Source organism: Rhinolophus sinicus, chromosome 15, assembly GCF_057876585.1.
Source record: "Rhinolophus sinicus isolate RSI-liver-muscle chromosome 15, RSI-T2T, whole genome shotgun sequence".
Lineage (NCBI taxonomy): Eukaryota > Metazoa > Chordata > Mammalia > Chiroptera > Rhinolophidae > Rhinolophus > Rhinolophus sinicus.
The window spans coordinates 87,692,620-87,980,977 of NC_142515.1; the positions used below are offsets into that span (position 1 = coordinate 87,692,620).

Consider the following 288,358-nt stretch of genomic DNA (forward strand, 5'->3'; position numbering starts at 1 on the left):
AAGTTATGTGTTACTCTGCAGGTATTTTGTAAATATGATTAAAATATATAATTGTTGATTTTAAGTAAGGAACATTAACCTGAACAATATGAGTGGGTCTGACTCAATCACTTGAAAAGCTTAAAGGCAGATTTGCCTGAATAAGAAAAAATGCTGCCTGTATCCAGCAGTTTCAGCTCATGCCCAAGACATCCAGCCTGCCCTGCCCTATAGCTTTTGGACAGTTCCAAAATCACAAAAGCCACGTTCTTACAGTAAATCTCTTAAAATATATTGCCTACTGGTTCTTCTCGGTTTGAACTCCAACTAGTACAGATTTTGGTATTGAAAATGGTGCTATACCTCTTTTTCTGTTTCATTAGCAGCTATTTTAAATTATCCACGTTACCATTCAACTTCACTATATTTGGTATTTTGGAGTCATCATACACACAGATGGTAAAATTTTAATTTTGAATAAACCAACACTGTATCATTTCTCTCCTGGCTTATGCTTCACAGTACAGTAACATTAATGTTCTCTAATCTAAGTAGTAAATTTTATCTGGTTGTTCATGTGTGTAGGTTAATATGATTTGAAGGCTTTCACAAAGACAAGCCTGAACATTCCTTTTATTTTATTTCAAGACCAACTTTTCAGGGATAATTCAACTAAGGATAAAAATGCTACATTTGGGGAACTCTAGGATCACATTTTTTTTTTTTAATATATGTTGAAGTCTGTTTCAGATAGTCCACAAACATCCTCAAATTGAGTGAATCTCTAGAAGGACTCATGTGGGTATAACTAGTAATACTCACAGCTAATGTTTATTACAGCAAAGGATTCAGAGTAAAAGGAAAAAGAAATGGATATATAGTGGCAAGGTCCAGAGAGGTTAGGTGCTGGCTTCTGAGTCTATCTTTATCCAGGTCACATTACATGCATTCTCTCCAGAAGCCAAGTATAGAAACATATGTAAAATGTGAGTGCCAGAGAATCCAATTCAAGTCTCAAGTTCCAGTGGTTTTATGAAAATAGCATTAAGAAATCTGCATTGCCTTCCTGGAACAACTCAGACAGTGATAACTTTGTACTAATTTCTAGAGCTACATTGATTATCATTTCCTTGAACTCTCACTATAGATTGCCATGCGCTTTGGATATCTTGTTCTATCTATTTAGCTGTGTCTTTACTTTCAGCCTTGGAGTCTTCAGTTTCTGCTCCCACTCCACTTAGCCACTCTAAAATCGGCCCTAAGTTTATCCACAAGTTCATTCGTTTTCTTTTTTCCCCCATATATGTGCCTTTCTCATGGTAAGAAAAATAGATTTCAAATACATTTCTTCAAAGCTTATAATGTCCAACATATCTTTTAAACAATCACTGAATTTTGCATATAAGCATCTTACTTTTCAGGATATCTTGTACATATCTTATCACTTCAAACACCAGCCATTATAAATTTTGTTTTCTGACTTTTTCTATCAACTTCAGGTATGTTATGCATATCACTTTCAACAGAGTTGCTCAAATTCTATTCCATGTAATGATTATTTTACTCCGCACTGCATCTACTTCATTCAAAGCTGCATTTAATGATTTAAGATTTAATATGTGAGTGAATCAATTCCCACAATCAATAGTATTGAGGACTACAATTACTATTTGGGCCATTACAGAAAAACTAACCCAATTTATCAAGCACATATATTAAGATTGTGAGGTTAATGACAAGTCTAAAAACCAGAGACTAAATAGAAAGATTGTATTTTCCAATGAGATATAATGTGGTTTCAAAATAATTTATAATTATTCACAAGAACTTTAAAAAATCAAACATGTCAGATCATATGGTGAAAATAATGGGTAAAAAGTAGCATGTGATATCTATTACTATAGAAAGTTTGAGGCAGCAGTAAATCCAAATATAATTGCTAGACAATGTATTTGAAGTAACATCGTTAAGAACATTTTGAACAAAGGATATTCAGAAGAATTAATGGACTTGATTTATAAAATTTATTTTTATGATGCAACAACTAGACTTCAATTGCCTATTTGAGGCATGAATGGTTTATTATTTCATTCAATTCATGTTATTAGGAGGCCTATTACATTCTTGGTGCCTGAGCAGAGTCTTCCAGAAAGTCATAAAGGGGCTGAAGCAGTGAGGAGAAAAAAACAAAATAAGGTAACCTTAAATTATATAAGTTCCAAAAAAACTTATAAAGTGGTATTTCTATAGAAAAGCAAAATGCTGTGAATGAAAAAAAATAAATTACCATAACTTCTGGTGGTTAGCCAGAAACCACCACGTTAAAACTTGCCCTTCAACAGAAGGGGTCTCTGGCTAGTTATTCCGTTGCTGATTTTTGAAATGGACTCTTGATGGGGGAATTAAAATTCTTGACAGATGTTGAATTGCAAGCATAGATCAAAAGGAGGGCTGTCAGGTGAGTGTATCATATATATAAATATACACACATATACATAAACAAATACACATACACATATGTATGCACATATATATCTGTGTACACACATACGAGGTGTGACAATTAAGTTCGCGAAACTGTTGCAACAACATTGCTAACCTTTTTTTGATATTAGGATTATTCATTATGAATTTGTACCAACTGGACAGTTTACCAAGTTTACTATTTGCAAGTACTGAAAAGGTTGCATGAAAAAGTTAGATGACCCGCACTTTTGCCAACAATTCATGGCTCTTGCATCACGACAATGCACCAGCACACATGGCACTGTCTATGAGAGAGTTTTTAGCCAGGAAACAATTGCATTGGAACACCCTCCCTACTCACTGATCTGGCCCGCAATGACTTCTTTTTCTACCTGAAGATAAAGGAAATATTGAAAGGAAGACATTTTGATGACATTCGTGACATCAAGGGTAATACGAAGACAGCTCTGATAACCACTCCAGAAAAAGAGTTTCAAAATTGCTTTCAAGGGTGGACTAGGCACTGGCGTTGGTGCATAGCTTCCCAAGGGTGTACTTTGAAGGTGACCGTAGTGATATTCAGCAATGAGGTATGTAGCACTTTTTCTAGGATGAGTTCTCAAAATTAACTGTCCATCCTCGTCTGTATGAGTGTGAGTGTAAGTGAGAGAGAGAGTGTGTGTGTGTGTGTCTGTGTGTGTGTCCTTTAGGAAGGTGACAGGGAGGTTTCTGAAGAGAACTGAAATAGGAGCGCAACAGAATTTTGACACTAGAATGTATCCCTTATCCCTGTCCTTCATCTTCTACTTTGGAACTCCACGATGGATAAAAAGAGTCCCACACAGGCACCACACTAATAGGAGAGTGCTGTAAAGCGGTGTTGCCCTAACCCTCTGGCTTTCTTACCTAGTAGAAGCCATGTGAACACGTATTAAATTCCCACAAGTCTGACTGGGGCACCAACGTATCTGAACTTGAGAATCAGCATTTCTGTTAGCAACTTGTCATGAAAAAAACAGGGAGATCTCGTAGAAAAGAAAATGGGCTATACAGAATACATGACAGTCTGATGGAGAAATTCACTTTGGAAATGGGGGAGTCAAAAAATAAAGACTAAACTAAATGCAAAACTTCCCAAGAAATATGACATATATATGACATATTTTACATACATATATATGTATATGATATATAGTCAAATGTAACATATGGCATAACTCATTGAAGAATTATTGACTGAGAGTGAAAAACAAAAAAGATCAGAAAAGTGTCAGAATGAAGAAAGAAAGTTTTTCCGTCCTGCCCCAGATATGTTGTAGAAAATAGGAGAATGCGAATTTCACTTTTTAAATATTATCAGATTATAATGGTATCACATTCAGTGGGAAATACTCTAATTATATTGATGAATTGAAAGAAACATCCATGGGATAATGATGATCACTGTTGAAGATTTCTTACAAGCAGCAGAAGTTACAAATACTATGTATCAGGCTATACAGGAAAAGGATTAGTGAATCAAAAATCCAGGAATCATAGTGACTTTGTTACTATACAAAGTTAGATGAAGACACAAGTGAGAAATTTACTGAAAGCTTCTCACTTTTGAGTTACGGTGGATGCGAGAATCAGAAATTTAAGAATTAGAAAAATGATCTCCAAATTGCACTTACCAAATTCACGTGTTACTGTCTGATATATGAAAAGATGGTGAGTGACTGAAAAATCCACTTTTCTAAGATTCTTGGAGGAATCATTAATGTAGACCTACACTTGTGGTAACAGGCTGAGCACAGGGAAAAAGGAATTAGGAAGCCTAGTCCCCTGAAGCCAATCTCCCCAGAACTCCTTGGACTTGCCATGCACGGTGGGCTAGGGAGTGCTCTGATGAAAGACACCTGGGAGAACTGACTCCCAAAGCCCTATGTTCCCCACACACCGGAGGCCTCTATGCCCGACAGCAGGTGCACGGGAGCCATCGGCGCGTGCTTGATTGGGCCTCCTGCCTTGGCAGCCAGGCTCCCTGGGATCCAACAAGAAGTCTGGCCAACATAGGGACTGGCCTGGCCACAAGCAGGGACTTCTGGGGGACTCACCGGGTTGCCAAGGTCCATCCTGCTGCTCCAAAACAGAGTTTTGCCAGTCCGGTGAAGGCAAATCTTGCCAGAACTCCTTAGCCTCGCCATCCCAGGCCAGACAGGGGTGTCATCTGATGAAAGACACCCGGGAGACCTGACTCCCACAGAGGCCCAGCCAAGGGCCATAAAGGGTCTGGGTCCAGCTACTTTCCAAGCTCCACATCAGGTGTGCACTGGCTGGTCCAGGAGGATGGCCTGTTTGCGGGCAGTGGTAGCTGCGCAGCCGTCCACACAAGTCGGGAGGTCCCAGATGCCTGCCCGTGGGGAGTGCGGGGGCGAGCTGCGTGTGCGTGAGCTGAGCATGCGTGCCTCTTGTTCCTTGGCAGCCAGGCTTCCTGAGCTTGGCTGGTGTCTGGGCCTTGTAGAGACAAACAGGGTAATAGGCGGAACCTCTGGGAATACACTAAGCTGCCAAGGTCTATCCCACTGTTCCAAAGCAGAATCTCCAATTCTCCTAAAGCTAGAGTTCACGGAGTCTTTAGAAGCCATTCAGGCCCTAACCAGGGCTACAGAAGATGAGACACCTGGGAATCATGATTGCCAGGCATGCCTCAACTCCCGTAAGGATGGTAGGGCCAAACACGGGCTGATAGTAACAACTTTCCGGCCTCCTTGTCAATATCTGAGCCAGGGAGGAACCCAGTTCAGCACCCTCCTACCCAATCATCATCCACACAAAAGAAAAGATAGATTTATTTGTGAAATAATTTAAGTTGAGCTGGACTGGTCAATTTGACCCATAATCACCTGCAAAGATACACACAAAGTTTCAGATGGTTGAGCATTCTCTTCTAAGAGGAAACTCAGCCATCATCCCTCCTTGGAACCCTTTTTTCCTTTAGTAATTTAGAGAATGAAAAAAAAAAAAAAAGGAGGGTAAACCTTGGTACTGATTCTGAAAATTGCTAGTTCATCTCAGTCTTCTTTCCAGTTAGATTATTTCCTTCCATATAGATGACCTTAGTAACCTTGAAACCTTGAGTCATCAGACAAATTCTACTATAGGCTTGCTCTCTCCATTGCTTAGATTAGACAATAATCTTAATATACTTTACCAGAAACTTTTGGAAGTTGTATCAAAATTTTCAAAAAGCAATTAATTATTTGATGATATTATTTACTGAACATATATTATTTACTATAACTCTGGTGCTTAGGCAACAGCAATTTCAAATTTAGAATCCTATGTGATACCTTCTTGGATTTCAAAAACCTATATGCATTCCTATTTTTTTTTATGGAAATACAATAGTAATGAATACCACTCAGCAAGGCACTGCCACACATTGACATGAACACAGCTGTGAGACACTGATATCCCAAGGTTATGAAACCTTACTGAGCTGTTTGTACAACACTGCCAATGTAAGAGCACAGAGGAAAGTTCACAAACTTAATTGCCAGACCTCGAGTATGTTTCCGTCTGATTTACCTTATGTAGGATATAGGCACACCTCATTTTATTGTGTGTTTCACAAACAAACCTGGGCAGTGTGGAGGAAAGTGTAGGTTTAGCACTTGGGGCATTGGCGGTGCCCACAGAACCCGTGGGGTTCTCCCATAGGCCTGTGGGCAGACTTCCTGAGCGAGTCCTGAGAGAAGTCAGCAGAAAATACGTCCTTTTAATTCCCTTTGATACTCTTACCTGCTTCCCCTGCATCGCCTCCCTCTTCCCAGTCAGGGAGTTTCCACCTCAATACTCCGGGTGCTGCTAGAGAGAAACAGGTTTCTCCAACAGTGTTCCTCACAGCTGGGGAGCTGCACACCCACCCACTACTCTCCCTTTCCCCCCGCATTAGAGGTCACCACGGGATAGTTCTGGCCCCACAATGTCACCTTGGGGAAAGTACCCTCTGGAAAATTTCCCTTTAACATCTTCAATGCATCCAACCTCATCATTATTATTATTCCTCCTCGTCCTCCTCGTCCTCGTCCTCCTTGTCCTCGTCCTCGTCCTCCTCCTCCTCCTCCTCCTCCTCCTCCTCCAATGGAGTGCTGTAATCTCCCCTTGAAAAGATTGGAGTTCTGCAAAGTCTCTCTTGTCCGTAGGTTTCTACCCAAGTTAGTACACTCCAGATTTTCCCTAACAATGGCCAAGAGGGGTTGGGGGAAGGTTCTATGGTCCCTGCTGGTTTTGTAGCCCATTCGGAGGTCTCTCTGCCTATTATCAGATGCAGGAGTGCCCTCCAGGGTTACTCGGTATATGGTGCTGGATCCTATAACTCCCACATTGGCACTTTTGCTCATGGATGATGCCTAATTAGTTGTTAATTAAGGTGGACATAAAGGAAGGACGTCTTATACTGCCATGATACTGACCTCACGCGTCTCCATTTCATATTTACACTTATCTCAATTTTTTTTCTCTAAGTAAAGTTAAGCTAAGCTACAAGGAGGTACATATTCTCAACCCTCGGTATAACTTATTAACAACTCTTTTCTTTCATTTCTCTGATTAATCTTAAACACTGGAGACACTGCTATATAACTCCTGGTGCTTTCATAAAAAATTAAACAATCATTTATTCACTCTTTCTACAATCTCTGGAAGTGTTACCTGCTATGAATGGACATGACAATTTCTTAGTCCCATTCCTTCTAATGGCAACCTTAAAACTATTTTCTTATAAATGTAGAATATATATAAAATACACAAGATGAGTGAATTATTACAATCTCACCATTATTTGTCTCTCTGCTGGCTCCATGTTGAAGTAAAAATTCAGAGATCTGCATGCATCATGATGTGGGAATAGTAATGGTAGTGAGGGCAAAGCATAAACTGAATGGAAGAAATTTGTGCTGGAACCCCAATTTTTTCATGAGTGATATGTATATATTATACATGATTTTATACAAATACAAGACACTCACTCAATAATCACACTTAAAATATCATTCAATGTCCTGTGTAACTTGCTGAGCTATTCTAATAACAAGGTACTTGCAGTTTTCCAAACCATATTTTACCAAGTCAGACTTAAAATACTGCTCTAGTCTGACTTTATTCCTCTTAAGTGACACCTTGAAAGTGACGCTTTGTGTGTTATAGAAGATAGGCTAAAAGTAGATTCAATAAACTGTCTGTCTAATTTATACTGCATACAACATCATCTGGGGACACGGAGCAATAAGGCAAAAAAAGGCCAGAACTAGTGTTTCTGTCATTTTAGAGTGTGAGGTTTTGAAGCCATTGAGACTATATTTTGTTTGTTGTTTGTACTTCAATACCAAGAACTTGTCAGACTTTCAGTCTCCCCCATCTTCTACAATTAGAAGTGCATCACAAAATCATCTAGGAAATATTTGCTGTCAATTTTTAGCTTTTTTTCTTCAGTGGTTCAGAAGTACAGTATTCTTTAAATACTCTATGAATTTAGAAAACAACATATATATTTTTTTAACGTAAACACTGGCCTTTATGAAAAATCACCCACTCTTTCTCTCCTTTTAAGAATATGTAGTTGATTTTAAATCAAGGGAAAATAAAGGATTGGTGGCAGTGATGAGCCAAGGTATATTATAATACTTTGTCATAAAGAGCCACAGTTGTGGGTTTTTTTAATGCATATGTAAAACATATTGGATAACATTATAGATATTTTGTTGATCAATTAAGATGAAAATATGAAAAGCCAGTGTGTAATTCAAGATTATAATGCTTACAATACCTTACAATACATTGTCTCTGTTAGGTATTTAATAACTGCTTATTATATTAAAGTGAAACTCCATTCCGATATGCAAAACAATGTCTAAGTCAATTTCAAAATACTTGGAGAAATAACTCAATACTATGCTGACATATTACACATCCAAGGAGAACTTAAGGAGGTAATAAAATTAAGTGGTTTAACATTTCAATTATTTGAAACCTGGAAAATGATCATTTATACCAACATGCACAATAAAAAATAATTGAGAAAATTGAGTAATAAACTGATTCAGAAAATATAAAAATAAAAATGTTATTGATCATATATGTTCTTTACCAAAATCAGTAGTTATATTTTAAAATACGCAAAACCTCACCAAATGCTTTGATCATTTTCCATAGTCTTGTTTTTCTATCTAGGTTCAAAACGAAAGGCCTTCATGTAAGGAATATATTTCTTGGTATTTTCAATTGATTGAGGATTTACATTGGATCATAAATTTGACCTTCCCTTTTGGATGAGAAATTCTTTATGATTCTCATATTCACCTTCTGATACCTAAGCTGTAGCCATAAAATGGAATAAAACGATTGCCCTCAGGTATACATCATATACCATGACCACATTTTCAGAAAGTTATAAAAATACTGCAGAGGAAAACTGCAAAAAGCTCAGGGATAATTTATTTATAGAATCAGCTTAAATAATAATTTAATATAAGATATTTTGTAATTGATACAACAATTGAAGATAAACATACTCCAAATATTTTAATCATAGTAAATTTTTAAATGGTTTAAATATCGTTCAGCATCTTTAGAGAGGAAAAAAGGTTGTTCTAAAAATGTTATCAAAATGAAAATCATTTAGAAATTGTTTTGCAAAGTGTGAATTATAACTCATATTTACTTTTTCCTTTTTTAAGATTAGCAAGTGTTTGAATTTTTACATGGTTAATTAAAACCATTACATATAACACACGGTATTATAATTTCTAACCTATTTTTTTATAAACTACAAAGATTTAGAAGGAAGATTGATTTCTAAAAGTATCAAAAGTTAGTTTTTTAGAATGTTTTTTTAGAGCATTTTAGGTTCTCAGCAAAATTGAGGGGAATGTACAGAGATTTCCCTTATACCCTCTCCCTTACACACCACCACCTCCCCAATTAGCAACATCCCTCACCAGAGTGGTTACATCTGCTACAGTGGATGAAACTATAGTGACACATTAGTATCACCCAAATTCCATAGTTTGCATTACGAGTTCACTCTTGGCATTGTACATCCTATCAGTTTAGATAAATGTATAATGACATGTATCCAGCATTATGGTACAATAGAGTATATTCACCTCTCCAAAAAATCCTTTGAAGATCTCTTTAAAAATCTTTTGAAAATCACTATCAATCACTAAATATAAAATTTTTATATGAGGAAAAATTGAGCAAGTTTTTAGCAATGAATGCCATAACATTAGTTTGTTTTGATCATATAACATCGTTGACCCTGCTGCAACCCTGCTGACCCTGCCTTCCCTTGAGTTTGCTGGTAAATCTGGAAGCTAAGAACATCCACCTGGAGGGTAGTTGACCCTTGAACAATTTGGGGGTAGGAGTTCTGACCCTCATTGTACATGGAGCCAAAAATCCCTGAATAACCTTTGACTTCCCCAAACCAGAACTACTAATAGCCTACAGTTGCCCAGAAGCCTTACTGATAGCATAAACACTTGATTAACACATATTTTGTATGTTGTGTGCATTATATATTGTATTCTTACAATAAAGTAAGCTAGAGAAAAGAAAATATTACTGAGGAAATCATAAGGAAGTGAAAACAAATGTACAGCATTTACTGAAAAAAAATTGAAACCCTGTGGTTCCAGTGTCAACTGCAGTTGATCGCTACAGAAGCCAGGGTACAAGCCAGTGGAAAGCTGTTGACTCTTTAGTTATTGCTTCTCTGTGTCTGATGATCTGTCTCTCACCACCTCTAACCAATAAAGCGTAATTGTTGCTGTTTCTCTGTACCTCCTAAATCTTGCTCAACCTCATTTTTAGTGAACTCTAACCCAGTGCTATAAATGGAAGGTAATTCTGAGAAATACAGTCTCAGTATAACCAAACAGAAATAGAACAATCTGCCCAAATGCGTTCAGATATGAAACTCACTATTTTATACTCCCGTTGCCTCCAGTTGCTGTTTATGGCCAAGTTCCCTCTCCATGAGGCAGAGCAAATCTCCTTACACAGAAATCTTAGGACTCAATGTCCAAGATTCCTATAAAGACAGACTGTGAGGCTATAAGTCCTCCCCCAGCACTTTGAATCAGAACCCAGGGACAAGAAGGACTAAGGATTGAATAAATTATGTCTAGTTGAAGTTAGTAAGGAGGAAAGTGTTGAGTGAAGCAGCGGAAACTGCATTAATTTTCTGGATGCAGTAGTAGCAGAGATTACATCAGCACTCTGAGTGTTGAGAGCTCCTTATCTATGCCAGTAGAAATACAATTTGTGGTGTCTGGAGCCAGTGCATAATCAACGTTCACTGAAACATTAAAACCCCACTCTATGGGCTTTGGATATGGATAGCTAATAAGGGCTATCCAACATGTGCTTCTGTGATTTTATGATTTATTATTTTTAAATTATTTCAAATCCTTAACTTCAACATTGTGATTTTTGAATTTTTTATTAAAGTATTAACATAACACACTTACAAAAAAATATATCTATCAAGAGCTCATCTTTTTTCCTCATTTGCAACAAGAACACAGATTAAGAAGAACATGACTAGTACGACAAAGCCCCACATGCAGCCCCATTTAACATCTCCTGCTACATGATAACAGCTACCCAGATATTTTATAACAAAGGTTAGTTCTTCCATCATTTTATTTTTTATTTTTATATCAATAAAATCATATAGGATACGTGCTTCAGTATCTGGCTTCTTTCAGTTAACATTTGCAACTTAACCAAATTGTTGAATGGTTAATTTCTTTAATTTGTCAAGTAATGATTGAGTAAATACATATTACAATAATTTATACATTATTTATGAACATTGGGTAGATTTTAGGTATTTTTTATTATAAAATTATGAACATTTCAGTGCATGTTTTTTGGTGAAAAAGTGTACATATTCTGCAGAGTAATTTCCTGGGAGTGGAATAGGTGGTTATAGGATATGCATACATTGAGTTGTAGTTATCATTGCAAAATCATTTTCAAAGTTGATTTCTGGTGTGTTTCACTTATGCAAGTGAGATAAACTTGGGGTTTTTGGTTTATATAATTATATCAGTGAAATCATACGGTTGTCTACTTTTTCTGTCTGACTTATTTCGCTTAGCATTATAATCTCAAGATCCATCCATGTTGTCACAAATGATCCTATTTCATCTTTTCTTACCACCGAACAGGATTCCATTGTGTATATATACCACAACTTCTTTATCCATTCATCTATCGAAGGACATTTTGGTTGTTTCCATGTCTTGGCCACCATAAATAAAGCTGCAATGAACATCGGAGCACACTTGTCTTTATGGATAAATGTTTTCGGATTTTTTGGGTGGATACCCAGGAGAGGGATTGCTGGGTCATATGGTAATTCTATTCGTAATTTTTTGAGGAACCTCCACACTGCCTTCCATAGCGGCTGTACCAGTCTGCATTCCCACCAACAGTGTATGAGGGTTCCTTTTTCTTCACAGCCTCTCCAACACTTGTTACTATTTGTCTTGTTGATGATAGCCATTCTAACCAGGGTGAGGTGATAATCTCATTGTGGTTTTCATTTGCATTTCTCTGATGATTAGTGATGTTGAGCATTTTTTCATATGTCTATTTGCCATTTGTCTGTCCTCTTTGGAGAAATGTCTCTTCAGGTCCTCTGCCCATTTTTCAATTGGGTTGTTTTTTTCTTGTTGAGTTGTATGAGTTCCTTGTATACTTTGGATATTAGCCCCTTATCGGAGGCACTGTTTGCAAAATCTTCTCCCATTCAGTTGGTTGCTTCTTTATTTTGTCAATGGTTTCCTTTGCTGTGCAGAAGTTTTTAAGTTTGATATAGTCCCATTCATTTATTTTAGCTTTTACTTCCCTTGCCTTTGGAGTCAAATTTGTAAAATACTCTTTGAACCCAAGATCCATAAGTTTAGTACCTTTGTTTTCTTCTATGCAGTGTATTGTTTTAGGTCTCATGCATAAGTCTTTGATCCATTTTGAATTAATTTTGGTATGTGGTGATGGATAGCAGTCCAGTTTCAGTCTTTTGCACGTGGCTTTCCAATTCTGCCAGCACCATTTATTGAAGAGGCTGTCTTTCCTCCATTGTATGTTTTTTGCCTCTTTGCCAAAAATTAGCTGTCCCTATTTATGTGGGTTTATTTCTGGGTTCTCAATTCTATTCCGTTGGTCTATGTGCCTGTCTTTCTGCCAGTACCATGCTGTTTTGATTATTGTAGCCCTGTAGTACAAGCTAAAGTCAGGGAGGGTGATACCTCCAGTATTGTTCTTTTTTCTTAAGATTGCCTTGGCTATTCGTGGTCTTTTGTGGTTCCATACAAATCTGATGATTTTTTTGTTCTATTTCTTTAACAAATGCCATTGGGATTTTGATGGGGATTGCATTAAATCTGTATATTGCTTTGGGTAATATGGCCATTTTAACTATGTTGATTCTTCCAATCCATGAGCACGTATGTCTTTCCATTTCTTTGTGTCTTCTTCAATTTCTTTTAAAAAAGTCTTATAGTTGTCAGCATATAGATTTCACATCCTTGGTTAAGTTTATTCCTAGGTATTTTATTCTTTTTGTTGCAATTGCAAAAGGAATTTTTTTTAAATTTCTTATTCTGGGATTTCTTTGTTAGTATATAGGAATATAATTGACTTTTGTACATTGATTTTGTAGCCGACAACTTTACTGTATTGATTGATGGTTTCTAATAGCTTTTTGGTGGAGTCTTTAGGATTTTCTGTATATAACATCATGCCACCTGCAAAGTGACAATTTAACTTCTTCATTCCCAATTTGGATGCCTTTTACTTCTTTCTCTGGCCTGATTGCTCTGGTGAAGACTTCCAACACTATGTTGAAAAGCAGAGGTGATAGGGGACAGTCCTGTCATGTTCCTGAACATAGAGCAAAGGGCTTCAGTTTTTCACCATTATGATATTAGCTGAGGGTTTGTCATATTTGGCCATTATGATGTTAAGGTATTTTTCTTCTATACCTATTTTATTAAGTGTTTTAATCATAAATAGATGCTGTATCTTGTCAAATGCTTTTTCTGCATCAATTGATATAATCATATGATTTTGTCCTTTGTTTATGTGATGTATCACATTGATGGATTTGTGTATGTTGAAACTTTCAGTTGCTATTTTTAAGATGCGAGTATGCTCTACAAATTTGATACCTGGGCAAAAATTAAATGCTATATAATTAATTTTCTAGTTAGACAAAAAATATAGGTAGACAGAGCAGAGTAAGGGCAGAGGGACTGGTGAGCTAGTATTCATATAGAAATAACACATCATAGCACAAGTAATTTTATTATTTACTGAACACCTTCACCCTGGTAGCAAAGAAAAGACAAGGCCCAGCTTCCATGACCTTTTATCTACACATATTACGTTGCATATTCGTTTCTAGAGCTTCTCTTTTCATATGCTTTAACCCAAATATATTTTCACCTACAAGTGTAGAAGTTGACATTTATTGTATTAATTTTTATTGAAAATATTGTATGAGAAGGAGGCTATAAATACAGGGTTCAGGGCCTATAATCTCTTTGGAATCATCCTGCCTGGGTCTCAGCACACAGTGGGTGTGTCACGGTGAATGCTACAATCACACAGTGAGCCTGGATTCAGGTTGAATATGCTTGTGGGGAAATAAAGGTGGGCAGGTTGAAGGCTGGACAGTAAAAAATGTTGACGTCAAAAGAAAGTTAGGAGACTAATAAAAATATCTCACAGTGTATCAGAGCCACCCTTTTCAATTGTTTCATAAGCTAATCACAAAATTTCTGTTTTATAACAATAACACTAAAAAACTAAAAACTAAGCATTCATTGACAACCATTTACTATGCATTGAAGCGTAAGATACTTCAATTCATTGAAGGACCATGTTGTTTTTCTTTTTGATAAGGTCATATTACACATTATATCTAATAAAATAGAAGGCATTACAACAATTCAAGTTATAAAACTTTAAGAGGTAAATTTTTCACCTGTTTTTAACCTACCATGCCAGATTTAACAAGTGGTATAAAAAGATTTCCAAACAGTAAGTTTTATTTCTATTATCAGTAAATAAAATTTCCAAATATTTTGATAATTACTTCAAGTTATTTTTAATGTCACAATGGCTATAGCTTAACTAAATCTAAACACGTATGTAATTTAATGTTTTTAAATAACTTTCATTTTTGTGAAGAATAATAATCATTAGATGTTTTAGAAATTTTCTATATGGGAGAAAAAAACTTCCTATTTGAGGCTTACCATAAAAAATACAACAGTAAGAGAAACCAAATAAAAGACACTAAGATATTTAAAAACAAAATGGACAGAATTTGAATCTGATACTGTGATATATTAAAATTAGTCTTAAATAGCAAAAATCCAGCCAAAGTAGTCAGGGAACATTGAAAATATAATTGTTGTTTCTATTTCTTTAAAAATGTTGTTTTGTGCAGGGATGTTAAGTCATGGTAATAAACTAGATTAATGACTTTTAAAAATAATAAAATCATATGCAGTAGGAGCAGGGATTTTTTTGTTGATTTTTTCCCCATGTATAGAATTGTGTAGGAGTTAGAACTGTGGCGAATAGAGAGAACAACCAATATACTGATGTAGGGGTTGAAAATAATTTACAAAATTAATTTAATAAAATGTCTAGAACAGTAACAATTATTAACAAAACAATGAAGCTGTCTCTATTCGCATTTAACAACACATTTATGCCAAAATTGAATTAATATAATCATATTAAGCAGTGAACTAATATCTGACATAAGATACAATACAATTAATGTTCCCATTGAAGACCTAAAGTCATAACAACATCTCTATATACTTTCGAAATACCTTTTTATTTCCAATTCTTGGTTGTGTTGAAGCAGCTCATTGTAGCCTCCTAATATCAAATGGAAGACCCAGAACATTTCTTAAAATGGAACACTGTATTTCCCCTAATACAGCAGATAAAATAATTTAATGTATTTATTGAAACAAAAGGCCCATGGTTACTAATGCCAAACTATAGTTTTTTGTTTTTGTTGTTGTTGTTGTTAATTTCTAGTACTATCTGTGGTCCTTAAAACTATCTACTGTTGATACTCGAATTGTCATGCTGTTTCTGAAAGGAACAATATGTCTATCCTGAAAGTTTCACTGTAATTAACCCCTAAAATTTACTTTATGTGGAAAAGTTTCATCGTAAAAAAAAAATCTATATATATGTCAAGATTGATTCTACTACATTTTGTAGACCAAGCACATATTTTTATATCATCAGACAAGTTGAGTTTCAACATCTAACTTTACACTGTGACCCTGGGAAGTCACATACCTCCTTTGAGCTTCAGTTTCCGAACTACACACTGAGCACATCACCACAGTTTTCAGAGGCTGGCATAAAGTTTAGAAAGCTAATGCATGCGCCTAGTCCTAGGCTAGGCACACTGTACTACACTAGGTGTTGATGGTTTTTTCCTCTTCCCATTCCCGCTCCTAATAAATTTTGGCTAATTGGAGATTAGTGAAAAAAAATACAGAAGTTACTGGAATAAATCAGCTCCATTAAAAATCTCATTATATTGCAGGCAATAGTTATACATTTCCAAAGTTACATTCAATAAAATCAAAAGATTGGTTTTAAAAATGTATTTACATATTATAATTCATATGCAAGAAAAGATTCTTCAGGGCAGCAATGACAAAAAACAAATAAGCTACATCTGTGTGTATATTTCATTTTGTAAAAATGAAGAAAAATACCCAATTTTATTAAATGTTAAATGTTCATGGACAGGTAACAGAAACAAAGCTACTTCGTAGAGCAATCTACAACATCAAAAAAATATCAAAATAGAGTTTCTCTAAAAGAAAGAGCCTTTTATTAATGAATGGGTCAATAACAATTAAAAGATCCCATTATTTGTCCATGAAACCTCCTAAAGACGGTGCTACTTCAAACAGGATTCTAATAGAACTTGGCACATAAATTTTAACTTTTCAGCCATCCACTACTTTTCACTTTCTTATAGCTTCACTCACTCAGACAATCTCACATATACATATATTAATATTAAAAACACACATGGCTGTGAAGTAGAAAATTCATTTTCTACAACAAAAGCAGTTCAGCATATTTATACCCAATGTTCTGTCACGGAAATGGATGTTCCTCATAGAGTTGCTACTTGACATACACTATTATGGTTAATATTTCAAAAGATGTGTTTCTAGAAGGATCTATTTGACCATGTGCAAGAATTCTAAGGCATTATAAGTAGTTGTTCCACAGGACAAGTGCTGCCCTCACAAGGATATACTCTTGATACATTTAACAAGTCTAGTGATTGTCACCAGCCAGACAGAGGGAGACATTCATAGTCTATGGGTGGTTGGCTCAAAGGTCAAAAACTTTGTTTAAAAAAAAAAAACGTTTATGGAATAGCACCATATAAATTCTTTCAGAAACAAATCCTTTTTCCAACATTGCATTTTTTTTTTTAAGTGAATCCCAGGAGGAGAAAAAAAAAAAATCCATTCTTACAAGACCTACTTCTGCTTCATTTCATTTCTTTTTTTAAATACAACATTAACCATGTCAACATCAACAATAACAACTACAACAGATCAACAACAAAAGAAAGACAATAGCAGCAGTGGTAACTTGAGTATGAACCATCCAGGCAGTTTCTTAGAAGAATCCTGTTCACACCTGTTGGGAGTTTTTTCATAAAGTTCATGACATCACAAGACTTCTTGGATTCAGTGTGAAAAGGCAGCACTTTCACTGAAAGAATTGAGTTTACCAATCAACTGGGCATTTTTCAGCACTTAAATAAATGATGTCTAGTGCTTAACTGCGATAATGGAAATTATTGACATTTCAAACTTGACAAAATATCAGTAAAATAAAGTGGTCTCAAGATGACTTGTGTTTCAAAGAGGTTAATCTGGCCTGCAAGTGAAAATAATGAAGCTGAAATATTCCAGTTTCCAAACACTGGACACACCCACATTTAAAGTACAAATCACCCTTAAAAGATTCCCAGTTCACAACATCTAATGTAGATCTGGTTTACACCGTGTCCAAGATAAAAAGCCAAAGCGATCATCCTAAAATACAAAGAGAGGGTTTTCCAGTTTATGGCCTGCAAGATCATTTTCTTATTTCTCCCAAATCTTGCAAAATTGTCAAAAAGCACACTCTGCAGGGTCACAGACCCTGAACTGAGCTGAACTCTGAGTCATCTATGTCAAGCTGTGAACAGAAACTTGTGGAGTCTTCCTGGAAGCATGTGATACCTTTTCATCAGCTTTAATTTACATCGTCAAGCTTGGAAATCCTGATAATGTTGATCAAGGTTAGCCGGAAACTTTTCTTTTAGTACAGAAATAACTCAGATCTTACAGCTTTCTTCTGTTCAAGCTCATTTTATAAAACCTTTGTGCTAATATCTTCATTTAAAAAAAAATACGTCTTCTCTCCATTACACATATTCCTTTAGGTTCTGAAGGATGTTATGGTAGTATTATTTGGTATGTGTGGTATCTTGATATCTAATGCTTTTGTATCTTATATGAAATCCTTTCTTGTTGATTGTGTCATCAGTGTGAAAATGAATTAAAACTGTATCCCCAATTGAATAGATCTCTTCTGGTGGCTGAAACAAAGAAACAAACAAGCAACTAAACAAACAATACAATGAGTCACTTTTTCTTCAGTGTAATTCATGTTTGGGAATTTGTTGTGTGTGTATATAATTTAATCTTCCCAACAACCCTGAAAAGTGGATATGGGTGACTCCTTCATTTTACAGATGAGAAAACTTGAGTTTCAGAGAAGCAAATGACATGCTCCAGTACACCTGGGCAGTCTGTGATGGAGCTCAGCTTTTACTTAAATCTGCTTCCAAGTTCTCGAATTTGGTGTTTTTTTACCAAATTTTTAAGCCAAGTTCTTTTGATTTACAAATAAATAAAGTGAGGTTCAGAGAAGATAAAAAGACATTAAATTTGTTTCAGAAGCTACTCTGAGGCAGGGCCACTTCCAAATTGAAATTGTCCATTCCTTCTTGTTTTAATAATCTGAGTACCAAGAATTTCGTTTTGTTTCACTTCAGTTGCTATTTGGACAGGAGTTCAATAGTATTAGTTAAGCAACAGATACTGATAGACATTCCAAAAATTTGGACTAATGTCTTCACAACAAAATATGTATTTAAAAAACCATTTTATATTACTACAGTGAGTCCTGGAGGAAGAGGGGGGATGTACTGAGAAAACCTTAAGCGTTTCTTTTTCTCATGTCTTATGGTGACACATTCTGACCTCTATCTGGCACTCTGTCCCATGCACAACTGACACACTGCAGTTGAACAATGGCAGACAAGTGGTGGACACTGCTCTTCCCACCTTATAAAGAAGAGAATGTCAATCTGAATAGTGTACATGTTCTGTTTTCTTTTACGTTTTGATTTAGGATGGTGACAACATTCTCAAATGCATGTGTTTAGGCATATTACATTTATATTATTAAATATTTACTGCACAATAAAAACACAAATATAAAATTTAGAATGTGGGAGTAACAAGAAACTGTATATTGAATTCATCTCTCTCCCTTGATATTATCAGCAAGTTCACTAGAGGTAGGAAGTGGTTAGAAGTGGTGAGGTGTGTTATAATTTGTTACGCCATTCATAATACAATCTAATGTTTTCTGTAAAAGCACTGCTGTTTTGTATACATGTTACACACGTCAATCATGCATCAGTCGACAGTGTTTTTACCATGTCTATGGTATTCTGTTGGTACTACACTTACCCCTGACCCACAGAATCGGCCAAGCCCCACCGCTGTGGAATCAAGACCGCCAAAGAGCTCCACATAATCATAGCCACAGTCAGCTTCTTCTTCCACTTCAAAGATCGGGAAAGTTAACTCAAGTCGAGAGCCTCGTTCTGACACCAACAGCCATTCACAGTCGATCTGTCCTGGGTAGTTGTTGTCACCAAACTGAGCATGTGAGTACAAGTCTCTGGGTTTTGATTCTGCTTTCAGTCGGCCACCACATTCTGCCCGAGGGGTTGGGAATGAAACAAGTAAGCTCAATGAGGTTTAACAGATCCAAGTTCAATTTCAATGTCATCTAACCATTCTCTAACTTCTGTATTCATGTCTATCATCAGATATGTTTCCCGTAATGGGCGAGTCAGATGGTGCACTAGGTGCTGGCACAGACCCTGGACACAGACTGCTGGTTGGAATCAAAGCTCCAACACATGATAGCTCAGTGACTTTGGGTAAGTGTCTGTGATCCATAGTTTTCTTAAGGGTAAAATGCAGATGATAATACGAGTACAAATCTTAGTGGGTTTTCAGGATTTACTTCACAGATAAAAATCACGGAAAGCTGCCTGCGTTATATAACTTGCGCTAAATATTTTTTATTATTATATGTCATTTTTAGTTTAAAATAACTATTCTCATGGAGAAAAGGTAAGTGTCTTAATTTGAGTTTAATCTTAATAACTCAAGAACCCACAATTCAAAGGAATAAGAAATAACTTTAAAATTAATAAAATTCCTCTGTGTGTGTTATACAGAACTTCAACACAGAATATATAGAACAGTCTTACTTTACTTAAGTAGAAATATTTGTCTAACTTGATTGGGAAAAACATACATACATCATGAATTATAGTTATCTTTTAGCTCCAGAACCTTTTTAGTTTATGGTTTGTGTTTGTAATAAATAAAAATTTCCAATAAACACAGTAATTTAGCATGTCAGCAATACCATTTTAAATCAGCTGTTTGAAAATGCTTTGCAAGCTGCAGAGCATCTTCTCCAGAATTCTGGGAAACAAAAAATAAAGCTGAATAAGAAAGGTAAATAAGAAGGAAAGAGAAGCCTGGGGGGTGGCCTTCATTTTAATTTGGAAAGACATGTTTGTTTATTTCCTGGTAAAGTATTAAATTCCCGGAGAGGTCCTGTAATTCTACCTGTAAATGCTTTTAGTGGGGATTCAAATTTGAGTTAGACCAAAATAATTTCATTTCTAAGGAGCTTAATAATGTTATTATTTGATTTGTAAATGACATTGACAAATAGGTGATGCTTTATGCTACAGAAAAGAAGTCCTACCAGACAATGCTATGTTTTAAAATATTATTTTCTCTTCACATTTCCTCTTTTTCTGTATTATAGCCGTATCTCTGAGCAAATACACCGGCTATTTTTTTAACGGAAAGATTTGTTTCCTTCAATTAGTTTATTTAAAGCGGTAGTGATAGCATTCACTACCCCATTAAAATAAATTTGGATCTACAACAATTCCAATAAAGTCCATTTCCCATGGATTTGGACAGTTACTTGTGAGTAAACACCAATAAAGCTATACTGAAGCAATATTTGTAATCACCCAGTTTTAAAATTCATAGTTTAAGAAGCTTTTATTGTGGATACAGTTAAAATTTGTGTACAGAAATATGTTTATTGAAGCAAATTAAAGTGTATATTTCAGGGCCCATCTATCATAGCAACATGTATTCTAGAAGGAATAATGCATAAGTGCTTTATAAATGTAGCAAAAGTGGACAGATGTGACTGAACTTAGCTGTCTTGTCAGCAGAAACTAACTGAGGATCAGAATTTTGGAAACTTCTGAAAATCAGTTTAACTTACCAGACTGTAAGCTGTGCACAAGCGAGATAACTTAACAGTGTCTATCCAAAGCATGTGTTAAATAAATATTTGATGAAAGATTATGGAATAATACTCGTCAACTTGTTAGAGAAAGTTTTGAGGAGAAATAAATAGTAGGTAGTACATAAAAAATATGTAAAAATATTTTACAACGTATGGCTACTAGACAGTAACAGTATAACATAAATTTACACAGAAAATTCCAAGACAGCTGGTCAAATGAGGGCAAAACTTTATACATGAAGAAAAAAAGAACACTACAAACAGAAAATTCTGACAAGAGCAAATTAACAGAATTGGGAAGCCAGGACTCTAATTCCAACAGCTATTGTGTGTGCGTGTGCACGCTATGTGGCTATCGTTTAAGTTTTAGTCTCAGATTCCTCATTTCTGAGATGACAGTTGGGATTAAACAACATTGAAGGCAGGTTTTGCCTAACAAAATGGGATTGAGGGGGCTCATGGGGGTATTTGAATGAATGTGAACTGAATAGGAAAATAAAATGAGCCTAATCAGTTAGATAGTTTGAACAGAGGATTCTTTACAACTTAAATAAGGAAGCATTCAGTCTCCACCTATTACTTCAAATAAGAGTAGTCCAGCTTTGTATCTGTTTTCTTGCTAATCCAAAATTTGTACATTGAGAGAAAATACACTATAGTGGAAAGTACATGAGCTTTGGAGACAGTCAGAATTAGGATAAAATCCAGGCTTTTAACATAATTTTAGAAATCCTTGCAAATTAATCTTTTATGTGTAGGTCTTAGAAATTCTTCAATTTCCCTATCTGAAAAATGAAGATATCTGCATCCTATAGCTCTTTTGAGCATTCAGTGTTTGTAAAGTGTATATGGAGCATACATATGCCTAAAATGTCAAGTGCATACTATATTTACCACTGGATCTCAATACATGATCTCTGTTATAATATAATTAGGTCCTACCAATGGATTCTTAATGGGAATATAAACACAATAAACAGGTTCCATGAGCAGAGGCCAGGAAAATTAAGGAGTCACGGAGTTTGGCAGCTGGAAGAAATCTTCAGATTATTGTCTTGCAGATGAAGAAACTGAGACTCAAACAAATGATTTTTTTCCCAAGTTCCCAACTAAAGTAATGACACAGAAGGACCAAAACCCCAGATATACCCATACAGTGGAATATTATATAATCTTTAGCTTCTGTTCACAAAGGGTAAAAAGAGAAGTTTCTTTCCCATAAAAGATAATTTTCATTTAACTAAAAAGGGCGAGTTTACACATAGATAATTTTAAAATGCTGTATCATCAGCTATTTTAAAAGTTTTGACAGCATAGTTTCATATTGCATTCTTGAAACCTATGACAGATAGGGTATTTAATAGATAGATTAGATAGATAGATGATAGATAGATAGATAGATAGATAGATAGATAGATAGATAGATAGATAGATAAACAGATAGATAGATATGTCACGAACTCTGTATCAGAAAACCATTGATGCAGTAATGGGATTCTAATTTCTCCACCCCTTCAACATATGACAAGTTATCAGAAAAATATTTAAAAAGAAAATAGGTATGGTAAGTCCTTCATTAGTATGAAATTTATGGTCCATGAAAGATTCTTCTCAAACCAAAATATTTACATTAATCATGATAAATACTTCATTTGTATTATTGATAAGTCTAATCATTATTAGTATAAGTCTTATAAATACCTGACAATTAATAACCACATTCTCACAGACTTCAATATAAATCTACTGCTCATAATAAAATATACTAAAGTGAAAAATAATATTGGATAATGAAATAATTAAAATTCTGATTTCTAAAAAAAAATGAAACAAAAAGAAAACAAAAGCAGCCAGCATGAAACCATGACAAAAATTACTGCCCTAAAATTGTTTCAAGGATGAATATGTAGACTATTTCTATACTATGTTTTATATCAAGATATTAATAAATTTGTACCAGAAAGCCTCAATGGTTTATGCATAGCGAATGCCACTAGATGTCACTATAAGCTAAAGTACCTTACTAAACATCTACAGTTAACTGATTATTTTAAAATTAAAAAAAGAAAAAAGGACACTTCCTAGACATTTATGGAATATGTTATATCAAATTGGTTCCAAATTATGAAAAAAATGTTATTCTACATTTTTGCCTAAGTTTTTCCATATTTTTTTCTAAATTATGTTTTATGTCTTAAAAGACTTCCAGAACAGCTATAATTTGTAATAGTCATATTAGGGATTAGGTTTAGGGAAAATTGTATTTCATGTCAAATAAAACAGGGGGAAAATGAGGCTCTATAAAACAGAGAGATAAATCCCAAATTTAATCTACAAAAATACATTCATGCAAAAGCTAGCTAACCAGGGAGGGTGTTAAATAACAATTTTTGAATATCAAGCCACAGATTTTTATCTGTTAAATATGACATATAAATCAAACTGTAATAAATATTAAATACATGATAGAAACATTTAGAAATAGTTCTATTTGATCATACTTCACCGGATACGAATCACACCAGATTATTGGGTTTCTTGCTAAATGTTCATCAACTACAAAGATGTGGTAGGATACTATGTGGTTTTCAGATATTTCACACAGTGCTTTAGTGAGATTTTTTTCTGCTGGACCTGGAGATTCATGTATGATACTGTTATGGGATCCATTGCATACACAGGAGAAAAAACTTGGATCTTAGAAAAGAGAAGCATGACTCTAATTTGCTGACCTGTAGAATGTGTAGCTTGAAAGCCTTTTCTCTGAACAGACGCATCAGAAACAAACCGAACAAACATTCTATTTCCAGTAGCCACTAGGGGCTCTGGGATCTTGTTGCCACATAGTCGTCCAAGAATTGGTGATTTTTCCGTTTCTCCATCAAATACTTCCAAGTGATCATAAGCACATTCTTGATGCTGCTCTATCTCAAACTCACTAAAGGCCTGTTGGAGAGAGAGAGAGAGAGAGAGAGAGAGAGAGAGAAGGAGGAAGAGGAGGAAGAGGAGGAGGAGGGAGGGAGGGAGGGAGGGAGGGAGGGAGGGAGGGAGGAGGGAGGGAGGGAGGGGAAGGAAGGAAGGAAGGAAGGAAGGAAGGAAGGAAGGAAGGAAGGAAGGAAGGAAGGAAGGAAGGGAGGGAAGAAGGGAGGAGGGAGGGACAAAAAAATCACATATCATTCCAAATAGATTCTTTTCTTTGAAGCAGGAATACAGATCAATAAAATATGTTCAGGCCTTACAAATGATTTAATCTATATAGTGCATTATTGAAAGAGCTGTGAAAATAATAGAATGCAAAAGCTCTAGGAAAACATGAGGAAAAAATGCAATAACTTCATGTGAAAGTCTACTATTTGACTATTACAGCTAATTTTTCTATTGCAATTAAATATACTCCAGAACTAAGACAGATTTTAATAACAAAATGACATTTTATTCTGAATTTAACTTCTAAATGCATCAGAAAAATTTAAACAATTCTATCAAAAATGGATCCCTTCTGGTTTTGATGATCATCGACTATTGAACATCATCCTACCTTTGGATGCTTAATCTAAGAAGAAAACCCCATAAAGTGATTATTATATTTTGACAAAAATTAAATACAGTAAATCTTGATAGAATGACTAGAACAAAGGGAGTTTTCACTATGTATTTCTTTACTTAGATTTTACAACCCATATTATTAGAGAATAGTAATATGAATTTAGAACTAGATTACATTAACTTACTTTTCAGACAAATGGTACACTTATTTTAGTATTTGGAGTCCTGCAAAGTTTACGCGTAGTATGTTTTGCCACTTAAAAATCATTCTAATTTACCTGTGTAATATTTTTTATGTGCAGGTCTTAGCAAATCCTTAAAATAAAAATTTATTTCATGTCTAACACATTAAATATCACAAAGAAAAGTTTCATTGAGATGGACTGAAAATAACATTTTCCAAACTATTAATAATTCCAGGAATTCCAGGTTATCTGCCATTGCTAAATAGGCTTTTTCCTTCTCCAGAAAAACCATCATACATTCACTACTGTTTCACTATTACAACTAATTCTATAATTGCAATTAAATCTACTCCAGAATTTAGACAGATTTTAGTATCAAAATGACATTTTTTTTTCTGAATTTAACTTCTAAATGCATCAGAAAATTTTACACAATTATATCAAAACATCAATTCCTTCCAGTTCCAGATAATCATAAATATTGAACATTGTCCATTAAGTCTATACAACAAAGCTAAAAAATATATAAAGAAAATAAACCTGAGGAAAAATACCTGAAAATTCATTAATTTAGCTACAATCCTGGCAGCATAAAATATTTGCACATAAACTGTTTATATACTTGTTTTCTTTAATGCAATTCTGTGAAGTGATCATAATTCTCAGTTTAATTAAGACATACGTTTATAATTTTGAAAAACATGTGACTAAGAATAGTTCTCCCTCAGTGCTGGCCACAGTTATCTATTCTATCGTGTTTCCCGAAATAAGACCGGGTCTTAGATTAAGTTTTGCTCCAACAGACGCGTTAGGGTTTATGTTCAGGGGATGTCCTCTTGAAAAATCATGCTAGAGCTTATTTTCTGGTTAGGTCTTATTTTCGGGGAAACACGGTATACCACACCACAGTTTACTCTCACTTCTGACTTTGGAGGAATAAGGGAAGAAATGAAAGAAGCAATTTATGTTAACTAGGGAGTAGGAGAAAGGAATGAAAAGTACTTAAAGAAGAAATAGGAGAAAAGAAAGAGGGTTCATCTCTCATTTCTTGTTCTGCACCATAATTTATAAAAAGTATAAGTTAAAATGTTATAACTGATAAGTATTAAAGAGTCATTATTTGTTATAATCATTATGGGTAAAAAGGAATATTCACATCATTTGACCAAAAGCACTGGATAGTACCAAAAAAAGATTATAGCACAAAGAATTGCACTGGAAACAAACAAAAATAAAAAAACGAAACAAAACAAAACAAAAAAAAGAACAGTGCAAGAAAATATAATGAACAAGGAGAATTTGACAGAGTTTAATTATCCTGAAATACAACATTCAAAGTAGGTGATCTGTGTAACCAGTGGCAGAGAGTGGAGTAGAATAGAACACAGCACATAGGATGTTGAAGCCCCTGAATGGATGGTTGGTGGAATGTCTAGATAAGTCTGTCCTATCTCATGTTTATGGCCAACCATATAGGAAACACTACAGAAGTGGCTGACCAAATCTGCTGGTTTTCCAACCCTTGTAAGATGGTATTCACTCAGCTACTCTCATCCGTATGTACACATCTACAGTCTTAATATCAGTTTGTAACTGGCGAAAACCAATAAGAGAAAACTGGCTTAACTGTACCAGAATACTTTATGAAATATGAAATTAAGCTTCTGAATTCTAAGATCAATATTATCTCAAGAGGAAAATAATATCTGGAAACCATCGCATATCTGTCAAGTAATTAATTATTTCGAATGTGATTCAGGGTCATTCATCTAAAAATATAAAGAGCAGAGAAACCTACATTGCGGAAGAGAAAATTGTAAGAATGATGAGGGTAATGGCATTCTAAGGCATATCCTTTAAGTAAAAGTTAAACACGGGATCAGAATTTATAGACCACACATGTTCAGTTCATTGATTGGCCCACTGAAAACTAAGTGAACGAGATAACCAAGTGACTACTTCACTCCCTAATGAAATGCAGGGTATCTGGAGTAAATCATAACATCTGTTTTACAGAACAGAGCAACACTACACAAAGTGGCATTGAGCTGGTGGGCTGGGGGGCATACTGACACCTGGTCTGGAGCCAACTGGCTTCAGCTTTTTATCAAATTACTAATGGAATCAGACTGACTGTAAGAGTCAAACTAAGCAAAGTTTTTGTAGCTGACATACTCCCAAGCGATGCAAACAACTTTCATTCATTAAGGAATTAATGAATTTTCCTCTTGGAATTGGTAGCAGCTTATTAGGCCAAACTGCATATATTGGGTGGTCCTTTTTTAGCAGTCAGCCTAACCCAAAGGCTGCACCACACACAAGCGAAAGCGTGACTAACTCACATGCTGAGATCTCATAAATCTGGCCCTAAATATCATAGAGACATCCACACAGAGAGACCTCCATATATAATGACTTTGCCTCAGTACAAAATATTTATAGGCCATAGAAAGGTATTATAGGAACCCACGGGAAATTGGAAAATCTTTTAAAATGTATTTTAGAGTTTCCAAAGAAAAAGTGAGATATACAATTTATTACTTTATTCTATGACATACGCTGAGCCATGAATTGCTCTATCTAAGTAATGCAGAATGTGAACATTTCCAGCTACCCGGGACTGATGCCACAGAAATGCCCTGCAGAAGACACTTAGATACCCCCAAAGTCCTTCAACTTCACAATGAGGACAGGACAGCTCCAAAACTGATGTGTGGAACTTTGATTTCTGCTGAAACACTGCCCTCTTTTTGAGGACTTTTAAATATTTTTTTTATGAAGCATTGACATTAAGATTCTACGGACATTTTGATACTCAAACCCTTATTACCTTACTCATTCCATGATTCTATTTCTATGATTTTAAGCTTACCAACTTAGGTTTTATAATAGAAATACCAAGAGAGTGAATAGCTGTGAGCTCTAGTCAGAAATTCTAATGCTTGTCCCACAAGACAAACTAAGAGATTAAGGAGTCCCATTCAAAAGAAATAAAATTAAACTCTTATTTTAGGCTGTGGAAAGAATAACTGTGTTTCTGGAACACCCAGGCAAGCCTAATCTATGTAGCTGGCCAGCAGCCAGGCTTGCATGTACAGCCCCCTCATAAGAACATTTGCGGAGGTGCTTTCATTGAAAACACAGGCACTGGCTAAAGGATAAGGCCATTCAGAGTCACTACAGATATTCACAAAGGACAAGATAATAAAATGATAGTGTTTAATGTGGAAAACAAATTTAGCCAGGGTGAGCATTTAAACTAAGAGAATGAAAGAGAGACTGCTGCAATCTGAGCAGCAGTGAAATAAGAGTCAGAGCTCCCTACTCCAATCACGTTTTGCATTTTCCTATCTTTGGTAAGAACTGTCAATTGGTTTCCCACAAGGTAATGGATGAATTAGAGGCCACAGTGGAATACAAATCCCAGCCTTCAGTTTTGAAAGGCGTTTTCTTTTCCATGAGTCCTCTATAACTGCGATCAAATACACTTTTTATGGATTTATGGTAGAGAATTATATAACACTTGTGGGTGTTTTTGTTTTCTAAATAGCCCATATATGAAGCTGTAAATTGCAACTACGTATATAACTTAACAAACTTAAACGTCAAAGAAAAATCCCATAATACATTAGCTTATTGCTATATGCTCCTTTGCCTGGAAATTTGTTTCTGTTTGTTTGTTTTGTTTTCTTTTGAATGAAGAGTAATTCAAAATAATTAAAAGAAGTACCCAATATTTGGTGATCAGTTGAGTCTCAGAACCAAGACAGGATGAAGCCAGAAATAATAGATTTGTCGTTATTAATTCAGAACTTCATCCCACAGTAAGAAGAGTTTTTTGAAGTATCTTCCAACCAAGGTTCCTTTTATTTTACAGCCATTATGCGATCAGCATCTCATGATTACACTTACACACACACACACACACACACACACACACACACACACACACACACACTGAAGACAAGGCAAGTGTATTAGTTTCCTATTGTTTCCACAGGAAAGGACCACAAACTTAGTGGCTTAAAACAACATACTTTTTTTTGTCCTAGAGCTCAATGGTGCAGGTCAGTAGTCTCAAATGGGTGGGCAGCACAATGTTACTTCTAGAGATCCTACGTGAGAATCTGTTTCCTTGCATTTTTTCCAACTTCTAAAGGCTGCCCTCATTCCTTGGCTCATGTCCACTTACTCTGTCTGCAAAACCAAGAATATAGCATCTTCTCTCTTCTCTGACCTCCTGCCTCCCTCTTGAAAAATCAAGCCCAGATATTACAGCATAATCTCTCAATTTCAAGATCCTTAATTTAACCACAGTTCCTTATGCCATGTAAGGTAACATATGTATAGGTTCTGAGATGAGGACATGGGCACATTTGGTGGGGGAAAAATTATTCTGCCTTCCATATAAAGTAAGGCCAAATGTTTTCACTCTCTGTGATTTTTCAGGAAAATGAGCACAAACACTTATGACTCCATGATTTCAAACTCTTTGCACTTGACTTTCGCTTGTATCAGCAAACTAAATCCCACAGGGCAAATCTGGACTGCAGTCTGTTTTTGTAATTAAACTTTTATTGGAATACAACCATGCCCATTCATTTGTGTGTTGTCTATGGCTGCTTTCACACTAAAAGGGCAGAATTAAATTGTGCCCTTTTTTTGTTGTGACACATGACATAGTCCACGAAGTCTATCATATGTAATATCTGGCCCTTAAAAGAAAATATTATATCCCTAATGAACATAGCTGCAAAAATCCTCAACAAAATATTAGAGAACAGAATTCAGCAATACATTAAAAAGTTCATACACCATAATCAAGTGGGATTCATTCCTGGTATACAAGGGTGGTTCAACATCTGCAAATCAATTAATGTGATACATCACATTAACAAAATGAAAAATAAAAATCATGTGATATCAATAGATGCAGAAAATGCATTTGACAAAGTCCAGCAGCGATTTATGATTAAAACTCTTAAGAAAGTGGGAATAGTGGGGCCATATCTCAATATAATAAGGGCCATATACGATAAACCCACAGTTAACATCATACTCAATGGGGAAAAGCTAAAACCTTTCCCCTTAAGATCAGGAACAAGGCAAGGTTGACCAATTTCTCCACTTCTATTCAACATAGTGCTGAAAGTTCTAGCCACTGCAATCAGACAAGAAATAAAAGCCATCCAAATTGGTAAGGAGGAAGTAAAATTGTCATTATATGCAGATGACATGATACTATATAGAGAGGACCCTAAAGACTCCATCAAAAACTATTAGAACTGATAAATGAATTTAGTAAAGTAGCAGGATACAAAATTAATATTCAGAAATCAGTTGCATTTGTATGTACCGATAATAAAATATCAGAAGGTGAAATTAAGAAAACAATCCTATTTACAATTGCTTCAAAGACTATAAAATACCTGGGAATAAATTTAACCAAAGAAGTAAAAGATCTGTACTCAGAAAATTATTAGACACTGAAGAGAGAAATTAAAGAAGATACAAATAGATGGAAACGCATACCATGTTCATGGATAGGAAGAATTATATTGTTAAAATGTCCATACTGCCTAAGGCAATATACAGATTCAACGCAATTCCTATCAAACTACCAAGGACATTTTTCACATATAATCCTAAAATTTATATGGAACCATAAAAGACCCCAGAAAGCCTCAGCAATCTTGAGAAATAAGAACAAAGTGAGAGGCATCACGATACCTGACATCAAATTATACTACAAGGCTACAGTAATCAAAACAGCATGGTACTGGCATAAAAACAGACACATAGATCAATGGAACAGAATAGAGAGCCCAGAAATAAACTATGCCTATATGGTCATTTAATCTATAACAATGGAAGCAAGAATTTATAGTGGGGTAAAGACACTATTCAATCAATGGTGCTGGGAAACCTGGACAGACACATGCAAAAAAATGAAGCTGAACCACCTCCTTACACCATATAAAAGAATAAATTCAAAATGGATTAAAGACTTAAATGTAAGATCTGAAACCATAAAAGTTCTAGAAGTACATATAGGAAGAAAGTTTACAGACATTACCCAGAGTAATATTTTTACTGGTATATCCCCTTGGGCAAGGGAAGTAAGAGAAAAAATAAACATGTGGGATTACATCAAACTAAAAAGTTTTTTTCACAGCAAAGGAAACTATCAATAACACAAAAAGGGATCCTATTGAATGGGAGAATATATTTGCCAATGATATATCTGATAAGGGGTTAATATCCAAAATTTATAAAAAACTCACTCAACTCAACTCCAAAAAGACAAACAGCCCAATTGAAAAATGGGCAGAGGACACGAAGAGCCATTTGTCTAAAGAGGACATACAGATGGCAAACAGACATATGAAAAAATGCTCAACCTCACTAATTATTAGAGAAATGCAAATAAAAAACACAATGAGATACCACCTCACCCCAGTCAAAATGGCTATCATCAATAAATCAACAAACAACAAGTGTTCTCTCTCCATGCACACACAGAGGAAAGGCCATGTGAAGACAGAGCAATGAAAAGTCATCTACAAGCCTGGAGAAGAGGCCTCACCAGACATTAACCCTGCCAGCATCTTGATTTTGGACTTCTAGCCTCCAGAACTGTGAGGACATAAATTTTTGTTCTTTTAACCACTCAGTGTATGGTATTTTTTCATGTCAACCTGAGCAGACTAATACACATGTGAACTATAATAATGAGTCAAATGGAAATTCTCGAAATAGACAATATATTATGAGATAAAGAATGCTTTTGACAAACTCATTGGTAGATTCAAGACAGCCAAAGAAACAATCACTGAATTTCAACATAAGTCAATAGAAATTACTCAAACTTAAAAAGAGTTACAAAGAAAAAAATAAAATAGCAGATCACCCAAGAATTATGGGATAATACGAAAGAATCCAGTATATGTGTAATTTGAATCCCAGAAGGAGAAGAGAAAACAGAAGTGCAGGAGAATTTTGTGAAGAAATAATGGTCGAGAATTTTCAAAAATTCATGACAGACACCACAATATGTATGCAAGAAAGCCAGATAATTCTGAGAAAAATAATTTACTAACACACACACACACACACACACACACACACACACACACACACACAGACTCCTAAACACAGTATATTCAAACTACTTATAAAAAGAAAATGTTGAAGGCAGCGATAAGAAAAAAGTCATTACTTCACAGGAACAAAATTAAGATTTACAACAGACTTATCAGGAACCATGAAAATCACATGGAATCAAGTATTTAAAGTGCAGACAGGAAAATAAAACTGTCATCCTAGAATTCTATACCCAACACAAATATCTTTAAATAGTTTACACAGACATACTCTACACAAAATATAAAAGGAAATTCTTCAGAGAGGACTTTGGTACAAGACAAAATTTGGATCTACATACACACACACAAAAAAAATTCTCCAGGAAAATCAATTTTCCTAACTCCCTTTGCTAGCTGCACTTCTAAATAGAATACAGCCTCTGTATCTCAGCCCATAAGCTTCTAAGAGCGATCCTCTCAATCAGGACCTTGGACAGGACTGGAAACCAAGTTCCTGTAGTGATGTAATCTTAGCATCTATCATCCTTCCGAAGAGTGGCTGAAGTGAATTGAAAGCTCTGTTTGGAAAGACATTTACTACTATTTTACAAATATGATGATTGGAAGGAACTCCATAATACAATATGAACGTCTCCATAGTACAATATGACAGTGACTGTCTCTAAATGTATTACAATGCTGCACAGAAATAAAGCCTCTTTATTCTTAAAAAAAAAAAAAATCATTACAAGAAAGGGTTCAAGCAGAATTTTAAAATTAACTTTACGGCTGGACTGATCCAGTAAACTACCATGGACTGGTGATCGCATTGTCAAGGCAATCTCTTGTCCTTCAGTATGTGCCCACTGGCTATTCTGAACTTTGCTAGCTGGCATTCACCTCCTGCTTTAACAACAGCATATTGCAGGAAATTTTAAAAATATCTATATTACTACGATTTTATATTTTTTAAAATTATACTCCTCAAGTATTCTGTAGCCTAAATTGAAATTTAATATATACTATTAAATGACCAGATGCAAGACTCAAAGAATACATGAGGGAGGACAAACATTACATTCATACTTGAATTTGGAAGAAGTCTAAGGAGATCAATATCCATCAAAAGAGGGCAAATATAGTATGCAGAAATAATATTCCACAAACCACAAAACTAGTTTTATTATAAAAAAATGCATATGCTCTGTATATGAGGCATATAGAATGACACAGTCAGTAGAATTGACTATGCTCTATTTAAGTGAATACTTATTTTATTGCTGTCTTACTGAATTTTTGATTTTTTTTGTTGTTGTTTTTCCTTCATTTATTTTCTCCATTTGGAGATACCATTTTCAATAACACATTAGGAAGTAGAGCCTACTGTTTTGCAGTAACTTTGCTAATGCCTTGTAAAGGATCCAGGATAAGAACACTCTTTGAGAGCTACATGGCTACCATTACTACACCTTGATCTAGGAAATCAGGGATTTGTTCAGTGTTAGTGGGAAACATAGGACAGAAAACCTTTTCCATCTGACTACTAATTCAATTCAATTAAATAAACATTCATTTCACTTCCATGTGCTAGGCATGAAAGACATAGGCAGTCAGCTTAATAAAAGAATGATGCGCTCACTTACTAATTTGACTCGATGGCCAGGAGTGGCACTGATTTCCCATGTGCATTCCTTCCTGCTTGGGTACTTGTCTGGCCAGTTGGGACTGGTGATGAAGCCACTTGGACTGTGGATCTTCTGTTCACACTCAGCTGTACCAATAACGATAATATCAATCAGTGTGGAATTCTAGCCCAGAATTGGTCCAGCAAGAAAGCAGGCTATTTAGCCACTATCCTGCTGAAAGATTTTCCTAAATACAACATATCATCACTCTAGTCTCTGTTACCATATCCACCAGCTTTGGCACACATGTTGCTGAGCATAATCAGGCAATGCTTGTTTTCTTGCTCACATGAAATTAAGTGTTTACAATGAATTAGACAAATGCCTAAAAGAAAATAAACTATTTTAAACTGCTGGATCTGTAAGTTCAGATTTTAACAGAGCAACGTATTAGGTTGGTGCAAAAGTAATTGCGGTTTAAAAGGTTAAAAATAATTGCAAAAAGCGCAATTACATTTGCATCTACCTAATACATTTACAATCAAAGATATCAACACTTGGTATGTGCAAAATATTTAGTGCAATGCCACACAAAATCAATGGACTATGCCATTTCAATTCATTTTTTTTTCTATTAACAGAAACATCATTTACAGCTAATTAATACCATTAAGCCACTTTATGAATTATTTACATTTTCTCTCTCCCTTAGTTAAAATGTACACGTCAATACCTAAACAAAAATTTTAGCTGCTAAAATAAAACACTAATTTCATCAAAGTGAAATGAAGCACTAAGGGGAAAAATAATGGGACAGCTGCGAGCCATGGAGACAGCTTCTGAACTAATTTCAAAGACTATTTCATTCAGTTGATATGAAATTTTTTTTAGATGTTTTTCACAATTAAAATAACTTCATCTTAAAGGGGTCCATTCCACATTGTTAATATCAAACTGCAAAAATATTGAATATCCTCAGGTTGTGTCCATTCTATATAATTTATGAAGCAACACCCTATGTATCCTAGTTTAGACTGTGAATTATTTGTTATGTATTGTGTATCCCATTCTAAAACACCATACATTCTCTGAAATTTTCCAAGAACCCTCTTTGGGGAAATTCTTTACTAAATGGACAAAACACCTGTTATACTGCAGAGCTGCACAGTAAGGGTAAGACGCCGAGAATAATGTGCTGTTGTCACATTCCTTACTACTAAACCTTTATCTTATACTTGCCAGGTGTCCATAGGGAGGTTTGGATTTGTAACAGAGGAATACAAAAAGCTCCTTTTTAACCATATAGGATCATGTAACAAGACAATAGTCTTAAAGTCTGGATCCTGTCTTGACAAGGGTTTTCTAAATCCCACGATCCCTTTCCTTGCCTTTCCATATGAAATGTGGAGTCTCCAAAATCTGGCAAAGAGCTTATGAGACAAAGCCAAGAGGCTCACTGCTGAATTGTGAAAGGTGCCCATATAGCAGAAGAGGTAAAAAGGAAATCCATCCCCTTTACCGGCAATAAAAATGAATTTGATTGGGGGTACCTGGATATAGTTCTATCTAAAAGGAAGTTTCCTATAAAATCCTTTCTTGAAAATATTTACTGTAATAAATGGAGACTTAGGATATCAACATGTATTTGCTACCTGGGAGCCATGAGTTACACACAAACTCTGCAAAAGCTGTCTCTTTTTCTCTGAATTACCTTCCATATCTGCAAAATAATTGAGCCTATTCCCCAGCTTGTTGATTTCACAGAATACCAAGTTACAAGTATGAGAATCCCCGTGGCTCTATGCTCATATATGAAAGTAAAAAGAGACAAAAATCCTGCTTGCTTATGATTCTGGGCAATGTCAATAGTTCAATGAAAATAGAAAAAACCCTGTCCCGTGACCTTATTTGAATGGAACTAAATGGAAAAGGGTCAATTTAGAATACTCTGCACTATTTGAATGTGCATACAAAGGGATGCTTTCTGTGGTATTACTCTGCTACTTACCAATCTACATATGCTAATGACTCAAGTTATAAAATCTGCCTTAGTAATTCTTTCAAAATAGGCATAAATCCAAGTTAAGTAGAAAATTCAGGAGAAGACCCTCAAAGGAAGAAATAAGAATTTACTATTTACTATTTACAAATTACTACTTCTTATTCCCATCTAGCTCATATGGGCTAAGGAGATTAAGATCATTGTTTTTATAAAATCTTGGAATATTATAAGGTCTGGGGGCCAAACACAGGTGGGATACTGTTGTGCTACAAGTATGATTTTTTTTTTCCCCCCAAGACCAAGACTTAAACCTTTAAATGGCACAGTATTTATCTACCATTTCCAAATGTCTTTCCTCTGGCAGGCATTTGAGTTTGACACTCCTGGTATTTAAAATGGCATCACTCATGTAGCACACTGATGAAATATTTTGGGGAGGGAAATTAAGCCACATGCAAAACATTTAGCAAAAGTTTAAACATGAAGACTGTTATAAGGTCTGTTCTATAAAGTCCTGGGGATAATGTGGTGCTTTTCTGGCTGCCAGATGGCATCATAGCAGGGCCTGCTGTACAAAATTATCCTAATGCTGCCCATGTGTGAAGTGCAGAACCTTTAGGTAACGTGAAGTTTCCAGTAGTGTGCCTTGGCTCTTTGAACACTGCACATATTGGTTTTTTTTTGAAATTTGAACCATCAACCATGACATCACTCATTGATATGAGTAACTCTACCCGGAGGTAGTGCTTTACCCAAGCTGCATGAAATTCTAGATGTTATCAGTAAAAGAACACTCCTTCCATACCTTCCTTGCAGTCGTGTTTATTTTCATGCAGCACAAATCCATTGCGGCACTGACACATGTAACTTCCCATTGTGTTCACACATTCGTGTTGACATCCGCCATTATCCTTAGAGCATTCATCCTTGTCTAGCAAAGAGATAACCCCATAGTTTAGTAAGTAGCTTTCAAAACAAAACATATCAAAGGAGAGTCATTTAGTTGCGGTTAACACTTGTAAAGGGTAAAGTACCTCACAGCATTCCTTGTTCCCAACATAAAACAAAACAAAAGAAAACAAACAAAACATTGATAGTGTCCTTGTTTCACCCAGTCCTTATTTAGCTTGGTGCCTCGTGCCAAATACTGAGTTTCCAAGTCCATTTGTGCTAGGATGAGAACTGGTAGTCCTCTTTCACTTCTGGAGTAGAAATTTTGAGGAGAAGAGAAGAACAAATCTTTTTCCAACTAATCTTAAACATGTATTGTCAATTAAAAAAAATTAAAATTGTGGACAGTTTGAATAAATGCAAAAAAAAATGACATTAATGTAGAGGGAAATCCCTCAATATATTAACTATAGCATTTAGACAGAGGCTACGCAAGGTTCCAAGATCTGTGTGTAATCACTTTTCAAAACTCTTAGTATAACTATTATAGTTGATTTTTTCCCATTAATATTGCAGTTATGCTAAGCATTAATGAATCTGGACATTTCATGATATCCTAAGACAGAAAAAAAAAAAGCATCGTTAGACTATTCCAAAGAGGAAAGTTAATTTTATATATTCTAAACATATCTACTCCAGCAGACGAGTTTATTAATAAGTAATTCCCTAAAAGGGCTTTTAATGCACTGGGAGCAAAGGTTAGAATAGGAAATACGAGCTTTAAGAAATAGCCAACAAAGTCACTACAGGAACAAGAGCCAAACTAGATTAGCAGGCTATCAATCCAGAAAGAGGCATCAGCCATCATATTATGTCACTCAGCTTTCATTCCATGGCTGGCTTGTCTATTAAAGTCAAAACTGGCAGATTGCTCATGACACATATATGATGACGTATCACTCAGCTTTTCATCACTCCCACAGCAAAGAACCAAAGGACACAAGACAGTCGTATCAGAGGTTAGACCGAATTCATAAGTCATAATGTCAACTGATTTTTCCATTGGGAATTTGTGAGCTCACGGAGGCACACAAATAGCAGATGCTATATTCACTTTTTTATCAAATCAATATTCACTCTATGGAGATAGATTTAGGAAAGACATTTTTCTCAAAGAATCTAATAGTAATTTTTAAGGATACATCTATTTTTCCACTTTTGGAGACTGGTTACGTGACATAGTACACACATGCTTCTGGGATATATTCATGCACTGGCAACATCAGAATATTCCAAATACATACAGGCACACTCAAAGTTCTAAAGAACATATCAGAATCAATATATCTGTGATTTATGTGTTCCCTGCCTATACTTAACAGTTCCATTACATTTCCATACTTACTGTGGAGACTAAAAAAAACACACAAAATATGTAGAATAAAGAAAATTCGCTAGCATCAAACACCAAAATATGTAAGAAATTAGAAGCCAATAATTAGCCTTGTAAAATTAATTTTAGAGAAATTTATAATAATGTGGAAGCCCTGTTTCCTTATTTGTATCAATAGTGAAAATTATAGTTTATGAGTTATTAATGATCTATGCAGATAGGATGGTAAACCATACTATCTACCACCATGGTGGCAGCGGCCTACATTTTCTAATTCAGACAATCAAGCAGTAAATGATTTAAATTTATTATTTTAATGCATCTTTCCAGAGGCTCTTAAGATGCTTCAGAAAAAATACTCTTTCATGAATGGATGTAGAAATACACTTCATCTTTGTTAAATGGAATACATGGAAAGAGCCAATTTAAAATTTTCTGGTGCCAGTATTACCCACTCGGAAATAGACACATCTTTTTTCTATGAAAATGTTTGTATAATGATTGTTTGCTGTACTTAAAACCTGACAAAGTGAATTTTGGTTGTACTATAGGTCAAACAGACTTTGGAGAGTTGGTTAAAAATTTAACAACTGTAAGCAAAGTAGTTTAGAGATAATTTGTCCACATTTGCTATTGACGGTCAATAGTTGTGTCAAACCCTATGGTAGCAGGGACCACTGAATCATCCTATTATCTGGATCTATTTGCATTGCCATACATGAAAGATATAAAAATGTTAAAATACAAACATAAACACAAGTTACTATTGCTGAGTTTTAAAATCCATAGTCATTCCATAATGAAAACAATTCAAATACATAAACTATCTCTAACATTAAAATTTTATTCTATTGGAAATATCAAGTCACTAGGTTATATTTCTAAGAGTAACTATTTTCTTTATATGTGATAGATCATAATCTGACCTGTGGTGATGTTAACTAAAGAGAAACAAAGTTGAAAGTGAAACTAATATTTGAGTGGTAGTTTTTTGTAGCCCATTACTCATATTTCTGTTGTGCTGGAAAGATAATTTAAAAATAATTTTTAGAGGAGGAAAAGGAGAGCGGAGAGGAGATAGAAGAAGAAAAAGAAGATTAAAAAAAAAAGAAGATTTTATATAATCATTATTGTCTAAGTATCTATTATTTTTCAGTTTCCCAGTTGATTGGTGCTTGCTGCCTTCACCCCCACATCTAATGCTGACTAATATAACCCATGTCACATGAAAATTAACAGTTATCAAATACACTACTAGAATATATGTATAGGTTAATCTAAAGTTTAGCTAAAATTCAAAACTGGACTAATCAAAATAGTAACTAAAAACCCCAGAAGGAAGTTATCATGCCCAGCAATGTAGCATATAAAACTGTGTCTCCATGAATCAAATAGTCATTTGAAAAAAGAAAATTTCAGTAAACATTGGAATACTCAAAATTATCCAGATGTTTTACATCTTGCTGACAAAGCTATTTAACTTAATACTTTAAGTTGTCTAAGGAGTAGTGAACACAGGGTGGTTATTTTAAACAACAGGTGATTAAATAGAAGTAAATAAACTATTCTAATGAAGGTGAATGCAATTTCATATTATCTATATTGATGAGAAATAGCATCATAAAAGATAAATTCCACAAATACAATCTAGACTTCTTATGTATGAAAGGTTATCAAACCAGGGGATAAAAGCTATTAGCAAACATGATTATCTTTTCACTTTCTTTTTCTTCTATTAGGACACAAACTACAAATATTTTTAACAATGAAAATCCAAAGGAGAGAAGGGGGAAGATGCAGAGTTTTAAATATTTCTCAGAGTGTCCGCATAACAAATTTAATAATTGAGAATTCTATCAATAATTCATTTAAAATTTTCTAGCATTTTTACACTGTAGGCACAAATGTTTTTGAGTAGTTTTTATTAGTGAGAGAAATAAATGTTTTGTTGAGTAGAAATAAAAACATTTATTTTCTGCAGATGGAAATTAGCCTCCTTCATTGGATTGGACAGATCTGCTTTCCATTCCTTCATGTTAGATGATGGAAAGGTCCATTTTAGGGACAAAAGGAGGTGGCATTTTCCCATCAGAGTCCACACAGTGTATCTGAGACTATCAGAGGCCATCAGTCTATGAATAGTACATATTAGATGGAACTGAAGTGGCAACCTGTATTGAGTTCTTGCAAGATTTAGAAATAAAAATATTCTCTTTGCAGAAAGCTTCCTTGTCTGTAGGAAAAAGAGGGTCCATGTACCAGAACAGAAGCATATATGATCAGACATACTGCCAGTTAATGCTCAAATATAAACAGACCTATGCACACTCACGCATATACACATGTACACATATGCTTTCATACATGTGTACACACATACATGGCACTCACAGATTTCAACACAAAACTATCGAATAAATATTCACCTTCAAAAATAACTAATAAACTCTACTGAGAGCTATGGTAGACAATTTACTCTTTCCAAAACATACAAATATTTACGTATTGCTAATAATAAAACTTGGAACAGGATTCAAAATCATAGGAGAGTTTTAATTGTGTTCTTATTTGAAACTAGTCACACTAATATTTAAAGGTTTGTTAGATTAATATCAAGTTGTATTTCTTTAAAAAATATCTATGATCATTCCATGAGAGAAATTGTGTACAAGAGAAACAATGTAAAGAAATATCTGTATAAGATGAAAGTGGATAAGGAGCATATCAGTTGAAATCACTTAAATTTAGAGATAGAAAAATTACACAAATCATTTTATCTCAGTCTTATATTTATTATAGACAGAAATAAAGTGGAAATCTGAATTTCATTCCATTTCTGCCACTAAGCAAGTCACTAGGTGCATCAGTAATAGAGCACAATCCCATTAAAGTTATCCGTGAGGAAGACTGCTTTTAACTGAGGTTTATTTTTCAAATTCTGTGTTCTCGCTATTGCAGAAGTCACAATTGAGTCTGCACTAATACAGAGAGGTAGAATATCTATACTCAACTCTCATTGCCTCAAGTCATTTGTTATATAATTCCTAAATAATGAATGCGACAATTGAAAATTTTAAAACACATCCATTTCCAAAAGGTGGCTGTTTTTACCTACATAAAGTCTTATAAACATTTCCTTTAACTTTAAACCATATAAACATATAAAGAAAAATAACTCTATTCTGAGTAGAATACAGGTTAACTGCGCAAATTTGTACACTTGGGTTCAAATATTCATACAACATTATATAAAATTAAGTTTTGTTTTGCTATCATATAAAGTAAGTAATCATTGTTAATCGAAAAACAAACCTCACTCAGTCCAAGAAAATAACAGTTACATATGGTTGGACCAGATATCGTCTATAAAATGCCTATGCCACCATATTCTGAATTAGCTAAAAATTGAATAGACATACAATTCTAAATCATGTCCAAATAACTTTAGTAGTCCTAACAGCCGTATATGCTTTGATATTACTTCATTATATTGCTTTTTAAATATACCTTAGAATCAGTATACATAGTATATGACACTTTGAATTTTTAGAGGCACTTGTAGATTGTCTGCTGCATACTACAATAACTTCAAAACTTTCAAGCTATAGTATTTTTCATGACTAATTTAAGATATTAAATCAGAATTTGTATGTAACAGTTTCTTACTCTTATGAACATGAAAGTGACAGAAATCAATATTGATTATTCTGCTAATAAGTTCTTAGAGTCATTCTGCCAGTTTCATTTCTTAGGTCTATAAAGTGCTTACTTACGTTTGAAGACTGTGCAAAAACAACTAAAATCTCTATATGATTATTTGTGAAATAATTGTATTTCAGAAATAATCTATAAATATTTTATTTCACTCTACATGGCACATAAAAAATCTAAATATAATTCCCAGTCTTTTTTTTTCCCTTGATGCATCACTTTGGGGCAAGAAAGCTAGAATTTACTTCTAAATAGCTGTCCTCTCCATATAATATAGAAACACCTATTATCAAATATTGTTTCTTCTTTTATTGAATTCCTTGATAATTGTTCTCTGAAAAAATAATGTGAATAGTTGAACATGTTATATTCCTCATTATGTTTTCATAAATTCATTACCACTTCTGAAATTTTTAGAACACTGGTTACAATCAGAACCATGTAAGATTAAGTCTTCTTAAAATAGCTCTTGATTAAAGGCTATGATAGAGTAACAATTATTCAATTTTCTATAATAAGATAAGTTAACTGTAAAAGTTAAAATTATAAAATTTAACTCAATTAAAACATTTCTATTAATATTATTAACTTGTATTCCTATTTATTAATAAATAGATGAATTGAAAATTTCTTCACTCTCAAATATCAAAATGTATTAGGTAATGTTTGCAAATCTAGAATATTTGGGGTAACAGATAGGTAGAAATATGATATTTGCTTTTTCCTAAAGTTATTTTTACATTGAAATCAGATGAAAACAGATAAATTGAGAAACACTATAATATACCAACTCTCCAGCTTAACACAAGCATTCCTGGTATTTTTATATAGCAGCTTTCAGGTTTGCTCCCACCTACATGCTTAGCTGTATGCACAATGCACAGATAGATTTATATTTAGATTTCCATTAATATTTCATCATATACAACTTTATACACATTGTAATCATTAAATTATATGTATCATTAAATTAATACATGATTGCATATTAATACACTTCAAGCATTATTAGAACTCTAAAATATTTTCAATATGGGTAGAACCTATCTATGAAAATGGGTAAACTTCTGTAAATTATGATTTTGTGAGACGATCATAATTAGAACATTAAGTAACTTCAGTCATTATTTGATGCCCTTTCTTGATAGTACCACACCAGCTCTTTATTACTAATATCGTGTTTTTATCTTCTCTTTCCCTGAGCAAATATCTTCCTCAGGAAGTTAAATATGAAATAGATCTAATACTAATCTTGAACCACAGTATTTTAAACATGAATCTGAACAACTGCCAAGACTTTCTAATGCATCGAAAAGAAAACACTGAAAGTTTATATTTAATGATAATTACCTTAAACTTTACAAATAATATAATAAAGAAGTGAAAACTGTATCTGCTGTTTTTCAGGCTACAAATATATTGAGTGTAGCATATTACTAATGCTATTTGCAAAGGGCACGATCAGTTTATGGTTAAGACAAACCAAGACAAATGGGGGTTTAAATGCTTTGTGACACTGAGCAGTGTACTAACTCCTCAGCTGCTCCATCTGTCAAGTGAATATGACAATGAGAATGTTACAGCCTTATTGTGATTATTAAAGAAATAATATGTGCCTGCATAGTAAGTTTTCAAAATGACAACTGTAATATGAATGTTTGGAGTTTAATTTCCCCTTGAACTTCATTGTTGTGCAGTGTACTTAGCTACTTACATGCCATCAGACAATTTAGGTTAGTCTCTATAAAAATGAAGTATTGTCACCTAGTTGATTTATAATTGTTAAATTGATAAATACTAAAAACAGAGACAATTTCCTAAAATGATCTGCATCTGTAAATGTGAGTCATAGCAAATTAACCATTTTGAGCTTAAGCATTACCAAGGAACTCAGATTATTTTACAATTATACAGATACATAGAGATAGGAATAAAGACTATGTATTCTCAGGGAGGACACAGGTGCTGTTCTAAACAGCATCGTCTGTACATGCCTCCATATCTATAAGAATTAAAGTAGCGTGCCTTATATTTCAACAGTATTCTCCTAAAGACACAAACAAATAACCTGTCTTTATGATTTAGAAACATTTGCCTGACCAAAAATATCAGACAGTGAATTTTAAATATTCTGGGTAACTTCAAATGTAATCATACTTTGTCACCAGTATATGTAGCATGTTCCTTTAGAAAAAGTAGTACCAAATAAAATATATAACTAACTTAAAGATAAAAGAATCCTGAATGTCATTAATATTATGATAAAATGCATTTACTTTATAGTTTAAAATTTTAAATTAAATATTTAGGTGCCTCTAAGAAGCCCGATCTTTAACCATTGGAAATCTGAAATTTATAAATACATGATCTTTATAAAATAGTGAAGTCTAAGGAAGTCTTCCTTTCAGTGAAATAGGATATTAAAATTCTACTTTGAATAACGTAAATCTTAAATGAATGCCTGAGAAGAATTTTTAAAAGGCAATTAAGTCTGGGGGAAGGAGGGAATGAGAACAAGTGAGCCCAGATCCATTGTATTTCGAATATACTTTTGTGTACGACTTGGACCTCAATGGAGCTTGTGAACCATTAACTTCAATTACACTGAAACCCCAAACAAACCCTGGGCATTGTAAATCTCATTAATTTTAAACACATGGGGACTGGAATAAATGGACTTTGAATTAACTCAATCCAAATTACCTAATATTAAAACATAATTGGAATTCAGCTGCTTTAAATTGCTTGCCAGTCTGAAAGGCAGAATAGATTGCTGCACTAAGGTTTATTACAATTCTATCTATTTTTAAAATTGCACAATAATATTTTTATAAGTCTGAAATTGGGATAATAAGGGAATTTCACTGATGTTTCTATAGATTTTCTTAACATTTCATAACCTTTTATCAAGTTTCAGCTCTTTAAGAGGAAAATTTTACTGTGAGTTCATTAAACTAAACATTAAATTCCAAATATATAAGTGTCAACTGCTAAATATATCTGATGATATATTATTGTTAGTATACAATGATAATTTCCATAGTTCTAGGTCTCTTTCTGCAATCATTTCTATAATGATGAGGAAAAATAGATTTTAATATCAGCTAATAAAAATGAAAATACAATAAGAGAAATAAGAAACATGTTGCTAAATAGTAAGAATAAAAAATATGCTGCTAAAATGAGACCACATATTCTAAAACCAACGATAAATTATTTTGAAAATGTCTGCAAGTTTTTGGAAGCTTGGTATCATTATCCCCATCCACTAGTAAAGAGTAATATCCCCGTATGAAATATTATTATAATATGTTTGTGGTACTTGTACTTGCCTCAATAATATTTGATTAGCTTATATAAGATCTAAGTGTTTGACAGCTGCATTTCAACAGGGCCCCTTTCTTAGCATCCTAAATTTAAGTTAAAAAAAAAATTGTTCAACGTAGGATAAATGGTCATGCATTCTATGTACCTCCGAGTTACAGCAATAGAAAACTATGAAAAATGGATAACATACAATTTAAGCCAACCCAGCTTAAAAATCCATAATATAGACATTCAGCATGTGAATACTAATACCTGAAAAGAAATGTGCTTTGAAGCCCTTCTTAGACACGGTATTGTCAGATTTGAATTCAATTCTCATATTGTTGAACTGAGATGTGATCACTTCAGGTACGTCAGCGCCACAAAATTTGCCGTGCAATTTAGACTCGGAGGAAAGGCCACTCCAAATCTCCACATAATCATATTTGCAAACCTGAAAAAAACAGGGTTATTGTAGTCACCCGATTCGAAAGTACCAGATAATTGACACTTATTTTTGAAAAGTGTATCATGTTTTTCCCTCTTTACTTCAGAAATACTCAAACTGGAATTAACAGGTAAAGAAAAAAATCAAGAAAAGAGTCCAAATATGAGGCAGAAGCCAGGAAAGATGGATCCGAGAAGAATTTTGTTTTGAATTTCTTCAAGAGCAATATATATAATCGTATGCTTGTTTATGCCATGTAGTCACATTTTTTCCCCAAAAAAAATACAGAGTTAAGGAGAACAGAGATAAGTGTGTGTTGACAGGATGGCACTGATGATTACAGGAAGAGTAGTAGTTGCTGCTTTAAAAAAAAAAAAAAAAAAAAAAAAAAAAAAAAAATATATATATATATATATATATATATATATATATATATATATATATATATAAATGTCTAAATTTTCAGTAGGAACTGTGAAAGAACTTGTCATGTGCTCTTATTTGATGCTGACAACAATTAAAACAACCATTAGCAACAGAAATTATCCTTTCTATTATAAAGATGAGAAAACTGAGGTTCAGAAATTTTGTATAACTTGTCCAAACTTATATAAATCATACATGGCAGCATGGTGATTAATAGCATGGAGTTTGGCTGGATTCAGACCTACCTCCCAGAAACACTTCATTCTAATAATCAGAACAGCACCATAAGGAACTTTCAAAATGAGACAGACACTTGGTGTATAATAAAAAGGATCCTTTACCTTTCAACCTTATCAAACTGATATTTCTTCATTTCTTTTCATTGCTAGTTACTGTGAAGTTACTGGGTAGCATTGCTGCAGGATTGCAAACAGATAGGAATTCCACACAGTGGGATGGAGGCAGGAATTTATACTAAAATGAAGTAGACCCATTCTAATTTATCTGTAATGCACTAACACCACCAAAATGGAAGAAGCTAAGTGAATGCCAGGTAGTCTTAAGCATTTTTGTGGCTACTAGCAGATGTTTCCATATACTTTAAAGTTCCGACAGGGCACATTCTAAAGAACACATCCTGCATGAATGACCTGATTGCATAAATGTGTAATTAGCAAGTTTAACAATGCATATGATTGAACCCTGGGGCATGATCTGTACTTTGCAATATGTCAATTCAAATTACTGGTTCTTGTGATATTAATTAGGTGATATATTAGCAAAATGTTGCTAGGAAAAATGAAATAAGTTCTCTACTTTGTTAGAACTGCAATTTTTTTTCTTAAATTTATTGGGGTGACAATTGTTAGTAAAGTTACATAGATTTCAGGTGTACAATTCTGTATTACATCATCTGTAAATCCCACTGTGTGTTCACCACCCAGAGTCAGTTCTCCTTCCATCACCACAACTGCAATTTGTTTAGAGAGGTCTCTGATATAAGATAGGAGAATGTTACCAAGGCGAAATTAGTTTGAGGTTGACTTTCCTTTTGGATATCAATATAATGAATAAAATAATAAAGTGTTAGCTTAACTCAATATTCTATAAGCCAAGTTTTTGTTCATGCCTTTTTTAAATAGCTAAGACATCAATCTATGAATATACACAGAATTTTCTAATTGCCTTCCACACAGCAACATCATAATAAGTTTGTAAACTTCCAAGAATAAAGCTCACTACCATGAGAAACTGCTTTTGGAACACAATGCTCCATTCATTTAAAACCATCTACCCTCCTTCCTCCTGCATATAAACTTCTAACCTTCTTAAGAACATCTGTCAATTAATGAATCGAAATGTCATATCTGCCACAACTAATAATAGCTTGAGAGAAAACTGAGAGAATAGAAGTCTTTCGATATAGAGTTCATACCACACCACAGAAGGTACAGAGGTTCCCATTTTCAAAAAGCGTCATATGAAAGCTTTTCTAAAAATACTATAAAAATTATTTTCTTCATTTCAAACTTTCCCCAGTTTTTGGTATCAAATGAAAACCATGTTCCACGTGGAGAAAATACGTTAGAAATATAAATTGTAGTCTTTTGCATCATAAAACTTACACATGATGTAAAGAAGACCTCAAAATGTCCATTGAGCTCTATCTATAATTCTACATTTCACTGAAATATGTAAGTTCATCACACTTCAGACTTTAATTTCCTTTAAGGAAACACAAAAGTCAGCAACTTTGTTTTACTTCAAGTCATTAGTAAGAGATTTAAAAATGCACAGAAGCACCTTTCAAATAAATGATTTCACTTGTTTAAATGTGGTTACCTAACAGAAAACTGTACTAGAGTAAGCTTTTGTAAAAGAAAGATAGCATCAATTAAATCCATCTTTTATTGAGGTTAAAGCATTAATCTTTCTTTATTTGTGAACCATGAGCACATTAATAATAAACTACTTATATAAAAATATACCTATTTCTATAAGTAAAATATATCAGGTCCTTCCAAATGAATATTTTTGTTAAGTCTCAACCGGTAGATTTTTTTTTTTTTCAAGAAAGTCTATGTGACATGAAGCTGACCTTATTTTTTCATAGTTATTTAATAAATCTAAAAATGCTGTATATTAATACACTAAGTAAAATCACCCTCAGAGTAATTTTCAGTCTCCTAGAAACAGTTGAAAATATAATCCAATGTCAACAGGAATTACAAGCAGTTGTAGAAATGAGCAGTAGAGCAAAGAAAGACTACAATGTCTATACTATTGTACTACTGAAATTCTTTCTTCCTTTCTCTCCCTCCTTCTCTCCCTCCATCCTTCCTTCCTTCTTTCCTTCCTTTCTTCCTTCTTTCCTTCCTTTTCTATTTTTAGTTTACCAGTCTCTCTTTAGGGATTCCAAAAACATGATAGAAAAAAATTATATTTATTGTTCACTTACTTCATTGCCTTCCAATTCAAAAAACTCAAACTTCATAGAAATCCTGTACTGGGTTGGTGCAACCACTTGCCACACACAGTTTTTATTAGGAGGGTACTCCTTGGGCCAGCCTGGAGTGGTTATGGTGCCATTCAGTTTGGTAAGAAGTCCTCCACAAGCCGCTAGAAGGAAAAGAAATGGAAAGGGTTTTCCTTTAACAAAGTCATTCCCCTCTTAGCACCTTCCCGTTTTTAACCAAACATCTCAGCATTAAATTTCAACTATCTTCCAGATTTTTCCAAATCTATACAGCTGTAATCTCTGGGTTGCTTAAGTCTCTGGTACAACTATTTTAATAAACTAATCCCATTTATAAACTGTTATTTTGTAGGTTTGGAGTCAAGCAAATTATGGCTGTACCACAACATTTTAGATCACTTTCAAGTTGGGTAATATAAACAAAACTGGTGTCAGTTTTCTTGTCTTTTAATTGGGTATAATAATTTCTACACCACATGGTATTGTGAGAACTAATGAAAAGATACGTGTAAAGCACCATATAGTCTGATACAGTAAGACCAAACTCAATTGTTTATTTCTTTAACACTTTTTGACTCAAGACAAGCAACTCTTAGGAAGAGTTGCCTCAGCTAGCAGGAAAGATAAACTATAGTAAATAGAACATAGTTGTTATTCCAAAAACTCCATTTAACAATTGGTTTTCTTTCCCTTTTGGATGATCTATTTAAAAGAGGTAATGTTTATGTCACCTCTCTTCCTTATTGATAGGGAGCTTAGCAAAATCAGGGTATCCAAAGACAAGCTAAGTGAAAAGAATATATATTATACACGGTTTATAATTAATTCCTAGGGAATCAAAGACCAGGTAACTGGTCTGTACTTTAATTGTGTGTGAGTGTGTGTGTGTGTGCAACTATATTTATAAATATACAGTAAAAAAATACCTGTACTTTCATGTTTACCACTTTTTCGTAAATTATTATGAAGTAAATTATTTACTTCTAGGAGCTACGCAGAAATAAGAGTCATGTTACTTTATATTGTCTGATCTACAATGTCCTCTGTTTTCAAAATACTGCATTTTTTTTCATAATTGTGTCTATTCAGTATAGGAAGCAGATTAGTAGTTTAATAGATAGGATGGAGATTTTTGCCAAATAGAAGAGTTAAAACTTTTAGAAAGGGAGTTTTTGATTTTTTTTTTTAAATATGTGAACTAGGGTATGACAGTTACTCCTTAAGCAAATAATTCTGCCACCTTTGCTATTTATCATGTCCTTTATTACAGCTACAGTAGAAAACAAGGTGCTCATGCTTAGGGAGTTAACATTTTTGTCAGAAACACCAAAAGTAAACTAAATAAATACATAAATATAAATAATGTTACACTGCTACAAGTTCTATGAAAATGATTTTAGCAGAAATGTTTAGAAGGAACACATGAAAAGTAGAATGGGGACGTCAGATCAGTCCTTTCATTTTGTCTGTAATTCGAGTTTTGGGCCTGTAATAGGACGGATCACAGGCAATGGAAAAGGGTCTGCTTTAATTCTAAAGAGAGAGACCATAGAATATGGTATCAATCAATCAATCAATCAATCAATCCCACTACACAAGATGTCTCATCTTAGAATTACACAGGAAATGTTGAAAATGTGACCAAATGTCTTTTTTTATGAGCTTTTTATTAATAAAATGCATTTAGCTCCTGCTTTCTTTCAGACTGTGGTAGATGCTAGACATACAAAGATGATTCAGATTCAGGACTCTGCAGTTTAAAAAGGGACAAGCACCCATAAATTATGTTAAGAAAATATTAAAATAAATGATAGATGAATGGATGGATAGATAAAAATCTAGATCCAAATAGAGATAAAATTAGAAACACATATAGATAAGATAAATAGATATGATTGATGGATGATACATAGGTAGATAGATAGATAGAGAGATAGATAGATACTTATAAATAATTGGCCTGGTTGATAACCAAAGGAGGAAATGACTGATTTTGTAATAAGAACCTAGGCTTAGTTTCACATTAACTGTGACTATAAATTGATTCTTATTAGTTGAAGAAAGAAGTTACTATAGAGAAGAGGAAAAAGAGAGAGAGAGAGAGAGAGAGAGAATGAGAATGACACTATAATAAAAGACAGGAATAGGGCAGAGGGGTTCAGACAGGGAACGCCACGTGCAAACCCATCATACCTTCACAGGTCCTTTTGTCAGGTCCCAGCTCATAGCCAGGCTCACAGGCACACTGGTAACTGCCCAATGTGTTCAGACATCGCTGCTCACAGCCTCCACGGTCAGGTTTACCACACTCGTCTTCCTCTATAAAGATGGTGAGAGTTAGAGAATGACACGAGGATTTTGTTTTTACATACTGAGGTGTAAAATTTTTTCAAAACATGATATACTTAACAGCTCTGAATGAAACTGAAACAATTGATAGCTTCAACAAAGGAACAGGAATAATTTGCAAGCCCTTAATGGACAAAAACAAGAATTCACATCACTGCAACCTAAGAATGTGTAACAACCAAGAGAAGTATTGGAAACCTACTGAAGATCACCTTATCTCAGTATGTCTTTTATCTGATATAAGGTCAAAGGGGATTGTTAAAACCTAGAGATTTTTCAGAACGAAACAGGAAAAGTTATTGAAAAAACACAACTTCACCTGTTGATTTCAGAGTATAGCTTGCTAGATAGTCTGGAAATATGTTTTTAAAGAAATAGATCATAGTGAATATAAAGAGAAAACAAACCCAGAAACTTACAAGATCTTTTTAAATTTAAAGCATTCTGTGTTTTTACATAGAAAGGTTAATACAGAAAATATAATAATTCCATATTTTTGTAAATGCATATACTATTTTGATTGTATGGAAACATGAAAAATACACATGAAATACAAATATGAAAAATATGTAAAATCATATATTACAAGGGACTCCATAATCTCACTCTGCAGGTATAACCTATTGTGAGTTAGGAAATTAGCAAACAATATTCTTCAGCGAAATTACATATCCGACAAAAGCTAAGCATTTTTGATAACCAAATATGAAAACATCACATGAAAAAATCTTGATAGCATATTTCTTATACCGTAAAACAGAACACATAGAGAAGATTTAAAGCATGTAAATGTTTATTTTAATAAATACTTTGAATACGTATAGGAAAAGTAACAAAAGTCTCTGCCTTTCAATTCATATCATGAATACATAAGTAACTCTAAGGGAAAATCTATTATACTGTTCAGTTTGGGGAATATAATCAATGATGTTGTAAAGATTTGGTAGGGGGTCACATGGGCACTTGTCTCATTAGGGAGACCACTTCATGGACTGTGTACCTGCCTGACCACTGCACTGTACACCTGAAGCTGAAGCTGAATAATATTGAATGTCAACTGTAATTTAATATATATATATAGTCACAGGATGTGGAGTACAGAATAGGGAATAGAGTCAATGGAATTGTAACTGCTGTATACGATATCAGAGGAGTAGTAGGTTGGGGGTGGGGGGGTTTTCACTTTGTGAGAGGTGTAAATGTCTAACTATGACATTGTTTTGTATACCTGAAACTAACACAAATTTTTAAAAAATATACTGTCTTTAAATAATGAAAATTGTAGATATTAATAATGCTAAATTTTGATATACACAACTAAATCCACCACATAGCCTATAAAAATAAGTGTAGAGAATGTTTTTGTGTTTTTTTTTTCCCACAAAAGAATTTTATTCTACACTAATGCACCTAACGTAGGGGCCTATGAATTTTCTAAATGCATATTTGATGTTACTACTTGCACTAAAATAGTTTTCTTTTTACATCAATAGTACACACCAAATATGGGATGTGAAAATAAACTAAAATTTAATTATGTAATTCAAAATTAAGGCTCATCAGTAATAACTCTTTGATGAAAAATACATTTTAGGTGTTAGATCAGTATCAATTCTTTGTCAAAAAAAAAAAAAAAAGACATTTTAGGTATTTCGCTGAGGAGGCCATAAATCATTTCCAGTGTAGTGGAAACCATTCTGTATGGGTGGTTTGGAAATGCTGCCAGCTGGAAATAAACTGATGAACTACAAGGGAGTAAACCCCTTTCTGGATCTGAATCCTTTGCTGACTATTATTGTAAATATTTTCTGCCTTTATGGATTTTGTTATTTTGTCTGTTTCACTAAAAAAAATGGGTATAATATCCTAATGGGGTTCCTACCATGTTCAAAATTTCAGAATTTTACCAATAATCTTTCCCATCAACACCCACCCAAAATACCCTTATGAACAGTGCACACTTCAACTTTCAATAAAACTATACTTTAGTTGTCCATTAAAGCAATGCTAACTACCACATTTATCCCTGACGAAGCAAAGCTGATATTTCAAATTACCTTTAAAAAAATTGGCAGCAAACCCTGCTTTGTTCACAGTTCCATCAGAAACAAACTTCATCCACAAGGTATTGGAGGTAGATCTGATATCTTCAGGTTTATCATAACCGCAGAAACGCCCTATCAGTGGGCTGTTTTCGTTGGCTCCATCTCGAACTTCTAGGTAGTCATAGGCACAGTTGTCATGTCTTTCAATCTTAAAGAGTAAAAATATGTGAACATATATCTCATTCACAGATAAAACAATTTCTGTGTATTCTCTGTGCCATAGTACTGGCATGATCATACAACAAATTCCTTATTAAATGAGAGCAGTTCTTGCAAGTGTGCATGGTAATAACTAGAGTGTCCATGAATAAAGGTCATTTTATTCTGGTAGACAGAGATATATTAAAATAAATCTATGGATCAGTGCATCTACATGTATCTGAATCAACAGAAGTAATTGCCTTTTAAATGAAAATGAAAATTCAAGTTGTGATTCTTTGGGAAAACTGAAAAAAAAAATCCATACTTAAAATGATCATGAAAAGTAGAGCCAGGTTATGCGATAAGCAATGTAAAATTTCTCAGCAATATCGTTATAAAATTATTGATCATAGTTCATCAAGTCAGCCATTATTTTATTCATAGAGAAGCTGGATTCAAATTCTATTGTCAAATATTGCATTGCTTTAGGTTATAAATATCTTTTTGAAGGAAAAATCTGATGACATGAGATTACATTGCTTTCTAGTCTATGAAATTCTTTACCCACAGTTAGCATAGCTGCATGTAGGAAGACTACTATATGTAGAATCAGCACTGGCTAGCTCTTTCTCAAGGTACCATGGCTTGTTTAGATGAATTTTTTACCTCAATACATTTTCCTCAATCCATATTATCTGGCAGAACTCAGTCTTTCTTCTTAAACAACTAAATTCAAATATTACATCAGACTATTGGCCAATGAAACTTTATGGAAAACTGCAAATTCATGGACCTATTTTTTCACCCTGAGCTACTTCTAAAGACAACTTGCTTTAACAATTTTGGTACAGTTTCTAAATAAAATTTCTGCTTCTAATTTTTTTCATAGACAATAGGCACTATCCCTGAAGTCTTAATAGAGTCAGATGCTTATTAGATATTTGAAGCTGGAAAACCATGAAAAGTATCACATCTTGTCATCTATTATTCAACATACAATTCACTAATATATGAAATTCTGTTACAAAACAAATGTCAGGGAAAATGCTCACTCCGTGGAACTGCAACAAGAATGCACAAAACTGCTGGTATAGTTGGTTGAAGAATCTGTTTCCTGATTTATCAAAACATTAACAGTGATAGGTCTTCACATCAGGTAGCACAAGGACAAACGAAAAAAAAAATACATTTTGAAGTACAGATTCAGTTAGAACTAAGAACTATATTTGCTGCTTTCTGTTCTCTATTTACAATCAGGATTAATTCCTTCCTTCAAATAGTGCCTAGTCTATGCCAGGCTCTCTTCTCACCGCCTGGTATGCAGCATTCAGCAAAAAGCAGAGCTTTGCTTCCCTGGAGCTTAGATGCCACTGGTGGGTAGAGAGCAAAGGAACGAAAAGTAGGACAACATAATTTTATCATAATTTTACAATCTTAGAAAGGAATAAATACTGTGGAAAAATATAAAGTGAAACAAAATAAGAAGGACTAGAAGGGGGTTGGGAGACGTGAAGGTTGCTCCACCAGGCTCAGTGAGTTTGATTCATCAATCCAGACTTTTTCTAAAAAATGTATTCGCATTGTGTGTGGAATTATGGGAATGAATGGAAAATATTTAATCCAAAGACTATCTCCTTTTTAAAGCCCATGTTTTAGATGGTAGCTGTTTAAATAGAGAGATGGCGAGGGAGAGCTAGCAGCGGCTCTAGTCACTTAGTCACCAGGGATGACACGTCCAATCTGACCAGCTATATACCCTCTTCTCGTAGTCTTTAACACACTGCCTTAAAATCTAAGTTCTCTCTCAATATGAGATCACTTCCAGATGGCCAAAGGCTGTTCTTCAAAGAGACACACAAAATAATATCTAAATTTCTCAAGTGATAGGCTTTGATAAAAGAATAAGCAACACTGAACTAGTGACAAAATTGTAGGGGAAAGAACCAAAGGTCTCAGCAGCCATCCTCTCACCTGCTTAGAGCAGCACAGAATGAAATGCTCTTGATTCATGAATCCTAGTGGATGAAGGGAAAAAGAGACTAGGAAGAGAAGACGCGCAATGAAGAAAGAAGCTCCTTGTAGTAGATCAGTTAATAGAACTAAAATTATAATGCATTTACTAGAAGCCGTGGTAGAATAAAAATTAAGGTTAGTTGAAAAGGGCTTTTTAGTTACTGTTTTAAGGAGATTAAATGCTTTTATAAGCTACAGAACTAACAAGGGAGAAAACCAAACAGACTATTGAAAAGGAAACAAAAATTTTATGTTTTGTCAGTGATTAAGAAGAAGTAGAAAAATGATATTTCCCTGTAAATAAAACTCACTCTGTCCTTTTAACAGATATAGATCACTTTACCTTTTATAGTATACTCACTAGTTACTTAGTGAAAATTGCAGTTTAGATATTTTATATAATACAAAAAGGATAACTATTTCATGGGTAAAATGCATAACAATGACCAATTTTGGGATTAATCCCACCAGTGCCTATTTATGAATTACACGTTACGTACATATTAAATATTATGCACATGGTATTAGGAGAAACACATTAGAAATATACACACTATTCTCACATAGTAAATGCTACAGTTATGGAATTGCTTTAGAAAATAAAACATACCATATATATATATATATATATATATATATATATATATATATATATTATATATAATTTATATTTAAAAATGCATTATCCATTCACATAACAATTCTAGATAGCTTATCAATTACCTCAATGATGTTTGTTTACATAGTTTCCCAGTTTAATTGCATTAATCCTAATTGCAATGCCAGCACAATGAATCTGTAGTGTTGGTGTTAATTTTATCTCTTCAATTACATCCCCATCAGAGTAATGATGATGGGCACAAATGAAAGGTTGGATCATTTTATTTATGTCATTTGGGTAATATTTTCTCCAGCTATAAAAATTATTTCATAGTTAATATATGGAATGGATAGGAATAAAATGGTTGAAGCTAAAAAGTGGGCAAATCCATTGATGCTGTCCAGTGACCGTAAGCTCCATGAGAAAAAGAATACCGATGCTTTATAAAAACAAACAAAATGAGAAAAATCAGTTTCTTCTTGAGTTAAAGCGTGGACACAGTTCAAAGATCTAGGCACTGAATGTAAGGTCATGCACAATTACACGTATAATAAATTTGTTTTGATAATGTTGATGTTAATTTAAGGTAATTGGAGCATAAACCATACACAAATGTGGCAAGGTTATCATACTGTAAACAGATCTAATACGTACATAGAGACTACAGTGAAAGTGATAGCTCTGAACATTTTTAGAAAACTGATATTTAAATGACATTAGAAGTAGATGCACAGAGAGTAAGTGGTAGGTGGGTGGTAGATGAGGGTAAAGGGAATCAAATATATGGTGATGGAAGGAGAACTGACTCTGGGTGGTGATCACACAATGTAATTTATAGATGATGTAATACAGAATTGTACACCTGAAACCTATGTAACTTTACTAACAATTGACCCCAATAAACTTTAATTAAAAAAAAAAGTAGACGTAAATACACAAAAAAGGAAGAACAAGTACAAAGAGTAGCCAAAAGGGATTATAATTACATTTCATTACTACCGTGATTCCCTGAAAATAAGACCTAGCCAAACAATCAGCTCTAATGTGTCTTTTGGAGCAAAAATTAATATAAGACCCCGTATTATATTACATAATATTACATTACATTACACTACATTACATTATATTATAAAGACCCAGTCTTATAGTAAAATAACACCGGGTTTTATATTAATCTTTGCTCCAATAGACACATTAGAGCTGATGGTCCAGCTAGGTCTTATTTTTGGGGAAACACGGTAAGTGGGGGCTCATGCCTTTACTGGCAGATTAGAGGGAAGCATGAAAAAGCTGAGTGATTTTTATGTAGCAAGAACTAAAATCAACTAAAGGTAACCTAAAGTGGTCAGCCTCTCTTTCTAAAACTGCCAACTGGTGCAGAGCTTTGTGGTCAGTGCATGTAAGTGAACTCTAAACATTGAAGGAAAGCAACCATGAGGAAGGGCCCTTGCCCAGGCATAGGACCCATTCATACACTTTGCCTCCATTTTATAAACAAATTTTCAAATAAATATAACATTGAAAAACATCTACTGCAGTACCTACTTATTTGTAAAAAGCTATAAAAACTTCAAAATTTCTAGATAATAGTTTCAATAGTCTCTCCCATGCTCCCTGAAAAATTAAAGATAGAATTATCACGTGATTCAGCAACCCCATTTCTAGGTATATACCAAAAAAATGAAAGTAGGGTCTCAAAGAGATATTTATAGATCTCTGTTTATAGCAGCATTATTCAGTGAAATAGCCAAAATGTGGAATCAATCCAAATGTCATCAATGGATGAATGATAAACAAATGTGGTCTATATATACAATGGAATATTATTCAGCCTTAAAAAGGAAGAAAATACTGTCATGTGCTACAACATGAATGAAATTTAAGGATATTATACTAAGTGAATTCAGCCTGTCACAAAAAGGCAAATATTGTACGATTCCACTTATGTGCAGTACCCAGAGTAGATAAATTCATACAGACAAAAACTAGAAGGGGTGGTTGCCAGTGTGTGGGGATAGGGGCAAGGGGAATTGTTGTTTATTGGGTATAGTTTCAGTTTTGCAAGATGAAGAGTTCTGGAGATTGGCTACACAATTGCACAACAATGTGAATGTACTTATACTGAACTATACACTTAAAAAGATGGTGAAGATGGTTACACTTAATAGACATATAGTAATATGTTTATATTACTATAATAAAAAAATACCCTTTCCCATGACTGTTAGAACACAGTTTCAAAATATAATTAATGCAATCAGCTACAGAAATGATGAAACTTTTATAGATAATATCATGTAAAATTATATACACTTGGAACAATGCTAAAGTAATTATTTTTTGCTTTGGGGGAAATATTGAAGAAAAGTATGACTAACAAAAACAATGCAAATTAGCATTTATCACGAAAAATAAATTAATTTTAACAATGGGAAAAAAATCCAGTGAAGCCTAAAAAATAATGTTATCAACAAAAAGAACTTTGAATAAAAGGAGAAAAGCTTAACAGATCATTATTTTAAAGCTTACTGCTATCGTATTAAGTATGCTATTATTACTAACTAATATTAATTAATATTAAGGCATAGATAATTATAGCTAAAAAAGAGGGGAAAATAATATTCTCAACCTGTGAAAATCAAAATTTTAAATCTAGGCTAGGTCTATTTTTATGTGGCTCAGGTTTTTAAATGTTGCCACTTCATTTTTTTTTTCCTTCATGACACAATTATTTTTAACTACTTATAAGTTTAATAACTATTTATTGAAAACCTACTATGGCCAGATAATACACAGTTGACAGTGTATAAAGAGTTGTGAATTAAACAGACATGTCCCTAATTGACAGGCATATGTTGATTAAACAACACAGATGTACAAATGAAGATCACTATGAAGGGAAAGAATTGAACGCTATGAGAGAATACTGATGCCTCTCTTTGCTACCAAGAACTGGGAACAAGTGTATACAGCTCATGGAACTGGTTTCAGTCACAGTACTATCAATTAATTGTGTGACCATGGGTAAATTTATTTAATCTTTCAGAGTAAAATTATAGCCTAAATCAAAATTCTGAAGTGTCACTTAATTCTTTCTTATCGTCATTAACCAACATGTATTCTTAGCCAAACATCCCAAAATATTACACGACAAACATTTAGGATCTCTTTGTCTTGGCTTCTTAGTTCCTTCACAGAGACTAGTCTACTTAACTTACACTAAAATAAAATACTTAAAGGAATTAAAGGATTACTTTTAGTCAAGCAGTTACTTTAGTCACGAACTACCAAGACAAAAACTTTTGTAAATAGTTTAGAATGTTGCAGCTTGCGGTGATGATGGGTAAAACTATTAAACATCTATGGTTTTCACAACCAAATCAGCGTGTGTAGAAATGTTGACAAATATTCAAATTTAATCCCACTTAAATGAATGTATGTGGTGATTTCGATGTAAACATAAGTAACATCTTGGTTTATTTCGCTTCTTTTCCGCTTTATTGACATTTCTTGGAAGTTGTTACTACAAACATTTCCAGTCTTCCAAATTTTTCTCTTCTGTATTTCTGCGTACTGATAATCCTTAAGTAAAATAACAGTATAGATGCTTCTTTACAAGTAACACTGCTGCTGACTAGAAGACAAACTCTCCAAAATGATGTAAACATGATCTACATTCAAGCAATGCACCAGTAACTACTAGAGAAGAAAAAGTTTCCCAAAAGTTGTGATGACTGAAGAATCGGGTTCTATAACCCCCAAAGAATGTCCTTTACTGCTCATAGACATCTGAGATTCATTAACAAAGGCACTTGTTCAGATTTCTTTTTCTGTACTTACATTAAAATCAGAATAGCATTAGGAAAGGTAAAGTCATGACATAAATTCACGGAAAGGTATACATAATGGACAGCTAGTAAATTCTTTATAGTAGGTTTCAACAGAATGATGGACAAGTTTATCCTAAGGGCCTTTTTATCTGAAAAGGGAGAGAGTAACAGAGAGAATTAAAAAGTTGCAAAAATAGAAACAATCTTTGAGAAAAGGCAAAGACTTACCAATGAATAAAAACTGTTTTGTTAGACAAAAACCACTAAACACTGAAGATTGGTGAGGACTTTCTAAAAATTACATATTTTCAATATAAAATGTATATGCTATAAATGGAAAATATATACACAAAAATAAATTGATATAAACAGATAACTGACAAAATGAAACTGTCTAGTGACCACTAGAACAAATTAAAAAATACTCATACATCATCGATTCATTAACACTAAACTCAGAGCCAAAAACACTGTAACTCATGCCTGAACGAAGCTTAGCTAACACACATGTTTTCTCCATAGAGCACATCTCAGCTGAAGATGTGCATGTCAGATGACTCAAATATTTTGCTGCTCTGTACATGTCCAAGAATGACCCAGAAAGAACAGCGCATATTGATTTGGGGATTACAAATAAATTTTATTGAGTCTGTGAATTTGTAAATACAGAATAAGTAAGTAATGAAGACCAACTGTACCTGGCTTTTAATGCTGTTTTAGGGCTCACTTGTGTGATACTAGGTTAACGGCATAAGTTCAGTATTCTTATCTAGAAGATTTAGATGGTAAATTAGAACACCTCTAAATTCCTTGTCACTTCTGAATTTCTTAGAATCCAGGAACGCTAGTCAAAATTCGGCTCTATCACATATCAGATCCTCCATAGTCTAAACCTTTTTGACCTATCCAGGCTTGTGTCCTTTGTATGGAAACTTTCATACCTTTGATAAAGAAAGGCTATATCCATTTCCACCCACCAATCATCATGCGCTCACACACATTCAAGGATAATCCACCCATTCATTTATTCCTCCCATTATCAAACATTAATCATGCATCTAGTAGTGCTGGGGATTCAGCACTGGGGATCAACAAGACAGGTAAGAGCCCCACAGTTTGATGACTGTACCTAGTGAGACAAGCAGACAATTATCATGTAAACAAAGAGATCCCATAACATAAATTCCAATAGATGTAAGTGCAATGAACTAAAATAAAACAGAATAATGATTTACAGGCAATTGTAGGTAAGAAAATATTTTATAGAATTCCAGGCAACGACTTTCTAAGGAGGCGCTGCGTTAGCACAGATCCCAATGAAGAGAGGGGAAAAAAGCAAAGATCTAGAGGATCATCAATGGCACATGCTGTGATGTGGGAGTAAACTTGGCATTTTTGAGGAAGAGAAAGACCAGATGAACTGGCACAGAGAGAAGGAGCAGGAGCTTTGGACCAAATCGTGGGTAGCACTGACACTTGACAATTGAATCTGGGTTTGATGGAAACCTCTGAAACAAGCAGAGTAGTGTTATAATCTAATTTACTTTTAAAAGTATCTTTCTGGCTGTTTTGTGGAGATCAGGACACGCAGGGTAAGAGTAGAGATGTGAGGCTCTCACCAAGTTCCCAGAGAAGGGTCAGTGGTGGGAATTGAGTGATGGCCAGAAAGTAAGTATAAAGTGACCATATATGGGACATATTTTTCCATAAAAATAAATGGAATATGCTGATGGATTCACCTCAGGATTTAAGAGAACATGTGGAACTAGGGATATTCCTTGAGTAAATAGCGCCATATTGAAATAGTAAATACTGAAATAGGGAACACTGAAGAAGAGTGAGTTAGTAAGTAGAACAAGACAAAGGTTTGGTTTTAGTCATTTAAAGATAAGAGTTCTATTAGACATTCAAATATATCCAGTATATAAACGAAGGAGGAAAAACCATAAGAAAATAAAGCAAAATGAAGAACAGGAAACTAGAGATAATGAATAAAATGTACTGTGAGCCAAACTATGACATGATTTTTCCCCATCCCAAAGCTTAGCAATAATTTATTCATTCACTCAATCAACAAGTATTTATTAAGTGACTATTCTATGTTAGGCATGGTTCTAAGTGCCTGAGATGTAAATCTATCCTATTTGTCCTTTGTACTATACTATTTTTGAAGAATATCACTGTTTCTATATTGATATATCAAAAAAGAATACAAAACATCAGAGCCAGCAATTTCTGCATCTCAGAAATTACATCTCAGTTTTCAGATGCATGGAATGACTGCATTCTCTCACACCACTTCTGTCATAGGAGAATTCCACTGAAACATTGAATTATATCTTGAAAGACAGTTCATCACTTAATTTTTGCAATATCATAACAAACAAGTACTAAGGTCATTAGAGAGATAATTTTTCAATGAAACAGTTGTTTTGGTCTAAATAGCAGATGAATCCTACTCAACTTTTGTTTACTGTTAAGAATAAAGTGGTCTGTTTGAATACTGTTCATAATTTTATCGATCCATTAAAATACCAAAGTCAAATACGAATCAAATAAAATCAAGGTTTCCAAAAAATGCAAAATGGTCAGGGCATAAACATCATGATTACTCAGAAAAGGTAATTTTTTTCATGATAATAAAAACTAAGTCTTGGAAATTAAACGGTACACACAAAGTGGTAGACACAAGTACCAAAAAATGTATTACACATCTTGCAGTTGGGGGTATAAGCTCGCCTGGGCTTATGTGTAACTAATGACTGGGTCCCACTGGTGCTATTGCTGTGGGGACAGAGACAGCCCCAAGTCACTGCACTCAGTGGCAAGTACACCCTGGCAGTGGATGGGGTTCTCTGCTGCCTTCCGATTACTTGGACAGTGAATCAGCCTTCTAATCAGTGAAGAGATAATCTCCAGTGATGGCATCTAGATCGGTAACCCCTGCCTGGACCTCAGCATTCTTTCCCACCTCACTTGGGCTCTCAATTTCTAGACTGATTCTTTGATTTAAATGTACTCTGGCATTCCTGACAAATTCCTCCATCTCTTAGCTTCTAATCTCTAACTCAGTTCCCCTCTACCCCACAAAAATGACTCATTAGCCAGATCGGCAATTTTGGACACAGACTTTGCTCCAAAATTCTGTCTGTTCTTTGGTTATTCTGCCCTCATTGAATAAGTCAATGTGGGTGCTGATCTCCTCCCCGATAAATATTTTTGATGAACTCGAGAGCTCCTAACTCCCTATTTCTGATATAAACAATGTTCTGTGTAATGATAAGAGTGAATTCCCCCACCCCCACTCCCACAACAACAAAAAAGATGGGTCTACCTTTTAACCTCTTAGAAGATAAATAAAAGTTCTATTATTTAATGGACCCTTCAAGCAGTCTTGTGAAACAAGTTCTGCACATTTGTCAAAAGAAACTATTGTCAGTACTTCAAACATTCTAATTCAAATAGCACAGATAATGTAAACTCACTTTAATCTTCTTAAAAATGTCTGCAACAAGAGGAAAGGAGAAAAAAAATAAAAAAAAAACAAAACACTTTTTCTCTTGATGTTACATTTTATAGGCAATTCTTTGCTTCTTGGCCTGATTAAAGAAGCTGATTCTCTGGTTCTCTGCTGATTTAATGAGGATCCCATTAAATGCCACTGTCATTTATGGAGCATACACTCCGTGAAGGTTGCCTAAAAGACTTTACCTCAAAGGCCTGAAAGGTCAATCCTACATAGTAGTCTTCTGACACTGTTATTTTCCACACACATTCTTTCATCGGTCTGTAGTCATCAGGATAATTAGGGGACTGAATCTGTCCTTCATTTTTACGTATCTCACCTCCACAGATAGCTAAGGAAAGCAAAAATAGATAAATAAACCTAGACATGCCATTCCATTTTCTTCTACGATAACATTTGAGTTCAGTGCCTATAGCTGAATCCATATAAACCAGGTTATAAAAATCCAAGTTGGCCAGTTGTATGTTGTAAATATTTGTAAAAACAAACAAGCAAACAAACAAACAAAAAGAAACCTAGCCTCTTACCTACAAATATTAGATGATAGTCAGCACAGCAATATATGATTTTTTAATCACTGTTCAGTCACATTTTACAAAAAAAAAAAAAAAAAAATACGTTTAAAAAAATAAAATGTAACAACCATCTGAGATTTTGTAAATTTAGTCTATGTGAGTTTGTTCCGGGATTCCCTGAGCTACTTCTTACGGTTTGGGGACCTCAGGTGACATAGCTGAACGGGAGAGAAGCTCCACAGAGCTGAGCCTCTGGCAGTAGGCTAGCGTCATGTGCTCAACAGCTGTGGCTCCATCCAAATAATCCTTTTCACTGCCATACAGCTAATCTTTGAAACAAAATGCTTCCGTTTACTGAAAAGTTTAAGGGAAACAGAAACTTTCTGTCTTCTACATTTCCTAAACTCCTAGGCTAGCAGAGGCAGAAGCAAGAAGGGTCTCCTCCACCCACAACCCGAAGGGAGCTCTTTTCAGAGCCACAAAGTACAATGCTGATTTATTGTTTTAGAGAAGCACAGAACAAAGTGCCTAGTAAATCCTTCCTTCAATGCTGACCCTCTCATTTAGACAAAGCATGCTCCAGAAATGTCCACAATCTGTGCTGTTTCCTATAACAGAGCATTTCAGCAGCACAGGCACCAAATAGACACAAATTCAGTACAAAGGAAAATGATCATTTCTTCATAATATTTTAATACTTTCATGAAAGAAAAATTGAAGTTTAAGAACTCTTGTGCCATTTTTACCCCACACATCCCTGAATATATTTGTATGTTTCTATATCACCAGTACTAGAAAACAGGTTGTTCTTGAAATGTAAATTTACCGAGTATTTTTATTAAAATCATCCTTTTGAATACAGGTTTAGAAAACTTCATAATTAAACTACAGTAATTATGCAATATCATTCTAATGAATTTGGGAGGTTTTTTTTTTTGTGTGTGTGTGTTTTTCTCTCAGTTTTCTGAGAGGAAGGATATTACTTTTAAAAGAGTTAAGAGGAAGTAATCTCTAAAACAATGTGACTCACCTTCATAGAGAGCTGCAAAGCCTTTTCCTACCCAATTACTGCTGCTGCGAAACTCTATCCACATTCTGCTGTCTGTAGAGGTAAGAACTTCAGGCAATTTGTCCCCACAGAATCTACCTAAAAGAAATAAAAGAATAAAGAAAGACTCCTAAATATGACTCTATGTTCTGATTGCTTTCCATGTTAGCTACAAGTCATATATATATATCTCCTGATTTGATTCCTATCTCTACCCTTAATAACTATGCCTTAATATTTACTTAAAAAGGTGGATAAATAAAACAACCCCTTCATATCTATTTATAAAATACTAGAACATAAAATCCTCAGATTCACCAACCGACGTCAGTGTCACTATCTGTAGAATGAAGAAACAGATAGCTCACAGGACATATTTGTAACAGGTCACATGACACATTAAGGTGGGGAATGGATTTCTATGAAGAACAGAAAAGTACCAGTGATCCCGAGAAACCCATTCAAATTGTCAGCCTGATCATTAGAGGGTTAAGGATGCATCTCAGCTCAAAGCAGAATTCTTTGTCTAGCCAGGTTCACTGATGACCCGTCGGGGAAACCCCCATGTTGCTCCAAGGATCTTATGTTATTGCATACATTCCATCTCCTCTATAAAGCTATAATCTGTGGTGAAGTATGCAGAATAGCAAACAGTATCAGAAGACTTGAAAATCAGGTCTGAGCTTTACCTAATTGTGTATCCATAGGCAAGTATAATACCAAATGAATATAATAATTCCTGTCAGTCGTCCTTTTTTCCCCCAACCTTCCACAAACATTTATTGCTAACTGTGTGTCTGCCACCAAGTTCTATACTTCCCTACAATGACAAAAATGGTTATATATAACAACGCACATGAAATGATTCTACAAACAATAATATATTGTCATCCATTTTTTGTGTTCCCCTGGCAATGATGTTATACATAGTTTTAGGATATGAAAAATGACAATATGTACAACAAAATCATACTAACAGCTAACAGGTGAAGAATGGTCTTCCTAACGGGCAATGGAAGAGAGAGCAGTGTTTCTTAAACTGTAATGTGCATGTTAATTGCCAGGGAGTCTGTTAAAATCAGACAGTCTCTATTTCAGAAGGGATGGAATAGGTCCTGATTTTCTACATTTTTAACTGCATTCCAAGTGGTTCTGATGTTGCTAGTCGGATGGCTATACTTTGAGGAGCAAGGTTTTGGAGGAAACAGTGGGGAAAGCTTTCCATGTGACAATGGTGATCAGACTCAGGCAATCTGGAGGATCCTCGCATACACAGCATGTAACGGTTAATGGAGCTCTAAAGGAATTGTTCTCCAATATTCGCCTTTAGATTTGATTCTTCAATATGAGTGTAATGAAATGGATTCTTTGGAGCACACATACATATATCACAAATTGCTTTATCTAAGGCTAAGAAACTAAATATTCAAAACCATGTTTTCCTCAACCCGACTTATCAAATTAGTTCACATCTTTATTTTTCTTTACTTTTCAACATTTTGACAGGTCTCTTGCACTTACTAAGGCTGCTGTCACTTTTAATACAACAGTGTCCATTCAGCAGGTTTTGGATGGTAAGAAAAAAGATCTATAAGGTGCGTGAACACAATTGAGCAAAGCTACTTTTAAGAATAAAGGAAAAGTCACAATCTTGACATGCTCACAGCAGCTCTCACCTTTAAGTAAAACAGAAGACAGCAGCAAAGAACTTCATGCAAGTTAGCAGTGTGATCTGTGGTTAAACACTGGCAGCAGACTTTCCTGAGCACCAAACCTGAGCTACGATTGCTGATGCAAACTACAAATGTCTCTTCTGAGCCACACACAAAAAAAAACTCCCAGAGAAGCAAAACGGTGACGTCTACAGTAGGAGGTAATATGCTCGGCATAGCAAGCCAACTACCAAATATCACGTATCTAACAGCTTACATTCTACTGTCATAGCAAACAAAACAATACACACACACTCCTCTCTCTCTCTCTCTCTCTCTCTCTCTCTCTCTCTCTCTCTCTCTCTCACACACACACACACACACACACACAAACACACACACATTTTATCTGGCTTTCTCATTAAACTATGATTTTTAAATTAAAAACACAGAAACTTTGTGATGAGTAGACACCATAAGCATAATACCTGTGCAAGCTATTCTAAAATCATTATGTTCAGATCCGAGTACTACCTCATAATTTAAGCGAGTTTAAATCAATCAATCTATTTACCTCTCTGTCTGTGAGTGTTTTTGCTGTGTTTCAAAAAAGTATAATAAAAATTAAAATGTTGGTCACAAACAATTTTTACTCTAAGATGACTCTTGAAAGAATTGATTCTTTCAACAGGCAGACTATATGAATAGCCACATAGGACGCAAATAATCTCTTACCAAGGAGAGCAGATTTCCTCCAGTACCCATCTCTTACTTCAATGTAGTCATACCAGCACAAACTACTTTTGTATAAGTCCATCGTGGTGAAATTTAAAACAATCTGCAAAATGGAGCAAAACAATGCACAGAATAAACATGATTGTAACTGCACATGATGATTTGATTTCTGGAGGTTAGGAAGCCAAAACTACTGTGAGAACAGATGGATAGATAATTCTTTTCCCCCCTACATTAGTACTCCCCTAATACTTTCTTAACAAACACCTCAAAAAAACCCTCATTCTTATTTTAATGTTTAATAACACAGAGGCACAAAGTAAACATTTTACCCACTAAATCAGATTCTGTCAAGTTAATTTGATCAATTGTGAAACAAAAATAAGCCTTTATTCAAATAGTTTGTTTTGAGCTTTCTAAGATAAATATGACTTAAACCATTAAAAATTCTGATTTTGCCCTGAATACCTTCTTTTTAATAATTTATTTCAAAGATGATCAAACATATATAATTATGTTAAAAATAACCATCATGTGCCATATTCCAAGAACATAATATTAGCATTGTGTAGGTTGAAATGTTTTAAATACAGCTCTAGAATTTGAATTTGTCCATGTAACTATAATCAAAGGCAGATGTCACTATGCTTCTCTAGATCCAAGAATACATATTCAAAGACCTTTCAAGTTAGATCTTGCACATGACCCTTTATTCTATATTTTGTTTTAAAATGATACTGCTTTTTGTGAAGTTAATTCAAGAGCAACTCTTGGAGAGACAATTTTCTTACTGCTTTTTAAAAAGACTTTACTTTTCAAATAATTAACTGTTTTTTACTTGATTACACCAAATTAGAACCAAACTACCATGAGAAATTCACCTATCTGATGGAGAAAAATTCATGTGGAAAATATTTTTATATTCAAAAACTCATTCTAACTCTATTCTGCTTAAAATAGCTAAGACAATTAAAGTGCATAGTGAACCTGTTCTTTAATCTAGAAACTGAAATGGACTTGAGCCAAAATCAACGAATCATGAGTACTTGAAATGTTTCTAATATAAAACTGTAGTTTATAACACTATTTAAAGAATCTTTAGTGATACTATAAAAATCTAGATGTAAAAGAACTCTCAATAAATGACTAAAAATTTAAAAAAAGAAAAAGAAAAAATACATCAATTAATCCTGAATCCATATTCCCAAAAGCACTACCATTTTTGCATTAGAAAACATAAACCTCTCACTTTCTTGAGTACAATCTTTAACACAATGTTAACTACTAATTATTGCAAATCAATCCTTAATTAGCTTACTTCTTCCCAGAATGGAGACATAGCACAACAATAAATATTTCTCATGGCATCTTATCTCAGCATCACAGATTATTGATGAAATTGTATACCAAAGTTGGTTACAATTGCACATGTAAATAATCATTTCACAGAGTGAGGAACTAAGAATTTATCTAATTATAATGAAAGCCAATCATGTCTTATAATGATATTAGCATTTCACCATTAAATTCAATGTATTTCAGTTTCCTTAAACATACTTTCTATATTACAAAGATGAAGTCTACCAAGGATGTGAAGATACACACTGTTTTTTGTTTCCTTTTTTTCTCTTTAAATGTAATACAGTAGGTATGCCATAATTTGGTTTTAATAAAATAGTTCATTTACTTTTGTCTACCTTATTTATAGTTTTTCTTTTGGTTTTCTTCTCATTCACCTAATTTTGTCATTCCAAATATTCTCAAAATTGTTAACAAAAATGTCCAAAACATCCAAGGACAGAGGTCTTATCATTTTTTTCTTTATTTTTCAATAATCCTCAACACTTCCTTATCAAAATGCACGATTTCTAAACTATTTTTTTTGAAGATCCCAATATGTGTTCTCTTCCATCTCTGAATACCAATGCAGCATAGGTTATTCTTATGACATAACTGGGAAATAAATTCTGGTTTTTCCTTTGACTTTGTATTTACTTTAAGTCTGCTACAAATGGGAAATATTACCACTGCCTGATACTAAGTTTCATTCACATTTGTACTCTCCCTATAGCACCCACCAGGGTTTCAACTCTGTATAATCATACAATAATTTATTTATTACAGCAGAGATGGCCTAACTAGAATACAGACACAAACAGTAGACCCCAAGACTCATTTTGTGGCTTCCCTCTTGGATTTAAAGGGGGGTTTTATAATGGTGTGCAAATAGTTTCAATTTCCTCCTCCATGAGGAAGAAAATCAGCTAAATTGGAAGTATGTATATAATCAAATTTTATTCAAAATTAAAACAATGTGTTTGGATCACTAACAAAGAGTTAATATTTGAAGGTTGGAATACACATGCATGCATGTGCATATTCACACACACACACACACACACACACATTTGGAAGGGGAATAACTCTAAACAGAAAAGTTTCCTATCTTGTTTTTAATCTTCTGTTTTAAACGCCATGTACCGTGGAGGAACACAACTGGCTTACTATAATAGAAAACAGAGTCTTTTAGAAGCAGAAAATGTAATAAAGATAGGTTTTCTAAAATCAAATCTTAGGGCTGTGATGTAGACTTAAAATGTTGGCCTTTGACTAAGATTGCCAGCAGAATCCATACTTGAATTACAAATCATAAGCCCTTGGAAAATAAATGGTTGTTTTATATCATGCTAATTTGTGTAACTATGTTGTATCTTTTTTCAAAGATCGGCAAAATAAAAACTACCTAGCACAATTACATAACTCTTTATTTATTATGATAAGTATTATCACTTATCAATTTTAAATGAGCCTTAGCTCATTTATGGAGGAAGATACAAGCAATAATTGTAAGATTTCCTGTGATCAGTTAGGAGTCTTAGTTGTTATTCTGCCAAGTCAAAGTGATACAATTTTGCTTATTTGTATCATTAAATAAGCAAAATTGTATCACTTTGACTTGGCAGAATAACAATTTGCTTATTAAAGGCTTTGCTTTAATGCTACAGAGTGAAGAATCTTGGATAAAGACAGATCAACAGTCTAAGTGCCGGCTGTATTCAAGTCTCCACAGAAAGATGTAATCAATGAACTTTTGTCAGCACATGAAGACATTATTGACCACCTAAACTAATTCCATGAGCACCACATAGATCAACTGGAATAACATTTATACCTTCTAGTACTGAGGATGGGGAAGATGTTACAAATCTTGTCAATTAGACTGATATTATTAAATGACTCCTTACAAAAAGATATTAGAATAAAAAATAGTAAATTAAATAGGTTTCTGGGCTCTAGCCAGAAGCTTGGACAAGCCTAATAAACTCTCTGGGGACACTACAGTTTTCTTCTCAGAAATAAGACTGGGGCAAAAAGAACAGGGATCAGTAAACTATACATCATGGGCAAAATTCAGCCTGCAGCCAGTTTTTATAAGGTTCTGGTGGAACATTCCTTTACATATTGTCTAGGACTGCTTTTGAGAAACAATGGTAGAATTGAGTATTTGAAACAGACTGTATAGCCTGCAAAGCTAAAAATATTTACTGTATATCCCTTCCAGAAAATGTTCCCAATTCCTGGAATAATCGATCCCTAAAGCTTTGTTCAGCTCTGAATTGTACCATGCTAAAGGCAAACGTTTCCATCTTTTCCTACAACTAGAAGCTGTTTGTGACTGGGAGTCAGAAAGGTTGGGTTAACAGTTCTAGCACCTCAGTTTGTTAGTTTGCTTAAACTTTCTGAATTTGAATGAATTTTCTTACTGTGAAATAGAGGTCATCATATTAGGCTGATCTCAGCAGAATTAAACTGGAAGGATTTAATTGGACAATGTATGAAAAACAGTAAGATAATCTGAAAACACTGTTAAAATTCTCATATAGTACTATTTTCGTGGTACATATTCAGGCATCCCTCACAATATCAATGTTGAAAACAATTATGAAATAAATGAAAGTATTCATCCAATTTACTTAAACCAACTATGTTAGGAAACAAAAATATTGGCTTAATGTTAAAGTTTCACAGGAAAATCAACATGTCAAAATAAAGTTATCTTACTTAAAAATCTAAAGATGAATGGACGGAACCTGTTGCCTTAGTTCAAGCCCCTGCCTTCCAACAGGCTAGCTGTGTGTCTCAGGTAGTCTCCTAATTTTGTCAGGGATTAATTCTATGACAGGTGAAAAGCAGGAGTTGGGTTATGCTAAGAAAACAATTTTCTTCTTAAACTTATGTGGTAATATCTGGATTTTGAAATTTTGATTTGTCATTGCCAATGACTCACAGGAACATTTTTTATACCTCCCTTTCCTTAATCCCCACGTGTCCACCCCTATCTAATCAATTGCCAACTTCTGTAGATGATAGTCTGCAATGCCCCTAAAAATGCTCTCCTCCTTTTTTCACTGTCAATACTCTTCATGCTTTTCTGAATTAACTACCATAGCTCCAACAAGACCTGAGCTCTCTCATCTCTGCAAATCCATGACAAGTTGGATCTTGCTTTCTTCAATTATTTTTCAGAGCTTGCCTATTATCTTACTAAACCTTGCATGTGTGTAAGGTTCTTGATAGCAAAGATTTCTTTCACTCACCAGAAGACACATTTTAATGGAATCAAAGATTTATCTATATAGTTATTGCTAAATTTAAGCAGTGCCCTTGGCAACATACACATTATATTGTTAATTGACCCCATATATGTAAATCATTGTATAAGTGATTAACAAGAATTTTTTTGCAAAATGAAAGTAGTCAAATGGTAGTTTTTAAATGGGTCATACAGGAAAAAACAAAAAATAATAACTATACTCAAGACATAAGCAGTCTACCCTTGCTAAAGATCGATCAGTTCAGAGGAATGGAAGAACCGATACTGCAGGCTTTTATCAGCTCAACATGGCTACATTTTCAGTACCTGCTGGACTGTTACCAGCAGGTACTGTATATACAACATCAAGAACAGCCTTAGACTGGACAGGCATCTATCTTTACCTTGGCAGGCTCAGTCCTACAAAAACATATATGTGCACTGACAATCTCATATTTTTTTTGTTGTGGCAAAATATATGTAACATAAAATTTACCATTTTAACCATCGAAAGTGCACAGTTCTGTAGCATTAAGTACATTCACATTATTACGCAACAATATTATTTTTAATTATATTTTTCCTCCATAAAATAATATATGCTCAATGTAGAAAAATAAAATAAAAGAGAAAGAAAAAAAATGAAACCTATATAGTATTAACCCACCAGGGAGAAAAAAGCATCGTTTTGGTATATATTCTTCCATAATTTTGTCTGTAACGTAGTAGGTACTTTAAAAATTAGATCTTTTCATGCTTACGATTTTTTTTTTTTTTGTTTCAGGTGTACAGATCATGCTTAGGATTTTTAAATTCCCAATATTGAAAACATAGTCCTCTAGTTCCAGGAAACAGGAAACACACATCTTTTGAAGGGAAAAAAGTTTGCAACAAGGGTGCCATGATATTTTTAGATAATAATTCATTTGATTATCTTCAGAGAGATAAATTTAGTGGCATTTTATACCATGTTTTATTCCTTCTTAATGAGTGTGATTTAATAAATTATCAAAAACATTTCACTTTTACGTTGGTCATTTGGCATTTTTTTGTAAAATATTAGGTTGGTGCAAAAGTAATTGTGATTTAAAAGGTTAAAAATAATTGCAAAAACCACAATTATTTTTGCACCAACCTAATAGAATATTTAATCCTTTTTTTAAAAAAAATCAATCAATGTTTCTTTTGGTTTTCAAAATTAATTTTATTTTCAATTTTTCATTATTATAAATCACTATCTTTGCACATACTCAGATTGCTCTAGGATACATTTCTGGGTTAAAGTGCAAGCACATTTTTTCAAAACGTGTGTTATAGATTACCAAAGTCCTTCAGAGAGGTTATTTCAATTTTTGCTTCCAGGAGCTGTGTATCCTCACTATCATTTGAAATTATTCTATTCCTTTTTTTACAATTTAATAGGTGATATATAACACATCTCTGTTGGTTCAAATAACATTACTTTGATGAACAGTGAGAGTAAACAATATATATTGATTAAATATCTATTTGCACTGCTACTTCAATAAATACTCTGCTTACTTAGTCATTTCCTAATGTGGTATAAATATTTACTTATTAATTTATAGTAGCTCTTCATATATGCATACATGAAATAAGATAAACAATAAAAATGTGAACTGGAGTATTTTTAGGATGTTTTTATGGCTTCAGAAGAAGTAAAAAAGGTTAAATATGACTCCTCTAAGAAAGTAGGCTGGTAGAAAAAGGGTACCAAATAATATAACATACACTTAAAACTTTCAAACAAGTATAGAGGAAAAAAATGAAATGAGGAAAAATAAAAGTATAATTCAATAAGAAGGCAAAACATAAAACAAAAGAAAAAGTGGGAGATAATAAAATGCAAATAATAAGTAATAATGCCTCAGTAATCACAATAAAAGTAACTGCCATAGAGTTCTAGTTAAAGACAAAATTTGCCATCATGGATTAAATTAAAAAATTAAACCAAACTATCTGCTGTATAAAGGGACACACCTGAGACAAAAGATCACAGAATGATTGACTGTCTAAAGCAAAAGAGAGATATGCTAGGCCAAAATATTAATCAAAAGAAAGTAAACATGTTTTTAATATCAGGAAAAAATAGACTTATAACTTAAACCATGACTAGAGATAGAGATTCACTATATACTGATAATTTATCAGGAAAATGTAATATTCTAAGCATATAGGTATATAATATACAATAATATAGCATATGAAAAAGATAGTTAGAATTGAAAAATAACAAAAATACTATATGTCAAGCCAGTAAAATTCAGATAAAGTAGTTTTTAGAAGGAAATTTATAGCCTTAAGTATTTACAGTACAAAAGACAGTTGAAATTAACAAGCTGAACTTCCAACCAAAGAAGAAAGAGCAGAAGAAACCCAAATATTAATAGAAAGAAAATAATAAAAACACAAGAATAGCACAACCTCACACCAGTTAGAATGGCTATTATCAACAAGACAAGAAATAATAAGTATTGGAGAGGATGTTGAGAAAAAGGAACCCTCATGCAATGCTGATGGGAAATGTAAATTGGTACAGTCACTATGGGAAACAATGTGGAGGTTCCTCAAATAATTAAGAATAGAATTACCATATGACTCAGCAATGCCTCTTCGGGATAACTACCCAAAATTTTTGAAAACATTTATTTGCGAAGGTATATGTACTCTTATGTTCACTGCAGTGTTATTCATGGTAGCCAAGACATGGAAACAACCCAAATCCTTCAATGGATGATTGGATAAAGAAGATGTGGTACATATACACAATGGAATACTACTCAACCACAAGAAAAGGTGATATGCTGTCATTTGGGATAATATGGATGGATCCTGAGTTTATTATACTAAGTGAAATAAGACAGATGGAAAAGGACAAAAAAACATATGATTTCACTCATATCTGGGATGTAAAACAGAAAGCAGCAAGTGAACAAAATACAAACAAACAAAAAAAACTCATTGACACAGACAATGTACAGAGGTTACCAGAGGGGAAGGGAGACACGGAGAGGTTGGAGAGGGTAAAGGGAGTCAAGTATATAGTGACGGAAGGACACTAAACTTTGGGTGATAAACAAAAAGCAGTATACAGATGATGTATTATAGAACTGTATACTTAAAAGTTACATACTCATATTACCAATGTCACCTCAATAATTTTAACGAAAACACAAAAATGAAAAAAATGAGTTAATATTGTTCTGTGGCCACTTATAACAATAAAAATTATTTGCTCATCATCATACATGATATTAAGAAAAATAATAGGAAAGATGATAGTTTTGTTGATTTCTTCCTATTTGCAACATTTTGAAAAATACCGTTTTATTAGTAATCATCCATCCAATAAAACTGAGTTAATTATGAATACTAACGATATGGGTACTGCAATTGGAGAGGAGAAACATTTTTTTTTCAGATATTGTCTTGCTTTTATGAGCTGATTTAATTTGATTAATCTTGTTCCAAAACTTTTCATATTCTATATTTTCTTCTCAAAAATCATGTATAGTTTTAAACTTGCTCTGAAGCTTTATCATCTTTTATATTTTGTTCCCCTTTCTAAGAATTATTCTCATGATATAGTTTTCAGGGGCTTACTCAAAGAATCTAAACAGAAATTGATCAACACATATAATTACATTATAACATAGACTTATACTTCCTAAATTAAAAGTAACTATATAAAGAATTATGCATGCATTCATGTATTCCAAGTCAGCTGTAATTTTGATGTGTAAAATCTATTTGATAATACACAAGCGTTTCTTTCAGTTTTCACTGTGAGCATTGCAAGACCCTGCACAGCTCAATACCCAGGGTTCTCTTAACAACATTCAAGTATCAGGAATATCAAATTTTCTTTAACTGCAATTGCACTCCCACCAAAACTCAAAGTGTATCTGAGTCATTGCAGATGTATTAGCCACAGGCCAATGACAAAAATTATTTAATAACTGGTAGAAAATAAAGATTAATATCAATATAATCTTGGTCTGAGAAGACTTGTAAGGTTAGCACTCCAGACAGAATCCAGAAATTAATAGGTTCATTAATTTCATTTCTTAACAATTTTAAATTCTATACTCAAACTAAAAGAAGAATTTCATGTCTTCCTTTTAAATCCCTAAATGTTTAATTTCGTTTTCTTACCTTAATGTGCTATGACTTCCACCAAGCTGTTGAAAAAGAAGTGGTGTGGTGGACGTACTTGGATTTTTTACCTATGTCAAAAGAAATACTTGGAGAAATTCCACAATAATAATGGTATTTACAATAATCTTTGTTGATTGTCTTTACAAGATTAAGAAAGTATTCTTCTATTTCTAGCTTGTTCAGGGTTTGTCGTTAAATCATTAATGGATTTTTTTCTTGATTTAATTGAGATACTAATTTAATGGTGTTTGTATATATGTATATATACACATACACATACATATAAACATATATGTATATACAAATACATATAAATATTATATAATACATGTGTACACATACACGTGCATATATATTTACATCTGCATTTGGACATGAATAAATAATATAGTTACATATATATTATATATATATATATATATATATATATATATATATATATATATATATATATATACATTTGGTTGGGTAATTAGGGGAGATTTTACATCCATATTCAAGTGTTATTTTTGGTTAAAATTTTCTTTCTTATACTATTGTTGTCAGGATGGCTATCAGTGTTTTGCTAGCCATATAAATAGGAGAGAGTGTGTCTTTCTTTTATTCTCTGGAAGAGTTTATATAGCACTATATTTACTTCTTATTTGGATTTTGTTTAGAACTCACTGATTAAGCCTTCGGAGTCTAAAATTTTATTGTTGAAAAACATGTGACTAATAATTCAATTAAATAGGAACCCAATTTCTTCAGTGGTATAGGCGTATTCAAGCTTTATATTTCTTCTTAAGAATTTAGCAAGTAATACTTTGTAGTAATTTGTACATTTCATCTACCATTTTAAAGCTATTGATATAATGCTCAAAATATTCTTTTATTCTTATTTTGATATCTAAAGCATCTATGGATATAATAATCTTTTTTATTCTAAACATTATATAATTGTGCTTTCTCTGTTATTCTTTTTATTTTATAATCCCTTTCATTCATTTCCTTGTTTTTCAAAGTTGTTTCAAAGTACCAACTTTGTTCATATTTTGTACCATGCTATTTTCACGGTATTAATTTTATTCTTTCTTTTTTCCTCTTTATGTACCTTTTCATTTATTTTACTGCTCTTTTTCTAGCCTCTTTATATGGCTGTCTACCTCATTAGTCTTGGGGGTTTCTTATTATCCAATGTAAGCATGTGAGTCTTTGAATTTTCTTCTAAATACTGTCCTAGTTGCATCTTATAGGTTTGGTATTCAGTATTTCTGTTACAGTTGAAAATAATTTCTAAGTTTCATTATAATTTCTTCTTGCCTGAATTGGATATTTAATGTATCTTTCTTATTAAAATGTATAGGATTTTTCTAAATATCTTTCTGATACTGACTTTTAACTTAATTTTATTGTGTCTGAAAATATAATTTCTATTATTACAACTCTTTTAGAGCATTCACAAATTTAAAAAAAAATTATCTTTCAAAAAATTCCTGGAGTTTGAGCAATTGCCACTGTAAATTTTCTGAGCTATTTAGTCTCCTATTTGCTGAATCAAACAAAAATAAAAATAAAGTAAATTATATTTGAAAGATGAACCGCTGTACTTATATGATACTAAAAGAGCGTTCTTGACGTTATGAACTACCTTCTCCCCTGGGGTCACAGACACTCTCCAGATGCAGTGTGTATAAGAAGGGTAGCCATTTGGAAATCCTGGAGAGGAAAGGTTGCCATTGGATTCTTGTAAGGTTTCTCCACATGCTGAAATAAAACAAAAAACAAAAAACAAAAGACATATATTTGATTTTTTAAAAGATGACAGCTATGTTTCCTGAAAAATATAAAATCATTCTTTAATTTTTAATGAAAGGTGTGGGCCTCATAATTAAAACCTTGAGTCTTTTGGTGTTAGACAAGAGTATATATTTGTATTTTATAAAAAAACTTTTCCTTTTAAGTAATTTCTTTTTAGGTCTCTCTTACCAGAATTTCAGTATACTTAATGGGATCCCTAGGGCTAACCATATAACAAGATTGTAGACAAATAATCTGGCATGCATTAAGTTATTCCTCATAGACACCTTTGCCATTCATTCCCAAGGAGCCAGTAGCAAACTTGGAAGTGACCCATATTCCAATTCAGGCCAGTGGATACCTTGTTGATATGGCTCTGGGACCACACGAAACATTCGATTAATATATTAATGTAAATTGAGGCTAAGTTCAATAGTGAATTCCATATCAACATCTTAAAAAAGAAATCTTAACTAATAACTAATAAATAGTCAAAAGCAGTACTAAAATGTCATACACAATGAAAAATTTTCTCAAAATAACTCCCCCCAAAATTGAAAGATTAAAAACAGCACGGAAGACTCCATTTTTCCAACAGGATATAGACATTTATTTACTCTCTCTGTTCTGTTGATCCTAAGTAGAAATTGCTGGAAAAGCAATTATATTTTTCTCTTACTAAGCCTGTCTAATCTCTTGGAAGTAATTACCAGTCATCTGAAATAGCAAATGATCAGCTTCACAGCCTTAAGATCTGTGGGATTAATATCTCTAAGGATATTTCAATGAAGGCAAAGGCAGAGTGTAACTAGCTCATTGGTTCAGCCAAGGTTAGAGTCATAACCATTATATGATGGGTTTGCCTGCTGATTTTGAAGACATGGTATGTGCCACATGAACCTAAAATGATTTAGGTATCCTTAATTCAAAATAAGTTCCTCTGAGTAATATTCCATTGTATATATGAAATACATACAGTGCCAGAAGATGGGGGTTTGGGGTACTGGGTGAAAATAGTGAAAGGATTAGGAAATACAAATTGTTAGTTACAAAATAGTCATGGGGATGTAAAGTACAGCATAGAGAATATAGTCAATAATGTTGCAACATCTATAGTGCCAGGTGGGTTCTAGACCAATCAGGGAGAATCACTGCATATATTATATAAATGTCTAACCACTGTGCTGTACACCTGACACTAATGTAAAGTAATATTGAATGTCAACTGAAAAAAATAATTTTTTAAAAAGAATAATTCCTCACCTGAAGGCAGTCAGCTTTAAACCTTTACTCAACTATTTGAAAGAACAGTTCCTTCCTTCTGAAGGAGACTGAAATCAAAACTGAGATATTACCATATTATAGAGCCAAAGCTAACAGCAGGTGAACTCTCATCTCATCAAATCCTCAATAAATTATAAATGGTTCTGCATATCTTGAGTTAAATAAAGAAAAGATGATGACTTTGAGAATACAAAATAGAGCTGTAAAAACAGTCTGATACAACATAAATATTTAGAAACACAGGTATTATGTTTGCATAACAAAATAAATTTAAAGTATGAATAAGCAATGCTTATTCTGATGAATAGGCAGATAGTAGCAACCTCAGAGCAAAACGAAAATGCTCAAGGTCAAAAATACATAATTCAGCATTTGTCATGAATCATCTAAGAGCACTTGATAAATATAGCATTACAAGAACCTTTAGAAAACTAAACAATGTATCTCTAACTAAAATCAGTTTAGATGCTAGATGGTCATTTTGGACTTCAGTGTGTTTCAATGAAAGAACTATAATTCACCATAGTTTAAAAATAAATTCTGTAATGATTGAAAACTCCACTAGGTCACATAGAATGCTGGTGCTGTATTTCCCAGAGTGGAATTAAAACAATTAAATATATTTAATCTACATTAAACGTAAATAAACAATAATGTCTGATAAAAAGCAAAAGATTCTTTAAAGTGAAAAAAAAAAGAATTTTGCATATAATTCAAAAAATTAATAAAGCTATTATATAGAACCTGCTTACAATGCAAGAAGTACAAACTATAGTCGAGTTGTGCTATTTGTCTGTCCATTTCCTCAGTAAATGTGCTTGATTCAGGCTACCTAATTCCTACCACAGAAGATTTTCATCAATTTTTCCCAGCCATTTGTTGATTAATGCTCAGGTATAAAAAGCAATCTTTATTATTAAAAGAATTAAAGGAAAATTAGCAAGGAAAACGTGGCACTACCAAGTTAAAATGCGTAGTCTGTCCATTCACTCAGCAAGGTATATGGATGAGAACAGTGATGGTATTACTACTTATTAATTATGCTATGCAAGTAAGTCCCAAAAGCATCAACCTCAGTTCTCTCTTCTATAAAGTAGCTATCTTATTGATATGCACTTTATAAAGTTGTTTCACAGCCCTCAAATATTATGATGCCCTAAGTCCTCTTTTTAACCCTTAGATACCTCTTCTATAGATAAGGAGACTGTGGTTTTAATTGTTAGACTGTGTCCTTGAATTACAAAATGCAGTCACATTCAGGGGACAAAAAGGTATAAAGAAATATACAAAGGAAAAATTATTATCATCACTGTCCTAATCGAAATTATTCTAAAACAAAACACAATTCAGAAGTTAAACTTCTATCTTTCCAGGCAGATGACATGATCTTATATATATAAAACCATAAAGACCACACACACACACACACACACACACACACACACGAACTGTTAGAATTAATAAACAAATCCAGCAAAACTGGAGGATACAAATCAACAAACACAAATCAGTTGCATTTCCATACACTAATAGCAAATAATCTGAAAAGGAAATAAAGGAAACAGTCTCATTTATAACCGCACCAAAAGGAATAAAATATTTAAGAATAACTTAACCTATGAGGCAAAATAAGTGTATACCAAAAACTACGAAACATTGCTGAAAGAAATTAAAGATGACACAAAGCAATGGAAAGATATCCTGTGTTCATGAATTGGAACACTCAGTATTGCTAAAATTTTCATACTACCCAACATGGTCTACAGATTCAATACAATCACTATCAAAATCCCAATGGCATTTTTTGCAGAAATGGGAAAAAATAGTCCTAAATTTTATACAGAACCACAAACTCTGAATAGCCAAAACAATCTTGAGAAAGAAGAACGAAGCTGGAAGCCTTGTACTTCTTGACTTTAAAACATATTACAAATCTACAGTAACCAAAACAGTATGGTATTGGCATAAGATAGACATATAGACCAATGGATCAGAGTAAAGAGCCCAAAATAAACCCACACATATACAGTAAAATGATATTCAACAGGGATACCAAGACTACACAATGGGGAAAGGATAATCTCTTCAACAAATGGTGTTGGAGAAACTAGATATGCATGTAGAAAAGAATGAACTTAGACCTTTATATTACACCATACACAAAAGCAACACTTAACACTTATATAAAAGGAACATTGTAATCTTCAAAAGCCCCTTTATTTTAAGATACCAATTTATTTTATATTCCTAATTTTACTGTTACTTGACATATTTAATTAAGAAAGACTCACTGAGAGAACATTAGGGTTGATAGTTGGTTTAAGTACTAAGCAGTTTTGAGCAATACAGCTATTGGGCTACAGAAACCTAAATTATGAAAAAATGCAAAGACCAGTGATTATATGAGGAAAAGAGTTAAATTAAGCATCTTAAAAATAAAAAGGGACAGTAATCTTAATATTAGATCAAAGTAGAGAATACATTTGGAAAATGGAAGTCACAAGAAAAACAAGTCCCCTCAAAAACGGAGAACAAAAGAACAAATTCATCATTGATGGAGAGAAGAAGATCCACTACAACTCATATACCCTAGAGACATTTTCCTTCACAAGCAAACTGAAGGTTACTGAGATAAAGAGAAGATGAAGAGTTGTAACGATGACTTTTTCTCCATTCCCACATGGACATCTTTTGTCCTGAAAGCATGTAGGACGCAAGGTATAATGACAGACAAGCAGCATTAGCTGATGTCCACTCAGATGCCTTAACTGCAGAAAGGCTGGGAAGCTGTCAAGAGGACACAGGATTGGCCTTTGGATAGCTGTGTCCAGAAACCAATCCAGTCCCAGCATTGAGCAGTTCTCCCTCCCTTTCCCTTCTTTTTCCTTTCTGGACTTGTGTGGTCTGGCAATGAATGACTGTCTTCTATCAGCAGCGTGCCCGGGCTATAAAGGATCACCATCTTTCTTTCCATAGCAAAGCGCAAGGAAACTTTACTTGCCTGCTTCTAAAAGTAAAGGCAAGAAATGGCAATGAAAACAATTCTAAACTAAAAGAAAGTTATCTTCATTCATCACCTTAAAAACACCTTTGTTCCTGTATGGAGCTTTTTCATGATGACTACGCATTGACTATACAATAATTAATTGAGGTTTTCACAAGCAAACCTAATTTATATATTTGGCATATATAAATAATAAATATAATAATGGATTACAAGCTTCTTCTAAACTAGAAAGCGCTACAAAATTAAGTTCATATTGTTTTAAGCGAATATATATATGGGTATACATGTGTGTGTGTGTATATATATATATATATATATGTATATTTGTTAATGCTGTTCATCTTCTGATAGATAAAAACACATTTTCTATGTTATTTAAGAAAGAACAACAGTATTTTCAGCTTGCCTATTGTGACCTGCCATTAGAAACTTGCCCTCTTGGACTCAGGGCCCCACTTATCATAGACCATAAAAGCCACAACCTTGGATATCTAAGTATAAACCAGGCCGGTATTTCTTTCAAGATTAAACTCTAAGGAATAGCTCTATAAAATGTAGAAATAATAGAGCTTTGAGCATAAACTGATATGGAGTAAAAAGAAGTTGGAGTAAAAACTAGACAAATATGTCTTATTGGCTCTATGCACCAGCAATTTTTAACAAAACAGTCAGACAAACTCAAAAGATATATGCAGTTTTATAACTCTTTCTGTATAGAAACCAAGACACACTGGATCTCACTTTTTAAACTCTTACTTTCTTTCTAGGTGAGTCTCAGATCAGTCATCTTATTTAGTCTTCTATGTATAGTTATGGATCTTTACCACTATTCCTTTGATGCACTTGGAGTTACTGTTAAACCTACTGCATCAGTGTAGTTGAACTTTATGTTTCCTATAGCACATATATTTATATATCATTAGTACTCCCCATTGTGACAGAATGAAGACTCTGAAATGCAAAATCGTATGAAGGGCTCACAACTAACAGAGAGAGAGAGAGAGAGAGAGAGAGAGAGAGAGAGAGAGAGAGAGAGAGAGAGAGAGAGAGACAGAGAGACAGACAGAGAGAGAGAGAGAGAGAGAGAGACAGAGAGACAGACAGAGAGAGAGAGAGAGAGAGACAGAGACACAGAGAGAGACAGAGACAGAGACACAGAGAGAGAGAGAGAGAGAGAGAGAGAGAGAGAGAGACAAAGAGGGAGGGCAGGGGAGAGGGATGGAGGTGGGGGCACAGTGGCTGAGAGGGGCAGAGAAAGAACAGAAAGAAGGAGAGACAGAAAGAGAGGGAGCTGACTGGTGAACATTAAGAAGTCCAACATAGGAAAAAGTCATTCTCAAAGACTTTGGGAACTAAAAGTTAACATATCTTTATTTTTAAAGTATATACTTATACATTTTAGCTCTCCCTTACTCCACGCAACTCATAAGCCGTAATACAATGACTTGCTTTTTATACTGCTTTAGGAACACAAAATATCTTTCTCATTAATGATGGTGCCTTCATAAATGTGGTTTTACCATATTAAACAAAACATTGTTCATATTATTGTTATATTTCAAATAAGAAAATAGCCTATTTATCTGTTGACATAATTAAAGTCTCAAGTGAAAACTATACTTACTAATTATTTTCTTGTTCACAACTAAAATATTCAAGAGCCATAAGTTAAAAATTAATTTGCAGTGTCATAAACGTGATCATTTTTTGATTCCTACTGACTGACTTCCCTACAAGTCAGTGTGTAAATCCATCTCTAGTGTGCTTTTTAAGTGTAACGTACACACATATTTAGAGACACAATCAAAACGATTTTATATGGGAACTGTCCATTTATTGAGTTGCTATGAATCACATAATCTTTCACAAGATTTTCTACTGTGAAATTTAAAAAGCATAGTTCCTCTAATACTGCCAGAAATTTGCCAAGGATCACCCATGTCTTTTGTCATATGGTGCCCTTCACTTATAAATTCATCATTCCTGTGAAAATTTAGATTTTAAAAAATAAATACCCCACAGGCATATGTATTTTACATACATCATACATGGACAAAAAAAATGGAAAGAGCTGTGTTAAATAAAGTTAAACATGCTTCTTTGATATAGGGTACTTCAAAGGATTTTGAGTGTATGCACAATTTCGAATTTGGAAGCAGACTTTTCTTTTTTCCTTCGATCAATGAGGCACTAGTATCGCCTTGGAACTTTCTAAGCCCTTCCATTAATCTGTTTTTCACAACTTTACCCAGTACCAAACATACAGTAGCTCACTAGCAACATGGTTAGAACTTATTTTTTACAACAGTTATAAATTCCAATAATAAAAGTTTAATTTATATACTATTAATGGTAGTACTTGCAGAAAAAAAAAAGATCATTCAGGACTCTATTGTGAAGTTGAAATAAAGGACATCATTTTTATGTTGGCAACGAAACTCAGCATTTGATTATGAAATCATGCAACTATTAAATAACGGCTATCAAACAAGCATGTTTTTTGCTCTTTTGCTCACTAAATTAAACAAAACATACTATCCCTGTGCTTGAAATTTGATTTCTAGCAATTTGTTTTTAATTATATCCGTGGGTGTTCCAGAGTTCTCTCCTATTTCACTTTATGATTACTGACTTTGAACTGAATACGTCACTTGCCAGCATGGAGAAAGACAAGTAAACAGTGGAGGAAATCGTGGCTTATTCATCTGAAAGAGCACACTCTGGCACAATTATGCTTCCGGGTTTTGTATGATGCAATACCTGGACATCTATACAGCTTTCTTGCCTGTGCAATATCTCCTTTGCTTAAACGGGTTCGCTGACCAATTGCTGGACGTATGCCATTATCATCACGAGAGGGGAGAATAGTATCCAGAAACATCCCCCTGAAAAAAATCAGAAACAAGCCACACATAAGTCACCAAATTAAGACAAACATATCCCTTACAACTGTAAGGTTATTGTTTTTCAAACTCAAGTCAATCAAAGGGGAAATACATCAATGTTGAGCTTTAAACAGCGTGCCAGACTTTCCTCAAAGTAGAAAAAAAATTGTGCGTTAATGTATATGCCTAGCATAAAGTCAATGATGACATTCACTTTTTCCTTAGACATTTATATTATGATTTTTAAAATCAAGAATTCTATAATACCTTGTTTCCCTGAAAATAAGACCCAGCTGGACAATCAGCTCTAATGCGTCTTTTGGAGCAAAAATTAGTATAAGACCCAGCCTTATCTTGGAGGAAACACGGTAAGTCTCCTACCAAGTACCCCATGGCTTTTTGTTTTGGTCTCTCAAGCAGAAAGATCCATTTAGGTTTTACCAAGTTGTAAAACAATGCTTCCTCATAGAGATATATTTTCTTTAGGAAAACTTACAATAACATTTTTGAGGTTACTAAAATTGCAAAATTCAAATGAAATATATGTGTGTGTATAATATATGTGAATTTTTTTAGTTAAACTACTAATTTAACCTCAGTATTCTTCTAAGAATACTTCTTCCAAGTATTACAGTATACGTTAAAAGTGCAAGGAAAAACAAAGGATGTCAAATTTTAATAAAATAATTTTGTGACACACACGCGTGTGCACACACAGAGCATAACATTTTCATGTATATAGTGCAAAACGAATAAGCAAAAAAACTAAGCAATGCCTTGATATGCTAAGCTACACATACTGAGTTGTTTTGCACCCAAGATTGTAATAAAAACTCACTGTTTTTCTTATTATGTATGACTAAAATTCTAAGTATCATGCACTAAAGATATAGCCTAATTTTGCAATGAATATCAACTTTTATGGCTTTCAAGGAAATACTGCGTTTAAAACTTAAATGGACTGGGAGACTATTCCAAATGGTAAAAAGGATGGAGTATGCATATGAGGATTTTCAAAAAAAAAAAAAAGAAAAGAAAAAAAAAGAAAGAAAGAAGCTCTCTGTAAAAGCATTTTAAATTTAGGAATACAATTGTAAAAAAAAAATCTTTTAAATTGGGATGAATGACAGGATAATCATTTCCAAGACTTATAAATAAGTAGTGTTCAAGTTGCAGGTTAAAAGAACATTTTCCACTTTACCAATTCCTTCCTTTAGGAAATATTTATCAAGCACTGTTATAGGTCTGGATTTATACCAATAAATAAAAGACACAAAAATTCCTCCTCATGACTCTCACATTCTAACGGGGGAGAAAGACATTACATAAAAGATAGTGACAGATAACTGAGATAGTGACAGGTACTACAGAGGCAAATAAAGAAGATGTATACTGATTGTCCAGTGACAGAGTAACTTTTAAATAGAGTGATCAAAGAAAAACTCACTTGGAAGTTGACATTTAAGCCAAACATGAAGGAAGTAAAGGTCAGGGCAACATGAATAACTGGGAATAGAGAGTTCCAGAGAGAAACAACAAGAAATACAACAACTCAGAGATGGGGGGACCCCTAAAGTGTTCCCGTGTCAGAGAATAGAACTTTTAGCCTAAGGAAAACTGATAATATCTGAAAGATGATAAACAGAAGGGTGACAGGATCTGAGTAATTGATGACTGACCTTTTGGCTTCTTGATAAATGAACTTTAGATAAAACCTGCATCACTCCAACAGAGAATGGAACGCTTTAAAACCAAATCTAAGTATCTACACAACTCCATATATGTAGTACCTGAGATGCAGGTAGGGAAGGGAAACTAACAATTTATGGAAATTAACCATCAAAAGTGAGAGCTTGTACATACTTAATAAGCTGCAACTCCAGCTAGGCCAGTGCAGTTGAAAGAGTTGAACCACAGGGTAACAGTGAGAAAAGCTATTCTTCAATTATGCTGTGTGAATCAACAGATTACTAAGTAGGTGAGTCCAAATTAATGAAGCGTTACAATTTCTGTAGTATTCAGAACTAATACAATATTCATTATTCTCTATTTCTAAAAACAGATTCATTGTTTCCAGTTTTCAAAAGAAATTACATTTTAAAAGGTCAAGGACATCTTAGTGTATGTACTCAAACTCAGACAATAGAATAATTTTTTACTTATTCTATCTACGGAGGTAAACTCCCTTTCATTCAGAAAGGGGTCAGTCACCCATTCTTTAGTTCTTTCTTTGTGGTCAGGAAGTTAACAGTTCTCTCCCTTGACATCCAGGCCATTAAGTAATACAGATTCTTTTTTGAACACCCTCAGTAAGGCACTCTCAACGCCAGAGACAGATCACAGAGGGCTTCAATTACTAATCTTCATTTGTTTTACCTCCATTAGAAGAGTGGATTAGTTATGCTTTTTTAAGAAACTCGGTAAAATTTTATAATTCTTTTACTAAGGAAAAATGGGCAATCCCAGGTAACAAGCGTCTACATTACACGTGCATATAAAGGTCCCATATATGTAGCTCTATTCTTCCCACCAGTAAGTACCTAAATCTGCAGATGGGCTATATTCATGAAAACAACTAAAACTTTTATAGACCCTGTAGGTCTAGAGTAGAAGAAACTATAAAACTTCAAATACTTACATGAACAGAATGAAGGACAAAAAACACGTGTTTGTCTAATTAATGCAGAAAGAGTGACAAAATTCAATACCATTTCATTATAGAAACACTTAACAAAATAGGAATACAAGGAAACTACTGGAACATAATAAAGACCATATATAAAAAACCTACAGCTAACGTTGTATTTAATGGTGAAAAACTGTAAACTTTTCATCTAAGATCAGGAATAAGGCAAGACTGCTCTCATCACTTCTATTCAACACAGAACTAGAAGACCTCGCCAGAGCAATTAGGCAAGAAAAAGAAGTAAAAGGCATGCAGACTGGAAAGAAAGAAGTCAACTTATCTCTGTTTGCAGATCACATGATTTTATATGTAGAAAACCTCGAGTCCACACACAAAAAAGCTATCAGACCTAATGACACACTACTCAAAATGATCTACAGATTCATCACAATCCCTATCAAAATCTCAATGGCATTTGCAGAAATAGACAAAAAAGGTCCTAAAATACATACGGAATTTCACTGGACTTTAAATAGCCAAATATTTTTTTTGAAAAATGGATAAACAAAAGGTGGTACCTGGATGCCATGAAATGCCATTTAGCCTTAAAAAGGAAGAAAATCCTGTCACATGCTACTACTTGGATGCACCTTGAGGACATTGTGCTCAGTGAAATAAACCAGCCATACAAAGACAAATACTGCGTGATTCCACTTAATGAGGTGTCTAAGTGGCCACATTCACAGAAATAGAAAGTGGAATAATTGTTACCAGGGAATGCACGGAGGGGAAAAAGAGGTGTTGTTGGTTAGTGGGCACAGGGATTCCATTGTGCAAGATGAAAAAGTTCTGGAGAACTGTTTCAAAACCATGTGATGTGCTTAACACTATTGAATTGTACACATAAAAATGGTTAAGATGGTGAACATTTGTTTTGGGTTTTTACCAGAGGGACACAGAGAACGAGAGAGAGAGAGAGAGAGAGAGAGAGAGAGAGAGAGAGAGAGAGAGAGAGAGAGAGAGAAACTTCAAATACTTTGGAGGTGGTGACTGAGACCTGTGCCAAATATTTCATCAACAGAAATACAATGGTTTAAATCTAGGCTTGAGTTAATAAACATCCAACACACATCCTCTTTAAAGATCAAAACAATAAAATATTGTTAATGGGATCAATTCTTCTGACAGGTAGATATGGTTTCTTTCACCACAGAAATACAAGTTTATTAGAACAACTAAATAGGATAATTTTAAGATAATTAATAGGTCTAATCTGATTAGTAAATCTGGTGTTGATGAGGGTTTGGATGGTGGACTCCAGGCAGCAAGAGCAGAATGGCTTATGAAAAAGAAGCAATTTAAACATAGAAAAAAAATACAGAATGACGAGAAATATATATTTTAAACTTTGGTATAGATTCATGATCTATCAAATATTGAAAGAATAAATTACTTTTTTCCACTTTTCAGTACCTCCTGTGTTCCAAAGAATCAAAATGCAGTTTAGTTTTAAATAATATACTTCCACAGCACACAAGAGGCACCATGCTGAACTGGGAACAAAACCTCCAGTTGTTCCATGTTTCTACAAAACATTCAATTCCAAGCAATGACGAAAAATTTTATAACTCTTTAGAAGTAATTTCAGGCCAAATTTATGGGTATATGTCTACCAAAACCTAAATTCAATTCCAGAAACAATAGGTATTTGGAAACTTATTATATTTGAACATATGTGTGTGTGTGTGTGTGTGTGTATTTAAGAAAGTAATAAAAAATTAACATTGAATATTTAATAATAAAATTAGGTCTTTTGAAAAAGCATAATTTAAAAATATATCCACATATTGAGAATTCATTTATGCATCCTTCTTTATTTTTTACCAAGAATTTTTTTTAAAAAGGGTGATTAATTTGATTTTTTAATCTTCTTCCTGACCCTGAATTTAAAAGCAGATGTTGATGAATTGTGAAATGGACACACGTGTGCCAAAAGAATGACTTACAATGGACATATGAGTGTAAAAATGGGCATAAAATAGGAAAAAGGGATGACTTCAATGGTTTAACAGTTCCAAATTCCTTACCTGGGAACTATTTGCTTGACAACATTATCTTTAGAATAAAGCAATCAAAACCCAAATTTATTGCATTCTTTAAATATAGCATTCAATCATGAGTAAAATAATTTTAAGGTTGAGAAATGATGAAATTCTAAATTATATAAAGTAAAATTTCTTCCTAACATGTTCTTTGAGAACTAAAACAGTATAGCAGTTTTTGAGTATAACCAGTACTTGAGCAATAGAAATACACAGTGGAAAACTCCAGTCACATAGAAAGCATAATATTCCAACTCAACAACTGAGTAGTACACTTATTTGACTTGTGAATGACTAATTTTCATTAAATAATGATTTGCCAATTTAACATGCTGATTTGATCATTTTAATTGAATTTTTTATGATTTAGTAGTAAGAAATAGTTTAAATACTTTGTATCATTTTAATTTTCACTTTGAATGTATGTATTTGATAGGAAATGTGAAAATATATATATTTTTTAATTTCAAATGTCTGGTGTTGGCTATAAATGTCAGTCAAGTATTTATGTACTTTATGCAGCAATATTTGAAACTGGTGCTAGTTCTAATGTTAGACATAGCTTTGTGAGGAGCCACACAGAGGAAAGGAATTAAAAGTCAAAAGGTATAACCTGAGACTCCAACCTTGAGAAGGTGTTCCTGGCATAGTGCATGATACTGTCAAAATCGTATCTTTCTCCCAGTGAGTTCACTTCTCCAGGCTCCATCTTCAGAAAATTGTACTCTTGACCTAAGAATCGGACACAAATACATTTCAGAAGCCTTGTAACAGATGGACAAAGGAGAGCTCACCCTAGGCCTGCATCTTCTCTTTACTAAATGGCTAATTCCATGCAAGTTATAATTACATACTAACACCCAGGTTATGCAAAAATATCCGTCTATTGCCGCTGTGTTCACTTAATATTATATTAAAAGAGTAATGCTGAATTTCATTAAAAAGTTCATTTCAGCAAAAGGTGGATTGCCAAAAGCATACTTTGGGGTTTTTTTCTATCTATACTTTTTTACATTCGCATGTTTGTTTCTTTAAAATCTTATTATTTTTCAGTACCGTAGGAATGATTAGAAAAAGTTACATTTTTACTTAATGAGTTTCCCATCTTCCTCTTATGACTACGTTTGCCAAGACTGACAAAAACTCTCTGCTGTTTGATTTATACTTTTTCTATGAAATACTGAGAAAAATATTTTTTAAATATTGGTATATACATACAGCAGGGCAGATTATAGATATGTGACTTTGTCACTAAAGGTAAAACAGCACCAGCAAATTTCATTCAAAACTGAAACAAAAATCTCTGATGAATCCACTCCAAGTTGGATTCATTTTTGATGAAGAATATGTTTTAGAAGAATAGGCCTCCTCTTGAAGGCGTATTCTAAAATGGATTAAAGTAATCCAATCCTTATACCGATTTGGATCCTATCATAGTCACTAATTTTGCATATAAATGCAAAGTTAAAGTCTGCACTTATTAGACATTACCCTTGAATTACACTTGATCTTAAGTTTCTGAGCTGGGGCAAGTCATAAATTTGTTGAAGATTAATCTCCAACATGAATTCTTTCATGCTAGAATTGAACTCTCAATCAATAAATTATTATTTTTTTTACTGGCATGAATGTTAAGTCAGCAAAAGTATGAATATAAGAAGATTAATCTCCAACATGAATCCTTTCATACTAGAATTGTGCTGTTATAGTAGTTCTGAATACCCAGGAACTCTAAATCAATAAATTATTATTTTTTTATTGGCATGAATGTTGAGTCAACAAAAGCATGAACAGCCATGATTTGCTTAGCACTGTGTTAAGCGTTATACATTTATATACTATTTATACATATCTTGTTTGTTTTAGGTACATATTTATGTTGAACCAGAGCCCTATTTTCAAGGGTAAGAATAATTCTTGAAAGTTACTTCCTTTATGAGTTGTTTTGTCCACATAATAGAGAAAACTTAGTAACTGGTTAACAGAAAACTTCTTCTCATTTAATTAGTAATTGAAATAATTTTCAGAAATATTATGTCCTTTTTATTTCTCTCCTAATGATACAAAACATTAAATGAGCCTTGATAGCTGGCTCAGGAATTAGAGTCTTCCATTTTGGGAGTACACATAGTCTTTACTTCTCTTTGATATTCAATACTACAGGTTATTTTATCAACCTTGAAATGATCTCTTCTCCGAGACATCACAAACATTAATTTCCTGCCTCTTAAACAAAACCTTCTTAGACTTTTGGAGGATTTTCTACAAAACGTTGCTTTAAATATTGGTGTTCCACATTTTCTATACTCAATCTTATTTTCTTCTCCTTCCAGCATTCTGCTACATAGTCAAATTCACTATCAATCTTCTACCCTAGATATATCCTCAAGTTTAGACTCACCTTTCCTTTGTCTACTAAGCAGCTCAACTTGGATTATCCAAAGGCTTCTCAAACTCAAGGAAATGCTAAATGAAATCATTATTTGTCTTTCTCCTCTCAACAATATGTTGCTTTGTCCATATTTCTTACTTCATTTGATGGTTCCACCATTCATCCAGTTGTCTAAAAATAAAACCTTGAAGATTTCCCCTTACATAACGACGTTCCTCTTAAAGTATTTTTGAAAGACTATTCCTGCTTATTCCTTTTGACTGTGCGACCTTATTGGGAACTTAGTCATCGCATAAATTACTTAAGTTTCTAGTCGGTTTCCCTGACTTCAGGTTCATCCTCCTCATCCCCACTTCCTCATTCTCAGTTAATGAGCCTCAAAATGAAAGAATTATTTTTTTCTGTTTTTAATCTGAACTCGCTCCGCTTGCAATCCTTTAAATACTCCCCAACAACTAAAGTATAAAATCTAAGCTCCCTAGCTTCATATAAAAGATCCCCTGTAATCTAACCTCCCTAAGTCATTACCCACTAATTTCCCACTTGTAACTTACCACGAAGCTACAACGGGCAAATCAAAATGATTCAGTTTTCTGTATGTGTTGCTTTGATCATGAATTTTTTCTTCAGCTTAGAAATTCCATAACTCTTTTATGCACTTAGAACACTTCTACTTACTTCTAAATCTCAGTTCCTTTGTGACATCTCCCTTCACCCTCCAAGGTACATTTTGTCACACCTTGTTTGGACACTCTGGTGTTCTCAACATATGACTATTGTTAATTTTCTCACTCACTGACAATTTGTATATATGTACATGCGCCACATTAAGCTTTGTGTTTTTCAAGATAGTATTTCCAACATCTGATAGTGTGATGAAAAAATAAATAGATCATGCTGTTAATTACAAGAAATTCTAAATAACTCAATGGTTATAACTTGAAACTGGCCATGAATAAGTAAACAAACACACATTTTTACTTTGCTTATACTTGAAATACATACTACCTTATAAGACAATACCAACGAATAAGATTTTTCTTTTGGCAATTGAAATGTACTAATCTTTATGAATTTCTGAATGTTAAAACAAATAAAAAGCTTTAAAATGAGACTGTTATCACACATTAACTGCAAGAGAAAATTAAATTTTAATTACATATTTCAATGGCTGAAAATATTCTTAAGAATTTGTCTTTAGGGTAGTCAGGTTTAAGAGAAATCTCAAAGAAACTATTTAGACTATCTTAAAAATGACTCATTTCCCCTGGAATTTTCTCCAGAAATCATTCCTGGTATAACATAGATTCCTATGGTAGCAGCACTTTTCATGGAAAACCGTGGATTCTTTCTAAATCCCTACAACTTACAGTATAGAGCAAAGTGTAGAAAATACTTAAAAAAATAGTATTTAATAATATTAATTTACAGTTCAATAGCCTATACTCAGAAAAACACAGAAGTTTAGAAATAAAACAGCTAAACCTTAAGGAAAAAAGCAAGCCCCCCCCAAAAGAAACAACAAAAAAACACAGTATATCAGAAGGAAAAAAAATTTAAAAATATAGCACCATTGTGGGTATTTTTTAATCAAGCAAAATACTGATTCTACCATATCAAAAAAATCAGTTCTCATTTTTTAAAAGAACTTAAATTATAAATAGTATAAACACAATTAAAAGATAATTGAGTCAACCTTAAACCCAATACATTCTGCAGCCTCTTACCTGGCTGGATATTTTCTCTTATGATGGTTACATGGTTATCTCGATCTGGTCGTGTGTGTTCATGCCAAAAGCCTATCACATGGCCCAATTCATGAACAACAATTCCAAATTTATCACAGTTCTTGCCAATGGAGATGGCCTGAGGTCCATTTCCCCGCCGACCTACATAAGAGCAGCATCTGGAATAAAGTAGAAAGAGGAGATGGTGGTGGAAAGGGAGATGCTGGATGAATTACAATATGGTGAAACTTTTGTAAAGAATTGTGATGAACTACAAAATCCAACATATTCAGAGGCAGAACAGCCTTTCATTAACAAATATGGCTAACTTCTAGTATCCTGGTAAATTTATATACAACAGAAGTCTCTAAACAATCACTTGAAGTGCTTTTGTACTAACTCATATAGTAGAAGTTATGCCTTAAATCATTTTTAGGAGTTGAAGATAAATTAGAAAATAAATACTTACAATGATGATTAATGTGGTATTATACACAGAGTTAAACTCAAAACTTATCAACTCACATATATTTCTAAATTTTTATCCTCACAATATATCTAGATTATTATATTACTTTGTCAATATGATTATCTGGCAAAAATCCATTATTTTAGCAGTACATTTCTAAAAAGTTTATTTTTCCTTTTTAAGAAAAACAGATTTAATTTATTTATGAAAGACATTGGTATATCAAACTAAATTACTTTTCCTACTCATGGGCAAATTTTTTTAAGAAGTACATTGAGGAAAATTAGTTTCAAAAGGTGAAGCGCCAAAGGTTAATGGTTAACTGGTGAAGAAAAAAATGCCAACTGGTAGAATTATGAGAGTTATGAGATTGTGTCAAATGGTCAGGCTGATATTTAAGTGTGACATTCTATTTCACCTTCTGAAAAAATCTGGACTCTCAGAATGTGAAATATCCAGAGTATCTTTCCAGAAAATTTTCTCAATTTATTGGTATTTATACATATTCAATGATGTTTTTCTACTCAAAATATGTAAGTTCCATTTATCATTTTGTGTGTGTGCCTGTGTGTGCACACATGGTCATGTGTGAGAGTGCATGAGAGAGTACACACACACGAGCAAGGGATATCACTATAAGTTTTAATGGTATAATATAGTAACTACAATTACATTTATAAATAAAACTATATCTAAAACTTTGACAATTCTAGTTTACATTAAAACAGTTCATCGATAGGACCATCTTTATAGGGAGCAATAGAGGATAGTAAATAATGGGTCTTGAATACTTGGTAATCACGATGCACCAGACACCAAACATCTCCTCTAATTAAAAAAGAAAATTGCCAAAAATTGCCCAAATTGTTAAAAGGAATTTCACTAACTTCAATTCCCCCAGTAAGTACATTTGATACTCCTTTTGATTGTTCATAAATACAAACCTTTGCCATTCTAATTGTTCCTGTAAGTTTTTAAATGCCTAAGCATTTTAACCTACACCGTGGCAATTAAATGAATTAATTTGACTTATTATTGATGAATCTATTATAACAGTTAAATAAGCTAAATAAATGATAGAAAAGAGAAGTACCTGATGGGAAAAAATCAGGGAATTGTGTTTTAGCCCCGAGGTTGTTTTGTTGTTGTTGTTAATAATATGTTGTAATCAATCCATACACAGATAATTATTTATTACATGCCCAACAGTGAAGTATTAGAAGTAGAAAAACATAAAATTTGCAAATTTGGAGAGATTTAAACTGAAACATTTGCTACAATATAGCAATAGTAACAAAACTGAAATACCTGACAATTATGTAGTAACTAAATTACTCACACTGAGTCATTCTTGCTGGTTATATTCAGAGAAGCTAGTACTGTGCAAATCAAAATCCAGGGGATAGTCAAGCAATGAGGTCAATTTATTAAATCTAAAACAACTGTTTAGCATAATTTCACCCATAGCTCTTTCCAATAAATAAGATGGGGTCCCATAATGAAAAACAATAACACATTTCACACTGACCTTTACAATGGTCCTATGAAAGTAAAAAAAAAAAAAAAAAAAAAGTGGTAGCTTGATGCCTGACGTACTCGTTTTTACCATGGTGTAAATTCCTTCAGCTGACTAATACAGGCTCTTCCTCTTACTCAGAGGAAAATCTAAAGTGCTTTAAAAAACTCTAAGATCCCTCATGATCGTCATACACAAATGCTTCACTGTACAGATCTCATCTCTTACTACTGTCCCTGTCATTTGGGCCATGGGTCCTAGTTGTGACTTGAGCCTGCAGACATGCTCTTGCTCAGCCTTTCTACTGCCTATTCTTTCTGTCAGGAACTCTTTTCTCCCAGTTATCCATGTCTCATTTCCTCATCTTTTTCAAGTCTTCACACAAATGCCCTTCTACCTCACTTACATTGCTTTGCTTCATGTCCTAGAATGTAAGATCTATCAATACATTTTCTATTTCTTTTATTTTCATGGTGTTTACTGGCTCTCCATCCCACAATACAAGCTCTTGGTAGGCAGACAACTTAATTGCTTTGTTTGCTGAGGCATCTCTAGCCCCTAGAATGTAGCCTGTCACATAGTAGAGCTCAGTAGAAACTGAGAACAGATGGGTGGCTGCCAGAGGCAGGGTCTGGGGTGCAGGAGAAATGGATGAAGGGGATTAAAAGGTACAAACTTCCAGTTATAAGATAAATTCTGAGGCTATTAAGTTCATGTTCTTCAATACCCCTTTAAATTCTTACATTCTTCTATTTTTGGATTGCAATGTGCTTTAGCTGATGTGTAAATTGTCGATACTTTCTTGGTCCCTACTAGTAAAGCAGAGTGCTGGGTGTCAAGAGGGCTACAGAGGTAAGCTACCCACCCTCACCACTGATGAAGGCAGACAGCTGAACCAGCAGTGAAAATGTAACTATTACAGCTGCAGACAGAGTCAAATCCCACTGTGGGCAGCTAAGAAATAAAGAATGAAATATGTGAAAGATTTCAAATTCTCCAATGAAAAAGGAAAGGAGAGGCATTCCAAGCTACTAAAAACATTTAGAAATGCTAGTTATTGGACATTTATATGATTTATGAAGTGATCCCCCTGACTAGGCTAGTACTCACCTGGCACTAGACATAGTTATTACAATATTATTGATTATATTCCCGATGCTTTACTTTACATCCCCACAACTGTTTTGTAACTACCAATTTGTACCTCTTAATCCCTTCACCATTTCACCCTGCCCCCAACACCCCTCCCATCTATAACCCCAATAAATCTAGTACCCATCTGATACCATACATAGTTATTACAATATCACTGACTATATTCCTTATGCTATACCCTACATCCCATGACTACTGTGGATAATTGATAATGACAAAAAAACAACAACAACAAAAACACAAAAAAAAAGCAAAAAAGGAAATCATAGTGAATGGGGAAAAAACAGTTTAGCAGGATAAAACAGGGAAATGGAAAGCTTTGAAAAGAGATGAATGAATAAAAGAAAATGAGTATAAATATGAATTTGTTACAAACAGAAATTAAGCAATAAAATAAGTGATGAGTGCTTTGGATGTATTTGTTTTACAAAATTGAAGGGTGAGAAAGAAGAAAGATGTATTGATCTGAATACATTATGTATTTAGAAATATGTAAGCTGAGCTATATCCATTCCTATTAGATACCAGAAGGAAGGAAGGAGAGTCTAAAGTTTGACCTTTTAAATATTAAATAAAGAACTAAGAGGCATTTCAAAAGTAACCAAACCATATCAAGCTAAAATTAGAGTTATTTAGAAGAAAACATTACTTGAATAAGTCATAACTAAAAAATTATGGCACTATCCAAAAATACATAGAAAAGCAATAATGTACAATTCTTTTTAATGTCATTTAGGGCCAAAAATGAAATCCATTATTTTAAGAAGTTAAATGATCTAGGAAAATATAGTAGCACCAAGCCAGATGACAACCCCACCCATTCCTAGTAAAATGTATCTAACCCTAGCTCCCGAAATACATGTCATTAGTGCAAGAACTATTTCCTCCAAAGAAATTAAAGCATTTATTTTTATTTCCCTATATGAAGTATGCTAGGGAGTTTTCAAATAACTTATTAGAGAAATTTCCTCTTTATAAAAGAATTTCAGCTAATAAATGTAGAAGGAATAAATAAAAGGACATTAGAAAAATCACGATTTTGCAATGATGGGAACTTTTACAATGGAGGGATCTCACTATCACCACTTGAATCTACTGATCAGTTGTAACATCACAAAAGTGGCAGGTCCAGGCACATGTGCCTCCTGCTCTGATGTAGTGTAAAGTAGATAGCACACCCTATCACATATTCTCAGCAAACCAACAAAAATTCAAGCTAAATTTAAACAAGTATTTAAATATAAATCCAATGGACTAGAAATACAGGGGAAGAAAAATTTGAAAACTTTCACAATAAATAGTCTTTTAATATACACCGTCGCCTGAAGAACTGCTATGACTATAACTTGGCTGAATTATGGGACTTCTGGAGAGATGTGGTGACAGAAGAAGCTACAAACGGAAGTTGTGGTCAGTTCATGGCATTCCTGAAATGTTATAGCAAGGAATTTGGCTTTTATTCTCAGACTTGCGTTTTCCCAAAATGTGTTCCAGGATACTGATGTATGTTTTTTGCTTTTAAAGGGGTGAGATAGGTGTTCCTTTTGAAGTACATTTACAGAACACTGTATTTTGTATGCCTTGCAATTGGTTGAATATCAATAACGTTCATTAGCACACTGCTATAGAGCTATCTATTGAAATTTCACACAGCATTTTCCAACTTACAGAATAGTTGTTTTGGAGAGAGTAGCTGTTATCATCCTGTACAAAGCAAATCTAGAAAACATCACAATAGGAGGAAACACTGAAGAATCTCAAAAAGTGAAGTGTCTTGCTATGACCGGTATTTTGTGAAGATAATTCTAGTGGCAGTGAATTGGCGAGACAAGACAGGAGAGCAATGGGAATGAATAGTCCAGAGGTGAGATGACAAAGACATAAGTGGACCAGGTTACTGACGTGGAATAGAAGTGGAAACCAAAAGACGTAGTGAATATCAATAGAAACTTACTGCGTCGATTTTAGAGGAAGCACAATACAGTCACCAGACCACGGTACTGACATTTCTAACTCAGGTGAGTGGGCTGTTGCCAATGCCATTGTATACTTAGAACACAAGGAAAAGTAAGTGAGGTGGTGGAGGAATACACTTGAGGTAGATGTACAAAGGTCTCTGATCAAAGAATGTATTTATTTAAAATACAATATCTTACGTAAAATTCACACTTTTTCATGGGCAACATACTAAGCAAATATTAGGAAATAAATCCTATCTGTGGATTTACTTCACTTACTGAAGTCATTCCCCTGGTTCTACTTACCCACAGGGCCTGTATGTGAATACAATGTAACTCTCTTCATCACTTCTTTCAATGAAAGTCACACATGTGTGCTTTTCCCAGTGCCGCATGGCCTGCTTGAACATGGCTCGCTGGCTACCTGGAAAAGCGGCACGACATTAATAAAAGTGTCTGCCCCAGAGAGGGTAGTTGCATGCTGGCCCCTCCATCACGACTCTGGCTGGGCAGTTCAGACACCACCTTTGTCATCGATCAGAGAATGCCAGCCTAGCAAAAGTGAGTCATTGTTAAGAATGGACCTTCACTTTCTAATCAGAAGGTCCAAGCTTACTATCTCTATAGATATGTCTGTACAAGGCTCTATAAACAGGACATACATTCTTTCTGTCAGTTGAAGAGAAATCAGCCTCCAGAGTTAATAAGCACATTTGAAACTCAGTTTAAAAGCCAGAAGGGTACTTGAGACTCGTGGAACTTAAGACTATAGACATTTTTCAATCACAGGGCACTCTACAGTAACAAATAAGGTGAGGGGAGTATTTCTGAAGTTTGATTTAATACTATTTTATATATTAACATTCTATAAAAATGTGCACTTAATCTGTATGATAACAATAATTATTATTTCTTTTTTTTTTTTTCACAATATACAGGCTGTGACTATCTTACCAGTGAAGTTGCCTCCTATAACATAAGGAATAACACCTCCAGGCCATATTCTGTCCGTTCTTGATGTAGCAGCTCTAGGAACTCGATTTTTCTCATTTTGCCCTGAGAATTTTAGAGGTACTTTTTCCTTAACTGTGTTGTTTTGCTCCAAGCCTGCAGTGACATTTAAAGATTCTGTGAAACAGAAGTCCTTGGTCAGGGAATCATTTACCTCTTAAAGGACAAAAGTTAAAATGTCTTATTTACATATTTGTATAAGTATGCCTGAAGTCAAAATGCATTAAAGAAAAGCTTGATGTATATTACATACTTGAAGAACACATTAAAATATTTAAGTACTTCATGTCAAAATGCTATTTGTTAATGCTCTATGAGCAAATTTTAATGAATTTTCATACAAGAGCCTATAGCAGATAGAAGTCAAGAAGACTTTGTAGGGCACAGAAAACTTATTTTATGTAAGTATTCTACTTTACTAGCTCACTAAGAATTTCAACACCAGAATAAAAGAGACATTGTTTTAAAGTCCTATAGTATCCGAAACTCTTCTTACTCCTGCCAAATCCCTACTCTTGTATTCAGGGTTGATATTCTGTAGTACAGATTAAAATTATGAATATTACATTATAGAGATAATAAATGAAATAACATTGAGACAGGCAAGGTCTCAGCCTGCTGGGACAATGGGCTATCTCCATTCCAATTTCCTCTGGATTCATGCCCAGGTATACAGCATAATCAGTACACAAGGTGAACAGGTTAACGAAAAATGCAGTCTATTCTGGAGCAGCTTTCCAATCTATAGTTTTAACTTCTTTTGGTGACCTTTCACAATTTTTGTTATTGTTTTATTTTTCCTAAATTTGCATAATTATTTTTTCTTATTCATCTATCATCGCTGACATGAATATCTCACTACTAATATACACTTTAGACAGAACAGATATTGACTATATGCCCCCTATGCCCATGTCCCTAATATGTCTTTTTAATATCCTAAAACAAAGCATCTTTGCTTGGGAAAATCAATACTTGAAAGTACTTTCAAATATTGAATAGCAACCCATCAATTTAAAGGATGCTAGGATATAAACTTTGAATATACTTAAAAGAAACAAAAAACTCAAGTCTACCAATAGGAGTTAATAAATTCAATACTATAAATGTTAACTAATTCTGAATGCAGAAGGCAGTTTTTTTGTATATATTTTTGGAAGGGTCAAAAAAACTGTTCAACTATTTTTTAATCTAATAAATAAGTTTGTCAATTTATTTTTGTTTCAAAACAGCCATGATATTTTTTGTTTGATTAAAATTGATATAGTTCCATGCTTGATAAAAACCCCTTAGTGTGATACCTAATTTACTGGAAATAAATATCAACAATAAAGTAAATACCTATACATTTTTAATAAGGAGAAGCTGAAAATAAGTTAACAAAACATTTCAATTGTCCCAAATTAAGTTCTAAAAAATCTTACATCAAATATCAACTAACAACAAGGAAAAAAAAGGACTCTTTCTTAACATATATCCTTCACATACTTTGCATCATAATGGCAAACTGAACTGCTATGAGTATAATATTTACTGTACATCAAGTCAAGCGTCTGCAACTTTAAACATTGATATACCAGAGCCAATTCTTCTTATCCTGTCTATAAGCTGGTAGAGGGCCCCTCGTTTTTTTGACATACCATGGTCTCCATATCCACCTTAAAGAATAAAAGAAAACAGTTAAGTTAAACTTATCTGTATTTTAAAGTTCTTGTAAATAAACACTAGTGATAGGCTACATTAATTTCTCTTCGGACATTTCTTTTTCTTTGTAGTCATAGGGAGTTAAAGTCATGAATATCCATAAATCTTAGAAGAGGATAAAAATTCTACATTAACAAATTGTGGTAACTAAAACTAAAGCAGTGAGGGAGATCCACAGAGCAATCTAAATGACTTTATTTGGACATCATGGAAATTGAGTCATCTACAGATAATTTGAAACATTTTTCTTCGCTGTGACCATGACATCATACAGTGTTAGATAGGATGACAGCAAGTTGTTCTGCCCTATTGATTGAATTCCAGCTATTTCCCCAATGCAAACTGAGTATTTTCAGATGCCAAATCAGCAAAAGCAAATGAAAACATAAGAAGAGCAAATGTAGAGTCGAGTTTTCCTCCAAAGCTTTGATCAATTTTGAAATATTGCTAAAAGCAGAGTGTATTTTATAACATATTCAAATAAATTTTGAAAATTAGTGTCCATAATTTATAAAAATCAATAATATCATAGTTAGGAAAAGGTCACAGGAGACAAATCCAAAAGGATGTTCAGCTGCAAAATACACTCTGTTATGCTATGTAATTTGCAAAATTTATAAAAATAGATGTAAAGAATTTGTAATTCAAAAGGTAGAGGAAAGGTTCAGGATAAGGAAATACGTCCTCTCACAATTTTAACAGCAAAGACTAGAAAAGGTAGATTCCTGTCATAAGACAAAAATCAAGGGCTTTAATAATGCTTTCCCAATTTTACCTCCTATTTTCCCTTCTTCTTGATTTTTAATAGACAAATAACAAAGAGATATCATTGGGCAAATAAACCAATATGACCACCAATGATATCAGAACAAGTGCAAATGAATTTGTACCACTACAAGTGTGGTTCATGAGTCTCTTGGGGCTAAGACAATGAAAGAAGGCCAGAAATCCATGAAAGCAGCAATGTCCAATGCTCTTGGACTTACTATTTCCTTCCAATATCTGTTTTTCCCCTTTGAAATTAATACCAAAACTTATTTACCTAGACTGAAGCTAATTAAAACCAAACCACGAATTATTACCATATAAGCCTGTATAGAAAAAATCAATTAAATCCTTATAAGGTAAATAAGTTTGAGTGCTTATTCACTGACTGATAATCTGTTTAATTATCTACATTACACGGTCACATTTTTGCTGTGCCCCCTGAGAAAAATTTTTGAAATTTTTTTCATTGAACATTTTAAAAAGATGAGGTAATACTTAAATGTATTCATTCCTGAGCAGTTACAAGAAACATTTTTAAAGAATGTCATCTATGTGCTTGAAGTGACCATTATGTAACAGTTAAATTTCATATTCCATAGGACTGAAACATAGATTTAGAAGGAGGCTAATTTTGAAGGAAAAAAAGAAATGTCTTAATTAGTATTAAGGTTATTAAAAGGGTAAGAATAATTAAGAATAATTACAGATTTGAAAAAAAAGCGTTTCAAGACTATAAAAGTGAATAATCTTTTTGCATTTAGGAATTTTGCATAAGTTTTATAGCAATTGAAAATATATTCTGTGTACGTAGTTCACTGAAATAGAAAAAAGAAAGTTAATAAAATAGGTAGTTATTTCTCACATATTCTAAAAAAAATGAAAATATACAAACTAAATAAATATTTGTGGGAAAGTATATATTTTGAAATAAGGAAGTAAAAATATATTACTTTTTTAGTTAATACATGAACTAACAAGAAAGGGAAAAGATATAAAAAAATAAAACATAGGATACTTTTACATTGTTTGAAATGCAACTAAATAGTGCAAATTACTTACAAACGTGTACCTGTCACATATAAATTTAGAATATGTGATTTTTTATAATTGATTGTATAATGTTTTGTTATATCTAAAATAATGGTGTTTTTCTTCCAACTATTAATATTAGCTATTTCAGAGCTTAACTATAAATGAAATGACAAAATTAAATAGTAATTTTTTTTAAATCACACAATATGAATGCTCCCAATACAAAGGGGGTATAACGGGTTAAAGAAATGACCTGAATAAAGCTGGAAGTTAACAATTTTTGTTTTAATGAAAATACAACACAATAAATCCAGGATTTTGCTGAGTTGTATCATTGCTGCTCTCGTTCCGAATCCATTGTCTCTGCAGCCATGTTAAGTGTGAGATAGCAACTGCAGAGTTATCAATAAACCTATCCTACAGGAACTGTACTATTTATGATCACACACAGTGCAGTTTTCCTCCTATATATGGTGTACGTTTCAGAGAAGGCTCCATATAACAAAGGCTAGAGCATACTATTTTTAAAGTAGTGTGTCCTATTATTTTAAATAAATTCCTTAAGTTTTATTATCTTATATAAATTTCTCATATGTGGTAGTGGTATTTTGATTATATAGGATAATGTCTTATTAAGAATTTTATGCTAAACTACTTAATTTTAATACGTTATGTTGTCAGCAATTAACTACAAAATATTTTATTCACACTCTGCATGTATGTGTGTACACACACGCACAGAGCAAATGTGGTAAACTTAACAATTGCTGATATGTGGGAATACTATAGTGTTGGTTCTTCTTGCACTATCCTATCAACTTTTCCATATGTTTGAAAATTGTCATACTAAAAGTTTACAAAAAATAAATAAATTGGGCAAAGACAGATATTAATTCACAAGAAAAAGTATTAAGTCTAATTTTTGACTGCTAGGAACTCTCTCTATATATTTTTCCATAGACTAGAACAAAAATAATATTGGGCATGAAGGGAGATTCAATGAGATCAAAAAGCATGACAATGGTCATTTTTTAGTTATAACTACAGAAAGAATTTTTTTTTGGAAAATTGCCTTTTTTCTTTTTTTTTCTTTTTTAAATTTATTGGGGTGACGATTGTTAGTAAAATTACATAGAATTCAGGTGCACAATTCTGTATTACATCATCTATAAATCCCATTGTGTGTTCACCACCCAGAGTCAGTTCTCCTTCCATCACCATATATTTGATCCTCCTTACCTTCATCTCCCACCCCTCACCCCCCTTAATTTTTTAATGCTGCAATTTTCTCCAAAATAAAATACGGAATAAAAATTGTATCAAGATAATATAAAACAATTTTTAATTTAAAAAATAATATTTTTAAATGAGAGCCCAAATAAGCTTTTAAACAAGTCTCATAAATAGGCATAATTCAAACATGTCAAGTAACTGAAGTTTAAAGTGTCTTCTGAGTTTTCATAAAAATTATATAGATGAATTTTTCTAAACACATTTGTGTATATACTCTATGAATAATTTATATTTTACAATTGCATATTGCAACTGCGAATGGGAGGCAACTGAATATAATGCTCAAGAGTATGAAATTTGGCCTTCCTCAGAACTGAATTTTGGTCCTGGCTCAGACATTTCCTGTCTATGTAACAATAAGCAAGCTATATAACTTTCTAAACCTCAATCTCCTCACTTGTAAATCACAATTATCTTAGTGGCTACTTTCATGAAGTTATTATGAGGATTCAAATAGTTAATACCTACTAAGAACTCCACTTAAAGCAGGCCTGACACATACATAGTAAACACTACAAAATGTCTGTTAAATAATTAATTAAATAAAAACTATAAACAAATCCTAAATTTCTAAATAGGCTCACTTGTGTCTAACAAATCAAAGTTGATCAGAGAGACATTAAAAATAATGCAGAGTATTTACAGCATTTCAGCAGTACATTTTCTTCAAAATGAATGCAAACTGAATCAAATAATCAACTGTACCTGTGGTATGTCCAAGTTTTCCAAAGGGGTTCTGTGTAAGGTCAATTGTCCTATCAATTTGAAAGATATTTAAGTCTTCATCATCTAAGGCAATATCACCCCAAAACACAGCTAAAAAAGAAAAGTTCAATTAAAATGTAAAGTATTTAAAAGCAAAAACAATGCAAACAAAGCTAATTAAAAAATATTGCTAAATATGGAAATGTGGTGCACATATGGACAGGTATTTCAGAATGTAATTGTAACGGAATATATTGCACCTGTTACAGTATAATATAAGCCACCTTTAAAAGGGAATGACCCACTTTTTTTTTTTACTTTGATGTTTGTGGGGAGTGGACTAAAACCATTTCCTTGATGGAAGTGGTCACTGATTTTGGGGGTGGTCCTAAGAAAAGAGAAATCAGTAACCAGGAGCTAATCTGTAAACAAAGTCTGATAGGAATGTGTGCATTTACAATGGATGCTTTTGACTGGCAGGTCTTCACTGACAGATAGAAGGAGAGGTTGTAGCAACTAAAACATGTGCTGTGATAACTTCGTAAAGGAAGGTACAATTAAGGCAAAAGAATATTGCCATATTATAGTAACTTATCACATTTTTTTACATTTATAATGCACTTTCTCTAAAACGATATTGACTCTGAGTCACTATAAAATGTATAAATACCTATGAAAGTCATATTTAAGTCAACATGTATTTAGGCAATGACTAAGTGCCAAGCCTTTGATCTTTAATGCTAAATAAGATATCTTTCATATTTTCAAGAGCTTCAAAGTCATTACTCTATAATCTGGAAACTCTCTGACTTTGTCTTTTATACCTAATCTTTTATGCTAGTTAATAAAGCAAGACTCTATAAACCACTGTGGAAAAACTGGGAGAGAATATTTACTCATATAACCATTATTTGAATTTCTCTTTTAAGGTGGGAAATATACGATATCATAACAAAAACATGGCTTCTTAGTTTATTTGAGTCCAAAACTAGACTAATCCATCCCTTAGTACTACCAGATGTCAAAATATAATAACTTTAGAAAACAGCAAACTTAAGACAAAGAGTAAATTAATCATAAGCTAGTACAACATTGATAAATGCCTTGGAAATTCTGGGATATTTATTTCTTGGTTCAGATTTACAAATTTTATTTCTTGATACAGGTTTACAAATTTTCTTTTTTATAAATTTTCATCAGATTATTCTTCTGCAAAACCAAAAGGAAGAAGAGGGAAATACATTAAAAATGTAGGTAGTGACAAAAATCCATGCTTTTCAAATCACTGTCCTTTACTGGCATCAAACCTTAATATTTATTATTTTTAGCCATAACAAACTAGCTAATAAAATTAGTTAATTTATGAAATTTAAACTTCAATCCTGAAAGCTATATAATGCTTTAGGCTTTGATCAAAGTTTTATCATATAAAATTGTTTACCCAGTTTAGTTCCCTCATAAAAAACTGACATGAGATAAAAGGGGTTAGGTTTATGTGTAAATCCATAAAGGAAGAAAATAAAAATTAGTTCAATGTAGGTTATCAGTTCAACATACAGAAAAATCTGCAATAGTATTAGAATTCTCTCATTAAACCCTTTCTTCTGCTGTACTCTCAATGGAATGGCAGTCTGTAGAAGTAAAAAGACGCGTCCTATCTTTCACTATCATAAAGACAAAGTAACGAAAACTTCATAAAACAGTTTATAGCACTGACTAAGAGGTTGGTCTTGATGCCTAAAATTGAATCCAGATTCTAATCAGCTTCACACACATGCAACGGAAACCGCTGATGCTCCACTGCCCCTAAAGCCAGACATCCCAAGAAATAGATGACCTTCCTAAATAAAACATGTTACAATTATGTAAAAGGCTTGTTAGTTTTCATATAAATAACTTTTCACTACATTTGTTTTTCCAGATTTTACGCTACTTTAAAGTATATCCAAGTTTGCTAATTATTTAAATCTTCCATCATATGTATTCACCAAGCAAATAGTTATGGGCCCTGACAGGCAGTGACTCTCATCCTGGCTCTTCCTTTCTTAATGCTAGGAGGCAACTAGAGACACTAACATAGTGCTCCTCTAACATTAATTTGCATAGGAATCACAGTGGATCTGGTTAAAATGCAGGCTCTGATTTAGTATGTCTGGAGAGAGGCCTCCAAGCCTACTTTTTTAACTACAAGTAATCATCATTGTCATCATCTTTATAGTATTTTTTTTTCTCCAAGAATAAACTTTTATTCCTCTCTGAATCAGCTGGTTGAATTGAAAGCTGAAATACTCAACCAAACAAAACAGTTTGTCAGTACTACGTTTATATAATAAAAGTAGCATGAGTCAAATAAAACCCAAATGTGTTTTAGATTTTTATTTTCTTGTAATGACTTTTCACATGCAATAGGATTCATGCCTTGATGGATTATATCAAACACACTTCAGCAGCCAAGGATCTAACACTTCACAGAAGCAAAAACATTACTTCTGGGGAGAAGAAAAGGCACGAGGCCAGATGATTCTTAAAAGGAGACAAAACTGTCCTGGAGTACCTAAGCCCATTTTTTATTTATTGTTATTTTTTTCTGAACTAATAGCTTCAGAACAGCTTGGTGGTTCTGAACATGCCATGAATTGTTTCAAGAGAAAACCAAATATGTCTTTGAGAACAAGCAGCAGTGAGTGACTAAGCCGATTCCTTTATGTGCAGACTTGGTAAACTATAAGTCATATATCTTTAATTCTTGATATCATCAATAGAAAAAAATAAACATCTTAGAATTAGAATTCAACTTATCACATAGTGTAAAATGCACAATTTTCTTTCTTTATATTGCATGCATTTGTAGGTGTCTTTAATTCATCCTCTGTTGAAATCTAAGTGTCCTGCATTTGCATGCTAAAATATTCACATGCATTGGTATTATAAGTTGGACCACAACAATTTATATTAATATGGATTTAGAGTTTGCATTATAATCTAACATATATTTGTTATTTAGATTCTGAAATATTTGTAATTCCCAAGTCCATTTAGGAATTTTCTGTTTTTCTTTCTATATGGTATTTTCTATTTGGCATTAAAAAAATAGAAAAACTTTAAAACTATGAATTATCACTCATTAGCCCTATTTACTACAGTGATTTGAGGTTAGTGATAGCGGACCTGTAACCAATGCAGGCCACTGGTTATAGATGACAACACTATGGAAATGTTCAAGTGCACTTAGACTTTTTACTATCTGGAATCCTTCTTGGATTCCTATGGTCAAAAATGGGGTGGGAACTAACCAATAGGCCAAAACGAAATGTCAAGAAGAAGGATTTCTAAACTACATGGAAAACCACAGGTTTTATTTTTCTCCTGAAGGCTATTTGCATTCATTGTACTACCAAAAAAAAAATCTTTTTAATCGGAAACCAAAAAAGACAGTTTTTTATTACAGTAGACAGTAAACATGTCTTACAAAAGAGTGTATGGTGAGGATAAGCAGTCCAAGATTGTGCTTCTCTACACCCTAACTTTAAATCATGTCTGTTCCACTCACTCCCCAATTCCCCGATGACCTTTAACCCTCCAGAGCTGAAACTTAGGTCCAATGAACAGCGTTAAGGAGACTTCAAATCTGTGACTTCCTAAAAAGTATGCAAAAAGCACGTATGAGCTTATAAACTCAGTCACCACATGTTTTGCAGGGGAGAGGTGCACAGTAAATTGTCAAAAGGGATCACACAAAGTAAGGAACTACTACATTTGCCAAAAGCAAACCCTTTTTTTAGTCCACTTGGGAGAAAATAACTTGCAAACTGAATATCTTCAAGAAGATGAATATATTTACTTGAATTAATGCTAAGAGAGCTGATAGCTGGTTACCACTTGGAAGCACATTGTAATAGACAGGATGATAGTGACTCCTCAGTCGTTACCTCCAGAAAGCCCTCCCAGAAACCCCATCTCCCCAACTAACCCTTAGGTGTCTCATCTGCTTCTGGGTCCTGCCTGTGCTTCTGTCAGTAATAGGCCAACACACAGATTTCCTAATGGTTTCCATCGTCTGATTTCTCAATCTAATTTAAAAAATACTGACCACAGCCAGCACGTGTTGCTTATCATTAAACCCTCCCTGCCAGAGTACCTGATATAAAGTAGGTCCTCACTATAAGTTTGGAGACACCAAAAAAAAAAAAAAAGCGAATAAGAAAATACCATAAAATGGGACAAAAGTTGTCTATAACAACAACAAGGTGACGCTAGGCATGCTACATACTTCACAAATTTGCCTTAAGACCCAAAATACTAGATATTCGACCATTCCGAAGGAGGAATATTTCAAATCCTTTCAATCTAGAGTGGATTACAGCTGTATACTTTGTATGAAAATAATTAAAAGAAAGCTGCCTTTCTTCTTCATTTCAATAGTATATATTATTAAATGTAGTTACAAGAAATGTGTGCCCTTTTCTCTAAACCCCACACTGATATGCTCAGGAAATAACTAAACTAAGAGATCAGTTATCTTGAGATTTATGGGATTGTGAGAGATAACTCAAAGATTCCACAATAGCCAAGAGCACTTGCTTATTACACTTTTTTCATACACAGTTTAAACTTTCTGCTTTTATTGATATTGGATTTAGAGAGGAAGAATGATGTCATGTGAAGGCCTAAGAGGCTGCTTTAGCGGCTCTAGCCCCCAATAAAGGCCTAGTGAAAATTTCCTCAGACAAGGGCAGCAGTGAAAGCTCAAAAGTCAACTATTTTTACATGATTGACAAGCTCTAAGCAAATTCCCAAGGAAAAGTAAGATTTGGCTCAAGTTCTACTACATACATTTTGAAGACAATGTTATACTACTTGAAAGGGAAAATAATTTTTTTGGTGGCATTTCATTTGCAGAGAATAAATTTTCTCCTGAATGACATGTGCGAAAATTAAGTTCCAAGGTTGAGAAACAATTATCTAAAATTTTAAACTCTCTTGGATATCATACAAAAATAAATAAATATATAATTTTATAGAGCCTCTCAGAAATACTCTTCCAAAAAATAAGGATAAGAATGTTTTTCGTGGAGTACATTTCTTTCTTAAATTTCTAATAAAAAAGAAAGTATTTGCAGTCCAATTACGTTAGTGGTTGTTCATAAGGAAGCATCCCATGCAATGTTTTATTTAAATACTTTATACTTTTTCCAATGTCTGATTTTCACTTTTATGTGATATACTATCACATAAACTGAACAAAGTCATCTAAACGACACTTTAATTAAAAGTGCGCATGTAGTTAAGTGCAAATGATGATCTAAATAAAATAGTTTACTCATCTTTCCCTCATAAACCAGATTAAAAGGTGCTTCTGGGTAACATGACACTTATCTAGCCTCTTTAGAAACAAGATGCCTTTTTCTACCAAGAGCAGATTTTTTTTTTTGGAGGAAGGGGGTGTGCTTCAATATAAAAAGCTAGCTACTGTTTGGATCATTGATTATTAAAAGAAAAAAAGAAAAGACACTGTGCAAACATCCTCCAAATTTAGAGTTCCCAACTTTAGAGTTAAACACAATCTTCTTCAATTATTTCCTGAATCTGGAAATACATACACATATATATACACCACGCTAGAGCAAGGAATATTCCTCCCGAATATGGAAACATTTGATAATAAAGTCTTTTTTTATGGTCTTAATGAGTTTCAAGATGAATCTAGATTGATTAATAGATTCTGAACACAAAACGCAAGCAGCAAGATATCTTTTTAAAATATTTTTTCTGTTACAAAAGCAATTTTACATTATGGATATGATTAAATATTAAGTTTTCAAATAAACATATCTTTGTTCGTAAGTCAGAAAACAAAAATTTTCCCGTAACAAAAGATCCATTGAAATACCATATCAATCTGCATTTATAGCCCACAAGGCCCATGGACAGGATTTCTCAGGACATTTTTAAAATATCACCCATACCACAAATATTCATTCTGAACTCTTTGTCTCAAAAGACAAAATACTAACAGAAAAGAACTTCAATCAAGAAATGTAAAAATAAATATTGAAAAATTTTTGTGTTCAGTCTGTTTTCTGTCACAAGCATTAGTACAATGAATTATTGTAGTTCATAAGTTTTTAAAACTGCCATTCTTATACTGCTTAAATAATGAACATACTATAATCAACCACTACCAAATATGATTTATTTATATTTCCCATGTCATACATCTTGCAACGACAAACAAAACACTTGTTTTTTTTCTTCCCTTAGGGCTATAATTGTTTACATTTGTGGCCAATATAGGAGTTAACCCTGATACTTCTTTTCTAATTAAGTTTGTTTATTTTCTAAATATTGACACCAGGCTCTTGGACTAAATCTTGATGTCTTCCTGGAAGTAAGACTGATCACACAAATTTACTACTTTCTATATTCTAACTATATTTTACCCACTGGCTGGTCTCCTCTTCATACAAACAGAAGAATCTTTTTTTCCATTTTCATTTGGTCTACTATTATGGTAGGTTAAGAGAGAAAATGTTACATTCCAACCTTTCTGGTTATTATTCATCATTGTAAAAGATTTCCTTTTGGGCACAAGTAAAAGGCTGGAGTCTTTTTACTTTGGTTAATATCTCCCACTGTACAACCCTTAAAACAACATGTGCTCAACAAAATAAACTTTACAAAATTTATAAACTCACTGACATCCAAAAAACCTGACTCCACATACTGATTTCTATTTCTTTTCTTCATAGTCTCAGAGTTCTTAAACAATTGGGAGGATAATTAAAAAGAAATTACACCTAAACAAGCAAACATTGAAAGATCTGACATATCCCTAGTCAATATTATTTTCAATGTTCTAAACTTTTTCTTTGAAAGTTCCATAAAGTGTCAGTAACTTCTACTAATACCAAATGTGTGGTATTAATATCAGTAAAGTACCCTCATCAACATTATCCCCTTCGAGCCTTAGAAAATTCTAGGACATTGATTCATACTACTAACCGGCTGATAGAATTTACTTTTCAAATGCTTACTATTCCTTGTAAGCTTTGTATCTACCTTTACTTGATATAGCAGTTTATTATCACTGACTTTAGGTTGCTTGTTAGAGTTACAAAATTTCAGATTTGAAGAAACAAGGATGCAACCCACACTGCCCTATACAGATAATACACTTCATTGAAAAATGGAAATGATCTACAGAGGAAGTACTTACTAAAGAAAAATTAAGTTCATCCTAATTTGCATACTGCAAAGGCCAAAACTACCAAAGATCCTGCTTATTATCTAGTTGCACTAGTAATATTATTGAGTGATTTGCTTTTAATGTTTTAAGGCTAGGGATAATAAACAGAATAAACTTAACAGTGAAATACAAGCATGTTCTCTAAATAAAATCTTTATAAATACCACGACATCATAGTCTTCAATTATGTTATTTTAAAATTGAAATATTTAGAACTGGCATCATGTTTTAGGTAATAGAAATAAATTGGAAAATCAATCATTAAATCCTCCAATTTCTCTGTAGTTAATTTCAAAAGGAAAATGACTTAGAAGTTAAAAAAACTACCAAATGCGTATCACAAACAAAAATTATATATTTAATACTGAACAAAGTAACCCAGTTGGAAAATAATCTATATATTAATTCATTTTAGTAAAGTCGCTGGGGAGCTTATAAAACAAACCAATGTCTAAAAATGCAAAGACAGATCACAAACAAAGAAGCCCCCCAAAAGAATAATACAGTTGAAAACTAATGTTTTAAATCAATTTTTGTTTCTTACATTTCATTCTTGTGAAGACGCAGATGAATGACTGCTACAGCCACGGTCTCAGAGAAAGCAATTCGAGTATGCAGCCAATTGTAATGATGGACTGTCATTCACAGATACTCAAGATTATGAGTAGAGCTAAAGGTTCAGCACTGATAAAACTAGAAGCCCTGTGAGTAGTTGTTAGGGTGATGTGACAAACCTGGCAGTGAAATCTATTTTTAATATTCCTTGCAATAGTTCAAAGTGGCCCTAAGGTACTTGAGTTTACTGTCATTTTTTGAATGGGAAAATACAAGGCTAAACAGTCCATTGGCTTTGAATGTTTTTCTAAAACACATACCTAATGTACTAAATTAGTTTTTTCAGCTTTATTAAGATATAATTGACATATAACATTGTGAAAGTCTAAGGTATACAATGTAGTCATTTTATATATATATGTTTTGCAAAATAATTAACCACAACAAGGTAGTTAATATACCCATCATCTCACATAGTTACAATTTTTATTTTTGTGATGAGGACTTTTAAATCTAGTCTTTGCAACTTTCAAGTATACAATATTTATTATTAACTATAGTCACCATGCTGTGATGTACTTAATTATTAATCCCTAAAAAAGGGGTTATGCCTTAATTATTTTTGAGTCTCTAGTACCTACCACAATATCTGGCTCAAAATAGAAGTTCAGTAAATAATAATAAACAATACAATAGTCTGATAAATTTTAATATAATAAAAAAATATACACACATATTTCTTAGTTCTGACCAATACAAAACCTAGAGAAAAATGAAGGGCTAACACAGTGATAATAAACATTACTAGCACTCAGGAAAATTTCTCAGTAAAAAAACTATAGTTCTTTGAAAAAAATGACTGATTCAAAATCTGAGATAGGAAACGAATAAGATGATCCGGGAATAAATTACAATACCAGAAAGTCACGAAGCTACAAAAGATTAAAGTGTTGTGTTAAAGGATTCAGGGACAACTGAATAAGATTGGCCCAAACTGGGACAATTTGATAATAATTGGTTGGATTGAAACATATAATCAAATATGTTTAAGTCCATTAATTTACTAATAACACACACACACACACAAACAAAAACAAACAAACAAACAAACAAAAACAATTGAGCACACTTTTGGAGGATGCTAGGAAACCAACTCATTTTACAAACATATGTATAACGAGAAATAGATTTTACAAAATACCTTACCTGATAACTAGTGAGATTGGTTATCTGTGCGTACGTATTTGGAAATCTTCTTTTGTGAATGATCTGTTCCCATTTTCTTTGGAATGTTTCTTCGTTTGAAGGTCTATCCTACGTTTATTGGTTGTAGGTGCTTCTTATATATTCTGGATAGTAATTTTTTTCCTCATTACAGTAGTTTCTAGTTTACATTGATTTCAATTTATTAAATATACTCAATTTAAATAAGTATATTTAATTGTAATAAATTATTTAAACCTTTTCCTTTAAATTTTGTGATTTTTAAATCATATTTAAGCAACAGACCTTTTTCTGAGGTCATTGTTCCTTAAATTTCCTTAAATTAAAAATCTGGTCTTCACACGTATATCTTTAGTTCACATTGAACTATTTTTTTTCTTTTGTGATACACAAAAATTAAATTTATCTTCTTCTGCATGGATCACTAAGTCTCCGAGCCCCATGTAAAGAATAGCCATCCTTTTTCCACATATCTGCAATGCCACCTCTGTCATATATGCCATATACCTAGGCCCTCCATTCCGTTTCATTGGTATTTTTATCTTTAATACCCTATTCTATTATTAATGATCTCTTGATAATGAGTCTTTATATCTAATAGGATTAACCCCCTAAGTTTTCAAAATTTTTTCAGTTGTTCTTTGCAACCTGATTATTAATATGAATTTCAAAAGCAGATCGCCAACCTATAATAGGAGAAAAATCCTTTTGAGATCTTGATTATAAATGCATTTACATATAAATTTATATAAAAAACCTTGTCATTTTAAAGATATTTACTTTTCATACTCATGATTATATTTCAACTTATTTTGGTTTTATTTACATCTTTCCAAAAAGGTAGAATTTTGTCTTTGTAAACTTTGTCTTGTTGAATATTTTTCTTGGTAAACTTTTAGGTTTTGTTGCTATAATAAATATTAATGTTTCAAATTATTTTTTCTAGGTGTCCCTTGTATATAAAACAATTTTTATATTTTGATCTTGTACTTATCATATATGTTGAAAATTTCCACTGGCTTCCATAGATCTCTTACATTTCCTATAAATATCTATTATATTTCCTATAAAGATAATTCTCTATCATCTGAAAGTAATTAAGTTGTGGTCCACTTTTCCAGTTCCAGTGTTTGCATGTGTGTGAGAGTATGTGTGTTTGTATAAACTTACTTTTTTTGTTTTACAAAATTCCTAAAACCTTAATATGAAAAATAAGCACTGATAACAGGAATATCTGTCTTACAACTTTTAAAGAGAAGCCTTTCAATATTTTATCACTGAGCATTCTTTTAGCTAAAGGGTTTTGGTAGATAACCAAAACCCTTCTTTTATCAGATCAAAGAAGCCTCTTACGTGCCCATTTTGGATTTTCGCATTTTCATTTATAAAAGAGATTGGCCCATAATGTTTTCCTGTCATTTTCATTGTCTAGCTTTAGAATCAAAGTTATAGTAAACTCATCAAATGAACTGGCAGACATTATTTCTTTTCCAGTAACCCGGACAATGTGTATAACAACAGGATTATTTATTCCTTAAATAGTTGGCAGGAATTACTTGTAAGTATGTCTGGGCATGGTATTATATTTAATGGTAGATTTTTTTTTTCTATACAGTAGCCTAGTAATTTTCTGTCTCCACTTCCCCTATAAATATGGATAGGGATGGGGAGGAGGGTACCACTATTAGAGTCTTTTCTGTGGTGATTTTAGAGGATACTCTGATGGGCTGCCTAGATCCCACCTCTTGTTTGAATAATTTATTCCTAGATGCTGGAAAGGTTGTTGACTAAAAGACTTCAACTGTGAGTCCTCTTGGCTGAAAAGCTGCCTCATCCATAGTCAAATCGACTTCCTATAAGTAGCTAGCATCCAATGACTGGTAGAGGAGGGTGCATAAGGGTATAGTCCCCTCCACCCAACTTGGGTCATCTCTGATGGGTGATGCTAGCATCACAACTCTAGAATTGTATAAGACCTTCAATGAGAATATATTATAGTGCAGTATCTTCCTCTGTCCAATCCTGCTTCCTTTCCTTCCCTTTCACAATTGGTGATCCCAAGAATTCTTCCTGATAAACCCCCACATACTAAACTCCCACACAGAGTCTGCTTCCCCAGTAACCCAACCTGTGACAGTTGGTGCCAACACTGGTACACATAAACAGACACTGAAACGAAATTTTGGAGATGGAATTTTTGGCTGGCAATGAGAACCTCATGATTGGTTGTAGGTGGAACACAAAGAGCCTCTGGCATAACAAAGTACACTTGTTGTCTTCCTCCTGTAGTCATGATAGAGTGTAACAAGGAATGTTACTGTGATGTATCAGGCTTTGTGCAACACAGGGGAAATAGTAACTCTGAGGACAGCAAATAAGGTAGCTAATGCTAACAAAAGACAGAGAGCAATTTACCAGTAATTACAAACTATGAATGAAAGCCAGAAAGCCTTCTCGGCAGCATATAAAAATGCTCTCATCTCCTATACAGCCTGATGACAGAGGAAAATCAAGGAGGAGGTCCAGGACCTAATCCTGAGCGTTATAGACCTCCAAGGAAGGTCAATCCTCACAATCTCAGTAGGTCAGCTATACCAAAGTCAGATCCTACTTGGAAAATAATAGTACCCTGACACATAGGATGGAGAAATACGGGGGATACACCTGAAGATCTTGAACCTCTAGATTTCTCTGAAACTTATGAGTCTGAAGAAGTGGCCTACTCCTTTCTATAAAGAACTAATGTTCTCCCCTTGTTTAAAGGTGATGCCAGTGACGTTCCTTTGGAAGATGCTATGTATCACTCAAGATCTGCCCTCACCTCTGTTTCTTGCTAATAAAACAATTACTAGTGTTAAATCACAATCTAGCCTCACCAGGATGAGTTGGGCCTAAACCGGGAGGCAAGGGGCTATAGCAGAGGATCTTCAGAACCTAGTCCACTTGTACCTGGAGGAGCCCAGAGGGGACTCAAGGACTCAATTCTAAAGGTGGGGCATAAAGTTAAATAAGAGAGAGTTGATTCTTTTGGAAGCACTATCCTGGGTTATAGAATTTAACACCCTTGAAAGGACACTGAAAGATAATGCAAACATGCTATTAGAATAAAGCACTGATCTACCTTAAGAGCGAAATGCCAGACTTTTCATGTCAGAGGGATTAAAACATTTAAAGAAGCAAGTACGCTGAAATACACATATATATATTCAGCTGGAAAACCCACCAGATGACTATGACATAAGAAGGCCCTGAAGATACAACATTTACCAAGGCTATAACGAACATGCCGGTGAAAGAACCAACATCACTAAGAAAACATAATGTGCAGCAACTAACATAATGTTATATGTTAAGTATAACTCAATAAAATGTATTTTTTTTAAGTGATGATCCTCTGAAAGCCAAGACTGATGGCAGAAGATGGTATTACAGAACTGGGCTCACTGACAACAATGGGTATGACAGAATCCCGAAAAAATAAGAGGACAATTGCCATAACCAGGTGAAAGCAATTATCATGATTCATGGCAAGGCTGTAGTCACATGCAGGAACCCCAACACTCAGAGATTTATGAGATAGTTAATAGAACATGGCATCCAAGGGTCAAAATAGATGGGCAGCCAACCAAGAGTTTTATTCAATGTATACAATAAAAAATATGAAAGCTGTATTATCAGAAGATTGAGAGTGGTTACCTTGTTACCTCCCACCCCGTCCCAAAATACTTTATTGAGCTTTGGGGTATGGGCCAGTTTTAACACCTGGGGCCCATATACTGAAGGAGGGATCCAGTTTCCAGGAGGAAAAACCTTATAACACCATGAAAAGAATACATGATAATGAGTCCTTCCACAGCAGCCTACAGATATTTCCACGGATAACCACACACAGATGGACTACTGGAAATAGGGTCTGAATTGACACCGATGCTTAGAAACCCAAAGAGCTATCATGGGCCGACGTTAGAGTGGGACAATATTGGAAGTCATAAATTGAGTCTTGGCCCAGGTTTGACTCATGTTCTATCCAGTGGGTCTGTGACCCATCTAATGGTCATTTTCCAGGTCACTAAATGTATAAGTGGGATTGACATATGTAGCTGGCCTAATTTCCAGATTGGTTCCTTAGCTTTCAAGATTTATCTGCTTAAACAGCAATTCACCCACCCCGCCTCCCAGGCAAGATATCAAAACATTTATTTTGACAGTTCTACTTATTTATGGAAGGGATGTGAAAAGGTGGAAGAGCATATTGTTCCCACCATAATTATGTAAAAAAAAACAAAAAAAAACCACTACCAACAACAACAAAAACAGAAAATTGACAAATTGTCAATTTTTTTTTTAATCCAGAGAGCTAACATTGCAAAGTGAACTGAATTCCATCTAATGACAAGCCCTTCCAAAAAGATATGAGGCACATGAACTATTTTCACCTCTGGCAGAGAAGAAAAGGAGGAAGTAGCCCCTTAAAACTGAATAAGAAGAAAACATTTCAAATTTTAACAAATTCTTAAAATCTCAGTGTGGACTAGCTTCATAATAAAAACCCAAGAGAAAAAAACAGAAGTGGATCTTTTATAATATAATACCGTCACACCCAGTGACCCATTGGGAAATTTGTGCTTCTCATTCCGCACAGCTCTGGACTCAGCATTTAAAGAGAAATGCCCATTAACAAAGAAAGTTTTTTGTTTGTTTGTTTGTTTTTAACCAGCAAACAAGGCAAGAATCCCAGTGAAATTTAAACTATGACTGTTGCCTGAGAGCTTTGGGCTTTTTATGCAAGGAACCATCAAGTAAGATAATGTGTCACCATCCTGACAGGATAATTGACCCTGATCATCAAAGAAATTGGGGCTGCTGTTACACACCTGGGAATGGAGGAATGAGTTTGGCAGAAAGAAACCCCCTTGGGCACCTAATAATACTTTCTTGACCAATTTTGATTCTAAATGCAGCAGCCATGTCCTGAAAAGGACATGGTAAGCCGTGGCTTGGAGACCTCAGGGATGTAGGCGTGGGTGACCCCACTAGATATGCCACCTAGACTAGCCAAGGAGAATCTAATACCACCAACCAATAGGGTATGACCTTGGGAAGAAAAAGAAAAAAGAAAAAACTCATGAATTCCAATTTCTGTTGCACATGACAGATATTGGATTACAACTGAGCCAATTAAATTTTATATACTATTTATTCTTTAAAACAGAATAATTATAATCACTTAAATGTGTTAATTACAATTTTAAGACTCATACTCTAGAATTGAAAATGTGAATAGCTAAAAAGTAAAGGTAAATATTCTTAGAATCTAGTCATACCTGGTCAAAACAATACTGTCTATTTTAAATGCTGGCATTTTTGTGTATCCTATAAATAAAGATTTAAACCCAGCCTCTTCCTACATATTTTACTTATCAGGAATAAAGATTGAGCATGGAAAGTAATACACTCTAATATACTTTAAATGTCTCAAAGAATTCAACTTGCTTAAGAATATTATATTTAGTCATATTTCTGTTACTGAATAGGCCACTGTAGTGGATTCCCATTGGATTATTTCTAAAGCCACTGTGAATGTGTATGTTTCTGTTCCTTCTTTTGTACATTTAGAAATAAAAGAAGGTTTCTTAAGGAAACAACAATGTTTGAAGCATTTTCAAAATATGGCACTTCTAGAATAGAGCATCTCTAAGCACAAAAGAAGTGAATAAATATAAAAATTATCTGATTAATTATAAATATTCAAAGGTAATTTCTAAATTTTGTTCACTACACATTTTTAATTTAATTTTTATTCAAAAAAGTGGTCTCCTATGGTCTTAGAATACTCATTGAAAGTTCAATGTTTACATCTTATAAAATGATGAGACATTTAGAATCTTTCTTAGCTCATGCATTTCATGTTAATGAATTCCCTTCGAGTTACAAGAATTAACATCTGTGTGGGAATTGTAGATTCCTGTAAAATTATACATACATTACACAGAGTAAAACTTGAGCTAGGAATAACAACTTCTCATAAACTTTATATGATAAGAATGTGCCCTAGTGATAATAAAACATATAAAACAAGATTCTTCAAAGGATCAGTTAATGTTTTCAACATTTTAATATGAAAAAGTCCTTCTAAGTACAGTAATTAATACATCTGAACTTGTGCTCTACAGTTTATTTTCATGACATCAAGAATGCCACACATCCATGAAAGGAAGAGAAAAGCAGACCCCGAGTCATTTCTGTTAGGTCATTTCTAAAATAACAACAAAAAAACCCCAATTTATGACACTCTCTGCTATCCATTCAAGGATAGTTTCCATATATTTTTCTCAGAACTTGGCTTGCAGCTAGAATTGTTGAATTTGGAGCCTGTTTGAATATATTCAACATATATGTAACATTTTTTGAAATGTGTGTATATAAATACTTCTGATGTTATGCACTCCAACTCTACCAAATAAAAGTTATAGACAATCTTGTGCTTAATGGCTTAGTGTCCTGATCTCTTTCTAAATGAATGCCCACTGAAACACAATAATAAAGGTAAAACTACATATTAAATAAGATAAACTAAGCATTTTAATATAATTAAACACAAACATACTGGGAGTGACTGAAGATATTTGGCCAACCATCAAGGCACAAATTAAAATTTTAAACTGAACTCAGACTTTCTGGACTAGAATACAATTTAATATGAGCAAAACAAAATTTCCAGGTTCAAAGAAGAAGGTCCCGGGGATATCAGAAATTTCTCATAAAATATTGGAAATGAACCAGAAATAAAAATACTGCTTAAAATTCTCAGAGGAATAAACTTAAGGGAGAAAGCAATTCTCAAAATATGTTTTGAGTTTTGCTAAACATAAAACATCTCAATGTGAAATTTAATTTTGCCAAGCTCAAAACACTTCCAGGTTCTCCAAGGCTTAACACATACACATTTATATTTTTTCTTTTCACCACCCAGGCAACAACGAAAGTAGCTTTCCAGAACCACAATCCATCTTTCTCTGACCCAAGGTATCACAGTTCCCTATATAGCTCACCATTACTACTGCTCCAGTACACAGAGGGGAAAGCTCTGGCTTTAGGAGATGAACTATAACATTTCCTATCTCATGGTTAGAAAAAAAAAAAGTGACATTTTGTTTAAAAACATTAAACATTTGAATTTTTCTTAAAAAATATTGTCAAAACAAAACTCAATATCTTCCCCTTTTTAAGCCATCAATGTGGCTAAAATGGCTTAGATTTTCTCTAGGAGAGACCCAATACCTCCATGTTCATTTTAATAAACATGTTTAATACAACCATTTGGGCAAGTAATGGTACTTTAACACATAGCCTAAAAAATTATGGTCTGAAATTGATATTCTCCCTTAAAGAGCAGTAAAAAATCAGGGATCTCACCTTCAGTTGCTTGGCCTATGTACTGAAGCCGACAACTGATGAATTAGCAACTGAAGCTAAGAATTCAGAATGGCAACTGGGCACAGAAAAAGTGCGCTTTGAAATCCTTTGGCCTAGAAGGAGTTTACTTACTATTAGAAGCACACAAGTCCTTACCTCTACTATATGATGATTACTAATGTACTATTTCTTCAAAAACACTCAAAACCACATTAGAAATTTAGATACATGCTTCTTGTTTAGAAGTTCCATATTGTGAAAGAAAAGTCAACATGGACAAATAAATTCAAATTCTTGTTCTGCAAACAGAAGTCTGAGTCCAAAGACAAGCAAAGTGCTCATAGATAGTGTCTGATGTGTACAGCTTAGCGAAGGGATGCAAAAAGTGCTATGCCTACATTTATTTCTTATAATACCTCCATGAGGTTGGTACACCCCTTTTCTAGATAAGAAAACTGGAGTTCTGTGAGATACACAAACTTGTCTAAGTTAGTTTTAGTAAAGGACGAAATTCAAACCCAAGCATTTTAGCATTAAGTAATATTACTTTGTAAATAAACCTTAACTAGAAACCAGACTGATTATAATCAGATAAAGGATAAACCCAACATCAATTCTATCTATTACGTTTAAAATCGTCCTTCTTTCCAGTGACATCTTAGTATGTTAGCTTTGTCATTGCTCTCTCCCTCTGTCTATCCCACCAATACTTAGTGTGAAATCATCACATTCTCTTGACTCTGCCCTCTACACACCCCTAGTAACTTTTCTGTCTTTTCTAATGTTTCTGTCAGTGTGCCAGGCCATGCCCTCATTACTTTCTAGCTGAACTAATTAGTAGCTTTCATATTGGCCTCTGGCATGCCACTCCAGCAGATTAATCTTTCCAGAACACTTTGAACATTACTCTTCTGCACAAAACCCTCAACCAATGGTCCCATCTTTCCCGGTACTATTTCTCAAAATGTGAAGCGTTATACACATTAGAACTAGTAAGAAGTTAGAAAAGAATATTGGTACCTGGCCTTGAACTCCAATCCACTGGAATATATTCTCTGAAGGTATGGTCCATAAATCTGCATTTTTTAACTAGCCCCCTAGGTGATGTCATAAATCTTAAAGTTGAGAGTCCCCCACCCCTAAAAGTGTGGCTTCATCCTTTGCCCCAGTCTTGGAAGCCTTCTCATTGTCCCACGACCACAGGCTCTGTGCTACCTCTGTCTTCTTTCACGTTCTTTTCTGTTACTCCCTCCCTCTCATTCTTGTACTTTCTAAGACTCAATCCTTCATGCTGCCACTCTAAATATTATCATGCTTCTTAGTATTCTAGGTACGTGAACACTCTGTGTCAAATTCTTAGATGGCAACATAATAAAATATGACACACATACATCTACCTTCATGAAAAGTGGATGGCTGACATTCTTTCTCAATGACACATAGGAGGCATTATGAACTCAGATTATTGGAATCTGCAAGAATACACATCTGTGTCAACATTAAGGTCACCGTGTCCTCGCCTGGTTGTGTGTAGGGTCACTTCTCCAGCTTTCGGTACTCTTCCAAAAGCTTTGCTCAGTCTTCTTCTAGTTCCCAGATTCAGTATGATGTGGATGAGTAAAGCTGATAAGTAAGCTTATTTAAAAAATCCTATGCTAAGAATCAAGAAGGCTCTGGTTGAAATGCAGAGAAACATAGTGCCCAATTAACATAAGGTTTTGTGACACGGGTCTGTACCGCACGTTGGAGCTCTTCATTTACTTCAAGATTCAAAGCTCATGCTCTAGGATTGAAAAACTCTAACTCTGACTTCAGAGTAAATAAGTGTTGATCAAATATTTTGTCAAGCGTTTTAATGTGTAGCGTTTCTTCAAAGTAAATATAACCTCATCAAAAGAATCCAAACATTTCTACCAAGACACCTATTAAGAATTTTCTGAGTTTATATACTATCCCAACATGATACATCTATATTTATATTTTGATTAACTTAACATAGAAACTAAGTCATGCACAGAGTAAAAATGCAATTTTAGAAATCTCAATGATCTAACATAAACAACCAGGTAACATCAATCTACACCGTTTTCACATATTCAAAATGAAAACTATCAATGCCCCAAATTATGCAAGGGTAATTGAGACGAATAGACTTATTTGACTGAAGTTTTAGAAAGCCTCCTGATATCCACACCACAACGCTTTGAGGTACAAATTACAACATATGAGGAGACTAAAGATAAGGGAGATTTAGTGAGAGTCATCAGAGTGACAACTAATCGGCACTAAGGCCAGAACTGGGTTTTAAATCTGTGTGCTCTTGGGTACATTGTGCCCAAACAGATACAGACAGAGATGCACTGAAATACACGCCGAGATTTTTGACGCCCTGTAGCCTCTATATCACAATATTACTCTCGTAACATTTTATTCATAATTATTCTCATAACTAACTTACTGTGTGCAATAAGCACTAAGTGGTACAAGTATTGATACACAACAACTTACTAGGCAGTCCAGTTATTTTCCTCAAATTTTAAAAACTGATATTGCAATTGAGCCTTAGAGAAATCCAGCCAGCAAATCACTGAACGGATTCAAATCTAGAAACTTTGATTAGATTGCAGTATTTAACTACAATGACTTTTCTAATATCTTTTTATAGCACTTAATTAATTTTAATGTCTATGCTGAGATATAGCTCTCTCTAGGTTGTAAAATCTGAATGGGACTCTGCCATATTTAGTTGAAAATCTTGAGATTCTGGCACATTGTGTGGTGTACAGATGTTTCTTATTAGGTGTTAATGACAACACAAGTCGAGCAAAGATATTGCTTAACATGTGTTATTTCAGTAATCGGTGATATTTTTAATAATGTTCTGCTAGACTGGTACCTCTTTCTTCCACTTCTCCCAGCCCCACTTTTTCACTTCCTCTGTTTTCATGCTGAATGCACAGCTGTAAACCTCAGCGCAATCACCATGGAGACTCATGCTCTCCTACCAGGTACAGATAGAGACTCTTATGTATAACGATTTCACCCTTACTCTTCACAATTTATGATAAATTATAGATAATTGCTATCCTTCCAGTCATCCAATATCATGCATTTTTCCTTCACCTGGATTATCTTTTCTTATTATTCTTCAATCTTCACCAAAAAAAAATCTTAAAATTACAAAATCAAAATGCAACCTTCCCTGAGCTGCAAATAGAATACCAGCTCTTCACAAACCCTGACAAAAAGAGAAAATACAATATATGACAAACATAAAACAGTGATACGATCATGAGAAGAAACTAATCCAAATATGTGCTCATGCAACAGGCTTTGTCTATAATATTGCATCTTAGAAACCTAGAGTCGCAGACTTCTTTTTTTCTTTCTTTTATCACACAATAATATTGTGCTTGGCTGTGTCCTTCCATCCCTAGTACTATTATTAGGCTTACAGCCATAATTTGTTCCATTTGTCATTTTGAGTCCACCAATATTTTCCAGATCCTTAAAAAAATTTTCCTTTGGGGAATCCACTTGCTCCCTCTGTATTAACCTCTTTTATACTCCTTTCAAATGCATAGGTATTCTGAGTATTTCATACACATAGTCACTCTTAGTCAAAGACATTTTTAGAATCCTCCTTTCCCCCATCTTCTGGCATCCTCCATTGTCATTGGGTTATGTTGTGTGGCCCTTTGCACAGTCTTAATACAAATCCAATTAGTGAATATTGGAAAGAAGCCAGTATTATCTGAGGAGTTAAAGTAAAAAAGATCTGAATGGCATATATGATAAATCAATTTTGAGTTTACAAGACAAAACTGTAAGATAGTATCCAAATCAAAAATTTCTAGCTGCCAAAGATACATTAGGTGAGCTCCTATGTTTGATAACAAATATCACTTCAATAAAAGTAAAAATCCAAGGAAATATATCTCTTTACTACAAGGCATTCTGCCACAGTATCCTTTCTTAGGCTTAGAACCTCTCAAGGATTCTCCAACAGAGTTTATTTCAAGTCCAAAAGGCTAGCATTCACATTCCAATTCAGACACATTTCTCCCTAATAAAGTTACAAAAAGAGATTTAAGGGAAATTTTGGTCTACTGCTTAATAAAGAGAAGTGTATAAACGGCACTGTGTCCTTGACTGAGTGAAATTCATTCTTCAAAAATGACAAAGAGTAAATGGATGACCTATCCCAAAGGTGTTTTTTTAATGACGAATAAACACCACTGCAGGTAACATCTCTGCAAACGGAAAGCAACAACAAAACCAGCTGGGTGCTGCAGCATGAGCAGATACATAAATAGATGCTCTGGAGAGAACACAGCCCTGGAGAGGCAGGTAGAAGTCAGCTCGTGGTGCTGCAGTGTTGGCACAGTCAACCAGACTCCAGATGGAGACGGGAAGCCTGGGGGAGCCAACGTATGTGAGCAGCACAGGCTGTCCATCTGGCAGTACCTCACGGTTCTTTTGAAAACTGCAGGTTGGGCGAGAACCTGAGCAATGACAATACATAACAAAGGACGAATACTACACACACTCACTTGGACCTGCCTCCCACGCTTGGTCTTATATTACCCACAGTCATGGTTAAGTGTCAAAATGTAGAAGTCACTCGTCTTTTCAGCATGACCCTCTGGCAATGATGATATCAAACCTAATACGAATAGCACCATGTCTTGACAAGACAACTTCTTTTAACGTCTTATTTTGACCTTCACTTTGACTTTATGTCTTCACACGTTAGGTCTATTTGCAAGAGATTTCACCCTTACACCTCATAGTTTATGACAAATTGTAGAAAATTGAGATCCTTCCAGTTGTCGAATAATATTAAACATTTTGCTTGGAAATCTCAAGTAAATATCCAAGTCCATCACTTACAAGTTCTGCTTGCAACATAACTACAGGACACAATTTTGCTAAGTGCTCTGCCACTATATACCAATGATCCTCATTCCTCCAGTTTCCAATAACATGCTCCTCATTCCCTTCTAAGCTCTCATCAGAAGCATCGCGAATGCCCGTATTCTACTAGTATTGTGTTTCAAGGCAATCTAGGCTTTTCCTATCATGATCCTCAAAATTCTTCCAGCCTGTGCCCACAGACTCATTCCAAAGTCATTTCTGCATTTTCAAGTATTTGTTACAGAAGCACCCTACTTTCAGCTATGAAAATCTGCATTAATTTTTATTGCTGCCCTAACAAATTATGATAGATTTTGTGGCTTAACGCGTGATCTAGCTTCTAGTTGTTGTAGGTCAGAAGTCCAGGCACAGTGTGGCTCAGATAGCTGCTCTGCTTAGAGTGTCACAGGGCTGAAACTGAGGTATCAGCAGGGCTGCATTCCTTTCTGGAGAAGAATCAGCTTCCAAAGCTCAGTCTGGCGGTTGGCAGAATTCATTTCCTCGGGGCCAAAGGCCAGAGGTCCCCAAAGTCCCCTTTTCCTTGGGAGCCTCTTAAAGCTCCTGAACGCCACCTGCATCCCTCCTCACCTTGTACCTCCAGCAACAGCAGGTGGAGTTGTTCTTACACATTCTTCTCCCACTTCAAATCTCTGACGGCTGCTACATCTCTCAGACTAACTCTTCTGCCTTCTGCTTGCAAGAGTGGATGTGAATGTGGTGGGCTCACCTGAACCACGAAAGATCATCTCCTTATTTTAAGTTCAACTGTCTAGTAACCTGAGTTCCATCTGCAAAGTCCCCTCACAAGCAGTACCTGGGTTAATGTCTGATTGAATAACCTGTGGGTAGGAATCTTATGGGCACATCTTTAGAATCTGCCCACCACATTTGTGTTCCTCTGATTTTCCCTGCCTTCCTTTGAAATATTTGAATGTACTTTGTTTAGAATTCCATTTTCATCTTCTCTTGGCTTTTCGACTGCAATCTTGTATTGAGTCTTTTATGTAGACTTCATGTCATCTTTTCAGTTGTTGTCCTAATGCTTATAATACACAGTTCATACTTTAAACCATCAATGTAGAACGCATAAGGTTACCGCTTCAAGCAAAAATAAATAAATTTTACATCTCTGCAGGTTCTTTACTGCCCCCCTTTATAACGTTCTCATAGATGTCACAGTGAAAGCCCTATCAGACCATTTGCTCTGCTCAATCACCAACCATTCCCTTTCTACTAGATGACTCCGGTCAACATGCAAACTTGACACAATACCTATCATTCTTGTTTAAACTCCTTGCTTGACCACAGGTGTCTCTCATACCATTATACCATTCTCTGCTCACCATTCAGAGCCATTTTTAAAAGTCGTCTATATGTGTTGCCTGTAGCTCCCGCTCTACCCTTTAACCAACTCCTGCCCAACTTTTACCCAACCCAACACTGAAACTTATCTTAACATCAGTAACATTGGTAACATCTCAGGTGGTTTGCTCCAATCTCCTGGTGGCATCAGGCAAGGCAGACCATGCCTCACAAACCTAGGTTGCCTCCTATGATATTTGCTATTCCTCCTTAGTCTATATGCAGACGCTTCAAAATTCTGCTTCCTCAGTGTTAAGATTTCTCAATCTTCTTCCCTGGACTTGTTTCCTTCTCAACAGTGCTCCCCAGCTAATTTTATCTAGTTCTGCGTATCTAAATAATAGTTGCATATCAAAGGTTGCCAAATTTAGTTTTTTCAGTTAAAACCTCTTTTCTGAGTTTGAAACTCTCCTACCCATTGCCTTGTTGACCTAGTTGATATCTTTACTTGGATCTCAGATATCTTTAACACAGCATGTCGAAAATCTTTTGATTTCCCACCCCAAACTTGTAACACCAATAATAGAATTACTCATCTGCGGAAAGTGCACCATTACCTTCTCTCAATCCCTGTCCTTTGGTTCCCACTCCACCAGCAGCACTGGCGTCTTAATCACCCCCTCTTCTTCCCTAGATGCTGTACAAGCCTAACGCATTTTCCCAGTGTTATTCTTTCCCACATCCAGTCCACTCTCCAGGAGCAGTGAATCCGAACTCTTTTAAATTCAGACCATTTCATCCCCTGCTTAAAGCTTTTCAAGGATTTCTCTTCGTACTACAAAATAAATCCTTTTATGTTTAATATGGGCCTCCAGTCCCTGCTAAACTCTGTAACACATCTCATGTCATCGATCTTGCTACCCATTATGCTCCAGCCACACTGTTCTTCCTTCAGTTTCAGGAACACATCAAACTCTTCCCTGTCTCAGGAACTTTGCATACATTGGCTGTCCAATTTGTGTGAAGAAATACATTCTTCAGCATTCATTCTTAATCTTTCTTATATTGTTGAGTGTTGATTATGTGCCAATTGTGGATTTCAAGGCAGAAACTCCTGTCAAACAATAGAGATAATGTCCAGTCTTTCAAGGCCTACCATATGTGGTAGAGAAAACAAATTTTAAAAAAAAGGAAACAAATTATAACATATGTATAAATCAAGTAAGTAATACTATGACAGACAACATGGAGGGAGGGCTAATTTGAGGTTCATAGAGAAGGCCTCTCTGAGAAGGTAGTATTTAAACTGAGGCCTAAACGATGAAAAGGCGTCAACTAACTAAATGAGCCAAGAGCATTCAAAACAAAGAGAAGAGCATGTGCAAATGTCCTGATCCAGAAAGAGTGTCCTGTGTTAGAAGAACTGAAATATGGCCCTGGAGATATATGAGCATTTTGAGTCAGAAGACAAGGGCTTGCAATAAAGTTGGAGAGCAGAAAAAGGCCTAGTTAGGCAGGGTCTTAAGAGGCCAGAGGAGGAATCTGGATTTTATAAGTTCTTTGGACAGCTTTCGGTGTTGTTTAAACAATAAATGGCAAAAATTGTAGTACCAAAATAACTTTAATGTAGGGCATTTTAAAACATACCTCCATAAAAAATAACCTAAAATCAACTGTTGAGATCACCAGTAGTAAGAACATCCCCAGATACTGAATGTTCTCCAAAGTGGTATTTTATCCTTTTATTATGAAGTTATATATCAGAAGACAGCTTAGTCTCAACTAGCTAAATCCAGAAAATGTGGAAAAATAATTTATTTGAAACTACTAAAATTATATACACACAAGCAAAAAGAAGTCAATCCCCAAAACGAAGGTGGAATAGCTAAACCCAATAATATTATGATGGACAGAAGCCAATATATATTGTGCATATGCAGCAGCAATAAAAGAATTAACCGTAAATATTCAATTCCAATAAAATATACAGCAAAAAGAAATAAAAAAAACACACCCTAATCTACTTTAGCAGCTTTACTTGTACAGAGTGTGCATTTTCTTTTTCATGACTTTGCCTTCCTATGGCTTTCAATGATGAAGTCAGTAATAAGTGTTTTGCTTCACATTTTCCAAAGAGTACATGTGGCTTAGGAAGACTATAGGAAACAATTTCCAAATAACCACAACTAGAGCTCAGATTCATGGTTTACTTAATACTTCCTGGCATGAGTATTTTAAAGGTTCAATTTTAAGGAGATATGCAGTTTTCTTTTAAAGAAAGCTTTCCCTATCACATGCATTTAATCTACTCTTAAAAAAATATATTAGGAATATCCAAAAGAAACAAAAAAATGTAAAATACTATCAAGAGAGAGGAGCTGATGATCTTTTAAAAATTGGAACCTCCAAAGCTCTCTAACAAGATTTCTAAAAGCATAAATAAAACTGACATTACAGTATATACAATTAATAAAGTAAGTTTGTTTTTAATCAAGGAGATTTTGAAGAAAATTAACATTTTTCTTCTTTGTATAAAAGCTTACAATTTATTGTTTTGAAAATAAGCTTTTAAATCATTAAATAATTAGATTGGGAAGAAAAACCCATTTAAATAATTATTCTATTTGCATGAGCAAGCAATCCTTTCTTATATGCTGAGTATAGCAAATGAATAATGGAGTTAATCTTGTAGGGCAGTGAATTTTGGTTTAAATTACCCAGATAAATATTGCAAATTTCAAGAAGAATACCGGGAACTTGAATGCCCTATTCATCTTTGATAATTGAAGGCATTTCCTCTGCTCTTTCCAACCATTAAATTAAATACTCTATCAGAGAAAATATCTTTCTGACATGAAAACAAATGGTGCTCAAGAAGATACAGGACCAGTAATATATTACAGTTTGGTGTTCTGAGAAAGCCTATGTATGTGAATAATCTAGGACACTAAGAATAATCACAAAAACAGTTTTCACTTATTGAGCAACCTTTCCATGACGTGCATGCACTTAACATATATACTCTCAATTCTCATAATTATCCTAAGAGGATGGAAATAGTATTGAACACTTTGTACAACAGAAGAATCAAAAGCTAAAAGAAGTAAGTTATTCAAATGATACAACTTTGAATTTCAAAATTATATGTGTGTGTGTGTTTGCATAATATGTATATATTTAGATATATAGATATACATGTACGTATTCTTCTCACAATTTCTACTGAACACTGAAAGGTACTCAGCTAGATCGTAGTAATAGAAAGACAGGATGTACTCTCTGCCTCAGCCTGATCATGGAGATAGACAAATAAAGCAGTAACTCTAATGCAAAGTGAAAAGATAACACGTACAAAATTAAAAAATAAACATAAAGAATGTCGTGGGAGCCCAACATCATTAGTTCAACCACAGGCATACAGATAAGGAAGGCTTTCTGCTAGAAGTGATGCTAAGGTTCAGATGGAGTCTTGGAGGAGGATGAAGATTTAGCCTGGAAAGAAAATGGGGAAGGTGGTGGGAAGAATTTCAGAGGAAAGTGCATTACAAAGCCAGGCTGATGTGGAATAACCAGATATCTTTCAGCAACAGGAAATGGCAATGTTGTTGGGAGCATGTCTTATGGAGGGAAATGGCCACTGGAAAATGTATCAGCAGATGTCTCTGATGAAGAAATGATGATTTACATTATCTTGGGAAAGTGACTTAGTCTTTCTCTGTGCTCCTGTTTCCTCATCTGTAAAATGGGTCAATAATACCTACAGTTTTTGTGAGGAATAAATGAGTTAATAACCAAAACTTAAAAGAATGATCAGAATACAGTACATATTCAAATGTTTTCTATTATTATCTAACAGAAGAAAAGTAGCTGGGTCCAAATCACATAGCTAGTAAGTGTCATAGCCAACACCTAAACTCAGATTGGAGGAACTCTAAAGCCATTAATTCTAACACTACCTGAAGTCTAGTGACTTAAATATATATATGTAACAATTCAAATAACAAATATTAGTTTTTCCACATCTTTTATTTAAAAGCTCCCAAATTTAAAAAAAAAATCCAAAATTAAAAATTAAGAAAGCCAAGGAGATAAGGAAGGAAAGCAAAATAACAGGAAAAGAGCCTCAATACAATAATTGTTTCATAATCTAGAAAATAAAGGATAAAAAAACAGGAAGAGAGAGAGAGAGAGAGAGAGAGAGAGAGAGAGAGAGAGAGAGAGAGAGAGACAGGGAGGGAGGGAGGGAGGAAGGGAGGGAGGGAGGGAGGAAGGAAGGAAGGAAGGAAGGAAGGAAGGAAGGAAGGAAGGAAGGAAGGAAGGAAAAGAAAGGGAAAAGGATAAGGAAAGGGGAAAGGAGAGGAGGGAAGGAGGACATTTGAAAGGGGAGCAGAGTGGAGGGAAGGGAAAGCAAAGAAAATAAACATCAGCTACTGATTATATTATAGGATTTACTCCCTATATGTAGGAGTACTTTGTTTGAACAATTATTTCCTGTTTTTAATTTAAAGTTCATTTTTTCAAATGGATGTACTTTAAACAAATATATTTTCACGTTGGCATTGGACTATAAAAATCCCAATGATTTGTTAAGCTGTAATGCTAAGTTAGATCAATTGCTAAATTTCAGCAACAACAAATTATTAAAATCTTAGCCTCACCATGCATTAAATACCTTATTTTCCGTTTCCCTTCAAATTGAATTCAAACAGTAGCAATGGAAAGAAAACACTGAATGCAATCACTTACAATTTTAAAGACCAAATGGACTGATTTAATTTTCAAATAAATGTGTAGGCTGTAGTTAAAGACAATTGTAAAATATCAAGCTTAATTGCATAGTAAAATTATAGTATTCTTGAATCAAAAAGTGAGGAGAAGTTGATTTGGTAAGGAAGATATTCTTTATTTTATTATTTGACTTTTATCAAAATAGGTAGAACACATAAATAAAAATGTTTAATAAGATGGATATACATAACTGTAGTTTGGTTAAAGCTAGATGTGACAATCTGAGTGATTATTGACGAAAAGACAGAGGAGTAATAATTATAAAACCCTGAATTGTATGTATGTTTAAGAGGTAAAAATGGATGAAAGTAGCATCATAAGAACAGACAAAAAAGGAAGCTACAAGATGATAAGAGTAATGAAAAGCATGAAAGTCAAAGGAAAAGAAATTATAGCAAAAGTAGTATATTAACTGTTCAATACTTCAAAAGACTACAGTTATGTATGAGACGTCCATAGGATATTTAAGGATACAGCTTCTCATTTCAAGATGGATGTGTAAAGATAATTCTATACTCTTCTATTCTCAAAAAGCTCCCCTAAACAATAAACGAAAGAAGAAAGCAATGTCTATACACCACGTTGAAGGAAACTAGGAAACATTTATAACCCAAATAGTACGTAGATAAAGGGACAGTAAGTGACTTAGCAGAATGGAAGAAAGTTAAATGTTACAGAAATAAGGAAGCGGAAACAAGCCAATTTGCCCCATAGAGCCCTAGAAAGATTCAGTGCGGAGAGCTCCAAGTATAGTGGAAAACTGAAATGAGGCTGGGGCTGAAAACAGGTGGGTCACTAGAAAATCTGTTTAACGAATCGTTGGGTCCCCAGACCCTACCCCATGCAGATCTGTCAATCTACCCAGCAGAAAAAAGTTTTACAGATTCTGAAGAAAACTGAACGAAGCAGATGCCAGATTTAGGGACACTAATCACAGAATAAACCCAGGATGAGGAATGACATTCAAAACAAAAGCATTAGTTATATTCTGCATAGCTATCAGTGAAATCCAAAGTCCCCTTTTCCTGCCCCAAATGTGTAAGATTAGCAGCTTATATAATCAGGAAGAAAATTGGTGGCTCTTTCTTTGGAGGTAGCAAACCACACCAAGAAATACATTTGCAGATAATTTTGGAGTTACCTTCCAATTTTGGAATGACCAGCGAGTTATATAGTCATTCTATAATGAAGCTTCAAACCCAGCGAGACTTACCCCGGCACACAGAGCTTCCAATCAACTTTTCAGCATTTCAACATTTAATATTATTAGACAGTAAAGAACCATTAGACAGCTGAGAAATTAATCCAACTGGGGGGAAAAAAGCAAACTAGACAAAAAGGAAATTTTGAGGAAATACAGAATAAACTTCCAGGATACGATAATTAATATCCATAGACATCAAATGACACTGCAACCATGAAATGAGAATGCAATGTTAAGAAAATTTTTTAAACATAGCTTAAATTAAAATACTTATTACAAGAGTGGGCAGGAAAACAATCTACAAGTTGATGAAACCTACAAGAGAGTGGAACAAAAGGGCAAAGATTTTTATGGGGAAATTTTAGGAACAGAAAACAGAGTAGTGGCTGCCAGGAGACAAGGAAGGGAAAGAGCACTGACTGCAAAGGAACACAAGGGAATTTTTGCCAGATGGTGGTAGCAGTTAAATGACTGTAAACATTTGTCAACACATTGAAAAGTCCACTCAAAAAGGATGACTTTGATTGTACGTAAATTATATTTTAAAAACACATAGAGACGATGTCTTCATCTTTTGGGGCTGTGATAACTGAATGCCATAGACTGAGTAACTTATAAATAACAGACATTTATTTCTCACAGTTCTGGAAGCTGGGAAGTCCAAGATCAAGGCAACGGCAGATTTGGTGTCTGGTGAGAGCTCACTTTCTGGTTCATACACAGCCATCTTTTTGCTGTGTCCTAACATGGTGGAATGGACAAGGGAGCTCTCTGGATCTCTTTGACAAAGGCACTGATCCCATGCATGAGGGCTCCACTCGCATGACATAATCACCTCCCAATCACCCCATCTCAAAATATCATCACATTGGGGATTAAGATTTCAATTTATGAATTGATGTGAGGAGGACACAAACATTCAGTCTACAGCAGATGGAAACTAGGAAAACAAAGGGGAAAATTATGAGAGAATCCAAGAGGCCAAGCATTCAAACAATAAGAATTGAAAAAAAGAATTAAGAGGAGAGGAAATTAAAAAATTAATAGAAGAAAATTTCCCCAAACTGAAAACAAAACAGATTCTCTACATGAAGATGCTTCACCTAGTACTTAGTCCAATGAATGAATAAAGACTTATACTACAGCAAATGCTTGAGAAATATCAGAACACTTGGGATGAAGAGTCAGAAGAAAGAGAAACATACAATAACACAGGAATCATAATGGCTTCTGAATTTTTACATATTAGATGTTAAAAATTAGTGAGGCAATATTTCAACATAATTGAAGGAAATTATATTCACTTTATTATTTAAGCCTAGTCCCTAAAGAAACAAAACAAATAAAAATTACAATTCATAGAAATCCTAAAATAAAGATATTTAAAATTATATATTAAGAAAACACATAGTGTACCTAAAAATATCAACCCTTAACTACCAACACCAATACATAATGTAGTAAAATTCTGGACTTGAAAGGAAACAAAAAATCTTATGGGCATAAAATGAGAATGTGACATATAAGGAAAAGAAAATAATTTTCTTTGAGTGCTGTGCTTTATTTTATAAATAAATGGAGAGTATAATTAAAATGCTCAAAAAAATGAAAATGTGAGCCAAAGCGTTTTATCCAACAAAACTGACTTCTAATATAAAGGATACAAACTGTTATCAACAGGAAAGAACTCAGAGAATGTGGTTACCATTAGCCCTTCTTGTGGAATCTACTAGAGAACAAAGTTCAGATAACCAAAATGACTAAAGACATTAATAGAAAAACTTGTGTGGAACATGAAATAAATAGTTACTGCCAGAAGAAAGTGAAGATTAGAGGGAAGAAAATATTGTATATTTCAGCTATAAGCTCTGATACAAAATGGAAGCTAATAGATGTATCCTACACAAAGGCATTCTATTTTATTGTTTTCAGTAATCAGAATTGGTATAATAGTCTTATTATTGTTATTCTAAGAATGTTGGGTGTCACCCCGTGGGGATAGAATAGCTACGGAACATTCTAACAACCTCTGTGTCCTTGAGAACCATAGTGAAATAAAGCAATTAAAATCCCAGAGATTCAAAATCAGAATTGGCAGTATCTGAGTGAACTCATTCAGAATGAACTTTAAAAATATATATTTCCTAGTTTTTCCAGTGAATAGGCCAAGAAACCATGATAAACGATAGAAGAAAGGATCTTAAAGCATGAAGAAAAAAGGAAGAACAACCGAAGGAACAGAAATTTGGGTGTATACAATAGATTATCCTTCCCATGAGTTTTCTAAACTGTATTGGATATGACTGAAACAAAAATGATAACATCATCTGATGCTCAATGACATTTATTTTTCCCAGCTTTGATTGTGTTATAATTAACATATAGCCTTGTGTAACTTTAGGTGTCAATACACTCATAGATCACGTTGGCTAACACCTCCCTCATGTCATATCACTACCAATTCTTTTTTTGTGGTAAGCACATGTAAGACCTGCTATCTTAGCCACTGTCATGTATGTACTACAGCATTATCTATAACCACCATGCTGGTCATTAGTATGCCAGAACTTACTCCTCTTAAAACTGGAAGTTCGTACTATGTGACCAACATGTCCCTACCAGTGTCACTCCCACCCCAGCTCCCAGCAACCACCATTCTAAGGTCTTCGTTTCTATGAGTTCAACTGTTTTAGAGTCCTCACACAAGTGATACAGTATGTAAGACAATGATATTTAAATCCGGGGAAGGTTTTCACATTTCATTCAAAGCGGTATAATGTTGACACCAGTACATTGTGGTAAGTCACCTATGTATATTGTAATACCCAGAGCAACCACAAAGAAAACCATACAAAGAAACACAACCAAAACCACTATAAATAAAACAAGATGGACGGAAATTTTATCACAGTAGACTGAAACATATCAGATACGTTTAAATTAGTCAGTTCATAATGATATTTACAAATATTAACTGGTCACTTATAGAGGATGCCAAGAAATGAAATGACAGTCTTTAAAATTGTGTAAATAAAGAGAAACAAGCCTTTACTATATGAACTATACCCTTGGATAACCAAAAAATAGAAGGGGGGAAGTATTTCTTTATAAAATTAATTATATAGTAAATGGCAAAGAATGATACAATATTATTTTGCAACTCTCAAGGAATTAATAATCATTAGATGCATTAAGCATCGACAGCTGCTGATATTAAAAAAAAAAAAAAGGTAAAACCATAAAACTAGGCAGTGATGTATATATCCTGATAAGAGAACACACCACCACCAGAGTGATCTAACTCAAGTCTGATGTGTATCTGGAGCCAATGGCCAAGTGCAGGAAACAGAAGGCAGAGGGCAAGCTGAATGGACCCCAAGTCTCTGAACAAGCAAAACCTAGACTATGGTAAACTATACTAGTTAAAGGGTACACGTTTTCCCTCAGCTAGATTATAAGGAAAGAGATTGAAGGGGAACCTGTAGATTAAAAGATACATGAAAGACATCACATTTTTAAATGGGTCAGACTAAACTATAGTGTGTAAGATTGCTCTGAGCTGATAAAACCACAGGGAAAAGTGATTATTATAAAAATCAGCTGAGGCCTCTGACAAGGGTGGGGCACATGAAGAGCTCCTTCATGGACAGTAAAAATGCTCTACTTCTTGACTTGGGGGTGGTTACAAGGGTGTATCTACCTTATAATTCACTAGGCTGTATGTTTGTTTGATCTGGTGTCCTACCTCTGAATTTTATTTTACAATACTAAGGCCTAAAAAGGCTTAACCTTAGATCATGTACATTGTTTGTACTATATTCAATTTATATATTGCTAGATCCAAAGAGATTAATGTCAGGTAATACTGACCCTTTTGGCATAATTTCTTCAGTGTGTTCTTAAGGTAACTAAGCATTAAACATTATTTGTCACAAGATGTTTTTGTCACAGAAGTATTTCTAACATGAACAATTTACTGATGCATAATAACCTGAAAAAACATAGGTGTCGTCTTCAGACAGGCTTAAATTTTAATCCCAATCCCACTTCTTTTTAGTTTTGGGATTTTGTAGATAATCAGTCTCCTTATCTGCAAAATTGAAATAACTACTGATACTGTAGTTTTTAAAGTTGGATACTTTTCATATAAAGTTCCAGAAACACTTCGGGCACTCATGAAATATCCTCTGCTATTTAAATTACAGAAATTCCCTTTATACTCTAATATTCACTTTAACACAATAACAAACCCCAAAATACTGACTGTTCCATAACAAAGGAAACACACAATTTCAGTTCAGATTCATTAATCTTAACATTTTTATTTCATTTCCCCTTACTAGCTTCCAGGTATTTTGAACCAATAAGAAATCCTACAGTTATCTTTTTATTACAGGATCCTGTGGTCATTGTAACAAACACATTAAAATGTACTTGATTCCTGAAGGTCACTAACAAGGGCATAAAACCACCAGGAAATTGGTTAGTGGTGATCCTGGAGTCTGTTGGAATGAGATCAAGCAAGGCAATAAAGCAAGCACGTGGGAAAGCAGGGAGAAAACCTTTTCCTTTACCTCTTGCCTTTTCTTTCCAAATGAAGCTCTTCCTCACTGCCTGCAGCTCCCTGGCCCATTCTTGTAAAGCTGGATATGAGGTCTTTTCTGTCTGATTTATAAGCTTTCTGTACCTTTTAAAAGACATTTGAATCATTTACCTGCCACGGAGGCCTCATCCTCTAACTTCTATGACAGTTGCCAGGACTAGCACAGTCAATTGCAGTCCCATATCCGAGAGTACAGAAATGATATTCTGAAAACATCATTGTTGTTGTTTTTTTTTTAAATTTTTGTGTAGGAACAAGAGTGTTTCCCAACAGGGATTCTGCACTTTAAAAGAAAGGGTGAGTGCCACCATGAGAAGAGGGTGGATATGACCTAAGGGAATATCCAGCAACACAGAAAGGAGAAATAAAAGGAGCTCACAGAAATCTGAAGAGTAGGAGCAGCAGAGGAAGCAGTCATCAAGAGCGTCCCAACTCCCACACCCTGCTTTGAAATAGTGAAGGACTCTGGAGAGGGGAGCGGCTCAGACCTGCTGAGAGAAAAGCTGAATGCAGAGCACCTGGAAGAAAATCTGGGAGGACAGTGCCTGCCAGTGGTCCTCCTCTGATGTGGGCATTCTGAATAAAATGCCAGGCAAGTTAGTACTCCCAAACCCTCCTCCACTCCCACTGGGCAAAGAAAGCATCCAGGATATTTCTCCATGCCCTGTGGAGAATGCAAAAGTAGCTGATGGTGCTGGATAAGATTGCCAAGGGAGCTACCGCATCCAAGTCAGAGTGGTCCTGAAAAAAGCTAAAGACAGACTGCCAGAACACAATGGACTGCCCACCTTGGGATTTTCAACAATAGTGACAGCTCACAGGGTTTGCGCTTGTGGGGACACAAGTTCAGCATCCCTGGTTTCCACAGTGAACACCAGCCAAGGAAACAGCAGTGGGCACAAGAACAGAATTGCCACTGTCATGCAGAGTCTCTGGTCCCGCTCCCCACATAAGAACGCAGGACATGGTGAGGCCAAAAAGGAACACCCACGTAGCCACACATAGGGGAGTCATACCACTATATTCTTGCTGGCAGCTGGGTTGGAGACACAGGAAGCAGGATCCACACAATTCACAACCTGCTGTCCACTTGTCTCTGCCAACCCACCTCACCTGCTAGCTTCAATCCGCCGTGCTAACTACAATCCACTCTTGCTAGCTCAGCCACCGTCTTCTTGCTAGTCCCCCTTTTGCTGCTAGCATAGCCATGGCAGTTATATTAGTGGCCAATGGCTCACTGGTTACAGCTGATGGCCAACTAGCCACAGCTGATGGCCATCCAATCACAGTTGATGGCCATTTACTACCTGAGCCAGCACCTTTCCACGTGAGGCCGAGAGCCTGGAAACTGCATTCCTGGCTCTGTCCCCACACTAACTATATAAAAAATTAAATTAAGCTTAGGAAAACCTTAAGAAAATTAAATCAGGCTCCAAACTGAAAACTACAAATTACGATTCACAATAACTCTATGTTATTAAAACTTCTCTATCATTCTTAATACTTTAGTCATGGAATATGGTCAGTGCCTTGGTTTTACAATCTCCAGAAATTTATTCATTTGTATCAATAAACCCATGAAATAAATTATAAATATTTTATTAGTTGTTTCTCTTACAAGTTAGATTTCTCAATTGTATTCACAATTAAAAAATGTCATACATAAGGATAATAATTATCCTACTTCGAAGGGTTGCTGAAGAAATTAAAAAGTGCTTAGAACAGTGTCTAACACAGAATAAGTACTTTATAAATGTTCGCTATTGTTATTTATTCATTTCCCTAATATAATTGGTGACATACTATTCAATATCTCTTTACAGTCACTATACTGCTTGTGAGCAGAGTCCCAGAAAGCAGTTTCCAGGCTCTCGGCCTCGCGTGAAAAGGTGCTGGCTCGGTTATTAGATGGCCATCAGCTGTGGCTGGGTGGCCATCAGCTGTTACCGATTAGCCTTTAGCCACTAATACAACTGCCGTGGCTAAGCTAGGGGGTTGGTTGGTTGGTTGGCAGTGAAGCAGACGTGGATTGCACATGCTGTGGTTCCTGCTTCCTGTGTCTCCAACCCAGCCGCCAGTGAGAATATAGCGGTGTGACTCCCCTATCTATGACTCCATTAGTGTTCCTTTTTGGTCTCACCATATCCTGTGTTCTTATGCGGGAGTGGGACCAGAGACCCTGCATGACACTGCTATATGATTTTTTTTTCCTGGAGGGCTTACAAGTCATAAGAAATAGATTTCCTTTTACACGTCAAAATTTGCAATTTGTAAGAATTTTTAAGGTATGATAAAGCAAATTAGATGAAAATAAGGTATTTGGGGTTATCACTTCTTCAAAAGAAAAGAATTTCATTTGTCTAGGTAATGATCACCCTGAGAAACTGTATCTAAATTGCAGAAATTAGTTTTTGTTTACAAAAGGTATTTCTTTAAGGCAAGGGTCAGCAACCTTTTTCTGTAAAGAACCAGATAGTTCATATTTTTATTTTGGTCTTTTTGGACTAGAAATTCTCAACTACTTAGCTCTGCTATTGTAATGCAATAGGAGTCACAGATTACATGTAAATGAATGAATGTGACTATTTCAGTAAAACTTTATCTATTTCTGCTCTAAAACAGACAGTAAACAATTACTCACATAGAAAACAAAATCTAACAAACAATAAAAGAATATGCACAATGAACAGTGTTTAAGAACTCAAAAACAGGGGCCAGCCCGGTGGCTCAGGCAGTTGGAGCTCCGTGCTCCTAACTCCGAAGGCTGCCAGTTCGATTCCCACATGGGCCAGTGGGCTCTCAATCACAAGGTTGCCAGTTCAATTCCTCGAGTCCTGCAAGGGATGGTGGGCAGCACCCACTGCAACTAAGATTGAACACAGTACCTTGAGCTGAGCTGCCTCCCGGATGGCTCAGTTGGTTGGAGCGCATCCTCTCAACCACAAGGTTGCCAGTTCAACTCCTGCAGGGGATGGTGGGCTGCGCCCCCTGCAACTAGCAACGGCAACTGGACCTGGAGCTGAGCTGCACCCTCCACAACTAAGACTGAAAGGACAACAACTTGAAGCTGAACAGCATCCTCCACAACTAACATTGAAAGGACAACAACTTGACTTGGAAAAAAGTCCTGGAAGTACACACTGTTCCCCAATAAAGTCCTGTTCCCCTTCCCCAATAAAATCTTAAAAAAAAAAAGAACTCAAAAACATTTTTAGATCCAATCTGCTACTCTGTGCCTTTTTATTGGTGAGCTCAGTCCATTTGCATTTAGGGTCATTATTGATATATGAGGATTTCCTACATCCATTTTGTCTTCTGTTTTCTGGTATCTCCATGTCTCCATTGTTTCTTTGCCTTTTATTGCTGTTATTTCAGTGTGGTGGTATTCTGCAATTTTTCCCTCTGTTTCTTCTTTTTTTTTTTTATGTTATACATTTCAGTTCTGGATTTTTTTTTTGAGTGGTTACAATCAATTTTTTTTAAAAAAAGTTTCATGTTTACAGTTGTCCTTTTTCTTCAGCATGCTTCTTATTTCCATTCCCCTTTACAGATTCAGACCTTCACTCTCTCCCCTTTTATGTTTTTTGTTGTCACAAGTTATCCTTGTGGTATGAGTTGATTTCTGAATTGCAGTAGCAAGTTGTCTTTTTCTTCTCTTCTTCCTTTGTTTTTTATTTTATTTTTTAATTTTCTTTACCCTGTATGTCATGTTTAAGTGTATAGTGTCCTATTTGGTGTAGGGGTGGCCATTTCCGGCTTCTGTCTGTCTGTTCATACTGTTGCGCATGATTTTGTATTCTTTTGGTTTTTTGTTTCAGGTCGAATAGCCTCCTTCAGTATTTCCTGCAAAACATTTTTAGTTCTCATACCGTGTTTCCCTGAAAATAAGACCTAGCTGGACAATCAGCTCTAATGCATCTTTTGGAGCAAAAATTAATATAAGACCTGGTATTATATTATATTAATTACATTAATTATAGTATAGTATAAGACCCGGTCTTATAGTAAAATAAGACCGGTCTATATTAATTTTTGCTCCAAAAGATGCATTAGAGCTGATTACCCGGCTAGGTCTGATTTTCGGGAAAACACGGTATCACACTACGATTGCTCATGCATTAATTCTTCATTCTAGTCTCTCAGCAACTACCTCTGATGGCCTATACATACCAAAGGGTACGCAATGGCTTGAAACATGTATTTGTCCCTCCTGCTCCTTCTCTTACCACGCTGATGAAGACAGCTGGACTCCAGTGATTTCTGGGAGAATGCACCCAGGCCTTGATTTCTGAACACCCATCCCTCATTCATTCCAGAATAAAAAGTATTGGCTTAATACAGACCAAATTAGCAAAGCTGTACTGATTCAACTCCAGCCAAGCCGGCTCTTTTCTGGGATATTTAGTAGGTTAAGTGAGGTTGTGACAAATTCATAATGTGCAGTTAACCATGAATTTTAAATTCTGATGCGGGGGTGGGGTCGGGGAAGGAGGTTGCCAAGTGTCAGACTCCTCAGAATTTAATCATCTAAACAGGGGACTAACTGATATTAAGGGTGGAAAAACACGTATTTGTGTTATAGGACCTTTTTCTTCTCAAATACTCTACAGACATTACTTCATAAGTCCTGAGCAATGAACAGCGGGTATTATTAGATTTATTTCTAGAAGGAGAAGTTCAGACATCAAGAAACTATTGTCACAGAAAGTCAGCTGCTTGGCTGGAAATAGAAGACAAATTTCCTGAACTCTCATCAAGTCACTGTGATATCTACTTCATAACTTTGTTTTATATCTGGGTAGTCCCAAAGGAAAGCAACAGAAGGAGTTATTCCACTTAAACTCCCTTCTGAGAAAAGTCAGACTTGCTGAGGGAAAACTCATGCAAAATTCATTTACTTCTTAAAGATGGCTAAAAAGATTAATTTCCCTCAGAACACTCTCATTTCCTTTTATGACGTACTCCACGGGAAGACACTGATTTTCACAGCTGCAAAAGAAAACTGAGTGTGATGGTGTCTTAGGCCAAGCTGACCACCACTTGTTCAGCAATGCTGAGCAGCAATGGATCACTGTAAGCCAAAGATCTCTGCCGCCTATCACCAGTTGGTGCCAAAAGCTTTGGCACTACTTCTGCCATCGTGTTCTCTACTTGTTTTAGAAGAGCTGAAGTGCTACACTTATTCACCAGCATTTGTGTATTAAATCAGACTTTTTAATTACCCACGTCCATGGCAACAAAGGAGTTATTACAACTCGAAATTATTTCAAGGAGACTTGATGGGGGGGAAAAATCAGGCACTTTTTTAAAACTTGGATTTGTTGTTCCTGACTTTTCTATACCACAAGTCCCAGCATTAGCAATGAAGCAGCAGAGCAGACACAAGTTAAAACAAGTAAAGTAGGAGAGACGGGAGCCTGAAGGAATCCTCGGGCTGTAATTGAGGCTGTCTGCGCTTGTGATGCACACACTGGAAATGAATGAATGGCTCAAGTGTGCAGGCAAAGGCGAAGTGCTTCTCTTTACTTTTCCTAGCTTTCGAAGTCTTTTGGAAATCTGTGATATGTTGAGGCAACACAAGAAGAGTACTTTTATTCAGGGATGGTATGCCAGTCATACTGAAACTTTCAACATTACAGAACACATCAGGGCATTCATATTTCTCAGCTTTTGCCTAGGCCATTCCTTTGACTTGTAATGCCCTTGCTGACCCTCTGACAAATCCCTCCTCTCGTCCAATAGCTGTGTCAGATTCTACCTTCTCTCTGATGACTTACCCAACTCCCCTTATCACAGGTGGTGGCTGTCCCTCCCCCACCCCGCCCTTCTGTAGAACTTTGACCACACTTTTATGAGAACACTTATCGCAGTGCATGGTCACTTCTGTTTACATGTCTGTCTCCCCAGTTGAATCACAGGCATTTGAAAACAGGAACTACATCTTCTAGTGGTCTGTGTTGTTTCACTCTGAGCACCTAGCATGCTATTTGACAGAGAGGAGGTGCTCATGCCAGGTTGAATAAATGGTTTAAACCAAATTCTTTTGACTTTGAGGGGCTAGAAGAAACCTTAGATCCTGTTCAATCCATGATGTTTAGAGATAAATAAATGAAAGAGTTTATGTGACATGTCCAAGGTCTTATAGCTACAGTACAGGTCTCCTGACCCCCTTTTCACTCTGTGCAATACCACACCTTAGGAAATGACTTTGAAAAAATTATGTTTAGCACAAAACAGAGTCAATTTGTTCTTCTCCAGACCAAGCTACGTGTACCTTCCATCCGTAAGAGGAATGGAAAAAGAAAGAAGGAAAAGAGAAAATAGATGAGGAAGAAGCCAAACTGTAAATACTCCTAGATCAGGGTTTCTTAACCTCCTCCCTACTGAGTATTTTTATTTTGGACTGGATTATTCTTCATTGTGGGGGACTTTCTTGTACATTGTTTAAGAGAGCAGTCTCTCTGGCCTCTATTCACTAAATGCCCGCCGCAACCCACCTTCCGAGTTGTGACAGTCAAAAATGATTCCAGACATTGACAAATGACCCCTGGGGGCAAAACTGCTCCTGGGTGAGAACGATTACCCCAGGTGAACAATCTCAGAGGAGGTAATCTTCTACATTACTTCAAAGTACCAATAAATTAGCATGTATAGTATACTGGCTTCAAGCCAATACTTTCATATTAAGCATAGAAGCCAGAACCTGAAATGCTTAATCCTCTTACATTTTTATTAATCTGTTTTATTAAAAACAATGATGTTGTCACTTGTCTATGGCTGTTAATGCAACAGCTAGAGCAGAAAAAAAATAGCAAAACTTCCTATTCGAAAGGGAATTACCATATTTTGCTGTGTATAATGAGCACTTTTTGCCCAAATTTGTGAGAGAAAAATAAGGATGTGCATTATACATGGGTAGTGCTAATTCCATATCTATATAAATGTTTTTAATTCTTTTATTTATGCTTATGAGTTAAAAGCATAACTCTAGAAATCGATAACAATATCTGTATGCAAAATAATACCCTGGAATACGATAATCAGTTTTGTTGAACTTATGACGAACTTGCAACGACGAAGAGTTCTTGGCCTTCTATGATGCATAAATATCGTAAATTTATTACTGGTACATAAAATTTCTTGTACCTTGTATTTGTTCTTGCTTTTTGTAATTATTTTTTACATAAAATTTCTTGTACCATAATATATTGAAAAAATAAATGCTAGGATTCCTTTACAATACAAAAAAACAAGTATCGAAACGTAAACAAACAAAAATTTGAATTAAAAAATTAAAACAAAAGATTCTTTCCCTGAAAGTTTGGGCCAAAAATGTGGGTTCACATTATACATGGCAAAATATAGTAAATACACAATATGTTCTAGAGATAATCTTAATAATTTTTGTTTCACTTTTACTTTAAACTTGCTTCAAGTTCTCTCCTCAGTATCAAACATAAGAATCACAAATTCAATATTCCCACAAGACACAATCTAAGGGAATACAAATTAGTAAAAGAGTAAGTAAATATCCTTCACTTGATTTTAGTATATACAGTCTCTTCTAAAAACCATGCCTTCTTTCATGGTATGCAAAAGTTTCTAATTGAGAGTTTTATGTACTTGTGTTTTGCTTTATTTTAAATTCTTACAGTTAGCTCCAGTGTTTAGAGTCCTGCTTTAGTTTCTAAATAAGTAGAACAAATTCAAATATTAAAAATGTAATATCAAACATGAATCGTCAATGGCCCCAGCCATTACTTTTTATTTTTGATAAAGAAGCTGGGACTGTTCAAAGAAAGAAAAAAGTGTAATATAAACCTATTATACTCCATTCATCTAGTGCAATAAAACCTTATTGTGATTTCATCAGTAGAGTCCAACACTATAGTTGTTCAATTGTATAAACCATGAGGTTCCATTACTGCAAAGTTATTAAAATGACAGAGTTGGCCAGTACAGCTAGCTGGCTGGGAATTCTAGGGGTCTGGCTTCCAGCTCGTGGTTTGATATGGCACCACTGGGTGGCAGCTGTCCACTCTGACTTAAATATCAATGAAGACAATGCACGGCACTAATGCCAGCTGCCATATCGAGAACAGCAACAGAGATCACTGACACTCAGGTGATCTCATCACTACATTCTGCAAATTGGACGCAAAAGATATTCAAGACTCACCCCTCTTCATTCTGCTTCCTGAGACAAAGCGGCCTCCCATTTCCCACCCCACATCACCCTCCCATATGGACTTCCTGTTCCCTCCCATAAGATAAGAAATTTAGCTAGAGGATAGAGCAAATTACCAATCACATTATAACCAAATTTCTTTTTTTGTGGGGTTTTAATATAGTAACTCGTATTTTTAAAATATATTTTTTAAAATTTTTCAATTACAGTTGACATACAATATTGTATTAGTTTTAGGTGTAAAACACAATGATTAGACATTTATATAACTTACAAAGTGGTCACCTCAATAAATCTAGTACCCATCTGACGCCATACATAGTTATTACAATAGTATTAACTATATTCCCTATGCTGTAGTTTGCATCCCCATGACTGCTTTTTAACTACCAATTTGTACTTCTTGATCCCTTCCCGTTTTTCACCAAGACCCCCAGTTGCCCTCTCACCTGGCAAGTATCAAAATATTCTATGAGTTTGTTTCTATTTTGTTCATTCATTTTGTTTTTCACATTCCACATATAAGTGAAATCATATGGTATTTGTCTTTCTCAGTCTGACTTATTTCACTTAGCATAATACCTTCTAGATCCATCTACGTTGTTGCAGATGGCTAGATTTCATTCTTTTTTATGGATAATAGTCCATTGTATATATATGTACCAGATCTTTATCCACTCATCAATTGATGCACACAGGTTGCTCCAAAATTTTGGTTATTGTAAATAATGCTGCAATGAACGTGGATGCATATGTCTTTTCAAATTAGTGTTTTGGGTTTCTTTGCATAAATACTGAGAAGTGGAAGCCTTCTTTGCTTTTGTTATAGCCTTTGTTTTAAAGTCTATTTTGCTTGGTATAAGTATTGCTACCCCACATTTTATTTTTTTTTCCATGTTCATAAAAATATCTGTTTCCATCCCTTTACTTTGAGTCTGTGTGTGCCTTTCGAACTAAAGTGAGTCTCTTACAGGCAGCCTATTTAAGGGTCTTGTTTTCTTATCCATTCAACCATCCTATATCTTTTGGTTGGAGCATTTAATCCATTTATATTTAAAGTAATTGTCGATGGATATGTAGTTATTGCCAATTTATTATTCTTATTTTTCTTCTCTTCTTCTTTGTAAAGAAGTCCCTTTAACATTTCTTATAATACTGGTCTGATGGTGATCAATTCTTTTAGCTTTTTCTTGTCTGGGAAGCTCTTTATCCGTTCCTTGATTCTAAATGATAGCTTTGCTGGGGAGAATAATCTTGGTTATAGGTCCTTGCTTTTCATCACGTTGTATATTTTGTGCCAATCCCTTCTTGCCTGCAAAGTTTCTGTTGAGAAATCAGTTGACAGTCTTACGAGAGCTCCCTTGTAGGTCCTGTTTTTTATTTTGCGCTTTTAAGATTCTCTCTTTGTCTTTAAGCTTTGGCATTTTAATTATGATGTGTCTTGGTGTGGGCCTCTTTGGGTTCATCTTGTTTGGGACTTTCTGCACTTCCTAGGCATGTATGTCTATTTCCTTCACCAGGATAAGGAAGTTTTCCATCATTATTTCTTCAAATAGGTTTTCAATTCCTTGCTTTCTCTCTTCTTCTTCTGGTACCTCTATGATGCTAATGTTGGTACACTTGATATTGTCCCAGACACCACTTAAACTCTCCTCACTTTTTTTATTCTTTTTCTGTTTTTGCTGTTATGATTCAATGTTTGCTACTCTCTTACTCATATATTCCAAATCGTTGATTCGATCCTCTGCTTCATCTAATCTGCTGTTGATTCCTTTTAGTGTATTCTTCATTTCAGTTATTGTATTCTTAATTTCTGATTGTTTTTTGTTTGTTTGTTTTTTCTCCATTTTTATGTTTCATGCCTCTTTTTTGAAGTTCTCCCTGAGATAACTGAGCATCCTTACAACCAGTGTTTTGTACTCAGCATCTGGTAGATTGCTTGTTCCATTTTGTTTAGTTCTTTTTCTGGAGCTTTGTTCTGTTCTTTTATTTGGGATATGTTTTTGTGTGTGTTTTTTGTGTGTGTGTGTGTTTTTTTGTCTCCTCATTTTTGCTGCCTCGCTGTGTTTATTTCTATGCATTAGGTAGAGCTACTATGTCTCCCAGTCTTAGTAGAGTGGCTTTAGGTGTCCAGTAGGGCCAAGTGGCACAGTCTGTCTGGTGTCCTCAGTTAGGTGCTACAGGTGTGTTCCTTGTGCATGTTGTATATGCCCTCTTGTTGTAGTTGAGTCCTGGTTGCTGTCTACATGTCAGTGGGAGTTATTGACCCTCATACTGATTGTTGTGAGGACTGGCCATGACTACAGTGGAGGAACTATTGTGCAGGGGTTGAACCTATAAAGGAGGATTTGCTTTAGCAGGGCACTGCTGTCTGCCCAGTCTGCTTTATAAGTGTCATTTGTGGAAGGGGTTGGGTGGTACTCTGGTGTGGTTTGAAGCAGGCCACTGGATGTTATGGTTCTGGGGCCACTTTGGAGGGGCTCTGGTGCAGGCCAAGGTCAGCAGCTGCCTGTGCACTGCCTAGGGCCACTTAGTATGAGCTTCAAAGTGATCTGCATATATTTGCCACTTGTGTTGGGCTCAGAGGTGCCTGAGAGAGGCTGAGCTGTGAACTGAGACTGGCTCCTGCTAGTGCTGGGATTGGGCCTGCTTAGTAAGTGATATGAGGCATGCTGCTTGTTTGGGGTTTGTAAACCTTTGAGAGATTTTAGGAAAGTCCAAAGCATGAGCCAAGACAGGTAATTTGTATGAAATAGCCACTGGCGATGTCTTGGGTGGGCCTGAACGTTGGATGATGGGGGGAATCTCACAGAATCACCAGGGTGGGGTGAATGGTATTAGCCAGGTTGACAGAGGCTCAGATATGGCAGCCAGCTGTGCCTATAAATTGTGTGGGTATAGGGCTCAACAAAGGAGCAATGGATTCTGCAAGCACTTCTATCTGGGAGAAAGCTGCCCCTTCAGCCTTTGCCCTGAATCCAAACATTTAATTATTTCCCACATGACTCTGGAGCCTTTCCAGCTGCTACCACAGTGCTAGAGCTCAGAGTGAGTGAGTCCATCACTGAGTAAGTCTGTGCATGGGCTTTCTAAGAGGAATGCCTGGGATTCCAACCACCTTTTGTCTCAATCAGCCACAATTTCTGCTGGTTTTCATAGCCAGTAGTTATGGGGACTTCTCTTTCCGGCACTGGAACCCTGGGTTAGGGAGCCTGGTCTGGGGCTGGAACCCCTCACTCCTCAGGGGGCACTTCTGCAGCCAAGATATCCCTCCTGATTTTTAACAACACATGGGTGTAGGAACAGCCCATTCCATGTCTCTGCCCTTCCTACCAGTCTTGAGGTGGCTTTTTCTGTATATCCTTAGTTATAGGACTTCTCTTCAGCTAGACTACAGGAAATTCTCAATGATTGTTGTTCTGTAGTTTAGTTGTAATTTTGATGTGGTCATCAGAGGAGGTGAACACAGCATTTACCTACTCCAACATCTTGACCAGGTTTTGTTTGATCACTTGTATTTTTAAATGCACTTAAGAGGAATATCACAGTTTTAAGGATGTTTTAACCAGTAACCTTTCCCATCCTACTTGCTATCTCCTCAGTAAGGTCTTAAAACCTAAACTGATATGTTTAAAAAATAGATATAGTTGACAGGTAGATAGATAGATCGGTGTACACACACACACACACACACACACACACACACACACACACACACTTGATATTTTACTTCTATCGAAAGCTATGGGTTCCCAAGCTTCCCAACTTAACTGAGAATCTAGAATGCTACCAAGTCTGGCAAATCATAATTACTGCCACATTCTTGGACCCATGATAGTACTCAAAATTTAATTTTTCATTTAAACTGCCTTGTTTCCCTATCCCAAAGCCCCAGTAAATAGCATAAAAATATTCCTATATTTCAGATTCACTTTTCTCGTAATTAATATCACATGACTAACACTTTATTTAAAATAAGTATTTTATTTATATAACACTTAAAGATAAGTTGCTTAAAACTTTGAAAACTCAATGGTAAAATGTTGATAACTTATTGACTAAGAGTGAAAAGAAGTTTTTGCTGTATTTTGGGGATAAAGTATCATCACTGTAGGGAAATTTCCCATTTTCCCATCGCCCTGTGGCTTGGAAATAGGCCTATTGCATATAGTCATATTATCTGTATGTGCACAACAGTTCCTTGTGGCAAAGGGGGCCTAAATCCAGACCAGTATCAGTGCTGAGCCACACCTGAAAGAAAAAGTACTTTGTGGCAATTCTTCTGCTCAGAGGAGGCACTTTTTTATAATTTATCTAAAGACAAGAACAAGCTAGTTTCTGATATCCCTGAGAGAAAAAGGTACATTACAGCAGCTCAGGAATTACTCAAATGTGGCAGACCAGGCAAAGGAAGGAATCTCCAGTGACCAGAGGCTGACCATCTTCAATCTTCTGCTGGCTATCAGCTCCTGACCCTCAGAAAAGAGTCAGCTCTGTCTAAAGATCACATTCCACAATTTCCAATTTTTACACATCTGTACATTTTGAAAATCATAAGACAATGCTAACAAAATAGCCCAAATTATTAAAGTAATGCTCTGGCTTTTAACTTTTATGCCTTTATCGATATCAGCCTTTTTAGGCAACAGGGAAAATTTGAAAATTCCAGGTGGCACATGAATCTCTCTTGGATTGATTTTACTTATAATTGATACATCTAAAGAGAATCATTCTGAGATGTCCCATTGTCAAGTTAGAGCTTTGAAGTCTGAAGAAATAATCCTAAAATCTTGGGGCCAGAGAATTAAAAACAAGGAAAGAAAGGAAGAAGAAAAGAGACACAGAAAGAAAGGCAGGGAAAGGAAAGAATAATTGTAATAAGGAAATGAAGGAAAGGGAATAATGGAGAAAAACCAATCCCAATTTTCTGTGTTATAATTACAGAATGGTAAACAATGTTCATGCAAAGACTGAGCTTTCTTAACCACTTTCAACTACAGATTTTAAAAACAACCAATCACAAAGAATCATAGCAAGTATTTGATGCTAATAAGTTTATTTTTAAAACAGATACTCCTCTTAAGTTTATAATAGTTAAACTGTGAGTGCCAAGATAAATGAGTTCCTTGCCTCCTGTTACCCATTCATTTTGGGCCTTTTTCTCCCTTTCCAGTATTCTTGGCAGAGGTCGATTGGTGTGCACTGTTCCCCTGGGTTCCAGAGTCACAGTCAGCTTTTCTGAAATCAGTCTTGACATCCAGAGCAACCCTGGTAAAATGAGGTCTCTGCCTTTCTCACTCCTCCAACAGCTTTCCTCTCATCTCCAACAAATTCACCTTTCCTGCCGTCTTAATGCCATTCAGGTTTCTATATATTTCTTCTCAACTCTGCTTACTTTCCATTTCATGCATTACCTTTCTGTTTCTGCTCTTTTCTAGTTTTCGTTCTAAACATGTGTTGTGGCTTTAAATTTTTTTTTTAACTGTAAATGGTAATGACAGATATAGCTAACGAGTTTCAAACCAAGAAACAGTCTCAGCTGAAGTGCAGCTATACACACCTGTCAACACTACCTCGGGTTTTATTACTCACTGGAGACCAAAGCCTGCTCTCCTTTTTCTGGTCCAGCAGCTTAGAGCGTCACCCTGTCTAACTACAAAACATCAAGGGAAAGATGTCAAAAAACTTCATACAAAACCTGCCAGGATGTCTAAGTGATATAACACCAATAAAGAAAAGGGTCCACAGGGTATAAAACTTAAGGTCAGGAAACAGCCGAGAAAGTCCTACCAACCTTGGAAAGTAGGTGAGGGGATAGAATGGACAAAGGGAGAGGCAGAAGTGGGAGAAATTACAGAACGGGCAGAGGAGAGACAGGAAGGGGGGCTAATCAAGACAGTCTGATTCCAAGATATGCCATGGGAACTAAAGCTGCCATTCGTAAGTATTTTGATGTTGTTATGCCACGTATTTCAGCTCACTATATAATAATTACTTTGTTTCTTGCTCTTTTTTAAAAAATGAAAGTTATATAAAGGAGACAACCTTCTTTAAAGTCGCTGGATAAAATATTTAGATTATTTTAAATGTCTTGTCCCTGAGTTACATGCAAAAAATTAACAAATTTTCTACAGCTTGTTATAGTTAAAGTATTAGATTGGTGCAAAAGTAATTGCGGTTTAAGAGGTCAAAAACAATTGCAAAAACTGCAATTACTTTTGCACCAACCTAATACTTTCACGTATATAATCTTATTTGGTCTTCACAACAACTTAGGAGGATAGAGAGCACAGGTAACCAGATCTGATGCTCAGAGAACTTAAATGACACTCTAGTAAACCGGGGAATGAGTACTTAAAATATACCCGGGGCTTTTTGCTCTATGTACCATGTTCTTTCCAGTACTCATTATTTTAATACTTTATAGGATGATTTCAATTAAGGAAAGTGCGATGCACGAAACATCAATTTGTATGTTATCAGTTAAGATATGTTTACCAGAGTTAGATCGAAGCCATTAGGTAGAAAAACAGAAACCAATTTGAATCTTTACTTACTGTAGAACTTTGTTTTCTCTTCTATATAGTGAAGTATGCTAATTTTACACAAGAGTTCTAGAATTCAACTGTACAAGAGAAATTATCTTCTCATGATCTTTAAACATCATTACCTTATAACTTATAAACTGTATGAAAAACTATTCAAAAAGAGATTTAGATCCTCAAGGCTTGATGAGAATAAAACTTCACAGTATTCTAATATTTTCTATTCTTTCATTATTTTCTCCTCTTATTTCTGTTCATAATGAAAATTCCATCTTAATACAAGCATCATATTATAACTTCATTATTCTGGCCTAAAGAAAAAGTCCAGCCTTAGTCTCCTGTAATTTATCACAAATGGACATTATTTCCACTATTTCTATTATCCATTTGTACACATACCAAGTATTTTCTGACACGGTTTACTGAGTTATCTTTGGGAATTCCTACATGGTTGGGAATTTATGAAGTAACATCACCGAAAACAAATAAATCTGTACTGAGCAACAATGATCACCAACAATGCTCAAACATATCAAAATTAAAACAAGTCTCAAAGACGTAAATTTTGCAGTCTTGTCCACTTATGTATGCATTTATGAGTCCATTTGTGCTCAGCTTTAATGTCCAAGAATATTTTATGTCCGAGAATGTTTCTAAGTTTCCTCTAAATTATAATTGACGCAAAGTTTCAAAGCAACTCCAATTTCCTCAAAATAATGTTTTCACAGGATTGAAACTATGTACAGATAATCCTAAGGAAACGGGATTTATTACTTGAGAAATACTTCTCAAGTTTTATTTTAGGTCAATGGCATTATTTTGGGGTATGATGATGACATAAAACACACACTGGAAACAATCATTTATACGGCTGACTTCATACAGATGTAAATCACTGAAGGGATTTAGCCCCCCAAATTAGGAAGTCACTTACATTGACTCTGACCTCCCATCATGAGAAGTCCAGGTGCTTCTTCTTGAACTTCAAGGGCTCGGGCAGCCCAGGCATTGCCCCAACACTGCTTAGAGCAGTGGTCAGTCTGGAAGTAAAGAAGCACAGTAGTATCCCAGAGTGAGTGTTTTAAACAAGGCCTTCAAGAGGCACCAACACTGCATCCATGTTTGGCCACATGCCATTTGAGACTATAACATTATCCTACCACAGCGAAAAACGGTGATGAGAACCTAGAATAAACTGTATTTATCCAAAGAATATATCATAAAAGGGTTATAAACACATTTTTCCATATTGCCATTCATTTGGAAATTAGCTTGGCATAATATTATAACTCCATAATTTTAAAAATTATGGAACACACAGAAAGCCAATTAATGGTAGAGAGTATGTGAATTATATTGTTGTTTGGAAATAAGAACGAAATCATGAGAATTAATATCATAAAATAATTATTTTAAATGAGCTTTAATTATAGAATATATTTGTTTATTCTACCATCTTAAAAATAAACAATATATGTCCCATAACTAAAACTCATCTAATATACATATATTCCATTATTACTGAAAAAAAGTAGAATATAATTTAATTAGTACGTAGCACATAAAACTTAGAGTAACCAACTAGAAGTGCCACTATACTTTCTCCTGGCCATAGAAAACTCTACTTATGGAGCAGCTCAACCAGTCAAATTCAGGGATACAGGGGTTGTGCCAATATCTTCAGTCACTCCCCAGTGTTTTAGGAAATACAAATGGATGATATTCCTGAGGCTCAGCTACCAAAATAAGACCTTACTACACATGATCTGTTTACCACAAGGGCTTTTGCAACAACATAAAATCATTAAAATTAAAAAAAAAAAAATACACTGTCTGGACTAACCAAAGAAAAGCAGTGTGGGAGACCGGAAAAACCACTGGTTTAAGAGAAAACCATGATGCTATTTCAGTTCTGAAGCTAAATAGCTGTATGACTTTACCAAGATCTAGAGCAGTTCTCTGTTGCTAAATGTTGGCAAACAAACAAACAAACAAAACAAACAAACAGGTGGATGATTCTGACACTGACATCATGGACGGTTCTGAAAACTAGCATTATTCAGGTCCCATTCACAGAGATTCTAATTTAATACATCTGGAATATGACTAAACATTAGTATTTTTTTTTAATTCCACGAAACAAGGATTAAAAACCAAGAGTCTAGAATTCCAGATGACCTCAAAGCTTCCTCCCAGCCATCCAAATGGATGATTCTGAACCATAAGCTCATTTCATCATCTTTCAATATCACATTATTTTTAAAAAGATTTTAAATGATAGAACAGAAAGTATTATACAACTACTGAAGTATAGTAAATATAACCTTAACATTTTATTCTCTTTCAAATGATATACTATTGTCTTAAATGTATATGGATGTTGGGGTGGATAAAATATATTTATCCAATAACTTTGCAACTAACATTTTCATTAGTCTGTACTTGTGCCTGCAATTAACACCAATATCTTAATATGAGAAAATAGCATCTTTAAATTGCAATTATTTAAAGTCACAGTAATGGCCAAAATTTGAATTTGTCACTCTTTCAGAATTCTACATTGCTCACTCTTGAGTTGTACAAGTCTGCAATCCTACTACAATTCTTACATTTTGGAATTCTAGGGAGGAAGCTGAAAATAGTAATCAAGACTAAAATCTGAGAAAGCAAAACAGTCAAAGGACAACAGATTTAGGCAATAAATAAATCCAATTTTAACTAAAATGGACTTTATAGATGATTCATGCTTTTGAGCAAACGACTATAAGAATCACAGTGTGCATGCTTTATTGACAGGACAAGTGAAGATGTATATCCTATAATTATCCAGAAGCATAGTCCCTTGTAAAAATGAATGTCAGCTATAAAAAGTAAAGTAAATGAAACAAAATATACATATAAAATATTATATATAAGTCATTCACTAGCAAACTCTAAGGTTACCACTAACAAAAGTTGTAATAACTGATTTTATTAAATACTGTACCTATAGGATACTATTATTGCCATTTTATACCTCAGAAAAAAGGCTCAGAGAATTTGAGTAACTTCCCCAAGTTTCACACTTAGAAATATCACAACCAGAATTTAATCCTAAGGCAGTCTTGACTCCAGAAATTCATACCCTCTAAATGTTATAGAAGAGTATAAAAGTAAAGAAGTCATTTTTAGGTAGACTTCATATTTTGACTTATACGAAATAGCAGAAGACTTTTTTTTTTCTCCCAGAAAAGACTTCAGAAAATTGTATGTAAAGTTCATGGACCTTTTCTTAAAAAGTTTTGCCTTTGCTTATATATTTTCAAAGGAATATATTGATCAAGAAATACCATATGTATTTATTTATATGTAAATGGAAAACAGAATGGAAACTTGGCTCAAAAATACTTATGAAATATATCATTCACAATCATTTCTAATGCATTAAACTACAAGAAGCATAAAAATATCCTCAGTGCTACCAGAATGAAAAATAAACAAAAAAGAAGGGAAAAAGAATATTTTCCTGGAAGTAGGAGTTTCAATAATCCTATATAATGCCTTTTTTTCATCTTAGATAATATTCATAATTTTTCTAAGATCTATATAAAGGAATCTTGGAGTAAATGCTCAAATTTGAATGTAAAGTCAAGAAGCAGGACCAGTTCTTCGAACATTTTTTGGTTCTAGTTCTTGCTCTGCCAATGACATAATCTTACTCTCCCTGAACCTCACTTTCCTTGTTAATGAAAATGAGAGGGGTGCACTATATTGGTGAGTTTTCTCTCAAATAATTCATTAAGAAAATTTTCAAACATAGTAAAGTTGAAAGAATCATACAGTAAGCACCGATATACCCTTCACCTACATTCCAGCATTAACATGTTACTATCTTTGCTTCATTGTGTATCCCTCCACCTTATTTTTGGTCCATTTCCAAGTAAATCACAGACATCAGCACATCTCCCCATAAATACTTCAGCATGATACAATTGAGTTCTGTAATTGTTTAGTTTTTTTATACATAAAATGCAAGTATAATAAAACACACAAATCTTAAGTGCATATTCACTTAGTTTTAATAAATACATCTACCCAAACTCCTATTAAGATATAAAATATTATATTAGTGACCTTTTGAGTTTATTTTCTAAGTAACAGAAGCCAAGATATGATAAATATAATGGCTCTGATTAGAAATTAGTAGAAGTGAAGATCTTCATCCGCAGGGGAGTCCTTCTGTCCTGCCTCAGGGTTCCAAGAACTTGGGGCTCCCCAAAGGGGAGAAAATCATCCCAACAAATATTTGCTGATCCCTTCCAGCTCTGTATGGCCAAGGCCTCTGACTACAGATGAAAGTAGTAAAACCACTCTGACAGTTTCTGCCTTTCACCAAACATGAAACAAGGCCAATTTCTCAATGCTTGAAAGTTTCAATGGTAAATTATAATTGGTTTAGTTGTTTGTGTATTGTACTTAAGGCGATCCTGTATTTGCATCTCAGATATCCATCTTTTTAAAGGGATTTTGAATGGCATTTAATATATTTCTACTCTAGTCATAAACTGAAATGTACCTTCATTCATTTTGGCAAGTTCCCAAATACAATACTAATTTGGGTAGGTATTTACAGTAAAGTTTTCTATACATAGATTACAATTGCTGCTGAGATCAACAGAAACCTGACGTTCATAGTTTGTTGTGCTACGCGTAAAAAAGGTCTTTGTCTCTGAAACAAAAGCTTCTGACAGCATCTGTGAAATTGAGGCAGGCTAACCCGGCAAGGAGCCTGCAAGAATGGTCTACAAGAATCTCAGACCGTTCACATTCTGCACTAGGACATTGTCGTTATCCATGCTTGTTATCTCGGTGCATCCGTCTGTCTCAATGCAGGATTGCCCCCGTCTGTCTTTCAGGTAACACCGAACAGATTTGAACATCAAGCCTTCAGATAACCTTTCCTGAATTCAAAGTACTCTGCAGGTTTCAACAGCAGTACAAAGTGCATTTCATAGGCTCCAAAAATTATAAATGTGTATTTAGAAAGAAAATCTAGGAAAAATAATATAAGTAAGCTCAAGACTTCTCCAAATCTTCATAAGTATAACAATTTTTAGCAGAGCCTGTTGTTATCTGGGGTCGCAAAGGAAAAACAAACCCTATGAACATTTTACACATGGTAAAAGGTGAAAGCTAAACAGAAAATCCAATGAAGGTAATGCATATGTTAAAAATAAATAAATAAACATTCCTGAAAAGAGTTTAAACATCATTTTGTGTTGGTGCTATATGGAACTAAAGAAGGTGAAAAATGAAAGGATTATGGAGTTTTTACTGCATTGACTTCTTACGGTTTTGGAACTTCCCCAGTGTATGCTGCAAATAATTATAAACTACAATATAAGTGTTTTACATAGGACCTCAGTTTAAATGGCGACGATGAGACAGCTGTTATTTTGCACAACTGCAAATTAAGGGTAAGATGCAGGAGGAAAAGCTCAGGAACAGGGGATTCTGTTTTGGAACACAGTATTAACATATTTTTAAGTTGACTTTCATACCTAAGCAGGATCAGCTTTGCCCTGAATGAATTATATATCATTTTATTTGCTTTAAGCAGTTCTTTGTAATTAAGCCATAGTTCAAAAAGTAATCTGTGTGTGCTGTCTCAGAGAGGAAAATAACATGAGGTGCCAATCAAGAACACTTGACTCTGAAAACACTCTTTTTCACATAATAAAAATAGATACTAGTCAGCAACAGGAGGACATAAACCGTGATTCTCTCTAGTACCTAATAAGATTCTTAGCATTTAGTAGACATTTATTAAATATTCACTAAGATAATTAACATAAATAACTTTATTCTCATTGAATATTTTCATTGTAACAAACTCAAGTACTAAAGAGGATTTAAAAAAAAATCAATGATATAGACTTGTTATTCAAACACAAAAAGTGTCCACTGGGAAATCGGCTGAAATCTCTTATTTCCAAAACTGTTTGGAATAAACATTGATTACTTCAGTCATGTGCTTTGATGATGATTAACCATATATATATATGGTTTTGTGTGTATATATATATATATATATATATATATATATATATATATACACATTTGCTTGAAGCTCCAATGCATAGAGTGTTTTATATTTGATTAAAAAAGAGAAAAAGAATGTGAAAAGAACTGAACCCAAAACTTTTTTGTTGTTGTTATTCATAAAATGAGCACTTCTACGGGGGATATTATTCTAAATGTAACTTACTATATGATGTGTTTAGATAAGTATAAACAGATACGTTTTTTGGAGATTAGAATGACTTCTTATTAAAATTCTCAATAAGAAAGTTTCTAATCAAGATGCCATCACAGAATGATGTCTAATTCCTTAACTCCTAATAGCTGGTGAAGAAACCAGACCACTGAACCTACATGGGAGAAAACCTACATGGGCACCTGCTTCAGGTAAAGATATCACATGGGTAGGGATTCCCAGTCTGGCTATGCATGAAAGCACTATTTTCAATATAAATTTCCAGGTCCCAATTCAAGCAACTGGTTTTGCACTTCTGATCTGTACTGTAGAATCTAAAATTTATTTTTTTTTCTCTAGGTGATTCTGATACTCTGACAGGGTTGAGAGCTATTCACATGGGTCATAGAAACTGAGTAGAAAACCAGAAGAGCAGCCAAAGCAATTTGAGTTTTGGAATCAGAATTAGGAAGGAACAAAGGAGTGGGTCAGATCTAGGAGGCTCTGTGGCTGACAATTAAGGGAGAGATGGAAGTCAGAGAATCAAGCTGAAGGTCTAAATAAGACAGTATGTTAGAACCAGAAAGATAGTCAGGAAACTAAATGTATGGATCCCGAGACCGTTAACGGCAGCAACAGTGCAACCAACAGAAAGTCTGTTGCCCTACTTTCTGGATTCAGAAACAATATCATTGTTAAGAACATCTTTGACTTTAGTTTTTCTATAGAACAAAAAAAAAAAAAAAAAGAAATACTGTTACATTAAACAGACCCATAAATTGTAAGACATTTGTGCTTCAGAAACATTAAAATTTGGTCAATGCATTTTATGATAGAAGAATAAGAGGGTAAAGTAATGTCACGTGAGGCGCAGGAAGAAGATGTAAGCCGTTAACTTAGCTATGTTGAAAAATTAACTTGAAAGGAAAGGGGGTTCAGAAATGAGGCACTTGACAAAAATCAAGCAAACTCTGATTTTCCCACTTTGAAAACTAAATCATTACTTCCGTCACATCAAGGAAGGTGTACATGGCAAAAGACTGAGAGATCAGATGTATTTAGTGATTAAGATTTCAGGCTTAGGACTCAGCCTTGGGTTTCATCACTTAGCAGCTGTGTGATCGTGGGTATGTGAGTAAATCTTGATAATCCCCAATGTCCTTCTATGTAAAATTGGATGATGGGTGATAATATCAGTAACTATTTCAAGTGTTTGGTACGGTTATCTGAAATAATGTATTATTGTACTCAATAACTTATGGTAGGTACTGATCCAAATTACAATTTCAGCATTTCAGTGTACCGGGGCATTTCAGTTAACCTGATTTTCTGGAACACAATAGGTTCAAAGATTCACTTTCATATTATATAATAGTAAGGGAAGTGCCCCATACCTTGAAATTTGTGGTTCTCCATAGGATCACAAGATGCTCGAGTTGGAATTGGTTTCAGGGACTCTGATCAAAGTCCCTAATTTTATAGGAGAAACAGACTTAAAGATCAAGTGGATATGAGCTACATCTTTCGATCAATGTTTCCAGAAATTGCTTACATAAATTTTGTCTTACAGTTTTTATTCACTTTTATTTTGGGATGAAAATAAAGAAAGTAACACTTGTTCATCAGAAACCAATCAAACGATACTAAAGAAGAAAGTACAAGTCTCCTTTTGTTGCCCCTGCAAGCCCAGTGTGTTCCCCAGAAATTACTGCTTGATATACGTGTCTTCTCAGACTATTTAATCTGCTTACAAATCTTTTCCTATATGATACTTATTTCTCAACAACATACTAATCCCTGAGAAATAGGTTTCAAATGCTTTCAGAAAGTTAAACAGCCAGGATTGGTATCCAAATTTCCTGGTTCTCAGTTTAGTGGTTTTTTGTTTTGTTTTGTTTTACCCACACCATGATTCCTCATGTCCTTATAGAGCATCTCACTGTTTGTGATCTAAATGTTCTTGTCAGTTTTCTTAGCATCAATTGCTTTTCTCTACTTTGTTCTGATCCTTAATTTGTTCCTGCTTATAAAATATATCACTCTAGAAATTTAGCAAGCTCTTTGCCAAGAGGGACTGCAGCAGGTATTGAAAATTAACTTGACATTTATAACAACAACAAAAAATCGTGCTACCACTACTTGTAAAATCACAAGTAACTCAATCAACTTCTCAGGTCTTTGTTTCTTAAAGTTAGAAATGAGGGTAATGACTCTACTACTTTCTTCTCATTCTATTATCAGGACAACTAAATAAACATTGCTTTATCCAACAAGTAATAATGTTTAATCACTACAGTGTTTTATGATGGACTTTTCTTACCTAACATACCATTAGTCCCATAGCATGGTCTAGAAAAAAAAAATCTAAGTTGCTTTTAAGTTCCGTTTCAACATGCCCTTACAGCTTTTCCCACACTCAGCAGCCTCGTTTCAGCTTATTCTAAAGCAACTCCATGAATATCAAGCTCCTTACTGGCTCCTCCTCGTCGTCAAGAACTCAAAATGCTGAAGTATCCCAGAAGTTAAGTTCTTAGGCCTCTTCTTTATCTACAGTCGTTGCCCTGGGTATATCACCCTAATTCACCATTAGAAGTTCATCTGCATTCTGATGGCTTCTAAATTCCTATCTCCAACCTAGACTGTCCTTGGAACTCTAAACTCACATGTCCAACTGCTAATTTGATATAACCATTTGGATATCTAATTGGCATCTCAACTCCACACATCTGAAAATCATCTCTGATCTGCTCATCTCTTAGTGTTCCCCATCTCATTAAGCTAAAGTTTTAAACTTTGGAGCCATTTCTCTCTCTCTCTCTCTCTCTCTCTCTCTCTCTCTCTCTCTCTCTCTCTCTCTCTCTCTCTCTCTCTCTCTCTCTCCCCCACCCCCATATTCCATTCATCAGCATACCCAGTCAGCTCTATCTTCAGAATGTATCCAGAACCTAAATGCTTCCCTCCACCTTCCTTACTAATACTCTGCTCCTTGCCACAACCATGGCTGGCCTCTATTATTGCAACAGTCTCCTCATCTTCTCTTGCCCTGCTCCTACCTCCAATCTATTCTCAGGCATTTAAGGAGCTTCAGAATCTAGAACCTCTCTACTTCCCAGTCTAATTTCCAATCCCCTTTACCTGAGTTCCAGGCAGATTGAGTCTAGCTTGGTGCTTTCTACTCTTAGTGCTTTTCCACTTTTCTCTTTAATGGTGGGTACAATACAAAATTTAGAGGAAGACCTGGGTATAAATAGTGGCTCCACCATTTACCAGTGTACACATAAACCATTCAACTCCTTTTACTCTCAAAGCACTTTTCTTTAATTTTTAAATTATTTTCCAATTACAGTTCACATGCCATATTATGTTAGTTTCAGGTGTACAACATTTATATACCTTTCAAAGTGATCATCCTTGTAAGTCTAGTACCCACCTGACACTGTGTCAAATTACTTTTAAAGTGAGAATATCAATACCATGTGTTCTATGAAGCTGTTATAAAATCAGATTAGATACATGAAAGTGTTTGAAAAAATCCAAGTGTTGTAGAAATATTTAGTATCCACTATCATCTAATCCTTCCTATATAAAACCCAGGTTCACACCTATTTGTAAAGCATTTCCAAGGTGAACTAGTAAAAGAATATCTCTTAAAGTCCTACAGCAATGTTTGTTGCAAAGATTTATTATATTTCGTATCAACTTATATTATTGTCTCAAACAGATATTTCAAAATTGTAGTGTTGTTTAACCTTTCACAAATTTATAAGGTGTCTTTCATAAAACTGACCTTACTCTGCATTTGTTTTATAGTCATTTATATACTTATTCTGTTACTCCCGACCATACTATAATCTCTTTGCAGGAAAACACACTCTCTCCAAGATACTCTTTAATTCTTCACATATCCCACAGGTGCCTGGTAAAAGAAAATGCACACATTTTTATTACTGATATCCCTATTGGGATTCAATGAACAGGAATTGCTTTAACATCTCATGATGCACAAAACTCATGCTTCCCATACGGAAAGAAATATCTAGTACGGCCCTAAAAGAGAAGGAACATTATGGCTTGAGTCCAAAAATGAATAAAGCTGTGGCATGATGTTCTTTTAATAAAAGCATAACTGTGACATATTCTTAAATATTATTTCATGCTAAATGCTGGTCACAAATATAATCTCCATAAGGAGAAACAGTTACCAAATTGTATGTTTATAATTTTTAAACTTTTTGAGGCCACTGTGTCAAAAATCCAAACTCAAATAGTTTCAAGAAAAATAAGCAAGCTGTCAGAACCTCTTGAGCCTGTTTTGTTTCACATGTTTTAGTTGCAAACAATTACTGAAGTAAATGCTTACTGATTTCTCTACTACAGTGATGCAGAAAATATAAAACAGGTTTAAGGAAAACTCAAAGTTGTGAAACTAAAATTTTGGAAACGATTTTGATTCCTTGGTGGAACAGTTCCACAGATATGACACTGAATTAAAAAAAGAGAGAGACAAAACAGAAAGAGAGAAGCTGAAAAAAGAAACCTGAGTCTGCTAGCCTATAAAATTACTATACTGAACTGTAGGCCTAGTTCAAAGATCTAATTTACTAAGGGTCAATAAAACTAATTTTTTTCTCAAACTGGCTAGTCACATAATCATTCTTCCATGGATAAGCCTGAATAAACTGCAATAATTAATCTAAAATTAATTAAATATATCCTATTTTCTTTCTCATAATTTAAATAATTCCCTGCTTTTCACCTAAATTGGTTGGTTGTCCACCACTAATTCACCATATCGTCCATGTGCTGGATTGTCTGTGTTTTAATTCTGTACTTTCTTTATGTCTTCAATTGAGCAGCAGTATGAGACAGCTGTTAAAAGCCGGACTTTGGAGTCGAGCCACCTTTGTTCAAATCCTGGCCCTACCACTTACTAGCTTTGTGACTTACCATGTTTTCCCGAAAATAAGACCTAGCTGGATCATCAGCTCTAATGCGTCTCTTGGAGCAAAAATTAATATAAGACCCAGTCTTATTTTAATATAAGACATAATATAGTATAATATAATATAATATAATATAATATAATATAATATAATATAATACCAGGTCTCATATTAATTTTTGCTCCAAAAGATGCATTAGAGCTGATAGTCCGGCTAGGTGTTATTTTTGGGGAAACACGGTATGACAAATTACTTAACCACTCTCAGCTTCCTCTGTTACACTGGTATTTTAAACATTATTTAATAGGACTTTTATGAGTGTTAGAATTAATAGTTTTACGTAATATATTAAAACAACTTGATACATAGTAAGTGCTATATTCACTATTATCAATTTTAATTAAGGGTCAGTAAACATTTATTTAAGGGGTCAGAATGTAAATAATTTAGGTTGCAAGAGGTCCATAGTAACTTTAGTGGTCGCACCTACTCAATTCTGCTGTTGTAGCATGAAAGCCATCATAGACAATGCATAAAAGAATGGGCATAGCTGTGTTTCAATACAACTTTTTTTTTTAATAAAACTTTTATTTGCAAAACCAAGTTCAGCACTTTGCAGACTCCTGAACTATAACATTTTGAAAATGCTCCGGTCCTAGAAATGCACTGTAGCCTTATTACTCTAAAAAGACAAGCGGCATCATTCCTACAATATAATGAGAGTATCTTTCTCACTGGACATTTGTGGTGTCTCTCATTGGTAAGAGTCTGAGGAATGAATCAGAAAAGCAACTGATGATGCTTTTAGAAAACAGATTAGGAATCATAACTTTGATTTTAACACACGGGTACTCTCTCTTTACTTCAGCCCCTAATCCTAACCATTTCCAATATATTTATCACTCTTAATTACTCTATGCCCCCTTCAATGTTGTATTTGATGCTAATTTTAACCAAATCTCATTTCTATAAAAGTAGGTTTGTGTGTTTTTAATTCCAGGGAGGGAAGGAGTGCAAACAGAGTATGCCAGCAAACAGAAAAAACAATAGGGAAGGAGAAGTGACAAGGTAATTATGGCCCAGGAGTTAAAAACTAAATAGGAGTATGGAAAGTAACAATAAATAGGGAGAATTTAGTACACCAAATCCTTTGTGAAATGAGACATATAACACAGGGCAGAAGGAAAGTTTTAAACAATGAAAGGTATTTAAACAATGAAAAAAAGTCTTTGTTTACCAATGTAGTTACCATTTCCCGTGCTCCTCATTCCTTTGAGTAGATTCAGTTTCAGCGAGTGTCCTTTGCCATCTACTCAAAGGACATGTAGAGTAAGGTGAACAGTGATAAATTCTTTCAGCTTTTTTATGTCTGAAAAAGTATTTCACCTTCATTTTTCAAAGTTATTTTCACGAGGTAAAGAACTCTAAGTTTGAAATGTTTTTCTTCAGTACTTTGAAGACATTGCTCTACTGTCTAGTAGCTCGCATTGCAATGAGAAATCTGCCGACATGCTTATCTTTGCTCCTCCATATATAACTCCTTTGTATGTCCTTCCATAATGCGTTGTTTTCTCCCTGGCTTCTTTGGTAGTTTCTTTATCACTGGATTTAAGAAATACGATGATGATGTGACATAGTGCCGTTTTCTTCATGTTTCTTGTACTTGGGGTTTATTGAAATCATTGAATCTAGAGATTATTGTTTTCATCAGATTTAGAAATATTCAGTCGTAATTTCTTCAAATAGTTTTCTAGATTTTGTTCTGCCACACCATCTCCAACCTGGTTTACCTCTTCTCCTTCAGGAACTCCAATTACTTGCAAATTAAGCCACTTGATGTCGTCCCACAGCTCACTGATACTCTGTTTATGTTTGTAAAGTCTTTGTTCTCTTTGTATTTTATTTTGCATAGTTTCTTGTATTGTATTCAAGGTTATCAATCTTTTCTTATGCAATGTATAATCTGTTGATAATACCATCCAGTATATTTTTAATCTCAGGCATTGGATATATCATTTCCGGACATTTGATTTGGGTATTTTTATGTCCTTCATATCTCCACACAACATGTTAATTTTTTTTCTAGTATCTTGAGCATATAAAATACCATTTTTATAATAATTATTTTAATGTCTCTGTCTACTAGTTCTATCATCTGTTTCATTTCTGAGACATTTTTATTTGGTTGATTTTTCTCCTCATTGTGAATCATATTTCCGGTTCTCAAAGCCCAGTTGGGTTTTAAGCTTCTTTTTATTATAGAGACAGTATAACATTACATAAAGTTTGGGGAAAATGAAAAAAAAAAACTATTCATAGCCTTTCATTTTTACATTTTCTCATCTACATTTCTCTGCATTCATCTATATTTTATATACTTTACATATTAGAACTATCACTATCATGCTTACAAACATTCAGATACACAAAAGGGGGAAGTGTACATATATCTGTCACTCTTATTAAAAAAATACTCTGAAGTTCTTACCAGTCCTTATCCACATGCGTATCTCATTGTTATAATTGCAATCATAGCATACAGTTAAATTAATATTTCTAAGCTGTTATTTTATATTATAAAAATCTTTAACATGCCTATATATATCCTTTGTCATTATTTTTTCCTCTTAAGTTTTTTGAATTTTGGAAAACTACAAGATAATTTTTCCTTATTTTATAGGTAAAACAATTCAATTATATAAAAAAAAAAAATAGAGAGAGTCTCCACACCCCACTCCAATTCCATTTCCTTGGGTAACAAATACCACAGCCTGGTACGTATCTTTTCATATTTTTTTCTATTTATTTCTCTATCTCTTATATGTAACAATATATCAACAAATATATACTTTTTGTTGGTGAGTTTTGGGGGGAAACTTGCTTTTTTTCATTTATGATACTATGAATAACTCTCTAGATTAACATATATATGCTTAACAAATTCTCTCCAATATCTTCATTATATTCTCTGCTAAGGATATAACATATTTTGGTCACTATTTTCCTAAAATAGACAATCCCATCGTTTCCAGTATTTTTGCCTCTTAAAACAACGCTGCAATACTGATTGGATGTTAGATGCAATACTTGTTACGTTGTAAATTGTTAGTTGTTGGATATGTTTATATTCCCATAAATACTCTTTTGTTATGGGAAGCAGTTACGTTACTTGGATCCTTGCTGGTCTTTGTTTCAAGCTTTGTTAGGTAAAGACCAGAGCAGTGTTTAGTCTAGAGCTAAGTATTTTCCCAATACCGTGGAAAAACTCTCTTCAGTATTCTACCTGATGTCCAATAAATTATGAGTTTTTTCCACTTTGTTTGGTAAGAATAGAATACTATAACTTGCTCTGTGAGAGCTCCAAGGATTTTCCCCTTTTATCCTTTTGAGTAGTTATTTCCTGAGCCTTGGGTAGTCTTTTTACATGCACACACTAATCAGTAGTCAGCCAAATATTGGGTTGGCTGCTCTGCTGAATAAAATATAGGGATTCTCTGTAGGTCTCCAGAATTATTTCTCTGTGCAGCTCTCTCTTCTCTGAAACTTTGCCCTGCAAACTCTAGCTGCCTTGGACTCACTGCATTCCCAGACCCATCTCAACACAGGGAGACTTCTGGTCTCTGCCTGCATTCTCCAACCCTGTTCTATAGACAATAAACCGGGGCAATCATAGGACACATCTCATTTATTTCATATCTCCCAAAGACCACTGTCCTTTTGTTGCCTGGTGCACAATGTCTTGGGAAAGACTGCTCCCCAAGACTGGATCTATTTTATCCAGTAAATCTGTTACTCCATTCTAGTCAGAAGCAGAAGTGTACATAGCTTGAATTTATTAAGATTTTATCGAATCCCATATCAGTAAATATAATCATTCCAGTTGGAGTAAGTTTTCTTTAAGTAGTGAACTTCCATATAGAAAACCTTACTAAAGAACCAGTTTAAAAATTATAATTCTGTATAAGTTTATAAGGCTATCAAGAGATAGTCTCACGCAAAAGCTCAATACTAGGTTCCATGCTCACTAATGACTCAAAAAGCAAGCACAGTTTGGAGCTAAGAGAAGGACTGGAGTTGAGGGAAACAGCTACCATCTTGAAGAAAGACCTAAAGTAAAAAGATCAGAAGAATTTCTATAGCCACACCCCAAATCAAGGCTAAGTAAGAATGAGCTTAATGCAGAGGCACAATATAAGGAATGTAAAAGTTTAAAGGGCAAGAGAGTCATTGGGGTACCCAGACTATGAGCTGTGCAAAGTGTGAAGTAGGCTAGGGTTATCCTCAAAGATGCTTTTTCCACCTTCTGATTTTCTATGTTCTAGTACATTTGTGAAATGGGCCTGATCTTTCACATTAATGATTTTCATATTAATGACTTAATATTTACCCAGCATACAGTATTTGTCTTTTAAAAGAAAAGAGGCATACAGAGAGCAATGCTTAATTCAAAGAAATCATTAATGGCATATATTCAAGCAATCATAATGAGTCAATGATTGGCACATTGTAGGGCACTAAGTGACCTTTCTCATTCACTTCCATTCATACTCACAGACCACCACCACCAACTTCACGTATTTGCACCATCTGCTCCAAGATAGATTACGCATAATAACTGGGAATGGTCAGGATTTCAGAATAGCACTATAGCTCCTCTAATAAGAGGAGATCTGAATCTACTTGAAAAGCAAATTCAGAGGTACGTTTCTACAAATTAAAGAATAAGATTTCCTTTGAGGCCCTGTAACTGAAAGGTTATACAGGAAATTCTGAATAAGTGTAAATGTCAATTGAAGGTAAAGTTGTATTATTAAAAATTTGAATAATCATGTAAGAAGAGGTTAAAGAAATTCTGATTATTTTTAACTATAAAAAGGAAAAAGAAAAACATTATTTTTTAAAAAATGAAGAGATTGAATGATGGTGAGGTGCTTCTCTATTTTTTTTTTTCAAAATCAGTAGAACAGAATGCATTAAATATCAAAAGATGCAGAAACACATTCCTGATCTACCTCACTGGAAAATTTAGGGAAACAATTTTAGCTCATACTGCAGGTTAAAGAATAATCAAAGTTGCCTAAATGCATCACTAGTCAGTACAGGTAACTTGTATACTGCTTCATTCAAGCAGTATCTTTCCCTTGAAAATCACAATGGCTAGTTTGAATTACATATGGATATTCTTCCTCCATGAAATTTTAATTGAATCCTTTCAACTGAAGAGCATAAAAATATTTACAGTTACAATGAAGTCTTCATAAATAATTCATGTATCCTAAAAAGTCAGCTAAAACAAATGGTAGCTTAATCATTATGAAATTCCCATGTTAACAAAGTTAGATATATGATATAGTCTCATAGAAGACATTATGGTTATAATTAATATACAGACGGTGCCAAAAAATTTATACACATTTTAAGAAAGGAAAAAACTGTATTAAAATTGTAATACTCAATACATACTGATAACAAAAGATGAATACAAGTCACATTTGATTTCTGCAATTACAAGAGGCACTCAAAGTGGTTACCATCAGTGTAATTTTAATAGTTTTTTCCTTTCTTAAAACGTGTACGCACACATTTTTTTGGCACCCCAGTAATAATAATGAGTTTTAAATAAAGCCATTTAATCACCATGATTAAATGGTTTTAAATGATGATGTGTAACATTTTAAAGAACTTTTTAACATTTAGTCTTCTCTAGAGACTGTTTCTGCCAACATAGCAAGCTAAGTAGAGGGGCTGAGCTTCCTGCATAACTAAAAATATGAAATAAAATATTTTTTAAATCTCCCTAAATGTATGACAGGATGAGTAAAAACATTTTCATGGTTGAGTGAAGGAAAGAATCCAGAAAGATAAGCAGAAGACTAAAGTCAGCTTTCAACTGAGGGAATTTCCAAGCTAGGTTGACATGACTCTTGGATTGTCAAGCAGGGCTCAGAGGCCAGAAGACACAGTCCAAGGCACACCCAAGGTGGAAAGTCTAATTAGATAACCTGGGACTCCCAAATCTGGGACTCCTAAGTTTAAGGAAGAATAAGTATAAAACTCATACCACCCCAGGTAACAGTACAAAATATGATTTTCTAAAGGCTTGAAACTAAGGGTGTGGGAGCAATTATCCTCTGAAATTTCATAAGTAAAAATCATCCCCAAAGTAGGTTGGCATTCTAACTCGATATTACCATGGTATTCCAATAATTCAAATAAAAAATTTAGTTTAAACTTGTCCTGAACTGTTAGTATTCCCAGACACCCAAAAGAAGCAAAGAAAAATCCTTTCAGATTCATTAAGAGAACAAATAATTTCAATCTTCCGCAAACTATTCCAGAGTATTCATGAGGCTGATATAATCTTGACACCAAAACCCAACAAGAAGAGTAAAAGAAGAGTCTCTGGCCAATTTAAGTGAAAAACATAGAAACAAAAATGTCATCTATATCTATATCTATATCTATATCTATATCTATATCTATATCTATATCTATATCTATATCATCTATATCTATATCTATACATATATATATGAAATTATATATATATAATATATAGGAAATTTTTGTTTCTATATATTTATATATATACATATACATATAAAACATAGAAACAAAAATTCCATTTTATACATATATATAAAAGATTGGGGGGGTATCACTTTGTGAGGGGTGTGTGTGTATGAGGGCTGTGTGTGTATTTTTTTTTTTCACTTTGTTTTTTACCTTACTCATCTGTATCACTGTCTCTCCAGTCACTCAAGTATATTCTCTCAACCTTCAGCCCAAGGCTACCCAGGTGGTGACTGGTCTCTTAAATCCAATCTCTCTTTTCTATAATTACTCACACGGTCCAAATTGAAGCACTCATCAACACTTGTCTCTACTGTAACTCTAATGAGTCACCCTGCCTCCACTTGCTTTTTATTTCCTACACCAACTATATCAGACCATTCTTTACATCATCATTATCTTTGTAAAATATGGTGGTAATCAAGTCAATGATCTATTTTAAATTTTAAGTAAGTCTCCTTCCCACTGCCAAGGGATCAAGTTCATACCCTTTAGCTGGGCATTAAAGATCCTTTACATTGCACCTTCCAGAATAATTTCTTGTCAAAGCAGAAATCCTTACATACCCTTTGCTCTGCCCACATGAAACTATTTACCACTTCCTACACCTGCACAAAATCTTCACAGCTTCTGTTTTTATCTTAGTTATTTGACTCTAAACTTTTCTCCAGGAAAAATAATTATAAGGCTTCAAGGTCCAGCTCATATGTCACCCTCCTTAAAAAAAACTTTCTCTATCCCAAACATAACTAATACTTTCCTCCTCTGCGTTACCAGTGTTTTGTTTATTGCACTTTCACATTGATAATTGAAACATGTGCTGCTCTTTTTCTAATATTGAAATCCTTATAGGATGGAAACACATCTTATTTTTATCCCCCAAGTATCTTCCTGAAACATATCAGGTGCAAAAAACAGTGAATCACAGTTTACCAAGACCTTGTGCATTTAATCCTTACATGTTTTATAGACTATGTATCACTACCCCCATGTTACCAATGACAGAATTTAAGTTCAGAAACATTAAGGAAACCAAGTTAATGTAATTAAAAGTAGAAGAGCCAAAACTTGCACCTGGGTCTCCTGACACAACATTCAGTGCTCTTTAAATCGAACTATACTACCTAGATTTGTGCTATTAATTTTTATTGGTATCATAAAAGCTCAAGGATGGAAACTTCTTTTGCCAATGACTTGTTTGAGAATTTGAGACTCTTCATTTAAAAAAAGAACTATATTATAAATAAAATAAGTTAACTTACAATGAAAAGAGTAGCTGCTTACTAAAGAATTCAGATAAATTGAAGGTTTGTGAAGTTGAATTTTATGGAGATAATTAACAATATACATTTGTGCCAAGTGGAAGAATGTCTTCAAGGACAGATACAAATGATCAATTGATATAAGTATGTGTCTTTTAATATGTCATGTATTTAGTAAAATTCTTTAAAACAAAAGAACTTTCCTACAGTATCCCTGCCTGAAGCTCTTGTTTTTCCTATTTTGAGTACATGAGTACTGACCCCAAACTTGAAAGAATTGGACTCTCCCAATGTTATGTTCATCCAATGTGCAAATCACCTCTCCTGTGAATCATATGCAACTGGGCAACATTCCATTCTGATGGTAAAGTGAGAATGACATGCTCTGATAAGCACGGAGGTGATGCCCACCTACCTTGTCACAGTTTTGGTAGATTTTTTTACTAATGGACTAAAGTGGGAAGAGACAGATGAGAAACTACATACATTGCTTTCAAGGCTAATTTTCGCAAAGTCAAGTCAGCCTATTGCAGAAGCAGCCTCGTGGCTGCCATGATTTGGCTGGAAGCATGAGAAACCTAAGGCGTTAGGAAGAATGACCACTGGAGAGAAGTAAACACCTTCCTTTCCTCTCTGTGGACAGTGTGGACCATTGGCCTTGAGACTTCTGGTACCACTTCACAAGAGCTCTTGCTTTCGTTATCAGAGACACCAGGATTCAAAAAGACTTAGGGCTTGACCAATTTAGGGATTTCTAAGCCTCAGATACTGATCCCAGGAAAATTAAAGAATGTCCCCAACGTTACACACAAATACAGGGGCAGAACCAGTACTGGAATTTACATTTCTTGACTACCAGTACAATTTTGTTTTCCAACTGCCATACCACTACCTATGTAGAATTATTTAAACAAAGTAAAACTCATATTTGCTTTTCAAAACCCCAGTAGAATAGTGTAAGTAAAAATACTAGACATTGATTTCATTTATCATTTGTTTTTTGCTTCTCCTGACCTGTAAACAAAACAAACAAAAAAATCAACCATGTACCAGGATATAGATATAGTGTGGAGGACAGATAATGTGGGAAAATATGACAAATAAGTTAATGTTTTAAAATCAAACCTATTTGAGAAAAAGTAAATGGAAATCATGATTGCTAATACAGACCCCTTGCAAATAATTACATAAGTAATGATTGGTACATCCCATCCCAGTCCCCGGCCATATAACATAGTTCGCAAAGTGTCCACTTAAAAGTTGTTATGCTCTCCACAAAACTTTAGTCTTCATACAGTAGTCTCCCCTTATCTGTGGTTTGTTTCGCTTTCCATGGTTTCAATTACTCATGGTTTTAGTTACCCGCGGTCTGAAAACATTAAATGGAAAGTTCCAGAAATAAACAATTCATAACTTTTAAATCTCTGGAGTCCTGCACTTTCCCACCCCACATATAAATCATCACTTTGTCTAGCGTCTCCGTGCTGTAGACGCTCCCCACCCATTAGTCACTTAGTAGCCATCTCAGTTATCAGATCAACTGTGGTGATATCACAGTGCTTGTGTTCAAGTCACCCTTATTTTATTTAATAATGGCCCCAAAGCACAAGCGTAGTAAGGCTGGCGATTTGGACATGCCAAAGAAAAGCTTCCTTTAAGTGAAACGGTGAAAGTTCTTGACTTAATAAAGAAAGAAAAATATTGTATGCTAAGGTTTTTAAGATCTACAGTAATAAAAAATCTTCTATCCATGAAATTGCCTAATTTATAAATTAAACTTTGTCATAGGTATGGATACAGGTTGGTACTATCCAGTTTCAGGCATCCACTGGGGGGACTTAGAACATATGCTCTGCAAATAAGGGAGGACTACTCTATACCATAAATAAAGAAAATTCCAGGAAAAATTTACAAGAATATATATCCTGATTATCAAAATTTATAATAGGACCCATTTTCAAATACTAAATTGAAATAACTATAGCATACAATTATATGATTTAAATATAAACAACTATTTACATGTAAACTATCATCTATCTGCAAATGGTAAAGTTAACAGTACACCAGTTCAGGCATTGTATCATATTTCATACTTGTGTAACCTCAAGGATAAATCCATGTTTCATTCACAGTGAGTGTTCAATAAAGGTTGGATGAATTTATGAATATTTGTAGCTTAGAGCCATGTGCTTAAGCTTAATTCTATGTAAACATAGGATTGTGAGTATGTAAACTCTTTAAATTAATCCAGATGGCAAATAAAATCTGAACCAGAAATTACTGAAAGAATAGATAGCCAAGATTTTATTCACACACTAGACAATGTAAATTGAAAATTGACAATATATTTTGAGTGAGTGAGGCATTTGAGCAAATAACCAAGAGAATAATACAAGTTGATATTTGTTACTCCGACATCTTTCCAAACAAAAAGGTCTATTTGGGAGGGTTTAATCTCAGTTGCAATATTTAGAGGACTTGAGATATAAATGCATTTTTATATATGGCAAGGAAAAAAAACTTTAGCCCACAGATGTTTTTATAAAGATCATCTTTCCACAAGCAAGTAGTTGCAATTCAAAAAAATAAAAAAATAAATTCTCTACTTCCTATATGTTTATGCTACTATGAATAAAAATTATACAATGTTTACTGACAAAGTGATTTTTACATTCATTTAATTCTTGTAATAACATCGTAAGAATCATAACATCAACTCCATTTTACTGATCAGAAAACTGAAGTATAAAGGGGTTAAATACTTGCCAAAGCCACACACAGTTACTATATGGTGGTCCAGTATTAGAAACTATATCCATTAAATTCCAAAGCCTAAGTTTTTAATAGATACACTATTCTGAAGAAGGAGGAGGAAGAGGAGAGAAAGAAAGAAGGAAGGAAAGAGAGAGAGAGAGAGAGAGAGAGAGAGAGAGAGAGAGAGAGAGAGAGAGAGAGAGAGAGAAAAGAAAAATATCATAGCAACAACGGCAACACATGGTACTCAGAGTTCTAGATTCAAAATCTGATTCCCTCACTGGGTGACAGAGGTCAAATTATCTTGACCTATACTAAGCTACAGGTGCTGTTCAATATAGAAATAAGATACATTATAGGATACTTGTTTAGGAAGCCAACAGTTTTGTGTATGAAGCCATATTCCACCACTGAGCTCCATTACACATACTAGAGATCTGTTCTTATTGTAAACATGTTAATCCAAGACATCCTGGAGGTGTATTTTATAATCAATATATTTTTTCTGTAATTTAACTCTTGGTCACTAGCTCACCCAGCCAACTGCTCACAAATCTTTCCCCATGGAAACATAAGGCAACACATGGTCCCTGATTTAGGTCACTACTTCTGTTACCCATTCCAGACGGCAAATCCCAATTATTCCTCCCCAGATGACTGCCTGCAGTCTATACTCACCTAGGTCTGGATACATAATATTTCTTCTCCTGGGACTAAAAAAACTATATATAGAAGGCTTTTTAGGTTTAGAAAAGGAGGCAGAAAAGGGAAGCCTGTTTTACCAGACTTTGCTCTAACCCATTTGTCAGAGAACAAGTACAAACAGAAACTCTTCCTTCTAGAAAACTTTATCATTTTATACATATATATATATATATATACATATATATATATATATATACACATTATATATATATATATATACACACACATATATATATATATATATAAATACATTTATTTTTTTCTTGAAAGAAATTGTAATACAATAAACATTACATATAGTATATATTTTGAATGTACCAGACTTCCTACTCTTAGGAAACCAGACTAGAGTTCCAATAAGTTTAGTTAACCCTACGATCTCTAAAAAGCTTTCAAGCTTTTAACCTTAGGACTTTTAGACTAGTTGGGATTGGAAAAGATCAAGCTGTTTATGTACCTTTTCACAGCATGTTTGTTTTCTCAAAGGCATTCACACATCATTTACATACATAATGTACACTGTACACCACTTTCCTGAATTGCCTGCATTTGAAAGGATGTACCTCATAGTCTTCATGGGCTCATAATCATGAAGTCACTGAATACTCACAGGGCAAATAGAAAGTGTGAAACAATTTAACATGTATCACACAAAATGCTAGAGTCTGTGCCAAGAATGGGACACTAATGACTGAATTTTAATCAAATCCAACTCAACCCCTGCCTTAACTGACATGAAAAGGCAGCTGTCACAATTTATACACTTGTAGGAGAGACACAGCAGCGTCTCCCTTACACTATTTAGCATTTTCATTTGTCTCATATATAACTGGGGCATTTCATTGCTAACTTTCCACACTTAAAAAATACTTTCATGAAAGAGAGTAGGTGCTGCCCTATATTCCATGCAGTTGAAAGTATTGGCCTTACTCCAACAACATAGTATATGGCTTATAAAATGCAAGACTGTTGAAGGCAAGATACAGTGTTGGATGCCCATTACACAAATACTATCACTCCAATTGCCAGTCTTAATATGTTTGTACTGGCTAGACAGCAAAAAATAAAGGATTCTGAACCTGGGTTCAAGTTCTCACGACTTACCAACTGTGATGACAGCCCAGCCACTGAACCTTTCTGAATCTGTTTCCACTTGTGTCCAAAAGGGATGACAATAATGTTAATTGATGGAAATGTGGTGAAGATAGAAGCCCATTTTAAATGTTTAATGTAAAAATATGAACTATGTTATTTTGACATGAGCCCTGAAGGCAATTCATAGATATGTTAGGTATATGTGGTTCAAGAATTTATTTTCTTGAAAGTTCTCCATTTGGATGGTTTTCTACTTATGCATGACATCCTTCCCTGGATTATTTTAAAGGTTTAACTTCCATGAGATGAGATATACTTAATAACATAATAACCTGAGTACAAAACACAAAATACCATAAACCCTCAATTACTAGGCATTTGTGCTCTAAAGGATCAAGACAGAGAAAAGGATCTCCAACCTACCAGGACAGTCCATCCATTGAACTAATGCCAAGGTGGTTCCAATGCTGTACAAGAACTGAGATTATCCTAATAAACACTTCAAATCCACTCATGGCCAGAGAGGAGAGCGCAAAAGCTTCTGATATCAGCAAGCAGGCCAGGAGACATTCGCAATGTCCCTATGGGATACAACCCAAGTGCTGACAGGTTAACTAGATGAGAAATGTAAGGAATGAAGAAACTATTCCACCCTCTTACCCCTCCACCTCTGCCTCCCCCATCACACAAATTAAATGTCATCAATAGGAAGTTCAACAACACAGAAGATATCAAATGCTAATATAAATACATGGTTTGTGTCTCCATCTCTGTAATGACTCCCACGATTTGTAAAATGGTGCAGTGTGTTAAAAACTGTTGAAATGTCTTTTATAAACGTTGAAGTGAATGCTTTGAGCAGCACACTAATACATAAAATTAGATTTTGTTTGGGAAAATAATACATTTTGGAAGCACTTCTGACCTATGTAATGTATAGTTTCAACTTTTTAGAACTATTTTCATTCCAGAAAGATTTTCTTTTTTTTAATACAGGCGATAGCAAATATTTTAGCTTAAACTATAAACGTAAATTGCAGGAGAAGAGCTCAGGAAGACAAACACCTTCTCAGTTCACTTTCTGGATTTCAATTAACACCTAATTTACAATACTTCTTAATCCAAATATATAGTTGAGCTCTTCAGACTAGCTTGACAGGATTAGCACACATTTTGTAAGGAGCTGACAAAACAAGCATTCCATTAGCCTGCCCATAATGTCTCAAAATCTAATAGTCAATATCCCACTTTCAGGGGATGACAATGACAAGAACATAATAAACAAGCAAGAGATTCCCTCCTCCTGCTTTCTGGGGAAAAAACACATTTTATGGAATTCATTCCATAGCTTTGGAGCCATAATTTTATTTTTGATTTTCCTCCCAAGCATTATTATTCAATAGATAACTAAAAGAAATAAACCACTAAAGCCATATTGCTAAATCATTCTACTGTATCCAGGGTTGGGGAAAGGGCTCTCCACTCCTTAATTTAGGAAGGATAAGTCCAAGATTAATTCCAGATCTTGGAATATGAAAGAACTGTAAGAGGCCTCAAAATTTCCCCAGAAGAGGAAATCCTACATCCCCAGGAATCCTGCCAGGTACCTGAGTCCTGGCCTAGCCCAGGCCTAGCTGTGGGCTCAACATGCTGCAGAGGCCTTTCCTGAAGTTCAGGGGAACAGCACTGCCCCCTGCCCCCACCTCCCCAGACACCAGATGGTCCCAGCAGGATGTGCAAGGCCTCATTTTAAATGGATTATTTGCCTCTGTCTTTTCTAAGCATTCTTAGAAAAGCTTAGGAAGGGACTTAGTTTTAAATATCTTAAGCAATGGGTCTAAGGTACTATTAGAAACAATAGGAAACATTCTAAAAGGAAACAAATTGATGGTAAATCACTAGCACTTGATATTTTCCACCTGAGTTCTAGAAAAATTTAAGGGCTGACCTCTTTCCGCTAAACTCAGTGACTGACAGGCCGAAGGGATTATTAATGTGATTATTAGTCTTAGGTTTATGAAGAATATGGTGGCAACTACAAGGCAATTGGGTCTAAATTTTAAATCAGTGCAAGTTGCTATGATGTACAAAAATAGGATTCATACATATACAAGGGGAGAAGACAATATGGTGTCTGTAGAAGATCTGCATGGTGTGTACTAGACGTTTGTAGAAAAGTGAGCCATCATGAGGGCAAGAGGAGAAGCTGAAGAATTACAATTAACTTTTTCAAAAGGCCTTCTCAAGGATCTTACAGACTTCAAACTGTTTAACCACCGACTAAGGAGGCCTCAACAGAAAAGGTGGGAATCCCTTCACCTGGAGTCTCTTCTCTGAGGTAGTTCATGTAATAATTCACAGAATTATTAGTCTGAGGGAATATATTTAAGAAAAAATAACATATCTTATTCATACCTAATAATAGTAACTGCCATTTGTGGACCCAAAATGGATGTTAGGCCCTCACAACAAAGGCTAAAGAATAACTATTAGCAAATGAAGAAGCGAATTCAAGTATACCGAATATAATGCCTTATCCACCCCTTTTGCAGAAACTGTATTTTGGCCACTTCTTCGTTGGCCCCAGAGGCAGGAGGAGAAAAACAGTTTAAGATCTGAGGAATGAAAACTGAAACAGAAGAAACTGGCTCAGAGAGGCAGCTCTATGAAATGCATTTTTAACATGAGGGCTTGGCAACCTAAAGAGGTGCTGACCAAGAAAAATATATGTTTGGATATTAAATATTATGATGGAATAAAGTAGACATGGCGTCAAACATCAAATTCTAAAATGCCTTAACTAGGAGGCTGACAATGAAGCCAGAAAGCACAGCCTTGAGGACTGGAAAAATGAGAAGATCTTACAGAGAAATTATAAACTTGTGCAAATTATTCCAAAGACTTAGTACACCAGGGCACTAGGACACTGGTCATAAAGCAAAGCCGAAAGAAGAATCCTTTAGGATGCCTAAAAACCTATTTCTATGTAAACAGGCTTGCGTGTGCTACTCTAACGGCAAATTTAACCTTGCAAGTCACTGACCTTTAATCATGCTTGGATTTTTTCCAAGAAAAGGAGTCATTTACTCAGAAAGTGGTAGAAAGTCTTTTTTTTCAGGGTGCTTACACTTGTCTAAGAGGATAAGGTTACCCTTCTGAACAAATATTTTCCCTCAGTCTTATCAGCCTCTACCTATCATTCAAAATACTAATTTTTTCAATCTCCTTATTTAATATTGTATTTTCAATTATTTGAGCTTTCCTGATATCTCCTGAAGTACAAAACGAAAAGAAAGAGGAGAGGGGAGGAAAGATGGAGGCAGGAGGGAAGGAGATGGGGAGGAAGAGAGGAGGGTATTTGTGAATACCGAGTCGGTTTCTCGGGTCACTGTTTTTCCAGGTAATCTCTAGACAAATCTGAGAGATTAATTTACACACTGAATTTGCCCAGCCTCTTCAGAGATATTACTACTCAGATTAACACCTATTGGAATAGCTCAACAATGAAACAAGACACCTCAGTCTCTCTCCTGGAATGACTTCCTGCAGCATCAGCTTCCCAGTGTCCCTCAGGACCCGCCTGAACTAGAGAGAGTAAAAGAAATCTGATTGCAAATTCAGATGACCATGTACTGCACTCAAGAAACACAGTCAGACATTCCTTTGAATTGTCTGCATCTTTGTGTCTATCTACTTATATAGAAATTAACTACCTATATTCTATCCTAAAGGGTTTGGCTGTGTAAATGCACATGCTGCATTAACTACCTGCTTTCACTCACACCAAAAAATGTCTTTCTAAATCAAAGTTCAATGAAATTAACACAAGGCTCCCTGTTTGACCTACAGTTTCATGAACTTGAAATCAGAGCTGTGATAGGTATACAAATTATATTGTTTCACAAGTACATTAAAGATGTATAAGTTATCATTATGAATATTCCTCCTTTGATAACATTTGTTCTTGGTTAGAGCGGAAGTTTGTAGATAAGGGATGAAGATCGCTATTAATAATCTATAGATACTGAGAAGGTATTGAGAACATACTAGATACCTAACAGGGGTAATCAATCCCTGTGATAAACATTAAAAATCAGGTGTGACCTTTGTCCTCAAGGACTTTATATTCTAACTGGGTTTGGAAAAGATGAAACTTTCTTAGTCATTCCACTCATATCAGATATGAATGTAACCACATTTCTACTAGTCTAGACTCCTAGCAAACCTGGATGAATTTCTATTGTTTGGATTTCAAGGAAAGCCTACAAAAGTCCAGCTAAGACCACAGTATAATCATTTAACATAGCCAGACTTTGCAGTCGTGAGGCTAGGAATCAAGTTCTGGGTGATCTTAAACGCATTTGACCGCACCAAACATCAGTTTTCCTATCTGTGAAAAGGGAACATTAACAAATTCCATCATAATTGAGTTGAAATAATGTACTCAGAAGTGCTCTGAAACCATAAAGCTCGTCAGTCATTATGACATCAAGCCACTGTGTGGTTTGAGGAATATTAGGACCCCTGTTAGAAAACTTCAAAAAGGGCACTTTATTCCAGGGCCATGCCCTCCACTCTGCTCTTTGGAAAGGTGCCCCAGAGTCTGGAAAGCAGCTTCTCTTACCTTTGCATGGCCATCTTTCACGTCTGTCCTCATCTTTTTTTAGTGACCTTTTTTCGACTCTTGTTTGGGATTTCAATGTACTATTTAATTTTTTTTCCTGTTATTATAACTTTTGTCTTATACAGTGCCAAAAGGGAGGCACTACGATTTTGCCACTCTTTGGCCAAGATAGCAAATTGAAGCCTTTCATTCCACTAAATTAAAAAGCAGGGTTAGTTTAAAAGTGATCTCAGATTTTGGGCAAACTTTCCAGCCTTCCAGTTGGACCATTCTTATTTCACTTTCACTAGTGCGCATGCACACACACACGCCTCTTGTACTCAAAGATAGGAAAGAAATAAGGTTAGAATAATAACCCATTCAAAGTTGGTTCTTGTTTTAACTTCAACAGCTATGTTAAAAAATAAATCAGTATTAAAGGAAAAGCAAAAGTAAATGCTATTAAAGATTGTTTTTTCCTGCCCTAGATATTTATTTGCTGAGGAAAATAAACATTTATGCTTGAGGTGTTTCAATACACATGGTGCAAACTACTGAAACTCTAAAATTGAAAACATTCATAAATAGAAAAACAAAACCACTTACATTCACAGAACCTTCTTCTGGACAATGACTAACATAAGATAAATATGAAAGAACTTCTGAAAATGTATTAGCTATTTTTTGACATTTATACTATATTCATATTTGAAGATAATGATTTTTAAAAGATAAACATTTTTACTTTATGTAGAAAACTATATTTATTTTCCTGAAATTAGACCAACGTATACATACATATGCCCTGGTTCTCAGATTGGTCGCTAGTTTAATCTTGCACACAACAGAACATCAAAATAGATGTTTTCCTAGACGATCTTTAGAAATAACATACTGCATTTCTACTTTACCTGAAACAAGAATATGCACAATTTTCACACAGTTGTAAACACTGTTCAAAACTAATTTCTCAATAAATAGTATGCTTAGAGAATTGCATAGTACTGAATTCTGGTTGCCCAGCCACTAGTCACACCATAGCAAAACGTGTTGTGTCCTCCCAACAATCAGGGATGTCCCAAGAAACTTTTGGTGGGATAGATTAAGTGTTAACAGTTGACAGAAGAAAATTTATAAGCCAAAATTGAATAAATCAGGATTCTGAGTTCCAAACTGCCAGGTTTCTGCTAAGCTTCTCCAAGCTTTAAGTTATCTTTCCCCAAGAAAGGGCTGAAAACAACGGGAACGCAACACACATACCCTTCTTGTCTGAATAATGTGTCATCAAAGGTACAAATTAACAGGGGAATGTCCAGCATGTTCCTTCATTTGTGTACATCTCTCCTTCCTTCAGGCCCAAGAGAGGATGAATAAGGTTTACCTAGCTATGGACGGGAAAAGCTCGCCGGCACAGACCGACCAACCCCTCACACCATCTGGAGAGGCATAGATACCTTTGGTACTTTGCCCACTCCCTTCCTCTTTGCTTCGCCACAGCCCACGCCTCTAGAGAGGGGCCGGAACATGCCTTCAGCTTACAAACAATTCTACTGTAAAGTCGGCCCCATCAACCCCTGTAACCTTCCTTCCGAAGTCAGCCGTGAGTCCACATTGAATCCGGGTCACCTCAACCTCATTGCAGTAGAGCAAGGGTCCAGGAGGCCCCGGAGACCCGGAGACCCGGAGACCCGGGGGAGAGGTGGCGGCGCTGGCACCCTGGGGCGCTGTGCTCACGTGGTCACTGGCCGCAGCACGTGCGTCTCGGACCTGCGATGGCAAGAGGGAAGCACCACCCCTCGCGGGAGTGGAGACCCGCAGAGGCACAAGAGGCGCGGAGGGGAGGGGACGGTCCCAGGGCGCTCCCGGACCAGGCGAGGAGAAGCTGAGCTTCAGACGGTGCCAGTCTAACTGCCGTTCCCAGGGTTGTACGGAGGAAGGAAGACACAAGTTTGAAAGGGGTAGCAACTTGGTTTTCTTTTTAAGGTTTATTTTAAATGAGCATAGGCATTTGAATTCCATCTAACGTTAGAGCTTCCAAGGTCGTCAGAATCCCCTCTCGCCTGGAACCCACACTTGAAATCCCTGGCAAAAGAGGGAGCAAAGGTGTCCCGAGGTAGCAATTCCATCCCCACCCACCTTTTAGGGAACTCAGCCCACTCGGGCTCAGGCGAGCCCTGGGGAACCGCTCCCTGGAACAAAGAGGAGGTGTTGTCCCCTCCAGGCATAAAGCCGGCTGAGTGCTGGTATTTAAAACCTACGGCAGCCAGCTGTGTTTATGGCTCCTTTCGTTTTGCTGGGGGAGGGGAGGGGAATCAGAACTCTGGGACGTGTTTTCTTCCAAACTGGGAGAAGGGAGCTTGGCAATCGATGCCACTAACACAGAACTCCAGTCAACTCGGGCTGCGGTGGCTGCCACTTGGGGGTAGGGAGGGGAAGGGAAGGAGAGGAAGAGAAGGAGGGGCGGCGGGGCTGGCGAGGGAGGGAAGGAAACAGGTGAGCTCCCACCGCCACCCATCGGCGATCCAGCGCCGCGGCCCCCGGCGCACCGCCGTCCCAACCTGGAGAGGCACTTACCGGCTTTACACGGGTCCTTGTAATCTAGCGTCTCCGCTTTATCCTCTTCATTCCCATCAAAAGTGTAATCATAATCGAGGCCAGTGCAGACCCACAGCTCCCCGTAGAAAAAAATCCCCAAGGCCACCAGCCACGGGAGCATCCTCCGGGAAAGCGTTTCCAACCCCATCCTCCTCCCCTGGAGGAAAAGGAGGGGACGGGACCCGGAGGTGAAGCGTCCGCCGTCCGCGTTGATGCGCGGGGCGAGGGGGACCGGTGCTTCTCTCTCCACCGGGAGGCTTCTCGGCGGGACCGGGGTGTTCAGGTGTCCGGAGACATGCGGGTGCCGTTGGGACAGTAAAGAGGGCAAGAACTGCCTGTTACCCCCAGTTGCAGAGAGAAGTTGGCGAGGGGCCCGCGGGTGGGCGGAGGGCAGGTAAGAAGCACCGCTCCCGGAGGCGGGGAGGAGCAGCTGAGGGCAAACGCGGTTCTCGCGGAGCGGGCGCTCGCAGCCTGCCAGGTAGTCCTTCTGGCGGCCGAACTTCCCACGGCTGCGGCTGGGCTAGCGGCGCCCTACCGGTTCAGCTGCCACCGGAGCTCCGGCTCCCGTGCTGCGCCCCGGACAAAGCCAGGACCCGGCAGCCGAGCGCGAGCCGCAGCCGCCTGCGCCCGCCGCCGCCGCCGCCGCCGCTCCGGGAAGATGAATCCGGTCTGCACATCAGCACATCTGAACTGAAAGGGGAGACCGAGGAAGGGGGTGGGGGGCAGGCATGTCTACGCTGAGAAACCTTAAAAGCCTGCAGAAGCCAGCAGAGCAACTGACTGCAAGGGGATCCAAAAGTGTGAAGATTTGGGGATGCACTGTTTGCCCTTTTCCCCCCAGGCTCTCTTTTTACCCTCTTCCTAACTTGGAAAAAAAAAAATCTTCGCAGCATCTAACCCAATCACTTGCATCCTGCTTACTTATTCATACAATCAGGGTCAGGATCCGGGCCACAGCCTTCTCTCTGACTTCTTTTGATAGCCTTATACAAACAAACAGACACGAGCGCGCTGACAATTCCAGTAATATTTTACTGAAGATTAAAATGAATATATTTTGTATCTGCGTCTGCGACAGTGATTAATAGATGATGTATGTGTCAGTCTTGAGTGCCAGACCGAGGGTGGCACAAGGGATTGTGATAACTTAGTTGAAAATCTCTACTGCCCCTCCCCCCAAATAAACAGCGAGTGTTTCTTTCCTTTGCAGCCGTTTAACCTTAGTGCAGCCCAGGAAAAAAGAAAATGTGTCGGAGCCTCCGCCACTTTGGTAAAGAAATAGATCCCATTAAAAGTCCCCTAGCCAAAAACTTTCGCTAAGAACCACGATCCTCAAAACTGCAATTAAAAGAAAAAAAAAATCCAAAGTCAAGTTACAGATTGCAGCAGCAGGAAACGCTAAGACCTTGCTGATGGGCTGGCGCTTTGGCTCACGTGGGAGCAGGAAGGGAAGTTGGAAGGAATACTCGGGAAGCAAATTTTCTATGACAGTTCTGGCACCCATGCCCAGAGTTGCTCCGTATCCTTGGGCTTGAGTTGTTTTATTCTGGAGGAGAGTGTGTAAAACCTGGCAGCGCGATCAGCGAGGTAAACCACATGTCAGCCTAGCAGACGCAAGACAAACACAGGTTGTGGGAAATTGGGGAGGAAAAAAAAATCAGAGGAAATCTCTGCAAAACCCCTGTTGTGAGCAATTCAGAGGTTTCCCCACATCTGCAAGTAGTTTCCAAAATAGGTGAGAGGACGTCACCCCCAAATTTCCAAGGGACTGGTGATTGAGACCCTTCCGTTTTCCAACTAAATTGCGAACTGTCACTTTAGCAGGGACTAGTTAAAATTTTTTCTATTGCCTTTACATCTTTATTTAATATTTAAATTTCCCCCTTTTCCCAAGTTACCATCAACATACAGGTTCATCTAAAGGGAAATACGAAGATAACCACACAGAGACACCTACCACACACACACACACACACACACACACACACACACACACACTTGATAGGCAGACCCAGTCTTTGGTTATGGGATTTGACCAGGTTTTATGTTTGTTAAAGAAAAATTAGAGGGTAATCTTGAAGAAGTATCAATTATTTCCAACTTAAACTAAAAGTAAAAAGATGACAGGACTAAGTAGAACTGACTGGCAAAACGGGCTTTCTCAGAGGCCACTGCAGGGATGAAGCCTCTGGTCTGCAGACCTCAGACTTTTAACCCACAGGTCACAGAGAAGAGAGCACATTTGAAAAGAACATGTTCAATAAGCAGGTAGAGGTATTTGATTTTCAAAACTCTTGCTGAGTCATTCTCAAATTCCTTTACCCATCCAAAAAAAAATGTTTGCATAATTAATAATGGTGTTGTTCTAGTGCAGGGCTAAACAAGAACATATTCTGATTAGCCCATCTGAAAGCCCAGAAAATTTGACTTTCCTTTGGAGATTGATCCTTGCTCTTGAGCTCCTAACAGTGTCCTGACTCCCTACACCTAGATATTTAAAATGTCCATCGTTACTCAAAATGTCAGCAAACATCTCATTAGACTATTTGATCATAGGTAAGTTTGTAGGAGGTTGTACCTGGAGTTTTTCTAAACATCACTTACTTCCTTACTTGAAGGAATACATATGTCTCATTCATTTGTCCTGAAAAAATGATACCATATAGGGACATCTGCCTCATTATATAATGACGTGTATTGTTTTCCTTAAGAATTTATTATTAGTTTTACAGTTTTATAAATTTGTAATCCAGAGTTAGAATGACTAACATAGGAGAGCCTCAAATCAAAATACAGAAATGTTTATAGCTAAAATACTTGCAAAGAATACTTATTCACATCACAGACCTCAACCCCTGATTTATTTTTAAATATTATTTTCAAATATTTATTAAATCTACGTTTATAATAATAAAATATATACCTTTACGTTTAATTTATTTCTATAGTTGCTATGATTGCAAACTAAAAATAGATTTTGCCCTGTCCATGAAAAAGCATGAATTTGCAAGAATTTGCAAGAAAATGGGGGGGGAGGGGAAGAAACCAACAAGAATATGCATGTGAGGAGGGAGTTGAGTGTTCTGTCAGAATGTAGCCACATACATGTACGTTATGTGAATCCAGTCTCCTGGGAAAGATAAAAAGAGGCAACCAATTCCTTTAGTAAGCACGTACTGAAGTCACCTTGGCTTCTAGCTGGCAACTACCCTTGACCAGCAAGCATGGCCATCTGCAACAGGACCTCACCAGCCCCCAACAATCCTCAGGAATAAAACCACCCAAAAGAGCCGAAGCAAGAAGTACCCTCTATGCCAGTTGGTATGCTCTGTCTGCTATCACAGTAATTAAAATAAACTTGCCTTGTAGAAAATGTCAATTAGAAATATCTATTTTCTAATCTAGTCAATTTGTGAAAAGCTAGTTGTGATTGTCTTGTTATGAAACCAAGTGATATATGACTATATTCCCCTCATGTCCCCTGTAAAAAATAATAATTCAAATGGGTATGAAGTAAAATGCGTTCCCTCCTCTCCCTTGATCTCACCCACCTCCTCTGATGTAAACACAGATAACCTATTAACCAAACAGTGTGTGTATAGATTGACCCCCATGAAATTGTCTTATCTGCAGGTCAAAAACAGCAAATATTGCCAGCTTCATATGGTTCAACCTATTACTGTAACACATTTTTTAAAAAATCCTTCCTTGTAGTAATGGTTTTATTCTTCTGAATTAATCTATACGCCTAATATTTTTAAGCAAAGAGGCCATTGACTTCCCCATATTCTTTTCTTTTTTAAAAACCTTATATTCTACGACTTTTTTATATCACGTTATTTCATATCGCACCACTGCAGGATGCCCCCAACCTTTGATAATTGGGATGACACTACATTCAATCAAACTCGGGCTTATTGCAGTGTCCTAAGTAACAAATACTGTGTCTGACAGAATGGAAAAGTGAACAGAAAGCAATATTTGCTTCACAACAAAAGTTAAAGAAGGTGTTTGTTTGTCTGTTTATTAAGAAAGACACACATCTCCTCAGGAAAAGAAAAATACCTTCATGCTACAATGGATTCTGGTCTGAACAGGGCTACTGACCTAAGAGTCTCTGGTACATTCCTTGATACCTGGTAGTTTGCTATACAACCCTGGTCTCTAGAGTGCTCTGGCTGCGGGGAAGAGACACCCTTTGTTTTTTTATGGTTTCTCCAGACCTTTTGACTGTCCCTTTCACCCCATTCTGATGTGACCCTCTACAGCGTGCATAACACTTTGTTTTACCATCTTTACTATTAGGCTCTTTCGAAGCCCTGAGGAATTCTACTCCTTTCTCATATGCATTTTCTTGTTTTTTAATATTTTCTTGCAAATTTATGGGGTTTTTTTTTTTTTTTTTTTTTCATGGACAGGACAAGAGATTAGCATCTCCTAATTCTAGTTGGGTGGCCCAAAATGTGGTACTTAATCCACCGATGGTTACCTGCAATGATTTTAAGTAATAGAGTAATAAACCTTATAAAAATATATTGGTGGTTACATATATGTGTATGTGTATTAGAAAAAAATTATTTACAAATGTGCAATTGCATATATGTTATTTACAATGATGCTTAGATTAAAAAACCAGTAAGTTGCCTTATGATATTAAGTCAACAATAACAGTAGCACGTGAAGGTTAACAGATGCCTGATAAACACTGATCCAATTCAATTCCTATGTCCCTTTACCCCACACTGTCTGTGAACAACCTTTGGCACCTTCCATCACACCTATACTTCACTCTATTCCTTCTCTTACCCTCTTATCACCCATTCTCATTTCTAGGCCCCCAATGCAAAAAGGCTATGTTTAGACACGGAAGCTGTATGCGTTTGCTCTTAGCACTTTTAGTTTGTTTGTTTGTTTAGGCATTACTTGCTATGTAAGTCTCAGGAAAAGCCACTGACTTGTTTGTTCAGAAACCGCATATTATTTCCTAATGACATCTGGAAATGATTGTATTCTTTACTCAGTCATCAGCTTTGCCAAAGGGAAATGGAGGAAAAGGAGTAGAGTTAGAAGGGGGTCGTCCCACCTGGTGGAATTCATAGGTTTGAGTCCACTAGTAGTATTAAATCATGTAATCTCCACACCTATACTGAATCCTCACTGTTGTCCTTGAAACACCTACCTGTGGAGGCACAGAGTGTGGAGCTTGGAAATAGCCCCTCCATCCAAATTCCAGCTGTCTGCTCACTAGCTTCGTCGCTTTGGACCCACTTTTTTAAATGTGACCTCAGTTTTCTCATCCATAAAACAGAGATAATCTTAGGGGTAATATTATTTTACAGAATTGTTATAAATATTATATTAGTTACTATATATGTGCTGTGCGTGCAGTACCGGGTATATAGTGAACTTCTGGTATCTGTTTGCTATTATTCTCATCTTGAGTGAGTTCTAAAAAGTCAAATTATTTCCAGTCCCTCCAAATACATTATTAGAAAAGAGCCTTTTCCTCCTTCAGTTTGACCTAAATGGAATAACTCTAAGACACAGTAGCTCCTTCAAAGGTATGCTGCAGAGAGGCAGCAAACTGGTTAAGAACTTAGGCTTCACCACCAGAAAACACAGAATTTAAGTCTGATTTTGCCATTTCGTAGTCATTTTACCTTGAGCAAATTAGGTCTTTTATTTCACTCTCCTAAGTTTTGAAACAAATGAAATACCTAATAGGGTTGAACTGAGAATTAAGTAAAATTGTGCATCTAATGTACTTCCTGGCAGGTGTAGACACATTAAAAAGGTGGTTATTATTATTAATTGGCATTTTCCTAGTGGCCTATGAGAAAAACCTGTACATTGTGAGCTGTCAGGCAAGAAATTAAGCTTACACACACACACACACACACACACACACACACACACACACACCCTGGTGACAAATTAAATAAAGCTAGGGCAGTTTTATTTGAAAAATTCCACATTACAAAACCTACCAAATTTAAATAAAGATTTAGGTAGCATTGCTGATGTTGCTTTAAAATTCCCCAGTAATATACTTCTGTGACTGAAATCTATAATGCCTCTCATCTGGCCATTTTCTGTCACCTTAATTTAGTTCATATGGTGTTGTGTTCATTTTTTTTTCATATTATGAGCATAAGATAGGTCTCCCAATTTTTCCTATGCAATTTCCCTATCAATTGAAATTTGTACATTATTTCATTCTACTTAATTCATGGAAATGAAAATAAAAAGACCCTGAAGCTTTCATGAAACATACCATATACTTCCAATGCAATGAGAATAATTTCATTTAGAAAATAAAAAATGAAGTAGTACCAGATTCTTGTGAAAAAGGAACACCCAAACTCCACAGGGCCCATTATCCAGGTAAACCACTTGCCAAGGTTTTTCTGACCTTATGCTATTTTGAAGATAGGGAATAAGAGTTGGAATGAGTGAGTCATTCATGAGCATATTACTGTCACCTCATAATCTTTGACCCTCTACTGGCTCCTTCAGCTAGTTACTCTTTGGGGCCCTGCAGTTCTGCTAATCTATCTGACAAGTTCTGTGCACTGGAGAACTGCATGTCTGATGGTAGCCAAGAGCCTCTAGCCCCAGCTAAATCCCATTCTTCCTTCAAGCATCTGGTCAAGCCTCACTTCGTATTGTATCCTTCCTGACTCTCCAGATTATATTCTAGACAGAAATGCCGCTACTCTACCTTGCATTAAAGTCATTGATCTAATCAAGACCACCTCCTTTCACACACATCTTTGCCATGATAGAGGTCACGGCTTTTGGGTGTCTGAATCCCACAAAAGACCTTACCCACGTAAGTGCAAAATAACTTTTTTTATGGACAAAAACAGAATTGAGTCTATTTCAGCGATCGAAGTAATGTTCTAATATTCCATCACTGGAAACATTTAACACTGGAATGAAACTGAAAATTAATTTTAAAAATCTATACATTTAATGTAAAAGCAGGGTTTGGGATCAGACAACATCTTTAAGTCCTTGTTGCTCCACTTGGTAGATGTTTTTTGACACTAATTATTTCTTAGCTCAATTTTTCTCACCTTTAAAATAAAATGCTTACCTCATATGGCTGTTTTGCAATGAAAACACATCAGGTATATAAATCACTTAGCGTGGACCTTGGCATATGACAGGAATAAAAATTTCTGACTGCAAATACAAATATTCATGAGAACACTGACGATCAAATCAGATACTGTGAAAAGAAATTTCATTCATTTTGTAGTTCTAAATTATAAATAATAATATATATATTCTAATTTATAACCATAGAATGTTTTATAATTTATAACTATTTATAAAATGATTAGGAAAAACAAGATTATTCCTTCACTGGTAAAAAGAGAATATGAATAAAGACTGAAAAAAGTTATGTTATATCCATTACAGAACTTAATTACTTTAGGATTTTATCTCTCCTTTCCATTCTCTACCTAGAAATAATTAAATGTCCAAATGGCAGTAATACCTCATAGCTAACTTTATTAATTTAGCTTTGCTAAGTAAATTTCTGACAACCTGGATTTATCATAGCAAATAATCTTTCAGTAACCAGTAAATAAAAACACAACATGCTGAAATGAATCAAATTGAAAAAGCTGACATTGTCTACTAACTTCTTGAATAAGTTTTTGGGTAATCGGTTGACATATATTTAAAACTTATGCGACTTCAGTTTTTATGATGCATTGTAAAATCACCAAGTTATTTTGTAACTTATTTAACTCTATTCATAATACGCAGCTGCACTTGAACACTAGTTTTTCTGTATTTCTAAACTCTCCATTATGTTCTTGCTTTGGTTCTGAGGCCAGGCCAAATTTATTTTGTATGCTGCACTGGGCTTTCAGGTGGCAATAATTAATGACCTTGGCCTTCATCTTCAGGCATTATAATTCACTTTGGGTCGTTTTTGCAACCACTAAAGCAATAGCTTTGCACTATAAAACTAACCTCCAATCAATATGAAGCATCTGAGGTGTGTTTATTTATATATTTATTGCTTTTCATCTTCAAAGCACTCGAACAACGTTAACTAATGGTCCCTAAAACAGGTGAACATGTTTTGTTTGAGGCTAGCAACAGTAGCTCTAAAAATCTGAGACGCTGTAGCGGCTTCAACTCAGAGGGGACAATTTCCTTCATGTTTTTCCTCTTCCTCACCTCCTGGGGAAAGCTTTTATTCAGATTTACTCTGTGTCTGACAAGCAAAAAAAAAAAAAAAAAAAAAAAAAAGATCTTGTCAACAAAGCAGAGCAGTTGGCCCAGGGATATCAACTGTCTAAACGGATTCTGATTGTCTCACAGGTCACTAGAGCACTAGAATATCCACAGTGCTTTTGCCAGCGTGCACAAGAGAGCTGAGTTACCAAAAGCTGCTACTCAGACAGGGTTTTGAAAGCGTCCCTCATCTTGAATTATCTAGCTATTTCAGATGAAAATAGGTGTGGTGTTCTAATTTTTTGCTAGCAGGAAAAATGCTGACATTTCTGGATAATTTCCTCCATTTCTACTTTAGTTAACATATATTTGATAGAAGGTTATACCTAGTGCTTTCCAAATTATTACCACTCCTCTAAAAACACCACCATCTGTGAGTTGAGGTTACAATTCATTGTAAGGCTGTGCTTAGTATCTCACTCTTCACTATTAAGTATTTTGGTAGTAAGACAGTTGGAGAGGGTTGCTATCTTTTTTCTCTATCTCACTGTTCTTCAGAAGGATTAAAAAGAAGTCTGCCCATTCACATGTGTTTCGACATTAACATAAAAAGTAATTAATCCTATTGCTAGAACAAATTATAAGTAGCTCCCTCTTAAAATAAAACACTTCAATAATTGCAAAAGGAATAACAAAAGAGTTAAACATTTCTAGGTAACCTGCAAAACTGAGTTGAGAAGTTCTCCTTTGTTTTTTTAGCTCTATAATAACAATTGCTATGAGAAATGGAAATTGTCATGTGTTTGGCTTTAAAATCAGTGCAAAGTTTATGGCTTACTCTTTTGAAATCATCAGCCCACATGCAGAGAACCTAGCTGTTTGCTTTTAATTACTAGTAAAACAGGAAAGCAATTAGTAGAGCAATTAATTCAATATGTAGTGGGACATTTTACTAGCCATTTTTATTCTAATAACCCAGTATATTAGTGTCTCTGTTCACAGGATATGCTCTCAAAGGATAAGCAATATTATCATGAAACAAGAAGCTCTTCATAAAATAGAGGACATGCCAGTTAGTCATCTTAACTCTACAAAAAGCATAATATCAAAGTAGTTCAATTACTAGCTCGTACTCTTCCTAACCCCCAAAATTAGCTTGCTCCTAACTAAATTGGTATTTATTGCTTTGACCTAAGTATCAGAGTTATTTTTAATAAATAATTTCCCAAAATAAACATCGAAGTGAATAATGTGATGGTAAATTTTAATTTAGTTCACTAGAACTAATTGTATTTGCAAAATTAGTAGTTTCTTCTTTCAAATGTCAACTACTACAGGCTGAAGTGATGACAACTTTTTTGTCATCTGTAAGATTTCCTGTGCCTTTTAGAATTTTTATCAAAGATAGAATCTCTTTTCCCCAATTGTTAATATGTTTTTCCATGAAATTAGTCTTTAAACCATGTCACTCATTTCTGTAAGTTTTCTGAATGATTTCTCCATTTAAAAGTTCTCTGAGGATTTATACTGGTATTTTTGTACCACAATTGTGAGAGATTTTTGTATCTATTTTAAGCATTATTTTGTTTTATTAATGTTCTAATAGTTAATATGATGGGCAAAACAATCAAAAGTATAAGTTCTACATCAGAGTTTGAATATTGAAAGTACTATATATGAGGAAAGTTGAAAATTAAGATTATCAAAGGAATATTTGCATGTGGAAGCTATTACAATGTATTAAGTAGTGGACAATATTACCTCCTTTTCTAGCAATATCATTAACTAAAACTCGTAAAGAAATACTGATCTTGTAAGTGTTGAATTTATAACATTGACTGTGATAATAATTAAGTATATCTAACACTGCAAAAAGAGAAAAATCTAATAATAATCTAAGTCATCAAATAACCTTAACTGGGTTGAAGCATTTGCTCTGGAGAATGTTAAACCAACTTTCAGATCCTGTTTTTCTTCTAGGTCTTCAAAAGCCATGTAGTGTTGAAACTCTTCATTTCAAAGAAAGAAACAATGCAGGAGTTACATACTAATACTGTGTTTCCCTGAAAATAAGACCAGGCCTTATATTAAGGTTTGCTCCAAAAGACGCATTAGGGCTTATGTCCAGGGGATGTCATCCTGAAAAATCATGCTGGGCTTATTTTCCGGTTAGGTCTTATTTTCAGGGAAACACGGTAGGCCTTAATGGACTTTACAGTATGGGGTTCTAATTGGAATGCTGTCTAAGGCATTACCAGGACTGTACAAAGAGGATGCTTTATGCAGATAACTTTGGCAACTGTATCCCTGTTGGCTGGTCAGTTTTTTGACATCCTGCGACCTCTAGTGAGAACCAGAAGTTGTCAGCCAACATAAATTTCCTTACCCTGTGTGAATCCCTACAGGAACTGCAGATAAAGAAATAAACCTCTGCAAGGCTCATAGAATACTTTTTCTTTATCCAGATCACAACACTAATTCAGGTTTGAGAGAGTGAAAATATTTAAAAATATATACCTTTAGAAAATGTTCCTCAAATTTTCTCAAAATTTCATCACTGTCAGAGTACCTTCTGTTACTGTATAATACAAACAAACAAGCATAAAAATGCATATGAATAAAAGGAAAAACAGTGAAAAGCCCAATAATAAAATAAGTTGAGTATCAAAGGACAAAATAATGTGCCTCTTCTACATTTTACAAATAATTAAAAGTGGACAGTTATTTGACAATTGTTTTCCAGCAAACATTTTTGTAAACTATATCCTCAAATTTTAAAACAATACAATTATACTGTACTTTGGTTAATCCTGTAAAGTGTATACTATTTCCCAAAATTAAGATATTAAACAATTAAGTGCATCTCAATGCAACACATAAATGCATAAATAAATACGTAAGGTATGTATGAAAATACCACGGCCTTTACTTTCATAGCATAACACCAAGCATGCTGCTCATTCTGGAAAGTTTAGTTGTAATAACTATAAATTATATAATGATGCCTAGTTGTTTGAGGTCAATATATATTTATTAACAGTATAATACAGGCACAGGAAGATGAATGACACATGGTCACCGCCCTGACTGAATGTGCCATCTAATGAGGTGGAAGACAAACCTGACTAGATACAATATGATAAATACGCTATATGACAAATAGATGAAAAATTCCAGAAGTTCTATGAAAAATTATCATTTTCCCATTAGGAAATAAGGAAAAAAAATGTAGAGGGGTGTTGGACCTTAATAGAGAATAATTAGGGAGAATAAAAGAGGAATAAGCAAGCACCTTTCTGCTTTCTTTGATGCTCTCTAAAGTCTATTTACCTTGGCCGTGTTTAAGCCTTTACTTAATCTATTACACAAAGATGGAAAATATCCTCTCTTTAGATACTACCTTAGGTAATAATCTTATATTTCTTCCCAAATGTCACATGTATTTTTATAACTTTCTGTATTTTAATCATTCTATTGTTAATAACAGGGAACATATTAAGGCATTGTTTAACATCAGGGCATTTGGCATAAATAATACATATTTAAATGTATTTGAACACTTATGTATAGTTTTTCAATGTTTCAGAGCTACAGTTGATACAGGAATTATAAACTTCATCCTCACTTAGAAAACCTGAAACACTCCATAGCTCTTTAATGTTGTAACATTTGAGTATGTTCCAAGAAACAGAAGTTCAATCAAAAATTCTTCATGAAAAAAAGTTAAGATTCCTTGCTCAAATAAATATTTTTCTGGAGATATATTTTATACATATATTTATTTTATTTATGTTATGTATATTATATATAATAATATATATTATATATCATATATTATATATTATATATGTAATATATATAATTATATATTATATGATATATACATATATATATACCCCAGAGTAAATAAATGTATTTAGTTTAAAAGAATCTCATACTGGTTTTTTGACAATCTCTTAAAACTTTTTATCCAGGGTCATTTTTGAGAAATACACCTATAAATATTTATCCACAGCAATATTCTATATTCACATATACATATAATGTAGCATATATAGTATTGAACTATGATTACATAACTTTAAATTAGATATATATGTATATAGTTATTGCTTCAGATGTAATTTTTCTGAGATTTGAGTGTGAAAGTGATTCTCTACCCATATAGTGACAAATTCTTTTCTTATTTAGTCAATCAATACAGCAAAAAATTGATTAAATTTGGCTATATTATAGCTTGTTTGCTCCGATTATCTCTTATCTGTCTCTTTTTCATTCTTTTAAGTAAGGGATTTAGTCTAAACAGCCATAGAACTATTCTTATTAATCTAACTTCATAAAATTCTTATCAACTGGTTTTTACACTCAAGAATATTATACGAAAAAATCAGGATTTACATAATTTCTTTTCCTCCATCATAGTTGGCAATAATGGGCTAGATTCTAATTCTGTAATTAGTAATTTTGAAAAGGTAATTTCAATTAATCAACCAATATAATTCAGCTAAGCAGAATATATGGAAGGAGGTTACATACAGTCAGCAAATTTATATTAATTTTTAAAATACCAGCTATTTGAATCTTTGAATGATACTTTGTTAGCATGAGTCATCAATCATAGCAGTTGAAATGATCACAGGTCACGTCCAACGATCTCACTTCTAAAATAATTAAAACTGTTACTATGTTGGAGATCCACATTCTTCTCGAAGCCAATAAGAATCTTAGTTGTAGTCATTTTCTTTGGGTTTAGTCTGAATTTTCTTTTTAAAGTTCTGATTCAGGATCTGAGCTAGATAAGTCTTTAGTTGTCACAAGTTCTTTATAATGTATGTGAGTGTTAGTACTTTGGAAAATACTAGAGGTACATTGCAGCCTGCCATTGTGCGTATGTCTCCACATACAAAAGGATATGAATAAAGGCATTTTCTTCTAAATAATGGATGGAAGGGAACTGACCAACAACATCCAGATTGCTCTGCTGGTGTTCACTTGACCATTATCTTACACCATCAACAGTCTTGGTTATTCAGAAGCTCTCTGATTACTCAGAGAGAAATTAGTAACGTGTTTAATGCTATTCGAAGATTGTGATAGAATTTGCTGTTAGTGATGCTGGTGGCGTTATTTTACTGATCTCTGAAGAAACTGACCTTCAAAGCAAACCAATTCAGGGAAGTAAATTCAATTTTATTTTATTTCCAACTCAATTCAACCCACATTCTTATGTACTCCAGGGAATAAAATGGAAAAGACATGATTTCTTACCTGAAGCAAAGTATGTTTTAACAATGTGAAAAGAGTTACCCAGGAGATGATTATTTGGCTGCCATGAAAATTCAAAATGAGTACATCACCATAAACAATGACTAACGAAATAAGTATAAATCTGTTGAACATCATACACTATTGTCTATTTGTTTTATTCATCCATTTATGAAGACAATGCAGGATAGAATAGGCTCTGTGTAACGACTTCTGTAGTAACTAAAGAATAGTGAATAAACATTAATTTATAATTCATAAATCACATGGTAGATAGCTTATCCCTCTTGAGTAATTTTATTATCTACTTTACTGGTTAGCTGAATTGAAAGGTGCACTCAATTTGACAGTGCCAGTAAGTTGGAGAAAGATTTTGCTTCTTTTAAATTATCAAACAGTATGCACCCATAAGCATTAGCTATTTTTCTGCATCACATACCCAGTTTGCTATAAGAAAAATCATATGTTCACACCATTTTAGATGCTTAGCTCATACTTTTCATCACTGAAATTTAAGGTTTTTTTCTCTGCTAACTTTTATAAATATTTCTGAGTGCTGAATGCTCTAAACTTTGGAGGCCAGCAGTATGCAACCTAAATAATTTAAAGACACTAGTCTCAGCTCAGCTAACTTTCTTTTATTTTTTCATGTTTTTCCATCTGCTATATCTGGTAAAAGAATTACAGAAAAGCAACTTTTCTATTAGTGAAGGTTCCTTTGAAGAAAGATGATATTCTATCTTCTGAGTTGCTTGCAAAATACACCATTTTGAGATACTTGATTCTTTCATGGATATTCAAATTCTTACTATATCTTGAATCAAATTTGAGAATTTCATTCTTCTTAGAAAATTATGGTGTCCATTACATTTGTTTGGTCAAGATTTTCAAATTCATAGCCATTGATGTAAACACAGTGTTGTATTATAATTTTTAGTTTTGTTGTTGTATAACTCATGCTCTTTTCATTTCCAATGTGCTGCATTTCCAATGTAGCGTTTATTTACTTATTAGACTAGTCAAAAAGAGTTTCTCATTTTAGTTACTTTATCTTTTTCTTTATTAATTCAATCTTTATTTTATGCTCATTTTATCGAATTTTTTTTTAATTTAAATATTCAGTACATGTATTTCTCTTTCTTTAAGCATGAGAAGACATATGATTATGTAGTATACCATTTGGAGTTGAGTTGCAGGAGCAAAAATCATTCTATTTTAAGCAGAAAGAAATTTGGTGGAATTGTATGCTGATAGAGATATTGAAAAGTCTGAAGAAACAGGCTTGATTTTCAGCGGGAATGACCCCAGAAGAAGACCACAAAATTGGTCTGCCAAGGGAGGTACCACATTTGATACAATCAGAAAGGGAGGAATTAGGAAGCCATCATTAAAAATGTTGATTCCAAGAATACATACCATTAACTTTGACTCAGAAATCTGGAAGTTATTGTATCCACAACACTTATTTCTGAGGCATCACTGAAACCCTGCTACAGAAAACCCAACCTTTCTACCACAGTGCCTACTAGGAGAAACTGCCTCAGCCGCAGGAAATTTCTTCTCCTCATTTGCATCTTCTAGAACTCTGCTGCCCAACGTGGTGGCCATTAGACACATGTGGCTAACTGAGCATTTGGAATGTGGTTAGTCCAAATAGAGACATGCTCTAAGTCTAAAATACACACCAGATTTCAAAGACTAAATGGGAAAAAAAGTATGTTAAAATCCCAATTTTTAAATACTGATTACCTGTTGAAAGGATAATATTTTGAACATACTGAGTAAAATAAAATGTATTATTAAAAAATACTTTCGGGGGCCGGCCCGGTGGCTCAGGCGGTTAGAGCTCCATGCTCCTAACTCCGAAGGGTGCTGGTTCGATTCCCACATGGGCCAGTGGGCTCTCAACCACAAGGTTGCCTGTTCAACTCCTCAAGTCCTGCAAGAGATGGTGGGCTCCGCCCCTGCAACTAAGATTGAACACAGCACCTTGAGCTGAGCTGTCTCCCAGATGACTCAGTTGGTTGGAGTACGGGCTCTCAACCACAAGGTTGCCAGTTCAATTCCTCGAGTCCCGCAGGGATGGTGGGCTGTGCCCCCTGCAACTAGAAACAGGAACTGGACCTGGAGATGAGCTGAGCCCTCCACAACTAAGACTGAAAGGACAACAACTTGACTTGGAAAAAAAGGCCTGGAAGCACAGACTGTTCCCCAATAAAGTACTGTTCCCCTCCCCCAATAAAATCTTTAAAAAAAAAAAAAATACTTTCAACCGCTTTCTTTTTACTTCTTGTAATGTGGCTATTAGAAGATTTAAAATTGCATATATGGTTCACACTAAATTTCTACTTGGACAGTGCTGTTCTAAAACTCACAAGAGTGAATTCTTTAGAAGAACCCATTTTACATCCAAAAATTTAGTTGCAAGAAAGTCATGTAAAAATACATTCTAGTTTGGCTTTCTAGTTCCTGTCATTCAGAAAGCCCCCATTAATTTGAAGCTAAAATGGATATTGAGCAAGCTAAGTGACTATTTCTTCCACATGATGTATTTTTTTAGTAAAAAGCTCAGGCAATATATCATAAGGTTTAGAATATATTTTTCTCATTGTAATGATTTTTGCTAATATGTAGTTTTATTCTAATTTATTATATTTATCTCAAAAATTGTAAGATTTCTTTTTAATTTCAAAGTAACTAAGTATTCTGTTTAAAACCAATTTATTATTAATTTTTATTTATTTATTTTTTACATTATGATCAAATAGGGTGATCTTATACATTTTTTGCTGTTTGGAATGTATTAAGATTTTTTTGTGTGTGACCTAAATATAAGCAGCTTTGCAAAAGTCCCATAGGCATGGAGAAGGAACAGGTTTTCTCTGCTGAACATAAGAAACAATTTGTATGCATTAATGACAAATTTATGTTAGTCAATCGCTACCTTTGATTTTTGTTTTGTTTTTGTTATTGTTGTATTTTGTTTAGTTTTCAGCTGGACAGAGCTGCTCAAGATAAAGATGTTAAAAGTCTCCAATTTTGCTAAACATAATTTAAAATTAGGATAGGAAATAAAACATTAAACAAATGAGCAAAATATAGGCTGGTATTGGAATAAGTGCAATCTAAAAGGTGAAAATAAGAATCATGAAAAGGTCAGTGTGAGGAAACATTTTGTCTGTGGGGATTGGAAAAGGACACCATTTCTCCAATATGGATAAGACATTTTATGTGATTCTTAAAATCTCAGTAGGATTTGGGATTATAGAAGAGAGAAAGAGGTTACAACCCACGGAAACAAATAAACCCAGGTGGGTTTTGTGACAACACTGTGAATGTTTGTGAAAGCTAATGATATAGATTGGCTGGAAAGTGAATTACATATTGGGAAGAATAAAGGAACCTAAGGGGGAAAATAGCGCAAGTTGTACAGTTGTTCATATTATAGACAATGAGAAACTATTCAAGATTTTGAGAGAGAGACGTAATAAATTCAATAGTTTGGGGGAAATTAATCTGGTGTAGCTTTCAGGAATTATTCAAAAGTGGAGTGTATGGAGGAATATATTGCTACAGTTCATGTCCCAATCACGACAGTGAAAATGTCAGTCCATTTAATGGAGTATCACATACTCCATTGAACAACTGAATTACTATTACGGGCAATTCATAGACTTCGACAAACTAGATTCATTTTTTTCCAGTGGAAAGGGTCAGCAAAGGAAAAAGAAGAGACAACCCCTACACAAACAGTTCTAACCTAAATGACCAGAATGCTAGACACAGAAATAGAAAGATCAAGAAGATATGTTAACTCCCCAACTTACATCTTTCCTCTGTGCTTGTCTCATATACATAATAATCAATCTTTATCTGGATACTTCTTACACATCTCAAAGTTAGCAGGTTCAAATTAAGTTCTTAAACCCAAACAAGTCTTTCCCACCCTCACTCAACCCCACGCTGTAGCCATATGTCTCATCTCAATGAATTTTCGGTCTTACACACTGAAATACATTTGAAAATATTTTCTTAATATTCTCCCCTACGGAAACAGCAAAATCACCTTTGCCATTTCACAGTAGGTGGACATTTAGACTATTCCCAATTATGTAGTGCTTCAACAAACATTCTTACTTGTACTTAAACTTATATCTTAAGCTACTTTTTACTTCCTTAGAATATATTCATTAGAATAATTCAACAAGAATAAAAGCATATAGTAAAATTAATGTAAAAAGTACGATTATTACTTAAGCCCATGTTTATATTATCTTTTCAGAAGGTTTTATCATGTTAATATTCTAGCAGCAGTATATGAGTGTATATTTGCACCACGTGCCTAGCCAATAGTGAATATAATCTTTTAATCTTTGACTATTTTAATGTGCATAAAAGTATTATCACATTAACCAGAATTTATTTGATTAATTACTACAAATAGTGAACAAATGTTTTCTTATATATATTAAATATTTGTATTAGTTTTTCTGGGAATGACATTTTATAATCCCTGCCTAGTTTTCACTTCAACTTTTTTTTTCAGATTTTCCTTAGAGTTCTTCTTTTTTGCCATAATCACTGTAAATGTCTTCCTCAAGTTTGTCATTGTCTTTTTGTGACATATTTGTGGCACACAGAAATTTCTACTTTTTATGGTTTTAATTTAATCGCTCTTTACTTTGTGATTTCATTTTAGTTTATGATCTCTTCATGCAAATCTAGGGATCAGATGACATAGGCAATTTACTTTTTGTATCTTTTTAAATTTAATAAAATGGAAAATCAATTTTTCTAACACCATTTTATTGACTAATTCTTCTTTTCATAATAGTTTGTGGTAACAAAGTCCACTTATGAAGTACAGATTCTGTTCTTTTGAAGTATCTGTCCATTATACTACTAGATCTACATTGTTCCAATTATTTCGGCTTCATATTATGTGCACTGAACATGGCATATAGTATATATTATGAAATATACATCTTATAAGGCATATAATTATTGTCTAGCACTATTCTCTTAGTCTTTTTGTTCAAAATGGTCTTAGCTAATTTTGTCCATGTGCTCCTGTGATGGTTAATTTAATTGACTGGGCCATTCGGTGCCCACATATTGAGATAGGATTATTCTTGGTGTGTCTGTGAGGGTGTTTTTGAATGCGATTAACATTTGAATTGGTAGGTTGAGTAAAGCATATTGCCTTACCCAGCACTAGTGTATATTGATTCTATTTCTCTGGAAAACCCTTATACAACTTCTAACAAGTTTTAGCAAATGAAACTTCAATAAAGATTTTTTAGAATTATATAAAATCTAAAAATCAATTAGGAGATAATTGATATCTCTATACTAATCTAATTCAGGAACATGTTTCTTTATATTCATTTAAATCAGTTTTATTGTCTTTCAATAAACTTTGTACTTTTTTCTTCATAAAGTTACTGAACTTTTATTATTAATGCTATTCTTAGGTATTTTTATTGCAAGTAAATGGCATGTGTTCTATCAGAATAGCTGGTAGGATATTGAGCTTTAAACTGGAATCAGTGGACTCTGTTCATCATTATAGAAGCCTGATTTCTTCCCATGACAACTAGGCACTGAAATAGTTGTTTAATAAAGGATATGGGTTTTTTTGCCTTCCTTTGGCTAATGCTCATTAGAGACTCTAGTTAGTTTCCTTACTAAAAAAAATATATTCATTGGACCAAGTTCACATCATGCTTTAATTTTAGGGGACTAGTTCTTCTACAACATAGAGTTGAAGAGCCAAGAGAGAAAACACTTTACAAGGGCAGATTATAGCAAACTGTGTTCCCTGGCCTCGAGTAATATATTTGGGAACACTATCTTAGCTTACCCAGAAAGAAGACAGCTCTCCTTCCTCACTAGAAATACTACTCACATACAGGAGGAGAAAATAAACACATTTATTATTCACTGAGCATCTTTCACACATATCATCAGTTGCCATCAGCAGATGGGTTCACAGCAATGGGACTGGTAGGGTAGGTTCTATCCTTGGCTATTAACATAATCAAATCATTTAAATTTATCACTCAAATAATAATCTTAAAACAATGAAGTTTATTGATAGGACAATAAAAGAGCCTTTTATTAGAAGTTAAATATCCTTTTTAAATGAAGCACATCAAACTTAAGTTGTCTTGTTTTTGCAGATCAAGTAGCTGGAATTTAAAGTATTAATACCAATCAATGAGGTAGATACCAATTAAACTTGGATATTTGCATACATTCTCTGTAGGTGTCAGCATTGCTTTGTAATAGTCCTATATAAAGAACTATGTTTTACATCATGTCATAGGATGTAACTTTTATGTTTAATTCAGATTTAAAAATCAGAAGTGCAAATCCAAGACTTAGTAATCTCCTGGACCATTCTTTATTTTTTAACTTAAGTTGTGACCAAACGATTAAATCCAGTTGGATATATATATATATATATATATTTCTGCTTTAGTTATAAATAAGTACTTTCAAGGTTTTCCTGGCATTGTCTGGGTTTAAAAATAAGATGCTTTAAAAATATATGCTATGACATTCTTACAACCTAATTCTATCTGGCGTACTACTTAGAAATGATATTCCATTATTTGTTGCTCAGAGACAAGTTAGCCTAGCATTGTGTGGAGTGATTGAATTGTGGGCACCACTGCATCACTCTGTACATTACATTGTTCCTAAGGTTCCAGGGAAAAGGTCTTTTAATATGATGCACAAAATGCTTTCTCATAGGTAAGCCCTTTCCACCAGTATTGGAAAAATTTACTTTTTGTATCTTTTGTAGCCACAACTACAAAAAAAGATACATAAAATTGTGTAGCAGGAACTGGTTTGAACTAATTATTTTCAGCTTTTTTAATTGATCAAGTTATTAAAATTTAGTCTAGAGGAAACCGATTTAAAAAGGAGAGCGGTGTACTCATATACAATTGACATTCACACTAAAAGTGTATCTATTCTAAGGGAAATTTCTCATTTTCTATGTATCAGTGATTTTATTAACACTTAACTCTATTCAAGGCTCTGGAGTGTCAGTGATTAGTAAGATCCTGAATTAGAATATGATTTTATAAATGCTTCATGCATCTGATCTTTATAATAATTTTTAATATTTAAAAATTAGTCATGTATTAATTTTTAAATCTCATGTTACTTAAGCTTCTAATCTTGAATTATTTAACTTGTGGTTTAGAGATCAAAGTTGATAGTAAAGAACAATTCGCAGACCCATATGCAATGACACACTGTTTTACTGGCAATATAGGAGAGAAAAAAATGATATCTCTATTTCTGCTGGATCTTATATGACTGTTGATAATAATTCTAATACTACTTTGCTAACTGAGCTCTGGTGAACAGGCATTTTTTTCTTCCTATGTAACCATGGTGCACATTTTCACAATCTCAGTAGTCCTGGCATGAAAGATCCTGAACAAAAAAATTCACTCTCCTATGGGCAGTCCAAACACTCTTACAAGAAGTGCTGCTACAGACAGCCTCTGTCTGGGGTGCTCACTAGTCCCTCCACAGAATTGTGGGTAACAGGAGCATGTTGGAATTATTATGGAGGTGACAACACTTAAAAGAAACTCAAATCACTTGACTTATGTTCAAATTTGTCATCGCAAAACCAAAATTACATGTGTTTATAATTGTAAATGACTATATACTGTACATTATCATTTGCTATTATAATTGTAAATGCGACAGAGAAAAATCAGGGTCCTGGAAAGCATGCAGCCAGGTGTAACAATTCAGTGTGGAAGTCGTTCTAAGCAGGAAAAAGAGATATAACAAACCTTTCTGTTCACTCAATTGCTTTAAATGGTACTCTAGTAACTAGCAAAGTTACTAGCCTCCTTTTATATGTGACAGTGTGATAATACGTTAGTAAACACTATCCATTTTTTTCTCCAGTAAATGATGCCAAAGTAATTTTATAATCTATTTTGCAGCTTATTTTTAGGTAGACATTCTTTGGAACATCTGAAATAGGGTAGCTCAGCTGTGAAAAATTTCAAGAGCAGTTTCTCTTTAAATACCACACAACATATGGAATCTCACTGTAGCTGGCAGAGCTACCTTTGACAAGAAAAATTAATAAGAAATTGCCTCCATGCCTCTCCAGAAAGTGAATCCTTATGAACCAATTTGGATTATTTCCTCACGTAAAAGTGAAATAAAAATGCAGCTGAAACACTCTATTTAGAGAATACCACTATATGCAGCTGATTACCAACATGAAGATAATTAGAGGGAAAACTATGAGAAACACACACTCCTTATAGGTCAACAATCCAAATAAAAAATTTTCCTACCATTATTCCTTTAAATAGTTAATTTTTATGCATTTATATCTTTTTTTAATTAAAGTATATTGGGGTGACAATTGTTAGTAAAGTTACATAGATTTCAGGTGTACAATTCTGTAATACATCGTCTATATGTCATTTTGATGCATTACAATGACAGTCATTCTATGATACATACGAGGTCAGACAATTAAGTTCGCAAACTCATCCTAGAAAAAGTGCTACATACCTCATTGCTGAATATCACTGCGGTCACCTTTGAAGTACTCCCCTTTGGGAAGCTAGGCACTGACACCAGTGCCTACCCTTCAAAGCAATTTTGGAACTCTTTTTCTGGAATGGCCATTAGAGAGCTGTCATCGTATTACTCTTGATGTCCTGAATGTCATCAAAATGTCCTACTTTCAATATTTCTTTTATCTTTGGGTAAAGAAAGACGTGATTGAATTAAAAAAAAAGATCAGGTGAGTAGGGAGGGTGTTCCAATACAGTTATTTGTTTACTGGCTAAAAACTCCCTCAGACAGTGCCCTGTGAGCTGGTGCATTGTCGTGATGCAAGAGCCAGGAATTGTTGGTGAAAAGTTCAGGTCATCTAACTTTTTCACGCAGCCTTTTCAACACTTCCAAATTGAAAACTTGGTTACTCTGTTTGTCCAGTTGGCACAAATTCATAATGAATAATGCCTCTGATATCAAAAAAAGGTTAGCAACATTGTTACAACAAGTTCGTGAACTTAATTGTCCAACTTTGTAAGTACTTATAAGGTCAAGAGGATAATCATCTAAAGATGAATGGCCAAATGACAGCAAAATGGTTTTGGTGGTTTGAATCACTGGAACAGAAGTACAGAATGTCAGAGCTGGAAAGGACCTATAGTACAATCTAAACCAGTTCTTCCATTTTTATAGGTAAAAAAACTTAAGTCCAGAGAGGCTTACCCTTCACCCACAGTTTCTCAGGATCTATTCCACCAAGCCAGGTTTCTTCAATGTGATTTCAGTAATCTTTTCATTCATCCATGAAGCCTATATCTCAATATTGAACTTGAATTCAAGATTGTGACACTGTATACAACTGATTCAGCTTTTTAAACTAACTTATTTAATTGAAACTCAAAGTAAGTATATGTATTTACTAGTTGTCTTAGATCAAATAAGCTAACTTTGGAAAGTTTTACATTTTAGTGAAATACCACAATTTCACATAAAAGGAGCCTTAAAAATTAAGGTGGACAATTGGGGGAAATAACTAAATTTAGCTTAATCCTTTGTGTTTCTGTGTATTGTAATATTATTTTCAACACAATTTATTTTCCTAAAAAATTTCTCAGCATTATTAGCTGTGGCTACTCCAGTCTTTAGACTAGGTATTTATTATAAACATCCTTCCACAACATGGAAACATCACAGAATTTCTGCATGATGATTCATACATATATTTTTATTGGAATTTCCACAATGCTGCGCAGGTACTTAAAATAAGAGCTACATCTGAGGAATATGTCATTGATAGACCTATATTTAGACCACTGTTTTATACCATATTTGCAAGTCATACACAAGACTTCATTTCTGATATTTACTGGACCATATCATCATTGTCTATTGAACACAACTTTTGAAGAGTTGTGATTAAAACTTCAATGAAATTCGATCACTTTTCCTCCTGGCAACAAATTTCAGTGTTGACCAAATTTCACAAGTTGAACTGGTTTAATTTTAGATTGTGTCACAAATAATTGGAAGCTACTGCTGAGGTTATGTAGGGTGAATACTAGTGCATATTCTACTCATATGATAATAAAATATTTTCTCCACCACAAGTATATTCTTGTTTTCCACAATCATTCTAGGTTTATTCCTGTTGTTCCAGAGTAATAATAGTATCCCTGACAGTCAAAACTATTTCAGTTTAGATAAGTTGTATGGTTACTATGGTGATGATGCAAACAAGAATAATACCATATTTACAGTCCTCTTACTACAAGAAAAGATAAAACATGGGGAACTCTGCTTAGAGTCTACTATGTGAGTCTGATGTTGCTGCTGTAATTTAAAAGTAAAGCCTTTGTCACCTCTGCCCAAATGCTCCATTATTGTTCACGATTATGATGAGGTTATTTTGAGGGTCAACACATTATTTACATTATTTGTGTCACAAAGACTTCGGAATGGTTACATTGGATTACAAGGTCAATGTTGCTAATAATCTTTATCTTTTCTCTCTAAAAAGTTCTGACTCTTTTCCAAAAATCTATATGCTATGGTTTCTGACCTTCCTTCATTACCACAAAACACAAAGCTGTTCTGCTTTCTCCCTTTTTTTTTTTTATCATAAAAGAACATCTGAGGGAGTTTTGAGTTGAAAGAGCTTTCAAACATTGGCCACAGTCTTCAGACAGTACAGTTGGCAGAAAGAACAGTAAAAATAGCTCGTTTATATCAGCCTCTGTGTCAGGAATATTTAAAAATTAGTCATGTGTTAATTTTTACATCTCATGTTACTTAAGCTTCTAATCTTGAATTATTTAACTTGTGGTTTAGAGATCAAAGTTGATAGTAAAGAACAATTCGCAGACCCATATGCAATGATACACTGTTTTACTGGCAATATAGGAGAGAAAAAAATGATATCTCTATTTCTGCTGGATCTTATACGACTGTTGATAATAATTCTAATACTGATTTGCTAACTGAGCTCTGGTGAACAGGCATTTTTTTCTTCCTATGTAACCATGGTGCACATTTTAGCAATCTCAGTAGTCCTGGCATGAAAGATCCTGAACAAAAAAATTCACTCTCTTATGGGCAGTCCAAACACTCTTACATCTAGAATTCCCCTGGATTGCTACGGATTACGAGTGTTTTTCAGTGTATGTATGTGTGTGTGTGTGTGTGTGTGTGTGTGTGTGTGTGTGTGTACTCGATCTGTGGTGTGCGTGACTCTGATGTGTGGTATGTGTGTACAGTGTGTGGCTTGTGTGTCTGTGCACATGGGGGAAAAGAGAAAAAGGAAAACCAGCTTTAAAACCATAATCAAATCTCTAAAATGGTTTTACTCACCTAACCACCATGGCAACTCACAGGGCAAGAAATGATTTAAGAAGGAAAAACAAATCCCTTCTGAACTGGAAGACACAGCTTATGACAGAGAAAATTAATCCAGATAAAATATTAAAGTAACTAATAGTAACATTCCTAGTATAACATAGCCTTAGATAAGGAAAAAAATCTATATGTAATTGTTCATTTTGTTTAAGAAAATTCATGATTAAAACATTTCATTTGAGTGGCACCAGGCTAATCCAACACAGAAGGTTCAATGAGAAGCCTGAATGAGTTTTCAGAGTTCAATTAAAAACATAAAAAAATTAAATTCCTTACAATACTGGATTTTAAACTAAATATTGACCTTTTGTCAAGTTATAACAAATGTAATCAAGTCAAACATTAGAGACCACATGAGTGAATGAAAATTAGAGGTGAAATGAGCAGACAAGCTTGCAGGACCTCACAGCTCAAAGAAATAATGTTGAGAGTCAGCCTTCTTAAGTTCGAAGCTATTAAACAAGAAGATTAAAAACAAGCAAAAATATGTCATTGAATGACTGTGATATTACCTTCATTGTTTGGCCCAGAAATTATGGCATCAGACAAATGCCCTGACATCTTGCAAGCATAACCTTTTTTGAGATCACTGTCCTATATTGGATCTGCACCACTTTCATTATTCTTTAACTCTGATCAAGTTTTTTAAACTCTAAGTTGAATTATGAAAATGAATACTAATATTGAGAAGCAAACTCTAATCTGAATAAGTGTCCAGATTAGGTAAAACACAGAAAAACTAAGACAAGATTACTATAGCACTATATAAGAGATTATTAAGTAGGAGCTATTAATATATAGATAAATTATCGATAATTCATTAATATCATAATTATTATTTTAAAATATTTTAAAAATACATACACACTCAGCCTTCCTTTACAGCTGCGTATGGTCTCCTTGGGAGCTAGGGAGTCCTGACACACTTGAATGCAGTCAACATCAGCCTTCATTTACCTTAAGTTCCTGAGATTCACACAAGTGTAGCTTCTCCCAAGATTTACCCCTTTCCAGTCTGGGAGCTGAACCTCCAACAGTGGAGCCAGGCTCTCAACAGGCCTGCATCATTTTTTCTTTTCCTGTGGCCTCTCAGAGACCCCAACATTTCCTGATTTATACAGAGTCCTTGAGGACAAGTCAATGCTTAGCTCAGGAGAGGTAAATACTATGGGTTTGGGAGTTGAGAAGGTGATGGACCCTGTTTCCAGAATTCTCTCCAAAGCAAGGCTCTTCAAGCCTAAATTTTCCAGACAATTAGATAAGCATCATTGTATATATTCCACATATCTATTGGAATAAAGCAATTCTGCGGCAAAGAAAATGAATATTACCTTGCAATTAATGGGTTGGTTTAAAAAAAAAAGATTAGAAAGTTCCTTCTGATATTTCAGAGAAGTCAGAATTTTTCTCATCACACAAATCTTGGTTATATTAACATGTATGTCAATGTGTATCACATTAATTGCATGTGCATATTATATTAATATGTATATCAAAATAGTATTTATATGTATATTTATATATAGAAAAAAGTCTCAGAATTTGTTGTAAGTTAACAACCTCATGTAAGAAACACATATCTTGTTTAATTTAACTTAATAAGCATAGAAAAACCTATTCCCTTCTATGTAAGAAAAAACATAAGGATTTTCAACAAGATTGTTGCTTGTTTCCTTTCAGTTTTTAAGTCTTCTGCAGTTCACTTTGGAAAGGTGAGTCTTCTTCAAATTCTTGTATTCAACTTCCACATGTATGGCTCACTAAGGAAAAGCTATCTAATTAATACAAATATCAATTCACCTTCACAATGTATGACATTTTTTAGATTATGGTAGAAATACCAGGCTTCAGTGTCTCTCACTGAATTTGGTTGAACTGCTGAAAAAAGAATGTCAAGTATACCTCTTTTTCGTTCTGTTCTCTTGTCTAACTTATATAATTTACAGGCCTTTTAAGGAACAATAGCAAACCTAACATTTCTTTCTATATTAAAAAAGCAGACTTTTTTGTGATCTACAGAACACAGAGTTAGTAGATTCACATAGTTAGTCATCCCTGTAAATTTGAAAGTATATGTGCTGATATGTGTGTACTCATGTTAGTGTGTATATAAATTTGTGTGTGTGTGTGTATTGCGAAAAGAAGACTTGTCAAGAAGAGTTGTGTGGATGACACAGAGAAGACAGGCAGTTACAATTTACTTCAGGCAATTTTCACTAACTTCCCTACACTCTAGAGTTTTCAAGAGGATATTTTTATTCTGAGATCAATGGTTACATTTTTGTCCAGGACGATTTAATAACAAAATATGATCCAAATGAATGTGCATCCCTTTTCAAAGTGTTTTGCAAGGCATATTGAATTCATTTCTTTATTTTGTTTCCCTTGAGTAGTCAAAACCCACAAATGATTTAAGCCAGAAGATAAAACCCTAGAGCATATTTGGCATCAGTAATAAAATCCTAGTGCATATTTGGTCCTGATGACTCAAAAAATACTGAGCTTACCCTGTGAACACAGCCATTGATGACGAGCTGTCCATGAAAGAGAGCCAGGTGAGTTTTCAGAAAAGACAAATAAGAAGGCTCACAGTTTGACACTTGACAAGTCTTATGTATCAGTTATGTCCACTCTTCCTACCTCCATTCACAAAAACCTTCTTTTTTAAAAAAAATGGACTTTACCTAATACTGTTGAGGACTGATGCAATAGGAAAACCCCGGGTGTTTTTTAAACAAATGTGATTGGAGTCCTGAAGCCCAAACGGAGGTGATGCCACAGAGTACAAGTTCCTGACACTATTAAAAAGAAAAGCAATTAATTTAAAAGTGTTTTTTATCTTACTATCTATAGCAAAATGTCGACTTTTATCAAATATAAAATGTCACTTCTTTAAACTCAAGGTCTTGAATTGTTAATGTTTTATTAAAGGTTATCAGTGTGACCTAGATTAGTAGTATGAACTAATTCTTTTTTTTTTTTTTTTATTAAATTTATTGGGGTGACAATTGTTAGTAAAATTACATAGATTTCAGGTGTACAATTCTGTATTACATCATCTATAAATCCCATTGTGTGTTCATCACCCAGAGTCAGTTCTCCTTCCATCACCATATATTCGATCCCCCTTACCCTCATCTCCCACCCCCCACCCCCCGCCCCCCTTACCCTCTGGCATGAACTAATTCTTTTACATTATGTAAGACAAGTATTGCTATGTCTCATAACTTAAGAAAACCATATACATTGTTTAAATATCTCTTTTATTAGAATAAAAAATGTTAATAGTGGCAGTTCATACAGAGTATGTTTTATTGATTGATAATGGGTTCTTTTTTAAGTGCAAGCCATTTCCTTTTAGGTTGAAAGTATTGACTTTTTTTTTAAAAAATAAAGCATAGTGCTTCATTTCACTTTTATTTTTTATTGCTTTTTGTAAATGACCATCCCTGAGTTAATAGTTCATATATTGAAGTGCTATTTAGATTACATATGTATATATAATCTGGGATTTCCCCAAAAGATATTTAATTAAAGTCATTATATAAGGTAGAATTTGGAGCTCCTAATAATCTCCAACTTTGAATATAATTTTAATATACCTCTTTATTATTCTTATGTTTCAGAACTCTGGCTGACAGGTAAGAAAGCAGAGGACAAAGTATATCAGTAGAAAATTCTGTTGCTTGGGACTTCTAAATAAATAAAGTTTGTTATGTTTCTAAAGAGCTTAAACACTGAAATCTAAGATAAACTTATAGTCAGGTCCTACTCATTTTTCCCTACTGCATGTTCTTAAAATAGAACAAGTTATTTTTACCATTTTATAATCAAGTGATATGATATTTTTGACACTACAAAACCTCAAATTTGACACTCCAGAGACAGAAGCATATTTTGTATACAGAGTGAGAATAAATAAGGAAGGATAAATCTCAGACTTTTACCTTCAAGAGAGAGCAATTTCCAGAGTATTCAGGTTTGAGTGTTCCCTGGAAAAGGGAAATCATTAAAATGGTGTATCTCACAAGCCTCGTATATATTTTAATACTTTTGCTTGTTAGTACATTGTTTCAATTTCAATGTTTTATGCTCAAGACTATATCAAATTCTTGCAAGCCACATTCTCCTGTGCCATTCTATCTGAAAATATGTCACCTTAATTCACTGTCTGGCAGTTTTTAGAGCTGCAAGTTTGCTTGTATGTTTGCCCATGTTGCTACAGAAACACTGTTCCATAAGGTTACATAAGATGATTTTTCCCAAGGACATATAGTATGTGTGGATTCCAATTCAAATAATGCATCTACTGTAGTACTGCACTTAGTTGTAATATGTAATATTCCCAATACTTTCTTTTTTCTTTCTTTCTTTCTTTCTTTCTTTCTTTCTTTCTTTCTTTCTTTCTTTCTTTCTTTCTTTCTTTCTTTCTTTCTTTTTTTTTTTCTTTTTTTTTTTTTTTGCTGAGAGATTAAATGTTTCACCTTGTAAGAGAATAAGAGAAAATTTAAACATTTTTTATTCTAAGGACACAGTGTTTTTCAAACTTAAAAAAAAAAAAAAAGGAATCCCAGTTTATGGTGTCTGTCAGAGAGCTATTGAGCGGCACTTCCATCTACTATAAATCCTGGATAGAATTTCCCTTAACTGCTATAAATATTTCAGAGATTCTGTGAGCTAAAATATCACCAAGTCAGATGAGACTGTTGATCACTTTTAGCTGGGTTAAAACAGATCACACTTAATTATAGTCCTAGTCTTCACTATGGAGAGAACCTCAATAATTTCAATAATAATTACATTAATAATGGCATCTACTGTTTACTGAATGCTTAGACACTATGCTAAATTTCATTTAGTCTACACAATAGCACCATTAGGTGGGTACTAACATTTTTTCCATTTTCTAGATAAGAAAACTGAGGTTTACAGAGGTTGAGTAATAGCCCTAGTCATATGGATATAAGTGGTAGAATCATGATCGAACCGTGCCCATTACAGAGACTGCACTCTTTACCACCACCTTAGACTGCCTATGTTCCTTGTTGTAAGAAGATTTAAAATTAATCCAGAATCCAAAACTATTTTTTAAAGGTATCTGGGTGAGAGTAGATACACAATGTTTTCAGTATCTCCTGTGACTGGGCATGGAAGCTCAAGAGAAATTAAGCAAGTTTTTATGCCTAAATATAATTTAAAGTGGAGGATTTAAAGAGTTGGAAGAAAGAAATTTCCATTTGCAATGAAGCTGTTCCAGAAGGACCCCCTTAAACCCCATTTGCTGATGTTGTGAGTGAGTGTGTGTGCGTATGCGTCTGTGTTTAGGCTACTCAGTGAGCAACCAACCTCAGAAATTTGGCTCTGATCCATCCTGGGCTGCCAATAGAGACCTGGCCGGAAAATGAACTCCATTAATTAGAGTGCAGAGTCAAACACGGTCTTATTCGTAAGGCCAGACGCAGGTCTGAAACATGCATGATGTCTTTCACAGTAAAGAAAAAGAATGCACAGAAGCTAAAATCTGATGTGTAGACAGTTGTTTAAATTTTATCAAGAAAAGTTTCAAAACTGTCCCTGTATGAGGGAAAGCATTACTCAAGCAATATTTGTATAATACGAATAAATTAATGTCTGATAGAAATCCTTCTGTTTTAGTTAGCTGTAATCCACTGTGAATGAAAACCAGGGCCATAATGGGAGGCAGAAAGGCATATAGGAAAGGAATTCAGTGGGGGACACACGAAAGGACAGGACATTCTGAGCGGACGACAACTGGAGGTTGAAGGGAGGGAACAAGTGCTTCTTGGGTATTCAAGGGCAGAATTCTGCAGGGTAGGATGAAGGGCTGGAAATACTAAATATTAATGCTAAACCAGAAATTAATTATAAATACAGCCATTAAAGTTTTTTATGTTTCTAAAGAAGAACATTTTTTTTTTGAAAAGCAAATATCAAATTAAAAGAAAAAATGGTGCCCATGTTCTGCTGTTGCTCCCAGCATAGCACTGTTTATTGTGTAATACAGGGCAATGCAGCTCCACAAAAGGGAATTCTGAGGGTACAGAACGTCTGGAGGACATCATGCACGCTACTCTTGGCACAAACCATGTTACTCAGGAGTAGAGTTTGCCCCTAATAGAGGATGGAGCTTCCGTGAGAAAGAGTGGGATAGAGTCTTTAAATCGTTTGATTCTAATTGAGAAGGTTGGTCCTGGTTCACAAGGAGGCAGATGATGCATGGGATGTGGAAGAGGGTATGTATGTGTATCTAAGTAGTTCTGAGAATACTAGGAGAAATCAAACCATGCATCAAAAGGTATATTGTGAACTCTTTCTATCCATTCAATAATACCTTCCGTTCTTAATATACTAATGTTTCTTGTGGCTTGGTTTGTTAAAATGAAGTTGTGCGAGCCTAAACCAAAGCATTTTCTTTCTTAAAAAAAATAATAATAATTTCACCCACTACAAGTGACAGTTGAAAAAATACAGAGGAAAAAAGTGTTAAATGAATTTAATAGCATTTTCGATATGAATATTGAAATGACTATAATCGATTTTTAATTATAAGCTTTTACAGAAATAAAAAGAGAGACTTGAGTTTTACAAGAAACTCTAATGGGTACATGTGATACGATGAGCTTAGTTTTTCTTGGAATGGTAACTAAGTAGAAACTCTACAAGATTGTCAATGAGATATCTAACATTATATGGTCTGCTGTAGTGTGAAATCTGACACCCTCTTTATGTTCTAGAGACAACTGAATGTAGAATAAAAACAGCTCAAGACAGGCTAAAATGTTATTTTCCCGGAGGAGGCTTATTCTTCCTTGACAGTGATGAAGAGTATTCAGACACCTAGTGTCCTTGTGTAACACTAACCTATTGATGATGCTTTTAATTCACCTAAGCTGAATTAATAGAAATAAAATAAATCTCAGGGAAATATTAGCAGAGGAGGTTATCTTTTCCTTTGTCTTCTTCTGGGGAGTCAAAATTTTGTGACATATCCGTTTAAAAAGGAAACTACATAAATAGGACCTGAATCTATTTTTAATGCTTCATGACGACAATTTTAGAAAGAATGAGTAATAAGCCAACATAGGCCTGTATACTTAGAGTCTATTTTATGCAGAAAGGGAGGTTAAGATAGGGTATCGGGGTTATCATTAACTTACTCTTTTCATGTGTATTTGTTTTTGCTCTCCCTTCTAGTTGCTTACACTGATTAGGTGCATTAATCTAGATTAGTTAATTAGGCAAAATGTCTTCTTCACCAAGAACGCTGCATCAGCATCCAATAATTTCAGAATTGTCCAGAGAAACAATCTAAGAATTTATTCAGCCCACATTTAGCTGGATAGTAGGCATTGATTTTCTAGCACTAAAAAATATTAAATTACTTTAAAAATGGAAGTATACTTCTCCAGCCCAAATTTACTAGGAATTCAATTTCCTGTCTTTTGAATTGTAATTTTCTCCCCAAGGGATAGAAAGTGAATGTCAGTTTTTAGATTAGGCAGGCAAGAGGAAAGAGAATTTACACTTGAGTACATCCTTTGTGTGCCAGGCATTGTATTAGATGCTTTCCATATCTTATTTGATTTAATCCTCAAAAAAAAAAAATTATAAGCATTATAATCTCCATTTTATGGATAAATAAACTAAACCTTATAGAGAAGGTCAAGTTATTTTTACAGGGTCACACTGTTTTAAATTCAAAGAGTTTCTATTAGAAGCTATTCTGATGGATTTCAAAAGTTCTTTGCACTGTGTTGTGCTATACAAATCCATAGAAACAAGTTTGCTGTTCATAGGCCACCATGAAAAGAGATGCTATAGTTATGACTCAGCAAAACAAGTATGTGAATAAAGTTTTCTGTATTCTAATCCTAGATGTGAGCTGAATTTGTGATTTAAGATGATTCAGGTGTTTTTTTTTTTTTTGGGGGGGGGTGTTTGTTTGTTTTTGTTTTTTGGCTAAGTGGGAATTTAAATAATGTTAATTTGATGACAATGTTATTATTGCATTGAGTTAACTGCATAAATTAAAAATCAGATTCCTCTAAGGGTTTTTTTGTTCTTGTTTTTGCTTATACTTCTTGTGATTTTTTTCTCTTTATTTTAACGCAATATAATTATACCTACCTTTAATATATTGTTATGCCAGCTCCTATTAGAACCTAGCCTCAAAGGGTCTATGATGTCACACTTAAAGGACCCATTAAATGTTTCATAATACACAAATATACTAACAAACAAAACAATTTTCTCACCAAGAGTGATTCTGTCACCAATTATTTGAATATCTTAGTTTTCCTGCGGCACAACATTTTGGACTTTTCCCTGCCCTTCCTTTCCTTTCCCTTCTCTCCCCTCCTAGTCTTCTTCTTTCTCTTTCCCTTTCTTTTTCCTCTTTCTCCTCTTCCTCTACCTTCTTCTCTTTCCTACTTTTCCATCCCCTCCAGTCCCTCCTCTTCCTTCTTTATTCTCTCTTCTCTCCTCTATCCCTCTCTTGTCTAGTTCCTCTCCTCTCTTTTCTCTCCTCTCTCCTCTCCTCTGTCCCTCTCTCATCTATTTCTATTACTCTATCTCTAGCTCCCCTCCTTCCCTCTCTTCCTTTTTTCCTCCCTCCAGTGGTGTAATGTTTTACAACCCTGCCTTTTTCTAATTAACACCTACAATGGCCCAGCATCATCCTAAGTGCTAAGCATACAAACTACTGACTCAGTTCATACTTCTCCCTCTTCCTTATTCTGGTCAACTTCCTCTCTTCTTGAATCCTGAGCTAAAAACCCTCTGTGAGGGCTTCCTCAATTTCCTCCAGATAGACATAATCCTTTTTAACTTCTGTTGAAGAAATATAATACAGTATTTAGTTACGATGAAATGAGTATAAATGAAGTTGGAGGTGGCATGATGTGTGTTCCCATCATAGAGAAAGCTAGCACAAGATGACAACTTTGTGGTAGGAAATTTATAAATGGGATATGTTAAAGGTGGATAAGCAAACGTTGATTGTAATCAAACCCATAGTTCCTCAGACTTCGTATCACCTACCATCAAAAACAATATGTAACCATGTAATACATGTGAAACATGTGTCAGGGAATCCAGATATCCTAGTCCAGGTCTTGGTTCTGTCCCTTACTAGTGATTTCATACTGTGCAATGGATTCTGAACTTATGTACATCTGTCTTCTGAACATCTGTAAACTCAATAAAATGTCTATGAATTAGACAACCCCTAATGTCCTTTCCACTTATAAATTCTATGGCTTAAGGAATTTTAAATGCCCTCAAGAGAGTAAATCTTGGTGGTTTATCCACTCCTATCTTATAAACTATCTTGTGTCCAAATATCAACAATGCTTAAGGATACCCGATGTGGCAGTTATTTTCTCCTACTTATTAGCTGTCTGGCTGTGGTAGGTAACATTTTGTTTTGCTTGGGTTTTGTTCCTGTTGCTTCATACTGTGCCTTGAAAACAATGCAGTAGTTTGCATAAAGTGAGATGAGGATAAATATTGTCCTCACAGCAATGGTAGCCAAAGTTCAGCAAGTAGAGAGTGGGATAATGGCCCATTTCCTCTTTTGTATAAGCATGGGTGGTAGCCAAAGGTACTCTGTTGAATTTTGCTTCCTGTACACACTGTGTATCATTGTGTGTGCTACTCAGGCCAAATTTTACAAAGTATGCCAAGTGGAATTTCACACCAGGTTTAGAGGAAGGGAAAGACAACAAAGTAAATTTACTTTTCCTCTCTTCACCCAATTCCCACCCTTTACCAAACAACAGAAAAGACTCATATGTAACAAACATTTTCAGTGGAATAAAACGCAGGTATGCCAAGCAGATGAATAAAATATCAACAATGACTATTTTTGCCATGTGCCCCAGCAAGAACTCCAGGCAGTTAGAATCAGCCCTAATGCACATACGTAACTGAGAGAGTATGCTTTCCTGCCCTCTACTGACAGAAACACTCAGGATGACTAATTTCCCAGCTCCCAGTTATCTTGCCATCTAACAGCACACCTGTAAACAAAGCCTCGTGCACTACCAGATTTACTGCGGACTCGCAGATAATGTCTAGGGATTTTCGAGGTGAAAAAGGACTCACGATTTAAATGGACAGGGGATTGGGAAGGAACTAAGCCTAACTACAGAATCATGTCAGGAAAAGTCAGTGCAGGAAAAAGATAGAGGGGAGCCAGCAAAGGAAAAGGAGCTCCAGACAGCTGCAGAGGTTAAGAATCATTGTTTAAAAGAGAGCTTTGGCATAAATTGAGCCAATGAAAAGGTGAACTGGAGAGCAACTGAAAATACGGGATGGATTATTTATGCTCTGGGCCTCAATTTCCTAATTTTTAAAACGATGTGTACCTAAGAGAGTTGTTAGTAAGACTGAGGAAAGCAATGCAAAGCATTTAGCATCATACTTATTAAGAATTCCAGGAATCTAAATTATTGTCCTTAACATGACCATAATAAAGAATGGGCGATTATTTCATGAGCAAGTTAAGAAAAAACATAGTTATTTGGAACCCAAAATGTGGCAGAATGTGGAAATTAGGGACTTAAACAACAGAAGACAGTATGAGGATGAATCCTGTGTTGATAATAAAATATAAAAAGACTTCACATCTATAGTAAACTATAATTTTGTCTCATTTCAAGGAAGAGAAGTGAAAAAAATGGGAATTAGAAGCAAATCCAGCAACCTAATATTTTTAAACTGAGGATTTACAAATAAATTTTAAAACAAATCTAAGCAGGTGTCAGAACAACTATAGAAAAATAAATATGGAGGTAAATGCCAAACAAAGAGAACAGGGAAATCCTGGAAACTTCTATTAGTCTGCGTAACTTCCTTCCCAATTATACTCATGCAAGATCTATTAGAACAATTTGTAAACAGCTTGATCTATTCCAAATCTGGCCAATCATAGATAGCATTTTTTTAAGCTGGGTCATCACTGTCCTCACCGGGGAAGCTGGTATCTCTATGTGAGAGGTTTCCAATGACTGTGGCGATAGAACGCTCTGGCAGGACCAATTGGCTGTCTTCCATGAGAGTATGTCCTCTCCAGACCGAGGAACTCATCTCATTTAAATGAACTGAAAGTGAGTTTCATTATGAAATGGATCTCTAGTGTGCAGTACATCGTAAGTTGTTAAATAAGAATTTGTCTTCATGAGAGTTTTAGATGCCTATTGAAAAAAATGGGCAAAAAATATATATACACACACTAAAAAAAAAACCTTTGAGTAGAAGCATCTTAGAACACCGTGTGTGTGTGTGTGTGTGTGACCACACACATACAAATATACATATCACAATACTAGTTGTTTTGGAAAAGAAAAATACAAAGTTGGAGTGAAGGCTAAGAATAAATTGTGGAAATGAGAACATTGGGAATATGTGCTCTCCCATCTCTGCAGATGCAAATAATTATGAGAAATAATCTGGTAATGGAGCTCAGTTAACATGTTCTACTTGGAAGGCTGATAACAGAGGAGGTTGAATAAGGAAAGTGAACTATAGTCCATACTTTTATGAAGTCACAATATGCCAAAAGATATTGGATGCCATTCAAAGTGTTATTTTAAATACTACTACGTGCTTTCTAGACACTGAATTCACAGACATTGATATGTTTCGTTCATGGCTGATTAGACTCTGGGTTCTTTGATAACTGGGCTTCTTCAACTTGTTGTTCTCCTATGTGGAAATGGTCCTTTTATTCTGATATAAAACATGTAATTTATGTTATTTTACATTCCACTCTTGTGTCATAAATAACAAATTCTCTCACAATTTCTCTACCCAGTTAATTCTCAGAGAGAAAAAGAACCATAATATTAAAAAAGAAATTCTTTTCATTTAGGGAATTCTAGGAAAATGTCACTTATGTATGTAAAATTTATTTGAGGAAATAATAAAAAAAAATTTACATATGAAATACTGTCCCATACATTCCTAAAAGTGTGTGAAAAGAAAGATAGAGGCATTCATTTATTAACCTGCCCATTACCATTCTCTGTATTTTTTAAGTCTTAAATCTAAAAATGTATGCCCATTAGAGAATCTAACAAGAAAAGCTGAACTAAGCTATATGAAGCCTTGATACATTTTATGCCACATTAAAACAGTTCAGTGGATTGGACAGATTCAGGAAGGATTGTTGTACCTGAAAGTTTCCTCTTCTCCTTTTTCCTTTGGGCACCACTCCCATTCCTACACGTAAGGAATCTGCAGAAGAAAAGACAGCAGTTTATAGAAATGTACAATATTTTGAAAAATACTTTCACATGCACAATCACTTTGCTCTAAAAAATATTTCACAGGAGCATAAGTCTTGTTCTATCTCCAACAGGTATTTGTTACAAGGCTTTTCTTAAATTTAGAATAGTCTTCTACTGTGGATAGAATTCAAATAAATGAGCCATGTATTAACAAACTGGTAAACTGGAGATTGGCAAATACAGGGTAACTAAAGATTAATTATTTGAAATGGAACTTAATGAAAAGATAAAAGAGACTTGAAAAAAATAAAAGAAGGCCAATTTGACCACCAATGATGGGATAAAACCAGAATGAAGGACTTAGGGGTAGATAATGAAAAATGAAGGGATGATTAGGTGCTGTCAGAGGGAAAGCCTTAAAAACAAACAAACAAACAAAAAAACAAAACAAAAAAACCCTAGCTGAAAAAATAGGTAGTATATTAATTAAATTCACACATAACACTGAATTAAGAGGTGTTGAAAACCCCTAAAGTTTGCAGTTTGATTTCCTTACAAACTACCTTTGCAGACAGATTAAAAGGGCTATTTTAATAATTCCTATCTGACTAATCTAATTTCTGACAACTGAGAAACAATCTATTCCCACAGACATTCTCAGTTCTATAGATTTCCTCATTTGTATCCAATAGATCTTGGGAATTTATCCCATATTATGTGGAGACAGCCAAACTGAGACTTCTGGTAAGCACCTTCGAAAAGCAAACACAAATCTAAGATCACAGAAGTTACAAAAATGTATCTAAATCTAAACCAAATATAGATAGAAATTTTGATTCATTCAGAGAGATACAAATTAAACTTGAATGTAGGCTGTAATCTAAATTACATGCAAACATCTGTATGATAAGGGAATTTTAACTAGTTGCTTATTAGCCTAAGCTTAAATTCACATAAAACCTTAAACAGCTAGTCAACATCAACTACAACACAAAAACATTCAGTTAATGCAGATTAACTGACCTCTCAGGCAGACTAATTATGTGTTTAGATAGGTGCAGCTGGATGTTTATTCCCTTTCTTAGGCATATTACATTCCCAAACAACAAGAGAAACTTCATGTCATCAGAGAGATTTGAAATCATCATTTCACAAGAAAATCTCAATCAGAAACTCAATTTCCCCCAAACCTAAGAAGTTCATTATCACATACAGGATTCTTGTAAAGTCAAGATGAGCTCCATTAAAACCGTTCAAAATAAAATTTAAATATCCTACATGCTAGTGACTGATTGGCCAAAATCTAATGATGCTGATTCTACTAAATATATTTAGCAGAGAATTTGAATCCTAAAAAAATACTTATTTTAAAACAAGGAGACTTTATAATTCCCCCCGTGCTAACAACAAACACAGTGTTTTTTTTATTACTGTTAATGTTTTCACTTCCTTGAAGGCAAGCTTTGCCACATAAAAAACAAAAATAAGGTCAAAGCTCAATGATCTAAACATCTTTACATTTCTAATTTGTTTACCATCATCTAAGTCATTCCCATGCCTAAGGAATATTAGCTTTTCTTCAACTCATCTTTGGGCTTGTGGGGATTTTCATTAGGCTATAAAATAATCCTTCATCAAAAGTTACAAACTTTAGTACAAAAGGGCTTAGCAAGAAGGATTGGAGAAAGGCATTTTAAAATTGTCAACAGATCCCAGATCCAGTTATTGGTAACTCTGAAAAGCCCTTGCTTATTCCTCCCCTAGGCGGCTTTACTCTCTCAGTGCCCCATTCATTCATGTTGCTCCTGGTTCCTAGAAACTTTCAATCTCCCAGTAACCTTTCTGTTCAGTTCACCCTCTTCCAAATTCGCCAAACTTGCTCCACATTTCTGTAGGGACCTTCTCTCTACATTTCCAGGAGATAACTGATTAATTCAATAAGCAAATCTGTACTAAACAGATACATCTGCATGAAAATCGCTCTGGGAGGCAATGTTTTAAACCAAAAGCAGGATGGTATGTGCAGCCAGGACTCATGAGGTTGCAAGCCGATCTATCAGTGTTTTTCCAATGTTAACATTTAGTCTGTCTATCACAGGTCACCACTCTTTGAAATGAGTTCCAGCAGCATGTCCTAAAGCAAAATACCATTGAAATATAATGGAGCTAAGTTTCATTCCTACTACCTGAACTAATAGAATCACTACCAGGTACTAAGATGGATTTCACATGATAGACACTATTGCAGGGAGTTATTTCACTGGAATCTTAAACAAACAAACAAACAATAAACAAAACACTTCTTTGTTCAAAAATTGAATCACTATTGCTTTTATAACATGTAACATATTTTCTCTCTCTCTCTCTCCCTCCCCCCTTCCCCACCCCCCGCCTTACCCCCGCATTGGCACCCTGGCTATTTTCATGCTGTTTTACATAATTGGTCTCTGAGTAGATGAAGCTGCCACCTGTTCACAAATATAACAAGTCAGTCTCCTTAGAGAGCGTGATTTAACTGAATCATGACAGGATAATGAGTTTGGACAGCAGTTTCACATCTGTATAAACATATATTCACCTCCTATGCTCAGTCTGATAATTTCTCAGAATAGAATAAGAGTTATATTTAAATGATAACAATGTAATTATTATCTTGATCTTATTTTTTATTTTAAGTAATTCTTCCACTTCACTCTTTCCACTTTTCTACTCTACCCACTTTACCTCGCTTCCACCAAGAATATGCTGTGTTCAGATTATCCAATCAAGAGAAAACATAGCTCTCCCCAAAGACATCTTTCCAATATGGAATCAAATAATCAGTGTATCACATTTCTAGACCTTAGTTCACCTTGCCTAGCTCAAAGAATTCGGGGCTCCCAAAAGAATACTTTTATTCATTTTAAATATATTGGAGCCCTCTAAAGGTTCTTGAACAATGGAGGTCATCAGCATTAGTACATAGCTGGAAATATGCTGTGCCTTTTCATTTTAAAGTGCTTTAAAAGATTTTAGAGGATTAACTGTCATATTATACAACAAGATTAATTGGTGAAAGAAAATCTCATAGCTAGAAGGCTATTTCTAATCATGTTCAAGGGTTCATGGTAGATACTATCTTCTGCAAAAGAGCGTCTGAAGAAAATTTACAAAAGTTACCTCAGATTGAAGACTTCGTGGCATATGTAACATTTACTTAAAATAAATGATTTAAGAACTAATCCAACCAGACCCAACTATATCAATAATATCAGCGAATTTCCTATTGGAAACATTCCCAGTGCTATTTGTAAACTACATATTAAAAACAAGGGAACTTTAATATAATGGTGAAGTGGATACCTAGAAAGGTTACAGACATCTGACAAAAAGTATATACCATGGGTACCAAAAATTATATACACATGACTTGTATTTATTTTTTGTTATTGGTATACATTGAGTATGACAATTTTAATACAGTTTTCCTTTCTTAAAATGTGTGTACCTTTTTTTGGCACCCTCTGTATATATAATATACAAGTTTCCATACGTTCTAACATCATCCTAATTCTTGATTCCTAAGAGGAGGAAAGACAATATTTTCACCCAAAAATCTCAAAAAGATGGAGGAAACATCTAATAACTTCTTTGACTACCATACCTAATTAACAAGTAACAATTCATTTCTCCCGCTTGAAAAATCCAACTTTTTATAATGACTGTCATGTTTTTATGACGAAAGTACTTATTAAAAAACACATATATGTATTATATTTATAAATAGATATAATGCATAATAAGTTAAAGTCTTTAACATAGACATTTAATATTCAAAGTATGTTCCACTTATAGCTTTAAAATTGGAAGGAGACCATGAGATTATATAATCTAAACCCTTCATTTACAGGTAAAGAAACTGAAATCCCATGAAAACCATAAATCCAGAGAGTGGTGGTCGATGATAGCAGGAACCAAGGCTCTTTTGTTAATTCGTATATCCCCAGTGCTTTACAAAATGACAGTCAGGCACTCGATATGTATGTGTTAGATGAATGCGGGAGTGAAACCAAGACAACACAAAGAAAACCAGAACTCTTCTATATCCCTTTAACATTTAGATTTTCATAAGCAACATCTATTTGATCCTTAGCAAAATCAGTTCAATAATTATCAAGTACTTTCTGTCTCTAAGGGATATAAGACATTATGGAGAAAACCATTTGTTAAAATGAATCCCATGACCAGTGTCTTAATGCAATTGGTTATGCATAGTTTACTCTAATATCATTGAAATAAGGTAATTGCTAAAACATAGTTACAAAAATCTGAGAGGGGAGAAGTTACTTTTCACTGGTCCTATTTGGAAAGTCTTCATGAATGAAGTGGTATTTGTCCTGGGCCTTGAAATGTGGTTAGAAAAATCAATTAACAGAATTGTTAGAAAGGTCTCAAGACTGTTCTAGGGAGAACAAATTTGAACAAAAACACGAAAGTAGGAAAAGGCATCACTGTTATGGTAATGATGGGTGTTTGGCAGGAATATAGAATATGAAAGTAGTTAGAAATAAGCCTGGAACAATAGGGGAAGCTAGATTGTGAAAAGCTTTGAATGTCTACACTTAATCCAGTAGTCAACGCGATGTAAGGTTTTGATCAAGGGTGTAACATACTAAAGAGTTATCAAGGTTGTTTTGGCTACAGTGTCCAGAAGAAAGGAGAGATCAGACTTTTCCTTTAGGATCCTTATGTTAAAGTCTGAATTATGTGTTGGATTGTACAGACAATAAATAAGTACTTCCTTTAAAAGAGCCAAATCTGTTGGTCTGGACATAATTATTTTACTCATGAAATGACTATTTGTAGCATGGAGGTAGGAGAAAGACATATGTGGGTGGATGTGAGCAGTGAAAGGAGGGGAAAAAGAGAAGCAGCTTATGTATTTTGAGGACATTGATTGCTTTGAGAAAAAATTCTTATACTTTCTACAAATGCTTTTAGTATTCAAGATTTTTTGAGATTTGAATGCAGTCTGTCTGGGAGACCAGGAGAAATTAGGAAATTAAAATAGAGATGATGCAAAGAACCTGATGAATATATAGAAACATGTGACCCCTCTCCTCTTGAGTACCTACCTGTCAGAACCACTGCAAGTGTGTACCTTCAACTGTTATCACAGTCTAGTCAAAACAGCACCAGATTCCCACATCTGCCAGGTTATTTCCAGTCAGACAAACATACATCTAAAAGCATTCATTTTGTTTTGTTTTATTTTAATACTAAAGTGACTTCAACCTGATTGTGAACTCTTCACTTACTCATTGCCAGACATTAGGGAAAAAATATAGGATTACATTTGATGGAACTTTTAAATACCACCTGCAAACTCCAATTTAAACAATGCTGTCAGAATCCAAGGCATTAATGGTTAGAGAAACTAAACAGAGTAAGTATAATTGTTGAGGCCTTCTTTATGTATATACTATATCCCAAATACTGTAGCTAAAATTGAAACATATAAGACTAGTTAAAATGCATCTCAACTTTTGATTAAATGTTAATGTGTTTAATATTGTGTGAGTGGAATGTTATCCCTTCATATAAACAAATGTACGCAAAAATCATTAGTGCTTTGGCATAAAGAAAGCAAAATTTACAAATCACCATCCTCTTTTCCCTGGCATCCTGCAGCAGTCTCCCATTGAGATTTAAACTCAGGACCTCCAGAGAACAGATGGTGAAGACCTTATCTTCTTGGTGATCACAGCATGGGGCAGTGTAACTTGGTCTGATGATGCAGTCACTTGAAATACAATGCTTCTTTTAGTCTTCCATTTGCCTCTTTTTCAGATAAATGCTTTATTTTTATCAACAATAAATATTTTATTTCTATTTGGCCTGCCTTCACAAACTGACTTGGAGCAAACAAAGCCAACAGAAATAATCTCTTCTGTTAGATTTAGGTTTGGTTGCAACTATGTAATCAGCAATCCACATTTTTTTCCTGCTGGTATTTTTTGTCAAGTGGGTTTACTTCAAGTTGCATATATATGTTTTGCTGAGGAGAAAATAAATGGAACAAATCCTTTGGAGAAGGAAAATGGAGAGGACAACATAGATGCTATGATCTAAATAAGTCCTCATTTTCAATAGGTAATTGTGATCCTGGTAAGACACTGTAACGGATTTTTTTCCTTCCCATTTATTTCCTCAGAGTTATAAGGATGTCTGATTAGGTCAGAAAATGGGTACTTAAATGGTACTAGCATTTCTGTTCTTTCTTACTCAAACACATATATCTACATTCATATACACAAGCACGTAGTTTAAACGTTGTGATTGAAACTACTTATAAAAGGCAGGGGATTGAGACTACAATGGAAACAAGGAACTATAACAACAATGATCATATTACCTTATTATCACTGGATGTTGTTAATATTTGGCCCAATTTTCAGCCTTATTTTATAGTATGTTTGGAAGGAAGCCTTAAAATATAAAAGGGTGAAAAAGAAAAATAATCAAAGGAAGTCTTTGGAGCATACCACTTGATTTATACTCTTTAAAGGACACTGAACATAGTATGTGAAAAAAAGACAAAATAAGCATACCAGAAATCACATTATTTTCACTCATGATCTAATGAGTAACATTTGCAAATGTTCTACAAAGACAGGAAACCAACATAAAAGTGAGCATTTAAACAGTAATCCTCATTAAACCAACTCAAAGACTTGATAGATCAGAAAGTATTTTTTAATATGTCAGAGCATGCTCAAGACATAGCAGTCACCTGGCTAGAATCTTGGGTGAGAGGAATATTATTCACAGTAAAGTTTCAGGAAAAAGCTTAATTGACATACAAAGAGAACATGGAGAATAGGGAGCAATAGACAAATGGTTTGGATAACAAAACATTACTGTAGATTTGTTTCTTTACTTTAACCAAAAACTCCAGCAGCTTTGGAAACTTTTATTTCTATTTTATCTACAAAAAAGTTGAATTCTCCTACTACTAAAATCTAGCTTTTTAAAACTTGCAACATTGCCTGGCAATTTTTCAAAATATTGTGAGTAAAAAAATTCTAGTTTCAATATTGAATGCCAGCTGTAATTGAAAAATGAAAAACAATAAATAAACAGAAGGCCCTTCTCTACTCAAAAAAATAGCATATTAAAATTATACTCGAATTTTACCTTAAGAGAAAGCTATAAATATTGATGACATTAGGATAGGAAGTGACTGTAAAGCAGATAATTTTGTTTAAGAAGTAACACAGGTCAAAATGATTTATATCGATAACATATAACAGATAATGCTGAGCATAACTCCTTTATTAAAAAAATGCCTACTGTTGTCACAGCTGGGAGAGTGACCTTTTCAACTTTTTAAGGCTCCACCTTTGTGAATTATTGGCAATTTCCTCACTATTGGGAAGGCGTCCCCTTGCTTCGCACCATATTCTTTCTCCCTCTCTATATCTGTGTACACTGTAACTAAATAAAAACAAGACTATTGGCGAGTTATATGCCTTTGTTGTACAAACCACTTTTTTTTTCTTTTCCAGAACTCCTTTGTAACCAGAATCTAGAATCTTTGAGTGGTATTTATAACACAAGAGCACCTTCTGGGAAATGTCCTGGACATGCTCTTGTTACATCATGATTGTTCGAGGACCATCTTGGATAATCATGGGAAAGGACTGAGAGCAAAGGAGATTAGAATAAAACTATTCTGTGTTAAGAGAATTAATAGTAGTCATTACTTTGTTCTTACCATTGTTTAGGAATTAACTTGTAAACTTATTCAGTATAACACTCCCTATGCGTTGGGAAGGACAACAAAAAACAGCAAGGGAGATTGGAAGCTATTCACACTATGGAGGAGGAGTTGTTGCCCCAGCTCAATTCCCCAGGCACCTAACTGCACTGGTTTAAATAGTCTCAAGGGCAATAAAACTAGAAAAAAGAAAAATAGTCTCCAAGGACTTCATTTACATTTCTAGCAAGTCTTGTGGCATTTTTTCCCTTTCCAAAGTGACTTGAATATACTCTTTTGTTTGCTCCTTGTAACATCGCTTTGTGAAGAAATCAAGATAAACTGATTTTCTCTCTCTGCTTGGGACCACGACAAAAAGGCCCAACAGAAGTCAAATCTCTGCTTCTCAGTCCCACTGTTTGCCATTAAACAGTTATGCATCGTTGGATCTTCTAACTGATTTCAGGCTATTCTCATTTTGAAAAGGAACCTCAGAAATATATTGAAGCTCCCTCAGGACCGAATTTATCCAGGGCCTCTCTGAGTCATGATGAGTTGCCAAGTAACTGGAAAAACGGCCAGGTTAAATTCTCTGAGTCAGTGTTTTCAGGAATAGTATCTCTATTATTTAGGTTCTCTATTATGTTAGGTTCCTAATAAATATAAGTCAACATGTTTATCAAAACCACATTTTGGGGAGTTAATTCTTTGAGAAGACCAATACTGCTATTTTGAGAGAAAACTGATTGGGAACTTCCAAATCTAATAGGGAGAATTAGTTCCTGAAAATCTTATCACCAGAAAACCTAAAATTGCTAGGTAGAATTTTTAAAAAGTTATTAACAATAAAGATGATTCTTTTATTTACTAAACATTACACATGCTACATAAATAAAACTGAAAAGAGGAAGGAAATGAAGAGGGAACATAAACCGGTGCAAATACCTTTCCTGTTTCACTGTCTGCAACTGTAAAAATTATAGGACACCATAGGAAACAGAAACAAGGACTGTGTTAGTTTCTTAAAGTATCATGTTCTCTGGCTGGATGAGAGCCATTAAAATAGATTTAAATTGAGATCTAGGCAAGAGAGGAATTTGAGTCTGAAGGACTATGAGATGGCAAGGCAAGGGGAGGTACAGAGGAACATTAGGTTAGATAACAGGTATAGTACTAAGGCTTCAAACTTCCATGGGACTTGTTTTCTCCTCTCCATTAGCACCTGCACCTCCATTTCCACCCCCACCACCCTTTCCCTACCTTGACAGATCCAGTAGCACAGGGCTAATAGGGGAAAAAAGTGGGGAAGAGCAGGGACATAGGCTTTCTCACAGCTCCTAGGGATATGCCCTCAATTTTGGTGGTAAATTGGAAACTTTCCTAGAAATGAAGATTGTTTTAATATTAGGAAATTATTTAATAATAAATCAACTACAGTATTCATATATTAGAAGAGTATGACCATATAATTACCTTGACAGTTCAAAACAATATGTTCATTGAAACCAAATCTATTCATGATAAAAAAAAAGATGTTTAGAGAACTCAAAATAGAAGGCAACTTTCTGAGCCTTATAAGTGTTATCAGTGCAAATCCATAGCAACTATTGTACTTAATATAAATTATTAAAATACTTCCCTTTAAGATCAGAAATAAGATAAGAATATTTCCCATCAGTACTTTAATATCAAAGTGGATACTAGACAGATAAATCATTAAGAAGAGAGAAAGACTTTATAAATATAAAAGGAAAAAACAAAATTGTTATTATCTGCAAGTGATGTGATTATTCACAAAGAACATCAAAGGAACCAATAGAAAAATAATTAGATTTATAACAAAATTTAGCAAGTTTGCAATTAATAATTTAATGTGAGGTCAATTGTATTTCAATAAACTAACATTCAAAAAATATAATTTACAATAGATATGAATATTATAAAACACATAATATCTAAAAATAATTTAAATAAAAGATATTATGCAGAGAACCATAAAACTTCTTAAAAACCTTTAACAAAAGACTAAATATATGATAATATTTACCATGACTGTGAATAGGATTATTCAGTATTGCAAATTTCTCTACTGTCTCCAAATTGATCTATAGATTCAATGTAATTGTAATCAGACTTCTAATAAGTTATTTCTGAAAAGTGACTCTAAAATTGAATGGAAGAATAAAAAAGCTCAATAATCAAGAAACTCCTAAATATGAACAACAAGATTAGGAAATTCACCCTAACAGATATCAAAACATAATATACATATCGTAAATATTTTGTAGTATTAGCACAGGTTAACTCATAAATTTTGTATAAGAAAAACTAACATTGCAGGTCATTGTGGAAATAGATGACTTTTTAATAATTGGTCTGGAACCAGTTGGTTATACTAATGGGGCGACAATGGATCACTGGCTTTCACCATACACAAAAAAAATCAATCTCAAGGGAATTGAGACCTAAATTGAAAAGATAAATCTATGAAATGTTTCATAGATTTACAGGTGACTATCATTATACCACTGGAATAAAGAAGACATTTTTAACACAAAAAACACAAAAAACTCCATGGTTTTTTTTTTTTTTAAAGACACCACCATAAAAATGGACAAAGATCACATTCAGGAATAAGAAAGCAGGACATCTGAGCAAAAGGAAAACAAAACAGCCCACGCTATTCAGATAGCACACTCTTAATTAAGGTAAGTCAGTGTCTGCACCCTTGTGAATATTATCCAGTGTTGCAAAACCAACAGCATTGTCCTTTGGGTACATTTTCTGTTCACAAAACTCTAAAAGAAATAAAACTGGACATGGCTCCTGGAATAATCAATTGAAGTGGTGAAAATAATGGAAAGAAAGTAGAACTTATGAAGAAACACTTTAAAAACCAAGATATTTCAACTTAAAAAATAATGGAGATCAGATTTCCTGTGAATGGCAGGACTGCATAAAATCTAGCCCACCCAACTTTCTCTCTGTGTTCCTAACACTTTACTCTGGGTATTTTGTCCTGCTGAATCCTCTATTTTCCTTCCCTCATTCAGTCCTAAGGGAAAACTAGCCTTTACCATTTTTTAAAGATAATTTCCTGTCACTAGATTTGATGCATGAAAACCAAGGAGGCTTGGGATCTTCTTGCTTCTCTACCTTGCCAAAGTACCTTCTAGTTAAGGAAGAATGAAAAAGAAAACTAAGTTGTAAAGAAATGAAACAGTTAGAATTTTGTATTTACACTCTTTGGAAAAAAAGGTGGGAAAAATATTATTTTGTATTGTCAACTTAAGTCCTAGATGAGTTACCTCCATAATGGAAAACTACTGGGTTTTCATGACTGTACCATGTTCCTTGTGTCTAATAGGGCAAATTTAAAAATGTTTGATAGCTAGTAGTGGAAAACAAAGTAATAGATGCCTTTTAAACCACATCATAATTTTGGCAGTTTTAGTTTTACTATTATTTTATGTTGTCATAACAAGTCTTATTGCGGAGATAAATGGAGATTAACTATGATTCTATACTCATTGAGAATGGAGCTGTTTTTGGTGGCTCTTTCTGATTCAGTTATTAGTAACCCTGAAATCAAAGTTGCCTTAACCAATGTTCTAGACATGGTTGGACAGTGGATTATCTTAACGTTGGAATTAACGACTAAGCATTCATCATTTTTGTCTCATATTATTCTAGAAATATTTCTGGTATCATCTTAATTCAATCCTTAAAGACTATAAAACCAGCTTAGTAGAAACCTGGAGGAAAGGCCATTACACTTAAGCTTTCAAGACCAGATGATTTGAATTGTTATCCCAGCTCTGTTTCTTATTGGCTATGTAATCTTGGGCATGTTACTAACCCAAGGTTGTTATGACTCAGTTTCTCACTGTGAGATGAGGACATAATGAAATTTCATATATATATATATGTATGTATGTATGTATGTATATATATATATATATATATAAAATGCCCAGCACATGGAAGTGCTCTACAATTAAATAATGACAAACTAGTCATTCTGCATCAGCCAGGTTCTAGGTTCTATCTAGGAAGAGCTAGATGGTGCAGAGAATTTAGCTTATAGGAAAGGCATAGACCCCTTAGGTTAACTTCTTTATTCGTGTTAACTTCCATTCTATCAGCATATTAATAATAAGGTCAAACACTGATCATTTGTAGTGTTAAAAATAGCAGAGGCCAGCAAACTACAGCCAGAAAACTGGTTATCCATTTTTAATAAATAAAGTTTTATTGGAACAGAACCACACCCATTCATATATGTATTGTCTAGGCTACATTTGAGCTACAAGAGCATAAGTAGTTGTGGCAGAAACAGCATTCATTTCCTGTGAGGCTAAAATATTTACTATTTGTTCATTTAAGAAGTCTGCCAACCTATTTCTTCCCAATTCCCAGAGTAGCATTTTGCTCCTCCTTACTTCTGAGATCCAATTTATTCTTCAAGATCAAGCTCAAGTTTCTTCTTATGAAGCCCATGTAGAACTAAAATTCTTTCCCGTTTCTGTTTCTCCTGTTTATTAGCATATATTTAAGTTAGCCTTTATATGTGGGTAAAGTTAGTCTTTTGTATTATTGGAATGCTGCAGTTTAAAACTAGTATTACTTTAAAAACACTGATAGATTAGTCAAACTTTGTCAAACTTTGTCTCTTAAATGAGCAACAGGTATTTTCTGAAACATGTGTGAAGAGTACTATAGGTATTGTCAGTCCATTCATTATTCATTCTGGAATAATTAGGTGATTAATTCTGAGGATAAGGTTCAGAGTAGGATGAAAAGGCTAAAATAGCATGAGAGATAATGAGGGGAAGATTAGCTAGTGTTGTATGAATCATAGTTATGAAACTGATTCAGAAGGTAGCATCTCAGCTCTGTCAGACAGACATATGGCACCCACAGCGTGACAGCTGCCAAATTATTGCCTGAATCATTTCAAGGTGACAAGGTTATAAGGCATCTGGTGTGATTTGGGTGTTCCCTGATGTTTTTCTCTTTCCTATCATGTCACTGCAGAGATTACTATTCTTAAGCTACGCCTAATTATATCCCATAATATTCAATTCCTCATATCCCAAAACTTTATCACCTCTACTACAAACTTGTCTGTGAACCAAGCATCATAGTGATTTGCTAGAGTGCTACATAGCAGCAATCTATACTTTTTTTTAAAGTGTTCAGATCATTCCAGTCATTTGGATGTTACACAACCCAGTAAGTTAAGCCACAGAGCAAAGAATTTAAACTTTGAGTTCTAACTCTGACAGATATTTACCGGACTTCAAGTTCTTTTGACATTCAAGTATGCAATAATAAAATTAACGACATACAAAGTGGTTATAAGGTAGATGAGTTCAAAATGGTCAATTAATTGAAACATCAAAGAGATTAAACACACAAGTTTTATGAGGATAAAGAACGTGATCATGGAATCTGAAGACCAGAGTTTGTTCACTATCTTAATGCCCTTTACATATATTCCTGAGATATGAAATATTCAATACAGGAGACAGTGAAATAAAAATGGTAAAATATCAAATAGCTGCTATATTAATGTAAAATGTTGAACTTTTAATGCTATTAATCAAATCAACCATGAAATATAAATATGCATAAAATTTAGAATAACAGAATTTTACTAATTATTTAAATCAATGATTCCCAAAGTATGTCTCCTAGCATTTTTTTTGAAACTTTTATTTATTTTTTTTTAAGTGTGTTTTTCCAGGACCCATCAGCTCCAGGTCAAGTAGTTGTTCCAATCCAGTTGTGGAGGGCGCAGTTCACAGTGGCCCATGCGGGGATCGAACCGGCAAACCTGGTGTTAACGAGCATCTCACTCTAACCAAGAGAGCTAACAGGCTGCCCCCTCCCAGCATTTTAATAGTACAATGTTCTATGGTCAAATAAATTCAGAAACACTGAGTCAAACATAGTTACATGGTTTCTTTTCTTTTTTTTTAATTAAAGTTTATTGGGGTGACAATTGTTAGCAAAGTTACATAGATTTCAGGTGTACAATTCTATATTACATCATCTATAAATCCCATTGTATGTTCACCATCCGGAGTCAGTTCTCCTTCCATCACCATATATTTGTGCCCCTTTACCCTCATCTACCACCTCCCTACCCCTTTACTCTCTGGTAACCACTAAACTATTGTCTGTGTCTGAGTTTTTGTTTCTCATTTGTTTGTCTTGTTCTTTTGTTGTTTTTGGTTTATATACCACACATCAGTGAAATTATATCGTTCTCTGCTTTTCCTGTCTGACTTATTTCGCTTAGCATTATAATCTCAAGATCCATCCATGTTGTCACAAATGGTCTTATTTCATCTTTTCTTACCACCAAATAGTATTCCATTGTGTATATATACCACAACTTCTTTATCCATTCATCTATCAAAGGACATTTTTGTTGCTTCCATGTCTTGGCCACTGTAAATAAAGGTGCAGTGAACATTGGAGGACACGTGTCTTTATGTATAAATGTTTTCAGATTTTTTGGGTAGATACCCAGGAGAGGGATTGCTGGGTCATATGGTAATTCTATTCGTAATTTTTTGAGGAACCTCCACACTGCCTTCCATAGCGGCTGCACCAATCTGCATTCCCTTGGTTTCTTTACTGTTGGACTAATCAAAGTCTTTCAAAGACAAATTTCTTCATGAACTCCTAAATGTGACAGGGAGCGAATACAGTATCTAAATTTCTCCAAGAGCTAGATTCTAAGAAGTTTACGTTAGAAGTGTCAATATAAACTGAACCCTTTATTTTATGTGATAAAACTAAAGTCCAGAGGAATTCAATGACTGAGTAATGGCAGAGCAGGACTGAAAACTGTAGGTCTTGCTTTTGTCTGGTGTTTTTGTTTTGTTTTGTTTACTTCTTTTCTGACATAATTTTGTAATCATGGCTAACTAATCTTTTCTTATGAGACAGTTTTGGCACCATATTTTCCTATCTCCCAAATTATTGTTGGTTGTATAGCTGGAAGCTTATTAAAACTCTCATTGCTATTTAGGTGAACCCTGCCACCCACCCGCGCACACACACAAAGTGCAAATATTACTTTATAACTTAATTTCACTTACCTAATTTCAGTTAGCTTTTAAAGCAGGAAAAGAAAAGGAGTGTTTGTCTACCTAATGCAAACACTTAGAGAACAACCCATTACATCATATTTTTTTTTATAATATGTTTTAAATTGCTTCTGAAAAGTCCAGAATGCCCGCTGACATGGAAATGGATTGCACACAGCAGTGCACACCACCATCTGCGCAGGCAAAGTTGCCCTTTCTGTTGAGTTGAGTGGAAAGGTTAGTTTCAGCTTAGCGCTGTGTGTAGGTAGGCAGTTCCCAACTGAAAATAAATAAATTTTAAAAAGGCACAATGAAATGTTTATTAAAAAAAAAAAAAGAAAAACTGCACAATTAGTGTGTGTGGCCAATGTGTGCTGGACTGATGTTCTATATGGGTAAGTTTTTCAGATGGATTGCTCAGGTGGCTGGGAGAAAGGTGGGGCTTCCTCTTAGGGCTACTGAGGGACCCACAGCAAGGAACAATTCATTGCTTATCCTATAGCAAATGTTGACAAAGGAATTTGTGAACAGTTTGCAATACAAAACCGAGAGACATTTCACCTACTTTGGAAGTTAATCTAAACTGGAATGCATTGAAGAAACTGAGAATAGCCAGTCCGTTTGTCTTGACCATATAGTCTGTAGTAAATTAACAGTTTCTCAGTCTTAAAAGAGAGATGTCAAGTGGAACTCTATTACATATTCTGTTTACAGAAAACCAGTCTGGATACTGACAGCATCAGAAATTGATCATGTTCTTGAACAGTTTATTTTTGACAACAGAACCATAGACCATGCTTCACATATGTACATAAAATTCATACAGCGTGTGCAAACCTGCCAGGAAAGCACCATTTAAAACCAGAACTGAAGTTCTAACAGTTCTCAGAAAGAGATGAGGATTTCACAGTCTGGTGATAGATATAGAATATGGAATTATGGCATCTGTTCACTTAGCAGAATTCACTATTTGTTTATCTTTCAGCTTAAGAAAAGACATACAATGCATATGTCTCTGGGTACATTTTCAACAAAGAATAATGTGTTGTAATGAAATAAGGAAAGATCTGATCTTTTGATGAATTGAAGTGAAAGCTTGATTAAGATAAATCGGTCCTTTCAATGCACCCTAAGTGCATAATTCACAGACTATAAAGGAAAATGAGGAAACCATGTTCTAAGAATATCTAACCTCCACGTCTTCCAACTTATAAAACAAATCAGGCAGCGCAAATTTCTGCTAAATGTTCATTATTCTGAGAGTTCATCGATAATCACTAAGACAGCTAGGTTTGAGTACAAAGATGTAAAGAATACCAAAAATTGCTTATTTCTTGCTCCTGGACACAAAGCAAAATGAGATGTACATATTCTGGAATTTGTTTATCTATAATCTTAGAGTTTCTTTCCATCACATCATGCAAAGTAATTGAAGGACAGATAAACCTATTACAACAATTATACATATAACTATATCTTCCTGTGATTTAAGAAAGACTAAGGAGAGATATGAAAGGAAGAGGAAGATCTAAGATAGCTCAGTGGTAGGGGAAAATACCCTACATTAGTGGTTTCTAAACTTTGGCCTGGTAAGATTTCCAGAGTCTTACATGACCTCTATTATGTTATCCCTTATATGGATACATTGCATAATTCTGTTGTAGAATGTAGACTAAACTTAGAGAAAATATATTTTTTAATATAGCCAAAGAAAACAAGAAAATAAGTGCATTAGTATCTCATCCTGAAAGTGTTTAAAAGAAGACTTCAGATATTTTATATTTCAATTATAATTGACCCTTCAATAACATGGGTTGGAATTGTGTGGGACCACTTATACATGGATTTTTTTTTCAACTAATATATATACTACTGAAAGTGTATTTCCTCTTCCTTTTGATTTTCTTAACATTTTTTCTCTAGCTTACTTTATTGTAAGAATATAGTATATAATACATATAACATACAAAGTATGTGTTCATTGACTGATTGTTATTGGTGAAGCTTCTGGTCAAGAGTATGCTATTAATAGTTAAGTTTTGGGGTTGTCAAAAGTCATGTTCCTAACCCCTTCATTGTTTAAGTGTCAACTGTGTTTAAAAATACAAGTTAGTCACCCTTCCTTCTGTATCTTTCTCTAGAAAATCAGGTTAATACCTCATGATATCACTGTAAAGATTAAGTGAGGTGGTGTAAGAATATATGTATACATATAGTTATATAACATACAATATATGTATAACAATATATAGCACATATAATCCAAACATGTGTATATTGTATGCTATGGGTACATATGTGCATATTTTGTATATATAGTATAACAAATGCGTATGAGTATATGTAATACATGTATAACATATATGATATATTATATATGTGTTTATATATTATTTATATTGTATAAAATGTATATACAATATGTGTACCTCATTCAAGCTAATAATTGAGCAGATGAATGCATCTTTTACATTTTACATAAATATATTTTGTTTTAGACACGAGCAATTTTAAATAAGAAATTATCAATAAAGGATAATTACACTATTTTTTCTATATTGCAGTCCTATTAAATGGAATCTAAAATCAATATAGCAAAGATCCAGGGTATTTTCCAGCTGAGTTCAATAATATGCATTCATTCATTATTTTTTCATTCACTCATTTGAAAATTGTTTATTAAGTATTTATATTATGCCAGGCTTCGTGATAGCTGTTACCTACTTTAAATAAATTAAAAGCAGCATACAAAATAGTCACTTAGCAAATATTTAATCCTTGTTTGATGCTGCCAATTAAAAAGAGAATATTACACAGAATTGAAATGTTTACTGCTAGGCTTCTTAATTTTTTTTTTAAACTAATGATAACTCAACCTTCTAAAATGTCTTTACAATAATAAGGGAAGACTTCACGTTATACACAATTAGGAGCAACTAAAACATTGCAGATTTAGAGTTTTAGACAAGTGGTTTAAAATGGTGTTTGTTTCACAAAGGTGATATTCTGTTAGAGAACTGAAAAAAACAAATGGACAAATAAACCTTAAATGGCATATCCAGCTTCTTAAATATCATACAGTTCTTACTTAGCAAGATCTTTAATGAGTTAATTGTAAATAAATCATAAACATATGGATTAAATTTCTTTTGAAATGTACGTGGGTTTAAAATTAAATGGAAAAATTCCTTGGCAAAATGCATTTTAGATTTTATTTTATCCCAAATGTTTGAATAATAGTTCAAGATGTTCAATGAAACAAAAACACAGCTGGGTTCCTCCATGCTTAGTAATTATGTAATCACTGGGCATGAAATGAAGCCATATCTTTAGCAAGCATTCATCAAATATCCAGTGAGAATACAAATAGTCAGATAATAACTAGATTAAGCAGTTTTTAGTGAAAATTGCATTCCTTTCATGCTTGAAGTACTATGAAATCAAATTAATTTCAAAATATCAATGGCAGAAAATATTCACAAAACTTATTAGCTAAAGTATTTCACATTTGTACAATCATGTATGTAAATGGACCCAATATTTATAAAACTTTATAGCAATTAACGCTTTTGTTAAATTCTAGTAATTTCAGTGAGACCTTTGAGAAAATGAAGTCACTGTATCCTCCTTTCCACAAAATCTGGCTGATAGCTTCAAAACAAACATTTCAAGGTCCTGGAAGGAGACCTTTTTCATTGCTGATATTCTTGAGATAATAGGTTTACTTCAAATACCATCCCTACTCTGCAGGTTTTCATTTTATTATCCTTAATTATCCATAAATTATAGCACGCCAGAAAAGAAGATTTCAGGTAGAATTTTTCACTTATCATTAAGTGTTTACATTCCCAGTAGACAGGAGTTCCCTCATTTTTGTTTTCCTCACACTTCACATCCTCGGGCATATAGAGAGGGTGCTTGGATGATATAATGGCTTAGGCAAGCACTGTCCAGTAGAAATATTATGTGAGCCATATGTAATTTAAATTTTTTAGTATCCATATTTTAAATAATATTCAAAGGCAGATAAAATTAATTTTAATAATATATTTTAACCTAATACACCCAAAATATTATCACTTCTCCATGTAATTAAAGTAAAATTATTGATACATTTTATCATTTTGTTGGTAAAAATCTTTGAAATCTGGTATATATTTTGTGCTTATAGCATATCTAATGGAGCAGTCACATTTCAAGTACCCAATAGTCACATGTGGCTAGTGACAGCTGTACTGGTCAGCTCAGAACAAGATTCCAGCCTCTATCCCAATTTGTCTATCAGCTACTGATCGATTTCTCTCAAGGTTAGCAGGAAAATTCCTTAAAACAAGAATTTTCTCTCAAATCTGTTGCCAATTTGAGAAAACGTCCTTGTAAATTGCTGTTTCCAATTACTCTCTACCACTTAAACCAATCAGTCCTTTATTTTCATTGCTTGGCTCAAGGTCACCAATAGTTTCATCCATATCATTAAATCAATGGTCACTTCTTTGTCTTACACATATTTCTTATCAGTAGCATAAAACACAGATAATTAACTCTTTGGCCTTTATTAACTTCCTTCACTTGAATTTAAGGATACTGTACTGTTGTTTTCTGTCCTACCTCTGGATATATTTTTTCTATATTTTTTGCTGATTCCTCCATATTTTTTTTTTTTTTCTTCTTAACATTGGAATCTCCCAAGGCTCAGTTCTTGATCCTTTTCTCTTTGTATACTCACTCCTTTGGTGACCTCATCAAGTTTTACTGTTTTTAAAATCATCTATATGTAGATGACTGGCAAATATAAAGTTCTCTCCTGAACTCCACGCTCACATATACAAAATGTCACTCAAGTGCCTCAGTATGATATAAACATATCCCAAACTGAAACCCTGATCAATGTCCAAAGTGTTATTCACCCACGGTTCCCCCATCTCAATTAACAGCAGATCCATCTTTCCAGTTTCTCAGTTCCTTCTTGACTCTTTAAATTTGACTCTTCTCTTTCTATCACATTCTACATCCAATCAGGAAATGTTGACTACACCTTGAAAACACATTGAGAACAGATAGATTTTTTTTTTTTTTTTTTAACCAGCTCCACTACTACTAACCTATCCAGTCCACCATCCATCCTTGCCTGGATTATGTGAGCCTCTAATTGATTTCCTGCCACTGGTTTTCAGGCTTGTCCTTCTGTAATCTATTCTCAACAGATCCCTTAGAGGGCAAAATAAACACATTTGCAGTTAAATAGAAACTGGAAGAATTTACCCCCAGGACATCTGCTCTAAGAAACTTCTAGAAAAGGCATTTAAAGTAAAAAAGAACATACGCATGATATTTTCTGTATCAAAAAATGTGGCCAGATATAAAATCAATATATGAATGTCAATTACATTTTTATAGAACTGGGAAAAAATACAAAATATTATTTGAAATAACAACATTTACATTAGCAACAAAAACACAAAGTATCAAAGAATATACCTAACAAGAGTTGTATGACGTTAATGAAGGATAAAATTTTACATAAAGAAATTACAGAAGACCTAAAAAAGAGAAGAGATGGTTAATGTTCATGACTAGGAAAGTAATATATAAAAGGTGTCAATTCTCCCAAATGACACATAAATTCATTGTAACCACAATTAAAATTCCAACTGTATTTTTCATGGAATTTACCATTTTTTTCTAAAATTTATATGGAAAAGCAAATAGGTAAGCATTGACAGAATATAGCTAAAATGGGCGAAATGAAATGGAGACTTCCTACCAGATAGCAAGCCTCATTGTAAAACTATAGTGGTTGAGTAATTGTAGAACAAGCACAGAGACAAATAAATTAACCAACTGAAGATACAAGAGAGCCCCAAACAGATCCATATATGTAACGAATGTTGTCAGAGGTGCCATGGAAGATCAATGAAGAAAGTGGAACTATTGAAAACACTGAGCTGGAAAAAATAGTCAATGGTGAAGGAAAAAAATAAAATTGTGTCCTTATCTCATAGCTTAAATAGATGTTAACTGTAGATGGATTCGAGTTAAATATCAAAAGCAGGATTTGGAAAAATATTAAAGAATATGTATCCAACCTTATATAAGCAATAAAAATTGTTAAACATAAAAGTAATGACAAATTAGACTACATGAAAACAAACAACTGTTCATCAAAAGAAGTGTTTAAAAAGGCAAAACAATAATACTTACAACAAGTTTTCAACACAAATAATGAGCATGGGATAATTATTAGACTATATATTGAACTCCAAGAATGAATAAGAAAAAAGGCAAACAACTTAGTAGAAGATTAGAAAAAGGTAGTAGCATTTATCCTAAAACTGAGTACATAGAGCCTATTAAAATGTGAAGTTTTCAACTTCTTAGTAATTATAGCAAAATTCAAATCAAGACCACAATGACCTACCATTTAATTTTCATAAATTCAAAAGCTTGATGATAAAAAATGTTAGAGAAAAAAATAAATCAATGGCATTACTTATATATTACTAATGTAACTGTAAATTGGTACAATCACTTTGAAAAACAGTTTGGCATTGTCTTGTAAATTATAATATTTGCATACCCTACTATCCAGCCTTCCCTCTACCGGAGTTATAACTAAAAAGACATGTGCCCCAGAAGACATGTAAGAATATGTGTACCACCATTTCATTAACAAAAGGAAATAATTCAAATATCCATCAATAGAGAAATGGATAAATAAAATTTAGTATATTTAAAATTAAATATTTTGCAGACGTGAAAGTTAATGAACTACAGCCAGATCCAGTCATCCAATAGTGGAAGATTACATATTACACAATTTTCAATTAAAAAAACAAGCAAACATTTTTAAAAAATATTTTATCGTATGTATGATACAACTCTTTTTAAGAAGTAAGGGACATACAAACATGAAATTCAGGATAGAGGGTAGTAGAATTGGTAGAAGGGAGGTGCAGGGGTCAGTAGGAGGAAGAATGCTCAAGAAGGTATAAATTATTGACAGCATCCTAGTTCTTACATTAAGTGATAGGTCCCTCGATAATCATTGTAAAACTTTAAATTAAGTAAGCAAAAAATAGAGCCCTCCATAAACCAGTGATTATAATGTGTTATAAATGGAGGATTATAATTACTTTATTTGCCTAAATGTCATAAAATTATAAAAGTAGTTTACTTAGTTAAAATTATGTTGTCATTATTATGAGGTAAACATATGGAAAATTCCTTTCTGTATCATGAAAGATGTTGAAACATAAAAGATATTAATCAAAGTTACTTAGAACACGGCCTTTGATGCCACCAATTCTGGAGGGAGGATACAAGGAGTAGAGTAAAAAGTTATTCCTTATGTTGAAAGCCTGAGCTCAAAAATTGGGCTTCCTATGTTTCATTTTCTGACTCCTAACTCTACGTGCTGTATGATTTTGGACAATTTACTCAGTTTCTCTGTGAAGTAAGGATAACAGTTATGGGGTTGTTGTATGGCTTAAAATGTGCAAAGTACAAATAAATGCTAATCATCGGTCTTAGTGAAAAGTGATTTGGAAGGTGATGTTGGCTCTTTCAACAGCTGACTGCATTCTTCCTCCTCCTTACCATGTTTTGACTGTGACACACGGGACCCAGCTGTGCTTTCCTGAGTATGTCAGGGAATGCCCCGGCATTGTTGCCAGTCTTTAATGAGGGTAGTCGTCTTCAAATCTATGGCTCTTTCTGGATGTCAAGGGGAATAAAATGCCCTCTCCTTAAAAAGTAACCCTTCCTCAAAACCTGAAATTTCTGGATCTCTGGGAAGCAACAGGACCCTCCTCTCTTCTCTTTTTAATCATTAGCATCAGAACACAAAAGGTTAGGTGTAAACAAATAAAAACAAATATCAATAAATTATAACCTGCTTTAGGGCAAGTGGTATTGTGGTGCAAGTTAAAGAGCCCTAGATTAGATGACAGCTGGGATCTGGCTTTACTTGTCAGGAGTCCCTGTCTTTTCCTGCAAGGCTGGCCAGTATTGTTTTTCCAAGGTATTTCTGAGTTCCAAAATTTTGAGTTTTTAGGCATAATAGAATGTCATTTCTTAGCGGATGTATTTTTACTATAGATATAATCGGGCATCAATTATTCATTATCTCTGTCAAAGACTCTGGAAGAGCAACAGCAGGTGACAGAAGAGAGAGAAGTGTGTGAGTTCTTAAGGACAGCCATTTGGAAAGCATCTTCATTTCACCAGCCTGCAACTGGTTTAACCAGCAAGATTTGCTGTCCAAGTGTCCAGATTAAGAGATTTAGTTTTCCATTAGCTGTCTGAACACAACTACAGTCCATGTGGTGGATAAACCCCATAATGTTAGTTAAGATATGACATTTTAAAAGTAGTTTTGGTTCTTCTTTTATAAGAATAAAAAGAGAAGAACAGAATGGAGGAACTCACCCTAATACATTTTTAAGTGTGTGGCATTTCTCGTTGTTAAAGTGAAGAATACATTCTGTATCTACTTCGCACACAGCAAAATGTGCAATGAAATATTATTTATGTACTTGACAAATTCCCAAGTATAGCATCAGCTTTGCTAAAATACCCATCGGCACAACACTGCACTTCCAAATTTAGTATTATGGCTGACAGCATTTTTCTTGGTTTCTCAAAAAATGACCAGCCAAAATTTCACTGGTTACATTTCCAAAGGATCTGATATTTATTTTCCTCCTTTTAGAAAGTAAACTTCCTGAGTGTGAAAGCAATAAACTCAGATATAACCCTTAACCTTACCAGGTTTTAGGAGAGGGGGAGAAAAAAGGTATGTGAATTTTTTTTCCCCTTCTTCCGCCTCCCCCCTCCCCCACACTCTGGTTCAAGCCGTTGTTTCTCAGTCTAGTTGTGTAGGACACAGCTCCCTGGCCCATGATGGGCACTCCAACCACCTGAGCCACTGAGCTGGCCCTGGTGTATGACTATTATCCAGTTACATGTTAAAATAATTATGCCACCTAGGGGGATGAAAGTGAGATAAAGTTTAGCTTGAGAAAAATTAAATATCGATATCTAGATCATAACAGCAATTTAGAAATTAAAATATCTATTAATTTTATGTAATGATAACCAATATGACCTTACCTAACACAAGGTATTATAATCTCTCCTATTCTTAACCTTTTTATGAAGAGAAAGGATGAGTAGAAATAAACATTCAAATAGCATTAATTTAAAGTGATATGTTCAAGAATTAAAGTCATTAAGAGGCAACTGAAATTAAAGCACTGGTGATTATTCACTGTGATGGAAATCAAATTGATATTGCTTAATGTGATAGCAACCTAGATCTTTAAAATAAATCTTGTAAGTAAATCTTAAAATTAAAAAAAAAAAAAAGTGAGTAGGGGAAATCCATTGACATTTGAATGTCAGCCTCTTGGTTCTTCTAATTGAATCCAAGCTTCGTTTTGGCTTTATTTCTATTTCAGTATCTACACTGTCATGCTCATTTTTAAAAATAGCAACACAATGTTGTGCCAAGAAACAAGGGCAATGCCAAACCTAGAAAAATCTATAAAATCATGTTTAGGAAAGAACTGAGTTGCTCATCACTGTCAAAAGCTTTGTGAGGAGTAGTAATTAAAAATAATCACAATTAATCTTCTACTGCTTTGCTCATAAGATTTAAAATACCCTGAAGTCAATGTGGCCAAGAAATAGGTTTATAGCTGAAAAAAAACACATTCATCTTCACTCACACGTACCAATAAATACTGGTCTATGGTCTGAGGTAATGTTTCGACATAAGCATAGCCATGTGATTTTACACGTCACAATCATCAATACGTCGGTCACTAGCTTTGTGCTCTGCCACCCACTGACTGGTACTTTTCTCTCAGAGCACAGCCTCAGGAGCGCACCTGAGCATTTGTCACCTTGTAGGGGTTGTGTCTAGTGTCCTTTTCTGAGCCTAAAGCAAGTTATTAAGTCCTTTGAGGGCTTTAGCTATCACCAGAGAGAACAATATTGCTCTGAATGCCAACCCCAAAGCAGACCAGGAAAATTCCCACTTGGAAGTGTGAAGAATACAAAAGGTGTAGCTTACCACAGAATTCTGACAAATGTCCATTTGCCAATGAAGCTAATTTAATTTTGATATTCACATTACCGTAATAGGAATGATAAATCATATAACATATAATTCATTTAGTATATAGTGTACATATATATTATACATATGTAATATATATAATATATATGTATATATAATATATGTTATATATATTATATATATCTATATAACCACTGAGTCTATATTACAGGCCATGCATTGTGCTAATTACTTAATATAAAGTACCTCATTTCAATCCCTATACTAACCCTATTTCATACCAAAGATCTGGAGTTCAGAGTTGTTAAGCTATTTGCCCAAGTGCCCACAACTAGTACGTGATGAAATTGTGATTCCAAGTCAATCAGGTTCTAGTAAACACTGTGAAGTGTCTCCTGTTATATTTGTCTATAGTATAAAGTGAGATCTTATCTGCTAAGTTTCTTTTTACCCAAGTGTTGTTGAGATATAATTGACATATAACCTTGTATTAATTTCAGGTGTACAACATGTGTGTGTGTGTGTATATATATATATATATATATATATATATATATATATATATATAAATAATTACCACAATAAGTTTAGTTAATATCCATGATCTTACATGGTTACAAACATTTTTCTCCTGATGATAACTTTTAAGATCTACCCTCAGCAACTTATAAAATCCAGGATTGTTAACTATAGTCCCAATGCTGTACATTACATCGCCAGAACTTGTTTTATAATTAGAAGTTTATACCCATTGGCCACCTTTACCCATTTTTTTCTACCCCCTGCTCCTACAACCACCAATCTGTCCTGTTTCTATGAGTTCAGTTTTTTCAGATTTCTTATATAAGTGATATCATGCAGCATGTCTTTCTTTGTCTGATTTATTTCACTTAGCTGAATGCCCTGAATTGGCTTCTTTTATTAACTAGTCCGTATGCCTGATTAATAATTACTACTCAGTATTTATTATTTGTTACGGACTGCATCGTGTCTCCCCAAAGTCATATGTTAAAGCCCTAACGCCCAAGGTGGCTATATTTGGAGACAGGACCTTTAAGGAGATAATTAAGTTTAAATGAGGTCATAAGAGTGGGTCCCTAATCTGAGAGGTGTCCTTATAAGAAGAGGAGGAGACACCAGATCTCTCACTCTCTCTCTCCCTCTCAAAGAGCAAGAAGGGAGAAAGGTCATGTGAAGGTACAGTGAGATGGTGGCCATCTGCAATCCAGAAAAGAGCCCTCACCAGGAATCAAACCTGCTGGGACCTTGACCTTGTAGTTTTAGTCTCTAAAACTGTGAGAAAATTAAATTCTGGTGTTGAAGCCACCCAGTCTGTGCCACTCTGTGACAGCAGTTCAAGCTGACGACAACACCTCATTCCTGATGGGAATCTGATGACCTCCAAGGACGAGGGTGTGCACAATTAGGGAAAGTTTTCATTTATAGAGCAGAGCTTAGAGCTTTCTTCTAAAGATGTAGATGACCCACACTTCTGGGCATCCCTGAAAATGACTGGAAAAGACTGTGTGCCTTTCTGATCAACTTACACATCGTGCATTACGGCTCATCTCTTGGCTACTTTGTCCTGAGGCAGTCAATAGCAAGATATGTGTGATTAAAAAAAAATAGTTTGGTGGTGTCATTTTTAATGGGGGAACTGAATCACAGGAAAACTACAAGCTAAGAAACAGAGACTCCGACAAACAGTGTACTTGCATGTTTTGTGCTTCTACCTCTGTTCATTTCCACCTTCAACTCTAGCTAAGTAACTTCCTCATTAAGAATGTGGAAACACCAGGACTCCCACATCAGTAGGTGGGCCTAGAGGAGGTGCTATGGCTGAGCGCTACTGTCCAGAGGCATCTGAGCAAAATTCTGCTTCTCACAGGAACAGTTTTCATGAGTGGACCTTTTAGGAGATTTTTCACTCTATTACTGTGTTTGTTTTTCTTATATCATACAGTAACACCAAAGTTTTTCAGAAGAGACTAAGCTGGGTGATTTGGGTTTTTTAAATACCAGGAGATTTTGTTAGCTTTTGTATTTCTAAAACATTTGGGATCTCTGGAGTGATCCCTTAGTTGTTTCCAATGCTTAATAACGTGTGAGAAAAGCATTTGTCTTTCCCTGCCTTCCATTTCTGGATATCCATCTTCTCAACTTCACTAATTTCTGAAACATTTTTTTTTCCCTCTGTCAAGGATAATACAAAAACATTCATGTTGGTCAGCTGCCAGTAAATTCTGCTGCTAGGAATGTTCTGTCACTTGGGCTGTTTATGGAGTATACTGCGCCCAGGAGCTGTCACCCACTTTAGAGGGCACAGAGAATATTTTGTTGTATGCACCCTCATGATTCTAAGTGTGCAAACACAGGGTTCCAAAGACAGCAACATTTTTTTACTGTGTTCTAATAACTACAATGGAAAAAACATGATTTTTGTATGTTAGCATTCTGATTCTTTGTGGGGGATACTTTTGTCACCGATGTTTAGCTTTAAATTTGATTTTGTTTAGTATAAACAACACCTAACAATTAGGTACTACAAAGTTAACTTAATTTGTAGATATCTTAGATAAATTTACATAGTATTTTTTAAATCTCATGCTATACCAACAAATGTCCAAAAGAATCCCTTTATAACAAACTTGGTTTTCAGAAGCACATCATGGAATTTCAGGCATACTCTACGCCTTTTGACTCATTTGTCATATGCCCAATAGAAGAATGCTCAATAAATATTTGTTGGTGACCAAGATCATTTTGAATGCATTCTGTGCCAAAGAAATCCCAGTGAAATGTGGCTATTTCCCAAGACACTACATATCTGGCTCCAGTATTAAATAAGCAATGGGTAGTTTTATTGAGGGAACTAGACAGAGGTCAATGGAGGAGTCAGCCAGAATTTGGAAGTGGAATACTGCTAGCTCTCAGCCTTGTTTCTAGTAACTACCCCACCCTGTTGTTCCCAAGAGAACCAATGTACACTGGATTGCTGAGCAGGTGGCATGGGCTGCAGTAATAAACAGCTCCTTTCCTGTAAGGGAGCAGTGGACTGGTTTATGGATCCATGAGCTTTCCTGTGGGGAAGCCATTATGTCCAGTTAAAATTGTAACTGAAAACATCCGTCTTTATCAACTTCTCAGTAATTCTACTCACATCTAGTCTAAAGTCTCTCAGCATGGCTCCCCTCACTGATTCATTTGAATACATGTACGACCAGCTTCAGGGATGAAAGATAGCATGAGAACAGACTAAAAGTTATTTAGCTTGTCTGTGTGTGAGGAGAAGTGTCTGTGGATTTAGTCCACCTGCAAATTAATGTTGGGGAAAGGAAGCCAGTTGGGATTCAATAAGTCCCCTTCCCTGTTTTTCACGTGTTTACTTCCTCTGCTTCCGTAATGAATGCCATAGCTTTGGAATTCCAAACCATTAAATGGAATTATTTAGAGCCAAAAGGTTACAATCAACTCCCGTCCCACAATCAACCAATATCCTTTTGTTTACTTGAAATATAACAGGAAAACACTACCTTGTGCCTAAATGACTTGAGGAGTTATTTTCATAATTACTTGATGAATTTTCCTAATTAATCAGAAATCTGGCACAAAACACCCAACTGTTGAGACCTGAGACACGGGACTGGCAGAAAATTTGTCAGCAGAAATTTATGCAATCTATGTGCTACCTGGCACAGAAAGTATTTTGTAAATTTTGATTATGATTATAACACAATAGTTAATTAGCAGTGCTTTTCTTTATCCTTGTAAACTTCTTCAGACGTTTTGACATTAACAAATTGAGGAATGAGAGTTTCCCTACTGTTGTACGCAAAACAAAAAAAAAAAAAAGAAAGAAAAGACAAGAAAAAAAGAAAAGAGAGAGAGAGCAAGTTTGCGTTGTTTTCCAAAGGATATCCCTTGTACTGACAATATTCCATGGCGTGAGCCCCACAGCACCCCAGCCAAAGAGTCAAGCTCGCCAAAGAAAATGCTGACCCTACGGGACTTCAGTGGGTCGAGAAGTTTTATGGTGTATGGAGAGACCGTAAAGTTAATCTCTTATTTACGTTACACTCTGATAATCCTGCCTAAGACTAACAGCAGCTACAAAAGTCAGGAAGTTGAAAAGAATTAACAGAAAAAAAATTTCATAGACCATCTTTTTGTTTTGACAGTTATTGGTCTAAACTTGATGAATGGTTTGTTTGTTCAAAAAGCATTTTTGTCTCACTCAATGCATATATTTTATAATCATATATATTTAAATGGACTCAGAGGATAGTCTGAATTATAGAACTGTAAATTAAGAAAAATAAATTTACAAAACATATACTTTTAAATATTGGAGATTAAAGGGAAGCCTTATTTGGAAAGCATTCAAAGTATATCAGAAATGATTCAGGATTTGTTTCTTTTTGTTTTGTTTTGTTTTTTAAGACTTGAGTTAGATTAAAGAAAGTTGACAAGGAATAATTTAAAATGTGGTTTTCCAGTTTAGAAAAGTTACTTTACAGACATTTTCAGTGAAGACATATAGAAGGAAATATTTAAGCATATTGCAAAGTATTCAGGTTAGATGAGAAATAATTTTCTGAGGGCATTTAATCATTGGAGTAAGTCACCAAAAGTAAGCTCTAAATCTTCTTTTCTAGAAATCTTTAAAACATGATACATTTCATCTCTTCAGGATAGCACCGTGTGTGAAGATGGATAATTACAATACCTGATTTCAGAGAGAATATGAATTTTTCTGACTATGAGTAAAGATGTTATTTCTTCAAACACACTTAAGATGGGAAAAAAATTAGATTCCAATAGAGTAACTGAGAAAACAAGCAAAGTTTTACAGAAGCTTTCATTGCTTCACACAAAATAAACATTTCTCAGTGCATGTGTTGTTGCAGGCTCTATAAAATTGTTAACTTAGATTTTGGCTCTTTTTCTACACGAACATGACAGTCCATGAACTCATATTTGGAAGCTCAAGCAATTACATAACTTCTTAAATCTTGCCAAGATCAATACTATTTGTTGTTGTCAAGTGTGGTTTCTTTATGAAAAATAGTGATCATATATCATACCAGAAAAGGCCCCAGAAAATGAGGTTAGATATTAAAATTGTCATAGGTCAACTTTTAGAATAATATCATCAACAAGAATGTTTTCCACTAATGAATCAAAATAGGTTTAACTCCCATAGTGCAATATGCTAATCTCAGAGATGCAATACCATCTTCTGAAGTATTTATGCGCCAATAGCCATGCTACTGTTTCCTAGTGAAATAGATTAAAGCAACTCAAAGATGCATTGCTCATTCCTCTCTACATCTCTGAAACGAATGGATATGAATGACAAAGAAGATTTGTTGGAAAAATAAGAGAAAATAAGGATAAAAACAGAGCTCAAGGCACACATGCATGTAAGAAAAGGGAAAATAAGGAAATGCTAACTCAACAGACAGAAAGGAATGGTCCCGGCAGTGTAAGGAGAGACAAAACATCAAGGCGCCTGGTGAACCAAGTAAGGGAAAGTTTCAGTAAGGACAGGGATACACACTTGAGTGAAGCAAGGGCTAAAAAGAAATCAAGAAGATGAGGACTAAATAAGGCCCTAGATTTGACAGTGAGGACATTATCAGAGACCTTGCTGAGCAGAGACTAAAGTAGGTAGGAGAGGATAAGAGACGCCAAGTGAGGAAGAGAGCAGGAATCTGGATGTTTTGCTGGATCATTTATAATTGGTGGTGGGCACTGGAAGCATTCATAAGGAAGAGTAGAACCGGAAGAATAAAGGCTGCTAAAATGAAGCAGAAAGGAAAATCACACCACTTCCCATAGGAGTGGGCAAAGGGACTTAGAACAAAATCCTCTTCCTTTTCCTCTCCCTGAGCTCCAGAGTGCACTGGCATATTCACGTTCCTCCCCGTGAAAGTGTTTATGGTGTGATTTTAAAGCATATTCATTCTTTAGAGTGTAATTTTGTATTATTTGTTATTTTTCTGAATTGAAACATAAAGCTCATGATCTTTACCTTAGGTAGCTTTTGCTAGGTTGTGCTGAGGTAATAAACAGCTTCAAGATATCAATGCATTCTAATGACAGAGGTTTATGTCTTGTCTATATTACGTGTACATTCTACATGTGTTCTTAATTCATGGATGCAGAATGACAAACGGCCCTTATCTGGACATGTTGTGTTTAAAGCAGGAGGAGAGCAGTGAGTGACAGGCTCACAGTGGTTCTGAAGCTTCTGCTCAGACACGGCCAACATCATTTCACTCACATTTAATTGATCAAAGCAAGTCATCTGCCTGTGAGTTAGGTGCAAATGTATAATTCTTTGACAGGGAGGGCATAGAACACTTGGTAACAATATAATTTATCACAACTTTGAAATTTTTCTAAGCACAAAATGCATAAGAGAAAATTAAAATTTTCCAAATCTTTTCAACTCATTTACTACTGAGATCATAATGGGAATGCACCTTGTATCCTAATTTTTAATTAATATTACATTATACATTTTCCTCTATGTCATTTAGTATTCTTGTAAATGTGATTTTCAAAGCTATTGTCTGGACATTTCAATTGTTGGGACGTTTCTTTCAGTCATTCTCTTGACTCTTCCGCTTTTGTATCTTTTGGTTAATAAATTCTCGTTCAGTCACTTATGACGTTTTCTAAGCCATTTTCTAATACACACTGTGAGGAATGTTAATGACTTGAAACAAATCCCACCACACCTTTAAAAATGGCTGCTTTATTCTCTCCTCCAGGAGCATTAATACTCTATTTAGAAATAAGGTTGTATTTAGTTTCAGTTGCACCTGAACACTTGCCTGAAAAATGAAAGCAATACTCAGGGGTGTTGAAAAATTTGTGGTTTCACTCCCATGATTTGATTCATTGTGAAACTGTTTGGGTGACCAATTAACCCTCTTTGATAGCCATAAGAATTCTTTTTCAATCATATAGCAAGAGAGTTAGCAGTTCAGGTAGTGTCCATTTCAAAATCTTTATTAAGAATATAAATTAGAAGTTTGAATGTAGAGATTAAATGGGTTTCTTGTAACAATTTGAAATCTAAACAAATAAATAAAATATTTTAGTGATGTAGTTGAAACTTGTTTGTCTACACATAATCAATTTCTCCCTTTTTCATTCTTAATATAACCTTCCTACAGTCATTCATGTGCTTCAAAGGAGACTCCCCCACCTTCTGTTTTAAGAGTGACCATGACAGTTCTAAGTTTAACCTTGATCTTGCCAATGACTGACTCAGGAATGGGCAGTATGTTCCATTCTGCCAATGAGACAAGAAGGATGTCTGCATTCTAAGAAATGTTCCCTCTCTCCTAGGAGAAAGCCAGATGAAAGTCATTCCTCTTCTTCCTAACATTTTCATGTTCCGGAGTGATACCTAGAACAGCTGAAGTTTCCCAGCACTTCAGGAGAACGCTAACCCTGGGCATCATATGTAAGAAGTAAAAGAACTTTGGTCTCTGATGCCCTTGGTGAGCACTGAATCAACCATACTGAAAATTTGTCTGACTTTTTGAAGTCCTGTTATATAAAAGCTAGTGCATTTCCTTATTGTTTAGCTAGTGTAAGTGGATCTTCAAGATACCTGTAGAAGGCATTCCATCTCACACAAGACAGGCAGAGATGCAAGAATATATTAAAAAATGTCAACTGAAGGGGCCAAAATTATCACTGGATTTCTAAGACATAATTCTTTCTGATATTTACACATATGACCACACCAATCTATATATACTTTCTGCCTCTGATTTTGACCCAGTTGCTAAAAGGTCTATGTGTCATGCTCACATGCTTTGACTAATAAAATAGGGGGCAAGGTACATTTAACATTTAAATATTGAAATGAAGATAAATGAACAGGATGATTTCATTCTTAAAGTATAAATGCATATACTTTAAAATAAATTCTAGCTCTCACACTTGCAAATTATTTCTCAGAAAGTTTTACTCACAAAAGATCATAGCCTAAGTAAAAAAGATGGTGCTGACAACTTTAATGTGTTTCCCACAGGGCAATTAAATAGAGCTAGAGAATTATACTTAAGAATTATTCCTACAGTCAGTTGATGTAGAATGCAAGCAATTCTACCTTATTTGCGAGAAAAGATATATGAAAAATTTGGATTGGTGAAAGTCATGGGTAATAAAAATCTGATTTCCGTAACTGGCTTTAAAGTCTTTCTTTCCAAGTCTCTTATCCAAGTTTATGATAGCAAAACTCACTGACTTTATTGCCTTTCACATTTTTGCTTTCCATTTACTAAATCTCATGAAAAATATAAATGAAAACAACTGGCTGAAGTTGAATAAATACCTAGGTATCTGTAATTTCAACAACCAAGTCCTACAGAATTAAGTTCTCACTAGAAAGATTCATAAGCATATACAAGATTCCTCAATAAATTCTATACAGGGTCAAATTTTTTTGATTTTCCGACTCATTCAAGCTTTTCTTTTGGTATATGTAAACATGTTGTAGCCACAAAGTGCAATTCATAATTTTGTTTGCCTGAAATTAGGGTGTTGGGAGGGTTAGGGTGATTCTAGAGGTGAATCTATTTCTTTGCCATTCCAGCTTCTAGATATAACGTACATTCCTTGGATCATGGCTCTCTTTGTCCATCTTGAAAACCAGCCATATTATATTTCTCTGATCCTGTTTTCATTGCCACATTTTCTCCTCTAACCCACTTCTTCTGCCACCCTTCCCCAATCTGAATGATCCTTCTGATCATATTGGGCCCACATAGATAATCCAGAGTAATCTTCCTATCTGATGATTGGCAATCTTAATTCCATCTGCAATGTTTTTTCCCCTTTGCCACATACCATAACATCCACAGGTTCTGGTGCTTAAAACATAGATGCCTTTGTGGGGCATTATTTTGACTACTACAAACTATATCATAAATTCTTAAGAAAATAAAATATGGAACCACAAATATGAGTAAGCAATACACAACCACCAATCATTTTCAGAAAGATTTTCAAAAAGATGAAATTTCCTGAAGTGAAAAATACAATTTTTGGAATTCAAAAAAAAAGAATCCATAAACCAGTTACACAGTTTTCTAGATACAGCTGAAGAAATAGTTAATTGAATATATATCTAATGAAACTATCTAGAATGTAGTGCAGAGGGGAAAAAAAGAAACAGAAAATATAAAAAAGAAGTTAAAGATATATAGAAGACAGAATAAGAAGCTCCAAGATATGTGTAGTTGGAAGCCAAAAAACAGAGAATAGGGATGGGGGGGGGGGCGGAGAAACATGTAAATAAATAGTGGCTAAAAAGGTGCAAAATAAATGAAAAACCTGAATTTGTTGATCCAGGAAACATAATGAATCTCTAACAGAATAGATGAAAAGAAATCCACATGTAGATGTGTTTGGCCAAAATTGCAGAATACCTAAGTCAAAGAGAAGCTCTTCAAAGCATCAAGAAAATAAAGACATATAACCTAATAAAAACAGAAAATTAGACAAACAGAAGAATTATTAACAATAAGTGTTAAACTATTATAACTGTATTCAAACATGTATTTACCCTGAGAAATTATTTTTCAAAAATAAAATTGAAATAGAGTCTTTTTCAGATCAACAAAAAAGTATTTACTACTAACAATTCTTTACGCAAGGAACTTCTAAAAGACGTATTGCCACCAAATGGAAAATTATCACAGGCATAATTTGAGATAGAAAAAAAGAATAGTGGTAAAATGCAGACATGTATTTTAATCTGAATAATAGTGTCTACATAAAATAATACGTACAGTGTCTAATGATCAGTAGTTTTATTTAAAAGGACAACTCTGAAATACTGGGCAAAAATATAAATCAGAAGGGGGAGTGCTCAGTGTTACTGTATTCTTACAGCTTGATAAATTTTGTCTGTTTGTTAGACATCTTTGAAAATTATAAATTAAATATGAAAGACCAAATTTCTATAATAACCACCAAGTGAAAAGTAATATAATATAAATGCTAACATAATAGAGGGAATAATGAAATAAGAAAGAACTCAAACAATTAATTAAAAAGGGAAAAAATAAGAAAAGAAGCATAAAAAAGTGAACCCATTGAAAAAGAACAAAATGGTAGAAATAAATCAAGCTGTATCAATAACCGTAGTAAATCAATAAAGTCTCCAATGAAAATGCAGATTATTAGATTGGATTTTAAAATATATGCTATATGCTTATGCTATTTACCCCTAATATAAGAACATGGGAAGACTAAAGTAAATGTATGCAATTAGATTGCATCTTCTATCTATCAGTTAATCAATATGTATATATTGCTACACAACATCTTACCTCAAAACTTAATGGCTTAAAACAAACTTGCTTTATTTCACAAGATCAGGAATTCTGAAGGGATTTAACTGCTAGATTCAGATTCAGGATCTCCCAAGAGATTGCAATCAAGATGCAGGCTGGGCCTGCAGTTATCTCAAGGCCTGACTGGGGCACCTGAGGCTACACATTGCCCTTTATGCAACTTCTTAGTGATTATGCAAGTTAATCCTATTCATTGTGGGAGAGGACTATTCAAGGAATTGATTACTAGAAACTAGGGACTATTGAGCACAATCTTGAAGGCTAGCTAAAACAGACATATACTAAAACAATACTATCAAAAAAGGATGTTAGCTAGGTTCATGTCAGACAAAATTGATTTTAAAATCAAATCATTGTTAAAGATCAGAAAAAACCAGTAAATAACAAAAAAAGTTTAAATTTATCAACATGATCTAACAAATCTAAACTCAGATCCCGGTGGAAAAAATTTGTCTTTATACTGGAGGTGCCAAAAAATGCATACATATGACTTGTATTCATCTTTTGTTATCAGTATATATTGAGAATCACAATTAATACAGTTTTTTCCTTTCTTAAAATGTGTATACATTTTTGGGGGGCACCCTCTGTATATAGGAAATAAGAGTATATTGAACAAAAAAAGGAATTGTCAATCCACCATTGGGGGGATAAATTTCAACACATTTCACTCAATTATTGATGGTTCATTCAAAAATTAGTACAGAGAAGATCTGAACTACAGGGTTAGCAAGATTGACTTCTATATGCAACAATTAGAGAATGTATATTATCTAATGTATGCATATAAAGCATTTAAAAGAATTAACCATACATTAGGCCCAAAGCAGGTCTGATGTAATTTAAAATTCATTTTATGAGACCACGTTCTCTGGACACTGTGCAATTAAAATACAATAAAAATAACAACTGTAATAACTACATATTTTTGTAACTTAAAAACACATTTCTAAATAACTTATGAATTAAAAAGAGACCATAAAGGCAACTTCAAGGTACTTAGAACTGAACAATGTCAAGGTACTTACATCTGAACAATTATATAAATATCACGTCAAAGAAACGGTGAATTGCTGTGAAAGCAGTACTTTGAGTATAATTACAATGCCTACACTACATAAAGCAATCTATAGACTCAATGCAATCCCTATCAAAATATCAATGGCATTTTTTACAGAACTAGAACAAGTAATCATAAAATTTATATGGAACCACAAAAGACCCGAAATAGCCACCTCAATCTTAACAAAAAAGAACATAATTGGAGATATCACACTACCTGATAACAAACTATAATAATCAAAACAGCATGGTGCTGGCATAAAAACAGACACATAGATCAATGGAACAGAATAGAGAGCCCAGAAATAAATCCTTGCCTATATGGTCATTTAAGTCATGACAAAGAAGGCGAGAACATACACTGGGGTAAAGACAGTCTATTCAATAAGTGGCATTGAAAAAACTGGACAGATACAAAAAAAATGAGACTAGACACCATACACAAGAATAAACTCAAAATGGAATAAAGACTTAAATGTAAGACATGAAACCATAAAACTCCTAGAAGAAAACATTAGCAATAAACCCTCAGACATTACTCTTAGTAATATTTTTACTGTAAAATCTCTTTGGGCAAGGGAAACAAAAGAAAAAATAAATAAATGGGATTACATCAAACTAAAAAGTTTTTGCACAGCAAAGGAAATCATCAACAAAACGAAAAGATATGGAAACAACCGAAATGACGCCCATCAATAGACAATTGAATAAAGAAATGGTGATATATACATACATATATATATATATAATATATATATATATATATATATATATATATATATATATATATATATATATAATGAAATATTACTCTGCCATAAAAAGAACGAAACCTTACAATTTGCCACAACATGGATGGACCTAGAGGGTATATGCTAAGAGAAATAAGTCAGATTGAGAAAGACAAATACCATATGATCTCACTTATATGTGGAATCTAAAGAACAAAATAAATTAACAAAACAGAAACAGACTCACAGATACAGAGAACAAACTGGTGAGTAATAACTATACACAGTGTCAAATGGGTGACAGGCTTATTCAGGTTATCACTTTGTGAGGTATATAAACATCTAATCACTATGTTGTTTTGTACACCTAAAACTAATAAAAAAAGAAAGCATATGTAAAATGAGCAAACTGTGAGAAAAATAGCACTTATAAAACTGATTCATAAAAGAAATACCTTAAATATGTAGTAGTAATTTCATCAGTAGTTAAAATATGCGTATAAGCACTAAGCCAAAATAGTTTCACAAATTGGACAAAATATTCAAGGTACTAATTGATTATTCAAGGTACTAAGGATTATCTAAGAAAGGAAAATTGTAGGCCTGTTTCAGTCGTGAGTAAAAATGCAGTAGGCCAAAAATGAACACAGCAGTGGAAAGAAAACATAATTCACAAATGACCAAGTTGTATTTTTCCCAGATCTAAGAGTAATTTAACATTTAAAAATCTATAAACATCATTCACCACATAAAAGTTTAAAAACATTCGAAATAAAGATTTGGTAAAACTCCGCACTGCAAATGATAAAAAATTATAGCAAACTAGGAATAAAAGAGAACTTCTTTAACCTAGTAAGAGGTTTCCACCAAAAGGCTAAAGGAAATACCATTGCTAATGGTAAAACATTAGGAGAATTACTTTTAAAATCATGAACAAGTTCAGGACGTATAATCATACTGCACCATTAAACATGGTACTGGAATATTAGCCAGCATAGTAATATCAGAAGACATAAAAGTCATACAAACTAAAAAGGAAGAAACACAATTGTCATTATTCTCAAGTGATAAAATTGTTTGCAAAACAAAACAACTTCCCCACAAATTAACAGACTATTAGAAACATGAATTTAGCAAGCTAGTTAGTGATATGATCAACAGTAAAATATCCATTATATTTCTGTATATCAGCATCAAATACTAAGAAGATCAGTACTCAAGACAGTATTTTCTATAGGAACAAAATATATTGTATACCTAAGGATAACTCTTACAAATGTTGTGAAAAAAAAAAAAAAAAGAAATTGAATCCCAATCTCACAACAGGTATGAAAGTAATTATCAGATAGATTAAAGGATTTCACAGTGAAAGACAAACAACACTTTTAGGGCAAAAAACAGAAAAACATCATCATGAGAAAATCCAATCTCCTCAGAGTAGTGAAGAATTTCTTAAGGAGAACAGAAAAAGTACTACAACAGAAGTAAAGACTGATAACTTACACTAGATTAAAAATTAAGAATTTATATTCATCAGAAGATACCATAAATACAAAGGAAAAACAAGCCACACTCTAGAAGAATGTATTTGCAGCATATAGGCAATAAACAGGTAGTATGAAGCATATATTAGGAATTTCGACAAATCAATAAAAGACAGATAATGTGATAGAAATTATAGGAAGAAAATATCTGCAGGAATTTGTCCAAATAGAAAACAAGGAATAGTGAATAGGTACATAAAAAGTACCGAACCTCACTAATGATCAGGGAAATGGAAATTAAGATCATCTTGAGATTCTATTTTATTCCCCTAAATTAGGGAAAATTCAGAAGTTTAATGATATCAAATATTAGTGAGAATGTGTAAGCAACAGATTTAGAAAAAAATAATTAACACTTCCTACTAAAATTGAAGATATCATACACTATATATTATAATTCAGCAATTCTCCTCAATACTTACTTTAGTACACGTCCACTAGAAGTAAAAGATTCATAGTATTAGTTCACGGTATCAAAAAGATAAGAGATCCCAAATGTTTATCAGCAGGAGAATCGATAAATAAATTTTGGTATACATGCATAACAAAACACTATAAATCAGCTATTCTATAACAAAGATGAACCTGAGAGACATATAGTTGAGTGAAAAAAGCAAATCCCAGAAGACTGGGTGATACCATTCTTAAAGAGAAGAAAAATAAACAATATGGTGTGTAGGGCTGCATATATATACAATAAAACAAAAAAGGTGGGAGGGTGGTAAACATAAAATTCAGAGTAGTGGTTATGCCTGGAGGGTGAGGCAAGAGGATGGGATTAGGAAGAGAGCAGAGCGGTGTTGGGTACATGGTCATTCCTTTTATTAGTATGCCTTGTCACTGAAATCTACGTCACATATATTCTTTGGACATAGCAAATATTGTATTAAAAAGATGAAAAAGAAAATAATTAAAAAGACAATAGGAGAAGAGCTGATTAAAAGGATCCAAAAAAGAATTTAAAACAGAGAATAAAAATCATTTTGAGTCTCTTCTGGGTCTTCATGAACAGTCATGGCATGATAGGGAAAGCAAATCGTATAGTAATTTATCCACATTATAACCTAGATTTCTAAGTATTAAATATTTTAAAGTTAACTTGCATGTAAACTGTAGTTATTGATCATGTTTATGAATGTTTTTATTTTTAGTATACACATTAGAAGTTCTTTTTAATTTTTTATGAATAAAATGCAAATAAATAATGAGTCCCTATAAATAAAAAATTTTGCAAACATGTACACACAGACACAAATTAAGTGTAATTACAAAACATGTATACAAAATATTCTAGGAAATTTAGCTCTTAAAATAATATGATAAAGATTATTGACAAGATGTATGTTTTAAAGGTAATTTTAGCTTTTTAACTAGAAAAGTTGACGACTTGAAACATAAATCTTAGGCCAGTTAGTCCAAGAGGTGATATAGTAACTGTTGTATTAGTAAATCTTTGTAATGACTTGTACAGTTCAAGGACACTTGCCATATGACATCGCTCCATCAAAAAACTGGTTGGGGGTCTACTGTCTCCTTCTCTCTGTTCTCTCCTGTTCTTTCTGTTGGCGGACATATACCAACAAATCTTTCTCATTCTTGCTTCTTTTATAACCCACACATCCTATTTATGTATTCATTGTCTACTCATTCATTCACTCACTTAACAAACACCAAATAAAGATCTTGAGGCATGTATGTGGGCAATTTGCAAGGGAATTTTTTATTTATTTATTTTTCACTTTTAGGGAAACAACAAAGAAATTATCTGTTCTCTGATGCCTTTACATTGTGCCTGCTGTGAAAAAATATTTGTTTTTGTGTTTTTGCGTATCGATCCAATCCTGTCACCAGCCCAGCACTTCTTAAAGTATCTATTCACAGAATCTGACTGGAGCAGGTGGACATCACAGGACATTTTAAAATATTGCCCCAGGAAAAATTTCCATCACTAGCAATCATTTCTTCTGGATTTTCAAGGGTATTCTGTTTGTAAAATCGTGTGATAAAATATATTACTGGGGATGGTACAATTTAAGTTACCAGCCAACACCTTTTCCAGGCTATTTAATAACCAGCTCAGAGTGACGTCCTTTGGCTCAAGATATGCCTAGAGGGCTGGGGCCAAACAGATGGGATAGACAGAGGGATGGGACCAAGGTCAAGTTTTACCTATATTATAATTTGGTAAATGTTCTCAAAGTTATTCCAAGATAAATTATTTCATCTGCTCTTGTTATAACTGGGAAATAAAAAGGAGTGTATTCAAAAACTATTCGAGAAAGTCAGATTTGTAGATTAGGATGAAAAGCATAACATTTCTAAAAAAAAAAAATAGCCAAAGGATTTCATAAAATAGTCTTGGGAATCTTAAAGAGAATAGTATTAGAATCAGAAAATTTCATAATAGTATCCTTTTGAGAGCTCTGCAGATCAATTAATTGCTTCTAAACATGAGGAGGAAAACCTTATACTACCACATTTGACGGCCAACCGAGCAGAAAGACAGTACAAACTTTAAAGGGCATGTTAATTTAAAATGTTCTTTTTGGCAATGGAAAATAATTATGATAGGAAACCTGAGTTGCAAATTCAAATGTTAAGGGTGTTTATTTATTTATTTTGTTTTATTGAGAAATAATTGACATACATCACTGTATAAGTTTAAGGTATACAGCATGAGTTTGATTTACATATATTGTGAAATGATCATGACGATAGGTTTAACATCCATCATCTCAAAAAAAAAAAAGATACGAAAAAAAGAAATTCTTGTGATAAGAACTCTTAGGATCTACTGTCTTAACTTTCCTGTATATCATAGAGCAGTGTTAACTATAGTTATAATGTTGTATATTAGATCCTAAGAGTACTTATTTTTTACATCAATATCCTTCATTTGCATTTTCTAAGTGAATTCCTAACTATATCCCTAAATATATCAGATGACCATGGTTAGACTGTTTTTTTTCCTATTCATATTTATGTTTAGGTAAGTCAAATTGAAATATTCATTCAGCTGCTTTTTTTTTTTTTTTTAGCTATAATTATATCTTGGTGGGCAGAGTGAAAACTGAAAAATATAATCTGAGGAGTACATGAAAAACGTTCCCTCTGTACATTGTGTTCTGAATTTAACGAGACGATCATGAATCAGAATGCTGGGAACTTGCTGTAACAAACCAAGGTTAAGATTAAGAGTAGCCAAATCAACCTTCTGACATAGGAAATTAGGATTTCCTAGCATGCGGTCTTAAAATACAGGACACGAACATGAATCAGAGGAGAAATGGATATATTCTGAAAAAATAGCAACTCCTCAAGGAGAAAAAGAAAGTGTGTTAGTAGTAAGAGAAAATATAATGTCTACTCCTTCATTCACTCATTTAACAAATACCATGAACACAAGTCATGTGCCAAGCAGGGTACAAAAATGCCTGAGGCATGACACCTAATTCTAACCTAGTGTGTGTGAAGAGGATAGAATGGATTACATATTGAAATGGTAGAACTAACAAATTATTATAAGCCTTGTATATAAATTTAGGTGCTCATGTAGTCTTGAGCTATAACTGGCCTTGCAAAAAACATTAGAGTCAAGAGTTGTTGGGGTTTTTTTCCCTCTGAGTTTAAAGTGTAAAATGATCAAAACCATATGCTATGAATTTCACAAAGGATAGTATTACTGGACCAGAAAATATAAGCTGGTCCTTTTAACCAAAACAAAGTCAGGCGTTCAGCCCAAGTCCAGCCTTTGATGAGGGAATTGGGAGTTGGGAATGGGATAGTGGGTGGTGGCATATATCCTGGCTCTGAAGATTTACAAGCATAATAACTAGGTCTCATCCAGGTTTCCCTGATTCTGCCCTTATTTTTGACAACAGGCCAATAAGGTAGAGGAAACCAACTGCGAAAAGATGGTCCTCATGTGACCCTTAGCAGTACATATCATCCAAGAGCAGGAAGTTTTTTCCACTCCATTCTTCTTGCCCTTCACTCCAACCGTAACATCAGCTGACAATCTAATTCATGATTTAAAAAATAATTCATTTATTCATCCATGAAACAAATACTTACAAAGCACTTAACTATGTCAGGAACTACATTAAGCATTAGAGATATAATGGTGAACAAAATGGTCACAGCCCCACCCTCATGAAAATTATAGTCCAGGGTTGAATATAATTGATTAAATACTTACTTAATTTCTTTGTTTCTTGTTATTTGGAGAATATAAAAGAAGTAGGGCACTGTCTCTGTTGCCTAGGAGTTAACCATTTGCAGAACATATACATCAAGTTTAAAAAGATAAGGCAGTACCTAGTAAATAGCAAAACCAAATACAACCAAGTGCTCAAATGTACAATTATATAACAACTGATACTTCCTTGGTGACAGCTACTGCTTCTCAGCATGACATTCAGAGCACCAACTAGGTAGTGTCTTTTGTCAGACAGGTGGTGTCTTTCTCTGCCATCTGTCCCTGGAGTGCATGTAACAGAGAGGCCGAGACCCTGGAACTTGCAAAATGAAAGAAAAATCACACTAGTGTGGATAACTGCAAGAGAAACAAAAATTTCCCCTTAGAAGCCAAAAATACTTCAGCTGGCATTCAACCAGAGAGGAAACTGAGTGATTGGATTAGTTTAATACATCAACCAACCAAAAATCAATGAACAGCCGTGCATCTGATATTTCTCCCCTATCTCACCCCTGCTCAGGGGCTTAATTGGAAAACATAGGACTTCTTTCCTTCAGGCATCCATTTACTATCATTTACTCTTTTCTCTCTTCTTATAGGTAGTTACACTGCTTTCTTGGGTTGGACTTGCTCAGAGCTGCCTAGACCCTCTCTCCAGGAGAGAGCCCTTCCTCATCTCTGTCAAACTTATGTTAACCTATGTGTGGGAATCCAGCCCTGATTTTGCCTATTGCCAAACAATTACATAGGAGCTGTTGATTAAATGATTGGATCATTTTACCTCTTGATTTAAGTGATACTTTTTGCTTTACTTTATGCAACTATCAGTTAATTTGATTGCTCATAAAGATAACTGTCCTCACAGAGCAGGAAACATGGTCTGAAGCTGAAAGGGAAGGAACTCACTTAAATGGTAGCAATGACAACAACACATCATAAACCTTTTCAGAAAGAAACAGTTACTGCATACTCCTCCATCCCATCCCCCCCACACACACACATATAAGTGGCTTCCACCTCCTTCTGTCATTTCAATCAAAACAGGTTGTATACTGCTAATTACTGAGAGCTCTGATTCCTAATCCTTCACACCTTGTTTATTAGCCAGTCTAATAATAATGTGAGAAATCCAAAGGGCGAGGATGATTGTCACACTTCCAAGCAGCTGTGCTAACTGCCCTCTGGTCACCCAGCACAGTTAAAATCTTCCTATTTTGATATTTATACTTGGTATTTTGTTTACCTTCTTTTACATATTGATATGCTCCTTTTCCACAACATGGTCCAAATAGTGACTCAATTATATTTTCAGGAATAAAATGATGAAGAAATAAGAAAAGCAACCTATGAAATGTATTCTAAAAGAACACAAGTTTGTGAGCACAAATTTGTAGATGGATATCTGGAAGATATTGCATTATGGTTCTAATTAATATACTCTGGGCTTTTTAAAAAGTCAGTTATTATCCGTGAGCTAATCATTATACATTGTTTCCTTGGTTTTCATGAGTCCCCATTTCACCAGGCTCATATGCAGATTTTAGTTGCTCCTACTCTGTGCAGTCTCAAAGACTGTGTGCTGGACAGAGCATGCAAATTCTTAAAGGAAGCATAATATGCACAATAAGAAATGAATTTATTTTGCACTGGTTGAATCTTTGGACAACACCATATATTGTTTAAAATGTATCTTGCTGATTTTTAACAAGAAAAAAAAATCACAGAAAATATAATGTTGGTCTAAAAAAAAATATTTTGAAACAAAACAAAATAAAAACTGCTTTATCTTCCAAAGCCAGAAGTGTAGAGTTAGCGGCATAGTGGCTGACCCCCGTTTTCAGTATATTCTCCGTTTTAAGGACATTGACAGGAAATGGTCAGCCTGGAGATACAATGAAAGGAAACTCAGCAGTGAAGGTTTCACTGATAACATGTGATTTGAAGTCAGAGAACAGCCGTAATGGCCATTCACTCGCTTAGCCCAAAGTGTTTAATAATCTAAAGTCTCCATTAAAATCTTGTCATAAAAGCACACAGAGGATGGTATTTGACACAGGAGGCAGGGGAGAACGTTTTCCTACTAATAAGACAGTTACAAAAACTGGTATCACTATTTAGGTATTATTTTACAACATTCTATTTATCAAATCTAGATTTGTCCTAAAATTTCTTATGTTTTACAATGAAAAAATGACTAATTTTTAAAGGAAGCTCCTTTATAATAGAACTTTGACAAACTAGAACACACCCCTATTCTTTCTCATCTCCTACCTCTCTTCTCCTGTCACTGTTTTTCTGTTTATCTTAAGAGACCAAAAAACACACCAAAATTCAGTGTTTTATTTGCACAAAATTCATCCTATGTTTTCTTAACTGGAGTATGCCCTATGGTCAATCATTTAACTTTTTCTAACATCAATAACTGTATTGAACTATATGAGAAAGTCCTCAGAGACTACAGAGGATACACTTTTGTTCCCATACAAAGCATACTATGTGCAACCCCATAACTTAGATTAATTGTTCTGTCTTCCTTTCAAGCATTATTATTATTATTACCTTCCTTTTTACCAGATTGTCAGCCTAACAAGATGTGAAGCATGAGTTTAAATTCCCAGATACATGGGTGCTTACTAATGGTTGCCTTTCTCAACACTTGCATTTTTTTTGACTTTAGAAAGTGAATAGGTAAGTTTGTTCTATTGTGGGTTAAATAAAAAATTATTAATGTTCAATGGAAACTCGAAGATTTTCACTGAGTAAGCTCTAGTACTTAGATTTTTATAAAGATTTTTATTACTCAAACATCTCTTTTGCAGAATTCTGAGTTTGCAATTCTTTTAAGTGGATAGTAAAAAGGTATAAAGCTGATTTTAGTTACGTGAAGTTTTTTGTATCTGTGAGTTAAAAAGCAGCACCATCCAATAGAAATATATTGTCACATATTTAATTGTAAATTTTCTACCAGACCCAATAAAAAAGTAAAAAGAAAAAAGTGAAATAAATTTTAATAGTTCATTTTATTTAACCCAATATATCCAAAATATCATTTCAACATATAAGACTTATTCAAATTTTTCTCATTCTTTTTTAATACTAAGTCTGTGAAATTCTGTGCATAGTTTGCACATACATCGCATCTCAATTTTGGCTAGCCACCTTTCGAATGTTCCATAGTCGTATATGGCTGGTGGCTATCACACTGAACAGCACAGGTACTGAGGATTTTTCTCCTTTAATCTTTAGGTCTCTGTGGATCTAATCAATAGCCTTTTAAAAAGTTATGGGATTTAATGGAAAACCATTTGTTTAAACAGGTCTTATTTGCCTAGAAATCTAGGGATAAAAAGGTGTTTTGTTCACTTAGGCATTAGAATGTCCATTTTGCTGGTAAGTCATGACCTCCCAAGTTTAGATTTTTCTTTTTAAGTAATATCTGATGTGGCTGTTAAAATCATCATTTCATGAAAACATCAAAGTATTCATGGAGAATGGCTGAACTTACGCTTTATGAATGCTAATTATAATTTGCAATGCATATTTCTCTACAATCTATTTACCTAACACATCTTAGACACATCTTCCTTATATGACAGGCTAAGCGTAGAGAGATTAAGAGTTGCAAAACCAGACAGTTTTTACTCACAGGGAGTATCCATTCTAGTGAACGAGAAAGAGAGATGAATCAGATAAATAAATGTAAAATCACAATGCTGAGAAATGTTGCACAGGAGGCCACTGCCTTATAAACATAAAAAAAGGAGCTCTGACCTAGGGGGCAAAGTCAGGGAAAACTTCCTTGAGGAAGTGGTGCTTGAGCTGAGATCTAAGGGATGAGTAACCCTGAGCTGGCAGAGAGGAACTGGGAAGGATATACTGCGGAGTTTGATATCAAGCTCTAGTTTTGTCTCCTGAAGAAACTGTGATGAAGAGAAACCTTTTTCCCTGTGGCTGAGGGAACAGTCCTCACCCAGAGTGAATCTTTGGCTTTTCTTCCTGATAGTCTCTCGTGAGCCCAGCACTGTCTTTTCTTGTAACTTCGGTACCAAGTGGGGAGAGTCTCTTCTGCTTCAGACTTTCATGCTCTCCTGTCTGCTTAGGCATTCAGTGCACTCCAGGACTCCTTTGCACATGCATTTTATCTTTTCTTTAAAATATTTTAAATACATGTGAATGGGAATTTCTGTATAATTAATTCACCAACTGGTAAAAGCTTTTGCAACATATTAAAAATGATATAAGATAAAGAACTCTTACAAATCAATAAAAGAATGTCAATAAATCAAATGGAGAAAGGACAAAATAGGCAATTCACAGAAGAAGGAATACAAATGACAAAAGCATGTGAAGCTCAGCAGTTATCAAAGAAAAAAAAATGATGCTTATAGATTCTGTTTAGCTTATCTTACTGAGAAAGGTGATAAAGAGCATGGTATGTCTCTAAGGAAACAGGTATTCTAAGATATTGGGTAGAATAGTTATTTAGAGCCACTGCTCTGGAGAGGACAATTAGTCGATATACACTAAAAGACATAGAGTATATACCCATTGACCCAATATTTCCATTCTTGGAATTTATACTGAGGAACTAAATAGACAAATGGTTAAAACAAATGTGTAAATTTTGGGCTATAATAGTTATAAAATGGAACCCATCTAAATATCCCACAACAGAGAAATGCTTAGAAATTGTATGTTAATACAGATAAACATATTGTAAAGTATGATATAAATGTGTATATATTCATAGAGGGAGATGCTCACAATATTCTGATAAGTGAAAAGAAAAATAGAGTATGAAGCATTATGAACAAAATAATTCCATTTTTTTGGTAAAAACTTCTGCATACACATGCACTATAGAAGTGTCCTTACAATGGAAAAAGTCTAAAAAATGCAGCCAAGTTTTAACACAAAATGGTATGATTACCTATAATTCCTTTCTATTTATTGATCTAAATTGTCTGCTTTTAACTGCAATTTTCTCTCATACTTAAGAAATAAAAATTCTTTTAAAGATATTTTCTCATTTAGAAAAATTTAGAAAAATAAAGTTTTAAAAAAGAAAAACAAAAAAAGTTACCCACTGTATTACCATCCAAAGACAACTGCATTAATTGTGAAGTCTTTTTCTTTAACCTTCTTTTTAAGTATAGTGCTTTGTTTTGTTTTGTTTTAACATGGTTTTGAACATATTTAATTGGGCTTCTGAGATCAGTGCTAAACTTTCTTGAGGGACAAGCTTTTACAGAAGATTTTCTTGTATCCAGTTACAGGGTTTTTCCATAATAGGGGAATAACAGTTTATAATTAGGTTGACTGAATTTAAGCTTTATCCAGATACCCTTATGAAAGGAGATACCACCTCTCCTCATCTTGGTGTGTTCAGTTCAGTCAGATGTGGTTTTTCTAAGCCAATGATTCTCCTCAGGAATTTTAGCTGAACTGAGTAAAGTGCTTATTAATCACACAAGATAGTCCTTCAAATACCCAGAATTAGCATTAACAATAAGATCATTAGGAGTCTTATTAAAGAAACACCATAACAGTGACTAAGAGGATAGACTCTAGAGCCAAATTACCTGGGTTCAAATCCTAGCTCTGCCGCTTTCTAGCTACGTAACCTACGATCAGTTACTTAACTTACTGTGCCTTAATTTCCTCTACAGTAAAATTGGAATACTAAAGGCATCTACCTCATAAATCGTTGGCAGCGTTGAGTTAACATAGGCAAAACACTTATAATAGTGTGTGGCATAAATATCAATGCCCAATAAACGTTAGTTTATATTATTATTCAGAAACCCTACCTACTTGGAAATGATGCCAGATGCACAATGATTGAAATGTGTGGACCTGTGTATTGAGATTCCAACAGTACAATCCATTGAACAATGTTACTGTAGAAGGTGTTCTGCACACGAGTATATCATCTTACTCTTTCTCACAATAACACTTTAAAATAAGCATCGTTTCTAATTTTAGAACTATAAAACCAGAGTTCTTAAAGTTAATTTTGGAAGTCACATGTACTTAGAAAGAGGTGGAGCACGGATACCAGAGTGGGGAGGTGTTCCTTGGTTTACACCTTTCATTTGTTGGAGTACTTTCTGGACTAGCAGAATTATGGCACAAAGATGCCATAATATTTTCATATTGTTTACCCTTCCTTCAGTAACAGAGAGTTTCTCTTCATTAATTCAGCAATATTTATAAAGCACCTGCCATAAGCCAGGCACTGTTGTAAGAACTGGAGCTCCGCTGCCTTTCAAGTTTATTTTGGAGATGGAGAGACAGGCAATACATAAGAGCGTACCAGTTACGCAGCTATTGTCTCCAAACCACCCTTCGATACTCAGCTTTGCAGTGGTGGGGCAGACGCTCACCCTGCCTAGCCAGCCCTGGGGACCTATTGTCTAGTGCATTAGCCAAAGTAGAAAGTGCTCACTGCAGCTGGACACAGGCTCCTGCTCAGCCCTGCAGCTTCAGGAAGCACTGCCCACCCTCACACACCCCAACTCACTCTCCATTTTCCAGAGGCCATAGGAGCTGATGAGGGAGAGGGTGAGCACAGAGATAGGCCAAACACAACTGACAGGATCTTACTCAGGTAGGAGCTGAAAGTTTCTGCTATGCCTGTTGGTTTCCTGTTAAGCTCTGCCAAGAGGGGGCACTACAAGGAGAGTGGAGGGCTGGAGGAGAAAGAAGCGTGCCTCCTGGGAGTTTCCTGTCTGTGTCCCTGAACACCACTCTAGAGATGCTTCTCCATGCTGCAAGTAGTAGTTCCCTCCCATAGCAGCAGGTAAATCCAGTTTGCAGTTGTTTAGACAAATAGAGAACAAGTTTCATCATGCTTCACCTCAAAAATATCCACATTGGCTGCTGGGCTGCCTTGTCCCAGGTCTGTGCTTCAGGTAAGAAGGTACAAGGTACTAAATTTAGTAACTCCAATCTATACCCCCACTGGTCCCCTGCTCCCCTCCCCCCACCCTGCACCGCCCCAGAGTGATAGCTGCTTTCAGCAATTGCTACCTCTGTGATATTAGTATCTTAGAGTTTTCTTCTTATCTTTTCAGTTACTTAGTTAACTGAATGTACCATTAGTTACCTAGTTATTATCCCATGTTGAACTACTACTCCAACTTTTATTTTTAAACACTACGGCCATGAAGATTGTGCATAAAGCGTCCCCCCTCCTTCAGTAATCAACATCATGTCTCAGACCCTCTGGCAACTAGGATGACCTGTGAGATACAAATGGAAATTATTAGGTGAGACTTCTGGAAAAACATTTTGTCTTTCTTTGTCTTTCTCCTGTATCCTAACAGAAATGAAGATAGGATGGCTGGAACTGCAGAAACCACCCTGTGGCCTTGAAAATGGAAAACAAGTGCTGAGTATAGCGGAGCAATAAGAAAGAGCATCGTTTTCTGCTATAGAGTGCATATGTTTATATACATACTATATGCTAGATATAACATACTTCCCTCAACCATGTTGAGTTTTCTAGCTTCAGATTCCTTTAACAGGAGATACAGCTTTGTGTCTCTTGTTTAGACTATTGTCTCTAGTAGCCAAATATAATTCTTAACAACATTCCTTCAATAATGCCAAGAGTGACATCATATGTAAACACATAGATTAGGTTATTATTTCTCCTCCTACCTTAATCAGTTTACAATAATAAATTTGAATATATCAATTTTATTACACAAGTATCTGATAGTTTATTTAAAATAATTCTTAGATATTCTAAGCTTTTTGGATTTTTAGTTTTCACCTTAACACCTTTGGATAACATCTGCAAAAGCTATCACCAAACATTTGTGAAATGGGAATAAGAGGATTACCTACTTTGGAAGATAATATATATATATGTAAACACTCAGTAAATATTAAAGAAACATATAAAGATTGCTGTTATCCTGCCAGATAGATCATGTGAAGCTGGGGTTAAATCATGATAGCAAAACATAATTACCTTAAAGATAATCTAGTGAAAGTAATTCTGATATAAAAAGTAAGTAAAGTCTTGTATGTTTTGGCAGCACAATATTTCAAATAAATACCCTTATATATTTTTTACAACCCTACCATTACATGTGGAGGATTTATTTTTTCATCAGAAGTGTAAGTATTTTGTAAAGATTAGACAGTCCGTACTAGCTCATATTAAGAAAAGTCTCTGAAAATACAGCGTATGCAGTTTCATAGGGCTGCATGCTGTGCTGTGAAAAGCCAGCAAAGTTTTATAAAAAGTTACTTCACTTCACTTACATTTTCCAATATAAAAAAAAGTAAAGGTTTGGTTTCACTAACGTCAACCTGTACTACAGCTGTTTATGCATATTTCTGTATGACTCTGCATTTTTCTTGGAGATTCAGATGGTCTCATAAAGAAATCACCCTTTCCAAAATAGGCAATTTGCTTTTCAGTCCACTACATAACTTATGCTCCAAAGAAAGTAAGGAAGAGAAGCTTGAGCCAGAGGAAAAGAGAGTCCTGTAAAGTCGTAGACCTCAGATCTGCAAGAGAGAAGCCGAAGGTAGGAAATGATCATGCATGCATTTATATTCACACAAATTTGAAGCAGGACAGCAATTTATATTTTGTAAAAAAAAAAGCTAGCATCATTTTGAGAATTATCAAAACCCCTCTTTTCTATTCAGTTTGAACCATTAAACACACACACACACACACACTTACACATAAGAGTGTGATAATGAGCCTAGTTCATTACATAGAACACTAAATTTTATATAACTAATAAATCTGAACATTAATTCTTTGCAACAAATCTAAAGATTCAGATTATGTTTTATAAGTTCCATTGGTATGTTAGTAGAGTTGCTTCATTTACTGCTCTCTCTGTGTCCAATTTTAAATTAGTTACATCAACTAATTTGAGTACCTACCCTGTAAAAAGCCTTGTGTGGGACACGAAGTGAAAAAAAGCTTAACTTCCAGGCCATTGCAGTCCACTAAGAGAAGACACACACCCCCAACCACCAGCTTGGCATAAACAAAGCTAGAAGGATGTGGTAGTTCAGAATAAAGAGAAACAACCAGGCAGCCATGCTGAATTGTTGCCCAGACTCTTGTTGCGTCTTATCCTCACCTCAGACTACATCAACCTGTTCCTTTCTAAAAGTATGCAGCTTTTACTGAGAGCAGAGAAATAAGAACATGGACAATGCAAAAAGAGGACATGGTACTGTACTTTATAAACAAGAGAAGAGTTGATAGAAATTTTGTTAAGTATCCCCTTTAGACCTTTAAACAACTATTCCAAATATAAAATACACATTCATATTTTGTAACATAAAGGACTTCTGATTTTTACGTGAGTGCTTAAGTGAGATTTTATGATATCTCATTCCCAAGGAAGTTTCCAAATGAATGAATATTCAATTTATCATAAACTGCTTTGAAATAAAAACCTAGAACTTGACATAGATGTTGGCCCATAGGCAACATTTCTTCAAGACTATAACTTATGTGTTACATAAGATAGATATATATATCCCCATCCTGTGTCTACGTAACAAAGACTAGATTAAGAATAGTCCATTTGGTTTCTAAGGTATGAAAAGCCAAATTAGGTAGTAAGATACTTTAGAAAAATTTATAAATAAGATAATTAGAATGACAAGTGAAAAAAACTTGATAAAGCTACCACATGTAGAAATTTTCATTGTCTAAATGATTAAAGGAAGTCTGAATGAGTAAAGTTTACCTAGGTCAGTTTCAGATGCAAGGTCATGATTGAAGCATAAAAGCAGACATATAATTATAAATAAATAATACAGGACTCGTATCTTCCAGCTGGTTATAATATAGTTTAATATATATATATATATATATATATATATATATATACTTAATTTTTTAAAATCACAACATCAGTATTGAAAAATATTGACAGAGGTCAGAATAGATGAAGAGATAGCAGTTAAATTACTGGATGTTACCAGGCAAGAGTGGACTTGAACTAGAGCTATGTTAGTGGATATCTAGTAATTCAAAAATATTTATTGAATGTCAAATATGTGCCAGGCACTTTTCTTTCACTGGGGATTCAGCCATGAGCAAAACAAACAAAAGTTTCTGCCCCATGGAACTAAAATTCTACTGGAGAAGATATACAAGATAAAAATGGAAAATATGTAGTATTTTACAGAATATTAAGTACACGGGGAAAAAAGAAATCAAGGGAGAGAAATTTGAAATGTCACTGTGAGTTGAAATTTTAGATGGAACATCCAGGGAAGACCTCCGTGAGAAAGGAACTTTTGAGAGGATGAAAATGAAGGAACTAGCATGAAGATCTTGTGGGGAGCATTTCAAGCAGAGTGAACAGTAAGTGTGAAGGCTGTGAGGTGAGAACATGCCTAGTGTGATCAAGAATGAGCAGGGAATTGAAGAAGACACAAAGAAATGGAAAGACTTTCTGTGCTCATGGATTGGAAGAATCAACATAGTTAAAATGGCCATATTACCCAAAGCAATATACAGACTTAATGCAATCCCCATCAAAAGCCCAATGGCATATTTTAAAGAAATAGAACAAAAAATCATCAGATTTGTTTGGAACCACAAAGGACCCCGAATAGCCAAAGCAATCTTAAGGGAAAAAAAAACAATACTGGAGGTATCACACTCCCTGACTTTAGCTTGTACTACAGGGCTACAATAATCAAAACAGCATAGTATTGGCAGAAAAACAGACACATAGACCAATGGAATAGAATTGAGAACCCAGAAATAAAACCACATAAATATGGACAGATAATTTTTGACAAAGAAGCTAAAAACATACAATGGAGGAAAGACAGCCTCTTCAATAAATGGTGCTGGCAGAATTGGATAGCCACGTGCAAAAGAATGAAACTGGACTGCTATCTGCCACCATGTATCAAAATTAATTCAAAATGGATCAAAGACTTAAGCATAAGACCTGACACAATAAACTACATAGAAGAAAACATAGGTACTAAACTTATGGACCTTGGGTTCAAAGAGCATTTTATGAATTTGACTCCAAAGGCAATGGAAGTAAATGCTAAAATAAATGAATGGGACTATATGAAACTTAAAAGCTTTTGCACAGCAAAAGAAACCATCGACAAAATAAAGAGGCAACCAACTGAATGGGAGAAGATTTTTGCAAACAGTGCCTCTGATAAGGGGCCAATATCCAAAATACACAAGGAACTCATGCAACTCAACAACAAAAAAACAAACAACCCAATTGAAAAATGGGCAGACGACCTGAAAAGACATTTCTCCAAAGAGGACATAAAATTGGCAAATAGACATATGAAAAAATGCTCAACATCACTAATCATCAGAGGAATGCAAATAAAAACCACAATGAGACATCACCTCACCCCAGTCAGAATGGCTATCATCAACGAGACAAATAGTAAAAAGTGTTGGAGAGGCAGTGGAGAAAAAGGAACCCTTATACACTGTTGGTGGGAATGCAGACTGGGGCAGCCATTATGGAAGGCGGTGTGGAGGTTCCTCAAAAAATTACAAATAGAATTACCATATGACCCAGCAATCCCTCTCCTGGTTATCTACCCAAAAAATCTGAAAACATTTATACATAAAGACACGTCAACTTTGTTTACGGTGGCCAAGACATGGAAACAACCAAAATGTCCTTCGATAGATGAATGGATAAAGAAGTTGTGGTATATATACACAATGGAATACTATTCGGCGGTAAGAAAAGATGATATAGGAACACTTATGACAACATGGGTGGATCTTGAGAGTGTAATGCTGAGCGAAATAAGTCAGACAGAAAAAGCAGAGAACCATGTGTTTTCACTGATATGTGGTATATAAACCAAAAACAACAAAAGAACAAGACAAACAAATGAGAAACAAAAACTCATAGACACAGACAATAGTTTAGTGGTTACCAGAGGGAAAGGGGGGTGGAGGGTGGGAGATGAGGGTAAGGGGGATCAAATATATGGTGATGGAAGGAGAACTGACTCTGGGTGGTGAACACACAATGGGATTTATAGATGATGTAATACAGAATTGTACACCTGAAATCTATGTAATTTTACTAACAATTGTCACCCCAATAAATTAAAAAAAAAAAAAAAACGACAAAAAAAATAGAATGAGCAGGGAGTCTGTATAGTAAGAACAAAAGGAGTAACGGGAGAGGAGTAAGAGATGAAATCGGGAGGTAATAAGGTACTAGGTTATGCAGAATCTATAGATCATTGTAAGGCCTTAGCATTTACTCTGGTTGAGATGGGAAGCCTGGGTCAGCTATTTACCTATTTTCTCTTAATTCTAAACACATCCTTCAGTACTCTTCTCTATGAGTCTGGGGCTGGGATTCTAGATTACATATTCCAGTTCATCAAATGGCTTCCTGTTAAGTTTTGCCAATAAGGCAACAGAAGGAGAATGGAGAGCAAGGGAGGAGAGAGGAGACACAACCTTCTGCTTTTCCCAGTTCTTTGTATTGGTTAACAGCAGCTGATAGCTTCAACCTTCACTTTCTTTGAGCACTTCCAGGACCAGGCCTGCAGCACCTTCTCAAAGGTTCCAGCAGCAGCCATCCTGGATCCCTTTCTCTGAGTCTGAGGACAAATGCATGGGGTTCCTCCTTTAACCTTCTAGGTCCTGATACTTTTCTCTCCTACCCCCAGTTTCTAGGACCTATGAATGGGAGCTCCCTTCTGACTTATTAATATCTGGGTTACTGTAATGTTACTTTTTTGTGTATATATATGCCAGTTCTCTGTTTAAACACCCTCTGTTCAAAATGTTTAATGTGGTTTCTGTTTTCTTGATGGTTACAGTGTCAGGTATTAAGAGTGATCTGATCCCAGGAAACCCTCAAAGATGTGATCATGGAATTAATGCAGTTATGTCCTTGACCTTGAATTTAATGCTAAGTTCCTTGTCAGCAGAAAACGGGACACTGACATTGCCGTGGCATGCACTATTTAATTATATTATCATCTGAAGTTGCTTGAGATAAAAATGCTTATTGAAATAAATATCTTAGGGAACCATGTGGCTGCTGCAGTTAGCTAATATGGTGGTAATGATAACTGCAATCCACGACTGTGGGGCAAAATGGCTATTTCTGATTACGCTGGGGACCGTACAAAAGGAAGATGAAGTGCTCAGGAGTCCCAAAGCGTCTCTTGTGATCCTTAAAGAATTTCTCATTTTTTGTATGAATGTATTTACTTTAAGTTTTATATTGCAGGGCAGATAATGGCTGAAAATTAAACTCAACATTTAAGTATTTGGGTTAGCTATAGAATTGCAATTTAAGGTATATTTGCAGACTTTCCAAGTGTCCTAAGTGAAAATTAGGACATTGATTGAAAAGGATTGGGGACATCTGGGTAGACACAAATAACGCTGAAAATCTAGAATTTACTCTGAGCCTTCCTTTCAATGAGATGCTAATTCTCCTTAATATCTACTATTCTTATTGTGTCTAGTCCTATAGGTCGAGAAATCTGAGTATATTCTAATAGAGACAAGTGAAAATACAACTCAGAAAGAAACAAGTTATACTCCAAAGATATAAAGTCTCTTAAGACCCAGTTATCATCTGAAGGTGAAAGATGGTAATGGGAGGTGCTGTCATTGAAAAGGGATTCCTAATTTCATTGGATATCATGGGATCACAGAGTGGTAGAACTTAAATAGCAACACTAACTTCAAGAACCGAGATTTATACAATTACTTTAATAGGAAGCAAGAGGTGGTAATCAGAGTATCTTGCCTTGCAGGGGTTTTTGACTATGGCTACTTAGACTCCCTGGAGTGAAATATCTTGGGAGTACAATATATGGGCAGATTTCTAAAGTGTTACTTAGTCAACAAATAGGAAAACTCTAGCTAGATCTGATAGGCAAAACTCTGGCTTGAGTATTCACAGTTTCTAACCCACTTCCTAAACATAAGCCAATTCATTGACCTAGAATTTTTTTATGGAAAAGGAGCTGGATACCTTTGAAAAAGGACCCTGAAATATTTCCACAATTATATATGGGAAAACTTTTCTAAGTTTTCTTGAAGCCTGCTTGCACACATTTAATAGGAGACTGTGCACCAGACTTAAGTTGATACTAATCCTAGAAACTCAGAAATCATTTTGGACCACTGGTGAAAGTGGGGGCCTACAAAGTAGGTAAAAAAAAAAAAAAAAAAATGCATTTCCCAGTGAGCAAATTAAGGGGGGAAATGCAGTGGTGAAAAAAAAGAGCTATGAATGTTTTCTTCCTTGCCTATGTATCATATTGCAAAATAGCAATTTTGACAGCTCCTCCCTTCAAGAGGTAGAATCTATGTTTCCACATCTTGAATCGGGACGCCCCTTGTGACTTTGGCCAATAGAATACGGCAGAAGTGACTGTGTGAATTCTAAGCCTGGGTCTTAAGAGACTTTATATCCTTCTGCTCTATTTTTTGGAACCCTGCAACTGCCTTTCCTTGTCATCTGGAAGATGAAAAACCACACGAATAAAGACAAACCATTACAGCCAAGACTCCAGACATACAAGGAAGTCCAAAAACCAGCACAGCCATCCCAGCAGCTCACCACAGACAGATGAGTGAGTCCATCAGAGCCCATTAGAGAAACCCCTAATTTTTTTCATCCTTTATCTTACCCCTATTATTCTGTGTAAGGATAGTGAGATTGTGAGTGAACAAGAATATTTAATACCGCCCCAGAGCTGGGACATCGTAAATATTAGGACTTTGAGTCTCCTCCTTATGGAGAAAAGTATGAGAATGACTTCATTTGTATAAAAGAGAGTTGGGTGGAAGCATGGGCTGTTATTGTTGTTGCATGGAAGTTAAAGTACGTGGAGAGGAGATTTTATGAGTGCTGAGTAACTAAAGCGGATGCCTTTATGATGGTGAGACTGAGGCTGGGACTTTGCACATTATATTTCCTACATACATGTGCCAGCTGGCTTCCTTTTAAATTCTACCTACGGGATACATAGAGAGAAGGCAGAAGAAGGGACTTTCTTGTTTTCCCCTGCCTTTGCCAGCATTGCCCAGAAACAGCAGTTGGAGCCAGTCTCCACTGTTTAATGACATTTCCAGCACAGCCCTGTGGCACACACTCAGAGGAACCACCAGCACCCTAGCCACGGCTCTTCCCTCAGAAGTCAGAGAACCAGCCCTACACAGCCCTTCTTCTAAGTTCCTAGGTTCTGGTAACCTACCTCTTCTCTTTTGTCCCCTCGACCAGTGATAGCAGTTGTTGCCCACAGTTATTAATCTCTGTTACCCTTTTGTTCTTTAAGTTGGATGTGTTACATTTAACCCCCATGTAAGAGTCCCCTCAGTCTAAAATGTCCAATGTTGTTTCTATTTTCTTGAGTACATGCTAACTAATACAGAGCCATTGGAAGATTTTGAGATCTGGAATAATTTGTCTTGCATTTTAATAGGATCACCCTAGCTGCTGTGTTGGAAAAGACTGAAAGCAGAGACCAGTTAGGAGACTATTTCAGTAGAAATAGATGAAGAGGGCTTGGACCTGAGGGACCTTTATAAATTTTGAAGATATTGATAATGGGATTTGTAGGTAGACCAGGAGTGAGTTTTGAGGAAAGGGGGAAAATATGAATTATTATCCAGTTAAGTAGGAGACTGAATAGAGCAGGGAAACTTAGTGCTAATTGTAGGCGACAATTAAGGTTAGTGATCATAAATTTGAAAGTGAGATCTATTGGCAGAGCTATATGTTTCCTAGAGACATGGTTCCATGGTGGTTCTATTTGTTAAAATAATGCTTGCTGCTGTGACAGGTTAACCCTGAAATTTTAGTGGCCTAACACAGTATAAACTTATACCTCAGTAAACTAAAGTTAATAGGTAGTGGGATATGGCAGTGGGGGTGGACTCCAAAATTGTTCAACTACATCTTTCAGTGACCCTGGCTGAGAAGCTCGATACGTGTTTTCCAAGGTTAGCCTAGACATTGACACCCAGTTGGAAACTGGGGAAGAGAGAAAATGGAGAATATTAGCTGGCAAGACAGGAGGTGCTGATTGGAGAATGCGATATTTGAAATGGACAATTTGGAAGAATTACAGTGTTGCCATTTATAAAGACAAGAGCATGACCCTTAAAGTTAGTAGCTGAGATAGGAGACAAGAAAGGTAATTGGGAGAGAGACTGTCGAGGAATTTAGAGTTCATAATATTGACAGATGATCTCCACAGATACTGAAATGTTAGAGAGTAATAGTGAGCCAGGAGCTGAAATCTTTGGGAAATGAGAAAATGTAAAAGTAAGACCACTGAATGATTTAAAAGCTATTTAGGAGGTAAAAAGGCATGACTTGGTGATTAGGGATAAAGTGTCAAGAGTCAATCCCAGATTTCTCACTTATGCAAACAGGTGGGTAGTCTAGACATTTACAGAGAAGTAACACTGTAGTATAACTAACTTCAGGAAATAACTCATGAGGTTATTTTTGGATCTACAGAGTTTGAAATCTCTCATTTCAAATATCCAAATAAAAATTTTGAGTAGATTGTTTGAAATCTAAAGGGATAGAGCTCAGAGGAAAAAAACAGGTATGAAATATATATTTGAGAGTCATTGGAAAATAAACAGTATTTTAAAACATGTGTTGATAATATCTGGGAGCTATTAGAAAACAGAACTGAGCCTTGAGATATATAGAAAAAATGAGGTACAAAGAGAACACTTTTATTTGCTTCAACCTATCATATTAAGAAATAAGTACACCCATATTGATTAACTTGGCCTGATCCAATGTCACATTTCATCCTTTTTGGACTAATACTCTTATATTCTCACATATATCCCCTAGGTTCATGCCAATATAACTGAGAAAATATTGCAATCTTTTGAAATGTAACTTGTTTCTTTCTAGGTTGGGTTTTTCACTTGTCCCTATTAGAATTTACTCAGATATTTCTAGTTATAGGTCTAGATGCAATAGGGATGGTAGGGATAGGTCGGGAGAATAAGCACCCCATTTAAAGGAAGCTTAAAGTAGACTCAAATTTTCATCATCATTCATGTCTACCCAAATATCCCTACTCTTCCTATTCAATATCCTAATTTTGACTTAGGACACTTGGATAGTCTGTGAATACACTTTACATTTGATTCTATAACTACCCCAGATACTTAAATGTTGTTTAATTTTCAGCCATTTCTGTTCTTCCATATACAAATTTTTTAAAATACAACAGTATGAATTATTTTTAGGATCACAAGAGAAGCTCTCTACTGGAATTGATACTGTTAAACTCCTGAGCATGTCATTTTCATTTTGTATGGTCTCCAGGGAAGACATAAATAGCCATTACACCAAAACCACCAGAGTATGAAGCTTAGGAGCCAAAAAACAGAGTGATTCAAGAAGGAAACAGTATTCAACAGAATTAATAATAACATTTACTGAGAACTTACTAGATGGCTGGCTGTGTTCTAAGAAGTTTACAAATATTCATTTATTTTATTCTTACAACATTCCTATGAAGGAAGTACTATTTTATCTATATTTTACAGAGAAGGAAACTGAGGCACAGTGATTTTTTTTTCCAACTAATTGCTTTAAGTCCCAGTTAGTAATTGGCAGATGCAGGAATCTATCCCAGGCTGTCCCACAATTTTAACAACTACTTTATACTAACTTCTAACCAAAAATGATCAGCACTACTCAGAGAAAAGTAGGCCATGGAACAAGAAATTGGTTTATGGATTTAATGGCATAGAGTTCATTGCTGATGGTATTAAGAGCAGTTTTAGTGGAATAGTAGTACATGAGCCTTATCAGAGTACGTTGAGGAGAGAGTAGAGAGGTAAGAAGAGGATACAGTGAAGGATCTCAACTTTGTCAAGAAATTTGACTGTCAAGATCAAGAGAAGAGAGATAAGATGACAGATGTAAAACTGAGGTCAAGGAATGTTTCATTTATTTTTATTTTTATATTGTTTTGTGTTTGAGATGAAAAGAACTTAAATGCATATGGGAAGGATCCATTTTTTAAAACAAAAAGGAGGCTCATTACATAGAAGAGCAATGGCTTAATAGACAGTGAATGCTTCCTGGGAAGGTGAGAGGGGATTGAATCTAGGGCACTGGTGAAAGGACTGACCTTAAACAGGGTCATGGACAATGCTTCTTCTATTTGAACAAGAAGGGAAGAGAATAAAATGGGTGCAAATGCAATTAGGCTTATAGGTTAGGTGATTGAGAATTAAGGTTGTGCCCATCTGATAGCTTCTATTTTTCTCTTTTAGGAAGTCAATTCACCTCAGCCTGAAAAACGATGGGTCTGGTGTGGTGTAAATAGAGGTTGATAAAAGTATAGAATGTGTGAATAATTGAGGCCAGTAAGATGAGAGATTTGTTAATGACCTAGATAAGATCGGCGAAGTTAAATTTATCATGTTACTTTGTTCTTTTTGTTATTTCCTCCAGTATCATTCACTGCCCAAGACACACATAAAAAATGTATTTCTTTAGAGTTTAGTTTTTGTTAAATGAATGCAATGGAAAAACAGAAGGAACTGAGTTTACAAGAGAAAAGAAAAGAATAGTTAAAATAATGAACCATAGAAAATAAGCTAATCAGGATGGAAGATAAGAATTATGGTTATAGCTACAGTCATGGTCACGGTTATGGTTAAAGTTAGAGTTAAGGTTAGAGTAAGGGTAGGGTAGTGTATGCAAGGGTCACTGGACTAAAAATCCTGAAAAAGTCAAAGAATGATCATCATAGAATTAGCTGACAAAAATAAACTTATTATGGGCAGATGATTTGAATTTTATTAGCTTCAGGTTATGGCCAAGTCCAGATTACGGCCTTAAGAATGAGTGTCAGAGGGAAGTAAAGGAGAACATTAGGAAAAAGTGGTTAGAGTCTGAATCGGTTGACCGTGGAGCTGGTAATCATACAGGATAATAGCAGGAATCTGGGATGAAGAGGACGCCTCTGACCTACTCTTACGGGTCAGGGTGCTCAATGAATGAGGTGGAGTTGTTGGGTGCCTGGTAGGTAAGGGATGGGGGGAATGATATGACTGAGTGGCAAGACGCAAAGCAGTGGGAGTGCTAACTGGACAGTGGGAAAGCAAATGTATGAAACCTGCTGACCTCACTGCTTGATGCTTAATATGTGGAGGGGACAGAAAAATAAAAGCTACTTCTGGAGACCTACAAGTGAAACTGGGTTCTCAAGAATCAGGCAGGGTGCAGTTGGGAAAGAGGTAGAAGGAATGTTTGGAATAGAAGTTGATGGTATAGAGAAATTTTTACATTATGGAACTCGTCTTTTAGGGGACACTGTTGTATGATGTGGGGAAAAAAGAGAAGGAGGGGGGACTGGGAACATTGTATCAGGAAGATAAACAGCATTAGGCAGTCGAAAATAGATTTTTTTTGTGTGCAATAAAGTACACTATTTTTTTAAAGAGGTCACTGAGACTTTGGAGGTTGGTTGAATTAAACAGGAAATAAATGCCTAGGGAATGCTTTAATTTAGTCCTGACAGTACCTTTGAAGGAGGTAGTATTGAGGTACTGATAGATAGTTCTTGGCTCACCCATCTGGAGGTGATGTTGGTTTGGCTACATAAGTCTCAAAACAGAACACAAGGCTTTGAGTCTGTGCTCACCAGCATGTTTATTGTTTGTCTAAATGTTTATTTCTTTGGCTACAATCTATTATTGCATGTATCACTCTGTGTTGCATCTATGTATTTACAAATCTCCCCAACTAAACTCTGGGTTCCCAAAGGACAAAAACTGAGTCTTGTCTTTTTATCCTTAAGATTTGGCTTAGGGCCTGTTCAATAAATATTTGACCCAAGGACTTCAAACACAGCATTTCCAGTCCAAGTTCATTGCACTGTCTACTACTCAATATACTTTATCGATGCTGTGCATAGCTTTGCTAGTGCATGAATCCTTTAAAAAAAAAAAAAGTAAAGCCTAGATATATAGAGTGGTGGGATTCAAGCAAGAGGAAGAATATGGAAGCATTCGTTTGTGTATGGATCAGTGATAAGAGAGAGAGGAAACCAATTAGCATTCTTTCATTATCAGTTGTTTTCAATTGTGTTATGACGACCTGCATAGGATTTCCCATAAGAACTAAGTAGTGAAAAATAAATAAATAAAAGAGGAAAAAGTCAATTGCTTAACTGCATTTGTTACTTAAATAATCAATCTGAAAGTATTATTTCAAGAATAAATGGCTTAATGGACTCAAATTGAATGTTTGTAGCTGACATTTTAACCATACAATATGCTCCCTCATTTGCTTCATCAAATAATAAGGCCAAACTTTCGTAAGAGGAGTTACATTTCATTACATTCACTATGTTAAAATTAAATCAGAACCTTAAGTTTTAAATGATCCTCGATTACAATTTACATCTTTCCTATCAAGTGAAAATTCTTTCTCCTGTTCTAGAATTCTGAAACTTTTTTACATTAGTGGATGGTAATTTCTGACCACGGGCTTTGTAGGGGAAGTTGTAAAACAGTAGATGATGTGCACGTTCACCAAACATTATTAAATGTAGTTCTTGCCAAATTCCACTGGTGAAAATATGTTAATAGTCTTGTAGGAAGAAGCAGGACAACATTTTCACAAAGTGAGATTCTAAGCTGATCTCTAACACAATTAAACTTCCCTTTTCAATCAATCGTAAATTTCTCTGTTAAGGTTTTAACAATACTGTAATAAACTTATCATTATAATTAACACTTATCAAGTACCTACCCTGTGTTGGACAATTGACAGTATCTCATGTTATCCTAAAAACAATCCAGAAAAGTTTTATTTATAGCTCTCAAATTACAGCTGATATAACTTAGGTTCAGAAAAGCTAAATTATCTGCAGTCACAGATTTTTAAGAGAGGACTGAGAATTTAAGTAAGACCAAGTTTACTAACTCCCATCCCCGTGCTCTTTGTACTATATCACATTACCTCCCGACTGGACCACATTTACCAGTGTTTTCTTAGAAGTGGAGGCAAATGTGAACACACACACACACAAGCACTGGCCAGGACATAGAAGAAATCAGGCCCAGCTGAATGAGAACTCAGCAATGATTTCAATGAAAAATTTAATATATTATTCCTTCAATACCATGTTGAGTTTTCGTTTGTTCATTTTAGTGGGGAAACTGTATTTCCTGTAGAACGATTCTTCATTTCTTGTAGTTTTGTGATACGGGTACAAATTTTAAAATGAAAATAGATAGGTAGAGGATGTTTCACTCGAGCAAAAAATGTGACTTCATCCTTATAGTAAATCCATTAAAACCAGAAACAATCTATGGCTAGGATTATATTTCCTCACTTAAAGAACAGTGCCATGAATTTAATGTTGGCTAATGTCTCCATACTTGACAAAAGTACCATTTCATCACAACTACTTATATAACCTTAAAATATAGCAGGCATGTTCTTTATTGGGCCATTTTAATAATTATTGGTAAATTGAACTACAGGTCTATAGTAACATGTAATTTTGAAATCCAAAAACATTTAGAATTTAAAAGATGGGGTAAGTGTAGTATTACATCTAATCTGGCTTAAAAACATGCCTTGAAATGACATGAGGCTATATACTGGGGGTTCCAAAAAAATGTATATACATGACTTGTATTTATCTTTTGTTATCGGTATATATTGAGTACTACAATTTTAATAGTTTTTCTTTCCTTAAAATGTATATACATTTTTTGGCACCCTCTGTATGTCTTTAACTTACTTTGTATACATTTTCATGTGTTTCACTACAGAAATATTAATATTTTCATTAAGGGAAGCTATAGCTGGTGTGTAATATATGGTATATGCACCATATTACTATTCTAAAAATCCACATAATTCTGAATACTAAAACATGTCTGACCTAAGAGTTTTAGAAAATGAACTTTAAAACTGTACATTTCTCTTTTGTTTTGAGCACTGTTGCAATAATACAAAAGCTACTCCAGTTTATAAAGTTTCACTAGTTCAATATATTTAAAATTAACTTGAATTAATGGAACATGTTTCATAATGAATTAATGTATAAATAATTAGACTTCCAAGGTGAGGGAATCTACCCTTTGCAAAGACAAATGTGTTTTTTCTTTCACTCTGCGAAGTCTTAAGAGTTCAACAGTCAGGATATAAAGGGCATTTCCATCACACCAAAAAGTTTCTTCAAGCACTTTTGCAGTCAATTCCTTTTTCACTGTCATTATGGCAACCACTTCTGCCCATGTTATATGGAGTCACACGATATGTATGTAGTCTCTTCTGTCTGGCTTCTTTCACTCAGGTTGATTTGGAGATTCATCTATCTTCTCTTTTGTATCAGTAGTTTGTCTCTTTTTTATTGTTGGGTAATATTTCATTGTATGAATATTTCATGATTTGTTCATCTCTTCCCCTGTTTTGGGGCATTTGGGCTATTTTTATATTGGGGCTATTATGAGTAAATTTGTACAAGTCTTTTCATGGGCCTATATTTTCATTTTTTTCTTGAGTAAATGCTTAGGATTGAAATAAATGAGTCCAAACAAAAAGTGTATATTTAACTATAATAAATGGCCAAAGTGTTTTCCAAAACAGTTTACCATTTTACACCCCCACTAACAGTATATGAGAACTTCAATTGCTATGCATACTCAACACAGATGGTATTGTCATGGTTTTGTTTTATTTGTTTTTAAATAATTTTAGCTAGTCTAATGGGTATGTAGTAGTGTCTTATGGTGGTTTAAATTTGCATTTTCCTGATGACTAATGAAGTTCAACATCTGATTTTGACCTTATTAGTAATTTGTATGTCTTTTTGTGAGATGTTTATTCAAGTATCTTCCCCTCTCGCCTTTTCTGGGTCATATTATTGTTGAATTGTGAGAGTTCTTACTATATTCTGGATTGAAGTCTTAATCAGATATATGTGTTGTGAATATTTTTTCAGCCTGTGGCTTGACTTTTCACTTTCTTAGTAGTGTCTTTTGCAGAGCAGATGTTTTTACTTTTAATTAAGTTTATTTTTTTAAAAATTATATGGTTCATGCTTTTGTCCTAAGAAATCTTTGCTTGGCCAAATTCTGCAAAGATTTTTTTACTACAACTGTTCAAAAACCAAATCAACTCTCCATTTGCGTCTTTATTGAGTGAGAAGTTGGGCCAGATAAACATTAAATTCCTTCTTAACTAGTGTTTTTAGAATTAGTTCCCGATGCAGGTGCCTGATCACTGCGCTGTACACCTAAAGCTGAAGCTGAATAATAATGAATGTCAACTATAATTTAATGTACATATATATAGTCTCAGGAAGTGGAGCACAGCATAAGGAATAGAGAGAGTGGAAATGTAATGACTGTGTGTGATGTCAAAGGGGTAGTAGATTGGGGGAGAGGGGATATCACTTTTTGAGGAGTATAAATGTCTAAGTATTACCATGTTTCCCCGAAAATAAGACCTAGCTGGACAATCATCTCTAATGCATCTTTTGGAGCAAAAATTAATATAAGACCCGATATTATATATTATATCATATCATATCATATCATATCATATCATATCATATCATATCATATCATATTATAAAGACCGAGTCTTATATTAATTTTTGCTCCAAAAAATTCATTAGAGCTGATGGTGTGGCTAGGTCTTATTTTCAGGGAAACATGGTACACTGTTTTGTGTACCTGAAACTAATAATAATAATAATAGAATTAATTCCTGAGATTTTTTTATAACAAACCTGGACTGGGTGTATTTCTAAATAATATGGATGAATCAGAGGTTTATATTTCCAGTTCTCAGTTAACATATACTATAAGAAGAGAAATAAAAGTATAGTTCAAAGGCAATGTGTTAAGTGCCTCAAGAAAAATACAACTATATTTTCGGAGATGTTCTAGGCACTGAAAAAATCACTCCTGACTGAGCAAGAAATGCTTTACAAAAAATGCAGCATTCAACCTGGGCTATAGATAATGGCAGCATTTTGATAGACACGATGAAGAGAAGGCATACGACATAACATGGCATAAATAGAAGCACAGAGACAAATTTTAAAAAAATAGACATGTATCAAATTTCCATATATAAAACAAATAAGTCATGAGAATGGGGAATATAGTCAATGATATTGTGATAGCATGGTATTGTGTCAGACGGTTGCTGGATTTATCATGGTGATCACTTCTTTAGGTATACAAATATTGAATAACTATTGTGTTCACCTGAAACTAATATCATATTGTATGTTAGCTATATTTTAACAAAAAATCTTTTAAAAAACTAAAAAATACAGGAAAATACAGTTAACAAAATAGGTGTGTTCAGGCAATAGGGGGTCATTCAGTTTAGCTGGGGATTAGTTCCATTTTAGGGGAATAATGACACCTAAAGCTGGCAAACTAATTTGGAGAGTAGGGGGAGGGGAGGGTTCATACAGTGTTTAGTGCTGCTTACCTGACTAAGTAGTTCTAGATTCTTTATGAAGGGACATCTACTTGATGATTTCAAGTGGAAAAAGAGTATACTTCAAAGAGGTACTCTAC

The 288,358-nt window shown here is 34.6% G+C and overlaps 1 protein-coding gene across 5 annotated transcripts; it reads right to left on the reverse strand.

Annotated features, from left to right (window-relative positions):
• Positions 1 to 15,116: 15,116 nt before the first annotated feature.
• TLL1 (tolloid like 1) lies at positions 15,117 to 184,773 on the reverse strand. 5 transcript variants are annotated; one of them, XM_088792451.1, is made up of 22 exons: positions 183,741 to 183,875; positions 153,928 to 154,033; positions 105,006 to 105,116; positions 101,081 to 101,161; positions 99,447 to 99,620; positions 98,799 to 98,916; positions 93,395 to 93,573; positions 89,902 to 90,007; positions 84,423 to 84,547; positions 77,223 to 77,338; positions 66,820 to 66,922; positions 64,415 to 64,531; positions 63,055 to 63,200; positions 52,711 to 52,906; positions 50,498 to 50,623; positions 48,287 to 48,447; positions 45,228 to 45,408; positions 36,459 to 36,584; positions 33,670 to 33,797; positions 23,943 to 24,156; positions 19,323 to 19,573; positions 15,117 to 18,160 (listed from the first exon to the last, which is right to left on the reverse strand). In XM_088792451.1, exons 2-22 carry the CDS (start codon positions 153,947 to 153,949, stop codon positions 18,029 to 18,031), a joined length of 2,913 nt encoding a protein of 970 aa, XP_088648577.1. In that variant the 5' UTR covers positions 153,950 to 154,033; positions 183,741 to 183,875; the 3' UTR covers positions 15,117 to 18,028. The 5 variants fall into 5 exon arrangements, with proteins under 5 accessions (XP_088648577.1, XP_088648574.1, XP_088648575.1 ...); XM_088792448.1 differs by lacking the exon at positions 153,928 to 154,033 and having other exon boundaries at positions 183,741 to 184,773; XM_088792449.1 differs by lacking the exon at positions 153,928 to 154,033 and having other exon boundaries at positions 99,447 to 99,599; positions 183,741 to 184,771.
• Between the last annotated feature and the right edge of the window lie 103,585 nt (positions 184,774 to 288,358).

What these genes read in the sequence shown, in the direction of transcription:
- TLL1 (XM_088792448.1), bottom strand. Translation starts at nt 183,909, where the DNA reads ATGGGGTTGGAAACGCTTTCCCGGAGGATGCTCCCGTGGCTGGTGGCC. An exon ending in AAGAGAAAATATCCAGCCAG is followed by an intron (nt 90,008 to 93,394) that starts GTAAGAGGCTGC and finishes TCCGATTCTTAG; the next exon opens with GTCAAGAGTACAATTTTCTG. An exon ending in TCAAGCTACACATTCTACAG is followed by an intron (nt 19,574 to 23,942) that starts GTCAGCAAATTA and finishes CCCCTCGGGCAG; the next exon opens with AATGTGGTGGCCGACTGAAA.